The sequence below is a fragment of the Cervus canadensis genome, chromosome 2, assembly GCF_019320065.1.
Source record: "Cervus canadensis isolate Bull #8, Minnesota chromosome 2, ASM1932006v1, whole genome shotgun sequence".
In the NCBI taxonomy this organism is placed as follows: domain Eukaryota; kingdom Metazoa; phylum Chordata; class Mammalia; order Artiodactyla; family Cervidae; genus Cervus; species Cervus canadensis.
In genome coordinates this window covers 48,112,418-48,384,428 of record NC_057387.1, presented here as the reverse complement: position 1 = coordinate 48,384,428, position 272,011 = coordinate 48,112,418, and the positions used below count along the sequence as shown (strand labels likewise).

General features: G+C 38.7%; 4 protein-coding genes and 3 non-coding genes across 12 annotated transcripts in view; 4 read left to right on the top strand and 3 right to left on the bottom strand.

The window, feature by feature from the left end:
• The first annotated feature begins 38,875 nt into the window (after positions 1-38,875).
• On the top strand, positions 38,876-47,327 carry RPL5 (ribosomal protein L5). 2 transcript variants are annotated; one of them, XM_043460631.1, is made up of 8 exons: positions 38,876-39,003; positions 40,178-40,247; positions 40,331-40,446; positions 41,285-41,419; positions 42,593-42,795; positions 43,821-43,998; positions 46,378-46,463; positions 47,164-47,327. In XM_043460631.1, the coding sequence occupies exons 1-8, from the start codon at positions 39,001-39,003 to the stop codon at positions 47,261-47,263; spliced, it is 891 nt and encodes a 296-aa protein (XP_043316566.1). In that variant the 5' UTR covers positions 38,876-39,000; the 3' UTR covers positions 47,264-47,327. The 2 variants fall into 2 exon arrangements, with proteins under 2 accessions (XP_043316566.1, XP_043316565.1); XM_043460630.1 differs by having other exon boundaries at positions 46,375-46,463.
• On the top strand, positions 43,654-43,749 carry LOC122437493. Its single transcript, XR_006268308.1, has one exon. It is a non-coding gene; the product is annotated as a small nucleolar RNA SNORD21 (small nucleolar RNA).
• LOC122437498 lies at positions 46,553-46,685 on the top strand. Its single transcript, XR_006268312.1, has one exon. It is a non-coding gene; the product is annotated as a small nucleolar RNA SNORA66 (small nucleolar RNA).
• A 192-nt stretch (positions 47,328-47,519) lies between the features above and the next one.
• Positions 47,520-164,831, bottom strand: DIPK1A (divergent protein kinase domain 1A). Of its 2 annotated transcripts, XM_043460629.1 has the most exons (6): positions 164,685-164,800; positions 100,579-100,723; positions 83,399-83,533; positions 55,541-55,648; positions 50,442-50,618; positions 47,520-49,522 (listed from the first exon to the last, which is right to left on the bottom strand). In XM_043460629.1, exons 3-6 carry the CDS (start codon positions 83,510-83,512, stop codon positions 48,710-48,712), a joined length of 1,212 nt encoding a protein of 403 aa, XP_043316564.1. In that variant the 5' UTR covers positions 83,513-83,533; positions 100,579-100,723; positions 164,685-164,800; the 3' UTR covers positions 47,520-48,709. The 2 variants fall into 2 exon arrangements, with proteins under 2 accessions (XP_043316564.1, XP_043316563.1); XM_043460628.1 differs by lacking the exon at positions 100,579-100,723 and having other exon boundaries at positions 164,685-164,831.
• LOC122437453 lies at positions 124,422-124,528 on the bottom strand. Its single transcript, XR_006268278.1, has one exon. It is a non-coding gene; the product is annotated as a U6 spliceosomal RNA (small nuclear RNA).
• Positions 164,832-171,765: 6,934 nt separating the features above from the next.
• Positions 171,766-172,316, bottom strand: LOC122436684 (60S ribosomal protein L21). The gene has a single exon (XM_043460627.1). The coding sequence runs from the start codon at positions 172,274-172,276 to the stop codon at positions 171,794-171,796; it is 483 nt and encodes a 160-aa protein (XP_043316562.1). The 5' UTR covers positions 172,277-172,316; the 3' UTR covers positions 171,766-171,793.
• Positions 172,317-258,150: 85,834 nt separating this feature from the next.
• Positions 258,151-272,011, top strand: part of MTF2 (metal response element binding transcription factor 2) — an 88,188-nt gene continuing 74,327 nt past the window's right edge. For 2 of the 4 annotated variants that reach the window (XM_043460625.1, XM_043460623.1), the window contains exon 1: positions 258,152-258,431. Coding sequence is in view for 2 of the 4 variants with exons in the window: in XM_043460623.1 (XP_043316558.1) it covers positions 258,427-258,431 (5 nt within the window). In the remaining 2 variants the exon portion in view is untranslated. Of the gene's footprint in view, positions 258,432-272,011 lie in introns of all 4 variants that reach the window. The other 2 variants (XM_043460626.1, XM_043460622.1) reach the window with 2 other exon arrangements.

The following is a 272,011-nucleotide window of genomic DNA, read 5'->3' as shown; positions in this document are numbered from 1 at the left end:
TCCACGCAGATAAAAACTTGAAATATTATCTGAGGCAAAATTTTGCATAACTTTAGATTATGCCGTTATTTACAGTAATTTCAACCAAGTTTCATCACAGCTGAATCCATCTTGTATAAGAAAGCTGAGACACCATGTTAATCTACCTTTCCTTGCTAAATTCCATCTATCAGAAAATCCTGTAGATTTTTACCTACCAAATTTTCCTTGAATCTGGCCTCTGTCTATATCCTCCATCACCACCCTAGTCCAAACTACCTTTGCCTGGGAGGACCAGGGGCCTGGGTGGTGGTGGTTTAGTCGCTAAATCGTGTTCAGCTCTTGCGACCCCATGGACTGTACCCTGACAGGCTCTTTTGTCTGTAAGATTTTCCAGGCAAGAATGCTGGAGTGGGTTGCCATTTCCTGCTCCAGGGGATCTTTCCCACCCAGGGATGCACTGCAGGCGGATTCTTTACCGACTGAGCTACCAGGGAAGCCCCGGGCTACTGATTTAGTCTCTGGTTCACTCTCATGCCCTCTAGCCCCTCTCTAATCCTGTCTCCACACAAATGGCTCTGTGTACCAAGGCACTACCACTTCAGTGGCTTCCCACTTCCTTAGACAAAACCTCTTAACTAATCTGCGTGGTCAGGCGGCCTCTTCTCCACCTCTCCACCTCTTCTCACTGTTCAGACCACATTCTGTCCTATCTCTTTTCCAGCCACACGGACCTCTTCCAATTCCTCAGTTTTCTCCCTCCACAGGCCTTTGGTGTATGCTTTGCTCTGTGTTTGGAAAGCTCTTCCAGTACTCATCCTTCTGACCACACCTCTAGTCTCTACCTCTGAGAAGTACCTTCAGACTCCCCTGCCTTAGTCCTTTCGCATCACATGGCACTGAAACTGTAATTATGTGATTTTTTTGGTGAATTTTTGTTTCCCCCACTCGACTAATTACACCAATGAGGCCGGCCAGAAGCTTGATTTTCTTTGGTTCATGGTTGTAGTTCTATATTTGTTCAATGTATGTTTTGTTAATTCAATAAATGAGAAGTAATTAATAATTAATTAATTATTCTAATATTAGAACTTGAACTAGATATGGCTTGAAGGTTACCTAAGTCATAGATAGGTAAAATGTCACAATCTGACATTTGGAATCAGAGTCTAAAAAGAACTCCAATAATTTTTAAAATTGATTTTATTTTGCTTAGCTGGGTTGTCTGAAGATCCTTTGGGTAACCTTTAAAACTGAATTCTCAAAGTACCTGTATAAAGCCCTGAATTAATAATGACTGCTATGGGATGGTCCCACATAAACCTAATAATAATGGTTGCTTCAAGGGAGGAAGACTGAATGATTGGGAGTCAAGGCTGGGAAGAAGACTTTTGATTGCCTGCCCTTTTGTACCTTCCTAATTTCAAGCCATGTGAATATATTAATATTACCTATTTGAAAATAAATAAATGACACAAAAGAGTGCATACTCTGATTCTATTTATTTGAAATTCCAGAAAAGGCAAAACTAGTTTGTGGTGAAAAACTCATAACAGATTGCCTCTGGCAGGAAATTGGGAAGGTGCATGAGAGAAATCTCTGGGTCATAAAACTATCCCGCTTGGGCTAGGCTGGGACCTGGGACTCTTTACTGGAGTGCTTGCACCTGCACAAATATTTCCTTAAGCAACAGAATACAAAGAAGCTATAAGGGACTAAAAATACTTGCACACATGTGCAGATACAAAAGGACCACAAACCAACTGCCATTTCTAAGGTGTCAGGAGCAAAAGCAGGGTACTATGTATGACTTCTGCACACAGCACCACCAGTTGGGTGGACAGACCATCTAAGCTATGCTTCCTGTCCAATCCACCAACTTGCCCATCCCCTCAACCCATTTAAGAAACCATCTTGCCTCCCACCACCAGTTGGAGCCAGTAAGGGCATCTGTTACTCATTTTCCTTCCCTTGTGCTGCAGCATGAGATCCAATAACTTGCCTGAATTTCTCATCTGGTGTCTTATCAATTTCTATTGATTAAAGAGTCCAAGTACTCAAAACAGTAACATGCTATTGGTGCAACCACTGTAGAAAATGGTATAGAAATTCCTCAAAAAATTGAAAATAAAACTACCACACAATCCAGCAATTTCACTCCTGGTTATTTATCTGAATAAATTAGTAAAAACACTAATTTAAAAAGATATGTGCAAAAAAATAAAAAAATAAAAATAAAAAGATATGTGCAGAGAATACTCTGGTGGTCCAGTGGTTAGGACTCAGTGTTTCTCCAACATGGGGCTCGAGTTTGATCCCTGGTTGGGGAACTAAGAGCCCACAAGCCTCTCATTGTGGCAAAAAAAAAAAAAGATATGTGCACCCAAAGTCCGCTGCAGGATTATTTACAATAGCTAAGATATGGAAGCAACCTAAGTGTCCATCAGTAGATGAATGAATAAAGATATCATGTATATATACACAATGAAATGTTAGTCATAAAAAAGAATGAAATCTTGCCGTTTGCAACAACATAGATGTACCTAGAGGGAATTATACTATATAAAAAAAGTCAGGCAGAGAAAAACAAATATCATATGTTTTCACTTGTAGGTGGACTCTAAAAAACAAAACAAACATAACAAAATAGAAACACTCAGAGAACAAACCAAATGGGCAATTGAGTGAAATAGGCTATGGGAATTAAGAAGTACAAATGTCCAGTAATAAAATAAGTCATGGGAATGTAATGTACAATGTAATATAGAGAATATAGTCAATAATGTGATAACTTTGGTGACAGAGTGTATTAGGTTGGTGCAAAAATAATTGCAGTTTTATGTTGTTGACATTTGCTGTTTGATATTGGAATACATTCTTAAATAAATGTGGTTATGTTATACATCATTTTAATGCACATTTCTCCCTTTATTTTGTTTGCTTATTACTTGCTGTGTATTTATATTTATTTTAGACTAGGGAAATGATGTTAGACAAAAAGCAAATTTGAACAATTTTCTTTTTTTAAGAGTCTTTACTGAATTTTTTACAATATTATTAATGTTTTATGTTTTTGGCTTTTTGGCCATGAGGCATGTGGGATCTTAGCTCTCCGACCAGGGATCGAACCTGCACCCCCTGCACTGGAAGGCAAAGTCTGGACTGCCAGGGAAGTCCCTTGAGCAATTTTCTTATTCAAGTTCCAAATGAGTTGTAAAGTAGCAGAGACAACTCTCAACATCAACAACGCATTTGGAATTGCTAACAAATGTACAGTGCAATAGTGGTTCAAGAAGTTTTGCAATGGAGATGAGAGCCTTGAGACAGATGAGGAGTGCAGTGGCCAGCCATCAGAAGTTAACAACAACCAATTGAGAGGATCATCGAAGCTGATCCTCTTACAACTACACAAGAAGTTGCCAAAGAACTCAACATCAACCATGCTAAGGTCGTTCAGCATTTGAAGCAAATTGGAAAGGTGAAAAAATTCTACAAGTGAATGCCTCATGAGCTGACTGAAAATCAGAAAAATTGTCATTTTGAAGTGTCATCTTCTCTTATTCTACACAACAACAAATCATCTCTCAATCTGATTGTGATGTGTGATGAAAAGTGGACAACTGGAGATGACCAACTCAGCGGTTGGACCTGGAAGAAGCTCCAAAGCACTTCCTAAAGCCGAGGTTGCCCCCCAAAATAAGTCATGCTCACTGTTTGGTGGTCTGCTGCCAGTCTGATCCACTACAGCTTTCTGAGTGCTGGTGAAACCATTACATCTGAGAAGCAAACTCAGCAAATCAATGAGATGCACCAAAAACTGCAACACCTGCAGCCGCCACTGGTCAACAGAAAAGGCCCAGTTCTTCTCCACAACAATGCATGACTGCATGTCCCACAACCAATGCTTCAAAAATTAGGCCCCGAAATTTTGCCTTATCCACCATATTCACTTGACCTCTCACAAACTGACTACCACTTCTTCAAGCATCTCAACAACTTTTTGAAGGGAAAATGTTTTCACAACCAGCAGGAGACAGAAATTGCTTTCCAAGAGTTTGTCAAATCCAGAAGCATGGATTTTTATATTACATTAATAAACAAACCTATTTCTCATTGGCAAAAATATGTTGACTGTAATGGTTTCCTATTTTGATTAATAAAGATGTGTTTGAGCTTAGTTATAATGATTTAAAGTTTACAGTCCAAAACCACAATTACATTTGCATCAACCTAATAACTAGCCATACTGTTGTGATCATCTCATAATGTATAAAAATATCAAGTCATCATGTTATACATCTGAAATTAATACAATATCATGAGTCAATTCAATTTAAAAAATAAGCTAACGCACAGTTGAGCACTGTCTGTAGGTATTGGCTAAGGACTGTACATATTAATAATTTTTCCTTTTAATCCTCATGCTATGCTCATGAGGTTGGTATCACTATAACCCCCTTGTATATAAGAAAACTGAAACTTAGTAAATACCATGTAACTTGCCCTTATCTATAAAAATAAAAAATGATGGGGCAGTGCTTTGATCCCAGTCAGTCTAATGTCAGAAGTGGTTTATATTACTTACCCACTAGATCAAGAGCTTTGCAAAGATTGAAATCATATTTTGGCTTAGACTATTTAGTTGCCCCAGCACTTTGCATAGTAGCTGCTTAACATATTTTGAATGAAGGATAAAGAACAAGCTTGGTGTTGATTTTATTGGTACAAATTATGCATTTTTAATCGGTACAAATTATATGAGGGTATGGCAACCCACTTCAGTATTCTTGCCTGAAGATTCCCATGGACAGAGGAGCCTGACAGGCTACAGTCCATAGAGCCTCCGAGACTCCAACACAACTAAAGCGACTGAGCACACATGTACGCATGCATACATGTGTGTGTGTATGTAATACTCTAAACAATCTAAATAATCAGTACCATTGTGTTAAGTGCCTAAGATGTACTATCTCTAATGAGATCATGAGCCTGAGGACAGAAGCTTCTACCATTAGCTCTAACCATCCAATTCATTTAATGAAAGAGTTTATGTTTTAGTTTTTCACTGAAAAATTGAATTTTTTATTTGAAATTTTTAAAAAATCTGTACAAATAAATAAGATTAAAATTAAAGCTAAATCTAACTAGAGAAATAGCTAATTCTAACCTCTCCCAAGTGCTTGAACACTTGCATAAGTGAAATTCCACTGTGCGAATCTCACACCATCACCACCTCTGCTCCACCCCTCTGCCACTTGGCTGTTCACACTCTGAATGAAACTAGAATAGAAGATAGAGGAAGTGTGAGTGCAGTGGACAGGGGTCCCCTCCTCAGAGACAGTTGAATTTGAGGCAAATTCAGTTAGCGATTCAAGATTCCCTGTGTTCTAATGCCACACACCCATGATATTGATTTGGGTCACTATCTAAGAAGGGAGGGCTGCTCTGGTGGTTCAGCTGTAAAGAATCTGCCTGCTATTCAGGAGCCACAGGGGACACAGTTTTGATTCCTGGGTCAGGAAGATCCCCTGGAGGAGGGCATGGCAACCCACTCCAGTGTTCTTGCCTGGAGAATCCTATGGACAGAGGAGCCCGGCAGGCTACCGTCCACAGGGTTGCAAAGAGTCAGACACGACTGAAGCAACTTAGCATGCACACACTGGGAGGGGAACGGAAGGAGAGTCTGAGTTCTAGTCCCCTCTAAACCAGGTAAGGGTTAAACATCAGGGCTTTGTTCTCTCAGTCACCAACAGCGTTTTGTAAGTCAGCCATGTGAGCCTCATTGCTCACAGAAAGGAAAGGCAAGGGAGGCATTCTTATAACCTCAGTACATTCCCCTGAAAGGCAAAAACTACTCAGAGTCCAGAAAAGGAACTGACTAGTGTTAAATTCATTGCCCATTTTCACTTTGGGCAGCTGGCATCTGGAGTTTCCAGAGAGAACCAGGGTATCTCTTCTAGGACTGCACTGTCCAATGCATCAGCCAGTAGCCCCATGTGACTATTTACATTGAAACTTAAGATTTCAGTTTCTCAGTAGCACTCACACCTTTCAAGTGCTTAATAATAGCCCACATGTGGCAGCTAGTCACTAAGTTGGGCGGCACACATACACCATTTCTATCCATCAGAAAGTTCTCTTGGCAGCACTATTCCAAAAAAGGAGGAACAACACTCCATTGTGACCTTCAGCCCAAAGGCTCACAATGAAATAGTGAAATGAAAGCCTATTCACTTGGCGGTGCTTTCCATAGCACATACCAAAAGGCACTCAAGCACGAAAGCTGTGGCCTCTCGTACTGAGGTGATAAAAATGGCTTTAACCTCACCATTTCACCTCCACCACATTCTGTGGTTTGCAAGACATGTTATCTTAGGAAAGAACATTGTTAAGAGACACACAATTCTATTGCCATCTCTTGGCACTTGTGCACGAGCAGGGACTAGATCGGCCATAATTGTGGTAAAGAACCAGGTCTTGGGCTCCAGTGATTGGACATCATTTCTACATGTGATGTCAGACATTCACGCTATCAACCCAACAACAGCTTTTAAAACTCTGCCACCAAATTGGGACATCAGTTGAGTGCCAGTTTTCACCTCACCCACCAGGGGAGAAGTCCATTCTTTTCTTGACAGTCTGAAGTATCTGTTTTAGAGCAAGACAAAACTTAGTGCAATTAGAGTAGCAATTCCAACCTATTCAATTATCTGGGAACTAGTAACTTCCAAATTAATGCACGTGACTAGATTGTAACCTAAAATTTCACATGTGTTTGCCAAAGTGTGTTTAACCTCTTTGAGCTCCTGTCTTCTCATTATAAACTGGAGAGAATAAAACGATCTACTTAAGCATTGAAGTGACAGTTAAGTGAAATAATATACCCAAGGCACAAAATAGGCATTCAGTGAATGGTAATTGCTGTTATCCAAAGTTACAAAGCATCAATATGCCAAAAATTTAAATAGATTTCTAAAAGACTCTGCAACAGAAAAATCCTGACTCTACCACCTGCTAATAATTGTTTGGCCTCTGTAAGCTTGTTTCATCAGACAAGTAAGAATAAGAGTTGCCAACAACAGAAGTGTTATTCATGTGAGAAGTGTCTAAAAACAGTAAAGTACAATATCAGCTAATGTTAATTAACTTTGTCCCAACCTCTACCAAAAATGAAACTAAAAAACTACATTAGGAAGGTAAAATTTTACTTTATGGTAAAATTAATTTAGCTTTTATTATGCCCTGTGCATCAAAACACAACTTGGTAGCAACCATGTTGAAGTCATCACCGAAAGGCCATGCAACTATCAACATTGCCACCAAACAGAATTTGTCAGCAAATTCTGTGGTAACCAGCTTTTTCCCCAGTTAATCGTTTTCTCCACATGAGAAATTTGAAACCCATGAAGCCACATTGTCTCCTCTGAAAAAGCACATTCAGAAAAGATAACCAGCAGCCAATTACAGCAAGGAGAGAAACAGTATTGAATTACAGAAGTCAGTTATTAAAATAACCTTTCTTACAGGTGTGGAATTAAACCTAACACTTCATAAATTTTTGTACACTCAAATGGCCACAGAATAAGGAGATAAGTCTCAAAATAAAGCTGAAATGTTAACAAGCTGTTCCTGTGACTTGAAGATCAAGCAAGATATATTAATCCTAACTCAATAACAAAATATCTTGTTAGAGGAATTACATTTTCATAAGTTTTAATGTAAAATCAAACATTGTTTTAGACATTTACCTGTTTCCTATTAGAGTTTCTAAAGGCAGAAGTCATTTTGGTGGTAACCATGATAAGCAAAGACAAGGAGACTGGGGATTTGAATTGAATTTATAGCTGACTCATAGGGAGTGTTTACAAGACATTGCCACTGGGATCCACCCATTCAACACCCTTTCAGTTCCACCCGATACATTTGTTTAGGTAGCACCCTTGGGGGAAGCTGGGAATATGGAGGACTAGGAATGCAGTAAACGAAGCTTTTTGGGCATAAGGGTGCTAATTTTTTTTTTCCCAGCTTTCCTTCCTTTCTTCCTCCATCTCTCCCTTTTCTTTCTTTCACTTTCCTTCCTTCTTTCTTCCACTTTCCTTCCTTCTTTCTTCCTTTCATTGATTTGATTTGTCTCAGAATGACAATTATAACACTAACTGTTATTGTGTTTGGGATACCAAATCTGAGCCACTGGTTAGAAGCTTCTTTATATTAGCTGGTTTCAGTACCTAAATTTGACTCTAGACCAAATTATTAATTTGTTAAGTTCTGTGTTTTTTTTTTCTACTCTTCAATTGAGGTTTTGGAATACTGCAGGCTGTTCTGTTAATGGATATTGCATTTGTGTTATTCAGCATTATTCATTGAGAGTTTCTATGAAATACAGAGGCAAGTTATATACCTTATGAGAGATATTTAAATAGAGATAAACCACTCTCCATGAGTTGGGCTATGGAGGCACTTTATCTATCATCTCACTTAATCTTCACTGTAATCCTATTATTATTCTCATTTATAAGTGAAATCTTCTGCTTCTGTTTCTGTTTCTGAAGCAGAAGATATTAAGAAGAGATGGCAAGAATACACAGAAGAACTGTACAAAAAAGATCTTCATGACCCAGATAATCACAATGGTGTGATCACTCACCCAGAGCCAGACATCCTGGAGTGTGAAGTCAAGTGGGCCTTAGGAAGCATCATTACGAACAAAGCTAGTGGAGGTGATGGAATTCCAGTTGAGCTATTTCAAATCCTGAAAGATGATGCTGTGAAAGTGCTGCACTCAATATGCCAGCAAATTTGGAAAACTCAGCAGTGCCCACAGGACTGGAAAAGGTCAGTTTTCATTCCTATCTCAAAGAAAGGCAATGCCAAGAATGCTCAAACTACCGCACAATTGCACTTATCTCACATACTAGTAAAGTAATGCTCAAAATTCTCCAAGCCAGGCTTCGGCAGTACGTGAACCGTGAACTTCCAGATGTTCAAGCTGGATTTAGAAAAGGCAGAGGAACCAGAGATCAAATTGCCAACATCCTCGGGATCATCAAAAGAGCAAGAGAGTTCCCGAAAAACATCTATTTCTGCTATATTGACTATGCGAAAGCCTTTCACTGTGTGGATCACAATAAACTGTGGAAAATTCTGAAAGGGATGAGAATACCAGACCACCTGACCTGTCTCTTGAGAAACCTATATGCAGGTCAGGAAGCAACAGTTAGAACTGGACATGGAACAACACACTGGTTCCAGATAGGAAAAGAAGGCTGTATATTGTCACCCTGCTTATTTAACTTATATGCAGAGTACATCATGAGAAATGCTGGGTTGGAAGAAGCACAAGCTGGAATCAAGATTGCCAGGAGAAATATCAATAACCTCAGATATGCAGACAACACCATCCTTATGGCAGAAAGTGAAGAGGAACTAAAAAGTCTCTTGATGAAAGTGAAAGAGGAGAGTGAAAAACTTGGCTTAAAGCTCAACATTCAGAAAACTAAGATTATGGCATCTGGTCCCATCACTTCATGGGAAATAGATTGGGAAACAGTGGAAACAGTGTCAGACTTTATTTTTTGGGGCTCCAAAATCACTGCAGATGGTGATTGCAGCCATGAAATTAAAAGACGCTTACTCCTTGGAAGGAAAGTTATGACCAACCTAGATAGCATATTAAAAAGCAGAGACATTACTTTGCCAACAAAGGTCCGTCTAGTCGAGGCTATGGTTTTTCCAGTAGTTGTGTATGGATGTGAGAGTTGGACTGTGAAGAAAGGTGAGCGCCACAGAATTGATGCTTTTGAACTGTGGTGTTGGAGAAGATTCTTGAGAGTCCCTTGGACTGCAAGGAGATCCAACCAGTCCATCCTAAAGGAGATCAGTCCTGGGTGTTCATTGGAAGGACTGATGCTGAAGCTGAAACTCCAATACTTCGGCCACCTCATGCGAAGAGGTGACTCATTAGAAAAGACCCTAATGCTGGGAAGGATTGGGGGCAGGAGGAGAAGGGGACGACAGAGGATGAGATGGCTGGATGGCATCACCGACCCAATGGTCATAGGTTTAGGTAGACTCTGGGAGTTGGAGATGGACAGGGAGGCCTGGCATGCTGTGATTCATGAGGTTGCAAAGAGTCAGACATGACTGAGTGACCGAACTGAACTGAACTGATAAGTGAACCCAAGCAAATCACTAAGAATGCTTCATTTATTTACTCATTCAATCATTCACTTATAAACCTATCAAGAACATAGAATTGTGTCAGGCACTTTTCTAAAAGGAAGGGCAATAACTAATATTCTCAGTTCATATCACCAATAATGTAATGTGCTTCCAAAATGGGGTGGCTGTCATTGCTGATGCTACTAAGTCGCATCATTGTGTCTGACTTTTTGTGACCTTAAAGACCGTACCGCACTCCCTACCTCCCGGCTCTTCTGTCCATGGAGTTCACCAGTCAAGAATACTGGAGTGGGTTGCCATGCCTTTGTTCATGAGATCTTCCCAACCCAGAGATCAAACATGCTTCTCTTACAACTCCAGCATTGGCAAGTGGGTTCTTTACCACTGACACCACCTGGGAAACCCACAGCTATCATTTGGCCTGTATAAAAGATGGGGACACTATGACTGGCCCAAAGCCACAATGACAGAAAAACAAACAGCAAAAATGCAGTCATAATTCTCTCTGCACTGTGTTGTTTGAAGTTACAAAAATGTAGTACCTGTGTTGAGACTCTAGTTTAAGAACTTATGGTCTCCTGTCCAAGACAGACATGTGAACAAATAAATGGACAATAATGATATGTTCTATTATTTGGAGATATAGTACAATGGGAACATACAGAATGGGGATCTACCTAATCTGGCGAGGGAGTTGTACTATTTTTATCTGCCCACATCCCCTTCCATCTTCTAATAACAGGTGTAGACACCTGACCTCAAGCTAAACCAATCATGTTACCTTGATCCCTTGACCACAGTAACTGGCTCAAGGGGGTAGGCTTGGGAGAAACCTCCTTGAGGATTTTTCAGGCCAGAGCTGCCCTTTGCCTTCTCATTATGAAGCTCAGGGATTTGAATCCAGAGATCCTTCCTGGCTGTTCTCAGAGAAGTAAAAAATGAAACAGAGAGCATCCTGAAGATATAGAATCCTCAGTTCCAGTCAATCCTGCCTTTCTTAGGCCTCTGTTGCTCTGATTTTTCTTTAATGCTGTGGCCTCAGCAAGAACCTCTAAGCGACTCATTCACTCATCAAGTATTTTCTGAACATTTACATATGTATGCTGCCTATATAGTATACGGCTTATTATACCAGATTGTTATTCTAGGTACTGTTCTAGGGAATGGGGATAGATACAAGTGGTAGCCATCCTCTGGGCCCCCAGTGATCCTTGCTGCCTATTCTTCTGTCCTTATATAGTCCCTCCCACATTAATAAGGGCTGGACTGTGTGACCTATAACATACAGGAAAAGCATAGGTTATAACCTCTGAGACAAGGTCATTAGGGCACTGTAGTTTTTTCCTGTTCTCTTACATGGCCTGCTTTGGGGGAAGTCAGCAGCTACGTGTGAGAAACTCTATTAAGAACAAATCTAAGGCCTCCCATCAGCATCGAGAACCAACTTGAAAGCCATGTCAATGAGCCACCTGGGAAATAGACCCTTTAGTCCCGGTCAAGTTTTCAGATAACTTCAGTCCTAGCCCACATCTGACTGAATCCCGCAAGATTCAGTCAGAATGGCCCTAAACCAGGGCCTTTCAGCAAGCTGCTCCCAAATTCCTGACATGTCAAAACTGTAAGGGATAATAAATGTTTACTAGGGCTTCCCTGGTGGTCCAGTGGTTGAGAATCTGCCTCCCAAGGCAGGGGACATGGGTTTGGTTCCTGGTCTGAGATGATCAGCCTCTGCACGGCAACTGCTGAGGCCACCCTCTAGAGCCTGTGTTCTGCAACAAGAGAAGCCAACGCAATGAGAAACCCGTGCATCCAGACAGAGTAACCCCTACACACCACAGCTAGAGAAAACGTGCGCACAGCAACGAAGACCCAGTGTAGCCAAAACAAACACTAAACAATAATAAATGTTTATTGCTGTTCTAAGGCACTACATTTTAAAGTGTTTTTTTAACCACAAATAGCAATAAATGGCAATAGTAATAAAAATTAATACAATATGTCAATGACGAGAACAGACAGAAACCGTGCCTTCCTGGAGCTCAAATTCTTGTAGGAGAAAACAGACAATAAACAGATATATACTATAAGCAAAAAAATAGTAGGAAAGCTGAATATCTACAAGTAAAAGAATGCCTTATACCACATAAAAAAGTTAATTCAAAGTGAATCAAAGACTTAAACTTAAGAACTGAAGCTATAAACTCATTTAAAAAACAGGAGGAAATCTTTATAACATAGGATTTCTTAAATGTAACCCCCAAAACACAGGCAACAAAAAGAAAACTACATAAATTGGATTTCATCAAAATTAAAAATGTGTCTGCATCAAAGGACACTATCAAAAGAGTTAAAAAATAATTCATGGAATGGGAGAAAATATTTTCAAATCATGTATTTGATAAGGAATTAATACCTAAACTATATAAAGGAATGCTACAGTTGAATAACAAAAAAGCAAATAAACCAATTTAAAAATGGGAAAAGAACATGAACAGACATTTCACCCAAAAAGATATAAAACAGCACATGAAAGGATGCACAATATTATTCAGTTCAATTCAGTCGCTCAGTCGTGTCCAACTCTTTGTGACCCCATGAATTGCAGCACTCCAGGCCTCCCTGTCCATCACCAACTCCCAGAGTTTACTCAAACTCATGTCCATTGAGTTGGCAATGTCTTCCAACCATCTCATCCTCTGCCGTCCCCTTCTCCTCCTTCCTTCAAGCTTTCCCACCATCAGGGTCTTTTCCAATGAGTCAATTCTTCACATCAGGTAGCCAAAGTATTGGGGCTTCAGCTTCAGCATCTGTCCTTTCAATGAACATTCGGGACTGATTTCCTTTAGGATTGACTGGTTTGGTCATCTTGCCGTCCAAGGGACTCTCAAGAGTCTTCTCCAACACCACAGTTCAAAAGCATCAATTCTTCGGCGCTCAGCTTTCTTTGTGGTCCAACTCTCACATCCTTACATGACTACCAGAAAAACCATAGTCTCGACTAGATGGACTTTTGTTGGTCAAGTATTATCTCTGCTTTTTAACATGTTGTCTAGGTTTGTCATAACTTTTCTTCCAAGGAGCAAGCATCTTTTAATTTTATGACTGCCGTCACCATCTTCAGTGATTTTGGAGCCCAAGAAAATGAAGTCTGTCACTGTTTCCACTGTTTCCCCATCTATTTGCCATGAAGTGATGAGACTGGATGCCATGATCTTTGTTTTTTGAATGTTCAGTTTTAAGCCAGCTTTTTCACGCTCCTCTTTCACTTTCATCAAGATGCTCTTTAGTTCTTCTTCACTTTCTGCCCTAAGGGTGGTGTCATCTGCATATCTGAGGTTATTGATAGGTCTCCCACCAATCTTGATTCCAGCTTGTGCTTCATCCAGCCTGGCATTTCACATGATGTACTCTGCCTAGAAGTTAAATAAGCAAGGTGACAATATGCAGCCTTGACATACTCCTTTCTCAATTTGGAACCAGTCTGTTGTTCCACGTCCAATTCTAACTGTTGCTTCTTGACCTGCATACAGATTTCTCAGGAGGCAGGTAAGGTGGTCTGGTATTCCCATCTCTTGAAGAATTTTCCACAGTTTATTGTGACTCACACAGTCAAAGGCTTTGGCATACTCAATAAAGCAGAAGTAGATGTTTTTCTGGAACTCTCTTGCTTTTTCAATGATCCAGTGGATGTTGGCAATTTGATCTCTGGTTCCTCTGCCTTTTCTAAATCCAGCTTGAACATCTGGAAGTTCATGGTTCATGTACTGTTGAAGCCTGGCTTGGAGAATTTTGAGTATTACTTTGCTAGCACGCGGAATGAGTGCAATCGTGCAGCAGTTTGAGCATTCTTTGGCATTGTCTTTCTTAGGGACTGGAATGAAAACTGACCTTTTCCAGTCCTGTGGCCACTGCTAAGTTTTCCAAATGTGCTGGCATATTGAGTGCAGCATTTTGTGAGTCTCAAATAACATCTAATTCAACTCACAATTAACGTCTAACAATGATTCTGAAAAACATTGTGTATGTAATTCACTTATATGTTTTGCCTGAATGATAATCAAGTCTGACTTATTGCTATCTGTATGTAGCCAAGAAATTATCAACCATTTGTAAACGATCACCTAAGACTCCATGAACTTTATTTATCTTTTAATATAAATATTCATTCTAGATTTTATCTTAGATCTTCCCCAATCTATACCACAAGGAAAACTCCTACCAAATCTGAAACAAAATGTAATAAAACAGAATAGTGTCAAAAGAAAATATCTCAGTGGTAGTCAGAGAGAAATAGCAATTAGGTAAACGGCAAATTTAAGAGCAAATAATTTAGAAGACAGAGAAATGAAGTCATTAAAAATGCTAAAAGAAAATAGTTGCTAATGAAGAAGTGGGTACCCATTCAAGAAGAATTGCAAAATAAAGATCTTTTTGGATAAATAGGAACCAAGAATGTTTGCCACTAGAGGTTTGCACAGGCCAGAATTCTGAAAGGGAATACTTTGGGGCAATGCTTCTTAGACTTTAATATGTATACCTTTAAAGTGTATACAGGTCACCCAGGGATTATATTAAATACAGATACTGTTTCCGTAGATCTTGAGGAAGAGCCTATGAGTCTGCATTTCTCATAATTGCCCATGTGATGCCACTGTTACTGATCTCAGACCAGAAGCAGGAAAAGAAAGAAGAAAAATAGTTCTAGCTAAAAGATGGGAAATGAACTACTAAGCAAAGATGTAGGTAAGCAGGTAGTCAAATTTAAACAAAGGTCTATGTAATAATAAATATTGCTCATTTGGAGGTTTTTTTTTTTAAAAAAGGATAAAACAAAAAACTGAAAATTTAGGTTGGGAAGGCGGCAAGTGGAATCTTTCCAGGAATCAAACCAGGAATCGAACACATGCACCACAACTACTGAGGAACTGGATTATTTTAAAGCAAATTCTTACACCTGTAAACATTGTTTTAAAAGGTTTTAAAAAGATAATTAACAACTTCAATTTTTTTATGGAAAAATAGGAACCAGTTTCCAACAATTTGAGAATACTTATTTGTCTCAAGTATACACTGAACATTTCTAAACATTGACCACTTTTCAGACAATAAAGCAAGTCTCAACAAATTTTAAATAACTGGTATTACATGGAATACTTTCTCTGACCAAAATGCAATGAAATTAGAAGTCAACAGGAAAAATTTTATCTATTTACCTTTCTCTCTTAAAGGTAAAAAGATAGATAAGTCAATTTTAATCCCCAGAGATCTCAATATTTGAAAATACACTCTTTTTTTTCCTTCTTCTTTTTTTGGTGTTCTGGGTCTTTGTTGCCATGTGGAGGCTTTTCTCTAGTTGTGGTGTGCGGTCTTCTCACTGCAGTGACTTCTCTTGTTGGGGAGGCACAGGCTCTTGGGCACATGAGTTTCAGTAGTTGTGGTGCAAGGGATTAGTTGCACCTTGGCATGTGGAATCTTCCTGGACCAGGGATTGAACCCATGTCCCCTGCATTGGCAGTCAGATTCTTAACCATTGGACCACCAAGGAAGTCCTGAAAATATACTTCTAAATAACTTCTGCTTTCCAGCAATAACTCTACACCATGAAAGTGAGTGAACAGCAAACCATCTGTGCCATATAGGTGTACTGAATTGTAGAATAAAATATACTTATTACTTGGGTTGCAGTGGGAAAAAAGCATGGAAACTATTGGCCTAGAAAAACTCTTACACACGTTTATTTCAAGAAAGTTCATAGCAGCATTGTTAGTAGCAGAAAAAAACAAAACAAAACCAAATATCCATTGACAGGTGAATGTACATGGAATATTAACACAATAGATATTATATAACAATGCAAAATGAATGAACTATAGCTCTACACAAAATGTAAATGAAACTTAGAAACATAATAATGGTGGTGGTGCAGTAGCTAAGTCATGTCCGACTCTGTGACCTCATGGACTGTAGCCCACCAGGCTTCTGTGTACATGGAATTTCCCAGGCAAGAATACTGGAGTGGGTTGCCATTTCCCGCTCCAGGGGATCTTTCCAACCCAGAGATCAATCTTGTGTCTCCTGCATTGCAGGGAGAGTCTTTACCACTGAGCCCTCAGGGAAGTCATAGAAACATAATATCAACTTGCAGAAAGCCTCATAAAACATGACACTATTTTTAAGAAGTTCTAAAAGGAACTAAGTAATACATTGTTTAAGAAAGTATACATACTCAACAAAATTGTTAAAATAGATATGAATATGCTAACAACATTAGCGTTTTTTTTTCTTCCAGGGAGAGAGGCAAGCCCATAGGATAGGAAAGGAGTAGCCCAGGTACATGCAAAGGTGTTGGTGATGTATTTGGACCAGGCAAAGTTTGGGGTTGTTTAAGGTTGTCTATTTTATTATTGACTTTCATTACATACAGATATTCTTTTTTTTTTTTTAGCAAATATTACATGCCAAAAAATTTTTAAAGAGGAAAATTCTGATTTAGTAAACAAGAAGAACTACTATTAAAATTCAATTTTTAGGGAACAAAAATATTCAGTGAATTTTTATTCTACACCAAAGAAAACTGTGGAGCCTAAGGACTCATGGGCTGGGATCCTCAAGCCTTCGGACTTTCCCATTGTCCTTCCCCAGGAGAATGGCCCTGACTCTCAGTCATTCAGAGCCTGGGAAATATAAACAGGTCCCATCCTGGACAATGCAAGCAAATTGGCATAGTTTTTGTTGACCAAGGCTTCTTTTTTCCCACCAGTGAAGAATTGCTTCAAATCTGCATGTCTCTCATTATTTCCAAACCTTCTGATTCTTAGGGTGGGAAAAGAAAGTTTTAGAGTTTATTAGGTAAATTTCTCTGCATCCCTCCAGTCATATGTACTTCTTTTTTTTAAAAAAAAAATCAGATTATATAAACATTACCTGTTAATTGTATGTGATTACAAAGATTAAAATCGCTTATAGTCTCATCACCGAATGATAATCACCATTGACATTTTTGGTCTTTTTTCTTTCTGTCTCATTTCTGAGTAAATGAATACCTATAGTTTGTTTATTTATAAAAAGGGGATCATACTTACTGACGCACATAAAGCCATGAAATTGAGCTGAGTGAGTATAGATGAAGAAGAGAAGAGGCTTAAAGACTGAGTCTTAGCTAGAGCACAACTAGAGAGGCTGGAGAGAGGAGGAACTAACAAAAGAGACTGAGAAAGAGCAGTCAAGTGAAATGAATGGGAAACCGGGAGACTGTATAGAGTCTGGGAATCCAAGAGAAAAAAAAAGTACTTCAAGAATACTGAGTTAATTGCTATTGATGAGTAAAGAATGACCACTGGATTTGGCAAAATGGACATTATTGGTGCTGTTTCCATGGAACAGTGTAGGCAAAAGACCGACTGGAGTGGGTCCAAGAAAAAATAAGAGGAAAGAAAGTGGAATCATAGACAAATGTTTGTGATAGTTTCACTGTAAAGGAAAGGTGAAAAGTGGAGGATGGTTGTAAGAAAGTGTTTTTTGTTTGTTTTTAAAGTGAGATAAATAACATCTTGTTTGGATGCTAATTGAGAAGATCTATCAGAAGAAGGAAACTGAGGGAGCAGGGGAGAAGGGAGAGAATCACTGGAGCTACATCACAGAATAAGGTGCTGGCGTGGAAGAGTTAGCCTCAGATGGAATCATGGGCAATTCCTCCACTGTTACAAGAGGAAAGGCAAGGGGTCTATACACAAAAGTGTTTAGGCGGGTAGAGATGGTGGGAATTTGTAGACATTCTTTTCTGATTGTGTTTATAATTTCTCAGTGAAACAAGAAAAAAGTCATTGAAGAGTGAGGATGTAGACAGTATTGATAATTTCAGAAGCTAAAAGAATGCTTGCTTTTGCAGCACATATACTAAAATGGGAACAATAGAGAGAGAATTTGCATAACTGCTGAACATGGGAATACGAAACTTTGTGAAGCATTCATGAAGACGAAGAAAAAGCTAAGAGGAATGTATGACATAATTGTCTGGGACAGTGAAACAAATTCACTAGAGAAGTACAATATGATTGATTGCCAGATATCATCAATGGCCCACTTAAAGTTCACAGTCAAAAATTTTAAATGAGAGCAGTCAGCATGGTTGTGCTTTCACCTCGAACACACTGAGCCACCTGGATGTAGACACAGAGTAGGCAGGGATACAAACGAGATCAAAACTCCGATTCTGGTAAAATGAACAACCTTTCTTCTATGATTTTACAGCTTCATTCTTCCTCAAGTTATTTCTTTCATGGAAAATAGGATGAAACATATTTCTACCAATTCAAAATTTTATCAGAATCTACTCAGTACTTGCCTTCTCATTCGGGTCTTTCAGTTTCATGGTCATCAGTATCACTATCCACCCACTCATCTTGACCCTTGATTCATCAGTTAGTCATCCAAATTTTATCAATACTTTTCACACATTGCTGCATTTCTCCTTCCCTATCACCTCCTTTTTGGCTATTTTGGCGTGGTGAATTCTTGGATATCCTAAGGATCCTTATTGAATCTTGTCCACAAACCCCTTTTCCCTACCCTTGGGTAGAATCGGGGAAACATATGAACACTTGATGGGACATAATTAGTTCCTTACTCAGCTCAGATTTTTTCAGGGGTAATTTGTCCAAACAATGACATAAATTCCAGTAAGTATCTGCTGATATTATAATGATCTTGATTTATCTTTGGAAACACTTTTTACATGGGAAGAAAGTTTTATAAATTTTTAATTAAAAAATATAAATAGATACTACTGTTTCAGGTACTAAGATTTAATCAGAGGAAGCTCATTATTAATTATGATCTGCTAAAACTGGAATTTCAGAAAGGTGAAACTTAACAGAAGTATGAAAAATAGACAGAGGTAGGAAATGCTGATTGGAAAGTCACCCATGGTGCAAGAAACTTAAGTGAGACAAAAAGGTGTGTTTGATTGGCGATGTTTAATCATCTAGGCATTTAATATTTGTAATTCAAAAAAAAGGTTTTCACTAAGACTATCCATACAGGTATTACTCCTGTTAGGTTTTCCTTTTATTCAGATAGTCTTCAAAGCACAGCAATACCTTGATTTTTAAGTAATTTTAAGTAGAGTATGAAGTGAGTGGTTTTTAAGTCATTTGACAAGTTTAATTTAAAAATCTGAATCTGAGTATTATGTAAACAAATTCTGCTTAATTAACTGCTTCATTGCCTAGATGCAGTGTTTAGTTTCTCTGAGCTTTAATTAAGAGCTGGGTGCCCTTTGGGACTCTAAAAGAGCAACTTCCAACTCTGATTTCAATCACCATGTTGTATCTATAGTATTTGGGGGAACGTGTACCAGTCAGTATGTGACAGAAAGCAGGAAAAACCAATCTGTATGTGACACAAAGAAGGAAAGAGTCCATCCTTGAAATCCTCAGGGGTTGGAGGAGATTTTTGTTCCTATTTGAATTTTCTCCAGAGCCTCTAAGGAGTAGGAGGCTGAGACGGCCAGTCTGTGCACTGATCGGGGTACAGCATCTTTCAGTCCTCAGTCCCTGAGTCAGGAGGAGAGAAGCACCTCTGACTCATGTTCCCATGAATCCCAGAGGACCACAGAGGAAGGGGTGTGGTCAAGCAGGCGACTCACAGGGGAAGAAGATCCTCAGTGATAGGGAGCAGAAATTCCTCTGGGGGAACCAGGCCCACTTTTGTCTAGCCACTTTGGGTAGCCCACCAGTTAAGGGACTCCCACTTCCTGTAGAAATTCTAACTGGGTCTAGTGAGCTGTTTAAAGGATCCTATTTTTTTTCTTAGAACCACTCTTGCCCTCTCTCCCTCTTTCCAGAGTCTCAATTGGATTTTCTGAACCTGTTGTGCCGATTTATACCCAAAGTGTAATCCATATATCAATCAGTGTTCTCCAGAGAAACAGAAACCATAGAATACACACATACACCCACATGCAATTCCTTTATTATAAGGCATTGGCTCATGGTGATGGTGGGGATTGGCTAATTTGAAATCTTGCAGGGCAAACTGGCAGGCTGGAAACTCAGGCAGGAGCTGATGGTCCAGTCCTGAGTCCAAAATTTGTAGGGCAGGCTGGCAGACTAAAATCTCAAGCATGATTTTATGCTGCATACTTGAGACAGAAGTTCTTCTCCAAGAAATCTCAGTTTTTGCTCTTAATTTCTTCAACTGATTAGATGAAGCCTACTCACATTATCAAGGTCATCTCTCTTACTTAAAGCCAATTGGTTATAGATGTTAACCACATCTATAAAATACCACTGCAGCAATACCTACGTTCATTTTTTAAAATATATATATTAAATTAATTTATTTACTGAACACATGGGCTCAGTAGTTATAGCAAACAGACTTAGTTTCTCCATGGCCAGTGGGATCTTAGTTCCATGGCTAAGGATCAAACCCACGTCCCCTGAATTGCAAGACGGTTCTTAACAACTGAACTACCAGGGCCATCCCTACACTAATGTCTGATTGAATAAATAGATACCATAGCCTAGCCAAGTTGACACATAAGACAAACCATCATATCTCCATAAAAAAAAAGAGAAACTACAAAAAAAACCACACTATACTTTATTGGGCACTTACTATGTACTAGATATAATGCTAGGCACTTCACATGAACTGTATTATTTAATACAACCCCATGAGGTATAATTTGTTTTGTTTTACAGATGATGAAACTAAGGTTTAGAGCAGTTAGGTAATTTGCTTCAAGTCACACAATGAGTAAGCCATTGAGTCAGCGTGCAAAACTAAGCTTGTCAGACTCCTAACAAGTCCATGTTCTAGGGAATCTTCCTGGTCTTAAAGAGATCTCCTGTGCATGCTTAGTCCACAAGTCTCTGGTGATATCACAGAAACTACCTCAGTCCAAGTCTGAGCGTGGCCAGTGCACTCACTGTGATCCTCAGTTCTAGCTCTCAGTTTCCAAGACCACATGAATTTCCAGAGAAATCAGCCCAGATAAATTTCAGCAGGGTGGTTAAGCAACTTAAGAGTGAGAGACAGGGAAGCAAACCTAACTTCTCACTCTGGTTTGAAAGACAACGCCATTAGACTGAAATCTCCACTGTCTGTGTTGGCTTATATTGATAGCACATTGATTATCTGCTACAGTATCAGGATATTTCAAACCTTAACCACCAACATTTTTATCACTAAATCCTTCCTTTGTCTTTGAGACCCACCTCTTCTCAATTTTCTAATTTTTTCTCTCTTTTTAGGATTATCAGAAGTCTGTTCATTGCCCCCCATATTTTCTCCTTCATTATCTCATTCAAAACCTCTTCTTAGGAAAGGAATGTTTAAAATTATTCACTCCATAGTTATCTTTACCAGCATTATGTCTATTTACATTTGAATAAAATGTTTACTTAAATGGCTAGATTTTCTGATTCATGGAATGTTAGCCAACGCCTGAGAAGGCATGTTGTAGCTATAGAGGCTTCAGGTTGTGGTTCTGGATAATCCCCTTGTTATCATTTGCTTGCCTTGTTTATGTCCAGCCCTATTCAGGAGAAACTCCTTTTGTGTTCAGGTTCACTGACACTTTCCTATATCCATTTCAAGAGATAAACCTGAAAACTAAGAAGATTATAAAACACCAGCATAGAAATTGGGTTTACATGCATTTCCATTAATATTTCCATCAATACTACTAGTAAGAATGAACATTGAGTATTTATTTAATTCTCAAAGTAACCTGAAAGGGAGATACTATTATTATTGCCATTTCTCAGGTAAAGAATTTAGGGCTCAGAGAAATGATAAGTGGCAGAGCCATGTGGAAATCTAGAAGATGCTCACCCTAACCCCAAGCCCTTCACAGGTAGAATTTAACATTCATCCCAGAGAGACAGGTGCAGAGGAATAAAGCATGAAAGCAACATAAGTCAGTTCTGGGGACGTTTATCAAAGTTGATACTTGGGTATATCAGAATTACAGTCTGAAGCCCCAGTTCACTACTGAAAAATGAGATATATTTCTGAAAATTTCAGAGTCTGAAAAAGGAGTCTTAAAAAACATAATCGGAAAAAAAAACAACAACCCGTAATCAGTACATTCTTCACTGTAATACAAAAAGGCCAATCCTTATGATATGGGTTTAAATTTCCAAATGATGAAGTTAGGCAGTAGTTACCCTCCTTTTAACATGAACTGTCAGGGTTGACAATCAGTGTTAGGCAGTCCTCTCTTTTGTAGAAAATTCTCTCTGAAGATTATTTTGGGTTCAGCTGGTGATCCCCCTTTCCCCTCAGAGAACTCAACCTCTCAGTTTCTGAGATCTATAAAATCCAGTGTCCTAATCCAGGTTTCTATTCATTCACAGTGGCTTCTGATTTCATGACAATCTCTGCCTTTGGCTCATATTCTGGGCTTGTTGTTTTTGTTCCTCTTTCATCAATGCCTTCCCAGAACTCCGCCCTTCATGAGTTTTCACAAGAAATTCACTTCCACCACCATTTTGTGAATTTTAGTAGACTTTGCGGAAGATATGTGGGATCATGGAGAAAGGTCAACTCATAGAAAGATTCACTCTTCTCTTTGCTTTCCCTTCTCTCTCATCCACCCTAATCCTTTCCAGAAGCAAAGTAAATTCTTCACTTGGCTTTCTGCATAGCAATTTAGCAAGCTTGGTGCTTGAGCATGTCGGGGTCTCATTCTTTGTACTAGTACCTTATTCAAGTATTTTCTCCAACAAATACTGTGCTCTCCTTGAAAAGAAATCTGGTAGAGAAAAAAAAGTCATCTACCCTATTATAGAGTGAATGAAGTCGCTCAGTCGTGTCCAACTCTTTGCGACCCCATGGACTGTAGCCTACCAGGCTTCTCCGTCCATGGAATTTTCCAGGCAAGAATACTGGAGTGGGTTGCCATTTCCTTCTCCAGAGGATCTTCCCGACCCAGGGATCAAACCTGGGTCTCCCACATTGTAGGCAGATACTTTACCCTCTGAGCCACCAGGGAAGTCCTCACTCTATTATAGAGATAAAACTTACTTGGTTCTGGGAAAAAGGATTGGTGAGTCATTAATAAATGTGTTAAGTAATGGTAACAGTAAAATTTTCAAATTCTCCTATTCAGAAAGTCATGTTAATTTTATACTTTTGTTAAATGAAAAATTATTCTCATATGTGTGGTTTTAAAGCAAAGTCATTTTATACATCTGAAACTAACACAACATTATTAATCAACTACACTCTAATATAAAAATTAAAAAAAATCAAAGAGAGCCATTTTAGGCTTTTTATTTTTTTGACAGGGCCTTTACTTAACCTGTGATTAGATGATACCATGTTTTAATGATTACTTCCAGAATTAAATGGCCAAAGTTCACACAGTGAACCAAAAGCAAAAATGTTAAAACTACACCTAAAGCACTCAAACTAATGCCAGTCAAAACCTGTTATTCCAATGTAAATATTATAACTACATCGGTTGTATGAGACAAAGATGGGCAAAGTTCAAAGACTCTCAATTGTACCCACTCAAGAACTGAAGATAAGACTGTAATCATCAAGCCGAGTCAGGAAACCAAATGTTGTTGGGTCACTACAGATAAGGAACTAGTGATGGTTTCAGGATACCTTTATAGCAGGGGTCTGGGACAGGCAGCTTTCTAGATGGGAAGGTAGGGTGAGGGAACAGCTCTTGAAGCTGCAGTTATACGGCATTTCACAGAAACTGAGAAAACATTAGTTGTCTGCATCAATGACTGCGGTGCTGAGACTGTGCAGATGCTAAAGCCCATTCTCTGTCTTTCACATCACCCTGGCCCTGAAGACCACAGTGGTCTGAAGTCTTTCCGGTTTGTTGGTGTCAAATTTGAAGTCACCCCAGAATTGATTCAGTCACTTAAGGTCTTCAGAATATATGAAGTCCCTGCTATTGAACTTCAGGTGTTCTTGAAAAGGTGTCCCACACTGAGCTAGTCTTTGTCTCAGCTGAAGACTGGCAGTAGGGGTTAGTGAGTTAAGGAAAGGGGGCAAAAATTAGAAGACAGTGAGCCCAGGTGATACACTCAATTCCATGCTGAAGGCACAGTGTCTGTCGGCGTATTTTAGTAGCTTGAGATACAGAGGACAGTTGTTTGCGCACACACAGGTCGTCTCATATTTTAGGACCAAACACAGAAGTATGCATGAATACGAACTGCTTAATGTCTGTGAAGTCTTGTGCTTACTTCTGGTTTTTTGTTTTGTTTTGTGAAGTCATGTACTGGCATCTATTGACTCTGTCGTTGCCCATCTTCTCTTTCTGAGGATTCCTCCCTACCCCCGCACTGCACCTGAAACACCAGCAGAGACACAAGCACAGACACTTACACTGACCTGCTCCTGCCCCTCCGTTAGTGGGAAAAGAGGAAGCTTTAAAAGCTCCCCCCAACTTCTCACTTTCATCCTCCTTCCCTGCTTCCCATATGTCAGGACAGCAGCCAAGAGCTGTGCCCTACTTCAGGGACGCTTGGATGGAGAAGAGTAGGTCATTTGTTCATTTCCCTATTTGCCTTTTGTCTCTTGAAACACAGCTCTATCTGCTGGCAGACTTCTGAGTGCAGTCCTTCTGGTGCACAGAGGCACTGCAAGCAATATCAAACTACCCATTTTGTGTGCGCGTGCACGTGTGTGTGTGAGTGTGTGTGTGTGTGTGTGCGCTCAGTTAATCAGTCGTGTCCGACTCTGTGTGACCCCATAGACGGCAGCCCACCAGGCTCCTGTCCCTGGGATTCTCCAGTCAAGAATACTGGAGTGGGTCCCATAACTAACTGTAAATTTACACACTTCGAAAAATACCTCACAGGACCCGTCTGACCTGAGGCCTGAGGGACGTGACCCGAGGCCGCAGTGACCTCTGGGCAAACAGCAAGAGCAGTGGCCCAGAAGCGGGAATATGCTGTGTGTCAGAGGCAGGGGGAGGCCCCTGTGTGAGGGGAGAGACAGCCCCGGGGGTGTTCAGAGGCTGCTGCTCCACGGGGCCACAGTCTCAGTTTCCTCACCTGCAAGATGGACCACCGTGATGGTTGCTCTCAGAAGCCTCTTCTGGCTCTAACCCTCCATTACTGAGGAGGCTCTGGGGTATACCCCACTTGAAACTCTCTTTCTAGAAGAAAATGAGGTTCAAACAAGGCCTGACACCTCCAGCATTTATGTTGAGTCTGTCCTGATGGGGGAAAGTGCTATTAGAATTGTCTGTGATTCCGTTAACAAGCCCTTGTGCAGCGTTCTCTGCACACCAGGTCCTGCTCTAAGGTCCGTCCCTATACCGGCTCAGACCATCCTCTTGATACACCTCTAGCTGACGGATGCTCTGACTGCCCGCATATTACTCCTGGGAGGCACAGAGACATTGACTAACTTGTCATGTCAGCAGAGCCAGTCTGCTCTTCATCACGTCACTGGAGAAGCAAAAACATGGCTTCCTGTGTGCCTCTCACAATAAAGAGGGTGTGTATTGATAATATAATAATCATGAATTTTGATACTCTTTAAGAAACAAAAATTCAGAGTAAACTCTAGCACTGCAACTCATTTCATTTAACAAAATAACATGAACAACTTGTGAGGCGAAGTCCTGTGATCGTGAGAATGTAACACCAGGTTTCAGAACCTTTCCTGCTAAAAAACCTTCCGAAGCTCATGGTTAGACACCAGAGGGAAGCCAGACCCAGTAGTCTGAGCTTTCTCCCTGTCCAGATCCTGCCCAGCTTTCCCCATTTCTTCCCACTACTCCGAGGTAGTGTGAAGACCTGTGCCCAACCAGCTCCTTCCCTCCACCTGTGCCCAACTCTGCCCCAGCTGCCACCTTCACTTTGATCCCTGCATTCCACCTTAAAAAAAAAAAAACTTGTTTGTTTATTTTTGACTGTGCTGAGTTTTCATCCCAGAGTGGGCTTTTTCTCTAGTTGCAGTGAGCAGGGGGGTATTCTCCAGTTGTGGTGCCCGGGGTTCTCATTGTGGTGGCTTCTCTTGTTGCAGAGCATGGCCTCTAGGGTGCGTGGGCTTCCGTAGTTGCAGCATGCAGCGTGTGGACTCATTAGTTGCGGCTCCCAGGCTCTAGAGCACAGTCTTAATAGCTGTGGTGCATGGGCTTAGTTGCTCCATGGCATGTGAGATATTCCCAGACCACGGATCAAACCCATGTCTCCTGCATCAGTAGGCAGATTCTTTATACCACTGAGCTACCAGGGAAGCCCCAGCATTCCACCTTTGATCATCAGCAGCCTGCACCCTGCACCCTCCCCCCACCTATCCAATTCCCTCTTCTTGCACAAAGTATTCCAGGGCTCTAGAGTTACTCTCTGCTAGGCTCTCTAGGGCCCCACACGTCCTAACTTGTGCGTTCTGTGACATTTAATAACACACTGCCCCCCTTGCATTGTCACTCACTTTCTGTACTGTTACTTTTAGTGAGTTTGTGGTGTGTTTCTCGTCTCACTGACTCTGTTACTGCAGACCTTGAGCTGTCGTCTGTCTCACTCACCCTCAGTGCACAGCTGCCTCAGAAAATCAGGCTGCTCCATCCATCTGACTGGCTGCCAGGCACTACTTTCAATTCTGTCCTTGGCTGTGGGTACCCTGTCCATTTTGACAAGACCAAACGGTACTTCAAATTGCATGAAAAAAAGTACAGAGAAAAGTCTTCCCTGGTGGCTCAGCAGGTAGAGAATCTGCCTGCAATGCAGGAGATGCAGGTTCAATCCCTGGGTCCGGAAGATCCCCTGGAGGAGGAAATGGCAACCCACTCCAGTATACTTGCCAGGGAAATCCCATGGACAGAGGAGCCTGGTGGGCTACAGTCCATGGAGCCACAAAGAGTCGAACATGACCGAGCACGCACCAGCACAGAGAGGAAACAAATATTCTTATTTTGGCCAAGCTGTCAGAGGAAATATAAGACATGTTCATTAAAAATATGGCTCTGCTTCTAATCAGTACAGGAAATTCAAAAGATATTACCATGAATAAATGATATTTTTCACATTTCTGGTTCTCTTCTTTACAGAAAATACAAGTACTATGGAGTAACTAAGTCATAATATGATAACTTTTTGCTACTCAGTATTCTGAGATGAATGAAATGTTCTATTTGATCAGATATCCTCAGCTCTGAGGCAGGAATATAACTGTTCCTAATTCCTACCTCAGCATCACAGTACCAGGCAAGTAGTAAGTATTTCATATACTTTTCAAGCCATGGAGCTGAATTGAGGTCCACTTGATAAAGAAATCCAAATTTATCCTATGATGATATCACTTATATGTAGAATCTAAAATACGACACAAATAGCTTATCTACAAAACAGAAACAGAGTCACAGACATAGAGAACAGACTTGGAGAGAGAGGATGGGAAGGGAAGGATTGGGAGTTTGGGGTTAGCAGATGCAAACTATTATATATGTAATGGATAAACAACAAAGTCCAAAGAGCATGGGAACAATATTCAATATCCTGTGATAAACCATAACGAAAAAGAATAAGAAAAAGAAAGTTCAATTCAGCTCAGTTGCTCAGCCGTGTCCAACTCTTTGCAACCCCATGAATCGCAGCACGCCAGGCCTCCCTGTCCATCACAAACTCCCGGAGTTTACTCAAACTCATACCCATTGAGTCAGTGATGCAATCCAGCCATCTCATCCTCTGTCGTCCCCTTCTCCTCCTGCCCCCAATCCCTCCCAGCATCAGGGTCTTTTCCAATGAGTCAACTCTTCACATCAGGTGGCCAAAGTATTGGAGTTTCAGCTTCAGCATCAGTTCTTCCAATGAACACCCAGGACTTATCTCCTTTAGGATGGACTGGTTGGATCTCCTTGCAGTCCAAGGGACTCTCATATATGTATAATTGAATTGCTTTGCTATATAACAGAAATTAACATAATATTATAAATCAACTATACTTCCATAACATTAGTTTTAAAAAACCCAACATAAGATTCAAGGTGAATAATCGTGCATATCCAACTCCATGAAAGAAAGAGTATTTGAAAATGAAGACAGCTAAGAGAACATTTGAGATGTGTGGTTAGAATATGTGTATTGACTTTTTAATTGATATTTAATTTTTTTCTATAATTTTTTAATAGTAGAAGAAAAGAAAAGATCAAGAATTCAGTCCTCATTGAAATCCCTTTTAAAGAAGTGGTTATAGGACTTCCTTGGTGGAACAGTGGATAAGAACCCACCTGCCAATACAGGGTACATGAGTTTGATCCCTGGTCCAGGATGATTCCACAAAACTCATGTGCTGCAACTACTGAGCCTGGCCACCTAAAGCCTGTGCTCTGTGACAAGAGAAGCCACCACAATGAGAAGCCCATGCACCACAATGAAGAGTAGCCCCCACCCGCTGCAACTAGAGAAAACCCTCACTCTGCAATGAAGATCCAGGGCAACCAAAAATAAAATAAATAAAAGAAGAGGTAGTTATAGAAGCCAGAAACAAGCCACAGGAAGTAGGACTGGAGACAATGTCCAGAAAGAATTGAATATATTTTTTCCTGAGATACTCTAAGCATAACTTTTTAACATGAGCTCCAAAAAAGTACAGTTATTATATAGCACATTTCCATACAAATCAACATATTTGTTGTTAGAAGATTTTACAAAATCAAAAATTGGTTTAATTAGCATAAGAGATTTTTTTTGGGGGGAGGGGTCACATCGATTCCCCAACCAAGGATTGAATACATGCAGTAAAAGTGTGGAGTTCTAACCACCAGGAAGTTCTCTAGAAGACTTGATATATATAATATATATGTATTTTTTTGTAGCACACAGAATGCTAATTCCCCAACCAGGGATCAAACCCATGTTCTCTGCAGTGGATAGTCGGAGTCTTAACCTTTGGACTATCAGGGAATCCCTAGAATACTGTGTTTGGGTTTTTTTTTTTTTTTTTTTTAAGACATCCATAGCAATCTCTCCTATTCTACATGTGCTTCTAGAACCATGCCACTCCCCCTGTAAGAAGTGAAGTCCATGCCTCTCCTCCAGGTGGGCCTTTGTGACTACCTTGTCCCGTGGGATGCTATAGAAGTCACACTCTGACATGCACTTCTACCTTGTTCTCTTGTAACTCTCCATCTAGGAACCTGGTCATCCTTCTGTGAAGAATTCACAGAGAGGCCCACATGGAGAGGAACCAAGCTCCTAGCCAACAGCAAGCCCAAACTATCAGCCTTGTGAACGGGCCATTTTTTTTTTTTTTTTTTTTTATTGATTGTTTATTTGCTGTTGCGCTGTATGAATCTGTGATGTATTTTGCGTTTTAACCCCTTACCAGGTAAATGGTTTGCAAATATTGTCCTTCCTTCAGTAGGCTGCTTCTTCCTTTGGCTCATGGCTTCCTTTGCTGTGCCTTTTTAGCCTGATGTAGTCCCACTCATTTATTTTTGCTTTTGTTGCCTCTGCTCTTGGTGTCAAATGTAAGAAGTCATTGCCAAGACCAGTGTCAGAGAGTTTCATTTTTATGGTTTTTCTAAGAGTCTCATGATTTTAGGTCTTAGGTTCAAGTCTTTCTTTTGAGCTGACTTCAGTATATGGTGTAAGACTGTTGTTGTTCAGTCATTAAGTCGTGTCCAACTCTTTGTGACCCCACGGACTGCAGCATGCTAGGCTTCCCTGTCCTTCACTATCCCCTGGAGTTGGTTCAAACTCATGCCCATTGAGTCAGTGATGCCATCCAACTATCTCATCCTTTCTTGCTCCCTTCTCCTCCTGCCCTCAGTCTTCCCCAGCATCAGGGTCTTTCCCACTGAGCTCTTCTTCAGCTCTACCCATCAGGTGGCCAAAATATTAGAGCTTTAGCTTCAGCATCAGTGAACGGGCCATTTTGAATATGGGTTCTTCTGGCTCCAGCTGAGCCGCTTTAATTGATGCCAAATGGAGCAGAGCTAAGCCATCTAAACTGAGTCCTACCCAAACTACAGATTCACAGCAAAACAAATGAATGACAGTATTATTTTAAGCTTCTATGTTTTGAGGTAGATTGTTACATAACAATTGATAAATGGGATGATCAGAATACATGATTAGAGATTACAGTGTGCCTGTCATGATATTATTTTCATTTCATCTATCATTCAATTAATTTCATACCAAGCTCTGTTTCATGCTGGTGGTACAGCAGTGATTGCAACAGATAATGTTCCTCCCTTCCTTAAGGGAGTGCTTGTAGCAGGGAGGACAGACAGACTATTTAAACATTAACAAATAAACTGACAATTGCTAGGTGGTAATAAACTCCTTGGAGGAAAAGCAGGCTATGAGGAGTAAAGAGTGATGGAGTATTCTATATCAGATGGAGTGGTTAAGAAAGGCCTTTCTGAAAGGAAGATGACTGAATAGAGACTTGAAAGAAGTAAGGCAGCACATCCCATGGACATCTGGGGGATGGGTGATAAAGACAGAGGGAATATTTAGTGCAAATGCTAAAAGTCAAGAGGAGTGGCTCAAGGCCAGCTGGAATAGAATGAGGAAGGGATGGAAAGAGAGGAGATGAAGTTAGAAGATCATAGGAGCAGGAACAGACCATCTGGGACTTCATAGGCCCTGGAAGGAACTTTGGGCACTGGAGGGTTTTGAGGACAGAAGTGATATATATTTTTGAAAGATCAGTCTGATCGTGTGGAAAATAGATTGTAGGAATGCAAGGTTTGAAACAGAGAGACCTGTTAAGTTAATGCAATGATCTGGGTAGCAGATGATGGTAGCTTAGACCAGGGCATGAGAGATAAGAGTGGTCAGGTATTACATATATATATTAGAAGTACAGCTACCATGGGAGTTCCTTGGGGGCCTAGTGGTTAGGATTCAGGTCTTTCATTGCCATGGCCTGGGTTCATGTTCCATACCCCTGGTCTAGTAACTGAGATTCCACAAGTTGTATGGCACAGCCAAAAGAAAAAGGACATACAGCCACTAGGATATGGATGTGGAACTCGATTGGAAGACAGGCAACGAGTATGACTCTAAGGCTTTTGGTGTTATTGCGCTATAGCAAGTATATTTCACGTATTTGTCCTGCCCTTCATTGCTATTATACTAGAGTCATTCTGTGTATTGACTCACCTAATAGCCATGATGCCAGAGTTAAATGCCATTCAAGACACTGTGCCTTTAAGCACAGACTCTCCAAGACGCTGACCCCACATAGAAATGCAGGGATGACTCAGAACATCACACCATCACTTTGAAGTTGTCTGTAACAGATCTAATTACACCTTTGTTTTGCTTGCAACATTTCCTTGAAGAAGTTGACTCAGGAAACAGGGAGAATCTAGAAGCCGGTTTTACCATAGTGGACTAAGGGGAGGGTCAACAACAGTAATTTATGTTTTTCCCAAAGAACTTGGTGGGCTTTCTTGTGTGTATCTTGGTTCCTCCCTACACTCCCAAAGTAACTGAAGAGGGAGACAGATATTATTGGTGTCATTTAACAAGTACAATCTCAAAAGGATTTATGGAGTTTGTTATGAGTCATATATTTTAAGCCTTGAAGAACTGGCAAGATAAGACTATAGTTAACTTGGATGATTCCAGGAAAGATGAAGACATACTTTTAATTCCCAGGTGAGTTCCTTACCACCTAACACAGGACTAGCCAGCTGCTTCTTTCCTCTCATTTTAATTTCTTGTTTTGCTCTTTTGGCCACACAGTAAGGTTTGCAGGACTTAAGTTCCCCAACCAGGGTTCATACCTATGCCTCCCCCCTCAACAGTGGAAGCACGGAGTCCTAAGCTGCCAGGGATTTCCTGGACTGCCAGGGATTTCCCCTTATTTCATATCATTTCATGGAAATGAATGAAATCCATTCATTTCATGGATTTTGTGACAATAATAGATTTTTTTTTTAACTTGAGCATAATAGGTGATAACTGCCCTGAAGACAGCACTGACTTTTAAAGTTTAACAATCTCTAGACTTTCAAACTTTTTCTTAAGGACTTGCTATAAATTTAGTCTCCAGGAAAATACCTAAATATTACTGAATCATTTAAGTTTTTGACTTTCATATATTAACTGGTCATCTAATAAAATGGTGCTGGACTTCCTAGACTCGTCCTGAGACTGCTTTCTTTAGCTTCAAGGGCTTTTCTCCTGTTTCTAACAATATGGGTTTCATCTAGTCTCTTAGTTCAGACTGATCAGAGTTTTATTAAGTCCTCATTCTCTGGAAGTTTGTAAAACTTTAGTTTCATTTTGATGACTTATAAGATGACAAGCAGTTCACTAGCTACAGTCTCACCTTAATTTATTTGTTGGCCACATGGCTTGCAGGATCTTAGTTTCCTAACCAGGGATCAAACCCATGCTCTCTGCAGTAGAAGCGCAGAGTCCTGGCCACTGGACAGCCAGGGAATTCCCTCACCTTTATTTTCAAACAAAGTTAGAATTAGTTACAATTTCAAACTGATTGTAGTTAGTCTAAGCCAACCAATGTTTCAGCTGCTGGTGGCTCAGACAGTAAAGAATCTTTAATTTATTTCTTTATTGAAGGATAATTGCTTTACAGAGTTTTGTTGTTTTCTGCCATGAAACCTCAACATGAATCAGCCATAGGTATACATATACGTAGGTATACATATATCCCACTCTAGCATTCTTGCCTGGAGAATTCCGTAGACAGAGGAGCCTGGCAGGCTACAGTCTATGGGATTGCAAAAAGTAGGACACAACTGAGAGACTAACACTTTCACACAAACAATGTTAACATCTTAGTCAAACAAAAATACATCATGGAATATACTCCAAAGTCAAATACACACTTTAATGAACTTTTTAGAGTACAAGATCCTTCCTTTAGTACAGTTTTAAGACAGGCTCAGATTTGAAAAGTCCTTCTGGGTTCCACAGTGATTGGCTGTGGCATCCTTTTATTCATCTGTAAAATGAGGATAATGAACTATTGCTGAATAAGTTTTGAGATTAAAATGAGATAATGTAATACATACTTAGCATAGACTTTGGCACATTGTAAGTTCTCAGTAGATGTCTGTTATTTCTGATCCATTTGCGGAAATCCTGCCACTCCCTTTCTGTTCCCCATTCACTATCCCCCCCAGTCAAGTCTGAGTCATTGAGATTAGTCTGGAAGAACAGTCCAACAGAGAGGAGTACAGACATTTCAAGTCAGATGACCTTCAGGGGTTGTGATGCTTCTAGGAAGGACCTTCCCAAGAACCAGGCAAGAGGGGCCCTTGCCAGGTCCCTTACCCTGGATCTGTACTTTATAAAACCTTACATATCTCAAACACACAGAAAAGTAGATTTATTATGGAATGCATGGCCATGGCTGCCTCTGCCACTTGGGACTTGGCATTCAGCTCTTACCAGAAACTCTAAGCATCTGCCCTGGCAATCAACACCTTCAGGCCCCAGGGAAAGGCTGTTTCACATTTCTTGTGCTGTGTCCTCAACACAAAAGGCAACTGTGCCTGAATGTCATGAGGTTTAGGTGCACAACCTAAACCTGCTGTTAACATTTGAAACAGATAACTGCTTTGGAGTGCAAGAGAATTTGAGTAATGGAAATTTTTTATTAGGAAAGTAAAAAAAAACCAAATTAACTCATCAAGTCCTTTCTTTGTGATAAAGGGAACACAAACGATTCTAGAATAATGAAGTTTCATGACTGAGTAAAGCCAAGCCTCCAATTTCTTGCTTATTTTTATGTTCCAGTTTCGGGTTTAGAGGTACTCATCCTGCTAAAAGTTAGATTTGATTTAAACAAGACATGAGATGCTGTGGAAGAGTCAAATGAAACAGGGAAGATGCTCAAATAGAGAGCAAATCAGTCTTTGGCAAAAAAAAGATTTTTTTTTTTTAAATTTGTGCTATCTATTTTTTAAATATGTAGTATTTCTTGCTTTTAATAATATACAAGTATTCAAACAGATCTAATTTTTTAAAACAAAAATTGTTGATACATTTTTTTTCTATGTTGAATGAAACTGCATGAGAGATATTCAACAAATGTGACATTAGAATGAAATATAAGGAAATTAGAACAAGGAAATGGAAAAGTTTGCATGACTGTGAAGAAGTAAACTCAAGCACAAATAAACCTAAAACTGACTTCTATAGAGATTATTTTCTGACCCTGAAAGGTCAGTGTATATAGTCTGATTGAAAAGACATTTGAACAAATTGAGCAACATGCTACTATTTTGTTTTCCTTTATCATAAAGGAAAACATTATCATATCCCATCATGAAAACATATCATCCCATCATTGAAATACTGTAAGAAGAATAATAAAACCTGGGTACATGTGGCTACTATTGCAAGAGACAAAGAAATCTGGAAAAAAGTGGCAGTGATCTATATGATAATATCAAAATATCTGGTAATAGTTTCTGTTGTATTCTGTTGAAAACAATAATTGATCATACATTACACCATTTGTTTGAATGTGATACGGGAAATATCAAGGTTCATATCCAAGTCTAAGTATTGCTTTATGAACTTTATTTAAAATTCATCTCTCTTGCTTCAGCACAACAAAATTTCTCCTAGTTGAAATTAATAAAAATTATTTAAGAACCACAATGACTCAAGAAAATTTGTTCAATTTGGCCTTACTATCTGTAGATCACAAATGATGTGCTATCTTGGTGATAGCAACACAGAGATTTTGTTGAAATGAAGAGATAAAAAAGGAAGTTGTATGGAATAAATTTATCATGATTTATGAATTTTGTATGTCTTTATCTTATTAGTCATTCAGTACATAAGTAACTTATCAGTAGAATACCCAAACATACTCAATCATAACTAAGTTCGATTGTCCTTGATATTATCCAGACTTTCATTCCCACAAAATCATAACTTTACACATTTTCCTTTTAAGAAACAAAGTGTATTCTTTCATTGAAGACTAATTACTTTTTCCTACATAAAAGCACAGTTTTAAAAGGTTTCTAATATGTTGATACAAAAAAAAAGGATCTAACCTTTTTTTTATTTTTTGCTACCCTTCAGTGTACAATGATAAAATCACATGAGGTAAAAACCAATTACAAAGGGGAAAAAACATTTTGAGATAATTAGATGTTTTTTGATCATTATTATGGTGAAAAGAAAAGATATACCCATTTGAATGCAGAGTTCCAAAGAATAGCAAGGAGCGACAAGAAAAACTTCTTCAGGACTTCCCTGGCAGTCTAGTGGTTAAGACTCCACCTTCTAATGCAGGGGGCACAAGTTTGATCCCTGGTCAGAGAACTAAGATCCCACATGCTGCATGCTGCAGCCAATAAATAAATAAACAAAACAAAATTTTAAAAAAAGAAAAGAAAAACTTCTTCAGTGATCAGTGCAAAGAAATAGAGGAAAACAATAGAATGAGAAAGACTAGAGATCTCTTCAAGAAAATTAGAGACACCAAGGGAACATTTCATGAAAAGATGGGCACAATAAAGGACAGAAATGCTATGGATCTAACAGAGGCAGAAGATATTAAGAAGAGGTGGCAAGAACACACAGAAGAACTATACAAAAAAGATCTTCATGACCCAGATAACCACGAAGGTGTGATCACCCACCCAGAGCCAGACATCCTGGTATGTGAAGTCAAGTGGGCCTTAGGAAGCATCACTACAAACAAAGCTAGTGGAGATGATGGAATTCCAGTTGAGCTATTTCAAATTCTAAAAGATGATGCTGTGGAAGTGCTGCACTCAATATGCCAGCAAACTTGGAAAACTCAGCAGTGGCCACAGGACTGGAAAAGGTCGGTTTTCATTCCAGTCCCTAAGAAAGGTAATGCCCAAGAATGCTCAGACTACCGCCCAATTGCACTCATCTCACACGCTAGCAAAGTAATGCTCAAAATTCTCCAAGCCAGGCTTCAACAGTATGTGAACTGTGAACTTCCAGATGTTCAAGCTGGATTTAGAAAAGGCAGAGGAACCAGAGATCAAATTGCCAACATCCATTGGATCATCGAAAAAGCAAGAGAGTTCCAGAGAAACATCTACTTCTGCTTTATTGACTATGCCAAAGCCTTTGACTGTGTGGATCACAACAAACTGTGGAAAATTCTTCAATACCAGACTACCTGAGCTGCCTCCTGAGAAATTTATATACAGGTCAAGAAGCAACAGTTAGAACTGGACATGGAACAACAGACTGGTTTCAAATCGGGAAAGGAGCATGTCAAGGCTGTATATTGTCACCCTGCTTATTTAACTTACATGCAGAGTACATCATGCGAAATGCTGGGCTGGATGAAGCACAAGCTGAAATCAAGATTCCCTGGAGAAATATTAATAACCTCAGATATGCAGATGACACCACCCTTATGGCAGAAAGCGAAGAAGAACTAAAGAGCCTCTTGATGAAAGTGAAAGAGGAGAGTGAAAAAGTTGGCTTAAAACTCAACATTCAGAAAACTAAGATCATGGCATCTGGTTCCATCACTTCAAAGCAAATAGATGGGGGAAACAATGGAAACAGTGAGAGCCTTTATTTTTGGGGGCTCCAAAATCACTGCAGATGGTGACTGCAGCCATGAAATTAAAAGACGCTTGCTCCTTGGAAGAAAATCTATGACCAACCTAGACAGTATATTAAAAAGTAGAGACATTGCCAACAAAGGTCCATTTGGTCAAAGCTATGGTTTTTTCAGTAGTCGTATATGGATGTGAGAGCTGGACTATAAAGAAAGCTGATGGAAGAATTGATGCTTTTGAACTGTGGTGTTGGAGAAGACTCTTGAGAGTCCCTTGGTCTGCAAGGAGATCCAACCCATCCTTCCTAAAGGAAATCAGTCCCGAATATTCTTTGAAAGGACAGATGCTGAAGTTGAAACTCCAATACCTTGGCCACCTGATTTGAAGAACTGACTCATTTGAAAAGACCCTGATGCTGGGAAAGATTGGAGCCAGGAGGAGAAGGGGACGACAGAGGATGAGATGGTTGGATGGCATCACTGACTCAATGGACATGAGTTTGAGTATGCTGCGGGATTTGGTGATGGACCGGGAAGCCTGGTATGCTGCAGTACATGGAGGCCCAAAGAGTCAGACATGACTGAGAGACTGAACTGAACTGATGGTGGTTTCAATAAAGATCTAGATGATTTGGGCAGTAAGTAAGTACCTCATGGATTGATATCATAGAATACTTTCCATATTTTGGTATTAATCTTCTACCAGAACTAAAAATCGCTGATTTATTTTCTATTTGTTTTAAATATTTGACATATTTGATAAAACTGAGTTTGTTTTCACTTCAAATAACAAGAGAAATATCTCCTATTTTAAAAGGAATCAATGTTTTATTTTTAATTATTTTTCCTTTGACCACAATGAGCTGCTTGTGGGGGGTCTCAGTTCCTCAACCAGGGATTTCCTAACCACTGATCCGGCAGGGAATTCCTAACATTCTCTCTTTTTTTTGGCTCCTCCAGGTCTTAGTTGCAGCAAGCAGGATTTTCAATCTCCATTGTTGCATGCGAGATTTTTTATTAATAGTTGCAGCATGAGGAATTTTTAGTTGAGGCATGTAGGATCTAATTCTTTGACCAGGGGTTGAATCCGGGCGCCCTGCATTGGGAACACAGTCTTAGCCACTGGACCACCAGGAAAGTCCCCACAATGTTTGAGTTTTTATTCTGAAATAATTTCAAAATAAAAAATTGGTTGTAAGAACAGTAGTACAAAAAATTTCCATATATCCTTCTTCCAGGTTCCCTATTTTTAACATTTTAATATATCTGCTTTTTCATTTTCTTTCTCTTTTCATGTATATTTTTTTGTAATTTATTTTTTGTCATCATTTGAGAGTAAGTTGTGAAACAATGCCTATTTTGAACTCCAAAATAGTTCAAAGTATATTTCTTGAAAAACAAGAACACTCTCATACATAACCATAGTGTGGTTATCAGAATGAAATTGACATTGATCTATTACCACCATCTAATCCACAGATTTCATTCAAATTTCACTGACTATTCTGAGAATATTCTTTGTAGAAAACAAACAAACAAAAAAAGCCCTTCCTTTTTCTGTTTTTTTTCCTTTCTTTTCCAGGATGAAGCCTAGAATCGCACACTGATGTAGTTGTCTGTTTCAATCTGGAATAGTTCTTTAGTTTTTCCTTATCTATCATGATTTTGTCATTTTTGAAGGATACCTACCAGTTACTTTGTAGAATGTCTCTCAATTTGGATTTGTTTGCAGTTTCATCAAGTATCAGACAGATTAGACTAAGTGCTAGAGAAGCAAAGGAATTTAACAGCAGGGCCTACTACCCTCAGGGAGTTTACCATCTAGGGTAGGCTAGGCAGGTACGAAGGTGCGGCGGGAAGGCCCCTAACCCAGGCTTGGAGCGCTAAGGCAAGGCTTCGTGAGGGGCACATGCTCTGGACTCGGAAGCGTAGTCAAGGAGCAGGCAGAAGTGCTCATTCTACTTAATTAACATTTTTTTTTTTCTTTCTTACAAAAGTAATACAGGTTTGGTATGAAACAACTTCCTAGGATAGGAAAGTGAAGGCCGTTAATAATCCTCCACGCTAGTGTTCACAGTCGCTCCCTGTCGGATCACCAGTCAGGAGCCGTGGGACTCCGCGGCTCTGAGGGTCTGTCGGGGGAAGGGGAAGGCCAGCACCGGTCTTCCCACCAGCAGGGGGAGACACACTGCCCTCCGGCTGACCGGCTGGTCTCTCTTCCACACGTCGCTGGCGTGATCGTCGGCGCTACATACTGCGCCTGCGCGCGCGCCGCGGCCTTTTTCCCCCACGGAGCCGTGCTGGTTCTGCAGCTCTGTGACAAGCCGCGGAATCGGGGTTCTGTTCCGCAGGATGGTGAGTGGGTATCCCGCTGCTGGGCCTACAGATGCGTGGGGCTTCCCTCTCCTTGTCCTAAAGCCCGCCTAGAGTCCATTTAGCGCGGCGCAGGAGTCGGATGGCGTTAGATTGCCGGCTCCGCTGTGGTCGGGCTGCAGCTCCCAGCGTGGCCTTAATGGCTGCCTCGGCGCTCAAGCTTAGTGGGGGGAGGGGTTGAAGAAGACGGGAGCTGGGACAGGGGGTTGAGGATGAGGTGAGTATAGTAGACAAACGGTGTGGATAGTTCTGGCTTGGCAGAGGGGAGCTGCGGCAGGCGGCCCGGAAGGGAAGATTGCACGGAGTCGGTCTCAGACTACTGAGTGGAGACGGGCTGTGGCTTCTCGGACCCAGCTCCGCTCCTGACTGGTGGGTTTTCCGAGCGAGCGTCGGGGTCGGCAAGTTGTTTGGAAAACCTGTGTTACTGGGCCGAAGAAGTGGCTTTTAAGCCCAAACCGTCAGTAAAACCTGGAGGCTGTGGTGTCTTTGGGCCCCGAAAGAAAGCCCATTTAGTTTGGTGTGCCTCTCCTGCTTTTTTCTCTAAACCTTCGCTGGTACCAGATTTTAGTGAATTTTCGGGTGGTGTGCTGCTGTAGCTTGTGGGGGACTGTTGTTTTGATCGGGAGTAATTGCTGAATATGTGCCTGGCCAGTTGTTTCCTGACAAGTAATTTAGGTTTTTGGAAAAAGTTCGTGGAAAGAGGGAAAATATTAGGTTCACGAAATGGGACAGCATTAAGAACAGACTGACGTTTGCAAAATAGTTGTCTTAAGCAAAAGTTGGACACAAGGATTGTTGTTGGTCCAAGAGAGGGAATGAAAGTGGAGAGTGTTTAAAACTTTTAATAGTGGTCATTTTATATCTGGTTACTATAATAGTAAATTGGCCTGTTTGTTTTTTCATTCCTATTTTGGCGCTGATTCATTTTTATTTTGTTGTTTGAGACTGTCAGTCTTGATAGATGGGAAATAGAAGAAAAATGATTTGATTTGATTTCTCAGATTTGAGAAAGTGATGGCTTTCTGGATTCACTTCTGAAGTTTAGGTTGTTACTTGTGACAAAGTTGTTACTTTGTTACAAAGTTAACTCAAATGTCAAAGGTATCAAGCTAAAACATTTATCAAAGTTTTAATAACTTATTCTTTTATCTTAAAGGGGTTTGTGAAAGTTGTCAAGAACAAGGCCTACTTCAAGAGATACCAAGTGAAATTCAGAAGAAGGCGAGGTATGGTCAGGTTTTCGTATTCTCAGTAGGAAGATTCTGCTTTGTAGCCGAGTGGACTGTTTTAATTTATTTTTTTCTTTCAGAGGGCAAAACTGACTACTATGCTCGGAAGCGATTGGTTATCCAAGATAAAAATAAGTACAACACACCTAAATACAGAATGATTGTTCGTGTAACGAACAGAGATATCATTTGTCAGGTAAGTTGTATTTTAGACTTAAATAATAGTTGGTAACCTCCACCCCACTTCTTCCCTCACTATGCTAGAGACATACTTGGGAAGCAGAACAAATGTATGCATTAGGTCCGCCTAGTTTGGTGCCTGGCCCTCCGAAAAACGTTCACTGAGACGTTGTAGGTCAGAAGGTGGAACCTGGAAAATTGGTACTGTTAAGAAAAAAATACTCTGAAGATCAGCTCTTCGGCAATCCTACCCTAGTTTAATCCATTCATTTTGGGGGGTGCGGCTAGAGAAATTTATGGTTCTGTGCTATTTTTGGGGGGTGGGAAGATAAATTTAAGACCTAGTAGAAGGTTCTTGCCCATTGTAATTCCAGTAGGATAATATAATTTGTTATGAAGAGGTAGGTGGGTGTGAATATTAGACTCTTAAGTGTTCTTACTCCTGTATATTGTTTGAAGTAGTTTTAGTAAATATGTATGAAGGTGTCTCCATGTAAAAGATTTTCAGGAAAAAAAAAAAAAAAGATTTTCAGAAAGCAGCAGTTTGCTCATTAGTTCAGTTTAGTCTCTCAGTCGTGTCTGACTCTGCAACCCCATGGACTGCAGCACACCAGGCTTCCCTGTCCATTACCAACTGTAATTTGAGACATTTGTATTGTGGCATTTGACTCAAACCTACCTGCTGTAGTTGATGAAGCCGTAAATCTGTAGTTGAAACAGTGAGTGGGTTTAACAGAGACAAGTCTTAAGTGATGCAGGTCTGTATCTGTTTTTTAAGTCCTTTGATAAAGAAGATACTTGGGACAAGTAATCAGTGAAAACAGATTACTAACCTCATTTTTCCTTTTTTATAGATTGCTTATGCCCGTATAGAAGGAGATATGATAGTTTGTGCAGCTTATGCTCACGAACTCCCAAAATATGGTGTGAAGGTTGGCCTGACAAATTATGCTGCAGCATATTGTACTGGCCTGCTGCTGGCCCGCAGGGTATGTACAACATTATTTCAGTTGGCATACTTTGGAATTAGCTCACTGGAGTTGTCTGCAACATAGATGGTTCATACATGGATCAAATACCTTCAACTATGGGGACAGAGGAGTGCCTCTTGTTGCCCGGTGGTCTACAAGGGCAACACCACAGAAGATAATTTTATAAATACATTGTTTCTAACAGATACACTTTCTAATCTGGGGAAGCCTTTTTTTCTCTCCAGTTTTCTTTCCTGTTAGGTGTATCTAGGCAAGTAGAATTTTCTACAGCGATGGATGTCTGTAATCTATGCTGTCTGATGTGGTAGCCACTAGCCACATATATTGAGTGCTTGAAATGTTTTTAGTGCTACTCATAACTAAAGTTTTTAACTTAAATATGAATAACTGGCTGTGGCTGGTTGGTGGCTAGTTGTTGGACAGATCTACTCAGAAGTGTAGCTTTTGTGAGCATCAGCATATGTTAAAATTGCAGCGTGTTCTCCACACCTTCAGAAATTATATTTTGATAGGATGTTCACGTGATTTATATACATGGTAAGTTTTGAGAAGCAGTGCCTTAAGCTTTTGGGGTGGGGGTAGGCATTGGTGGGAGTATTCAGTTTTGTTTTAATAATCTTTGCCTCTGGGTGGCAGCATTTCCTATAATACAGAAAGGAAGTGAAAGTTTTTTTTTTGCCTTGTTTTTGTTTTCTTGGTTACTGACCTTGTTTTGCATTGGGATTGTTAAGCTTGTGTCATTGTTGGGGACCCACATCTTCACTGGTTATAAACATGTTTGGATGGGGAACACTGTGTTTTATATGAGAGCATTTTAGTGCAAAGGCACTACTTGTGAAATCATAGCCACCTGGTGTGTACTAGCAGAGTAGTGGCTTAATTAATATAATGTAGTACCTTCATAGAGAAAAAAAGATGTTCTTTTAAGTACCGTGTCCTAATTGATTGCTACAAAAATGAAGTATGGACAGTGTAGCCAGTTCAGAAACTTGTTAAATAGTTATACTTGTGATTAAAATTGGATGTCTGAAATTTCTTTAAAAGTAGGTTGGGATAAAGAGAAAAGTGAATTGGAAAGAATTCTTTTGTCTATTAAAGTTGTGAATTTTGAGGTGTTTTAGAGTTTGAATATATTCTGATAAGCATTTAGACTGGCTTCTTTGTTAATAGCTTCTTAATAGGTTTGGTATGGACAAAATTTATGAAGGCCAAGTCGAAGTGACCGGAGATGAATACAATGTGGAAAGTATCGATGGTCAACCTGGTGCCTTCACCTGTTACTTGGATGCAGGACTTGCCAGAACTACTACCGGGAATAAAGTTTTTGGGGCCCTAAAGGGAGCTGTCGATGGAGGCTTGTCTATCCCTCACAGGTAATAATAGTATTCAAGACCACATTTCCTGGACTCCAAAACTGCACTGTTTCTAATTAGTTGGGCTTTGGAGAAAACTGAACCAGTGAAAGTAATAGTAGTATCATTGTGTACTTGCCATGTGCTGGGTACTGTGTAAAAGGAACTTGGCAGGGTGGGAAGGAAATTGTAACATGGTTTATAAATGAAGAGACTGGGTTTCAGAAGTAAAATGAATTGTCCAAGGTTTTAGAGCCAGTAAGTGGAGAAGCCAGTGTTGAAACCACTACCTTTTTGTGTGGCTAAGTTTTGGTTGAAGTAAAGTGAAAGTTGCTCAGGCGTGTCTGACTCTTTGCCACCCTGTGGACTATACAGTCCATGGAATTCTCCAGGCCAGAATACTGGAGTGGGTAGCCCTTGCTTTCTCCAGGGAATCTTCCCAACCCAGGGATTGAACCCAGGTCTCTTGAATTGCAGGGGGATTCTTTACCAGCTGAGCCACAAGGGAAGTTTTGGTTAGAAATGAGCAACTCTATTCCACCAATACTTCCCCTCCCCCTCACTTGCCTTTTTTGGCAGGGGAGTGGTAAACAGTAAAATACAACCTAACTGGCACTTATTTCTATAATGTAGGGGGTTGTGGGGGAGGGGGTTGTGTCTTGCCAGTTATCTTGCAAGGCACCTGTTAAATGTAATCTGGAACAAATCACTTACCGTGTGCCCTGAGGCACCACTAAGTAATTGTAGGTTTTCAGGAAAGTAATTTTGAAACGTGTGTATGAAATATGGAGAACTAACTTTATAGTGGCCTTGGTTCATTTAATGGTTTTTAAAGGTGCTTGTGGCATGATTTTCTGTCCAGGAATTCAGAAATTAGCTGCTGAATGATGATATCCCACTAACTGAGCAGTCAGTAGTTGGTCCTTTGGTTGCATATGATGCAATTAATTGTTTCAAGACGGGACTGATGGCAGCTACTAAAATGAATTCCTGCTAGTAAACTTACTTCAACCAGTATTACTAAAATATGGGAAACTTTATTTCAGTACCAAACGGTTCCCTGGTTATGATTCAGAAAGCAAAGAATTCAGTGCTGAGGTACACCGAAAGCACATCATGGGTCAGAACGTCGCAGACTACATGCGCTACCTGCTTGAAGAAGACGAGGACGCTTACAAGAAGCAGTTCTCTCAGTACATAAAGAACAACGTGACTCCAGACATGGTAAAAAACTTTTAAATGCCTGTATTGGTGAATTTATAGAACCAGGTTTTCTATCTATTTGGGTAGATACGTTAATACAGTTTTATTTCAGGTTAACAGTTAAAATTGAATAAGGGCATGTTCGTAAGTATAGACAGACCTTAAAAAGCTGTTTCTGGCTTAAAATGAAGTTGGGATATTGGGCCCAGGGCAAGTTAAAAAGTCAGAAAAGATATGAAGAGGAGCTAGGCTTGTCAGCATGCTTTTAGGAATCTTTTAGATGCTTAAGGATGGCAAGCTTCAAGCATCCACATCTAAAGCATTTGGTGGCTCTCACGCATTTGGCTGTTCTATAGTTAAATTCATTCATGTGGTCATAGTTATAATCTACTCTGATATGAGGTGCTACTTACTAAACTTCCCTCTTTTTGAGATAATAGGGGAAAGGGTTCATTCTTCATCATAGCCGATAAGTGCCATGTTGATTGTCTCAGTGTCTCAGGCATGCACATAAAAGGAGAGGGATGGGTCTTATCACTAGTTGTGTGTGATGTTGCAGAAGTGAAAGGGCCCATGTTTTCAAAAGTTAGTTTAATGTTGTGAAGTTTATCACCCCTAAAGTTGAGTCTAAGGGCTATCTTTATAACACATTGAAGTAATTGAAGATGATAGTGCTAGTTTTGATAATGAGGGTATAGAACACCAAAATCACAGATTATTGTAAAACCTACAAATATAGAATTGTATGTAAATTGATAGATTATATGTTAAATAATTGTTATTAGGTTCTTTCTGCATAGTTTGTATTTTGGTATACCTATGTCTAAAAATTATATTTAAAATAGAATTATAATTGGGGGGAAGATCACTTACTGTTATTTGTATGCTTAGTACACAGTCTTAAGACTGAATGAACACTATAGTTCTGAGTTTTTGAGCTAGGAAATGGGTAGTTTTATATTAGTAATGTAGATGTGTGTTAATTTTCACATGAGTATATTTCTTTATGTTACTATTGACATCACCCTAGTATTAAAAATACCTTTTAATTTTGACTGATTCTGCTTTGCCTGTAAAACTTCTTCCTAAGCCATAACATGTGTTTTCAGATGTGTGCTTCCTAATGCTTTCTTAATGCATGTTATACTTCAGCCAGACCATTCTTTGGCTAATCCTTTTACAGTTAGCTCATTCATTTTATCTGTAGAGGCCTCTTTGCTTATGTGTGCCTCCTGAAATCTGCAGACATCTGGTGTCTCCAACAGAAAGTGGTCTTTTTATAAACTAAATTCATGGTGTTATCTACATACATGGTTTTATTTCCTCTGGAATTGATCTTGTGGAAGAAATGAACTGGGTTGGTTAGATTTGTTAAATGGCTGCATTTGAAATCATTAAATTTGTTAAATACAGTAGAGACCTGTAATAGCTAAGAGAAGTAGAGAAATTAACTTTCAAAAGGGATTTAGGTATTTGAGGTCTCAAGTGCTGTTTCAAGTTTTTGCATTATTTTCCTTGGCTAATGAGTTTTATACAAATGCATGTAATAATTGCATGTTATTCATGTTGAATAAGAAGTTGTAGAGATCTGGATTAACTTGACTCATTCTTAAGGAAGAAGGTAATTGTTACTGAGTTTCAGGCATTTTATTCTTCATGATTTGATCTTCCTTGTGATTGGTAGTCATTTGCTTGGGTTAGGGAGTATGGAAACCATTCAGAGAGTTGCAGCATTGTTTTTTGTTAAATTTTAGAACAAAATTCTCAGTAATGTTTCTAATAGCCTTTCAGGATTTTCTAGGGAAATTGAGACCTCTTTCTGATTCCACTAAGACCTGATACTGCCAGATATGGTAATTTGTGGTGATAGATCAGGAGGTCCCTGGTATGGGATCCTGGGAATAACTTTTGTAAAGACCTATCAGAAATCAGTGGAAAATAGAAATAATGGGGAATGTGGGAGAACAGAGATGTATTTGGCATTTGTTTGTTGGCCCACATATTCTTCATTGTAACCTCTTAAATGCTGGCATGTATCTGCACTTGAATGAAAGAATTTAGGTTAGATGGTTTTAAGTGAGCATAGTATGTGTTTCTACGGGAACAATTTATTCTGAACCTGACTCAAGAAGTATAGCTGAACAGCTCAGAAATTTTTGTGTTTTTTTTTTTTTTTTGAAGATTAAGTTATGTTTTGTGAATAGTGTCATATTGCCTGTGGTAAAAACTGGGACTTAAGAAAATGTGGTTTTCATACAGATACCAACATGGACTTAGTTTAACTCCTTTTGAGAATCTGTCTTGGACAAAATAGAGCAAGCAGTAGAATAGTGTGTCGTATTATTGTTTAGGGCATATGAAATGAAACCAAGTACTGTTTGCTTTGCTTTGTTTCAGATGGAGGAGATGTATAAGAAAGCTCATGCTGCGATACGAGAGAATCCAGTGTATGAGAAGAAGCCTAAGAAAGAAGTTAAAAAGAAGAGGTGTGTATCTCTTTTTTTGAGGGGGGGGGGAGGGAAGAAAGGTTGGGAGGGGTTCTTGCCTTGTTGCATCTCTCTCAGACTCTGAAGTTGTGCAAACTCGATCACTAGCTCTGCATGATGTTGCAGAGGTGAGGGGAACCAGGTTTGCTAAAGCAATTGTGGTGATAGAAATGTATTAGCCTCGGATGCTACAGAGGTGGCTCATTCTATCCCAGTACATTGTAACCACTGGCCGCTCCCCCGCCCCCCCCGCCTTTTTTTTTTTTTTTTTGGGCTATGTTGCATGGCACATGGGATTTTAATTCCCTGACCAGGGATTGAACCCATGCCCCCTGCATTGGGAACTTGGAGTCTTAACCACTGGACCACCAGAGAAGTCCCAATTACTGCATCTTTTAATAAGCTAACTAAAGAAGAGAATTACTTTCTACTAGTCTTTCACATTTTGATCTTTGGAGTAGAAAGTAATAATGAGTCTAAGCATTATACTTAAATCTTCACTTGATTTTTGGCCCTGTGATGTAATAGGACAATATCACGGAAATTGGAATTTGGGAAAGTTAGACTAAGACCATAAATGAGTACATGTGTTGAGAATTGGATTGTTTGACTTTTAAAGTCTGTCTTTTTCAAAGTTAAATATTTTCTGTGCTCTTTAACTATGAAAATTACATCCCTTTCTTTTCTTTTTGTTTCCTAGGTGGAACCGTCCCAAAATGTCACTTGCCCAGAAGAAAGATCGGGTAGCTCAGAAGAAGGCAAGCTTCCTTAGAGCTCAGGAACGAGCTGCCGAGAGTTAAACCAAACCACAATTTTCTATCAAGATTTTTCAGATAAGACAATAATAAACTTATTGAATAAGCAGCTGTTTGTGTTAAGCTCTTGTTAATGGGACTTTGGAAAGCACCTGACATAGCCAGTATTTTCCTTCCAGAAACAAGCATAGCTTTTCCCAGGGCTTACATATTGCCTGAAGGTTCATATCTGCTTCTTGGGCATCAGTTCCTCCTGACAGGAGTTAATTCAAGTCTGGCAAGCAACAGACAAACCTTCCACTAGAAGTATTTCTTCAATTCATTTATTGTAACCACATGATAAGTGGGAAGAAAAAGTACCTTCAAAGTTTACAATTTTAAAGTAAGAAAAACTGATGTTAATTCATGGCTTTTTCAGAGGAAGCTGTCCCATGAAGGTCATATAATTTTAACATATTCATTTTAACCAGGTGAAAGGCTATGAGCAGAAAATACTGGGTCTTTCTCACAAGAGATGTTTCTTTTTATAGAGTTGAAAGGCACATGCCAGATCTGAATAAACAAAAGAGCACATATCAACCCTTGTATGTCAAATTTATATGACAGAGTGTTAGATGGGTAAATTTACATGCCTCTTAAGAAACAGCTCTTTGGCCAGCAGGGAATAATGTTTGAAAACAGTTATTAATAGGAAGTTCTATGATTTCGGGAGTCCCACTCTGAATAGCTCAGATTCAAGATATGTGGAACTGTTAGGATGTGGCCTAAAGATGCGCCTTTTGAAGGACCAGTGGCTGGTTACTAAGATACAGATGCTTTAAATCTAGGATGATGAAAGCTCATCCATATTCAGCCTCTGAAATTGGCAGTTAGTTACATATTGCCAGAAAGAATCTTCCTGATGGGTTTCAAGTGGGTAAGGGCCACTCAACATTCTGAAGCCACGTAAAATTTGATATATAAATGGATTAAGTGTATAATACAAGAAACCATGCTAGTAACCCAACACCTGTTTATAAAGGAATAATTTTAATTTACCTGCTTTGCAGTCTTAATTCCTGTTAATGTGCAAACTTTACCATGCTAAGACATTAGTAAATTTATAAATTTTCTTTTTTAAATAGCAGCTTCAATGCAGACACAATTTCCAGCACTGATATTTGGCTAACAAATCTACAAAATACTCTTCACTGTTGATGTTTATGGAATGAGGCTTTTCACAGTATTATATTTTAAGTCATTAGTCAAAATAGTTACACAGTGGATGTACTAGGAAGTGTACCAAGAGTTTCTAAAAGGACAGGAATAAAATTTTTTGGACCTTTTGATCCTGTAACTCCTGCCTTCAGCAGTCAACATGTATTTTAAGATGATGGCTTCCTTAGGACCAGGGGAAAGGAGTTTTGTTAACACAAGCCATGTAGAAAAAATGATGAATAGTTTTCTTTTGAAGTGCTAAGTTTCTTAAAATGGTCACAATGTCCAAATGAACTAAGAGTCATTTGTGTAGGAAATTTTCTTCCACAGTAATGTTTTTAGGTTATTTAGTATCAAAGAATGTTCCATTTCCATTTGATTTGCTGTGACTTTGAGAGCAATACAAGAATACAGCTGCTTTTCTAATTCCTCACGAATTTCACTTGGAGCACCACGCAGTAGGTAGTCTTTGAGTAACTGACAGGCTTTTGCCAAGTTTGGTTGTATCACTTCTGAAGTACACTTCATTGTACTCTGATCACAGCTAGTTCGACAATCCGTGCCATAGACACAGTCCAGATCAGACTCACAGTGACGATCCTTTATAAGTTCTTTCAGGTTTGTCTCTGGCACAATTTTTCTCATGTCCACCATTTTCAAGTCATATTTATCATTATATCCTAGGTTTTTGGCACTAGTATCACACATGAGGAAGTTTCCATATGGGCCATGGAAAACATCTTCCACAAATTCTAAAAGTCCTATGGCTATTTTAGCCTTTCTAGGCCATGATGGTGTGAACAACTGATCCATGCTTCTTCTGAACCCAGATGGTATAAAAAGTTCAATGACCCAGGGAAGGCTTATTCCATAAAGAGAGGTATATTCAACGCTTTCCATCACATAGAGATCACCACAGAATCCCATTAATTTGGGGGTGTGTTCTTTATCTTGAAGTATCACCATAAGAAGAAATTCATTTAATTGAAGAAGTGCCCATGCTGACTTTGCTTCCCCCAAGGAAACCTGGCCATCTTTGTCTCCGTCAGCTACTGTCAAGATGAGGTTAACCAGTTCAGAGAGGTTCCCTTGGTCACCCAACTTTGCCTGTAAAGATAAGAACTTGGCTAATTACACAGAAGGTATGAAAAATGAGTATCCCATGTGTAACATACATACTAACTTCCTTTATGGGGATGATTACCCTGCTAAGTAATAACCTTGCTACTGAATACCCATAGGAGATTTAATACATTCCCAGATATTTATAATATTTGTCAAGTCAAAACTATGCTTTAGGTACTTGCAGTAAAACCCACTTTGCTAAGTATATTTGTCTGTTAAGAAATGACCACCATAACTCCCATAATCTCCTTAAACCCTGTAGATAGTTAATCAAGCCATTAATTTAATTATTCTTGGCCTTGTTCATACTTGGAAAATTGCAGTGTAAGTTGCCCATATCCAAAGTTATAAAGGTCAACTACAAATTACTATCTCTTATTTTGTAATTGTTTTACATTTCATTCAAGTATATTGTTCCAATAGTAAAGGTTAAAAAGTATTTCCTTATGAATGTTCCCTGGCACAAAACAGTCTAAAAGTATAAACTGTCCAAAGAAAAAGATTTTGAGTGAGAATATGAGTGCAATGGAAATGAGAAAATATTCTTTTCAGAAGTGTTACTTTCATCTTTTAATATTTCTATTTAATTCTTTAAAAAAAAAATCTGGGTCTACTAATTTTATTTCACCTTTTTAAAACCAGTGTACCCATTATAATGTCAAGCTATAGAGCAGCCCATCTATTTAATGAACTCTCACATCTGGACATTTTTAGCTATAATAAGTAATGTTAAAGTAAACACCCTCCTTTTTTTTTTTTTTTTCCTTTGAATTATTTCCTCAAGATATCGTCCTTGATATAGGTCAAAGAATAGCAGCATTTTTATGGCTTATGATGAGATCCTGCCAGCTTCTAGAAGAGAACCACATCATACCAGCAACATATGAATGCATATACTTACTTTAAAGAGACTGTAGACCATTTCTTTGAATTTCTGGACAGTAGTTCCCCTAGTTGGCTTATCAAATAGCACTATTTCTTTTCTTGGTTCCAATTCTGTACCAAAATCAAGATGAAGTGCTTGTTCCATCTGACACTTCACAACACCTGGTAGATTATCCCAAATCCCTAAATATATCTGTGAAAAGAATGACAAATTACGCTTTAGGCAGAGTAGAAAACCTCATCTAATCTACATGATATTTTTAGTGTCCTCCTCCTCTTAAAAAAGGGGCTTTCCTGGTGGCTCAGCAGTAAAGAATTCACCTGCAATGCAGGAGACTGCCTTCAATGCAGGAGACACAGGTTTGATCCCTGAGATGGGAAGATCCCCTGAAGAAAGAAATGCAATCCACTCCAGTATTCTTGCCAGGATAATCCCATGGACAGAGGAGCCTGGTGGGCCACAGTCCATGGGGCCACAAGATTCGGACACGACTTAGGGACTAAACCACCAACACCTCTAAAAAACCACAAATGAGCAACAAAACATCGACACTGAGCTGATTTTCTTTCTGAATTGCAAATATGAAATCATACTTCAAAGCTTTTTTCCCTTAATTTTCCTAATTAAAAAATATTGCATACCTAAATATATATGTATATTTTTACCATGATCAATTTTATTGTTTTCCAGGTTTTTTTTTCCCAGTTTTTAAATCATGCTAAAATATAAAAAATAGAACATTTACCATCTTAACCATGTTTAACATACAGTTCCGTGGTATTAGATTTCATGAACTTGTGCTACAATCACCATCATCTGTCTCCAGAACTCTTCATTTTCTAAAATTGAAACTATCCATTAAACAATAACTCCCTGTTTGCCCCCTTCCTCAGCCCTGCCATCCACCAGTCTACTGTCTGTCTCTGATTCAGGCTACTCACTCTTAGTATCTTATGTAAGTGTCCTTTTCTAACAAGCTTATAATGTCCTCAGGGTTTACCAAATTGTAGCAAGTGTCAGAATTTCCATCTTTTTTAATGCTGAATAATACTATAATATTTTGCGTTTCCATTCATACATCAATGGGCACTTGGGTTGCTTCCATGTTTTAGCTATTGTGAATAATTATGACTATGGATCTACAAATATATCTTTGAGATCCTGATTTCAATTCTTTTACATATATACCCAGAAGTGGAATTGCTGAATCATAAGGTCATGTTACTTCTAATGTTTTCAGGAACTGCCAACCTGTTTTCTTCAGTGGCTCTACTATTTTAAAGTCCCAGCAATAGTGGGTTCTAGTTTTTTTACATTACTGCCAACACCTGTTTTTTTTTTTTTTTTTTTAACAGTAGCCATTGTGATGGGTGTGAGGTGGTATCTTTTTCTTTTTGGCCATTGCGTGGCATGTGGGATCTTAGTTCCCCAGCCAGGGACTGACTGAGGCCCCGGCAGTGACAGCATGGTGTCCTAACCACTGGGTGGCCAGGGAATTTCCCTCAGTGTAGTTTTGATTTGCATTTCCCTAATAATCAGTGATGTTGAGCATCTTTTCATGTACTCATTGGATATATGTATATCTTTTTTTGGAGAAATGTCTATTCAAATTCTTTGACCATTTTTTTTTTTTTTTTTTTAATTTTGGCTGCTCTGGGTCTTCCTAGGAGCGCATGGGTGGGCTTTCTCCAGGTCTGGCACACGGCTCTCTAGCTGTGGTGCATGGGCTTATTTGCTCCGAGACCTGTGGGATCTTAGTTCCCTGAACAGGGATGGAAGCCACGTCCCCTGCATGAAGGAGGATTCTCAACCACTGGACCAGGGAAGTCCAGCTGGGTTTAATACAGCTGGGTTTTTTCAGTTGTTGTGGAGTTTTAGGAGCCCTCTATATATTCTGGATATTAATCCCCTATCAGATATGTGATTTGCAGATACTTTCTCCCATTCTGTTTCTTTTTTACTCTACTGATATAGACCTTTGATGCACAAGGTTTAAAAATTCTTATGAAGTACAATTTGTCTATTTTTTCTTTTGTTGACTGTGGAAGAAATCATTGCCAAACCCAATGTCACAAAGCTTTTACCTAATATTTCATCTAAGAGTTTCATAGTTTTAATTCTTACCTTTAGATCTTTGATCTATTTTGACTTGAATTTTGCCTATGGTGTTAGGTAAGGGTCCAACTTCATTCTTTTGCATATGTATATCCAGATTTCCCAGTACTATTTGTTAAAAAAAGAGCTCTTTCCCTACTGAATGGTCTTAGCACCCTTGTCAAAAATTATATGACTGTATATGTGAGGGTTTATTCCTGGGCTATTATATTCCTTTAGTCTATATATCTGTCCTCATTGTTACTGTATAGAAATGCAACAGATTTTTGTGGGTTGACTTTGAATTCATTTATTAGCTCTAATAATCTTGTGGAATTTTTAGGTTTTTCTACAAATAAGATCATATCATCTATCAAGAGATAATTTTACTTTTTCCTTTCAAATTTATATGTCTTTTATCTCTAATTGATCTTGCCAAAATTTCCAGTACTATATTGAACAAAATTGGTGAAACTAGGCATCCTTGCCTTCTTCTTGATCTTAGGGGAAAAGTTTTCAGTCTTTCACCACTGAGCATGATGTTAGCTGTAGGTTTTTCACACAAGGGTTTTTACTATGTTGAAGTAGTTGCCTTTTATTCCTAGTTTGTTGAGTGTTTTTATTGTGAGTTTTGTCAAATGCTTTTTCTGCATTAATTGTGGTGTTCCTTTTCCCCCTTTGTTATGTTAATGTCATGTGTTACATTGATCAATTTTCATTGTTGAGCCATCAAAAGTTAAGAAGGATTGGTGTTAGTTTTTTAAATGTTTATTAGAATTCATGAGAGAAACCCAGATGTCCAGGGCCTTCCTTGTTGGGGGACTTGATTACTGATTCGCTCTCCCTGTTAGTCTATGCAGATTTTCTATTTCTTAGTAGGTTTTGTGTTTCTAGGAAGAATCTGCCCATTTCATCTAGATTATCCAACTTGTTGCTGTACAACTGTTCACTGTATTCTCACATAATCCTTTTTTTCTATGTAGAACTGATAGTAATGTCTTTGCTTCATTTCTGATTTTCATAATTTGAGTCTTCTCTCATTGTTTCTTAGTCCATCTAACTAAAAGTTTGTCAAATTTGTTGACCTTTTCAAATGATCAACTTTTGTTTTCATTGATTTTATTGTTTCTCTATTTTCTATTTCCTTGATCTCTACTGTAATCTGTATTATTTCCTTCCTTCGGCAAGGTTTAGATTTAGTTTATTCTATAATTCCTTACAATGTAAAGTTCAATTGTTTATTTGAGATCTTATCTCAATGTAAGTATTTATACTTATATAGCTATATATCTCAATGTAAGTATTTATACTTATATAGCTATAATCTTTTTTAAAGTCAAATTACACAGGAAGATGAAAAGTTCAACATCCATTTCCCTACTTCCCAGAATTAGTCATTATTAACTATCTAGCTATTTAACAATCTAACAATATATGGTGCTTTACATTATGCTACGATCTATTAATTTATTTGATTATCTTACTCGCTATAACAACCCTATGTAGTAGATACCATTATTACCCTGACTTCACTGATAGATAAACTGAAGCAGAGAGAAGCGAAGCAGTATGCTGAAGGGAATACAATGGTGGCAAACTAGCCTGTGAACCCAGGCAGTCTACTGTTGCTTATACGTAAAAAATAAATATGACCATGTTAATTAGTAATACTATTACTCACTCCTCTGCTTCAAACCCTCTAATTCAATCAGAATAAAGTCCAAAGCCCTTTTCATTGTCTGCTACGCTTCTTATAAGCTGGCCTGCTTCTCCAACCACCTACTGCCTCAATCTCTATATCCCATCTATGCAGGTCTTCTCTCTGTTCTTTGAACCTACCACCATTATTCCTGTTTCATGACCTCCTTCACTTGCTACTGGTTTTGCCTGGACTGTACTCTTAATGATCTTCATACAGCTCATTCCTTCACATCATTCAAGTCTCAGCCAAGAGGTCACCTTATGCTGACCTTCCCTAATTTCCTACCTACAGTAGATCCCTCTTCCCTCACAGGTTATTCTCTAAGCCATGACCTCATTTTATTTTCTTCATAGCCCTTATCACTGTCCGAAACGATCTTATTTTTTTGATGTTCTATTTTATTTGTTTATTGGTTGTGCCGGGTCCTCATGGACGTGCATGGGCTGTCTCTAGTTGCAGTGAGTGGGGGCTACTCTTAGCTGTGGTGCACGTGCTTTTCATTTTGCTGGCCTCTTGTGTTGCACAGCACAGGCTCTAGGTGCATAGGCTTCAGTAGTTAAAGCACGCGGGCTCAGCAGTTTAGGCTCCAGGGCTCAGCTGTTGTGGCGCGTGGGCTTCGTTGCTCTGCGGCATGTGGAATCTTCCTGGACCAGAGATTGAACCCGTGTCCTCTGCACGGGCAGGCCAATTCGTATCTACTGTACCACCAGGGAATCCATGAAATGACCTTATTTCTTTATTGACTCTTTATCATCTGTCTTCTTTTACATGAAACATAAGGCATATGAGGCCAGAGGTTTGTCTGTCTTGTTCCCCATGGTCTCTCCCAATGCCTTAGCAGTACTTAGCAAACAGCAGATACTCAAATATTGGACTTTATTTTGGAAAACTTCTTAAACATGGCTAGTATTATAGACTTAAAATCTACTTTAAATTTCTATAAAAGGAATGAGTATATTTCATCAACTCACCCTGTGTATATCCTATATAAAACATACCACATTTTGTAATTACTTTACTTATTTACTTATCTACCAACTGTTTATGTTCCTTATCCCTCTGGGATAACGTGAGACCCATAGGGAAATAATCTTATCTACCTTAATCACCCCTGTTTTCCTAACAACTAAAATAAGTGTATGGAATATGCTGGGACTAGGGGGTTAATAAATACCTGTTAGATGAGTGAGTCAACGCCTATACAATTGAATTGATTAAAATATCCTAAAGTTCCAGTTCAACAGTTCTTTTAATAAGTAGTTTAAGGTAAAATCAGATAGCACCATAAATCTGGAATGTTAATTCATAATGTCCATACCTGATTGTTGGGCTTGGTGGATAAGCATTTTCCAAAGTAAAGAGTTTCTGTAACACAAAGGCTATTACATGCAGGCCCATCAATAACTCCGGTCTTGTATTTGTCACACTAAAAACCAGGAAATAAAAAAGTAGTTAATAGAAAAATGTTCACAAAAAGAAACATATTAAAATATTTGCAAATGAAACAATCAACATAGGATTAATCTCCACAACATACAAACAGCTCATGCAGCTTTATGTCAAAATAAAAACAACCCAATGAAAAAATGGGCAGAAGATCACAATAGATGTTTCTTCAAAGAAGATATAAAGATGGCTGAAAAGCACATGAAAAGATGCTCAACATCACTAATTACCAGAGAAATGCAAATCAAAACTACAAAGAGGTATCACCTCACACCACTGAGAATGGCCATCATCCAAAAGTAACAAACAATAAATACTGGAAAGAATGTGGAGAAAAGGAAAGCCTCCCACACTGTTGATGCTGGTATATCACAACAGAGAACAGTATGGAGGTTCTTTAAAAAACTGACATAGGGCTACCATATGATCCAGCAATCCCACTCCTAGGCACATATCAGGAGAAAACCGTAATCCAAGAAGATACGTACACCCTAGTGTTCACTGCAGCACTATTCACAACAGCCAAGATATGAAAACAACCTAAATGTCTATTGACAAAGGAAAGGATAAAGAAGATGTGGCCTATATACAGTGGAATATTACTCAGCCATAAAAAAACAATGAAATAATGCCATTTGCAGCAACATGGATGGATCTAGAGATTATCACACTAAGTGAATTACGTCAGAGAAAGACAAATACCATATGGTATCATTTACATGTGGGATCAAAAAGAAATGATACAAATGAACTTTTTTACAAAACAGAAACAGCCTTACAGATATCAAAAACAAACTTAGGGTCACCAAAGGGTAAATGAGAGGCAGGGATGAATCAGAAGGATGAAGTGAACACACACACACTATTGCATATAAGACAGATAACCAACAAGGAACACTATATAGCACAGTGAACTCTATTCGGGATTCTGTTATACCCTATAAAGAAAAGAATCCAAAAGAATGAATATACGCATATGTAGAACTGAACCACTCTGCCGTACACTTGAAACTAACACAGTATTGTAAACCAACTATACGCCAATAAAATTAAAATTAAAAAAGAAGAAACATAGTAAAGACACCATAAAGAAATATTTACATTCTCTAAGAGAAAGTTCTGTGATAAAAATAATTCAGGCTTTGGATATGGACAGACTTGGATTTGAATCCAAGCTCTGCTCCTTACTAGTTACGTAACTATGAGAGATCTTATTGTGACTCAGGTGTGCACAGAACTTTGAAGTCATTTTTTTCCCACTTAGCATGGCCTGAGGTGGTATGGTACCTACTGCCTATGAGGAGATGGGCAGTCTATTTTTAAAAATGGCTCTATTTTAAAATGAATTAAAAAATAAAGTTTAAAATACCAAAATATTTTTAAAATAACAAGGCACTTCTGTCAACTTGTCTCCTTGATATTGCCCCAAAATAAGAAAAAAAAAAAAAAAAAAAACAGATGGGAATTCCCTTGTCATCCAGTGGTTAGGACTCTGCTCTCACTGTCATAGGCCTGGGTTCAATCCCTGGTCAAGGAACTATAAGATTCTACAAGCCGTGTGTTGCGACCGAAAAAAAAGAAAAAAGAAACCAAATCCTTTGACAAGATAAGATACCAATGTAACCCTAAGGCATAATAAATAAGGATGGCCTGCCAAATACAGTAAGAATCACACCAGAGTACAGAAGGATGCTGAGATTAAATACCTGCTGTGACCTCACTTCTCAAAGCTGGGAGAGCACTGACTACGTGGTATACCTGAGAGCCAGACCCACCTCTCCGGTTTGCAATGAAAGTTTTATTTGGCATCATGAAGTAGCAGGGCAAGGCAGTGTGTGTGTGTGTGTGTGTGTGTGCTCAGTCGTGCCCTGCTCTTTGCAACCCTGCAGGCTTCCAGGCTCCTCTGTCCATGGAATTTCTCAGGCAAGAATACTGGAGCGGGTTGCCATTCCCTTCTCCAGGGGATCTTCCTGACCCAGGGATCAAACCCACGTCTCCTGCATTGGAGAAAGATTCTTTACCTCTGAGCCACCAGGGCAAGGCAGCACTGATTAATAAAATCCTTAAAAATCTTATCTATGTTGGAGGCAGTCTGTAAATAAAATAAGGGTTGGGAGAGACTATATTATGAGCATCTCTGTAGTTGCTGAGGAGACAGATAGGCTAAAGCAATATGTGTGTCTCCGTCTCTCTGTCTCACCTTTTCTTTTTCTCTTAACACACACACACACACACAAAAATTCTGGGCCACAGGAGTTTCACCCCTCGCTCATTTCACTGCCTCAGTTGCTTCCTGCAAATAGCTGGTTGAAGAACTCCTTTAATTCAGTAATGAGTAATACTCAAAACAAGCTGGAGATCTATACAGCAAATCTATAAGGAAAAGGAAGAAAGGAATAGGAAGAGGACATCTCAAACAAAAATTTTTTCCAGAAAAATACTGCCGTGAAGCATAGCAAACATATTGCTATGAACTCAAAAGACTTAATGAAATAGTTTAAGACCTCAAAGCAGGAGACATGATGATGAGACAAAAGAACTGAATTTAAACGAAGTAAACAGAACTCAGAAAGGAAGAAAAAGAAAAAAAAAACAAAAACAGAAATTAAAGACATAGTATGAATGGGTAAAAGGGGGGTGAAGACAAAAATAACAACACAGGAAGACTTAGGAGGGCTAGGTTGAGAAAAGTGAGCAAAATAAGACAGAAATTTAAAAAGAACTAAACATAATTTGAGATAAAATTATAGATATAGAAGACAAAGGATATCCAGCATATCCATATATGGAAGAACAGAATGCACGGAAAATAAAAAAAAAAATCAAGGTAGAATTCAACAGAACTTCATATAAGTGAAAGAAGTCTTTAATATACAGATTGAAAGGACTCACAGTGTCCCAAGGAAACTGACACAGAATGACCCCTGTGACATATCCCACTGAATTTTACTGGACTTTGAGCAAACAGGCAAAAGATCAAGAATTTTTAAGGGAAAATAAATCAGATTGGACTCAGATTTCTCAACAGCTATCTTCAAAGGTAGTGCAGTGCCAGCAAAGTTTGAGAAAGAAGTGTGATCTTCTTGTGTCCTAATTTTCTCTTCTGTAAAAGGAGATGTAAATACTGCTTGACTTATAGCACTATTAAGAGCTATAACCATTTAATAAGGATGGATCACCTGTGATTTTAATAAGTGCTCAATAATAGCTCTTCTTATTTTCCATAGCCAAACTTTCTTTCAAGTAAAAGGCATCAAATATTTTTGAATATGTTAAGGATCAGAAGGTATAATTCCCATTAGCATCTCCTGAAGAACTATTAGAGAATGAACTTGAGGCAACCAAGAGATGAACACAGAAACTGCGCATGGAAGCCAGTTGAATGTAGGACTGGGATGAAAACCACCCTGAGAATCTATTTCATAATAACTGTTAACACAGTATTGCATAGTTACTAGATGCTTACCATGTATCAGGCACTGTTCCAGTGCTACACTTTTATTATGACAACAGCCTTGTGAGGTAGAACCTATTGTTACAACCATTATAAAAATAAGGAAACAGAAACAGCTATCAAGTAACTTGCTCAAGCTACAAAATGATAAAGCCAAGATTTCAACCTAAACAGTCTGGTTCAGAGCTCATTCTCTTAATCACTACTGTATATTGTTCAGAATGTTAATATTATAAACTATACCAGTAAATGTAATACAATTAACAATACCAAGAAGGGGAGATGTAAGAAGATGAGAGGTGGCAAAAGGATGTTGATTTCCTTATCTTTACTATCCAAGGTCAAAAGATATTATTTATTTATTATAAATCAAATAATAGAGACAGAGTATATTCAAAAGTATAGAGATGATAATTTGAAGAACTAATAATAATAATGTATTCATTAAAATGAGGTAAAGGAGATGGGATGAATAGAAGTATAATAATTTTGTCACTGCTTGTAGTGGGGAATAAATAGATGTGGCCTAAAGCAATAGAGAATAAGATATATCTTTAAAAGTTATAGTATAAGGCTAACCACTAGAAGAGCTAAAATCAGAATACAAACCTTCCTAAATTATCAAAAGGAACAAAAGCATAAAACCAATATATACCCTCTAGAGAAAGACACAAACCAAATCAATCCTTAAAAACAAAAAGTAGTCATAAAATGTGATACAGAACTAAGACATACCCGTAAATGTCAATGGGATAAGCTTACCTATTGTAAGAAAAATATCTTCAGAGAACAGACAATATCAAAAAAGTTGAAAAATAAAAGATGGTACAGGTACACCAGCCGAACACAAAGAAAAAAATTAAGCTACAATCTTATACCAGATGAGGTTGAATCCCCCTCTTTAAGTGAGGGAGCATTAAATAAGGCAAAAAAGAAAATGTTAGCATTTTTAGAATGTTAAAACATATAATTCATAATGATGACATTACAGTACTAATACTTTAATTGGAGTATAAAACTGATTTACAATGCTGTTGGTCTCTGCTGTACAGTGAAGTGAATCAGCTATATGTATACATATATCCTCTCCCTCACAGTCCTCCCCCTTCACGAATTTCTATAAAGTAAATCAAGTAATGTTAAAATTCATTACATGAAATCTATAAGAAATAGAAAAAGAAATAAAGAGAAAAGCATTAGAAGTAGGAGACCCTATTTCACTTTTCTTAGCCCATGACAGATAAAAAACGTTTACAAAAAAAGACACAGAAGAACTCAATAATCTGGCTAATAAGGTACATCTAATTGCCCTGAGAACAGACTTTTCCAAATGGCCATAGAACATCTACAAAATTAGACCAAATGTTCTACACATTCCACTAAATAGACATAGCAGAAAGCAGTATTCTCCAGTCACAATATGATAAAAAATTTGAAATTAACAAAAAAATCTACCTGGAAAATATAAAATATTCTTTTAATTCTTGAGTCAAAGAAAAAGCCTAAATTGAAATTTTAAGCATATGGGAATAATAAATAATAATACATTTTTTTAAATATCAGAAACTATAGCTAAAACCAATTATAAAATTGAAAAAGTGATTTAGAGAAGAATGCAGTCTTCAGTTCAATCAATTCAGTCGCTCAGTCGTGTCTGACTCTTTGCGACCCCATGGACTGCAGCCCGCCAGGCCTCCCTGTCCACCAACTCCCGGAGTTTACACAAACTCATGTCCATTGAGTCGGTGATCCAATGCCATCCAACCATCTCACAGTCTGTCGTCCCCTTCTCCTCCCGCCTTCAATCTTTCCCAGAATCAGGGTATTTCCAAATGAGTCAGTTCTTCGAATCAGGTGGCCAAAGTATCGGAGTTTCAGCTTCAACATCAGTCCTTCCAATGAATATTCAGGACTGATTTCCTTTAGGGTGGACTGGTTGGATCTCCTTGCAGTCCGAGGGACTCTCAAGAGTCTTCTCCAATGCCACGTTCAGAAGCATCAATTCTTCCACACTCAGGTTTCTTTATAGTCCAACTCTCACATACACACATGACTACTGGAAAAACCACAGCCTTGACTAGACGGACCTTTGTCGGCAAAGTAATGTTTCTGCTTTTTAATATGCTGTCTAGGTTGGTTATAACTTTTCTCCCAAGGAGCAAGTGTCTTAATTTCGTGGCTGCAGTCACCATCTGCAGTGATTTTGGAGCCCCCAAAAATAAAGTCTGCCACTGTTTCCATTGTTTCCCCATGTATTTGCCATGAAGTGATGGGACCAGATGACATGATCTTAGTTTTCTGAATGTTGAGCATTAAGCTAACTTTTTCACTCTCCTCTTTCACTTTCATCAAGAGGCTCTTTAGTTCTTCTTCACTTTCTACCTTAAGTGTGGTCATTCGCATATGCGAGGTTATTGATATTTCTCCTGGCAATCTTGATTCCAGCTTGTGCTTCTTCCACCCCAGAGTTTCCCATGATGTACTCTGCATATAAGTTAACTGAGCAGGGTGACAATATACAGCCTTGATGTACTCCTTTCCCGATTTGGAACCAGTCTGTTGTTCCATGTCCAGTTCTAACTGTTGCTTCCTGACCTGCATACAGATTTTTCAGGAGGCAGGTCAGGTGGTCTGGTATTCCCATCTCTTTCAGAATTTTCCACAGTTTGTTGTGATCCACACAGTCAAAGGCTTTGGCATAGTCAATAAAGCAGAAGTAGATGTTTTTCTGGAACTTTCTTGCTTTTTCAATTATCCAACAGATGTTGACAATTTGATCTCTGGTTCCTCTGCCTTTTCTAAAACCAGCTTGAACATCTGGAAGTTCACAGTTCACGTACTGTTGAAGCCTGGCTTGGAGAATTTTGAGCATTACTTTGCTAGCATGTGAGATGAGTGCAATTGTGCGGTAGTTTGGGCATTCTTTGGCATTGCCTTTCTTAGGGATTGGAATGAAAACTGACCTTTTCCAGTCCTGTGGCCACTGCTGAATTTTCCAAATTTGCTGACATATTGAGTACAGCACTTCCACAGCATCATCTTTTAAGATTTGAAACAGCTCAACTGGAATTCCATCACCTCCACTAGCTTTGTTTCTAGTGATACTTCCTAAGGCCCACTGACTTCACATTCCAGGATGTCTGGCTCTAGGTGAGGGATCACACCATCATGATTATCTGGGTGCTGAAGATCTTTTTTGTACAGTTCTTCTGTGTATTCTTGCCACCTCTTCTTAATGTCTTCTGCTTCTGTTAGGTCCATACCATTTCTGTCCTTTATTGTGCCCATCTTTGCATGAAATATTCCCTTGGTATCTCTAATTTTCTTGAAGAGATCTCTAGTCTTTCTCATTCTATTGTTTTCCTCTATGTCTTTGTGTTGATCACTGAGGAAGGCTTTCTTACCTCTCCTTGCTATTCTTTGGAACTCTGCATTCAAATGGGTATATCTTTCCTTTTCTCCTTTGCCTTTTGCTTCTCTTTTTTTCATAGCTATTGTAAGGCCTCCTCAGACAACCATTTTGCCTTTTTGCTTTTCTTTCTCTTGGGGATGGTCTTGATCACTGCCTCCTATACAATGTCATGAACCTCCATCCATAGTTCTTCAGGCACTCTGTCTATCAGATATAATCCCTTGAATCTATTTGTCACTTCCACTGTATAATCATAAGGGATTTGATTTAGGTCAAATGGTCTAGTGGTTTCCCCTACTTTCTTCAATTTATTCTGAATTTGGCAAGAAGGAGTTCATGGTCTGAGCCACAGTCAGCTCCCGGTCTTGTTTTTGAAGACTGTATAGAGCTTCTCCATCTTCGGCTGCAAAGAATATAATCAATCTGATTTTGGTATTGAACATCTGGTGATGCCCATGTATAGAGTCTTCTCTTATATTGTTGGAAGAGAGTGTTTGCTATGACCAGTGCATTCTCTTGGCAAAACTCTATGCAGTCTTAATTACATTAATAAACAACACAGAACAAATGAATTAAAAAATCTAAAGTATGCAGAAAGAATGCATTAACCAATATAAAATAAAGACTATGGCTACGTTCCTGTAACTGAGAGAATTCCTCTGATCTTTATCTCCTAATGTCTACTTTAGATCTCCTTGCTCTTTCCTTGTTTCTGCAATTACCTTTTGTTTGCTCCTTCCCAGAATTTTCCCTGTCTGTCTGGTTCCCTGAGTCTGATGACATTATACTGCTCACAGATCAGTCTTGCCCACTTCTAGCTCTTGGCATGAGGCAACCTAGTAGAGGTTTGCAGTGACTGGATTTCCTCTTGTATGGGATTGGGGCTGAGGATGATTTCTTGAGCCTCTGATTCTGGAGACAAATTTTTTTTACCATGCCCCTCAGCATATACGGTCTAGTTCTCAACCAGGGATTGAACCTGTGCCCCCTGCATTGGAAGCAGGAGAATTCTTAACCCATGGACCCCCAGGGAAGTCCCTGGGGACATAAATTTTTCATGATCCCAAAGAAATAGCCAAAGCATAGTGGGCTTTGGTAATTACTCAATACTTGGAAAGGCCAGCACAGGCTAAGCAGACCTATTTGCTCTTAGAATAAGGATAGCCCTAATAGAGATGAGAGTCTTGCTCACATGTAGAGTTAAATACGAACACCTAGAATCTGTTGCTCTTTAGCTATCACTAGCAGAAGCTCTTGGGTGAGCCCTTCACCATGCCTCCTTTCTCCTTCAGACCAGGTTGTAACCAAGAATATTAGGTTTCATCTTCATAGGAGAAGCAGTCAGGGGGGGACTCCATGGGGAGATGCTCAATACTTTCTCATCCAGGTTAACCTCTGGGGATTTTGAGGAAATGCAGAACCATCTGCTTGGTATCGGATGGCCAGGAATTTCATTGGCATGTTTTTTCCACTGAGGGAAAGGTGGTAGGAGTTCTTGGGTATGACTTAGGAGTGAAACCTTCTGCAGGTATAGTTTAAGGTTTCTAAGGATTTTAGATCACAGAGACTATAAAGCTTATCTCTAAATGTGCAACTACTGAAGCCCTTGCACTCTAGAGCCCGTGCTCCACAAGAGAAAGTTAGTTGCTCAGTTGTGTCTGACTCTTTGCAGCCCCACGGACTACAGCCCACCAGGCTCCTCTGTCCATGGGATTCTCCAGGCAAGAATACCGAGTGGGTTGCCATTCCCTTCTCCAGGGGATCTTCCGGACCCAGGGGTTGAACCCAGGTCTCCCACGCTGTGGGCAGATTCTTTACTGTCTGAGCCGCAACTGGGCCTGCCATAACAAGAGAAGCCAATTGCAATTAGAAGCCTGTGCACTGCAACAAAGACACAGTGCAACCAAAAATAAATGAGTAAATAAAAATTTTAAAGATCTCTAAAAAAAAAAATAGGGCTTCCCTGATGGCTCAGTGGTAAAGAATCCACCTGCCAACGCAGGAGACATGGGTTCCATCCCTGGTCCGGGCAGATCCCACACGCTGTGGAAAACGAAGCCCACGCACCGCAGCAGTTGAGCCTGTGCTCCAGAGCCCCGGAGCTGCAACTACTGAGCCCGAGCACCCTAGGGCCCGTCCGTGCTCCACAACAAGAGAAGCCTCGGCAGTGAGCCGTGCACCACGACTAGGGAGCAGCCCCCCGGCCACAACTAGAGAAAAGCCCACGGAGCAACGGAGACCCAGCGCAGCCATACATAATTAAATAAAATTATTTTTAAAACCTATACAAATGAAGCAACTATGGCAAAGGGTTAAGGTCTGCTATGGAGGTAGGAAGTACACAGGTGTTTATTGTATTGCTTTCTACAGGTCAGCATTGTTCTAAGAACTTTTCATGTAATATTTCTCTTTGATCTTCACAACCACCCTATGAGAGAGGTATTATCATTATTTCCATTTTACTGTTAAAGAAACTGAGGCAAGAGAGGTCACAAGAAGATTAAGAAACTTGCAGAAACAAATCTGATGAAGAAAAAGAAGGCAAAAAAAAAAAAAAATACCAGGCATGAAAGAGGGGATATCACCACATATTCTGCCGACATTAAAAACAGAGACTATAGAGCCACTACGGAGAACAGTGTGGAGATTCCTTAAAAAACTCAAAATAGAACTGCCATATGACCCAGCAATCCCACTCCTGGGCATACACACTGAGGAAACCAGATCTGAAAGAGACACGTGCACCCCAATGTTCATCGCAGCACTGTTTATAATAGCCAGGACATGGAAGCAACCTAGATGCCCATCAGCAGACGAATGGATAAGGAAGCTATGGTACATATACACAATGGAATATTACTCACCCATTAAAAGAATTCATTGAATTTTCTAATGAGATGGATGAAACTGGAGCCCATTATACAGAGTGAAGTAAGCCAGAAAGAAAAACACCAATACAGTATACTAACACATATATATGGAATTTAGAAAGATGGTAATGATAACCCTATATGCAAGACAGAAAAAGAGACAGATGTATAGAACAGACTTTTGGACTCTATGGGAGAAGGCGAGGGTGGGATGATCTGAGAGAACAGCATCGAAACATGTATGTTATGAAGGGTGAAACAGATCGCCAGTCCAGGTTGGATGCATGAGACAAGTGCTCGGGGCTGGTGCACTGGGATGACCCAGAGGGATGGGATGGGGAGGGAGGTGGGAGGGGGGTTCAGGATGGGGAACACATGTAAATCCATGGCTGATTCATGTCAATGTATGGCAAAAACCACTGCAACATTGTAAAGTAATTAGCCTCCAACTAATAAAAATAAAAAAAGACAAAAACAAAAAACAAACAAAAAAAACCCAGAGACTATTACAAATTTCATACCAAAAAACTGATGATTTTGTTTGAATATATACATTTTTAGAAAATGACAAAAGAAAAAAAAGAAACTTGCAGAGCACATTAGTGGTGGCGCAGTCCAAACCCAGACAGTCTGCCTCCAGAGCCTGTGCTTTTAACCACCCAAGTAAAAGAACCAGGATTACTTATCTTGGAGGGCAACGCTCAGAGTGTGTTTAACAGTGATGGGGTCACAAGCCCATCCCCAGTGCTCCTGCTAAGTGCTCATTCCTTTTACACAGCAACTCAAAGTGGGGACACAACTTTCATATTTGTTTCCTTGGAACTTTGCAAATAATCAAATGCATATCAAAAGTTCTTGCTGGATAGATGAATGGATTAAGAGTATTCTGGTTTTTGTCTAGAAATAGGGCCTTCTGTTATGAAGGACTAGGAGAGCTACCTGCTTTAACTAATCTTTGGCTCCTGCATCCTGAGGCACACTTTATCTGCAATTCCATCCCAGGTCAAGATTTAAACCATACATGTCTTCCAGTGAACAATCCCAAGGCTGTATTATTTCCTTCCTGAGCTTATATTCTTGTCCCTTCTCTCCCTGTATTCCCAAGTCTAACTTTGTTTACATTCACAGTATCTTCCCTAATACAATGTGAGATGATTTGGAAGCACAGACGTGGTCCTTGCCATCTCTGAACTTCCTTTTCACTCTAGCACATAGCACAGAGGTTGGAATTGTCTAATAAATGCTTATTAAATAACCAGCATAAAAAACATAGAGCTTTTGATTTTAAAACCTCATTGAGGATAAAATGAATGCTTTTCCATAATGTTTAAAACACTAAAGAAAAAAAAAAGGAACAAACCAGTATCTTATTAGTAAACTGTGAAACAGTGAAGACATTCAGTGGGCATTCAGCTACAAGAATCAGATTCTTGTTTTAATTAAAGGCACCAAGCCAAGCCTGCATCAAAGAGGTAGTCACAAAGAACAGGCTCTTCAACTTGTGGCTTGAATCACAAACCAAAAGCAAATTTCCCACATGCTTTTATGAAAAGGATGGTCGGCCACATATTGTTTTGTTTTTTGTTTTGTCTTGTTTTCAAGGCTCAGCCATACACACAAACTATAATCACTTTCAGTAATCTGATCTTCTAGCTAAAAAGTCACAGAGACTACAGATAATGTTCAACTTTACAATACTGAGCAGAAAACATCAAAGGCTTTATTTAACTATGAGGATTTTACTCTTCACCCCTTTTGCTTGCACATTCCTCATGGCACCAGAAGATGGCACTCTTCAGCTAAATTTGATGAAACCCATTTGTGCTGACAATAACTTCGTGAACTATGGAAACTGTACCACAAGAGGCGGTAACAATGAACAGATGCATAGTACTAGGTTTCAAATGATTTTCTAAGAGCCACATTCTAAAAGTGTATTTCAGACAATCATCAATTTCTCCTTACTTAGGAAGAAGCACAAGAGTTGGGTTCTTAATTCCTGAAAATTCTGTTGGGTCTCTAGTCAGCACCCTTGCCCATTCCCTACATCAGCTATTTTAAAACAACTTCACCATTCTCTGCATTCTCACTGTATCGTCAACCTCTCATTCTTTCTCTCAGACATTAACAGTGCTCATCACTCTGTTTCTTTCTCTCTCCTTTCACACTCACTCACACACACACACAGAAGAATCCTCTCCACTCTGTCCTTCCCTTCTGTTATGATGTATTTTACCTGCAGCTACGGTGTGCTATATGTGCCTGTTTATGGCCCAGGCGCCTCTAATACCCCAGTCAGGAATGCACAGGCGCCTGACTAGTGTTCTAATAAGGTAGTAAGGAAGCCCACGCTCCAGAGGCTGCGAGGGCTTCTGTTATCTGTTTCTTGACAAAGATTGATCCATCTCTGAGATATGGTTAATTAGCAAATTAGGATTTTACTGGTGAAACGTATGGCATGTGAAGTTAGAAATGAGCTATCACTGGTGAAATTGAGAGATGTGCATTGGCTAAAATATAAGATATTTCTACTCATTCCTACTCTTTCTCAGAGAGGGAATGTTATAAGAACCAGTAGAAGTCATGAACTATGAACTCTGAATTACAACCTTCAGTCCCTTCTCATCATCATAAATACTGTTGTTTTTCCAGGGTTTTGTTCTACTTTCTTTGGGTTCTCTGTACATCACCATGGTAACATTTATTCCCGTGGCTCTAACAAATCTCTGTCCTTACACAGGTCTTTCTCCTGAATTAAATTCTAAGTGCTTTTTGGACATCTCCTATCTCCATTTGGACGGTTGGATGGCATCACTGATTCAATGGACATGAGTTTGAGTAAACTCTGGGAGCTAGTGATGGACAGGGAGGCCTGGCATGCTGCGGTTCATAGAGTCGCAAAGAGTCAGACACTACTGAGCGACTGAACTGAACTGAACTGAAGCTAGTGGTTTTAAGCAACAAACCATTATCTCTAGAAATTAAATCTTAAGAGACTGTAATAAAATCTACAGGTTCTTTCATCTTTTAATGCTTAGATTTTAAAGCATTTGCTCATATAATAGTCACAAAGGTTCACCAGAATGTGTCACAGGGAGTGATTCCTCATTATTTGCTGAGGTAGAGTCTTAGCACAAACACTCTTGATCATGGAGGAACATGCCAGAAATTTCAATATTAAAGTTGTCCTGAAAAACATATAGAAGGAAAATTTCTCTCCATTCTCCATCATTCTTTTTTCTTTTCTAAAGAACCCAGCAAACCAGAGTCAAACTGTACAAACTTTCTTTATGGTTAGGCACAAAATAGGACTTTGCTGAAATAACAAGTGAATTAGTGATAGCTATGATCAGAGAAAATATATAACATAATATAACTAGCTTGGTGGAAAAAAGAAAAAGCACAATCGGGAAAAAATGGATCCTTCTGAGCACATCTAATTAGGGTTAGTTACTGGTTGCCCTTAGTTTTAGTGAGAGCTGCCTTTAAACAAAGAAGAGCAGAACACAGTTCTCATCTCTTTACAGTATCTATTGACAAGAATTATCCATTGGTTAGTGAAGAACATCTCAGGGCAGTAATACTAATATTCTATAGTGATTTTCAATACTGAATTTGTAAGAAAAGTAATTAATTACTAAATTAGACTAATTCACATATAGTACATAGTACATATGAAATACATAGCTGATTTGTTCAATATTGTTTGTTTTTCAAATTTATTATAAAAAGATAAAAGAGGAAAATATATTAATTTACAGGTAGCCAAAAGGCCCAATGACCAAGGCTGTGATTCACTGGCTACAGTATTATGAACTATAGTCACCATTGAGTACATTATGTCCTCATGACTTATTTATTTTATAACTGGAAGTTTGGTACCTTTGATCCACTTCAACAATTTTGTCCACCTTACACCCCCTCCTCTGGCAAAGACTAATATGTTCTTTGCATCTATGAGCTGGATTTTGTTGTTGTTGTATTTTAGATTCCACATATAAACATGATCATGTGGTATTTGTCTTTCTTATATCACCTAGCATAATGTCCCTGAGGTCCACCCATGTTGCTAATAAATAATATTAATAAATACATATTAATAAAATTTAAAACAATAATCTCTTAGTATGTATTTTTATTGGCCCTGATTCTCTGCTTGAACCTTGATTGATACAACTGATCATATAATGTCACGTACATATACATGTTTGTACATGTCTTATCTTCCTAGTCATATTCAAATGTATAAATGAGATAATAATTCATTGAACACTATGTGTCAAGTGTTAAGTGTTGTATTAAGCCTTTTAATACATGAACTCATTTTATCCTCACAACCACCTGATGAGACATGTAGTATTATTAATCCCCATTTTATAGAGGCTAAATAATTTGCCTAACTTACACAGCTAAGGAATGGCAAAGCTGGAACTCAAACCTGAAGTTCATTTATTCCAAAGCTGATGCACTTTACTAGAATAAATAGGAACCCTTACACACAAATGGAAGGAAAGGGGAAAAGACAGAGATAGAGATATACAGAGAAAAAGAAAGCTATGTAAACTGAGACAGACCATGATTCTTAAATGTAAGTAAACTGCTTATAACACTGTGTCAATCACCTGTTGTTCCTATCCTAGGCAATATTCTCACCTTGGAGGCAATGCTCTAAGAAAGAGTCAGAGCAATCTTCTAAGGAAATTCTGAAGTACAAATTGTTACAGGGACAAGCACTAGGGTACTTGCCCCAGGCCAAAGGAAATCAAGTTCTCTGTATTCAATAGATATGTCAAGATACTTCAGCTGCCCAAAAAATGTCTTTGTTTTTCATACTGTGGGATAAAATAAATATTTATTTTCAAACAAAGCAAAAAATAGATAATATCATAATATCATTCAGCTTAATTGGTTTGATTCTACTTTATCCTCACAAAATCTGTGATGCAGGTAGGGCAGAAATATTTTCTGAGGCTTCCCTGGTAGCTCAGTGTTAAAGAATCTGCCTGCCAATGCAGAAAACACAGGTTTGATCCCCGGTCTGGGAAGATCCCACCTGCCATGGAGCAACTAATCTCATGTGCCACAACAATTAATATTCAGCCTATGCTCTAGAGTCCGGGCTGAGCTCACGGGCTACAACTACTGAAGTCCAAGAGCCGTAGACCTTATTCTCCACAACAAGAGAGGTAACCCCTGTGAGAAGCCTGCATATGGCAACAAAGAGAAGTTTCTGCTCACAGCAACAAGAAAAAGCCCACACTGTAACAAAGATCCAGCACAGCCAAAAATAAATACTTTTTTAAAAAAGAAATACTTTTCTCACCTGTACAATGGAATTAATAGCTAGTCAATAAAATGAAGTCATTTATTCAAAGTCATACATCACAGGAAAGGGTAAGACTAGTTCTGTGAGCCCAGGCTAGTGTTTTCTCCAATAGACTAACATGATATGGTTGAGCTACTTATAATCAAGAAGCTCCTCATACTTTGTGTATTGTACCATTAGTATCCAAGGTTTGAAGATATACCAATATGACTAAAGTAATGAGACATTTTCACAAGTCACACATGAAACCAGTCCTATTTTCCAAACTTGCTTTGTTCTTTGGACATTTGTACTTACTTCCTTTCCCATTTTAAATGCTTTTTGCCCTGATATACAGCTATTTCCTTCTCATCAGGTTTCAATTTAAAATGCCCTCTTCTCAGGAAAGCCTGTCTCAACCACTCTGGTCAAGATAGGATCCTTTGCCATTCTCTACGTAATACTACTATTATATCCTTTCTCACTGCCCTTCTTAATATATGAAGTCAGTTATTTGGTTTTTGTTTTTATTATTCATATTCTGCTTTAAGAACACAAGCTTCTTAAGACATGGACTCTGGTTACGACTATATCAGACAGCACTCAGAATAATGACTAACATACATATTAAATATGTGTGTTTGCAAATACATATTAAATTATGAAAAATAAGAAAAAAAAACTAGAAAAAAGTTAAAAGCGAAACTGTCAACTTTCAAAGAAAGAAAAGAACCCTCATTATTAAACTTTAGCAAACAGTATTTATAGGGCTGCTTTTTGGATCTTCTGTGTCTCTTTTTAATCTTCCTTAGTTCACTAAGACGAAACTGACTGAGGATTTTAAAGGAAAGCTGTTCAGAATTTATACACAAGATACTGTAATCCTTTGGCAAACATGTTTTCACTAAATGTGGTTTTGAGATAATGCAGTTTTATGTATGTATATCCCAAACTGAAAACCAGCCATCTTATTATATGCTCTGTACAGTTCATTCCACTTAAGAGAACAGTCTATGCAGTAATACAGAGGGAGAGAGATAATCAGTTTAGACTCCACATTTCAAAACAGGAATTACTAAGACCAGAACAAGTACGTGTGGATAGTGCCATAATTTAGGAGAAGACCAGACAATTACTTAGGCAGCTATTGCAAACCTGTAACCCAGGCAAAGCAAATTTAAAAGGAATTGCATTTCAAGCCAGTAAGAGCGAATTCAAACTTTAAGAAGAGGTATAGTCTGTGCAATATTAAACTTACATGAATATATATAGCCATGGTTTTCCCTCTAAACATTCCCCCTTTTAGAATGTGCACATTTGCATGAATGTTTTCCTATTCTTTTACTTTCAATCTATCTGCATCTTTATATTTTAGATGTGTATCTTATATAATTGCTTTTAAATTTTAACAGTCTGTCAATCTTTGTCTTTTAACTGAAGCATTTGGTCCCTTTATATTTAATTTAATTACCAACATGTTTGGGTTTAGATATATTACAGTCAGTGCCATGCTAAGCCACTCATATTTGCTCTAGAACTGGGGCATTCATTCCCTCAGCTGCTGAGCACATAGGTAGTCAACAGGTTTCAGCTGAATCCTTCTTTGGGACTTGCCCTCAGCTGGAATACAGCCTTATCCAAGGTCATATCCCCTTTAAGGAAGCTGGGAGAGGACGGAAAATGGTATCCAACCATTAGTCAGGGAGAGGGGTGTAAACGCCTGCGTCTTTGCAGGGCCACCCCAATCCCAGGTTCCCTGTAGAATCAACCAAGGCTTTTATTACCATCGCATTGCAGTTTAAATTTCTTCGGTCTATCTTGCTTCTTCACTCCCTCACAGATGTTAATCTCAAAAGGCCATCCCAACAAACTTCCTTCGGGCAAATCTCAGTCTCTGAGTCTGTTTCCCAGGGAATTTAATTTGTGATATCTATCATCTTATTATGTGTTTTCTACTTCTTCTGCCTGTTATATTGCTTTTCTTGACCTTCTTGCCATCTTTAGGACTGAGTATTATTATTTATCCTAATTTTCCTACATTAGTTTGGAAATGATGTGCCCTTTTTCTATTCTAGAGGTTATCCTAAAAACAATAAAATACATAATTGAATTAGCAAGTCTAAAGTTAATTAATACTTTTCCCCTACTCTGCAATATGATAAGGATTTTAAACATTTTAACTCCGTTTACCCTTTTCCCTATTTATATGTAATTTTTTTGTCTTTCTTTTTTATATTTTAAATTTTGAAAGTATAATAACACATTTATAGGAGACTGGGAAATTACAAAACAAGGTTACATATAGTTCCACTATATATTACAATTATTTTTTTAAGTAGACAAATTAAGAGTTTGAGTTGGAGTTTCAATATCAAACTCTTAAAAATTAATAGAATGGATATACAGAGAAGTAGAATATAGTAGACCTGAAATGCACTATGAACCAACTCAACATAATTAAGATTTATACAAATTTCACACAATGGTAGGATATGAAGTCTATTCAAGTTCCCATAGATTATAAACTAGGAGACACTGGAACACATTCAGGAACACAAAGCAAGGTGCAAAAATTTCATGGTCTAAAGGTACTGAAATCATACAGAGTCTGTTCTCTTATCACTGTGAAATTATGTTACAAATCAGTGTCAAAAGATGTAATCCATATCTTGAAAATAATCCATATCTTTTCAAGTGCAATGTGACATTTACCAAGAGAGATCTTTGACTTAACTGAAAGCCTCAATATTAGAAGACTGAAAAAACAGAGAGTTATTGCTGAGAAGAAAGCATTTAAATGAAAAATTAATATCAAAGATATTTTAAAAATCCCATGCATTTGGAAATTAAATGTCCACTTTTAAATGACAGATGTTTCTAAGAAGCCATAACAAGGAAAATTAGAAAATATTTGCAAAGAATAAAAATGAAAAGAGAATTTACCAGAATTTGTTGCATGCAGCTGAAGCTACTCAATGCAATTAAACACAATATGGAATCTTGAATAAGGTATGAAAACAAATAATGGACACTAGCATAAAATTTTGTGAAATTTGAACAAAATCTGTACTTTAGTTAATAATACTGTGTCATGTTAATTTCTTGGTTTTTTTTTTCTTCTTTTTACAACATAGTATTTCTTTATAGGCTCAAAACTGGATTAAAAATTTCAGTTCAGTTAAGTCGCTCAGTCCTGTCCGACTTTTTGCAACTCCATGGACTGCAGCATGCCAGACTTCCCTGTCCATCACCAACTCCTGAAGCTTGCTCAAACTCATGTCCATTGAATTGGTGATGCCATCCAACCACCTCATCCTCTGTCATCCCCTTCTCCTGCTTTCAAGCTTTCCCAGCAGCAGGGTCTTTTCCAATGAGTCAGCTCTTCACATCAGCTGGCCAAAGTATTGGAGCTTCAGCTTCAATATTAATCCTTCCAGTGAATATTCAGGACTGATTTCCTTTAGGATGGACTGGCTGGATCTCCTTGCAGTCCAAGGGACTCTTAAGAGTCTTCAACATTACAGTTCAAAAGCATCAATTCTTCCACACTCAGCTTTCTTTGTAGTCCAACTCTCACATCCATACGTGACTACTGGAAAAATCATAGCTTTAACTAGACGGACCTTTGTTGACAAAGTAATGTTTCTGCTTTTTAATATCCTGTCTAGGTTGGTGACAGCGGAGGCATGGGTTGGTGGTGGCCTGCTGCAGGGTTGGGGGCACTGAGTGTAGCAAACATGCCTGGGATCTTTTGAAGGCGGTCACCATTGTCTTCATTACCTCCACCATAGTTGGGCCCCAGGTAAATAGCAGGGAGGGAACACAGCTCCACCCATCAAAAGAAAATTGGATTAAAGATTTACTGGAAAAAAAAAAAAAAGAAAGAAAAAAAAAAAAAAGATTTACTGAGCATGGCCCCGCCCATCAAAACAAGACCCAGTTTCCCCCTCAGTCAGTCTCTCCCATCAGGAAGCTTCCATAAGCCTCTTATCCTTCTACATCAGAGGGCAGAGAGACTGAAAACTGCAATCGCAGAAAACTAACCAATCTAATCACATGGACCACAGCCTTGTCTAACTCAATTAAACTATGAGCCATGCCATGTAGGGCCTCCCAAGATGGATAGGTCATGGTGGAGAATTCTGACAAAATGTGGCCCACTGGAGAAAGGAATGGCAAACCACATCAGTATTCTTGCCTTGAGAACCGCATGAACAGTATGAAAAGGCAAAAAGATAGGACACTGAAAGATGAACTCCCAAGGTCGGTAGGTGCCCAATATGCTACTGGAGATCACCAGAGAAATAACTCCAGAAAGAATGAAGAGACGGAGCCAAAGCAACAACAACACCTGGTTGTGGATGTGACTGGCGATGGAAGCAAGGTTTGATGCTGTAAAGAGCAATATTGCGTAGGAACCTGGAATGTTAGGTCCACGAATCAAGGCAAATTGGAAGCGGTCAAACAGGAGATGGCAAGAGTGAACATCGGCATTTTAGGAATCAGTGAACTAAAATGGACTGAAATGGGTGAATTTAACTCAGATGACCATTATATCTGTGGGCAAGAATCCCTTAGAAGAAATGGAGTAGCCATCATAGTCAACAAAGGAGTCCGAGATGCAGTACTTGGATGCCATCTCAAAAACAACAGAATGATCTCTGTTTGTTTCCAAGCAAACTATTCAATATCACGGTAATCCAAGTCTATGCCCCGACCAGTAATGCTGAAGAAGCTGAAGCTGAATGGTTCTATGAAGACCTATAAGGCCTTTTAGAACTAACACCCAAAAAGATGTTCTTTTTCTTATAGGGGACTGGAATGCAAAAGTAGGAAGTCAAGAAACACCTGGAGTAACAGGCAAATTTGGCCTTGGAGTACAGAATAAAGCAGAGCAAGGCTAATAAAGTTTTGCCAAGAGAACGCATTGGTCATAGCAAAACCCTTTTCCAACAACACAAGAGAAGACTCTACACATGGACATCACCAGATGGTCAATATCAAAATCAGATTGACTATATTCTTTGCAGCCAAAGATGGAGAAGCTCTATATAGTCAGCAAAAACAAGACTGGGAGCTGACTGTGGCTCAGATCATGAACTCCTTATTGCCAAATTCAGACTTAAATTAAACTAAGTAGGGAAAACCACTAGACCATTCAGGTATGACCTAAATCAAATCCCTTATAATTATACAGTGGAAGTGAGAAATAGATTTAAGGGACTAGATCTGATAGAGTGAGGTTCATGACATTTTACAGGAGACAGGAACCAAGACTATTCCCAAGAGAAAGAAATGCAAAAAAGCAAAATGGCTGTCTGAGGAGGCCTTACAAATAGCTGTGAAAAGAAGAGAAGCCAAAAGCAAAGGAGAAAAGGAAAGATATACCCATTTGAATGGAGAGTTCCAAAGAATAGCAAGGAGAGATAAGAAAGCCTTCCTCAGTGATCAATGCAAAGAAATAGAGGAAAACAATAGAATAGGAAAGACTAGAGATCTCTACAAGAAAATTAGAGATACCAAGGGAACATTTCATGCAAAGATGGGCACAATAAAGGACAGAAATGGTATGGACCTAACAGAAGCAGAAGATATTAAGAAGAGGTGGCAAGAATACACAGAAGAACTATACAAAAAAGACCCTTATGACTTAGATAACCACAATGGTGTGATCACTCACCTAGAGCCAGATATCCTGGAATGTGAAGTCAAGTGGGCCTTAGTAAGCATCACTATGAATAAAGCTAGTGGAGGTGATAGAATTCCAGTTGAGCTATTTCAAATCCTGAAAGATAATGCTGTGGAAGTGCTGCACTCAATATGCCAGCAGATTTGGAAAACTCAGCAGTGGCCACAGGACTGGAAAAGGTCAGTTTTCATTCTAATCCCTAAGAAAGGCAATGCCAAAGAATGCTCAAACTACCGCACAATTGCACTCATCTCACATGCTAGCAAAGTAATGCTCAAAATTCTCCAAGCCAGGCTTCAACACTAGATGAACTGTGAACTTCCAGATGTTCAAGCTGGTTTAGGAAAGGCAGAAGAACCAGAGTACAAATTGCCAACATTCTCTGGATCATCAAAAAAGCAAGAGAGTTCCAGAAAAACATCTATTTCTGCTTTACTGAGTAAGCCAAAGCCGTTGACTGTGTGGATCATAAAAAATTGTGGAAAATTCTTAAAGAAATGGGAATACCAGACCACCTGACCTGCCTCCTGAGAAATCTGTATGCAGGTCAGGAAGCAACAGTTAGAACTGAACATGGAACAACAGACTGGTTCCAAACAGGTAAAGGAGTACGTCAAGGCTGTATATTGTCTTCCTGCTTATTTAACTTATATGTGGAGTACATCATGAGAAATGCTGGACTGGATGAAGCACAAGCTGGAATCAAGATTGCTGGGAGGAATATCAATAACCTCAGATATGCAGATGACACCACCTTTATGGCAGAAAGCGAAGAACTAAAGACCCTCTTGAGGAAAGTGAAAGAGGGGAGTGAAGAAGTTGGCTTTAAGCTCAACATTCAGAAAACTAAGATCATGGCATCCAGCCCCATCACTTCAGGGCAAATAGATGGAGAAAAAGTGGAAACAGTGGCAGACTTTATTTTTTTGGGCTCCAAAATCACTGCAGATGGTGACTGTAGCCATGAAATTAAAAGACGCTTGAAAAAAAAAAAAAGATGCTTGGTCCTTGGAAGAAAAGTTATGACCAACCTAGACAGCATATTAAAAAGCAGAGACATTACTTTGTCAACAAAGGTCCGTCTAGTCAAGGCTATGGTTTTTCCATTGGTCATGTATGGATGTGAGAGTTGGATTAAAAAGAAAGCTGAGCACAGAAGAATTGATGCTTTTGAACTGTGGTGCTGGAGAAGACTCTTGAGAGTCCCTTGGACTGCAAGGAGATCCAATCAGTCCATCCTAAAGGAGATCAGTCTTGAGTGTTCACTGGAAGGACTGACGTTGAAGCTGAAACTCCAATACTTTGGCCACCTGACACAAAGAGCTGGCTCATCTGAAAAGACCCTGATGCTGGGAAAGATTGAAGGTGGGAGTAGACAGGGACGACAGAATATGAGATGGTTGGATGGCATCACCGACTCAATGGACATGAGTTTGGGTAAACTCCGGGAATTGGTGGTAGACAGGGAGGCCTGGCGTGCTGCAGTCCATGGGGTTGCAAAGAGTCAGACATGACTGAGGGACTGAACTGAACTAGGTTGGTCATAGCATTTCTTCCAAGTAGCAAGCGTCTTTTAATTTCATGGCTGCAGGCACCATCTGCAGTGATTTTGGAGTCCAAAGAAATAAAGTCTGTCACTGTTTCCATTGTTTCCCCATCTATTTGCCATGAAGTGATGGGACCAGATGCCAGGAGCTTAGTTTTCTGAATGTTAAGTTTTAAGCCAACTTCTTCACTCTCCTCTTTCACTTTCATCAAGAGGCTCTTTAGTTCTTCGCTTTCTGCCATAAATGTGGTGTCATGCATGTCTGAGGTTATTGATATTTCTCCTGGCAATCTTGATTCCAGCTTGTGCTTCATCCAGCTTGGCATTTCGCCTGATGTACTCTGCATATAAGTTAAATAAGCAGGCTGACAATATACAGCCTTGACGTACTCCTTTCCCAATTTGGAACCTGTCTGTTGTTCTATGTCCAGTTCTAACTGCTGCTTCTTAACCTGTACACAGGTTATTATTAATCTGTACACAGATTATTCAGGAAGCAGGTAAGGTGGTCTGGTATTCCCATCTCTTGAAGAATTTTACACAGTTTGTTGTGATCCGCACAGTCAAAGGCTTTGGCATAGTCAATAAAGCAGAAGTACTTGACTTCGCATTCCAGGATGTCTGGCTGGACATCATCATGATTATCTGGGTCATGAAGATCTTTTTTGTATAGTTTTGTGTATTCTTGCCACCTCTTCTTAATGTCTTCTGCCTTTGTTAGGTCCATACCATTTCTGTCCAAAAGTTCAAGCTTCACTCAAGTGTTTTAAAATCACTAAGATAATAAATTTTCTAGACTTTTAGCAGTAATACTAGATGCCAAAATACATGGAAATATATCAAAGCCTTGGGTTACTATAAATCAGAAATCAAGTATTCTATTCATACTAAGTCTAACAAGTGGAGTCAAATCAATTTATGTGTAATCATTATTCTAGGTATCTCATATAGGTGGGTCACACATTTGTCCTTTTGCATTTGGCTATATCATTTATAGCACTGTGTTTTCAAAGTTACTCCACATTGCACATTCATCAGAATTTCATTCTTTTTAAAGGTTGATTAATATTCCTTTGTATGGATATGTCACATTTTGTTTATGCTAATTGACATTAGAGAGTTTCCACCTTTTCAGCTACTGTGAATAATGCTGCTATTAACATTGGTGTGCAAGTATATGAGTCCCTGCTTTCAATTCTTTTGGGTATATACCTAAAAGTAGAATTGCTGGTAATTCATATGGTAATTCTTTGAGGAACTTTAACTTTGAGGAACTTCTATATTATCTTCCTGATTCTCTTAAATACATTTTAATTCCCTGTTGAATTTAACTTTGAGGAACTTCTATATTATCTTCCTGATTCTCTTAAATACATTTTAATTCCCTGTTGAAATTACCCATTTTTTAAAATTTATATTCTCTACCTTTGTTTTTTTCCTATATATTTGAACATGTACATAGTTATTTAAAAATCTTTTTTGGATGACAGTAATATCTAGATCATCTATGGATCTGCTTCTATTTCTTGGGTTTTGGTCATGTCATGTTGTCTTTTGGTATACCCTGTAATTTTGTACATAATGCCTCCAGAGAGGATTTCCCTTTCTTCTAGCAGGCAGATATAATGGTAACTGATCACCTTAAACCAATCAGGGGGCTGTGCTGAGTGCAGGTTTAATTGCATTTCCAGTAAAGGTCAAGCTACTTTGGGTTCATCTCCATTCCAAGAGCATAGCCCTCCAGGATTTTTAACTGAGACCCTGGGAATTCATTGAGATTTCTCCCTCTGGCAGTTTATAACTCTAGTCTGTATCTTGTGAGACTGCCAAAATGTCTGCTTTTCAAAGGCTTTCCAATGAGATTTTTTTTAGCCTCCCATTCTGTAAAGCCCAGGATGTGGCAAACATCCCAACAGGATAACTGCCTGTATGCATGAGGTTCCCTTAGTGTTCCATAAAAGCTTGCTGGCTTCTTGTCCCCAGAGCAAAGGTCTCCCAGTATACAGTCCTGGTTCTCAGTGCCTGCTTATGCCTAGTATTAGCAAATTCCTCAAGGGAAAAAGAAGCTACAAAAGTCAGCTCACCTTTCTTGAGATTCTTTTAGCTCACCTTCAGTCTTGGGGTTCAGCCCTTTGGGATCTCAGCCCAAAGCATGGTGTACCAAGGTCCCACTCCTGGTAGAAACTGTACTATATTTTTACCTTCATAGCCTCATAAGACTATATTTTAGGTCATATATCTCCAGGCAAACAGTTACAAAATCAAGGCTCACCTCTCTTAAATCTTATCCTTTCTCAGATCTTTTTTTTTTTTTTTTAATATTTACTTATTTTATTTGTCTGTTCTGAATCTTACTGGCAGCACTAGTTTCTCTGATCTTTGATCTCTAGTTGTGGCATTCGAATTCTGAAGTTGTGGCACGTGGGATCTAGTTCCTTGACCAGGCATTGAACCGAGGCCCCCTGCACTGGGATCAGAGAATCTTAGCCATTGGACCACCAGGGAAGTCCCCCTTTCTCAGATCTTAATCAAGTAATTCCTCACTACCTTGTTAGTTCTTTGAAGCTTTAACATATACTTTAAAAATATTTTCTCTGCCTATTTTCTTTCTTTTAAAAAAATATAATTTTAATTATTTTTGGCTGTGCTGGGTCTTAGTTGTTGCTTAGGCTTTTTCTCTAGTTGCGGTGCACAGACTTCTCATCGCCATGGCTTCTCTTGTTGCAGGGCGCAGGGTCTAGGTACGTGAGCTCAGTAGTTGCAGCTCCCCGGCTCTAGAGCACAGGCTCAGTAGCTGTGAGGCACGGGCTTAGTTGCTCCACAGCATGTGGGATCTTTATGGAAGACTGAACCTGTGTCCCCCGCATTGACAGGCAGATTCTTTGCCAGTGAGTCACCAGGGAAGCCCCACTGCTTTCTTTTCTAATCACACAATTCCTATGCCATAGCGGTACTATTTAGTACTACTGGTCTTAAAGTATTGCCAGTTTGGGTAAGTTTAAGAACATAATTCCCAAATGCAGAGAAACTACAATTTTTTTTTTTTTAAAGACAGTCTTAGGAAAAAGATATATTTTAGACTTAGAAAACTTATTTATTTATTTATTTTTCATTTATTTTTATTAGTTGGAGGCTAATTACTTTACAATATTGTAGTCGTTTTTGTCATACATTGACATGAATCAGCCATGGATTTACATGTATTCCCCATCCTGATCCCCCCTCCCACCTCCCTCTCCACCCGATTCCTCTGGGTCTTCCCAGTGTACCAGCCCCGAGCACTTGTCTCATGCATCCAGCCTGGGCTGGTGATCTGTTTCACCCTAGATAATATACATGTTTCGATGCTGTTCCCTTTATTATTTTCAAGTTTTAGAAAGATAACCATTAATTTATGCTAGAATTATGTTCTGCTTTCATTTCTTATCCATTAAAATGAACTTGAAAAATGAGGTACTTAAACTATAATTTCACTCATAACAGAATATGTACCAACATATGCCTTATGTTTTAAAGGCTACTATATTAAAAACAAGATAAAACCGCATCTATTTCTAATCTCTTGAAACAGTATTTCTAACATAGCCAGATGATGTTAATAAGTCTTCCTGGGAGGGTTACAGTGGGGATGGATTTTTCTCCTAATCAAATATATTTGCTTTCTTTGGAGATGCAGAACACACATTAGTATGTTAAAGATCCTAAGAAGTCCTCAGTAAAGTCAACTCTTTATATTTGTTTAACTTTCTGTTTTCAAGTATATCTGATTCATGGACTACCTTTTAAGGTTACTCAAGAAATCCAGTTTGAGAAAGGTGACCTTAAAAAAGGAAAATAAACATATCAAATAGTTTTGGTTATTTATATGTTATTATAGTTGATTATATAACTTCCTTTGTCAGTCTTTTCTGACTCTGGGTAGCAGAAAGAGCATGAGCTTTTTTTTTTTTTTTTTGAGCATGAGCTTTTTATAGAGACAGAGTTGGGATCAAATTCTGGCTCCACCATGAAAGGCAAATTCTTCTCTCTTGTTAGTCATATTTCTTTATTTGTAAAGTGGGTTTGGGGGGCTTTCACAGGATTATTTTAAGTACTAATGACAATATGAAGTATCCAGTATACTGCCTGGCCCCAAAGTTTCCTTCTATTTTAAAAGTCCTCAAGGATCTGAATGGCCAATTGGAATGAACATAAGATTGATATCTTTCAACCTTCCTTGATTTGGAACTCTTCTTTGCTAATTAATTCCCTTGCTTCTTATATTAGTATTTCTCTTCTGACTACATAAGAGGATGTTATACTCCTAGGGAATAATTTATTTTTATTCTGACTGACAGAATGTCTAGAGTTAACCTGATTTTTATTCTCTTAGAACTTTGGAAAGCTTCAGGTCTCCCTGTCTTATGACCCTATATAATTTGTTACTGTAATAATTATAATAATTATCTTAACATACTGTAATTATTTATTTTCTTCCCTACTAGACTCTAAGTTCATAAGGTCAGGATACCTTCTTCCCTGCTAAATGTACACACCTAGCACCACTGGCCTGTTTAAAAGGTAACCATTCAATAATTAGAACTATTAATAAGTTATAATAATTGGGATCTCAATAATATAAAAATATAATTCTTAGATGAATTCTTAGATGTTTTTAATATTATTTATATAGAAGATATTAGCAGAAAACAGGGAGTTAAATTTACTTATCCTCAAACATTTAAAATATAAGTGCTATGGAACCAATATTTACTACTAGAAATCTTATTCTGTTAGAGTGATTTTCCTAAGATATATCCAGTAGGATAGAAATTAAATAATAAATACACATATATACTTTCTACATATATTTTCAGCATTCGAGAATGACTCCATTTATTCAAAAGATATGTTCCAGAAAGGATGGATGCAAATAACACTTTCATACTATAAATATTTAAAAATCCATCTGATTAGAGTAAACTAAACTTCAAGTGTATTTGAAAAGCAGGAATCCCTCTTTGTAATAAGCATGTTCTCATACTGGTCTGTCTTACTCAGATTTCTGAATACAGAGATTTTCAAAGTGGGGAACAGTCCTAATTTGGACATATCAAAATGGTAAGAAGTTCGACACAACTCAAAATCAAATTAACTTTTACTTTTTGAAAATAATTTTTAGTCTATGTATAAGTAATAAATATAATGTGTTATTAATATAGTTTTTTAATGTGTTATTACACTTAGAATGGATAAACAACAAGGTCCTACCATATAGCACAGGGAACTATACCCAGCCTCCTGGGATAAACCATAATGGAAAACTATATATATATATATATATATAAAAATAAAAGAATGTGTATATGAATATAACTGAGTCATGGTGCACAGCAGAGATTGGTACAATTAAATCAACTCTACTTCAACTAGAGAATAGGTTTTTCCATATACTAGAAAATAAAAAATACTTACTATTATTTTCTTACAGTCTTTTCCTCTGCATAGTTCGGTATAGGTAGAGTATTGCACATATATAATCCAGCTTCCAACAAAAACCGCCAACCAGGAAAAGAAAAGATATTTCATCCGCACATATGAGAAGCGAGCCTGTAAGTAAAAGAGCACATAACAATCAATCATTCAGCACCCAGTCAGCACTCACTGTCCTAGAACATGACTTTTCCCCCTTTCTTGGAAGCACTCAATATATATTCTAGGCTTTCATATGGCAATTCTCCTAGAACAATGTGTACTTTCACTGAGTCTAAAAAGCATTGGTCTTAGAAAAGGAAGCTCCTTGGTCTTGCCAAGAAAAAGAGAACAAAATACCCTTTAAAATGTATAATCTTTCAAATACCAGCAGCATCCAAAGCTCCTCATTAAGCACAAGCACGCGCACCACGCTACCCTGGACACCCAGTAAGATCAGGTAAAGAGAGACACAATCCCCTCTTATGACAAGCTTACAGAAGACTGGTTCAAATAAGAATCTTAAAGTTCTTTATGAGTAAGTATGGAAAAAACAATTGTGTTTTAAAGAAATAAAAACAGAGAACTTGGCTACTAGTCTAAGTACAGTGAGGTACAACTAGAGTTAAGAAATGAAACTTCACATTCATTCCTATTTCTCTGCTGTATTCACCAATGCTTCATGTTCCTTTTATTCAATCAATCAAATGCTTCACCTAACAGATATTCTGTAAATCTGAGGGAAAAGTTACAACTACTAAAGGAGAAGAAAGATTAAGATATATTAAGAATAAATGACTCCCCACATGCCAGTCTGTAAAGCTGTACAATAGGATCCTCTTTGCCTTGCTTTGCAACTTGTGCTCTGGTATCTAATTGCGACTCGGGTCAGTTGGTGGTTTTTCTCCATCAACTACACATCAAACAGTTTCATCTCCAAAACTGTCAGCTGGTCAAGATAATTTGACATTTATGTTTTGAGTCTGGAACTCCAATGGTCTGATTTTATAAATAACTGAATTTAGGACCATTGGGAGAATTGAGCAAAAATAAATTAAAGACATGTAGACAAACAACGAAAAGCTAGTTTTGCTTTTACAACCCCAAGTCAGTTTCTCACACTGGACAACAGTAGGATACTGTGAGCGCTGTGGGCATGCAAAGAAAGCCGAAAGAGATGAAAGAGACATGAGGGCATCTGCAGAGACAATGAGTGCAGAGGAAAAAGGGACTCAGAAATAAATACTGAACTCTTTTGGCTTTATTTGTGGTTTAGATATCGGTCTTTGTGAGGTGAATCCCAGTACCAAAAAGCTTGAGTACAACAAATTCACAGTTAAATGATAGGTCTCTGAGTTTTATTATTAAAATATTTTTTTAAATGCCTTAAATGCAAGTTATTTTTGCATAGCTCTAAATAAATCCAATAAAAAGAAAGTCCAGATAGATTTCCAAATTAAATCACATAAATGACCATGAGTATACACCAAGGGGTTTGTTTGAAAGATATTTAAGATTACCTGGCTCTAATAAGAGGTCTAGTCATCAGACAGAAATTGATATGTACTAGTATTACAAAGCTTAAATATTATTGAGTGACATAATGCCTACAGAACATAAGCACTTTGCTAGGCACACAGAAAATACTCAACAAATGTTAGCAAAATCAATTTGCAAGGCCCTGAACAAAAAGCCAGTAACACTGTCATTATGATAGGCCACCGCCTTCTTTTTGGGCTTGCCAAAAAGAAAACTGAATCTGAATCTGATTAAGCCTTTAGCTCCAACTACCAGTTTACAGGAAATACAGGAGACAGAGGCATATAAGTAACACTTAAGTAAATGACAGTATTAGGATACAATCAGCAAACTCTAGGCTGTGGGAAATGCAGCAATACAAATAACCCAGTTCTTCAACAAATAAATTACAAGAGAGAAAAGAGAGAAAAGATAAGAAAACCAAAGATCCAAAAATACTAAGAAATATTGTATATTAAAAAATCACATTTCGTGGATCTTTTTTGAGTCCTGATTCAAATGAAAAACTGTAAAAAAACAATGACATTTATGAGACAATTGAAAACTTGAAGGCTGACAGGATATCTGATGCTGTAAAGGCATTATTTTAGTTTTTTAGGCATAATAATGTGATGTTTAAAGAAAAACGACTTAATCTTTTCGAGATAGACACTGAAACATTTATGAATGAAACAGTACCTGGGATTCGCTTCAAAACAATATAGGAAGGGAAAGGTAGGTGGGAAAAGTATTAAAACAATACTGGCCATGAGTTGGTAACTGTTCAAGCTGGGTGATGGTTACACGCCTTCTTTTGTACAGGTTTTTCTCTACTGATTTAACATTTTTTTATGTTGTACGATAAGGAATACTTTCATACCAAGATATCCACTTTCCACACATTCATTCAGCAACTATCTATTGTCTACTATGTGCCTGGCGCCACCTTAGGCACTTTCAGAACATTTGCATTTACAGTGACAAACAAATCCTAAATACCAGATAAGTACCCTTAACACAGTTCAGAGGGTTTCTTGGACAACGGTAGCATGGCATGATTTTAGTTGTATAAATCCAATCTTTTGTGTGTATGTGGCCATTAGAGAAAGATTATTTAATAAAAGATGATAAGATAACTGTTAATCATTTGGAAATAGCATATTTAAAAACCTAAAACACATCTTACACCAAAATAAATTCCACAGGAAACTGATACACATGTAAAATATGAAATAATACAATACAAATGCAGGGATTTTTCAAAAATGTTTTTTGAGATGCAAAAATTCTAAATACCACAGATCTCTAAAAGAAGACATTGACTATGTAAAAACTTTAAAGTTGTGACAAAAATCACTGTAAACAAAGCTGAAAGATAAAATGGGATGTGACAGGAGTTTTCATCATTAGATTAAGAGAGAGTAGCCAGAGGGCTCAGGACAAGAATTGAAGTCAGTAGGAGATTTGTACTCACTCCTATGATGGTGGTAGGGTTGTTGTCACGGCTTTTGTGAAAAAGCAGTTAGCCATATACATCAAAAACTCTAAAAAATTTCATCTAGCAAATTCTACATTTAGGGATGTCTCACAAGTGAAGAATTAAGTCTACACTATACACATACCCACACACACATCCCCCCACCCACTCCCATGTAATATATATGACATCTTTTACACCTATTATTATAATAGTGCATTATCAGAGGCAACCAAGTTTCAGCAATCAAGAAGTTACTGAATACAATTATTGAAACCATTTTATTTTAGGAAAGCTATTTACAAGCTATTTATGGGCAACAACTTTATACTCCTAGATATCATTAAACTATGTACAATTAGAGACAGCACTGTACAAGAGCAGACAGCAGAATTAAACAGAGCAGACTTAAGGACACCAATCTTCATTATTTTGCCCGTTATTCATTGTGTACAAAGAGGCATGAAAGCAGTTTGAAATCTTTTAGTGGCCATAAAGTTACAATCAACCACTTACGTGAGAAGTTCGATCTTATAATATTGAGATGGGGTTTTAAAACAAGATTAATCTCAATTAGTTTAGTAAAAAATCAAGGAAGACCTTACACTGTAAAATAACATTTTCTTTTTTCCTTTTTTTGCCTTGCTCTGCAGCAGGTAGAAGTCACAGAGTGAAGGAAACCACGCAGACACGGTGAGCAGGTTCTCTGCTAGCTCAGAACCTGGTTCTGTCTTACCTTCTCCTTGACACCCACCTCAAGAAGTCTAGTAACGTCAACTACCTTTGGAGTCTCCATCAACAATTTCCATTAGCTATCAAATGCATATCAAGCTTAATAGATGTTGGCAGCAAAGACCTGTCTATTTCTTCCTCCTGCACAGCCAATTTAATAAAATTTGAAGTCATTTTGTTTTTCTCTCAAAGAGCTACATTAAATTTTCTTTCCTCTGGCATATGTTTAAATGGAAAAATACCCTGTAAACTGGCTTGCCCACTGTGTGTTCGTCATGATACAGAATGCCAAAATTTTTGGAGAGGAAGCTGGATTGATGATGTTCCCAGCAGGGCAGTGGGCATCACCTGTTATATATAAATGACAAAAGGAATGAAACACATTTTTATTCTAGTATGTCATTGAAATTACCGTGATTTGAGGGTAACACAAACTAGTATAAAGGCTTTCATGTGTCCTTTAATTTCTGCAGATCCTGTTGCCTCACATTTTAAAATAAAGATTGAAGAAAAACAGCCATAAATGACATCTGTAGCTACTGACTAATTTTATTTCCCTGTGTGGCACTCACTAAAATGTTCCCAGTGGTCTGTTCTATACCAATTACCTAGACAATCTAGACTTTGATGAAAAAATATAGTTACTGTTTATGACCTTTTTTTTGATGCTGAACTATCCAAAATACTGCCCAGAAGCAAAATTTGTTCTGCTGATTTGGGGCCTAGCTACTTCCCTGGTGGCTTAGCTGGTAAAGAATCCGCCTGCCTGCAATGCGGGAGACCTAGGTTTGATCCCTGGGTTGGGAAGATTCCCTTGAGAAGGGAATGGCTACCCACTCTAGTATTCTGGCCTAGAGAATTCCATGGACTGTATAGTCCATGGGATCACAAAGAGTTGGACACAACTGAGTGACTTTCACTTTCACTTTTCACTAGTGGTACATTGCTTTATTCCAAATTATGCTCCTGAAAGTCATGATAAGAATTTTAGAGAATACACTTATGGCATGATTCTCAACTAGAGTCAGTTTTGCCCCCTGGGGATACCTGGCAGGGTCTAGAACCACAAAGGGTGATTGGAGTCTTGTCTGTTGAGGCCAGAAATGTTGCTAAACATCCTTCAATGCACAGGAGGGCTCCCCACATCAAAGACTTATCTGCCTAAACATCCATAGTGCTAAAGCTGAGAAAACTTGTATTATGGTTACAAAATAAAATGAAAGCAAAGATTATGGGGTTGAAAGAATCAAATTTGTATGACACTATCATTTTATTTTAAATTAGTCTTTAAAGCATAAGCTACTACTTAATTAGAAAAATATAACATCTGTCTGGAAATAATAGAAATAATTATTAATGACTAAATGATTGGCAATATCTTATTATAAATAAAGAAAAATCACTGGAGATGGAAAATATATAAATGATGAAACAAACTCTCTACCAATTCTACTGTAAAGAACAGTGATACTTTTACTTTTTTTTAATATTGTTTGGTTTCACTGTGATAATTTTATTTCATGACAAATCTGAAAACCTATGAACTTATTCAAATAGTTTTACATTAAGTTTTTGAATTAGGCATAAAGAGGCAACACATCAAAATTCAGCTACATAAGACTACTTCTATATTACTTACCTATTTTTCACATTCAACATCATTTATTAGGTTGATGCAAACATAACTACAGTTTCGATCTGTTAATTTTTGTTTGCTTTTTCTTTTTAATTCATTTTTTATTGAAGGATAATTGCTTTACAGAATTTTGTTGATTTTTGTCAAACCTCAACATGAATCAGCCATAGGTATACACATATCCCCTCCCTTTTGAACCTCCCTCCCACCTCCCTCCCATTCCAGGTTGATACAGAGCCCCTGTTTGAGTTTCCTGAGCCATACAGCAAATTCCCGTTGGCTATCTATTTTACTTATGGCAATTAAGTTTCCATATTACTCTTTCCATACATCTCACCCTCTCCTCCCCTCTCCCCATGTCCATAAATCTATTCTCTATGTTTATTTCTCCACTGTTGCCCTGTAAATAAGTTCTTCAGTACCATTCTTCTAGATGCCATATATGTGTTAGAATATAATATTTATCTTTCTCTTTCTGACTCACTTCACCTGTATAATAGATTCTAGGTTCATCCACCTCATCAGAACTGACTCAAATGTGTTCCTTTTTATGGCTGAGTAATATTCCATTGTGTACATGTACCACAACTTCTTTATCCATTCATCTGTCATTGGACATCTAGGTTGCTTCCATGTTCTAGCTATTGTAAATAGTGCTGCAGTGAACAATGGGATACATGTATCTCTTTCAATTTTGATTTCCTCAGGGTATATGCCTAGGAGTGGGATTGCTGGGTCAGGTCATATGGTGGTTTTATTCCTAACTTTTTAAGGACTCTCCATACCGTTTTCCATAGTGGCTGTATCAATTTACTTTACCACCAACAGTGCAAGAGCATTCCCTTTCCTCCACACCCTCTCCAGCATTTATTGTTTGTAGACTTTTTGATGATGGCCATTCTGACCAATATGGGGTGACATCCCATTGTGGTTTTGATTTTCATTTCTCTAACAATGAGCAATGTTGAGCATCTTTTCATATATTTGTTAGCCATCTGTATGTCTTTTTTGGTCTTTTCCCCACTTTCGGATTGGTTGACTTTTTCTGGCATTAAGTTGTATGAGCTGCTTGTACATTTTGTAAATTAATCCTTTGTCAGTTGTTTCATTTGCTATTATTTTCTCCCATTCTGAGGGTTGTCTTTTCACCTTGCTTATAGTTTCTTTTGCTGTGCAAAAGCTTTTAAGTTTAATCAGGTCCCACTTGTTTACTTTTGTTTTTATTTCTGTTACTCCAGGAGGTGGATCATAGAGGATCTTGCTTTGATTTATGTCACTAAGTGTTCTGCCTATGTTTTCCTCTAAGAATATTATAGTTTCTGGTCTTAAATGTATGTATGGTCTTAAATGTATAGTTTCTGGTCTTAAATCCATTGAGTTTATCTTTGTGTATGGTGTTAGGAAGTGTTCTAATTTCATTCCTTTACGTGTAGCTATCCAGTTTTCCCAGCACCATTTATTGAAGAGGCTGTCTTTGCCCCATTGTATATTCTTGCCTCCTTTATAAAAATAAGGTATCCATAGGTGCATTGGTTTATTTCTGGGCTTTCTATCTTGTCCCACTGGTCTTTAGGGCTTCCCTGGTGGCTCAGAGGGCAAAGCATCTGCTTGCAATGAGGGAAACCCGGGTTCAATTCCTGGGTCGGGAAGATCCCCTGGAGAAGGAAATAGCAACCCACTCCAGTACCCTTGCCTGGAAAATCCCATGGATGGAGAAGCCTGGTAGGCAACAGTCCATGGGGTCGCAAAGAGTCAGACATGACTGAGCAACTTCACTTTCTTTCTTTCTTTTCCACTGGTCTTTATATCTGTTTTTGTGCCAGTACCATACTGTCTTGATGACTGGAGCTTTGTGGTATAATCTGAAGTCAGGAAGGTTGATTCCTTCAGCTCCATTCTTCTTTCTCAAGACTGGTTTGGCTATTTGGGGTCTTTTGTATTTCCATATGAATTGTGAAATTTTTTGTTCTAGTTCTGTGAAAAATGCCATTGGTAATTTGGTAGGGATTGCATTGAATCTGTAGTTGTGTTTGGTAGTAATTTTCACAATATTGATTCTTCGACCTGTGAATTTTAAATCATCACCAGTTCAGTTCAGTTCAGTTGCTCAGTTGTGTCCGACTCTTTGTGACCCCATGAATCGTAGCACGCCAGGCCTCCCTGTCCATCACCAACTCCTGGAGGTTACTCAAACTCATGTCCATCGAGTTGGTGATGCCATCCAACCATCTCATCCTCTGTCATCCCCTTCTCCTCCTGCCCCCAATCCCTCCCAGCATCAGGGTCTTTTCCAATGAATCAACTCTTTGCATGAGGTGGCCCAAGTACTGGAGTTTCAGCCTCAGCATCAGTCCTTCCAATGAACACCCAGGACTGATCTCCTTTAGGATGGACTGGTTGGATCTCCTTGCAGTCCAAGGGAGTCTCAAGAGTCTTCTCCAACACCACAGTTCAAAAGCATCAATTTTTCGGCGCTCAGCTTTCTTTATAGTCCAACTCTCACATCCATACATGACCACTGGAAAAACCATAGCCTTGACTAGATGGACCTTTGTTGGCAACTAGGCTTAAACACATCTTTATTAATCAAAATAGGTACCATTACAATCAACACATTTTTGCCAATGAGAAATAACTTCGCTTATTCCTGTAGTGTAAAAATCTGTGCTTTGGGATTCAGTGAACTCTTGGAAAGCACTTTCTGCATCCTTTTGGTTGTGGAACCATTCTCCCTGCAAAAAGTTATCAAGATGCTTGAAGAAGTGGTAGTTAGTTGGTGAGAGGTCAGGTGAATATGGTGGATGAGGCAAAACTTCCTAGCCTAATTCATTCAACTTCTGAAGCATGGGTTATGTGATGTGTGGTGAGGCATTGTTGTGAAGAAGAATTGGGCCCTTTCTGTTGACCAATGCTGGCTGCAGGTGTCGCAGTTTTGTGTATCTCACTGATTTGCTGAGCTTACTTCTCAGATGTAATGGTTTCGCTAGGATTCAGAAAGCTGTAATGGATCAAACTGGCAGCAGACCACCAAACAGTGACCATGCCTTTTTGTGGTGCAAGTTTGGCCTTGGGAAGTGCTTTGGGGCTTCTTCTCAATCCAATCACTGAGCTGGTTGTCACATAAAATCCACTTTCATCACAATCTGATCGAGAAATGCGTTCGTTGTTGTCATGTGGAATAAGAAGACACTTCAAAATGACTATTTTTTTGATTTTCGGTCAGCTCATGAGGCACACACTTATAGAGCTTTTTCACCTTTCCAATTTACTTCAAATGCTGAATGACTATAGAATGGCCAATGGTGACTTCTTGTGTAGTAGTAAGAGGATCAGCTTCGATGATTGCCCTCAGTTGGTTGTTGTCACCTGCCAATGGCCAGCCACTATGCTCATCTTCAAGGCTTTCGTTGTCTTTGCAAAACTTCTCGAACCACCACTGCACTGTACATTTGTTAGCAGTTTTTAGGCCCAATGTGTTGTTGATGTTGTGAGTTGTCTCCAATGCTTTATGACCCATTTTGAACTCAAATGAGAAAATTGCTCAAATTTGCTTTTTGTCTAACATCATGTCCCTAATCTAAAAATAAATATAAAATAAACAGCAAGTAATAAGTCAATAGCAAAAAAAAAAAATGTAAAATGAGAAATGTGCATTAAAATTATGTATAACATAACCACATTTGTTTAAGAATGCATTCCAATATCAAAGGCAAATTTACAATGCAAAAAACTGCAATTACTTTTGCACCAACCTAATACAAACATAAAGCACAAAGCCCACCTGCTTTATCCCTAAGTACTCCCCATACAGATGTTCTTAATTGTGAAAAGTAAGGAAGAAAAATCTCTCTCACACTTTGGTTAATATATGAACACTCAGAAAATCTAACAAACTGATAGGGTTATCACTTGTAAAAACTCAAATACAATGATTTCATCATTTCATAGAAAAAGCTGAGATGAGCTTGCTATTTTTTGAGATTGGTTTACAACATTTATATAAGTTTCATGTGTACAATGTATTTTTACTCAAGTTTTTCAATAACCACTTACTCTTAAATAAACTTCAAAAATCTTTTTTTCCCTTTATTGTTATATTAACAATACTGTAGCTAGCTAACTTTTACTGCTAAATATTTAGGAGCAATGTGGCTGGAAAAAACTAAAGTTAAAATTATTGACACATCCTTAAATATAACTGTACCCTTTTTTTTTTTTAATGAACTCTAGATGTTTATAATAATACTTGAGCATGAAAAACATGCTGGCTGTAAAAAATAGAAATATAAAGAAACCATTTAATAAGGTAAATATTGTATACCACAACACCTCCAGATCAACTTTGTTTGGAATGGATCCTATACCTTTACTAAAGGTTGTCTCACTGCTTAGTTGGAGGGTTATGGGAAAACCATTAAGAAAATTATCTAAATGTATCTAAACTCTCTTAGTGCTAATGTTCATAAACATCAAGAAACAGTTACGATGTTTAACCAAAGAAACACACAAAAAAAGAACTTTCGTGTTGTTCCACACAAGGAAGATCTTGAGTTTTTATAAGTTAAAAATAGTGAAAAGAAAGGTTCTAAAAATATCTATGCTCCCCAGCTTGTCCTGAGCATGAAAATACTTTTTTATGACAAAACTTTAGAGATGAATTCCTTGTCAAAGGGCATTATTAGCCTATTGATCAGAGTTTTAGCATTCTTTATCTAAGAGCTGAGTTTTCACTTTTATAGAAAGAACTGTCATTATTCTCTGATCCAAATTCTAAAGGTTTTATTTGCATGAGCATATTCCCTGTTCTGATTTTATTAGAACTCTAGAAATAAAATTCTAACAAGGAGCAGATAATTTTCACATTTTCTGCATGCTGATTCATATTTTTTACAGCTTAGGGGGCTGACAGCATCAAAAAAGCAGAATATTTTCCCTTGGGGAACTAATTGCATGCAGCGATCCTGAAGCCTGTGGCTGATTTCAATAGCAAATTAATATCTCAAAGTGTCAAAGCATGGGGAAATGTTCATGATACGGTAAGAGGAAAAAATCAACTTTCAAAACAGCATATATGATATGTCAAAACAGCATATATGATATGTTCCCAATTTTGCTTCAAAAAAAAAAAGAGAGAGAGAGAAAAGTCACCAACAGACTGTAGAAACTGCAAGGAATAAATCAAAATGTCAAGGGTGGTTATTTCAAAATGTCAAAAGTGGTGGGATTATGAATGATTTTTAGTTTTCTATTATACAGATTTTCTATAATGAATATATATTACACTATAGATATGTATGTAGATGCACATAGTTTTTTTTCATATAAGTGCTTTAGCATATCTATTTAAAAACATATCTCTAGGATCTAGAAGTCTCCTGAGTGCTTTTTGAAAATTTCTTTTTTAAAACTTGGAAATAAATCCTTCATATAGAATTGTTTAAAATACATCCCTGGTGGTAATGTGGTTAGGAATCTGCCTGCCAATGTAGGGGACATGGGTACGACCCCTGGTCTGGGAAGGTTCCATATGTCGCGGTGCAACTAAGCCTGTGTGCCACAGCTACTGAGCCCACAGGCCTACAGCCTGTGTTCCTCAACAAGGGAAGCCACTGCAGTGAGAAGCTCGTGCACCGCAACCTAGAGTAGCCCACCTTCACCGCAACTACAGAAAGCAACAGAGATCCAGTGCAGCCACAGATAAGTTAAAAATACACGAGTGTAACTTAAATTATAATTAGAAAGCAAATACCCATGTAACTACCACTTGTGTTAAGAAACAGTTTCTCTAGTGCCTTCACGGACCTCCATGTGACTTCTTCAATAAAGGGTTAATTAACATGCACCTGACTTCAATGATAATCATATATGTGCTTTCCTATGTAGTTTAACCATTGACCATGTATGCCTAAAATGCAGAATTTGATGTTCATTACTCTTGAACTTTATAGATATAGAAGCATATACCATGTACTGTGACTTGCATTTTTCTCTGATGCATTTTCCCCTTCCCCTCCCGTGTTCATACATTTGTTCCTGTTTTGCAAATAATATCATCTATACCAGTTTTCTAGATTCCACATATGCATTGATATATAATATTTTTCTCTTTCTGACTTACTTCACTGACAGTTTCTAGGTTTATTCCACATTTCTACCAATGACCCATACAATGGAGTAATATTCCATTGTATATCTGTACTACATCTTTTTTTATAGTTACATTTTATTTATTGATTTATTATTTGTTTTGGGTCTTCGTTGTTGCATTCAGGCTTTCTCTAGTTGGGAACAGGGGCTATCCTTATGCTTCTCGTTGTGGTGCCTCTCTTGTTGCACAGCACGGGCTCTGGGCGCTTGGAATTCAGCAGATGTAGCACACAGGCTTCAGCGATGGCCGCTCCAGGGCACTAGAGAGCGGGCTCAGGAGCTGTGGCACACAGGCTTGGCTGCTCCATGGCATGTGGAATCCTCTCCAACCAGGGACCGAACCCATGTGCCCTGCATTGGCATGGCAGGCAGACTCTCAACCACTGGATCACCAGGGAAGTCCCTACCATATCTTCTTTATCCATTTCTCTGTTGATGGGCATTTAGGTTGCTTCCCATATTCTGGCTATTGTAAATAGTGCTGCAATGAACAATGTGGTACATGTGTCTTTTTTGATTATGGTTTCCTCTGGCTATATGTCTAGTAATGGGACTGCTGGGTCACACGGTAGTTCTATTTTTAGTTTTTTTTTTGTTTTTTTTTTTAAGTTTTTTAAGGAACCTCCATACTCTTCTTCTTACTGGCTGTATCAACTTATATTCCCACCAACAGTGCAGGAGGGTTCCTTTTTCTAATCAATATACAGAAATCTCTTGCATTCCTATACACCAAGAACAAACAATCAGAAAGAGAAATTAAGGAAACAATTCCATTTACCACTGCAACAGAAAGAATACAATACCTATGAATAAACCTACCTAAGGAGGCAAAAGACCTGTGTACACAGAAAACTATAAGATACTGATGAAAGAAATCAAACACAACACAAACAGATGGAGAGATATACCATGAATTGGATGAATCAATATTGTGAAAATGATTATACTATCCAAAGTGATCTACAGATTCAATGCAACCCCTATCAAATCACTAATGGCATTTTTCACAGAACTATTACAGAAAATTTTACAATTTGTATGGAAAAACAAAAGACCCCAAATAGTCAAAGCAATATTGAGAAAGAAAAATGGAGCTGAGGAAATCAGGCTATACTACCTTAAGACTATTTGAGACACAGATGCATAGAACAGTCTTTTGGACTCTGTGGGAGAAGGCAAGGGTGGGATGATTTGAGAGAATAGCATCGAAACATGTATATTATCCTATGTGAAACAGATCGCCAGTCCAGGTTCGATGCATGAGACAGGGTGCTCAGGGCTGGTGCACTGGGATGACCCTGAGAGATGGGATGGGGAGGGAGGCAGAAGGGGGGTTCAGGATGGGGAACACATGTGCACCCATGGCTGATTCATGTCAATGTATGGCAAAAACCACTACAATATTGTAAAGTAATTAGCCTCCAATTAAAATAGATTAATTAATTTTTTTAAAAAAGACTATTCAACAAAGCTACAGTAATCAAGAAAGTGTCGTACTGAATCATGGTAATCCCATAATCCCAAGATCCCTGTCAGTTACTGCTTTAGGGAATTTAAAAAAAAAACAGAAAAAGGAAAAAAAGAGAGAGAGTATGGTACTGGCACACACACACAAAAAAAAACAGAAATGAAGACCAAAGGAACACGATAGAACACCCAGAGGTAAACCCACACACCTATGGTCACCTAATCTATAACAAAGGAGGCTGTGGTTGGTGCGGGGAAAACTGGACAGCTATGTGTAAAAGAATAAAATTACAACCTAACACCATACACAAAAATAAACTCAAAATGAATTAAAGACCTGAATGTGAGGCCAGACACTATAAAACTCTTGGAGGCAGAATAGGCAGAACACTCTCTGACATAAATCGCAACAGGATCTTTTTTGACTCACCTCCTAGAGTAATAAAAATAAACTAATGGGGTCTAATTAAACTTAAAACTTTTGCACAGCAAACAAGATGAAAAGACAACCCTCAGAATGGGAGAAAATATTTGCAAATGAAACAACTGACAAAGGATTAATCTCCAAAATACACAAATGGTTCATGTAGCTCAATATTAAAAAAACAATCAATCCAATCAAAAAATGGGCAGAAGACCTAAATAGACATTTCTCCAAAGAAGATATATAGATGGCCAACAAACACATGAAAAGATGCTCAGCATCACTAATTATTAGAGAAATGCAACTCAAAACTATAGTGAGGGGTCACCTCATGTCGGACAGAATGGTCATCATCAAAAAAATCTACAAACAGTAAATTCTGGAGAGGGTGCTGCTGCTTTAGGGACCACAAGCCAGGCACATGTTTAAAAGAGTGTAAGACCAGAAAAACAAAGCAAAGCCATCCCTAAGAAGGCACACAGAAGGCTTTTAATGAACAAATAACCTGCATTTTATGGAGCACATGCAAGGGAGATGCAGTCCCTATTAGCACTCTACATAAAAGGAATATTAGCATTTTCAAGAGCAAAGGAACTCAGTCACGGAGTTCTTCAACATCCCAGTACAGAAGACAGGGGTTAAGAAAGCTAAGTGTTCCCATTTTCTATTGTTATATAATAAACTATCCCCAAACCCAGAGGCTTACAAAAATACTTATGTCTCTCGTGGTTCTGAGTTGATTGGACTGAGCTGGTCAGTCAAGTTTTCCATGAATTCATGATCAGGGCTGAAGACATGTGACAAAGGACTGACTGGGCTGGACACACGTGTGGCTGTTTCACTCCCATGCCCAGTCCCTTGGCTGGAGTAGCTGGAAAAGCTGCAAATGGCAAGCTGGCCTCCTTCTGAGCATGGTGCTCAGGGTAGTTAGGCTTCTTACATGATGGCTGGGTTACCCCAGGACAACTGTTCCCAGAGACCAAGGAGGAAGCGGCATCGTTTCTGCCCCACTCTCACGGTTACACAGGGCCAGATCAGATGGACTGTCGGGGGCACTCCATAAGGGCATGCATACCAGGAGGCAGGGCTACTGCAGGGTCATCTTTGGAGATTAGCTGCCATTCCCAGATAGAATCAGCAAAGCAGGGTCTAAGGGTGAAGATAAAAACAAGTAGAAGTCCTAGCCAGAACAGACGATCTTGGCCATTCAGATTTAGGTTTCTTCCTTCTTCCTTAACCAGGCATAACTGGAAATTTCAATTAAAATCCATTCATAGTATCTGTAGTTGTATATATGTTTAAGCTTATTAAATACAGTTTTCATTCCATATCATGAGCTCAGTAACTATCAACAAATCTTTATTTATTTTGGGGGGCCACACCCTGCATCGTGCAGGATCTTAGTTCTGTGACCAGGGATTGAACCTGTGGCCCCTGCAATGGAAGGACAGAAACTTAACCACTAGACTGTCAGGGAAGTCTCAACAACTCTTTAGCTTATACACATGAAGTTCCAATTTAAAGAACTGCTTGAAATGTGTCCAAATACGATTCATGTTGCCTTAGCAACATTTGGGGACTCAGAATGGGCAAATCAGGTGTTCATTTTCCCTTTTTAGTACTATACTGGGTCTAGAACTTAGTAAACATACAATATCCACAGGTAAATCTTACATGGGAATCCCAGTGGGCACTTAAATTCAGTAAGGATTCACTCACTAAAAATAAAGTTTAGCTACGTTTTACCTAAACTCAAAGGTTAAAAAGAATGGTCCCTTTAAACTTCAGACTCTGAAGTACATTTTAGGGGTAATTTGATTTGGGATAATTACCTCTAGGTTGTACAATCTGATTAATATAATCTGCAACAGAGTTTAGAATCTTAGTGTACCCAGAGGCTGATTAGAATTAGATGAAACTTGATTACTCTAAAGGGTCTTAAAAAGGAAATTTAAAAAAAAAAAAAAGGAAATTAATGTTAGCTAATATTCTGTGAGACTGATGAACATGATGGCTGGGTTCTGAAACTTCCTTTCCCAGGATTCATCTGTGTGACTTTCAGACACAGTGGCAATTAAACATTGAAACCCAACCTCTCTCTGATGCTTGAGAAAAGCAGATGTGTATGTTCAAATACTGAGGTGGTCAGAGCAAGGGTGGGGCAGGTTGTTTACCTCTGAGCAACAACATTTTGCCTTTCTATCACTGAAAGGACTGTGGTTGCTCTGGAACTGTGGTCAGAAAGGAGCCAGTTTCTTCAATCTGAAAGGCACGTGGGGATTCTGTTCACACTGGTTGGTACCCTACCACGTATTTCCAGGAGCCCTGGAGAAGGACAATTTTACTTTAAAAATACAATGGTTGTAAAGTGTCTATCTAGTCCATTCTAATCAGATATCTCTGAAGGTAAACTCACAGTTTGTGAAGCAATTAAAACAGAAGTGACATATAAATGGTAACTACGACAGTTAGAATAGTCCTCAGTAGACCTGGATTCTATTTTTTTTTTTCTCATCAGAGCACTTTCATACCAGGAAACAGTACACACATAGTATAGAAAAAATGGACAACAAAGAATTATGTAATTTCAGCTAAAAGATAAGTCCTGGGATGCAATGTATAGCATTAGTGACCATGGACTGTAGCCTGCCAGATTCCTCTGTCCATGGAATTCTCCAGGCAAGAATAGTGGAGTGAGTAGCCATTCCCTTCTCCAGAGGATCTTCCCGACCCAGGGATTGAACCTGGGTCTCCTGAATTGCAGGCAGATTCTTTACCATCTAAGCCCACCAGGGAAGCTCATAGTTAACAACACTGTATTGTATATTTGAAAGTTGCTAAGAGAGGAGATCTTGAAAGTTCTCATCACAAGAAAAAACTGTAACTATGTGAGGAGATGGATGTTAACTAATCTATGTGGTGATCACTTTGCAGTATATACACACATCAAGTCATTTTGTTGTACACCTAAAATTAATACATTATATGTTAATTATAACTCAATAAAAAATACTTATGTTAACAAAGTATAATAAACAATCCAGTTTTGGTGTATTTATTTCATAGCTGTTGTATAATATACTTATATAATCTATATTATCTTGTAAGAAAAATAAAATTGGAGTCAAATGATAAATGTCATTTATCACTTTTTTCACTTAACATAATATTAAAACACATTCTTAGGCCATGACATAGTCTTGACATTTAAAAAATATGATATTTAAATGAATGCATAACATTTTACAGTATGGTATGCCATACATTATGGGTATTTAACCTTATTTCTATCATTGAACATTTTATTATTTCCAATACTGTGGTCTATTAATAGTAAAAACATTATTAATGAGAGCCAATATTTACTAGTGTTGCACTGTACCAGGAACTGTTATCTTCATAAAAAGTCTGATCTGGTGTGGTATATTGGCCAGGGGTAAGAAAACTATGGTCCATGAGCCAAATCCTGTCTGCTACCTGGTTTTGCAAGTCATCTTATTGGAACACAGCCAGCCCCTGTGGTGATTTACTATCTAAAGGTGCTTTAATGCTATAAACTGCAGAGTTGAGTGGTTGCAACAGAGACCATCTGACCAGCAGAGCCCCAAATATTTATTATCTGGCTCCTTATAGTTTATCAGCCCTTGAATTGTAAATATTCATTTCTTCCCCCCCACCCCTACTTTCCCTGCCTCATTGATGTTGGCCTTGGCCATGTGACTTGCTTTGGTAAATGTTTATTAGTAGAGGCGATGCAAAGCAAAATGTACAATAAGACTTGCCTCTTTATGCTTCAGGCCTTGCCAAAAGAAGAACAGGTCCTGGCAGTCCACACATTCCAGGAGAGTAAGCGACACCGTAGCCCACCTGAACCAAACCCACAGCCTGGAGCCAATCTCAGCCTAGAAAAGTTGAACTCCAGCTGATCTGTTGGACGTACAAGTGAGAAATAAATGCTCATTATGTGTCACTGAGTTTCGGGGGCAATTTGTTATGCAGCATTGCTGTGGCAGCAACAGATACCGGACACTTCCTTACTCTTAAATCTCCTTGTAAGAACTCTATGAGTGGGCACTATTCTTTGTTTTACAGATGGAGATTAAAGCAAGGCTATATGAGTGGATCACAAAAAAATGTGGGAAATTCTTAAAGAGATGGGAACACCAGACCACCTTACCTGCCTCCTGAGAAATCTGTATGCAGGTTAAGAAGCAACAGTTAGAACTGGACATGGAACAACAGACTGGTTCCAAATTGGGAAAGGGGTACATCAAGGCTGTATATTGTCACTCTGCTTATTTAACTTCTTTGCAGAGTACATCATGAGAAATGCTGGGCTGGATGAAGCACAAGCTGGAATCAATATTGCCAGGAGAAATATCAATAACCTAAGATATGCAGATAACACCATCCTTAAGGCAGAAAACGAAGAGGAACTAAAGACCCTCTTGATCAAAGTGAAAGAGGAGAGTGAAAAAGTTGACTTAAAACCCAACATTCAAAAAATGAAGATCATGGCATCTGGTCCCATCACTTCATGGCAAATAGATGGGGAAACAATGGAAACAGTGACAGATTGTACTTTCTTGGGCTCCAAAATCACTGCAGATGATGATTGCAGCCATGAAATTAAAAGATGCTTGCTCTTTGGAAGAAAAGCCATGACCAACCTAGACAGCATATTAAAAAGTGGAGACATTACTTTGATGACAAAGACCCGTCTAGTCAAAGCTATATTTTCTCCAGTAATTATGTATGGATGTGAGAGTTGGGCCATAAAGAAAGCTGACCACTGAAGAATTGATGCTTTTGAACTGTGGTGTTGGAGAAGACTCTTGAGAGTCCCCTGGACAGCAAGGAGATCCAGCTAGTCCATCCTAAAGGAAATCAGTCCTGAATATTCATTGGAAGGACTGATGCTGAAGCTGAAACTCCAATACTTTGGCCACCTAATGTGAAGAACTGACTCACTGGAAAAGATCCTGATACTGGGAAAGCTTGAAGGCAGGAGGAGAAGGGGACAACAGAGGATGAAATGGTTGGATAGCATCACTGACTCAATGGACCTGAGTTTGAGTAAGCTCCAGGAGTTGTTGATAGACAGGGAGGCCTGGCGTGCTGCAGTCCATGGGGTCGCAAAGAGGCAGATATGACTGAGCAACTGAACTGAACTGATAAGAGTAGTAAATAGGAGAACAAATATTTGAATTGAGAAAACTTAGCTTCAGAGTCTGTACTCTCTATTCTGCTGCCTATTGTATTAAATACATAAATACTTGCTTGAGTTTTTGATTATTTTTCTCAAGAAAGATTTCAGCGGAAAAAAAAAAAAGATTTCAGCGAGAAAATTTCTAGGTTAAAGGATACATGGTTTTAAAAAGTTAATGATATATATTGTTACACCATTTTCCAAAAAGCTTCAACAATTAACACTCACTGGTTTTTCAAATGCAGTTTTTTCACCTATTGCAGCATCAAATTCTATAGGCAATCACATTTTTACTTTTATTTACAGTTACAGTTTCAGAACAGTAGCCTTGACTTTTATTAATATGCTCTCTGAATCTTTAGCACTAGCTCTGACAAAAGCTCAGGTATACATAGATCAGTGGGGCACTGAATAGAGCTGGTGAATGATAATCTCAGGATTTATAAAATGCAGAATTTCAGGGATGTATCCAGGAAGTTTATTTCAAAGTTATAATAGGAGGCAAGACAGCTAGTCAAATTTTAAAGTACCCAAGAGGTAGAGATGACCTTGGTCAAATTCAGACATGTTAAGAGTTACTGTGGTTGACTACCTAAGGCCTGATTTAAGTACATTATTCTAAAGAATAATTAGAAGCACAGAAGAATCGAAGATGGGCCTTCAATTTATATGAGCCTGAATAAGGAGAAATGTGGCCTTCCACTGCCCATAGCTGTCTCACAGAGGACAGAGAGGTCACAGAAGCTTTGGAGTGAATATCGCCAACATCGGATGATCCTCTTTCCAGTTCAATAGTAAAATGTTGATAGCTGTAGCAGTTTTAAAATTAAGTATTATTGTAGAATAATACTTAAAAGTCTATTTAGAACGATAAGACCTTTTTTCAAAAATATTACACATTATGCAAACCAGATGGCCATCTCTAATTTTGAAATTTCTCAGACAGGTGTTAATCTAAAACTGCCTTCCCACTTCTCTCCTAAATTCCAAAGAAAGCTAAAAACAAAACAAAACAAAATCTATAGAAAATGCTTCAGAGACAGACGACAGCTATTTTGATCATAGCGATTTTCACACAGAAGAAAAGGAACTGACTTATAAAGAAAATGCACTGGGACAGTTTCCAAATGAAAATGCTTTCGCCTGCACTGTGGATAGTTCTGCGCCTACTTGAGGCATGGGTTTGTTTGTATTTTTTTAAGCTAAGAGGAACTAGCACGTTTTAATATATTTACAGGAAGTCAGTATAAAGAGATAACCTGAAGACAGTAAGGTGTTGGCAGATTAATAGTACAAAGTTTCTAAGAGGTGAGAAGAGAGGAGACCCAGAACAGATGAAGAGACAGCGACTCCACTGTGCCCAAAGGAAAGAAGGAAAGGAGTGTGCACTTGTGTGTGTATGTGTGTGTGTGTGGCTCCGAGTTGTCAGCTGGGATCGTTTCTATCAGATGACTTATGTCTTCTCTGTCTTTGAGAATAAAGGAAGAGAGAAACCTAAAACAGAGAAATCACTATAACCTAGATTCATTCTTGCAACTAATTTGAACTTATAAAACATTTCAAACATACAGAAAAATTGTCTGTATAGAAAAATAGAAGGGGGGAGAGATTAATTGGGAATTGGGACTGACATGTACACACAACTATATATAAAATAGATAACTAATAAGGACCTACTGTATAGCACAGGAAACTCTACCCAATACTCTTGTGATGACCTATATGGGAAAAGAATCTAAAAAAGAGTAGACATGTATAACTGATTCACTTTGCTATTCAGCAGAAACTAACACAACATTGTAAATCAACTGTACTCAAAAAATTTTTAAAGAGGAAAACAGAGAAAAATGACATAAAAGATATCTCTGTATCTACCACTAAATGTAAACAGATGTCAATAGTTTGCCATATTAATTTAAAACTCTTTTAAGAAGAAATATAATGTTATGACCAAACCTTAACTCTCTCCCCTTATATTCATTATCTTAACTTTCATCCTCAGAGGAAATCATTATCTATCTTTCCCATGTATATTTTTGCATTTTGCCACATGAAGTACCAAGTTATATATAATACATGGTGTTATATGCTTTACACTGTGAAGCACACAAAATTATAATAAAAGCTGCATATCAAAATGAGGTGTCCAAGAAAACACATGCATTAAAAGTCAAAAGGGCCAGGGCTGGCTCTCTGACTTCAACCCCCAGTAAGATGGGGTTATTAGAGAGGGATGATTTGCAAGAGGTTTCTTTGAAGAGATGTATTGCTCTCCTATAAATACTCTTGAAAGGAAGAGTAGGGTTGATCCTTCCTTGCCCCAAGCCTAGAGGGAGGGGCTTCCACAGGACAACTCGTTAGCTCAAAGCATGCACTCAGGAGTTGGACTGGACTCCACTCTAAGCCTGAAGAATTCTCAAATGAATATGTTTTAATTGTTTGAGGAGGCAGAGCAGAGGGAGACCCATCAGATTTCAACAAGCAAACTGAGCACCCCCCAAAATTAAAACAGGACGATTTCTTTGCATCTGCTTTTCAACAACCGTCACTTAAAGTGACTACTACAGTTTGGGGGAAAAAGGATAAGGATGGGTCAATTACTTTAGATGGAACTTCATTTACAAAAAATAAGGAATCAATGAGTACATTATTTTCAGAGTTTATAAATCATTCACCCTAGCAGAGCATTCCCTTCATACAGTCTATGAAACTAAAAGAGAAGTTTTTGCCTTTTTTATAAAGTAAATCATGAGTGGTTTCAGGCAAGTCAAGTAGTTTAGAGATGGGCAGGACTCCTTCAACATGAATAAGAACCAAAGGCAAGTTCCTTTTTGTTCAAAGCTCTTGTTGATTCAGAGTAAATACATACTCAGTTTAATAAAAAATTTTCAACACATGGGTGTTCGAAAAATTTTATCAGTAGTTTGCTCTTAAAATTCTCACCTAATCACAACTCCTCCATGCCACAAAGCAACTGAAAGTGTTATTGATTGATTGTAAAAATTATAATTCAATGTTTCTCAAAGCATAATCTATTGTTTTTTTTAATCAAAATCAGCTGATTTTTTTTTTATGCAGGTTGCCAGGACTTACCCCCAGATCTAGGGTTTCCCTGGTAGCCCCACGGAAGATTCTGCCTGCAAGGCAGGAGATTCAGGTTCGATCCCTGGGTTTGGAAGATTACCCTGGAGAAGGAAATGGCTACCCACCCCAGTATTCTTACCTGGAGAATTCCATAGACAGAGGAGCCTGGCGGGCTACAGTCCATGGGGTCACAAACAGTTGAGACATGACTGAGCAACTAACACCCACCCCACCACACACCCCCAGATCTACTCAATCAGAGTCCTTACAGATGAAGCTTGGGAATATGCATTTTAAAAGTTCCCTAGATTATTCATGTTAAATTTGGGGGGAAAGAGTTGTAGACACAAGCTAAATAAATAATAATCTCTCAGGAAGGCCCTGTCTAGTTTACTAAAATGGACTTATATTGAACAACTACTTAACTGGCAATAGTGCCAGAACTAGAATGCATCATTCAAGCTCCCTTCCATCCCAAGATTTTATTAAACCATAAATGATTTATTATAAGTTGTAATAGTTATTATTAATAAAAGGAATATACTAAAGCTCTTAAAATTAGAACCAATAATTTAGTTATTTAAAATTGGATTTCAATTTTGTATGCTTTTTATTCTGAGATAATTGTAGAATCACATGCAGTTGTAAGAAATAATACAGAGATCCCTTTGCCCAGTTTTCCCAATAGTAACATTTTGCAAAATTATAATATCACAATCATGATAATGATAGATGATTTCTGGATCTGCTATTTTACTTGTATTCACTTTTATGTGTGTCAATGAATTTAGTTCCATTTAGTTTTATTACATGTAGCTTTGTGTATCCACGACTATAGTCAAGTACACACCAATTCCATCACTACAAAGATCTCCATGCTGCACTTTTACAACCACATTCACTTTTATCCCCTCCTCTGATTCCTTGGCAGCCAGGAAGTATTTATGTATCACAGTTTCTTTAATCATTTACCTAATGAAGGATATCTGGACTGATTCCAGCTTTAGAGTATTACAAATGAAGGTCCTGGGAGCATTCATTGACATGTTTTTGTGTGCAAAGAAGTTTCCATTTCTCTGGAATAAATGCTCCAAAATGTAATTGCTGGGCTGTATGGCAGTTACACATTTAGATTTTCAATGAATCTGCCAGCCTATTTTCCAGAGTGGCTATACCATTTTATATTTCCACCTCAATGTATGAGGAGCCAGTTCCTCTGCATTCCTATCAACACTTGGTGTCATCACTGACCGATTCCAATTTGCTTTCATGACACCATTGCACATTTTAATAATGAGGAATGATATGTATCAAGATACTTATTAGAAATAGCAACAGATTTAGGATGAAACTCTTTGGGTTCCTGCCCCATTCCCATCACTTACTAATATGACAAATAGATTTGTGGACATTAATTTTTTAAATTATGATTTAAAACTTACAAATGATATATATGTGTATATTAAAAAATATATCAATATTTACTAGCATGTCAAACATTCATGGACTTTTTAAAATAAGACAATACACATCTCATACCTCTAAAGAATTCCCTTTATTGTAAAGGGAAAACAGCAGAGAAAAAAAGTTTTCTATGAAAATATAGATGTAATTTTCAAAATATCATAGGATATTAGACACCTGTAAAAATGTTTCACCTGCTTGAACCTTCAGGCCCCAATACCTCCTTCTCCAAGACTTGATGAGTTCAAAGGTCTAGAACTTACAGTTCAATACCCTCAAATTTTCTCCAAAACCCAAGTGACCAGGAAAATCTAAAAGTCTGAGACCAACTTTTATAATCTAAAATACGCACTAATGTTTTTTTGCTTTAGACATACACTATATTACTAGACACAACATCAAGTGTACACGTATATAGGAAGCCATAGAGTTAATTAGGCCATTATTTCCAGCCACCTTGCTCATGCTAAAACACTCTACCTTTCTCAGTAAAGGGCAAAATTCAACACCAATCCACCATAATCCCGTGGCTTACACAGTTTATTTCTGAGTTCCTCAACTGGTGTAAGAGATAAGAGTTACAGGTAGGTTAAAGTACTGATGGCCTCAACCTCAGGTCAAGTCACCTCTAGTTTATGGTAGCCCTGTCTGTTTACCATAGTGTTGTACAAATGTTCATTCTTTTTTATGCCACAATGTGAAAAAAAAAAAAAAGAGAGAGAGGAAATACTGGTCCATTCATTTGTCTTCTTAGTTGAAGAATATTTCTTCAACATTTCTTCAACATAAGTCTCTTGTTTTGAGACTACTACAAAGATAGATTCTGAGTTAGTAAATAAAAAGTAGCAAAAATATCCAATTTATTATCCCCTTTCTATCAATTAGGGTGAAAATAGGGTACCCTGCATGTTCCATGACTTATTTTTGTAAGTGAATTAAATAATCTCTAAAATTTCTTCTGGCACCATGAAAACTAAACTACTTTACTGAAATGACACAAAAGGGCAACATAATGTAATAATATTACATATAAGATATTGTGTATTTGGAGGCCTCAACTACTCTGATTTGTAACCCCCACTCTGGCCGAGACTTTGGTTTTGCTCCTTTCTGCTTATCTTCTCTGATTTATATTTTTCTTACTCCTCCTGTCAGGACCTCCTTTCTATTTTGCCAGACTCAGAAAACAAAGAACAAATCAACAATGACATTCTGGAAAAAGGCAGAAAACTGGTAAGAAGTCTTCAAACCCAATGTACTCACAAATAGGATGTCCTCTCACACACCTCTGAGGTGTTTGAGGAAAACACAATTTTTTTGAAATCAAAGAAAATCAGTGAAATGATTACTAGAGTACGAAGAGAATATAATATACATAGATACTACATCCTATAATTTCTTTCTGTCATGTATCTCTTTCTCTGACTTCCAACTTGGGAAAGGTAAAAGGGTAGAAAAAGGTAGGAGCAGAAGACAATGGATGGAGAAGGATAAAAACAGGTACCTAAAACAATGCCTGGCACATCTGAGGTGAGCAAAAAATATCTACTGAGTGACTTAAATTAACGGGAATGAAAGAAGAAAACATTTTTTAAATGCGGCAATGAGGCAAAATCATAAAAGGTGCTAAATTATGACTTGACCTAGATCTTTGTGTTGTCAACACCTTTTTTTTCTTGGCCGCACCCTCGTGGCTTGTGGGATCCAACTTCCCCAACAGGGCCCCCTGTAGTGGAACCGGGGAGGCCTAACCACAGGACCACTAGAGGGAAGTCCCAACACTTCAATCATTTATCATACATGGAGCTCTTGTAATATGAACTTTTCCTTAAAATAGGAATAGTAAACATTAGGAAGCAGCAAGGGAGTGGGCAGGAGGGATGCAGCCAAGGTGGTGAGGACAGGAAGGAGAGATCACGCTGAAGACTCTCACACACCCTACAGCGCGTGTGACCACGGTGATCCCGGTGTTCACAGCCCAGGGCTCTGTTGTTCTTCACCCTCCTTTACCTAACAGCCTGCGGCTATGCCACAGCAGCAGATTTATCTCCACCACCTATATTCAGGACAGCAGGACTGGGGACCCTGGAGGACAAAATGGCATGCCCGACATATGAATGCATGTATTTATTTAATACTTACAGACTTCAGAACTATGTCAAAGTAGTTTATCAAACAACAAGGAAAAAATTCACACACATTTATAATCTCTCTCTAGAAAATTAAGGGAAGAAAATGTCATTACCAACTACTGAGAGTTAAAAAAAAAAAGCCAAAATACAACCTAGTGAGGAAAATAATACAATGACTTCATTTTACTTAGAGACAATGGACACAAGGCAATTTCCAGTTTTCTCTGACATCATGATCAGTAAGAGTAACTGGCATCTATTCAATGTTTACCACACTTCAAGAACTGCATTTAGAGCTGGAAGGGATGTCAAAAGATTATCATGGAACTCATATATTGCTGGTGAGAGTGTAAAATGGTGCAGCCACTTGGAAAACAGATTCTCAAAAAGTTAAACATAGACTTATGATAAGACCCAGCAATTGCATACCTACGTGTATAACCAAAAAACCTGAAAACAAATGTCCACACAAAAATTTTTACACAAATGTTCAAAGCAGCATTACTCACAATAGCTTCACACACACAATGGAAACAATCCAAATGTCTATCAGCTGGTGAATAGATAAGCAAAATGTGGTATACTATACAATGGAACATTAATATTCAACTATAATAAGGAATGAAGCACTGATATGGTCTATAACATGGATGAACCTTGAAATTCACCATGCTAAATGAAAGAAGACAGACACGAATCACACATATTTATATGAAATGTCTAGAACAGGCAAATCCAGAGAAACAGAAAATACACTAATGGTTGCCAGGGGCTGGCAGGAGGGAAGAATGGGGTGTGACTGCTTAATGGGTACTTTTTAAAATGTTTTAAAAATAGGTAATAGTGATTGATGGTTGTGCAAATCTGTAAATACACTAACAACTACTGATTGTGTGCTTAAAAAGGCTGAGTTTTATAATATGTCAATTTTATCTCAGTAAAGAGGTTACTGGATTTGCTCTATCTTGAGTAATCAACCACAACTACGTTTTGTTTTTTTTTTGCAACTACTTTCTTGAAGACTTCTAAGAATGGAATCTACAGACTTCTGCAGAAGGTCATTCCAGTATCATATGCCCTGAGAATGTTCCTTTTTATAACTTTTCTAAGAATGTAGAGGCTCAGATCCTGGAGTCTTTGCTGCAAAAGTCCCAGAACAATAATAATCTGAATTAACTGACAATTTGAAACTCTCAAAATTTCCAATCTTATCTCCTGAAAAAACATTCAATAAAAATTTTAAATTCACCCTTAGTTCCACTGAACTACAACAGCTGTTTTCATTTGTTCATTTCCTTCTAGCTGCCCACATGTAATTCATCTTATACACAGCTATAATCAGTGTATATATAATTTTGTATTCTTTTTCTCATTATACTGTAAACATGCTATGTTGTTAATATAGTTTTTTATAATAATCATTTTCAGTGTTGCAATAATATGCCTGATGTATTATTATTTTCCTAACTTTTCCCGTAATGTTGATCTTAAAGTCTCCTTTCCCCAATTTTTCTGTGTGTAGACAAGTTTTGTATAGATTTTTATATTTTCCTTCTTTTGAATTGTTTCCTTAGGCTGCTTTTCAACAGTAGAGCTTCTGGGTCATACAGTAGGAACATTTTTATAGCTCTTGCTTTCTAAACTAGTATGAGGCTTTCAATATTATTTTGTACTATGGAGTGTGTGTGTCTGTGGGTGTAGATATAGATAGGATAACAGACCGGAACTGGTACTGAAGGCTCTACTATTGAATTTAGTTTTTCAAATTGGGTCATCTTTACTTTTTATTATGAAAATAGTAAATTTATAAAGTATACAAATTGAAAGTGAAATGTTCCCCTATCCTTTCGGAGGATTGACTATAACACATCACCTTGTAAATTTGAGTTTGCCTAAGTGTGACAATTAAGAAAACAATTGCTTCTTGGAGGGAAACCTTGAAGGGAAAACTTCTTGGAGACAAACCTAGACAATGTATTAAAAAGCAAAGATATTACTTTGCCAACAAAGGTCCATCTAGTCAAAGCTATGGTTTTTCCAGTAGTCACGTACAGATATGAGAGCTGGACCATAAAAAAGGCAGAGTGCTGAAGAATTGATACTTTTGAACTGTGGTGTTGGAGAAGACTCTTGAGAGTCCCTTGGACTGCAAGGAGATCCAACCAGTCAATCCTAAAGGAAATCAACATTGAATATTATATTGGAAGGACTGATGCTGAAGCTCCAATACTTTGACCACCTGATGCGAAGAGCCAACTCGTTAGAAAAGACCCTGATGCTGGGAAAGATTGAGGGCATGAGGAGAAGGCAGCAACAGAGGATGAGATAGTTGAATGGCATCATCAATTCAATGGACATGAACTTGAGCAAACTCTGGGAGACGATGAGGGACAGGGAGGCCTGGCATGCTGCAGTCCATGGGGCTGCAAAGAATGGGACATGACTTGGCAACTGAACAACAACAAAAAGTGTGAAATGTGATTTACTGATCAAAGGCTCCACAATGGTCCACATACAGACCCTAGGAGCTGACAAAAGTTCACATGAGCTCTATGAAAGGAAAGAATTTCTGAGTAGAGCGCTATGGGGATATGAGCCCTAGTGAAACAAGGAGAAGAGCGAATGCATTCCACCAGGAAAAAGGCAGAAGCATGGTGCATTTCTGAAAGTAATAAGATGAAAGGAGAATCTAAGACAATCCCAGTGTCATCTGGACAGAAAGTAACTTGGCAGAAACACAGGGATTCATTTCATACAAATAATAAACAATCTCTACGGCAAACTGAATACCTAAAAGTATAAAAATAAGATTAGTGGAAAATAAAGACTGAACACAGGCTCATGTCACCAGTAGAGAATAAGAAAACAAATTTATTATAAAGAAAAAATAAATTTGTCTCCTGCTTATACTATAAAGCTCAAAGATGATTATTTGTTGGTCTAACTAGGTCATTTCTTGACTATACGACTATAGAACTTTAGAGGTTTTTAAGTTACAAATACATTCCTCAATTTTGCATTTTCTATGCTCAGCCAGCTTTGATGGAAATTGTTTTTAAGCCCCAAATCAGGTTGTCTCTTTATAACTCACACTTTCCTAATCATTTCTATAACTCATCTAGAGTGTGCTTATTCAGACACAGAAAACAAACGTATAGTTACCAAAGGGTAAAGGGGGTGCGGGTGGGATAAGTTAGGAGTTTGGGGTTAGATAGACAACTACTATATATAAAACAGATAAACAAGGTCCTATTGTATAGCACAAGGAACTACATTCAGTATCTTGTAATAAACCGTAATGAAAAAGAATATGTATATACATGTGTAATTGAATCACTCTGCTGTACACCAGAAACTAACACAACATTGTAAATCAACCGCGGTTGATGTTGAATCACTAAGTCTGTGCAACCCTATGGCCTGTAATGTAGCCCACCAGGCTCCCCGTCCATGGGATTTCCCAGGCAGGAGTACTGCAGTGGGCTGCCATTTGCTTCTCCAAGGGATCTTCCTGACCCAGGGATTGAACCCATGTCTCTTGCATTGGCAGGCGGGTTCTTTACCACTGAGTCACCAGGAAAGCCCAACTATAATTCAATTTTAAAAAGCACAAATATTGTGCTTATATCCTATCTTTACAATTTAAGTCTGTACTAGTTTGTAGACTGCTTGGTAAGGGCTCTGAACTGTCTGTGTGGATAAATTCTTTATCCTCAACAGGAACATCAAATCTAGGGAGCATATTCTTTTCATTCTTATTCAGCCATACAATGAATACTAAACTACAGCTAGATAATCACAGAACCCCACTTAATTCTGTGATGGAAATGGATGGAAATTTGCAATGTAATGACTTCACACTTGGATTATTAATACCACCAGCCATACTGGAGATGACCATTCTCTTTACTAAAAAGTTTGCCAAACATAAAAGACCTTAGCACTTAAAATATTGCCTATTACCCTAGTTACATCTCACCCTATCCCCATTCTACTAAACTTTATGCTGCAGAGACACCCAAGTAGTATTGTTTCTGGAACACACGATGCTTCTTCACATCTCAAGGCCTTTGTATATGCTCTTCCTTTGTTTGGCTTCCCAGGTGGCGCTAGTGGTAAAGAACCCATCTGTCAATGCAGGAGTCATAAGAGACATGAGTGTGAGTTCAATCCCTGGATTGAGAAGACCCCCTGGAGGAGGAAATGGCAACCCACTCCAGTCTTCTTGCCTGGAGAATCCCATGGACAAGGGAGCCTGGCAGGCTACAGCCCATGGGGTGGCAAAGAGTCCAACACAACTGAAGTGACTCAGCATGCATACACCTTTCATCCACCTGAGCATCTGTTGGGTCTTTTTATCCCTTACAACTCATTTAAAAGTCACCTCCTGCAAGATCTGCCAAGTCCACCCTAAGAATTCTATGATGCTTTCTTCTGTGCTATTTCTGTATCTGTAATAAAATTCTACTGTTGCACTGAATAGAATTTACTGAAAAAAGAAAAAACAAATCTCTTTGCATGCATTTACTACATTAGACATAATTTCAGACTCAATAAAAATTTATCCAGAAAAGGAATGGGAGGAAAGAATGGAGAAATGGAGGGCGGGAAACCCAGAGAAGCTTCTGGATCTCTGCTGTGCAGGAACCGTGTCTTATTCATCTCCGTATCTCCACAGGGCTGGGCATTACTTAGGACATACAGGGCTTCATTCAATGCTTGATTAATTAATTTGACATAAATCTTAAAGGAAAAAACAATGAATCACCTTGGCAAGAAAGTCTTACCAAAGGAAGAACTTCCATTAATTCAAACAAGGTATTATTCAAGCCAAATCAATTGTGGAGCATAAAAGCCCACTGGGGGCCCAGCCTGAGATACTATGGAATCTTAGTGCCAAGAACAAAGCGAGACATTCAAAGGCATGAGACATGATTCTTTCCCTGAAAGGGCCCATAGTTTAGATGGGGAATTAAGTTCATGAAAAGATAATTACCATATAACATAATAAGAACCATATCTAGGACATATTCAGAGTACCATGGTACAAAGAAGAGATGTGTACTACCTATATGGAGGTAATGGTGGGGGGCAGGCATGACTCAGGAAAGATTTCCTGGAGGAGATGGTCCCAGGCTCAATCCTACACAATCATGACATGTCTTAACATGTTTGGGTGGGTTGGTCCATGAAGGGGGTTACTTGCTCCATGGTTCACTCTCCTAGGAATGAACTCCTCGTGAGAGAAAGTGAATCCTAGAACATAAGGTAGGGTAAGATCAATGGGTTAGTGCTGGTGAGGCAGGCAATACTGTCTCAAATTGAACCAGACAAAGAATGAAAAAGAAGAAATAGGGGACTTCCCCATGTGGTCTAGAGGCTAAGACTCTGAGCTCCCAATGCAAAGGGTCTGTGTTTGATCCCTGGTCAGGAACTAGATCCTACATGCTGCAAATAAGAATTTGCATACTACAAATTAATGTTTGCACACTGCAGCTAGGATCCGGCATAGCCAAAGAAATAATATTAAAGAAGAAGATCTAGGCCCCAGAGGACGCTGTGCATCAGAGCATGGGGTGGCAGAATATTTTTACCATTGTAGCCAGAGGGTAAAAGGAAGAAAGTGGGTGTGGGAAGTGGTGGCAGAAAGAAAAACATTCATGGAACACAAGCTGGGGGAAATGGCTACACACAAAGTAGCCTAAAGAACTTTATTCCAGAGCAGATTTGAACTGTCCCTGGGGACTCTCTGAACTAGTTGGGAAAGAATCTGACGGAAGCCACAGTTTCCACATTGGGAGGCTAATGCACAGCCAAAGAAATATTTACTTGCTGCTGTTATGGGCACTTTATTATTATTATTTTAAATACCAGGATGCTTTGCCCTATGTTGCATAAGAAAAGTATGAGACACGATTCCAGCCCGCAAGGAGTTTACAACTGTGTTGAGAAAGCAATTATGTGTGTTAGTTTTTAAATGCTATAGAAACACACTCAGGATGGAAAAACTGTGAAAGACTTCCCAGAAAAGGAGGGAATGAAACTAGAATACAAAGATAACGATACTGGACCAAGTCCTTAAGATAGTTACAGAAAATATATGTGTAAAAAAATGTGAAGTAAAATAAGGCAGCATAAACAAGCTTAAGAGATTTTTTTTTAAATAAGCATTTTTTTATATTATGAGTGCCCTTGCAGATGGTAGGAAAGTGGGAACCCAGGGAATATAGACTCAGGTGTGAGAGTGGTTGCCAAATCTTGGGTAGAAAGTCTCAGGAGTAAAAACAGTCTGGAGAAAAACAAGGTCCTCAGGGTTGGGTGGTAGGTAAGAAGCTGATCTAAAGTGAAGGAGCTACAAGAATCTGATGGACAAGTAGGTCAGGGAAGGAGTATGGAAGCATTTCCTGACTCAGGTGTAGTACTTACAGAGAACTTTCCATGGAATCCTCAAGCAACAGGTAAGCTGTTATCTGTTGGTCCCCAGACTCCAACTAGGCCACCCGAACTCAATCACCTGTGCTGCCTGGTCTTGGCACCAGGAACTGTCTAGAGATGGCAAGGCAGTAGGCTTCTGATTCTCCCTTCAGATATCTGAGAAGGAGGGGTGAGCTTCTTTTCTTTTCTTCTTTTAATTCAGCTTTTCTTCTTTTAAAAATAATTTTATTTATTTATTTATGGCTGTGCTGGGTCTCCACCACTGCTTGGGCTTTTCTCTAGTTTTGGTGAACAGGGGCTACTCTCTATTTGTGGTGCGTGGACCTCTCATTGCAGAGGCTTCTCTTGTTATGGAACACGGGCTCTAGGGCACAAGGGCTTCAGTAGCTGTGGCTCCTGGGCTCTGGAGCACAGGTTCAATAGTTGTGGCACGCAGGTGTAGTTGCATATGGGATATTCCCAGACCAGAGATCGAACCCGTGCTTCCTACATTAGCAGGTGGATTCTTTACCATTGAGCCACCAGGGAAGCCCTTGGATGAGCTTCTAATTGCTAGAGATGAGGCCTATTAGATGTGGGCATAACTAAAAGTTTGATTCTGCCTCTACTGTCAAGGAGCAAATTAGGGAAGTCACTAAGAAGTACAGGCAAGCCCGGTACAAAAGGTACAATGCAGAGTCTGTCCTCGGCCCCTCGGCTCTCCAACCACCATCACGCTGGAAGGGCATCAGAATGTGGTCTTACTGTTCACCTCAGGTTAGAGGACACTGCACAAGGGTATTAAGACCTTGCATTTGTCTTCTGATCTGCCCTTAAAATCTAAGAATTTTGAAGGGGAAACTAAGGAATAATTAACCCATTCCAGAGAAAAAACAATAGACAGGCATAGCAAGTCTATAACATCTGTAGCACCTAATGACCTCCTTGATCCAAAGATAAGGATTTACAACTCAGGTTCCATTTATGATTACACTTGGTAGGGTATGAACCATATAGAACTATTGTTCTATTACTGGAAGACTGTAGTTGTACTTAGCATATGTGTATTCTGGGAGCAGGTACTATTTTTGGATTATATATTTCCCCTCTCTATCCTCTGGTTTTATTGTTTGTTGTTTGCTTTTGTTTATTTGTTGTGATGTTTCATAAACTGATATATCTGAAAAACTGTAAAGCCACTATTAAAATGTCATTACTTAAATAAATAAAATTTAAGAATTTTGAAATTGGAAAAAAAAAAAGAATTTGAAATTGAAAAAAGGTGAAGGTTTCCAATGTTCCCTTTTACATTGTTTTAGCTAATGATATACTTTGAAAAATATATGTATTCTCTCCTTTAACTGTATAATGAAATCTTATTTTTGGCTCTCTGTTTCACTATTTCTTATTTTTTTTGTTTCACTATTTCGTTGGTTTTTTTTTTTCTTAGTAACAGCATTCTCATCAATTTTTCTTTCTTTTTAATTGAAAAACAATACATGCTCATTTTAAAAGCTAAAAAAATATAAAAGTCAAAGATTAAAAGTCATAGTTTTGTAGTAATCATTTAACTTTTTAAAAGTGGAGTACAGTTGATTTACAATGTTGTGCTAATTTAATTTTGAAGTATTTCCTTTCAGTCTTTTTTTCTGAGAAGTTATTCTTTTCTTCTTTCTGAAAACATTATTGTACTTTACTTCTACTTGAGCTTCTGAATCTTGTAAACAGCGCCTGAGGGAGACAGTTTCCAGATGAACCGTTTGTGCCAATTACATAATTTTGTCCCAGAAGAATAACAACTCATAAAGAAACTGCTTTTAAGTTGAATCCAGATAGCACACGATACACATTCCTACACAGCATCATCGGTGTGCTCAGTTCTATCACAGTGATTTTGGGAAGATGAGTGTTCAACCAAGAACTTGGGATGGCCTTCCGTCTACTGGTAGTCCTCTCGGAAGTATGCCAGGACTTTCATAACATATATTCTGTTCTTAAGTTCTTCATTTTGATTTGTTTTTCAGTCAACTAAATGTTTTGCTTTGTTTTTCAAGAAGGTTATGTAAACTGTTGGCACCGTTTTGAACTCTGGCACACATGACTATCTGTTACTGTCATGAATGAAACAAAGTGCAGCTGGATACAAGACTCCCTGGTCACAGCCTTCCCCTGAAAACTCTGGCTCACCTTCTGACATTTGATGTCATCCACAGCTACCATCTCTCCCACAGTTTTCAAACTCTTTCATTTCTCCCTCTGAGTTCCCAAGACACTGACTGTCAAATGTGTTTTCCACATTCGTTGCTTCACCTCAATGTAAATCCTACTTTTTTCACCATCTCCAATTTGTATTTTAATTTTGCTACTGTATGGTATTTACCTACATCTATCCAACTTTTTGTCCTGTTTTCATCTCAACCTATTTGTTCCTCTTGCTTTTATGCTTCAGTTCCACAGGAGCCTTGTCTTCTTACATCAACAAAGGATACAGAAAAGTTTTTAAATTTCTTATAATTGTTATAAAAAAATAATTTTCAGTTGCTCTTCCTTTAAATCTTCATGACAATACTCCCTTTCCCTTGTTCTAAAAGTTTTCTAAGTCCCATATTATTATGTGACCTCTCATTTGAGGATGAGAAAGATACCTAGATCTGGTGTTTGACAACAAACAGAATTCGTGGACTGACACTGGTCCCATTCTGTCAATCTATGTGCCAGTGGATTCCCCTGCTCCAGTCTACAGCTGTATGGTTGACGACCACAACTTCTTGTCTAATTCCTGGTGTCAACAGGTTTCCATCTGCTAAACTTAGATAAGATCCAACTACTAGGTTTATTGTCATGCGGAAATGATAGAATTTTAAAAAAAAGACTACTACAATCTCCAGTGTATTACTTGAGATGCTTTTGACTATGAGTAACAGAAAATCCATCTCTAGTTGGTTTTGACAGAAATAAAATTTATGGGCTCAAATAACTGGGAAGTTCTGTACTATGGTGGGCATCTGGCATTTAAAAAAATTTTTTTATTATGGAAAACTTCAAATCTGTACAAAGTACACAAAATGGTAAAATGAACCCCCTATGTACTCATCACCCAACTTCAATACTTTAAGATTCTGCCATTCTTATATCATGGATGCTTCCACCTTCTCCCTACCCCTATGTGATTGTTATTTTGGTAATGGAAGTTCTCAGGTAACATTTACATAAACAGAAGTGCACAAATCTTAACTAAAATTTTAACAAATGGCCACATCTGAATAACCCACATCAAATTTAGATGAACTTCTATTTGCTCAGAAAGTTGTCTTCTCTATCTTTCTAGTCATCTTATAGCTCCCCACCACTAGCCCGAGGCTACCGCTGTTCCATTTTTCCTCTGGAGATTAGTTTTACCTCTTTCACAATTTTATATAAATGAAACCATTCAACATAAGCTTTTCAATGTCTGGTTTCTCTCACACAGCATTATGTCTATGAGATTCATCCATTTGTTGCATGGATCAATAGTACACTCTTTTTTGTGGTGAGCAGTATGCTACTGTATGCATATAACCATGTTGTTTATTCTCCTATTTATGGATATGTGGGCTATTAGTTTTGCACATGGAATAAAGATCCTATGAACACTCTTGCACAAGCCTTTTTGTGGAATGTTTCCATTACTCCTGTACAGATATGCAGAAGTGAAATTACTAATTTAAAGGGTAGGTGTTTCTATGTTTTTTTAATTATTTCTTTATTTTTGGCTGTGCTAGGTCTTTACTGCTGTGCATGGGTTTTCTCTAGTTGCAGTGAGTGGGAGCTAGTCTTCACTGCGGTGAGCTACTCTTGTTGCAGAGCACAGGCTCCAGGTCCATGGGGGTCAGTGGTAGCAGCACAGAGGCTCATTAGCTGTGGCTCCTGGGCCCTAGAGTGCCTGGGCTCAGTAGTTATGAGGCATGGGCTTTAGTTGCCTGAGGCATGTGGAGTCTTCCCAGATCAGGAATCTAACCAGCGTCCCCTGCAGGCAGATTCTTATCTACTGTACCATCAGGGAAGTCCTATGTTAAACTTTCTAAAGTGAAGTCACTCAGTCATGTCTGACTCTTTGAGACCCCATGGACTGTAGCCTACCAGGCTCCTCGGTCCATGGGATTTTCCAGGCAAGAGTACTGGAGTGGGTTGCCATTTCCTTCTCCAATTAACTTTCTAAGAAACCGCCAATAAATTTTCCATTCACAGCGTATGAACATTCCAGTGGTCCACATTTTTTGCCAACATTTGGTATTTTCAGCCTTACTATTGCAGGTAATCTAGGGAATAGGAAGTATCTCATTGCTGTTTTTTGGCGGCCCATGAGTTTTTTGAGGGCGGCTGCTGCTCTGGGTCTTTGTTGCTGAGCATGGGCTTTCTCTAGCTATGGCAAGCTGGGGCTACTCTTCACTGTGAAATGTGGGCTTCTCATTGCTATGGCTTCTCTTGTTGTGGAGCATGGGCTCTCAGCTGTGGGCTTCAGTAGTTGCCATGAGTGGGCTCAGGAGTTGCAGGTCACGGGCTTAGCTGCCCCATAGCTTGTGGGATCTTCCCAGACCAGGGATCAAACCGTGTCCCCTGCATTGGCGGGTGGACCCTTAACCACTGGAGCACCAGAGAAGCTCTCTCATTGTCTTTTAATTTGCATTTCCTTGCTGATTGATGGTATTTTGTATTTTTATGTTTATTAGCCATTTACAGAATGTCTTCTATTGTGAAATATTTGTTTAGGTCTTTTAAATATTTGGGGGTAGGTGTCATTTACTGAGTTGTGGCAGTAATTTATTTCATATTCTTGATACAAGTTTTCTGTCAGGTATATTTGGTGACTCCCTTCCAACTCTGTCTATGGGGTCCAAGTTCATTTCCTTAACTGCATCTTTTGATGGGCAGAAGTTTTAAATTTTGATTGTTTAATGTATCAATGTTTGTTTTAAAGTTTTTGCTTTCTGTGCCTTAGAAAATTTTGTATGATTTTCAGGTTGCAAAAAAAAATTCTATATTTTCTTCTAAAGGCTTTATAGTTTTTTGCTTGCTTCTTGTTTTTGGCCACGAGGGGCTTGTAGTAACTTAGTTCTTCAAGTAGGGATTGAACCCAGGTCCTTGGCAGTCAAAGCCCAGAATCTTAACCACTAGACCAACAGGGAATTTCCTAAACAATTTACATTAATAGTTTAAATTTTTACATTTAGGTTTCTGAGCCACCTTGAATTATGGATGGCATATGCAGTGATTGAGTTTTTTTTTTTAGATAGCCAGTTTTTCCAATATCACTTCTTGAAATTTCTTTTTTTTTTCCATTAAATTGCTTTGGTGCCTTTAGCAAAAATCAGTTGACTGTATATATGTGTGTATATTTCTGGAATTCTATTTCTATTTCTCTATGTGTCTACCCTTATACTAATACCATGATATACTGATTATTGCCATTTTATAACTAAACCTTGATGAGAATAAATCCTTCAGCTTTGCTCTTTTTCAATACTATTTTGGCTATACTAGGTCCTTGGCATTTCCATATGTTTTAGAAGTAGCTGATATGTTTTTATTTACAAAACAAATAAGCTGGGATTATAATTGGCATTGCATTGCACCTATAGAATTATTTTCAAGAAGTGCTATGTCAACAATATCGTGGCTTCCAATTCATGAAATTATATATCTTCATGTAGTTAGAGCTTTAATTCCTTGAGCCGTATTTTGCACTTTTCAGTGTAGAGCTATGCATGTTAAATTTAAGTATTTTATTGTTAATGCTATTAAAATATCATTGGTTTTAAAATCTCATATATATTTTGTTCGTTGTTCAGTTGCTAAACTGTGTCCAACTCTTTGCAGTCCCATGGATTGCAGCAAGCCAGCTTCCCTGTCCTTCACTGTCTCCTAGAGTTTGTCCACTGAGTCAGTGATACTATTCAACCATCTTATCCTCCGTCACCCCTTTCTCCTCTGCCTTCAATCTTTCCCAGCATCTGGGTCTTTTCCAATGAGTTGGCTCTTCACTTCAAGTGGCCAAAGTACTGGAGCTTCACCTTCAGTCTTTCCAATGAATGTTCAGGGTTGATTTCCTTTAGGATTGACTGGTTTGATTGCATTGCTTTCCAAGGGACTCTCAAGAGTCTTCTCCAGCACCGCAATTCAAAAGCATCAATTCTTTGGTGCTCAGCTTTCCTTATGGTCAGCTCTCACATTCATACATGACTACTGGAAAAACCATAACTCTGACTATACGGACCGTTGTCAGCAAAGTGATGTCTCTGCTTTTTAATACACTGTCTAGGTTTGTCATAGCTTTTCTTCCAAGGGGCAAGCATCTTTTTATATATAAAAATACAATTAGCATTTCTATTGGCCTTATATCTTAAGATTATGTTGTTAAATTCACTTATTGATGATAATGATTTTTTGATGATTAATTTTCTACATATAAATTATCTGTGTATAGGAACAGTTTTTACTTCTGCTTTTCCAATCTTGACTTCTTTGACTTTTCCTTACCTTACTGCATTAGCAAGACAGTCAGGAAAATGGTGAGTAGAAATTGTGAGAGTGAAAAAAAAAAAAGAAATTGTGAGAGTGGCACCTTTGCCTTCTTCTCAGTCTTAAATGGAAAATGTTCAATGGTTTATCATTTATTTTTTAAAATTGTCAACTTAGTTGACTTTTTTTTGGTCCACGCAGCACAGCTTGCGGGATCTTAGTTCCCTGACCAGGGATTTCAGGACAGAGAAAATGCCACGTCCTAACCACTGGATTCCTGGGGAATTTCCAGGAACTTAACCATTTTGAATGATGTTAGCTGAAGATTACTTTGTAGATCTGTATTTATCAGACTGAGGAAATTCCCTTCTAATTCCAGATCCACGTGTCAAGTATGGGTGATGAATGTTGTCAAATGTTTTTTCCTGCATCTATGGAGATGATCATATATATATTTTTTCCTTATTCTGTTAATATGGTAAGTATGCTTATTTTCAAATACAAAATCAGTTTACATTCCTGGGATTAAACCCACTTGGTCATGATGTATTAATCCTCATACATATTCCTGGGTTCAGTATTTTCTTAGGGAGTTTTATGTCTCTGTTATAAGAGATTTTTTAATTTTTAAAATATGTTTACTATGTTTTAGTCTCAGGATTATACTAGCCTCATAAAATTAATTAAGAAAGGTTTCTTCGGGGACTTCCCTGGTGGTCCAGTGACTAATAATCATTGTTCCCAATACAGGGGTCTTGGATTCAACACCTGGTCAGGGAACTGAATCCCACATGCTATAATTAAGACCCAGCACAACCAAATAAATGAATATTTTTTAAAAAGAAAGGCTTCTTCTTTTATTTCCTAAAAGAGTTGTCAGGCTGTTTTGGTTTCTTTCATAATGTTTTATATAATTTACCAGTTAGATTCTCTAGGACTGGAGTTTTCTTTGGAGAAATGTTTTCTTTTAATTACAAATTCAGTTTCTTCCACAAAGTCTGACAGGCCTATTCAGATTTTTAATTTCATCTTGTGTCAATTTAGGCAAGTTGTATTTTTCCAGGAAATTTTTCTGTTTCACTAAATTAAATTTACTGGCAAAAGTTTTCTTCGAATTCCCTTATTATTCTTTGAAGTTTATGTATCTGTGATGATACTCCCTCTTTCTTTTCCAATATTGGTAACTTGTGGGTTTTTCAATTTTGCTGATCATTTGAAAAAATCCATTTGGCTTTGTTAATTTACTGTGTTGTCCATTTTCCATTTAGCTGATACCTTCTATTTTCTTAATTTACTTCTTCTTGTGTTTACTTTGCTTATGTTTTTCTAGCTTCTGGAAATACACAAAACAAATTTTAATCATTCCTTCTTTCAAATACAGACATATCTTATTTTATTACACTTCACAAATACTGTCTTTTTTTTTTTTTCCTTTACAGATTGAAGGTTTGTGGTAACCTTGTGTCAAGCAATTCTATCGGCACCATTTTTCCAGTAGCACTGGCTTACTTTGTGTTTTTGTGGTAATTCTCACAATATTTCACACTTTTCATTATTATTATGTTTGTGATGGTGACCAGTGATACCTGATATTACTACATACTACTCACTGAAGTCGAGATGGTTGACATTTTTTGGCAATAAAGTCTTTCTAAAATAAGGTATGTATATATTTTTTATATGTAATATTATTGCACACTTAATAGTCTAAGTATAGTGTAATCATAACTTACATGCACTGGGAAATCAAAAAGTTCCTGTGACTCAATTTATTGCAATATTTTCCTTATTGCAATGGTTTGGAACTGAACCCGTAGTATCTCCGAGGTACGCCTGTATGAACCATTAAAGCTGGGCACTTTCCTCTAAGCAACGCATTCACGAAAACTCACAAATGCTCACGTTTGTTTTCCTTATCATTCACATGAAAACATTTTCCAGTTTCTCTCTGATATTCTTTTGCCCCATGTGTTATTTGGAAATATATTATTTAATTTAAATCTTTGGGAATTTTCTAGATATCTTTTTGTTACTGATTTCTAATGAAATTCAACTGTGATCAGAGAATATACTCTTTTAGATTTCAGACTTCAGACTTGCTTCATGGACCTATAAGTGGCCTATTTTGGTAAAAGTTCCAGGCTACCTGAAAAGATCCTGTATTCTGTAATTGTTGGGTGTTGGATTCTATAAATATTAATTAGGTCAAGGTGGTTAACAGTGCTATTCAGATCTTCTATATATCCACAGATTTCTGACCTAGTTGTTATATTAATTACTCTAAAGCAGGGGTCTCCAACCTCTGAACTGCAAACTAGGCCCTCCTGTCAGATCAGCGGTAGCATCAGATTAGAAATAAAGTGCACAATAAATGTAATACATGTGAATCCATCCCCCACTTTCCAGTCCATGGAAAAATTGTTTTCCACAAACCTGGTCCCTGGTGCCAAAAAGGTTGGGAGCTGCTGCTCTAAAGGGGTGTGAAAATCTCCAACTACAACTGTGGATTTGAATCTTTTCCCTTTAGTTTTGCCAGTTTTGTGCATCATCTATTTTAAAGCTACATTACTAGGTGCATATACATTTGTAGTTATGTCTTCTTGTTATACTGGGGTTTTTACAATTATAAAAAGTCCCTATTTATTTCTGATAATACTCCCTGTTTTGAAGTTTCTACTTTTGTCCACTATTAAAATATTAATTCTGAGTTTCAAATGATTCATGTCTGCATGGCAAAATTTTTCATCTTTTCCCATACTTTCATTTTCAGCCCTGTGTCTTTGTGTTAAAAGTACATGCCACATAGACAACTTATAGTTGGGTCATGCTTTTTTTTTTTTTTTCGAATTTGCGTGTCATCCTTGCGCAGGGGCCATGCTAATCTTCTCTGTATCGTTCCAATTTTAGTATATGTGTTGCCGAAGCGAGCACTGGGTCATGCTTTTTATCAGGTTTGACAATCTCTGCCTTTTAACTACAGAGTTTAGTCTAACATTTACATTTGGTTTGGCTGAGTTTAGATTTGCCATTTTGCTACCTGTTTTCTATTTGTGCCATCTGTTCATTTGCTTGCTTGTTTCTCCTTTGGGGTTAACTGAGAAAAAGGCTTTAGTATTGCATTTTGATTTCTCCCTTGGCTTTTTTAAAAAAGCTCTATTAAAATACAATTCACATATGATACAATTCACCCATTTAAATTACAATTCAATGTTTTGTTTTTTTTAAATACACTCATAGGGTGTATAACCATTACCAAAATCTAATATTAGAACATTTTCATCCCCTAAAAAGAGACCTCATATCTATTATCTGTCTTTCTCCATTTCCCCTCAACTATTAATCAACTTTCCATCTCTATAAATCTGCCTATTCTGGACCTTTCATATAAATACAGTCATACAATATGTGGTCATCTTTGACTGAATCTGTTCATCTTTTCATAATGTTTTCAAGGTTCATCCATTTTGTAGCATGTGTCAGTCAGTACCACATTTCTTTTTCTTACTGAACAGTATTCTATTGAATACTCACCAACAGCCAGATATCCTGGAATGTGAAGTCAAATGGGCCTTAAGAAGCATTACCATGAACAAAGCTAGTGGAGGTGATAGAATTATAGTTGAGCTATTTCAAATCCTAAAAGATGATGCTGTTAAAGTGTTGCACTCAATATGCCAGCAAATTTGGAAAACTCGGTAGTAGCCATAGGACTGGAAAGGTTCGTTTTTATTCCAATCTCAAAGAAAGGCAATGCTACCACACAACTACATTCACTTCACATGCTAGCAAGGTAATGCTCAAAATCCTTAAGCTAGGCATCAACAGTATGCAAACTGAGAACTTTCAGATGTACAATTTGGGTTTAGAAAAGGTAGAGGAACCAGAGATCAAATTGCCAACATTTGTTGGATTGTAGAGAAAACAACGGTATTCAGGAAAACATCTATTTTGGCTTCTCTGACCATGCTAAAGCCTTTGACGGTGTGGATCAAAACAAACTGAAAAATTCTTAAAGAGGTGGAAAATTCTTAAATTCTTTTTTTTTTTTTTTTTAAAGAAAATTCTTACCTGTCTCCTGAGAAATCTGTATGCAGGACAAGAAGCAACAGTCAAAATCTTACACGGAACAACAGACTAACTCAAAATTGAGAAAGGAGTACGTTAAGGATGTATATTGTCACTCTGCTTATTTAACTTATATGCAGAGTACATCATGCAAAATGCCAGGCTAGATGACTCAGCGGGAATCAAGATTGCTGGGAGAAATATCAACAACCTCAGATATACAGATGATACCACTCTAATGGCAGAAATGAAGAGGAACTAAAGAGCCTCTTGAAGGGGTTGAAAGAGAGTGAAAAATCTGCCTTAAAACTCAACATTCAAAAGATGAAGATCATGGCATCCAGTCCCATCTTTTCATGGCAAATATATGGGAAAAAAGTGGAAACAGTGGCAGATTTTATTATCTTGGGCTCCAAAATCACTGTGGGTGGTGACTGCAGCCACGGAATTAAAAGACACTTGCTCCTTAGAAGAGAAGCTATGACAAACCTAGACAGCATATTAAAAAGCAGAGACATCACTTTGCCAACAAAGGTCCATATAATCAAAGTACAGTTTTTCCAGCAGTCATCGATGGATGTGAGAGTTGGACCATAAAGAAGGCTGAGAGCCGAAGAATTGATGCTTTCAAATTCTGGTGTTGGAGAAGACTCTTGAGAGTCCCTGGGATAGCAAGGAGATCAAGCCAGTCAATCCTAAAGGAAATCAACCCTGAATACTCATTGGAAGGACTGATACTGAAGCTGAAGTTCAGTACTTTGGCTACTTGATACAAAGAGCTGACTCACTGGAAAAGACCCTGATGCTGGGAAAGACAGAGGGCAGGAGGAGAAGGGGGACAGAGGATGAGATGGTTGGATTATATCACTGATCAATGGACATAAGTGTGAGCAAACTCCAGGGGATAGTGAAGGACAGAAGCCTAGCATGCTGTAGTTCGTGGGGTCGCAAAGAGTCGGACATGACTGAGTGACAGAAACTTTCTTTCAGTTACTTGTGTGTTTATATTGATCACACAAAATGTATTTCTTATTATAGGCTATGGTTGAAAAAGTTAGAAAGTCATGGTCTAGAAAATCTACTAGAGATAGAAGGACATAGCCATTCAGTTCAGTTTAGTTGCTCAGTCATTAGATGTCTTCAATAGCTGCCATGTTCAGCAAATATTTTCAGAGTTATGTATCTAAAACGCAAATCTGATATCACTGTTCTGCATAAAACCCTTCATCATTCTGAAACCAATGGAAAGTAAAATGTAGTCATGTAAGAATAAATGCAGCCAGACCACTTAGAAGACTACTGTAACAAAGGGGGCAAATTATAATAAAGATCTAAAATAAGGCAGTGGCTTTGGGAATAGAAAGGGGGTGGCTCTACCAACAGACGACGATATACTGAGAAATGAATGGTAGTGATATTCACCAATCCAGAGAACACAGTTAGTAGATCATTTTAGAATAGAAGAAGGTATGGCTTTGGATATGATGAATCTGGAGAAGCAACAGCATTTCCAAGTGGTAAAGTCCAGGAAGAATATATAGGTATGGAGTTTAGCAAGTAAATAGTAGTTGAAACAATAAGTATGAATAAAGTCATTAAGGATAAGTACACAGAGTAAGAAAAATAAAAGGCAAATAATGAGATCCTGGGGAACTTCAGCATTTAAGAAGAAAACAGGGAGTGACACCCCCATCCACACACACACAAAACTAAAAACTCAGAAAGGTATGAAGAGAACCGAGACAGTAACATTACATAAACTAAGGAAGACAAAACGAAGCAACATAAACTCAAACAGATGAGTAACAACATGAAATATGAATGAATGAAATGCTCCTTTAAAAACAAAGATTATCGGGCTATTAAAAGACAAAGATTCTCAGACTAGATAAAAATGAAACAGAAAAAATTCAAAAGACTCATGTCTAATTTAAGAAAAAGGATGAAAGTGAAAGAGTAGAAAAAGTTATACTGAGCAAACACAAACTGAAAACTGGTGCGGCTATAACTGGCACCATAGCTGATAGTATAGCTGTATTAGTACCAGCCAAGAGAGACTTCAAGGGACACTTCCTATGAAAAGAATGTGAAATCATCATGGAGATACAATACTTCTAGGTTGATAGGCTCCTAATCACACAACCTCAAGATGCATAAAGCAAAAATGGGAGAACTACAAGGAGAAACAGACAAATTCACAATAATTATGGGAGATTTTAACACTTCTCTCAATAACTGATAGGATAAGTAAACCAAAAAATAATCAGTAAAGTCGGAAAAGATCTGAACACCACAACATGACTAGGAACTTGACCTAATACATAGGATTTCATTCAACACTGCTAACTACATATTATTTTCAAGCACATGTGAAACTAATTTTTTAGTGCTGAGGTATAAAGAAAGTCTAAACAAAATTTGAACAGCTCAAATCATACAGATAAACAACTAAAGCTCTAACAGGGTAATCCACAGCTGTAAAGGCACAGGTAAAGAAAAGAAGTTTGAAAATTACAGAGTCAAAAGATATGATGAATAAACATATGAAAAGATACTCTACATCACATGCCATTAGAAAACTGCAAATCAGAACAGCGATAAGATACCACTATGCACTTATTAGAATGTCTAAAATTCAAAACACTGATAATACCAAATACTGGTGAGGATGTGAAACAACAAAAACTCTCTTATTGCTGGTGGGAACGTAAAATGATATAGCCACTTTGGGAGAGAGTTTGGCAGTTTCTTATAAAATAAAGCATACTCTTACCATACAATCCAGCAATCATGCTCCTTAGTATTTACTCAAATTAATTGAAAAAAAAAAAAGAGTCCACACAAAAGCCCGAATACAGATGTTTACAGCCGCTTTAATCATAGTTGCCAAAACATGGAAGCAACCAAGATGTCCTTCGGTAGGGGGATGAATAATACACTGTGGCACATCCAGAGAAAGGAATATTACTCAGTCTTGACATGAGCAACCAAGCCATGGAAAGTCATGGAGGAACCTCCAATGCCTATCAGTGAGTGAAAGAAGGCAATCTGGAAAGGTTACATGCTGTATGATTTAAACTATGTGACATTCTGGAAAATGCAAAAAAATGGAGACAGTAAAAAGAACAGCGGTTGCCAAGGATTAGGGTACAGGGAGAGATGAACAGGTGGAACACATGGGATTTGGGGGTGGCGAAACTACTTTGTATGATACTACAATGGTGAATACTTACCATTTTATATTTGTCCAAACCCGTAGAACATACAACACCAAGAATGAAGGCTAATGTAAACTACAGACTTTGGGTGATAATAATGTGTTAGTGTAGGTTAATCAATTTTTTAACAAATGTACTACTCTGGTGGGTGATGTTGACAGTGGGGAAGGCTGTATGTGTAGGGGACATTGGAACTCTGTATTTTCTGATCGATTATGCTGTGAATCTAAAACTGCTATTAAAAATTGTCTATTTTGGGGAATTCCCTGGTGGTCCAGTATTAGGACTCTGTGCTCTCACTGCCAAGGGCCTGGATTTGATACGTAATCAGGGAACTAAAATCCCACAAGCCACACAGTGTGGTCAAATAAATAAACCATATAATCTATTTTTAGCAAACGGACCTGATTAAACTTAAAAGCTTTGTACACCAAAGGAAACCATAAACAAAATGAAAAGACAACCTATAGAATGGGACAAAATATTTGCAAATGATGTGACCAATAAGGGCTTAATTTCCAAAATATACAAACAGCAAATACAACTCAATAACAAAAAACCAAACGATCTAATTAAAAAGTAGGCAGAAGACCTTACTTAGGTCTACTTGACTCCTCTCCAAAGAAGACATACAGATTGCTAACAGGCACATGAAAAAATGCTCAACATTGATAATTATTAGAGAAACACAAATACATGATACAAATACAAATACAAATAATACAAATATTAGAGAAATACATGAGGTACCACCTCATGCCAGTCAGAATATCCACTATTAAAAAGTCTACAAATAGTAAGTGCTGGAGAGAGTGTGGAGAAAAGGGAACCGTCCTACAATGTTGGTGGGAATATAAATTGATGCACCCACTTGGAGAACAGTATGCAGGTTCCTTAAAAAACCAAAAATAGTATTGCCACATGATCCAGCAATCCCACTCTTGGGCATATATCAAGACAAAACTATAATTAGAAAAGATACATGCACCTCAATGTTCAGAGCAGCACTATTTACAATAGCCAAGACATGGAAGCAATCTAAATTTGACAAATGAACAGATACAGATGTGGGGGGGGGCAGTGTATGTATACACACACACACACACACACACACACACACACACACACACACACACGATGGAATATTACTCAGTCATGAAAAAGAATGACATAATGCCATTTGCAGCAACATGGATGAGCCCAGACATTATCATACTAAGTAAAATAAGTCAGAAACAGAAAGACAAATACCATATGATATCACATATATATGAAACCTAAAATATGACACAAATGAACTTATCTATGAAATAGAAACAAACTAACAAATATAGAGAAAACAGATTTGTGTTTGCTAAGGGGAAGGAGGCATGTGGGAAGGATGGATTGGGAGTTTGGAACCAGGAAATGCAAACTACTATACACAGAATGTATAAACAAGGTCCTTCCTACTATGTGGAACATGGAACTATATTCAATATCTTGTAATAAACCATAATATAAAATAATATGAAAAAGAATATATAGAAGTATAACTGAATCACTTTGCTGTACACCAGAAACTATCACAACATTGTAAATCAACTATACTTCAATAAAAATTTAAAAGTTAAACATCCATCTCAAGAAGTTGGAAAAGAATAGGAAATCAAACTGAAGAACTCAACCAGAAAAAAAACAAACAGGGAAGTAGAAGGAAAGGAGGAATAAATATAGAAATTAATATAATAGAAAATAACCCAAAATAAAGATCAACAAAATGAAAACTATGTTCCTTAAAGAAAATTCCAACAAGAAATAGAAAATGTGATTCTATACCTCGAAACTGAGGGAGGAAAATGTGTCAACAAAGCAGGCATGGTCGACAGCACCGAATGCCAGGTAAAGCACAGTTAGGACTGAACCGCCTGATGAATCTGCCAGTAAGGAGCTCACTGATAACCTCAGCAAGGACAATCTAAGCACAAGTTTCTCAACAGAAAAAAATCCTGGATGTGTTAACACTAAATGCTGATATTACATAGCTGCAAGAAGCCAGATTTTATTTATTTTTACCTTTGTACAGTGTCTTGCACACAGATGCTCAAAACCGTATTTGCTGAATAAATTCAGTTGGATGGAAAAGAAAGGACCACATACAGATGGATTTAAAGGCTTGACAGCACTGAGAACTGAATTACAAGGTTTTAAGATTTTAAACAGATACATAACGTGGTAAAATTGATGTTTAAAGATTAACATGGATTTTAGTCAGACAGTTTGAAAGAGAATACCAAGGTCAGGGAGACTACTCAGAAAGCTGCCGCAGCAACCTAAGCTCAGCCTGGATTAGGATGGGCCAACACAATAAAGACGAAAGGTAAAATCTGAGAGACAATACGAAACTAAAATTATTAGGGTCTGTTAATAAGTGGATATGGAGGTTAGGAGAAAAGGATTTTAAAAGTATCAGAAAGACTGAAAGAATTAAGAAAACGAAGGATGAAGATCAGCGGTGACATTTCAGATAAATACAACTTCAACAGAATTTACTCTTACAACTTACGAAATTTAGCTATTTAGTTTTCAGCACTGAACTTTAAATCACAAAATAAACTTCTTCAAACAAATGAATTTTAAATCCAGCTGTTAACTGGAATCTTTACAAAAAAAGCAGTGGAAAATTTATTCAAATTCACATTATCATTATTTCCAGAAGGCAAAATAATGAGAGAGTTTTGAATTATCTGTTAATGCAAATTTTTCCAATAATGAAGTGCTTTTAAACAATTTAAAGATGGAGACTAGTTCAAGACAAAACAAAAATAGCACAAGAATGTATAAAATTATAAACTAGTTAAGACAGTTGATACTATAAACATATATCTTAAGTTTCCAACGTATATAAACATATATAACTCATATCACTCAAATTCATTTCTAGAGTCAGCAGATACTGTGGACCGTTTCTCACCTTCCTCTTTTTATTTCATTTTGGCTTACCTCCACTCAACACATCTTGAAACACAGATAGTACAAAAACAAATGAAGTAGAGCTGTCTCTGAGAGCATTTAAAATGAAATGGCTCAGCATTCCTTTTCTTTTTCACTAAACTATACACTGTGCCACAAAATTAAACAGTGATCTCTAGGGATACAGATTTGCCAAGAGTATTTCTGGCAAAAATAAAATCTGGCCCATCTCCATACATGGACAACAGTGGCTGTTCTACAGATGGAGATTGATGGCCAGTTGTCTAGTCTGTGGTTACTTAACAGTGTCAAAATAAAGAATGTAACACACAGATCATTTTCATGACCAAAGACTTCTGACAACAAACTTGCTCTGTCTAATTTCTCAAATTCTGCAATAAAGAGAGTTATTTACTAAAGAGACAGTTATAATTCTAGCCTTACTTCCTTATTCCATAGACAAACTAAAGCCTGAAGAAGGTAGGTCATTTGCCCAAAATCACACAGCTAGTGGGTGCCTCTAAAAAATGTGGGTCTCAAGACTCTAGGTACAATAACTTTTGACTGCTCTGTTAAACAGTGCTAATTTTCTAAATAATCTTAAAATGACCATGCTGCCTGTATCTTAAACTTTTCATCTGAGTCATCTCAAAAACCCGAAAGTCACAGACTCTTTCTCAATCAGTATTTTGCTAGAACTGGCAATGCATTTTTATTTTGGACCCCCATACATAACAGTTCTTAAAAGAATTGTGTATTTTAAGTCCCAGAGTCATGAAAGTAAAATGGGGTTAAAAGTGGACTGAAAACTATGAAAACATACTTAAGAAATTCTGTATCTTTAAACTTGGGAATATTCTTTAAAAATTATGCCCCTGGAACTATATTCAATATCCTATGATAAACCATAATAAAAAGAACATGAAAAATGTATATGTATGTATAACTGAATCACTTTGCTGTACAGCAGAAATTAACACATTGTAAATAAACTCAACTTCAATAAAACAAATTTTCAAAAAACTATGCCCCAATTTATTTAAAGGTATCAAGGCACTGGAATCAGGATCCTAAGACCAGGAATTAAATCTTAGCTCTGCTACTAACTAGCTATGTGACTCTGAGGCTGTTTTCCCCTTATCTATAAATAAGTAGGTTGGCTTAGGATCATTAAAATTAATTCTACCATTTAAAATATGATTTCAGGGACTTCCCTGGTGATCCAGTGGCTAAGACTCTGGGCTCCCAGTGCAGGGGGCCCAGGTTTGATCCCTGGTCAGGGAGCTAGATCCCACATACTACAACTAAGACCCAGGGCAGCCAAATAAATAAATAAAATTAAAAAATAAAATAAAATATGATTTCAGATAACTTAAGAATAGGATTTTAAAAGTATCAGAAAGACTGAAAGAATTAAGAAAACGAAGGATGAAGATCAGCGGTGACATTTCAGATAAATACAACTTCAACAGAATTTACTCTTACAACTTACGAAATTTAGCTATTTAGTTTTCAGCACTGAACTTTAAATCACAAAATAAACTTCTTCAAACAAATGAATTTTAAATCCAGCTGTTAACTGGAATCTTTACAAATAAAAAGCAGTGGAAAATTTATTCAAATTCACATTATCATTATTTCCAGAAGGCAAAATAATGAGAGAGTTTTGATTTATCCTGATTACCTTATAACTTATTCAAATAGTAAAGCAAATAAATAAACACATCTATTGATCCATATTTGATTAACTGAACAAGTTAAAACACAGGAAATATCATCCCACTACAAAAAAAAGGCTCTGCATTTGATTTGGCTCTGCAGAGTCAGACAGAACACTATTATCAGAAAATTGTGATAATACCCAGTTGAAATTATGGTGATTTAGATCATATATTTATGCATTCATGTAACTAAGTAGTTTTGAAAACCGAAGACTAGTTTTTCTGAAGGGGGAACATAAAAGAACATAAAAGAAGCTCAGGGTCGCTGTTTCACTATTTTAGTCTAGTTCTGCCAGAATCATGTGTCTCTACCAGATATGAAGAACCCTGATCTTTGTTTTATTGAATGCTGTTATATGGCTCTGGATAATTTATGTTTGAGCCTTTAAATGAGTAAGTCATTTAGATCTTTTTTTTTTTTAAACTATCACTAGTAGAAGCAACTTTTACCTTCACTTCTCTACTTGAGACAATTGTTAGTTCATACAACTACAGATGTTCATTACATGTGGTTCACAACTGGTTGGTTACTCTAGGGAAAACCAGAATGCATAACATAGTCCTTGTACCTACGAACTTCCAGGAGTTTACAATTGAATAGGATCATGCTGGATCATAGCATCTGGTCCCATCACTTCATGGCAAATAGATGGGGAAACAGTGTCAGGCTTTATTTTTGGGGGCTCCAAAATCACTGCAGATGGTGATTGCAGCCATGAAATTAAAAGACGCTTACTCCTAGGAAGGAAAGTTATGACCAACCTAGATATCATATTAAAAAGCAGTGACATTACTTTGCCAAAAAAGGTCCGTCTAGTCAAGGCTATGGTTTTTCCAATGGTCATGTATGGATGTGAGAGTTGGGCTATAAAGAAAGATGAGCGCTGAAGAATTGATGCTTTTGAACTGTGGTGTTGGAGCAGACTCTTGAGAGTCCCTTGGACTGCAAGGAGATCCAACCAGTCCATCCTAAAGATCAGTTCTGGGTGTTCATTGGAAGGATTGATGCTGAAGCTGAAACTCCAATACTTTGGCCATCTCATGCAAAGAGTTGACTCACTGGAAAAGACCCTGATGCTGGGAGGGATTGGGGGCAGGAGGAGAAGGGGACGACAGAGGATGAGATGGCTGGATGGCATCACTGACTCGATGGACATGAGTTTGGGTGGACTCCGGGAGTTGGTGATGGACAGGGAGGCCTGGTGTGCTGCGATTCATGGGGTCGCAAAAAGTTGGACATAACTGAGCAACTGAACTGAACTGAACTGATGCAAAATTGATAACCTCTGAGTTATACATTTAAAATTACATTCTTATCAGTTTTCAAGTACAGTTTAATTGCATTTAGGTACTGTGTCTCTTTACTAATAGACATCAAACATAAAGTTTATAAAGTGCTAGAAAAGGAAAGATTGAAGCATCATAAAAAGCTAATTCAATTGACAGTTGTAAAAAGAAAACAGGAAAATTTGAAATCATCAGACTCTATGATCTGAACTCCTCCAAGCTCCAGCTCATTCATCAGACCTAAAATATTATACTTTGTTTTGGTTAAATACTGAAACTTTATATCTCTTTGAGAAAACAAATCATATTTTGGGGCTCTCTGCATCTCTGGTTCAATTTGCCTAGAACAGTCTTGTAAAAATGGTTGGCTCAAAGGAAGAAGACTAGAGGGTTTCCAATTTTATAAAATTATTTATCAAGCTGATTAACTGATCTGAATTTTAGGGTTTTTTTCTGTTAAACAAGGACAATAATATCTGTCTTGAAAACCTTACAATGCTAGTTACAATGCTAGGATAAAAATAAAAGTGTAAACAAAAATACTTTGTGAACTGTTCTACAAATGTAAATCAATGTTATTACAGAACTTTTTACTTTTTAAAAAACTTTCATATAAAATGTAAAACTAGATACCATCAGATCTACATTTTTCTCCAATCACTCCAGACTTCCTCATAGCACATTAACTGGTGACTAATCCATCATGTTGCTGTTGTTCAGTTGCTAAGTCTGGCTATTTGCAACCCCATGGACTGCAGCCCACCAGGCTTCCCTGTCCTTCACCACCTACAGGAGTTTGCTCAAACTCTCCATTGAGTTGGTGATGCTATCTAACCATCTCATCTTCTGCTGCTCCCTTCTCCTTTTGTCCTCAATCTTTCCCAGCATCAGGGTCTATTCCAATGAATCGGAGCTTCGCATCAGTTGGCCAAAGTACTGGAGATTCAGCTTCAGCATTAGTCCATCCAATGAATATTCAGGGTTGATTTCCTTTAGGATTGGATAGTTTGCAGGTGTTATTTCACAGTTTCTGCATGTTACACTTTACTTAACTCTAGCAGACATGACTTTTAGCCTATGGGAAAAAACAAAAATCCCTACCTGCTTTATTGTGTTCGAGACCAAACAGGAAATCAGGAAAGAAAAAGAGGTCTTAAAACACTCCTTCAGCCTCCTTTTGGGCTAGAGTTGGAACTCCTTCTTACAGTGAATGGCCCATTATTACCAAAGTACTCATGCTACTTTTCAAAAAAATCTCAGCAAAGGTCATCTGAATATCCAGTTGGGAAAAAAAAAAGTACCTTAACCTCTAATTTACACCATACACAAAAGTCAATTCCTGATGGACTATAATCCTAAATATTAAAGATAATAAAGTTTCAGAGAAAAACATAAAATATCTTTGTGAAATTATTTTAGGTATCTGTATCCTCTTAAATGGGTTTCCCTGGTCACTCAAAGGCAAAGAATCAGCCTGCCAATGCAGGAGACATGGGCTCAATCCTGGGGTCAGGAAGATCCCCTGGAGAAGGAAATGGCAACCCACTCCAGTATTCTTGCTGAGAAATCCCATGGACAGAGAAGCCTGGTAGGCTACAGTCCATAGGTTGCAAAGAGTCAGACATGACTTAGCAACTAAACAACAGCAAGAACAACCTCTTAAGCAGGATGCAAAAACTCTGACCATGAAAGGAAAAAATGATAAATTTGATTATATTTAGTATTTCTGTTCATCAAGAGACAACATGAGCAAAACGACAACCCATAAAAGTGGAAGAAGTTGTAACAATAATATACCTGGAAAATGACTAGATTTTACATAGAGAATTCTTATGAATCAGTGAGAAAAATATAGACAACACAACAGAAATATGAACAAGACTTGAACTTGTGTGACTTCACACAAAGGGCTATCCAAACATAAAATAAACCTAAAAAGATGTCCAACTTCATTAGTCATCAGGAAAATACAAATTAAAACCACTATTAAATACCACAGTGTGATATTCTATACACATCAGAATGTATAAAATGAAGAAGACATATTGGTGAGGACATGGAGCAACTGGAACTATCATACGTTGCTGGTGGTATAAACTGGTATAATCCTTTGCAAAATTGAGTATATTTACTTAAACTGAACATTGGCATACTTATGACCCAATAATTCCAGTTCAAGAGAAATGCTTACACACATTCACCAAAAGACAGGTACCAAAATCTCCACAGCTTTAATATTTGTAACAGCCAAAAAACTAGAAGTAACCCAAATATCCCATAACAGTAGAACAGATAAATAAATTGGGGTGTGCTCACACAACAGGACACTATACAGCAGTGAAAATGAATATATATAACCATGTAATAGAGAGGAATAAATAGGACTCCATATGGTTCTATTTCTTTTACTTTAACCTTTGTATTCTATTGCTTTTGCTACCGATTAATCACTTGTAGCAAATGATGCTTTGCTATAGCCTGAAATGATGTTGCCTATAGCCTGAAATATGCAGGACAACCCATTCTCAAGGCTCCGACCTTTAAAGGTACAGCACTTTCTCCTTCATATAGACAGAAAAAGTTGTAGAATGGAGAATAGCATTTGTCTTGTTGGAGGTTTATAGGAATACTGTGGTGAGACATTCATGGACTGCTATAACAACAAAAGATTCTAGCACCAAGAATGCAACAATCAATCATATCTCTTCTCCTCTTAGTATAAAAGATGCCTGAATTCTAATTCAGAGAAAATGGTTCTTTGAGACACTAGCCCACCATCTTCTTGGTCTGTTGGCTTTCTGAATAAAGTTGCTGTTCCTTGCCTCAATACCTCATCTCTTGATTTATTCGACTGTTATGGGGCAAGCAGTATGTGCTTGGACTCCGTAACAACTACACATGATAATATGGATGAATCACATAAATATAATGCTAAGCAAAAGAAGCCAGACCCCAAAAGACGTAACTCCATTTATATAAAAAACAAAATCAGACAAAATATGACCTATTATCTATTCCACTGGTAACCCCAGTGGTTACCATCACTGGGGATGGTGGAAACAGGAAGAGAACATGAAGACAGCTTCTAGAGTGCTGTTATGGTTTTATTTCTCAATCATATATATACTTTTTCATATGCAAGTTATACTTAAGTTCAGGAGTACTTTTTCTTGCTATTTCACGTTAAGGTTCTGGCCTTTCACATTAAAAAAACAGCCCCTTTTGGATAAATGTCAAAGTATGCTATAAGGGCTAATAATGAAACTGATTTTAAGCTAACTGCAGAGTAACATTTACCAAACAGCTTCACGGAATTAGAGATCTAGTAACAATCTAGTGGAAGGAATTTGCTCTTTCTTGACTTTAAAAAAATGTCAAAGGCATTCGAGAAGAGTGATCTTCTTCCCCCTCCCCTTATCACTGTTTTTATTATGAGCTATACACAAAGCAAAGTGTGCTATATACACTATTTCTTCTAATTCTCATAACTCCATGAAATAATACTTTTTTATTTTCATAATTTTAAGCTAAGGAGATTTAGGCTGAGTATATTGTCTAAAGGCAGACAGCACTTATATGGTACAGTCAGACTCTGAATCCTGGAGTGTCTGACTCCCAAGCTGATGCTCTTAATCACTATTTCATACTACCTCATTGTCATACTGGGAGCTTTAAAAGGTTAAAGTGATTTTGTAGAGACCCATAGAGGGCCTAGATTGTTAAGGAGTAAAAGCTGAGTATTGAGTAAAGATAGAAAGTCCATGCCACCAATTGGCCTACAATAAATATGTTTTACAGATTTTAACAACTGGCTAAATGGGAAACTGGGTAGAAGTCCCAGCAGACTGATCTCAAATTAGACCAATTCAGGATGAAGTCTTTATTTAGGCCACAATGTTAGAAGCAGGGATAGATGAAGACATTTTGTCAAAAATGAAGATCAGTGAGAAGGTTCTTGTTTGTGCATCAGCACCTGCGTTTCTTTATGTCTTCCTCTAGAGATTGTTATTTTCCAAACTTATGCTAATAAGCATTGATTAGTTAATATGAATGCTAGTAAACCTTTAATAAAGTTTATGGTAGAAGAAAACTATGATTGTCTGGACTGTGGATCTTAGTTTCCGATCTTTAATCAGACATATCTCTATTCAGAAAAAAAATATCACTTTAGTAAATACTTTCCTAAGTTCAAGATATGGTACCTAAGAGAAAATAAGCACTTTTACTTATTCTACTTTGGAAAATTCTAAACTCAAAAAGTAACTGTCAGTTTGTTTCAAAGGTCCATTTCAAGAAAAATCATATCTCGACCTAAGGTTATTTCTATCATCCTTCATTTATAAGAAATTTCAAAGTTTATTTTGAATTATTCAACTTGAAGGTTATTTAAACCTTAAATGTCATTCTTGATAATAGGGGGAAAACACACTTGCCAGTATTTGGAGTTATATACTTAACGAGTATGCTAGAGTTTTCCATACAAAGTCATAACCTTCAATTATGAGTTAGGGATACTCCCCACTCCAACCTCTCCCTCCTGTTGGGTAAAGCAGCCTCCTGTTGACACACACACAACTTCACACAACTTCTCTATGGAGGTAGCCCAGTGTGTGAATCTAAGCCACACCCACTTACTTAGATGGAGGACACAGCATCCAGACTCCTGAAAGTGTTTATATATACAGAGGGGGAGAAGTCACATGTGGCTCTATTTGGTAAACACAGACAGCACTGACCTATATCTCCATTGTGTTATTCTATCTAGGCCCTTTCCGTAAGTAAAAATGTAAACTGTTTACTTATTTAAAGTTCTAAAAAAAAAATAGAAGAATCTTTTTCATATCAGGTCATATAATATGTCCCTATTACTGAAAGTGAAACAAAATTCTGTGGAATTTTGAGTTTGTTAAAGCATTTATCATCAGACATAATAAAGAAATTTTCTGTATTCAATATGACTAAATGTAAAAATAACTGGTGTATAAGTTTCTAGAAATTTTTATGAAATGGATATATTAACACATTTCAATAAGAAAAAAATACATTGATTTCTCCAATCATAAACACAAATTAAGATAAATAGACAATTTGAAGGAAGAAAGTGGGCATTTCAGTAATCTGACTTCAAAAAAATCCATGAGGGACTTCCCTGGTGGTCCAATGCCTAGGACTCTGTGTTCCTAATGTAGGGGGCCTGGGTTTGATCCCTGGTGAGGGAACTAGACCCAGCACAGTCAAATAAATAAATATTTTTTAAAAATCCTTGAACTAGGCAAGAGTACAAATAGAAAGCCACAATATGCTTTCTGAAAGTCACTCAAAAGTGTATAATTTTGTACATCATAGCATTTTATGAGGAAGCTAAAACATTCCTCTTTCAATACTGAAAACATTGTTAGGGAAGGAAAAACTGGCCTATCAACCATCATCATCATCTCGCTAGTAAATGGAAAAAATAGGGCTAAGAAAAAGGGGCTGAGAAAACTGAAGTGAAGTGAAAGTTCCTCAGTCGTGTCTTACTCTTTGTGACCCCATGGACCCTACAGTCCATGGAATTCTCCAGGCCAGAATATTGGAGTGGGTAGCCGGTCCCTTCTCCAGGGGATCTTCCCAACCAAGGGATCGAACCTAGGTCTCCCTCATTGCAGGTGGATTCTTTACCAGCTGAGCCACAAGGGAAGCCTGAGACAAGTCAAATGACAAGCTAAAGCATATCACTCATCTTGAAAGCATATAACACTAGAATTCTTTCACTTTTCTTTAAATTCAAAATCACTTCATTAAAAATACTTGCTACATAAGACATTTATACCCCAAGTATCATTTTATGTGATTAATTTTTATCACCTTTGGGGAGGGAAGTCTACGTAACATAATGACTTTTACATTTATTTGGCAGCTCGAGCTATGGGCCATTGTATATTAATCTGATTTAATGGGATCTATTTTAGGTTAATTAATCCTCAGAGATATAAATTCCTTAATAAAGCAGTCAGCAGTATTATAAAATATTAACCAAAACATTCATAAATCATGTTAAACAATGCATTAGCAAGACCAAAATACCTCACTTTCTGCTCCCATTTGTAGCTTTCAAAACTTAACTCCCCAATTCCTCACCTTCTCACGTACTCCCTTTGTTGAATGATAAATAATTCTTCACATTCCACTTCTCTATCAACTATAAAATACAAATTTACATATATCAAATGACTGAAATTCATTTATATTATAACTAATTCTTCCCAGGTGGCAATAGTGGTAAAGAACCTGCCCGTCGATGCAGGAGACATGAGACACGTGTTCGATCACTGGGTTGAGAAGATCCTCTAGAGGAGGGCACGGCAACCCATTCCAGCATTCTTGCCTGGAGAATCCCATGCACAGGGAAACCTGGCAGACTACAGTCCATAGATTCGCAAAGAGTCAGATATGACTCAAGTGACTCAGCACACAACCACCCAAGTACTTGTATATTAAGTCAGCTAATGGTGAAATGGAAGGTTTAACCCTCTATACGACCAAGACATCATCAAGCCTATAGAGATTTTCTTTTTGTGGGGACAGAAACAGGAAGTCTGTAATCACGCACTATCTAAAGGCTAACAAGATGTATGTAGTCTTTTCAGGGTGACCGCTGGAGGTAGAGGTGAACATCCCTTGTCACTCTGCCCCCCACTAACATAGACTGCTGAAAAACCCAACCCTCTACTGACGCTCTTTCCTTTTCTTCTCTTGCCTATTTAGAACACAGCAACTTAAACATACCTGTATCAATTCAAAAACTAGGCCATTTGAAGCCAGTAACATTATCTAAACACAGTACAACACTTCATTTTCTTATGGTTTTTTGAGCCATATTTTGTATTCTCATTTATTTAATGGCTTTTAGATACTACAATCCTACCCTTAACCAACAGTTTTCAAATTCTTTAATATTTCAACTAGGGATTTCCTTGGTGGTCCAGTGATTAAGACACCGAGCTTCCACTATGAGACACGGGTTTGATCCCTGGTCAGGGAACTAAGTAGAAGAGGAAATGGCAATCCACGCCAGTATTCTTGCCTGAGAATCCCATGGACAGAGGAGACTGGCAGGCTACAGTCCAAAGGGTTGACAGAGTAGGACACAACTGAAGCGAATGAGCATGCACACACGCGGGGAACTAAGATACTACATGCTGTGTGGTGTGCCAAAACAAGAACAACAACAAAAAAAAAATGAAAAAAGTTTCAACTACCTCTGGTAATTAAGATTTTGATTTTGTTAAAGTATTCTTTTGGAATTTAATTCCTTCATCAATAGGGGTATTATGCTACTGAAATCTAGCTTTTCTGTTTGTAGACGCCCCCCCAAGAGAATTTTAAAAACTATATACTCCTCCTTACACATTTTTAAATTGATATCTAAAATTTTTCATCATAAGGGAACTTCCCTGGTGATCCAGTGATTGAGACACCATGTTTCCACTGCAGGGGTGCAAGTTCGATCCCTGGTCGGGGAACTAAGATAGCACATGACATGCAATGTGACCAAAACTAAAATAAAATTTTTAGTATTTTGAAATTTCACCATAAGTTTATAGAGTTGAAAGGAGTAATTTCCAATATATTATAAGTATTGATACTTTAAAATAAAGCTATTTTGCTACCTTAAATGTATCAAATGAAATTTAAACTCTATTACAATTTGATAGCTGCTATTATCCATTTTGGAGAAGGCAATGGCACCCCACTCCAGTACTCTTGCTGGAAAATCCCATGGACAGAGGAGCCTGGTGGGCTGCAGTCCATGGGGTCACGAAGAGTCGGACACGACTGAGCGACTTCACTTTCACTTTTCACTTTCATGCACTGGAGAAGGAAATGGCAACCCACTCCAGTGTTCTTGCCTGGAGAATCCCAGGGACAGCGAAGCCTGCTGGGCTGCCGTCTATGGGGCCACATAGAGTCGGACAGGACTGAAGTGACTTAGCAGTAGCAGCATTATCCATTTTAACAAATGGATGAACCACTGGTTCAGAATGGTCAGAAATTTTCTATATCTTATTTTCCTTCTTGAATTTATTCTCCTCTCTACTTTTACCACAAATTATTTTAACTTTAATTTGAAATATTTAAAGATTCACAGGAAGGTGCTAAGATATACAAGGAGGTCCATGTACTCTTCCCCCAGCATCCCCAACACTAACATCTTGTAGAACTGGTGACTAACCCATCATGTTGTTGCTGCTCAGTCACTAAGCTAAGTCATATTGGACTCTGCAACCCCATGGACTGCAGTCCACCAGGCTCCTCTGTCTATGGGATTTCTCAGGCAGGAATACTGGAGTGGGTAGCCATTCCCTTCTCCAGTGGATCTATGGGGCATATTTCCAACCTAGGGATGGAACCCAAGCCTTCAGCATTGCAGGTAGATTCTTTACCATCTACTCCAATATAAAATAAAAATGAAATTTTAAAAAGTATCATTTCTATAGAATAGTATTAACCACTCCAAAAAATATATGTATATACTTAATGATTTACTAGTAAACTAGCAAACAACTCAATTAGGTCTTTTAATTTTGTGAAAGCAAAAAATGGGAAACTATTTGAATTGCAAAAGAAACTGTTATCCAGTCATTCCTTGAGATAGTGTTCCTTAGTCATTCATGATCTCAACACAAACACCAATATTTTCAATTGCCCTTTGTTTGGCACCCTGGTGGCTTTCACATCCAGGGACCTTTGTAAGATCCGAGATGGATGAGCAATGTGCCTTTCTTTTGTAATAGTGGGAGAAGGGCAACTGCAAAAGGGAAGGTGGGAACGTAGCCCCTGCACCTCCATCAAAGGCACATTCTCAGGCAGAACAATGTTAGGAAAAAGTACTTGGGTAATTTAAGGATCTACAAATTGATCCCCTTAAACTATCGATTCCCCATACTCCTTGAAAAGTGCACCCAATTTCAAGATAAAAGTGAATGTGCACCTGCAGTGCATGGTATCAATACGAGCACCAGGACTGTATAAGAAGTGTTCAGTAAATGCTTTTTGATGAGGAAAAGTGCAACAGCAAAGTGACAAGTACCAAAATAGCAACACAATATATCAGAGGAAGACTCCACTTGAAAGCCAGGAATCAGACTGAAACAAATTAAGTTGCTGCTTAAAGCATAATAATTAAGGCCTTTAAATTCACCAAACCAATCCACTATCACAGACTAAAAAGGCTTGTTTATCCCTTCTCTGTCCTAGGGGAATAAATTATCTTATGAGTCTTTCTTTTCCACCAAAGTGTTATTTAAAAGCTGATGAAATGCTCAGGCAATTTATTACATTAATATAAAAACCTTTTACAGGACAGACGATGACCAAAACCAAAAGGGGGTAGATAGCTCTGACTAAGGAAAGGATATTTCTCTGAGGGTAATGCAAAATTTCCTGTTCTTGCCTGGCTGGCTCCTGTTTGTTAGTCAGATCTCAGGTTTTCTAGCCAGTCAGCCAACACAAATGTCCTGACACTCCTTATCCCTAACTGGGTTTAATTATTTGCATTTGCACATAGCTAACTGTTGCCATACCTGGAGGAGGGCATGGCAACCCACTCCAGGATTCCTGTCTGGAGAATCCCCATGGACAAAGGAGCCTGGCGGGCTACGGTCCATGGGGTCTCAGAGAGTCAGACACAGCTGAGCAACTAAGAACACAAGCACCTGATGTTTTCGTTGCGTGGCTGTTTTTTTTTAATTTCATTTATTATCTGTCCATCAGTGCCCGTCCCCCAAACAACATGCAAATTCTATTGACAGCATACAGTTACCACGGTCACTGCTACAAACCCACTGCTCACCTAACACATAGCAGGTAATAGCCTTATGGACTATAACCTGTAGAAATCAGGCACAATACTGGTGCTAATTTTAAGATTCCAATTTTGAGTAGTTTTTTTTTTTTTTTTACTAAAATAAACTGTTATTATACAAGATTTTCTGGAAAAATTCTCTCGCTTTATTTTATTGAAATAATTTATTCATTATGCAATGCTTAGACACCTCATTCATGAAGATGAACAATGTAGGTAAATATTCAGATGACAGATAAAATTCACGTCAGGACTTTCAGTTCAAGATGTCTCAAGAGATTGAGGATTTATGTTTACCACTTATAGCTTGCAAAATCACACTTAAAGAAGGCAGGGAAAAGAAACAATGAAACTCTAATATCAAAAGAAAGGGGATGTAGGGGGTTCACCAGTGGATGAAAGATATAACTAATTTCTAGAATTAAAAAAGCAGGTTGAACTGTGTTGATGGATCAGAGAGGCAAGGAAAGCCACAGCCCAAAATACTCCACAAGGCAACCTAAGGGGGCTGGAAGCCAAAATGCTTGTTGGAATGCTAGAAGGAATCAAGAGAGCCAATCTGGCCTGGAACAACTGATGGCTCTGGGCTCTGGGCCAGAGGTATGAGGGAAGGCAGGAGAGAGAAGTGGGGCTGAAGACAGTGGGAATAATTGAAGGTCTGTATCTAGAACTGCACTAGCTGGCACCGCTATCTGCTTCCCCCACTCCCACATAGATCACAGGCAGCCTGGCATTAACCCTCAGCTGAAAAACCAGATACCTGAAGGAACAAACAACCCAGGGAAAGCCAAGGCCTCTGGGGGTAGTACAGTCTGCCCCAGGTAGAGGACTCCTCTGAAACGGGGCCCCCAGGGCCTGAGCACAGGCTCACCCCAGAGCAAGCAGGCCAGCCAACGCATTCCACCTACACAGAGGGCACAGTCAGCCGTCCAGTCAGGTGAAAGGTCTGGGGGAAGAGACCAACTTCTAAAATAGCAGAGGAAATCCACACCAGTGTCTCAGTCCTGCTTTCTACAATATGAGTAGACAACCAAGGCACATGGGGAAGTCCAGCAGCACAAAAAAGAAGAGCTAAGAAAAACATTTATAAAAAGGAATCCTGGGGGGAACAATTAAGGAACTTACAAAAATAAAATATGTTAAACAAAACAAAACATCTACTATTGGGTTGGCCAGAAAGTTCATTCAAGTTTTTCTGTATGTGTGGAAAACCCGAACAAAATTTTTGGCCAAGCCAATATAATCAAAAGGGTACTGCATGGAATATAAACTAGGACTAGAAAACCACACACAGAGAAAAGGAACAAAGAACCTCACAGAAGTCTTTTAAATAAAAAAGACAGAATTTAAGGAGTGATTAGAAGAAAAAATCAACAGATGAGCTGGAAAATAAAATTGAGAAACTCAGAATGAGAGTACATGGATAAAAAGATGGAAATAATAGAGAAACTGTGAGAGATACAAAGAGTCAATCCAAGAGGTACAACATTTGACTAATTAAACACCCCCACAAAAGAGAGAACAGAAAATAAAGAAGGGAGAAGCTATTAAATAATAGAATTCCCCAGAAGAGAAGACACAAGTTTTAAGACTGAAACGGCTCAGTGAGTGCTCAATATAACCAACCAGTAAAAGACCCACATTTACACATTTCCTCATGAAATTCCAAAACAAATATAAAAAGGAGACCCTGAACAGGAAAAACAGGTCACCCACAGAGGATTGATAACCAAACCAGCTTCTAGTCAGCAACAGAGGATGTTAGAAGACAATAGAACTATGTCTTCACAGTTTTAAAGAAACTTATTTTCAGCCCAGAATTCTATACCTAACCTAACTACAAACAAAAGTATAATAAAGACAGTTTTAGACATGACTCAGAAAGTTTACTTCCCACACATCCTTTCTAAAGAACTTATCTCAGGATATACCCCAGTTGAATTATGGCATAAATCAGCACAGTGGAAGACCTAGGATCCCAAGAACAGTGATCACAACATAGAAGGATGGAGGCAAGCCCTTGGAAGACAGCTGTGCAGCAGCCTAGAGAGGCATTTGGTCATAAAGGGGATTCCACACAATAAAAAGATAACAGAATATGGGAAAAGTGAGGCTACAGCAAAGGCATATTAGGCCAAAAAAAGAGCAACCAGAAACTCCCTGAAAACTAACAAGCAAGAAAGAAAAGACAAATGTCACAAAAAAAGCTACATTTCAAATAAGAAGCATGCTTATATGTACCCTAATTATAAGAAATTGGAATATGAGAAAATACGTAGTCATTATTGATCTTACAGTCTTGAGAGACAAGGGAGTCAGGACCCTGGCCCTGGAGAGAAGAAAATGTAATCCTAGCACACAAATTGGCTCTGCACTAAACATAGAACGATATTTTAGGGAGTACTAAAAATAGACAGGCCCTCCATCTTAGGCCAGAACTAACTTTGATATGGTTGGTCTCAAGACATAAATTTCAGGACCCTATGAGAATGACTAGTGGAAAGTGTTCTCCTCTCCTCCTATTTTCTATAACTGTGGCACAAAATGATAGCCAGTTCCTCCCTGCTATCAAGGGCTTCCCCTTGTGGCTCGGCTGGTTAAGAATCTGCCGGCAATGTGGGAGACCTGGGTTTGATCCCTGGGTTGGGAAGATCCCCTGGAAAAGGGAAAGGCTACTCACTCCAGTATTCTGGCCTGGAGAATTCCGTCCATGGGGTCACAAAGAGTCTGACACTACTGAGCAACTTTCACTTTCAGTTCCTACCTGCAGTGCTCTCCCTGAAGATGATAATTGTTTTCATTATTCAAATGGTCTAGAACTCCAAAACTAGCTCAGTTCACTTGGATTTGAGGGGCAGATATCAGAATTAATGTCTACTCCCTAGAGCTGAGCATAACCAGGTACCCATTTCAAAAATGACAGTATATTGACTGCTTAGGGTAGACACTGTGACTCACAGTCATCTCAAATCATAACTGTTATTTCACTACAGATTCCAAAGGCTAGGCTTTAAATCATTATTCTTTAGTAAGAATATTAAAAGGTAAGCAAGCATGATTTCTAAAAAACAGAAACTTTTTATGGGAGAAGTGTAAATATCACACGTTCTCTTCCCTACTGGCAGAAATACGGCTTAGCTTGTGGAAAGGGGAAAATCCTTGCAATAATTTGCTCAATAACAAGAGGCATCTGTCCCAGTCTGTTAATTCTACCCACTTTCCTGATACGGGGAAGGAACTTCATGTTGTAGTCAAAGGATCTCAGTTTTGTAAGGGAGATTTAAAAAATTTTTTTTCAATTTAGTTTTTTTTAACACTAAAAACATTTTGTATTGGGGTATAGCCAATTAACAATGTTGTAATCCTTCCAGGTGAACAGTGAAGAGACTCAGCCATATATAGTGGGAGAACTTTTCTTTATGGAAGAATTAACAAATCATACTAATCATATGGGTTTTCTGAAATATGTTCCAGAAAAACCTGAATGAAGATTTTGCCAGCTGAATATAATACTACTTACAGTTTTCATCTTTTAGATTCAACTTATTTGGAGATTTGGTTACTGTCATAGGACAAAATATAACTTATCAACTTTTGACAATGTAAAAGTGTTGCTGACAGAAATTGAGAAAAAACACATGAAAAATGAAACAGGTTCTGATGCCCATCTTAAAAGGGGGGAGTAGACAGACTGTCAAAAGTGGATGAAATGAGAAAGAGCTGTCATTATCTGAAGTTACTAAATTAAGCAACAGAAGAAGCAAAATTAAAAATTAAATGCTGGCAGAGAATGAGAACTGTAGTGTAAGAAAGCTAAATAGCCCTTCTTAAAAGTAGAAAGTCAACAGATATTATCTAAAGTTAATACATCAAGAAACAGAGGTAAGAGTCTATTATTTAGAGCAGCAGCCCCAAAACTCTTTTTTATTGTAGAATGCTCTCAGGAAAATATATTAGGGAAAAAAAATCCCTAACATTTGTATACTTATTTATATTCTATAAAAATCATGGTCATATTAATCTATGACATGTATATTATAACTCACAATAGACATTAAAAAATAGCAAGGAGAGATAAGAAAGCCTTCCACAGTGATCAGTGCAAAGAAATAGAGAAAAACAATAGAATGGAAAAGACTAGAGATCTCTTCAAGAAAATTAGAGATACCAAGGGAACATTTCATGCAAAGATGGGCACAATAAAGGACAGAAATGGTATGGACTAACAGAAGCAGAAGATATGAAGAAGAGGTTGCAAGAACACAGAAGAACTATACAAAAAAGAACTTCACGAGCCAGATAATCACGATGGTGTGACCACTCACCTAAAGCCAGACATCCTGGAATGTGAAGTCAAGTGGACCTTAGGAAGCATCACTACAAACAAAGCAGGTGGAGGTGATGGAATTCCAGTTGAGCTATTTCAAATCCTAACAGATGATGCTGTTAAAGTGCTGCACTCAATATGTCAGTAAATTTGGAAAATTCAGCAGTGGCCACAGGACTGGAAAAGGTCAGTTTTCATTCCAATCCCAAAGAAAGGCAATGCCAAAGAATGCTCAAACTACCACAGAATAGCACTCATCTCACACGCTAGTAAAGTAATGCTCAAAATTCTCTAAGCCAGGCTTCAACAGTACGTGAAACATGAACTTCCAGATGTTCAAGCTGGATTTAGAAAAGGCAGAGAAATCAGATTCAAATCACCAACACCCGTTGAATCATCAAGAAAGCAAGAGAGTTCCAGAAAAACATCTACTTCTGCTTTATTGACTGCGCCAAAGACTGTGTGGATCGCAGCAAACTGTGGAAAATTCTTAAACAGATAGGAATACTAGACCACCTGACCTGCCTCTTGAGAAATCAAAAAGCAACAGTTAGAACTGGACATGGAACAACAGACTGGTTCCAAATTGGGAAGGAGTACATCAAGGCTGTATATTGTCACCCTGCTTATTTAACTTATGTGCAGAATGCATCATAAGAAACGCTGGGTTGGCTGAAACACAAGCTGGAATCAAGATAGCTGGGAGGAATATCAATAACCTCAGATAGGCAGATGACACCACCCTTATGGCAGAAAGCGAAGAAGAACTAAAGAACCTCTTGATGAAAGTGAAAGAGGAGAGTGAAAAAGTTGGCTTAAAGCTCAACATTCAGAAAACTAAGATCATGGCATCTGGTCCCATCACTTCACGGCAAATAAAGGGGAAACAGTGGAAACAGTGACAGACCTTCTTTCCTTGGGCTCCAAAATCACTGTAGATGGTTACTGCAGCCATGAAATTGAGATGCTTACTCCTTGGAAGAAAAGTTATGACCAACCTAGACAGCATACTAAAAAGCAGAGACATTACTTTGCCAACAAAGGTCCATCTGGTCAAAGCTATGGTTTTTCCAGTAGTCATGTACAGATGTGAGAGCTGGACTATAAGGAAAGCTGAGCACTGAAGAATTGATGCCTTTGAACTGTGGTGTTGGAGAAGACTCTTGAGAGTCCCTTGGACTGCAAGGAGATCCAACCAGTCCATCCTAAAGGAGATCAGTCCTGGGCGTTCATTGATAGGTCTGATGCTGAAACTGAAACTCCAATACTTTGACCACCTGATGCAAAGAACTGACACATTTGAAAAGACCCTGATGCTGGGAAAGATTGAAAGGGGGAACAGAAGGGGACGACAGAGAATGAGACTGTTGGATGGCATCACTGACTCAATGGACATGAGTTTGTGGAAACTCTAGGAGTTGGTGATGGACAGGGAGGCCTGGCGTGCTGCAGTCCCCAGGGTCGCAAAGAGTTGGACACGACTGAACAACTGAACTGAACTGAACTGAAGAGTAATTTTGAATTGATTTTTACTGGGGGGAAATGCTTATTATAATAATAAACCAAAAACAGGAAATCATCAGCTATTCTGTCAAAAATATTTTAAGGTATAAAAAGTATATAAGAATAAACACAATTTCAAATAATTTCTTCCAGGACACAAATTCAGCATTGTAAGTACCTCCCAGGGTGTGGGGTGTGTGCAGTTCCCTTTAGAAACACAGTTCTAGAAGTTAGAACTGTAGTCACCAGGAAATCCAAAAAGATAAGTGATTCAAAGAGACTACCTTCTGAGAGCAGAGCTGAGGGTAAGAAGTGGAAGGGGAAACATGACTTGCATCATAAGCTCTCCTATACTTACACATGTTTATGTGGATTCAGTCATTCAACAAACATTTACTGAACATCTGCTTTGGGCTAGGCACAAAAGATAAAGAGAGGAAACTGACATCTCCATCTCAGCTGTCAGGGAGATCACAGTCTGGGGTTCAGAAGAAAGAAATAAAAATCACTGATGACAATTCAATATCATAAGTTCTGGCTCACATTGTGGGGCACAAAAAAGGTTGCCGTGTGAGATTTAGGGAGAAATTTCTGAAAGGTCACTTCCTCTCTGAGTTGAAACCTAAAGGACAAGTAGAAAGCTGAGAATAAACCAGGTAAAGAGGGATGCAGGGACATGGGGGAAAGGCATTCTAGGGCAAAGAGGAGGAAATGGTGGGGTAGACAGATGACACATGGAGGAGAGCAAGGTGTGTTGGGAAACGGGAAGTTTCTCAGAATTGCTAGAGTCAACAGTTCATGAGATGGCTGTGGCAGGAATGAAATGGCAAGACAGGAAGGGACCAGAAAAAAGGGGCTCAGAACTCTGCTTAGTTCACTGAAAGTGAAAGTCGCTCAGTCGTGTCTGACTCTTTGCGACCCCACGGACTATAGAGTCCATGGAATTCTCTAGGCCAGAAGACTGGAGTGGGTAGCCTTTCCCTTCTCCAGGGGATCTTCCTGACCCAAGAATTGAACCAGGGTCTCCTGCACTGCAGGAGAATTCTTTACCAACTGAGCTATCAGGGAAGCCACTGAAGTCAATGGTCTACTGAAGTCAATGGTAAATCACAGAAGGACTTCACTGGTAGGAGGGGGATTAGATCAGATTGGCATTCTGGAGAAGACTGATCTGGAAGGAAAGTGGGGGGTGGATCTGATAGGGGTAAAGGTGGCAGGAAGGCCCTTCTGGAGGCTATTATGGTGGGCCTAAAGAGACCAAAGGAGAGAATCAGGGTACCAGCAGGAAACAAATGGTCAACAGGTACATGAAAAGGTACTATCACTAATCATCAGAGAAACACAAATCAAAATCACAACGAACTATCACTTCACACCCATTAGAATGGCTATCATCAGACAAGAGACAACTATGTTGGTGAGGATGTGGAGAAAAAGGAACACTTGTGCACTGCTGGTGGGAATGTAAACTGGTTTAATCACCATGGAACATATGGAGGTTCTGCAAAAACTAAAAAACAGAACTACCAGCATTCCTACTTCTGGGTATATAGCCAAAGGAAATGAAAATAGGATCTCAAAGAGATAGCTGCACTCCTGTGTTCAATGCCGCATTATTCATAATAGCCATGACATGGAAATAACCTCAGTATCCAAAGTGTCCACTAGAGGATAAATGGATAAGAAAACATGGCAGACATGCAAACATACACACACACACACAGGAAAATTATTCGTCCATGAGAAATAAATACTGCCATTTGCAACAAAACAGATAAACCCTGAAGGCATTATGCTGAGTAAGCCAGACAGAAAGACAAATAAATACTGCATAGTATCATTTATATATAGAATCTAAAAAAATTTTTTTAAGTAAAACTCATAGAAACAGAGAATAGAAAAATGGCTACCAGAGGCTGAGAGGTGGGGAAAATAGAAAGAGATCAGTAGCGGAGGGAGGTCGGAGGGGGGATCGGGATGGGGAACACATGTAAATCCATGGCTGATTCATGTCAATGTATGGCAAAAACCACTACAATACTGTAAAGTAATTAGCCTCCAACTAATAAAAATAATTGGGAAAAAATAAATAAATAAATATGACACATATTGATAAAATTAAAAAAAAAAGAAAGAGATCAGTAAAAGACCAGTAAAAACCTTACAACTGCACAATGAATAAGGTCTGAGGATCTAAGGTAAAACATGGTGACTACAGTTGATAACACTGTATATTTAAAAAAAGAAAGACGATGCAATCAAAAGCTATTTAGGAGATTCATTAGTGGAATTGTTGAGGGATTAAACATGAGGATAAGAAGAGAGAGAGAGTCTAGAAGGACTTGAGTATATTTATCTCTTGAGTAACTGGACAGTATCACTAACTGAAATGAGTAAAGAAGCAATTTGGGGCCAGGGCTTTAGCTTTGGACATGTTGAACATGAAGTGCTAACTAGAGGTAGATATCAAATAAGCAGAGGGATGCAAATCTGAAGTTTGAGGTGGGGACGTTTGGGCTGATCATACACAGCTGAGACCCATTAGTATTTGGGTTGTCGTGGAAGCCATGTGAAGAGACACAAGGAGACTACAAAGTGAGAAGCAGAGAAGGTTGGAGTCCTGAGGACAATAGGGGCTAAAGAAAAAATGAGATTGAAAGGAAAGGGAGAATATCAGGACAAGAAGAAAGGAAAGTAAGAGAAGCAAAGAGGTAGTGAGTGGGCAAAGAAGAGTAGCTGACATGACAGAACATCTGATCCTGACTGAACAGGGAAAGGAGGGAAGCCAGAGGAGGTTGGCAGATTGGAAGAAGAGAGGGTGGCAAGAGCCTCAATTATAACGACAATGGTGAAGATGATATGATGGAGGTGGCAGTAAGAGTAAACAGTAAGAATGTGAAAGAGCAGTGTGTGCTGAGTGTGAGCCACTGGAGTTCAATATCTCAGAGCGATGACAGAATATTTTTCAGTGTGTGGACTATACTGTATCATTTTGCACATCCTGAGTACTATATGCTCAGGATAAAGGACAAGACTGGAGTAATAAGTAGGCACTGCCTTCACTGGGTATGAATTTAGTTATACTGAATCAGATGTGACTGAAAATCTTATAAGCTGACATATTATAACAAAACCAAGCACTTTTTTCTTTAAAGTAAAGAACAACTGTTAGGTAATAAACAGAAAGACACAGGTTACATTTTTTAAATTTATTTTTAAGAGGAGGATAATTGGCTTCTGCTATACAACAATATTGTATTGTATTGGCTTCTGCTATGCAACAACATGAATCAGCCATAAGTACACTATGTCCCCTCCCCCCGTACCTCCCCACCACCTCAACCACCCCCTAGGTTGTCACAGAATACTGCATTGAGCTGCCAGTGTTACACAGCAACTTTCTATTAGCTATCTATTCTACATATGTTAATGTATTAGGTTACATTCTAAAAACCTTTTCTTAGAGTTCATAAAATGATACTTTTCCACTTTTTAGCTTGTACAAGGCTACAAAAGATTTAAGAATAGTATCTATTGTAAAAACAAGTATTGCCACATGTCGTTGTTCAGTAGCTATTTGTATTTTCCTTCCTTTAATAAGTATCCAAGATTCCTCTCATAGTAATTGCTGGAATGATAAATACAATGGTAATTCATAAAATTTCCTATGGTAACATCTTAAAACCTAATAGTAATGGAAGGAAAACAAAATACTTTAGGAAATGATTGACTTTTTTTAAACTGTCAGAATTTTCAGTTGTGTTTTCTATGTTAGAATTCTAAGTCTCCCAAGGTTTCCACCCCCTGATTACTTAATCAGCACTAATCTAGATACTGCTGTAAAGAGACTTAAAGCAGAGACAGTATCTTGAATTATCCAAGTGAACCCAATGTAATCATATGAACCCTTAAAGGCAGCAGTCAGAGATATGAGGCAGAGAAAGGTAGAAAAAGGCTGAGGCAGAAGAGGAAGTCAGAGAGATTGAAAATCTGCAAAGGCCTCCACCCACCATTGCTGGCTTTGAAGATGGAGAAAGGAAGCCATGAGCCGATCAATGCAGGCAGCCTCTAGAAACCGAGAACACCCCCCAGGCAACAGCCAGCAAGGAAATGGAGCCCTCAACCCTACCACAGCATGGAACTGAATTCTGAAAACAATCTGTAAGAGCCTAGAAGTCAATTCATTCCCAGAGCTCCAGAAAGAAACTCAACTCTGTGTGTGTGTTCATCGTTCAGTCGTGTCTGACCCCATGGACTGTAGCTGGCCAGGCTCCTCTGTCCATGGAATTCTCCAGGCAAGAATACTGGAGTGGATTACCATTCCCTCCTCCAGGGGATCTTCCCCACCCAGGGATCAAACCCAGGTCTCCTGTATCGCAGGCAGATTCTTTACCACCTGAGCTACCAGGGCAGCCCTAGTGAGGGCTTGATTTTCAGCCTGGAGCAGAGAACCAGCTGCGTCACACAGTGCTGGGGCATCTAACCTTCAGAAGTGTGAGACACAAGTACTAATAAATGTGTGTTGTTTTAAGATGCTAAATCTGAGGGGGGTGGGGGGAAGATGCTAAATCTGTGGCAATTTGTTATAGGACCACTGGAAAACTACCATGCTTTCTTCAATCACTGACTTCAAACATGCTTTGTCAAATCTCATTTCCTTAACCCTTAATGTAACTTTGGATAGAATTCATTGATTCTAGTCAGACTCAATTATTATGAAGTTCAATCTAATTTATTTTCTCCCAACCTTTTATTTTGTGTGTGTGTGTGTTTGTGCTTAGTCATGTCTGACTCTTGGAGACCCTGTGGACTGTAGCCCACCAGGCTCCTCTGTCTATGGAATTTTCCAGGCAAGAATACTGGAATGGGTTGCAATTAGCTACTCCAGGGGATCTTCCTGACCCAGAGATCAAACCCGTGTCTCTTTTTATTTTGGAAATTTAACCTTTTATTTTGGAAATGCTTAAATCTTCAAAAAATTGAAGAGAAAAGTGCAAAGAATACCCTTATACCTATGCCTCTACTAATCAATTGCTAACAGTGTCCAATAATTGTTTGCTTTCTCACTCTCTCTAAACATTTAAACATCACTCCCTCTTTCTCCTTCTCCTTCTTAGGAAAGGAAGGGGAGTACTGCTTACAATAACATAACCCTGCTGAATAAACATCATTCTGAAACAATAAATCAAAAAGAAACTTTTTCAGGACTTCCCTGGTGGTACAGTGATTAAGAATCCTCCTTGCAACTCAGGGGATGAAGGTTCCACCCCTAGTTGGAGAACTAAGATCCCACATGCTATGGGGCAACTAAACCCAAGCACCACAACTACTGAGCCCACTGGCCTCAACTAGAGTCCGTGCACTGCAACCAACATCCTGCATGCCAAAACTGTTAAATCTGATGCAGCCAAATAAGTTAACTAATAAAGCCTTTAAAAAAAAAGAAGAAGAAACCTTTTCTAAACAAGACATGCAAATGGTCAAGAAGCACATGAAAAGATTCTCGACATCATTAATCATCAGGGAAATGCAAATCCAAACCACAATGAAACATTACTTCAAACCCGTTAGGATAGCTGGCCCAGTAAACAAACAAAAAGCAAAATAACAAATGCTGACAAGGATGCGGAAAAATTGAAGTCCTTGTGCATTGTTGATGGGAATATAAAATGACATAGCCACTATATAAGATAGTACAGACGTTCCTCAAAAATTTTAAATCAGAAGTACCCAGTGACGTGGCAATCCCACTTCTGGGTATACATACAAAATAATTGAAAGAATATCTCAAAGATATTATATTAGCACTCCCATGTTCCCTGTGGCATTATTTACAACAGCCAAGAGTTGGAAGTAACCCAAATGTCCATCAACTGATGTGGATTAAAAAAGTGGTATACACATACAGCGGAATATTATTCAACCTTTGAAAACAAAGATATCCTATCATACACTGCCAGATGAATAAATCTTGAGGATATTCAAGTAAAATAAGCCAGTCACACACACACAAAAATTACTGCATGATTCTACTTACACAAGTTATCTAAAGAAGTCAAACACATAGAAAAAGAAAGTAGAATGTGGTTACCAGGATGGTGTGGAGGGGAAGAAGGGGAGCTCTTATTCAATAGGTACACAGTTTCAGTTTTGCAAGATTACAAATTCTATAGATTTGTTGCCCAAAAATGTGCATATGTTAACAGTACTGTACTATAATCTTAAAAATGGTTGAGATGGTAAACTTTGTGCTATGTGTTTTTGACCACAACAAAAAAACCAAAGGAAAAAAAATCCACAACACCATGATCACCCCTAAAACAGATACTATTTAATTTCATTAAATAATTATCAAAAAAATCCCATACTATTTCTAAAGAAAAATTCATTGACTAATACTTTGGATCTTTTAAACATGTTCATTTTGCAGTATTCTGGTTTTTCTAAACCCATATGCATTGTAAATTAAAGGGTTTTAAAGAAAAATTATTCACAAAATATTTAAATATCTAGAAATAAATATGTTAAAAATGTGAGACATTTATCTTTCCAGTCAGTGTCAAAAGATGGTATTTAATAGAATCGTACAGTATTGTTTTTCAAAGCAACTTTAAGGAATGAAAACATTAAAATGAAAACCGTAAAAAAAGAAAACTTCTATAAAGAATACAAAACATTAAGATGAAAAGCTGAGGTACTGGGAAGATAACAATGGAGAAACCCTTTTACTGCATGCTATAGCCTGAAAGTGTCTGAGTATGAAATCTGCCTGAGAATTCACCATTTCTTTGAGTTTATTATAGTGACTAATAGTAATACCAAAGGCTGCATTATAATTCTATGCTTGAATTTAAGACATTATGGGATACATATGCTCCCTGTATACTCACTAGTTTCAGAAAGCTAATCATAGTTAAAGATTCAGTTTCAGGCAAAAGCAAAAGTTTAACCCTGTACAGCAGGTATAAAAGAGCTGATGAACCACACCACTGACAGTCCTTCTCCCTTTGGAGAATAGGAAACAATACTTGCTTTTATTACCCTTAGATTTAAAATAATCCTGGGAGTTGAAAATGAGCAAGAAGTCATATTATTCTTACTACAGTATTTGTCAACATTGTCACTATTATCAACTAAACCATATCAATAACCCTACAAGACACTAAATCCTGCAAAATATACACATGACGTCAAAAAGAACCAAACCATCTACAGCAGTCACGTTTGAAGACTAGTACTAATGTAAATCAAAGAGCCAGGTAGGTATCAGAAATGTTCAAGTGCCAACACCCTCATTAGAATATGCCATTTATCCATCCATTCATAACAGCCCTACTGAACACATTGAAACTGCTAGTTATTTTTAAGAGGCTACCTTAAGAAATTTAAAACTTTTGCAATTTAAAGGACTTGAAAAACCTTCAGAAGTACCCAAGTATCTCAGACTTCAAATGCCATTAGCATTCCAGCAGCCTTTTATATGTAACAGGGCACGTAGGCAGAATGACTGGAATGGAAAATGTGTCTAATCTAAGTAGAGAGAATTAGCTTAAATTGTCTTAACTTTCATTCTTCCAGGACTTAATGACAGTGAGAAGAAGGAAGGTATTATAAAGTAAAACCAATGAATTATAGGGCTGTTGTGTTATCAGTCCCACTCAGGCTATGAGCAAACTCTAAACAAAGTGGATCCTAATTTGTAGAAAACACACTGCTAAAAAGAGACAAACAAAGGTATCAACTTGGGTCACCACAGAGGCCCCAAAGAGTACCATCACAACCGTGTGTGGAAGGAAAACACTGCCTAAAAATGGTCCAAACTAGTGAACATGAACACACCCACAGATCCTGTTCTCAGAGGCAGGATTCTACTCTGTTCAATGTGCCACAACATATAGCTAGTCCAGGAAATACTAATTCCCAGGTAAGCTTTCAACAAAATAGCCAGGAAGGATAGAACTTAAAGTTAGTGTGCTCTGCGAATGCTGCCTTGCCCTGAGCCGTTGTTTGCTCAGGTAAACGCTGGTAGGCTATATCTACTTCAAGCAGATCACAAGCCCTCCTGGTTCACAGAGAGGCCACACAGGCAAACAGTGTGGCTGCACCAGTCTGGATGAAGTACTCTCTACACCAAGAAGCTGGCATGGGTGGAATCTATGACAAGAAGCAGTGAGAAGGACCACATCAATGGGATAAACTGAATTTCTTTTTTTACAGCTGAATTGAGATATAATTCATATACCATACAGTTTATTCATTTAAAGTATACAATTCAGTGGATCTTAGTATATTCACAAAGTTGTGCACAGCATCAATTTTAGAATATTTCCTTTACCCCCCAAAGAAACCTCACACCCATTTCCGCACAACCCTCCCAGCCCTAAACTATCTTCTGTCTTTATAGATTTGCCTTTACTGGCTACTTCATATAAATGGAACCCCAGAATATGTGATCTTTTATGAGTGGCTTCTTTCCTATGTTTAATGGTTTCAAGGTTCATCCATGTTATAGCATATACCAATTCTTCATTCCTCTTTATTGTTGAACAATATTCTACTACATGGATATATACCATTATCAGTTTTTCTCTTCACAAACAGAAGAGTCTGCTTTGCTACATAAACAAAACCGTAAAAAGTAATTCAGTCCCCGCATTAGTCCATAAATGCCTACTTAAGCCATATCATAGCTGAAAACTTATCATTAATTGCATAATACTACAGTTTCTAGAAAGTGTTGGTTGCTCAGTCATGTCCGACTCTGCAACCCCATGGACTGTAGGCTCCTCTGTCCATGGAATTCTCCAGGCAAGAATACTGGAGTCTGTTGCCATCTCCTACTCCAGGGGATCTTCCCAAGCCAGGTGTTGAACCCGGGTCTCCTGCTTTGCAGGTGGACTCTACCATCTGAGCCACCAGTGAAGGCCACTGTTTCTAGAAACATTCTACAGTTTCTAGAAACATTATCAATTATCACAGTGACATTTCGATTAAAGAAAATACTGAGAATGAAGCTCCGTTATAGTTAATTGCTTAAAATTTTTTCCTGTAAACTGCAGTAGGAAGAGAAACTTGCAAGTCCAAAGGCCTGAACACCTCAGAACAGAACTACTTTTGGACTCCACCCTACTTGAAGACGGAACAGCAAAACTGCAAGTATACAAAGCTGGTCTCTGAAACTTTCTGCTCTTCTTACTGGGCCCTTCACCTCTTCCCCCATCTTTAAAATTTAATTCCTTCAGTGCTCTTCACCCCTAACCCTATCTCCAAACAAAACAAAATCTTTTATATATCTGTTGACTAATCACAGCTTTACTTTAAACTAAAATATTACATTTACATGAAAATGTCACTTACACCAGACACTTTCTAAGACTTTCTCCCAAAACCTGAAATGAGAATTAAGTTCTCCCCTGGTAAGAGGAGAGTTTTTCGTTTTGTTTTTACCAAGAAACCCTCTCATATCACAGTAAATCCATCCCATGGCAAATCAAATTTAGTCATTCTCTCAGAATAATGCACATGTAGGAGAATGAGAGAAAGTAAGAAACTGATGTTAATTTTGTTAAGGCATGATAATGGCATTATGAATATGTCAAAAATATCACTATCCGTTAGAAATTCATACTGAGGCATTTAAATGAAATTATGTGATATACAGGATCGGCTTCAAAATATTTTAGTTGGAAAAAGGACACAGGGGAAGGGAGATGAAACAAAATACTGATAATTGTTGAGGGCAAGTGACAGGTACCTGAGAGTACATTATTCTTTTCTGCTTTATGTATGTATAAAAATTTCTATAGTAAAATACTTTTAAAAAAGAGAGACTGTTCTCTTCCTCTCAGGCAGTCTTTTGTCCCTTCACTTTTTCTTCATAGCACTTTTATTTCTAAGGTTATTTGATTAATGCTTGTCTCCTTGACTAGACTTTAAGCTCCATGAGGATCACATGGGTGTTTGTTTAGCTTCTGTAGAATCCCAACCCCCTCACAGAGTTTCTGGCATGTGAAAGGCATTGACAAATATTTACTAAGTAAATGATGAAGTCAGTAAAATTAAGTCAAAATTTGCCCCTAGATCAATAAAGACTCAACAAATAAAAGGGGGGATGATAGAAAGTCAGGGACCTTTGGTTGAAGGAATTGAATATATTTACCTACATGTATTTACCATTTATGTTCACATGCTTTTCTATTAAAAATGTGGTTAAGATATCACAAAATAGATTTAACTTCATCTAGCCGAGTTCCAGAAAAAACATCTACTTCTGCTTTATTGACTACACCAAAGCCTTTGACTGTGTGGATCACAACAAACTGTGGAAAACTAAGAGACAGGAATACCAGAAACCACCTGACCTGCCTCTTGAGAAACCTATATGCAGGTCAGGAAGCAACAGTTAGAACTGGACATGGAACAGACTGGTTCCAAACAGGAAAAGGAGTACATCAAGGCTGTATATTGTCACCCTGCTTATTTAACTTATATGCAGAATACATCATGTGAAATGCCAGGCTGGATGAAGCACAAGATGGAATCAAGATTGCCGGGAGAAATATCATTAACCTCAGATACGCAGATGACACCACCCTTACGGCAGAAAGCGAAGAAGAACTAAAGAGCCTCTTGATGAAAGTGAAAGAGGAGAGTGAAAAAGCTGGCTTAAAACTCACCATTCAGAAAACTAAGATCATGGCATCCAGTCCCATCACTTCATGGCAAGCAGATGGGGAAACAATGGAAACAGTGACAGACTTTATTTTTTTGGGCTCCAAAATCACTGCAGGTGGTGACTGCAGCCATTTAAAAGATGCTTGCTTCTTGAAAGAAAAGCTATGACCAAGCTAGACAGCATACTAAAAAGCAGATACATTACTTTGCTGACAAAGGTCTGTCTAGTCAAGGCTGTGGTTTTTCCAGCGGTCATGTATGGATGTGAGAGTTGGACTATAAAGAAAGCTGAGCGCCGTAGACTTGATGCTTTTGAACTGTGGTGTGGGAGAGGACTCTTGAGAGTCTCTTGGACTGCAAGGAGATCCAAGGAGGTCCATCCTAAAGGAAATCAGTCCTGAATATCCATTGGAAGGACTGATGTTGAAGTTGAAACTCCAATACTTTGGTTACCTGATGCGAAGAATTGACTCACTGGAAAAGACCCTGATGCTAGGAAAGATTGAAGATGGGAAGAGAAGGGGAAGACAGAGGATGAGATGGTTGGAAAGCATCACCAACTCGATGGACCCGAGTTTGAGTGAGCTCTGGGAGTTGGTGATCAACAGGGAAGCCTGGTAGTCCACGGGGTCACAAAGAGTCAGACACTACTGAGTGACTAAACTGAAACTGATCTTATCCTCACTACATTCACGTGATTACACAGCTAAGAACTACAATTTCTACTTTATGATATGGAAACTATGGAACCAGAAAATTACAAAATTTTTTCAAGGTCATAATGAATCAGATGCACAAATGAACAAAGCTCAGCTCTGTCCTCATGCCTCAGGCTGTTCCCAAAGGAACATGATTTTAAAGAAAATCGGGGACTTCCCTGGCTGTCCAGTGTTTAAGATTCCATGCTCACAATGCTCAAAGCCTGGTCAGGGAACTAATATCCTGCAAGCCACACGGCACTGCAAAAAAAACAGAAGAAATAAATAAAATAAAATTGAAAAGATAATAAAAATAAAAAATGAAAGGAGTATTGTATATGTTAATTCAACTTTCAGTGACTGAGAAACTGAATAGATAGCTGTACAATAGTCTTAGATGAAAATATTTTTCTTTGACTTCATCCAAAACAATTTACAGGTTGAAGCACCTAGTGGAAGGAAAAAAAAAAAAGCAAGAATACTGGAGTGGGTAGCCATTCCCTTCTCCAGGGAATCTTCCCAATTCAGGGATGAAACCCAGGTTTCCCACATTGCAGGCATTCTTTACCATCTGAGCCACCAGGGAAGCCCCAAACAGTAAAAGTAGTATTAAAAGCAAAAGGTGAACCATTTAGCAATGGAGAACAGAAAAAGGCATGACAGTGAGTAATGTGAAGGCCTTTTTATTCAGCGGGTTAAACTGAAAAGGTATGGTGAAGGACAACTAACAAGAACATTCCTAAAGAGAATAAATACTAATACCAAGACAATGTTTAAAACACCAGTGCTCCAGGTTCCCAAGTTCTAAAATTATCACAAATATAATAATATAATCAACAAAGTTTTCTATTTAATGATTATTTTATATAGAAATACCCTACTAATATATCACTATGCCCCCAAGTCCTTTTGAAATGCTGAAGACCTGAGTTTACCTTAATTTGGTAATGGATAATGATGCACACGGAGAAGGCAATGGCACCCCACTCCAGTACTCTTGCCTGGGGAATCCCAAGGACGGAGGAGCCTGGTAGGCTGCAGTCCATGGGGTCGCGAAGAGTCGGACACGACTGCGCGACTTCACTTTCACTTTTCACTTTCATGCATTGGAGAAGGAAACGGCACCCCACTCCAGTGTTCTTGCCTGGAGAATCCCAGGGACGGAGGAGCCTGGTGGGCTGCCGTCTATGGGGTTGCCCAGAGTCGGACACAACTGAAGCGACTTAGCAGCAGCAGCAGCAGCAGCAATGATGCACACATTCTGGAAGGCAGAATTGCTAAATGTTTGCCATTAACAGAAGCCTAACTCTTTGTAAAAGTAACCTTAACTCAGCCAATCTGAAAGTTCTTATGCTACGGTGCCAAAAAAATGTCACAACCACATGTGTGGAGAACGTTGAGAACAAACGAATCAAAGTCTAAAAGTGTGACACAAAATCTAAAAAAAAAAAAAAAAGCTAGACAGTTTTAGTTAAGAAAAAACATTTTAAATATCTCAAACTCTGTAAAGTGGTTTGTTTTCCTTTTTTTTTTTTTCCTCGTCACATAAAGGGTTACAAAGAGGTATCTGGCCTGGATTGAATTCTACGTTGGGTTGCTCTACTGTTACTCGTGGCACAATTACCACTGGTAGAGTTGCTACAAAGGCTCAGAACATTCCATTTTACTCCTATATTCTTCATTTCATGAGCTGTCAATCAAGCTTCCAACTTGAAGTACATCACTCTTTGCAGAGTAATGATTCACACATGCAATTTCCAAACTAAAATGAAAGATTTACTTGCCCCACGACGGTTTCTTCTCAACTTTTAAAATAATTGATAAAAGCACCACCTGAGTATGAATTCCCATCCCAAAATAATCTATGGATACCTTTAAGCATTTTAATATCCGTGGTAAAGGACTACTGTCCTCTGAATGCAGACAGAACTGCTGACCCACGCGAAGAATTGATTTGTAGTTGTTTTTCCACTTGGGTGATGGATTTGCGCTCAGCTACTCATGGTGTCTACTAGGTCCCCCTGGTGACTAACAGTACATGAAAGCTGTAGTAGGGTTCGAAGACACAGACTGGCAGAGGAATAGAGGGTGGAACGGGAAATTATGAAAAATTAACACGCGGATAGTATACATGACATGACAGAATTACATTTGCATTGCTGGGGTATTCGTGAGCCGCATTAAGACATTGTCCCCTTCCTTTTAAAACGCAAACATCCATCCGCCTCGCTTGAGCCCTTGCTCCCGTTTAAATCACGGGTGTGATGGAGATCGAACCAAGTGGTTCAGCCCGAGGCACATGCCGCTTCACCAGGGTTTGAAGAAAACACTGATGTGACAATTTGTCATAATTTTCTAAAATATGGAGGAATGATACACTACCTTTCCTACCACCTACTGAGGACTCAGGACTGAGCCGAGAACAGCCGCCCTGCGGGGCCCACCAGGGAGGGGGGAGGAGAGCAGTGGACCAGGGAGAAGACCGCGGCACGTCCCGAGCCCAGACTGCGGAGCCCCAAACGCGAGGGGCGTGGGGTCGCACCCGGGTCACGTCCCGGGGCTCTCGGGATGCGAGGCGCCGAGGGCGAGCCCGGACCGGCCGGGACGCTGGGGGGGCGGCGGGACAGCGCCGCGGTGGAGGCTGCGGCGCCGGGTCAGCGAGGGAGGGCGCGCCGCCAGGTGCCGGACGGCAGGGGGCAGCGGGGTTCGGGCGGGCGCCGACCCAAGGAGGGAGGAGGAAGGCGGGCAAGTCCCGCGCAGAGAGCGGGCGCGCGGCGGGCTCGCCGCCGGCCTACCTGGAGGTAACAGGGCTTCCTTAGCCAGGCCCCCGGACAGAGACTCCTCGCCATGGTAATCACACATCGCCCCGCCGCGCCGCAGTCAGAGGCGGACCCGAACGCCGGCGACCCGGCTCCCCGCCTTTCCCCGCCTCCCCGCCTTTCCCCGCCTCCCCGCCCCCAGTCCGGCCGGGCCCGCCCACTCCTCCGCCCCCGTCGCGGCGCGCGCCGCGCTCCCCCCGGCCCAGCTGCGGCGACCGCGGCCGGCGGCCCGAGGCCCGGCCTCCCGCTCGGCTCGCCCGGCTGCCGCGGCTGTCAGAGCCGCCGCTGCCGGCTCCGCCATAAAGGGGAGTCGCGCCTCGCTCGGCCGACACAAATCCAACTGCGCCTCGCGCTTAAAGGGGAGGCGTGCGGAGGAAGGAGGGGGCGCCGCGGACGCCGGGGTGTCGCTTGCTCGACGCCGGGAGGGGAGGGCCGGGGAGCCCAGCTCGCCGAACACGCCGAGCTAAGTGGCTGCTCCCGGCTACCCACTCCCCTGGCCGCGCGTCCCGCCACCCCGCCCTGCAGGTCTGACGCTCCGTTTGGACTCTGCTCCTTCAGCCCGGACGTGTCTGGGCGGGTTGCGTGGAAATCCAAGGGAAGCTTGGGGCTCCTTCCCTGGGGACCGGCTTTTTCCTCCCTCGCGTACCGTGGCCTGTGCGGCCGCCGGAGCAACCGACTGGCGCATCTCCTGAGCCAACGCAGACGGGGCTCCTCTCTACTGAATGTAACCTGCCCCCACATCCAGCCTTAAACTCTTACAGCCTTAAACTTGCTTTCCTGAGTACTTTTTAAAGTCTGGCCTTTTTGGTTTGAATTGCTTTAAACAGCTTTAGAGTTTTCCTGGCCCACGAACCTTGAGTCAAAAGAGAAAAAGACAAACATTACTAAATTAAATACAGTTCTGAAGTCAGGAGACCCGGGACGTGGCACAGCTACTCAGCTAAGGCTACATAACACAGGGTGTGGTGTCTTTCTTTTGACAGTGAAGTCCAAATAAGGAAAAAAACAGCCATCCTAGCGGGAGAACAGCTGTTGATCTAGTGACTTGTAATGTAAGAAGATGCATTTTTGCTTCTTTTTACCCCATAGGTTGCCACTTAGAACTCGGGCCTCTTGCTCTGACAAGAGGTTTCCTTAAGAGCAAAACTTGACTAACTCTCACTGTGGTTTTTACTTAAGCTTTGTTCTAGTGCTTTCCGTTTCTGAAGAATTGCGTTCTTGCCCGCCCCTCCCCCAACCCAAGCACAAACAGGTTTAAAACCTGTGTGGTATTTTATTGCTGCAAATAAACCCGTTTTTCATTGACCTTTCAGCTTGGGTTAAAAGATTTCAGTAATTTCTGAGTACGATAAGTACTGGTTTAATTCGTTCTTTCATTCATTCAATAAACAAATATTAGTTGAGCCCCTGGACATTGTTCTAGTTGATTGAATTATATACCTGAGAAAAACACAAAACCCTCAGCCCTTGTGGGTATTACATTCTGGAAGTGAGGGCAGCAGGCAATAAGTAATACATAAGAAAATCAAACAGGATAATAAAGCCAATAGGGGATATGTTAAAAAAAAAGAAAACAAACCAGTGGAGATGAGGAAGACTACAGGTAGAGTTGGTTAGAGGAGAAAGATCAGGAATTTAGTATCGGACTTTTTTACATTCAAGATATCTATTGGAAATTCAAGTGGAGATCTTAAATAGGCAGTTGTACATGGGAGTGCAGTGTTAAGAAGGGTGGTCCAAGCTACCATATGCAGCATAAGAGATATCAACATTTTTTTTTAAAAGATGAGAGTTATGTTTTATTCTGTGACCTTACTGAGGACTACAGCCCAGGATATAAAGGAGTTTTTGCCAGCTCAGTAGTATGATCTAAAAGTCATCAGAAACTGAGATTTGTCCAGAAGTAGAGATATTAAATGATATTTAAAGTCACAAGGAAGCGAATATAAATAGAAGAGAACCAAAGATGAAACCTTGTAACTTCAAGGCAGGAGAGTGGATGAGTCACCGAAGGAGAATGAAAAGGAACAGCCAGTGAAGTTGGTGAGCTGAGAGTGAGGTGCCTGGAAGTGAAGTGAATATAATATTAACAAGGAGGTGTTAGTGCTTCCATGTGAGTGAGGCAGTGAGGACTGAGAAATAACTACTGGATTTAGTACCATGGAGGCTATGGGAAATGGGAAAAAAAAAAAACTTGAGTGGGTTTAAGAGAAAATCGAAGGAGAGAAATTGGAGATACTAATATTATAGGCAATTCTTTTTAGAAGTTCTCCTGCAGAAGGGAGCCCAAAAATGATCATGGGGGAGCCTACCACAGTTAACTGGTGGTGGAAGTGGAGTCAAAAATAGGTTAGCCAAAAAATTGAAATATTTGTTTCAATGAGAATGATCTAGAAGAGAAGGAAATTTTTATGAAGGAGCAAGAAGAGAGAATTGCTAGAATGGTGCCTTTGAACGGGGAGAAGTTTATGATCTAGGACACAAATGAAAGGATTATCTGTAGACAGGAGTACAGGCTGTTCATCTATGAAAACTGGAGGGAAGGCCATAGGAGCGATGGTGAGAATCTGTGGAAGTTCTCTTCTGGTTGTTTTTTTCAGAGACATATGATGTAAGGTCATCAGGGAAGAGGAGATTCGGAATAGTAACTGAAGGTGATGAGAAGAGAAGCGAAGATGTGAAATATTCATCCAGGAGAATGGAAAGATGAATATACTAAGAAAGAAAATATATCATAGGCTTACTGAGTGTCATTAAGAGCCCACTTGAGTTCATGGTCATGAATTTATGTAGGATAAGTCAGTGTGTTTGTCCTTTCTTCCTCCAGCAGTAATTGACTAAGCCAGGATGCAGGCTCAAAGTAAGCTTAGAATTCTATGCAATTAGGTTTTACCAAGGAAATAAGAGCAAGGACAGAGGCACAAGGAAGTCAAAGATGTAAGGGAGTGAGTATGATTCACCACGGAGTTTTAAGATGAGGGAATAGTAGATGGAGAGACTAAGGTCAGAAAAAATGTGGTTGGATCAGTGAATTGCAGGTCCTTTCGGGGTTGAGGGACTGTAAGAGTCCAACAACAAGAGGGAATGATCTGAAAATATAGGTGTAACATAAAGGGTCTGGTTCCATTTTTGATATTTGATGACAGCTTTCAAGCCCCACCACTTCTTTGCTCCCTGTGTCCCACATCTGGGAAAATTGATTAGAAAGCCCAGCTGCTCACTCCTTTGGTGCCCATGGAAAGTTCAAAGTATACAAGAGCCTGTCCATGGGAGGGATGCTTGACCCTGCCCCCCTACACGCACCCCAAACACCATAAACCCTAAGAAAGTCTCCTCTTTCTGCTCCCTCAAGTCATATTCAGACCAGCTTGGAGACTGCCCTGCTCTCCTCAGAAAACTTCTCTACATGTGTAATGAACTTTTTCATACTCTGAAAAAGTTGGTACATGTGTAGCATGATCAATCTCTACATCCCAAACAAAATTCAGGTGGAGGAGTCTATCTCAAGTCTGCAGAATGACCATAACAATGTGGCAGTTTGAGTGGGATGCATGAAATAAAGATTATGGAGAAGTGATGAAGTGAATTTGACAATGCCAATGAATGACTAAGGAGTCTGGAATACAGTGTCATTGGAAGACAGTCAAAGAGGGAGTATCATGAGGATTCTCTCCATACATATTAATAACAGCAAGATTTAGGACAAGAGAGATACTGGATAGGAAATGTGTGCTAAACCTCTTCAGTTGTATCTGACTCTGTGCAACCTATGGACTGCAGCCTACCAGGCTCCTCTGTCCATGGGATTCTCCAGGAATACTGGAGTGGGTTGCTGTGCCCTCCTCCAGGCAGTCTTCCCGACCCAGGGATCAAACCTGCATTTCTTATATCTTCCTGCATTAGCAGGCTGGCTGTTTACCACTAGCACCACCTAGGAAGCCCCTTGGATAGGATGCCAGTAGCCAAAAGTTAAGGTCCTTGAGAAATAATTCAGAGTGATCTATGAGTGAGTAGGGGACTATCACAATGAGGAGAGTGAAATGAGTGATATGTCCTCTCATCAGAGGTCATGAGTTAAAGAAACAAATACTTCAGGGGGAGGAATTAGATAGGAGATGGGGATAATAGCCTGAGAGAAGCAATGAAGAGTAAAAAGGATCTCTCTCCCACCTCCAAATCTTCTAAGGGTTCTGGGAAGGTTGCAGGGACAACAACATCCACAGAGGGTGAGCCAGGTTTGCTTTAGAACACGAAGGTGAAGAAATAGAGAAGAGACAGAGGATACAAAGGTTTTCGCTGAAGATGAACTATGAATTCCAGAGGACATAGTGGAAAGAGTCTCAGAAATCGGGGAGTGTGGTAAAGGAGTTCAAAATAGGTGATGTGAAGAGCCCTGAGTGATTTAGTGGGTGGAAGATGAAGTCTAGGATTTCTTATGGTAAAGGATATAAACAGGAATAATAGGGATAAAGTTTCAACCAAATGAGAAGTGATGGTCAATTTCCATTTAGAATCAACAAAGAATCAATGTAGGGTTTCCCTGGTGGCTCAGCGGTAAAGAATCCACCTACAGTGTGGGTTCCATTCCTGGGTTGGAAAGATCCCCTAGAGAAGGAAATGGCAACCCACTCCAGTGTTCTTGCCTGGGAAATGCCAAGCAAGGAGGAAACTGGCAGGCTTTATACAGTTCCTGGGTTCACAAAAGAGTTGGACATGACTTAGTGACTAAAACAACAAAAAACAACAAAAAGAATCAATGTAGTTAACATTTTCTTATTCAAAAGGGGGAAATTAATTTTCTATTCATTTTCATCTTGTCATCCCATGTAGAGCAGCAGCTACCCTAGGGTCCATCCTGGGAACCTCCTAGGTGGGTTTGATGAGCTCTCATACTTTGGACTTACACTTTTTGCTTTAAATCTACATGTGAGTCCCAAGATGGATCCAGGCAGGTTGACTTGTGGCCAGTTTGGGTAGGAAATATTCTACCTCTTGACCTGACTCTCCTTCCCACATGCATTACAGCTGCCCTGTGAATTCTTGATGTCATATGGTGGGACTACCTTACAAACATCCAAATTTACCTGTTTACCTAGCATCCATTCTTGTGAACTTAAAGTCTGTTTTTCTAAGTAAAAGCTAGGTAATGCAAAACTAATGGTTGTGTAGCTGATCCATATGGTTGTGTTCAGAGGTAATTTGTGGCCTCTTAGTCCTCATGTATAACATAACTTTGGACATCCAGAGACAAAAGAGCAACTCTAGTGGTTTAAAATATAGAAAAATCAAGATCAGTGGTCTTTAGACTTTTTTGCTTCAGTTCAGTTCAGTTCAGTCTCTCAGTTGTGTCTGATTCTTTGCAACCCCATGAACCGCAGCACGCCAGGCCTCCCTATCCATCACCAACTCCTGGAGCTTACTCAAACTCATATCCGTTGAGTCGGTAATGCCATCCACCCATCTCATCCTCTGTCGTCCCCTTCTCCTCCTGCCCTCAATCTTTCCCAGCATCAGGGTCTTTTCAAATGAGTCAGCTCTTCGCATCAGGTGGCCAAAGTATTGGAGTTTCAGCTTCAACATCAGACCTACCGATGAACACCCAGGACTGATCTCCTTTATGATGGACTGGTTGGATCTCCTTGCTGTCCAAGAGACTTTCAACAGTCTTCTCCAACACCACAGTTCAAAAGCATCAATTCTTCAGTGCTCAGCTTTCTTCAAAGTCCAACTCTCACATCCATACATGACCACTGGAAAAACCATAGCCTTGACTAGAAGGACCTTTGTTGACAAAGTAATGTTTCTGCTTTTTATTTTATTTTATTTTTAATGTCTCTGCTTTTTAATATGCTGTCTAGGTTGGTCATAACTTTCTTTCCAAGGAGTAAGCGTCTGTTAATTTCATGGCTGCAATCACCATCTGCAGTGATTCTGGAGCCGAAAAAATAAAGTCAGCCACTGTTTCCCCATCTATTTGCCTTGAAGCAATGGGACCGGATGCCATGATCTTAGTTTTCTGAATATTGAGCTTTAAGCCAACTTTTTCACTCTCCTCTTTCACTTTCATCAAGAGGATCTTTAGTTCTTCTTCACTTTCTGCCATAAGGGTGGTGTCATCTGCATATCTGAGGTTATTGATATTTCTCCTGGCAATCTTGATTCCAGCTTGTGCTTCATCCAGCCCAGCCTTTCTCATGATGTACTCTGCATCTAAGTTAAATAAGCAGGGTGACAATATACAGCCTTGATGTACTCCTTTTCCTGTTTGGAACCAGTCTGTTGTTCCATGTCCAGTTCTAACTGTTGCTTCCTGACCTGCATACAGGTTTCTCAAGAGGCAGGTCAGGTGGTCTGATAGTCCCACCTCTTTCAGAATTTTCCACAATTTATTATGATCCGCACAGTCAAAGGCTTTGGCTTAGTCAATAATGCAGAAATAGATGTTTTTCTGGAACTCTCTTGCTTTTTCAATGATCCAGCAGACTCCCAAAAGAATTTTGAAAAATTCTTCTATCTTTTCCTCATTTTTATATCAGCATCCAAATCTTCTTCTCATAAAATCAAACAATTGTAAAGGAAGTTATTTCCAGCATTATGTTGTAAATATTGTCATTTGAAAATAAAATAGTTACACAACTCTTTAAGTATGTCCAGTTGAATTTAAATACCATCTCTATTTAATACAATTGAAAGAGTATCATTCATTTGATGAATAAATGAAACATTGTTTCTTTAGCTATCAGAAATGTAACACTGTTCCCTTTTCTTCTTGAACTTTAATAATTGCATTCCCTTATAACATTTTTTCCTGTTACATACTTTTACAGATTCTAATATATTTTTCAACTAACCATACTTCTCTGCAATAGACACTTTAATGCCTTTTACTTTCTTTTTTTTTTTTTTTTTTTTAATATCTGTCAATTTATTAAAAAATGGAGCATACTGAACAACAAACTATCTTACATCTTTAAAGAAGAAAAAACACTAAATTTGAAAAGACATCACCCACTGAATTTGGACACAACACCTCTACTCAATTAAGAGAAACATTTGTACAGTCCAGGTCTTTATTTTTACACCCTTCAGGCCATGAATTCATAGGGAATGGGTTCCAACAGTTCAGGTTCCTTTCCATTGGTCCTCACAAAGTGTGCTTCTCTGGGTGGAGCAGGCTGGCGCTTCAGCTGAACCCAAGTCCCTTTCTCTTTGGCTTCCTTCTTTTTCTGATCATTTTCCTTCACACGTTTTAGGAAGCTATCTCGGCTCTTAGAGTGCTTAATATGCTCGATACGCACATTAATTCTCTTGGCAAGAATCTTGCCCTTAACTTGTTTGTTTACAATGATGCCAACAGCATGCTGGGTAACATTGTAGACTCTCCCAGTTTTGCCATGGTAACATTTGTGGGGCATTCCTTTTTGAACAGTACCCATTCCCTTGATATCTACAATATCACCCTTCTTGTAGATTCGCATGTATGTGGCCAAAGGAACAACTCCATGTTTTCTAAAAGGCCTAGAGAACATGTAGCGGGTGCCCCTCCTCTTTCCCTTTGTGTTGGTCATTTTGGCGAATTACTGGAAGATGGCGGTTCCGGCCGAAAAGGTGCCTTTTACTTTCATTGAAAACTTTATTTTAAGTTTTGAATATGTATATTCTCACCTAGTTCAAAAATAAAGCCCAAATAAAAATATACATTGAGAAGTCTTATTTCCACACTCTTGCCTTTCTACCTTGTCCATACCCACATAGAATTTTTATTGCATTCTTCCAGTGTCAGTGTTCCTTTTATAGAAATAAAAGCAAAATCAAATGTATTTTTAAACTTCAATATAATTTCACCCCCTTTTCTTACATAAAGATGGATTACTTAATTATATTTTTTAAAAACTGCAGCGTGACAATCTACTAATTAGCATTAATGAAAATACACTGATTAAACCAATATCAAATCATACTCTTGATAAAAAGTTTTTCTTTCCCTTTCCTCTTGATAATGGGGTTGGATCACAAAACTCAGCTTACATTCTTCAAGGATTTTTTGGAAACCTAGGTGCTTTTATTCTTTGAACTCAACACCAGTGACGGCAGAGGTTGCGGATTGCAGCCCTGGGCAGACGTGTTTTGTTTGGTCCAACATGAACAGAATAGGACACTTTACATAAAGGTCCAGATTTTTTACTTTTTTAAAAAATCAGATGATCAACTAGCCAAGGCTTTCATTCACTCAGCAGCAATGAGCTGGAACCGAGTACCTCCTCCTTCTTTGAGGGGGCTAAGGCTCTGCAGTTTGCCACAGGCCCCTCACTCCTTAATTCTCCTGCCCTAGCCCCCCCACATTTATTTATTTTTCCAGTCTGGTCCTTGTAGGCATTTGACATTATGACCTCTGAGTTAACCTCACAGTGATTTGGACAAGTAGACCCAATCAGGAGCTTCTTTGAAGCTTCAGAATGGTAAGCAAGAAAGAGAACTAGTAAAGAGTACAGAAGGGAGGAGATTAGGCTCTGGACGAATAATGCAATTTAAAAAGAACCCACGTTTTACCAGAACTTCCCTAGAGAAAAGAATAGACAAATTATCTATTTACACTGTTTAGCCTGTATCCACTAGATGGCTGAGGGTATTGGTTAGCCAAGGTGGAGACTAAATTTGTACTCCAGAAAAAATGAGTCTGGTGTGTTTTAGGCATGAGATCATAGACTAAAAGGAGAGATAGGGCTCTCTTTTATCTTCTATGAAGAGGCAAATTGGATATTGAAGTAAAAAAAAAAAATACAGTGGTTCTCTAATTTTCCACTAACACCACCACCTAAACTATGAACCTTTTATGTCCAAAATGTTATAAAATTATGTTAAGAGTATGGAATACATAAACCTTATATGAAGAAGGGTAAGTATTTTGTGTATCTGGTTTTATATGGAATGCTTCAGAATAGAAAAAAGAGAATGATCAGAATTCTTTCATTGTTATGTTTCTAATACCTAGCACAGTACCTGGCATACATAAGGTAATTCATAAATATTTGTTGAAATAATAAAAAAGTGAATAAATGAGGCTGTCAGGAGAATTAAAGGTATAAAAATAGAATAGATGTTACAGATATTTTTAACTTGAAAGCATCATTCAGAATCTGAAACAGAATCATTTATTCTATTCCTTATTATTATCAGTATATTCACTGAAGACATTTTTGGGGGAATAGTTCCTCAAGAAAAGGAAAGGCCAATAATAATTTGATACTAGGATTTTTGTCTGACTTGAGGCATAATACTAAAACTCTGGATGTTGAAATTCCCCTAATGAAAAGACTGCAATAAAAGACTTGTATGGAGAATTCACAATGTCTGTAATAAGTGTGACAGAGATGATCATATAAAACCTGTCACATGGGAATTATTGAAGGGGTTACCTCATTACTGTGAGTTATGATCTTCAGCAGGATATGAACTTGTCCTGAGACTGAGAATATTTTCAGTCTCTGGTAACAGTCTTAAGGTTTCATATAGACAAACTGTTAAATTCATAGTGTTTAAACAGCATTCCACAATTCAGTTTAACTGCCCTCTTAATTTTGTTTATAGTGGCTCAGATGGTAAAGAATCACCTGCAATGCAGGAGATTTTGATCCCTGGGTCAGAAAGATTCCCTGGAAAAGGAAATGGCAACTGACTCCAGTATTCTTGCCTGGAGAATCCCATTGACAGAGGAGTCTAGTAGGCTAGAGTCCATGGAGTCACAAAGAATGGAAGAACTCTGAGTGACTCAGCACATAATTTGGTTTAAGAGGTATGCCATGCTGTTTATCAAAGAGGAAAATTGAGTAGAGACAAGAATAAGCAAGAGATGACCTGGTAGCACTGCCAGAGCACTATTCATTGGGTGATTTGTAGTGTTTCTTTTCTTCTGAAGGCCAGTCCTAGATATTTCCCAATTCTCTTGAACACAAGAATAACCATCTTAATCCAGGAAACAGCTGATTCGCTCAGATGATTGCGGAGGACTCTTCTGTTTCCTTGCTGATTACCCCAAGTAAAATCCAATTACAAGAACCAATTCAGGAAATGTCTTAAGAGGTCCAAATGTCGGGTGGAGGATAATCCTTATCTTTTCCTGAGCTTCCCCTCCCCCTTTATTCTTTATCTCTCTTTTTCTCTCTCTCCTTCTCTTCCTTGTTTCTTATTCCCGTGTAATGATTAGGAACTATCTGGAGAGAGTTCAGTCGTTTGTCTGGTTCTGCCACTTGAAAGCAGAGAGATTTTAAGTAACTTGCCTGGAGTCACACAGCTAGAAAGCAGCAGAGCCAGACAAACAATTGAACTCTCTCCAGTTCAGTTCAGTTCAGTCACTCAGTAGTGTCCGACTCTTTGCGACCCCATGAACCGCAGCACGCCAGGCCTCCCTGTCCATCATTAACTCCCAGAGTCCACCCAAACCCTTGTATATCGAATCGGTGATACCATCCACCCATCTCATCCTCTGTCGTCCCCTTCTCCTCCTGCCCTCAATCTTTCCCAGCATCAGGGTCTTTTCAAATGAGTCAGCTCTTCGCATCAGGTGGCCAAAGTATTGGAGTTTCAGCTTCAACATCAGACCTACCGATGAACACCCAGGACTGATCTCCTTTATGATGGACTGGTTGGATCTCCTTGCTGTCCAAGAGACTTTCAACAGTCTTCTCCAACACCACAGTTCAAAAGCATCAATTCTTCAGTGCTCAGCTTTCTTCAAAGTCCAACTCTCACATCCATACATGACCACTGGAAAAACCATAGCCTTGACTAGAAGGACCTTTGTTGACAAAGTAATGTTTCTGCTTTTTATTTTATTTTATTTTTAATGTCTCTGCTTTTTAATATGCTGTCTAGGTTGGTCATAACTTTCTTTCCAAGGAGTAAGCGTCTGTTAATTTCATGGCTGCAATCACCATCTGCAGTGATTCTGGAGCCGAAAAAATAAAGTCAGCCACTGTTTCCCCATCTATTTGCCTTGAAGCAATGGGACCGGATGCCATGATCTTAGTTTTCTGAATGTTGAGCTTTAAGCCAACTTTTTCACTCTCCTCTTTCACTTTCATCAAGAGGATCTTTAGTTCTTCTTCACTTTTTGCTATAAGGGTGGTGTCATCTGCATATCTGAGGTTATTGATATTTCTCCTGGCAATCTTGATTCCAGCTTGCGCTTCATCCAGCCCAGCCTTTCTCATGATATACTCTGCATCTAAGTTAAATAAGTAGGGTGACAATATACAGCCTTGATGTACTCCTTTTCCTGTTTGGAACCAGTCTGTTGTTCCATGTCCAGTTCTAACTGTTGCTTCCTGACCTGCATACAGGTTTCTCAAGAGGCAGGTCAAGTGGTCTGGTATTCCCATCTCTTTCAGAATTTTCCACAATTTATTGTGATTCACACAGTCAAAGGCTTTGGCTTAGTCAATAAAGCAGAAATAGATGTTCTTCTGGAACTCTCTTGCTTTTTCGATGATCCAGCAGATGTTGGCAATTTGATCTCTGGCTCCTCTGCCTTTTTTAAAACCAGCTTGAACATCTGGAAGTTCATGGTTCACGTATTGCTGAAGCCTGGCTTGGAGAATTTTGAGCATTACTTTACTAGCGTGTGAGATGAGTGCAATTGTGTGGTAGTTTGAGCATTCTTTGACATTGCCTTTCTTTGGGAACTCTCTCCAGATAGCTCCTAATCATTACATGGCAACAAGAAACACTGAAAAGGAAAAAAAAAAGAGAGAGAGAAAGAAAGAAAGGGAAGAAAGTTCAGGAAAAGGTAAGAATTACGCTCCACACGAAGTACGGAAAACGCCATAAGGGTTCCAAACTTCATGTTATAGAGCTTTTAGCATAATACCTAGCATAGAGTAAGCACTGCACACATAGAGATGTCTAAAATACCAGGCTGCTGAGAATTTCCCATGGTCCAGCTGTTAGGACTTGGCACTTTCACTGCAGGTTCAATCCCTGGTTGTGGAACTAAGATCCCACAAGGCATGTGGCAAGGCCAAAAATAAATAAAATTCTAGAAGGCCATTATTATCTTTTTTATGAAAAGAAACAATAAAAGGAATTTTTTTAATTCAAAGGTATAACTAAATAGATTTGTCATTATTCTGTAATTTTTTATTGAACAACCTGAGTCAGCATCTTCAACAAACTTTCCCAAAAAGCTTTAGGTAAAAATTCATTTTTGAGTTTTAAGGGAATGAACTTTTCCATACAAATTAATTTTATTAGAAAACAAAACTCGTCTCTTTAAGTACCATTTCTCATAAAACTTTTGACCACTTGTTACATTAATAGAGATTGTTTTGAACTATGTCACCTAAATCCCTGTCTTATTAAACAAATTATAATGGACACAATTTAACAAGTTCATGCTGTAGGACCGTGCAATATAAAATCGCACATCTGGCATCTTACAAGTAGGCTGGGTATGACCCTGTAATACCAGAAAGGAGAGGAGACCCAGTCTTGAACGTAGCCACTGGGAAAGAATTAGAACTTGGGGATACTGACATGCCAGACAGTGTTCAAAATATTTCTCGGTACCAGGCATAGTTCACAAAAGCAGTTGTCAGTGAGAGGCCCAAGGCGGCAGTTGATCAGTGAATCAAGTTGACAGAAAATCAAGCAGCTCAGGGAAAGACAGTACTCTGCAATTCAGAACAGCAGGTTGGAAATGATCTCTCTAAAGCTTGTCAGGGTCTATATCCACCATCTTTGTGAAGGGCAGGGCTCTAAATTTTAGCAACAGTGCAGACAAGAAGCTGGGATGTAAATTTTGGAAGAGAGGTCAAGGCAAAGTTTTAACTATTATGATAGAGACACATGGAGAGATGTAAAGTTTAGAATCTTATCTAGATTAAACCAGTGGCAAGGATGACTTGATACCAGGTCATAGATTGTGAAGGTGGAATTGATTTTTTTTTTTTTTAAATCTTTCTCAAGTGAAGACACATTGAATAATCTGCCCTGGGTCTTACTGAGAGGCTGCGCAGCTGGGATTATATCACAGGCTGTCTGACTCCCTACATATTTCTGCCATTTTTCTCTATTCCCTTTAAAATGAAACAGATAGAGGAAAGCATAGGCAAAACTCTCTCCAACATAAATCACAGCAGGATCCTCTATGACCCACCTCCCAGAGTATTGGAAATAAAAGCAAAAATAAACAAATGAGACCTAATTAAACTTAAAAACTTTTGCACAACAAAGGAAACTATAAGCAAGGTGAAAAGATAGCCTTTGGAATAGGAGAAAATAATAGCAAATGAAGCAACTGACAAAGAATTAATCTCAAAAATATACAAGCAACTCCTGCAGCTCAATTCCAGAAAAATAAACGACCCAATCAAAAAATGGGCCAAAGAACTAAACAGACATTTCTCCAAAGAAGACATACAGATGGCTAACAAACACATGAAAAGATACTCAACATCACTCATTATCAGAGAAATGCAAATCAAAACCACAATGAGGAACCATTTCATGCCAGTCAGAATGGCTGCTATCCAAAGTCTACAAGCAATAAATGCTGGAGAGGGTGTGGAGAAAAGGGAACCCTCTTACACTGTTGGTGGGAATGCAAACTAGTACAGCCATTATGGAGAACAGTGTGGAGATTCCTTAAAAAACTGGAATTAAAACTGCCATATGACCCAGCAATCCCACTGCTGGGCATACACACCGAGGAAACAAGAACTGAAAGGGACACGTGCACCCCAATGTTCATTGCAGCACTGTTTATAATAGCCAGGACAGGGAAGCAACCTAGATGCCCATCAGCAGACGAATGGATAAGGAAGCTGTGGTACATATACACCATGGAATATTACTCAGCCATTAAAAAGAATTCATTTGAATCCGTTCTAATGAGATGGATGAAACTGGAGCCTAGAGTGAAGTAAGCCAGAAAGAAAAACACCAATACAGTATACTAACGCATATATATGGAATCTAGAAAGATGGTAACAATAACCCTGTATGTGAGACAGCAAAAGAGACACAGATGTATAGAACCGTCTTTTGGACTCTGTGGGAGAAGGCGAGGGTGGGATGATTTGGGAGAATGGCATTGAAACATGCATATTATCATATGTGAAACGGATCGCTAGTCCAGGTTCGATGCATGAGACAGGGTGCTCGGGGCTGGTGCACTGGGATGACCCAGAGGGATGGGATGGGGAGGGAGGTGGGACGGGGGTTCAGGATGGGGAACACATGTACACCTGTGGTGGGTCCATGTCAATTTATGGCAAAACCACTACAATATTGTGAAGTAATTAGCCTCCAATTAAAATAAATAAATTTATATTAAAAAAATAAAACAGAGGTTATATTACTCTGGAAAATACAGAAATATATACTACTCTGGAAAATAGAAAAATAACTGGATTTGGTTTTCTGATTCCAAGGAAAATTGCAACTGTACAATTCTAGAGTCTTGTCATTTATAAATTTTGAAGGGACAAGTGTGAATTATCTATTTATAAGAAATATATATTGTTGGTAAGGAATAGCCTGCTCTATAAGTACCTTAAGAATTAACTCTCATAAATTCTTGCATTCTAAAAATGAATCTTTCAGTCTTGCTTGGTAGCTTAGTGGTAAAGAATCCAGCTGACAATGCAGGCGGTGTGGGTTCAGTCCCTCGTCTGGGAAGATCCCACATGCTGCAGAGCAACGAAGCCCATGTGCCACAACTCCTAGAACCTGTGCTCCACAACAAGAGAAGCCACCACAATGAGAAACACTTGTACCACAACCACAGAGTAGCTCACAACCACAGAGAAGCTCACAACCAGAGAGCAGCTCACCAACAGCTGGAGAAAAGCCCACACGGCACTGAAGATCTGGCACAGCCAAAAAATAAACAGAATTATTTTTTTCTAAGATTGCTTAAGAAAAAGAATAAAAGTAAATCTTTCAAAAGGAGTCAGTGTATCCCTATGAAGAAAGCACAATTCAATTTTACCCATTTAAAAGAAATCTAAATTCTAAGAATTCTAAGTCTGAAAGAATCTAAATTCATATGTGCAAAATTTCATAATAAGCTAAAAGTATATAGTTCAAAGGAACAAAATTTTCTTGACATGAAAACAGAATATTATTAGAATCAATGATCTACCTGGTTCTTACTCTAAATTACTCTTAAATAATTATTATTACATGTATTACCAGCAATAAATTTCTTTCTATTAGAATTCATTTTTTTAAACTTTATAGTCTCTATTATTGCCTTTTGAGATTCAGATCTAAAGAAGACTGAACAAGAGGTATTTCCTTTTGATTGTTTCACCTCAAGCTCTAAAAATGTCAGTTCTGGGGTTGTGAATAAAGATGGTGCTTTGCAAAAAAAGGTTAAGAAAATCAAATGGGTAAGGAAAGCTAAAAGTGGATGTTTGCTAGGCAGTGGGCCAGCAGGCATGAAAAAATAGTTTAGAAGTACACAAGAACCAAAGGACAAAAAAAAAAAGTCAGTGATCCAGAAATGAAAGGCAGGCAAAATTTAGAGTGTGCTGGAAATTAGGCAAGCAGATAGCACTAAGTTGAACAGAAATCCCAAAGGAATGCTTTAGGAGAGCAAGAATACCCAAAGCCAGGCCAATGGTTAGGAAACCAGTAAGCAAAAAAGAGGCAAAAGTTTTGGACAGCAGAAGTCAAGCACCCAGGCAAAAATGTCTACAAAGGAAACTTGATTCTCAGGCCAAACTGTGTCCAGCTTGGGACCGTCAGGAGAAATGGAAATCTAGTTGCCCAGGGAATATGGAATTGGTCCAACCAGAGGAAGTCCTCCTTTTTCCTTGTTAACAAAAGATTTGACTCTATGACTAGCTAGGCCTTTTTTCTTTTTCTTTCACTTTTGGACACTTTTATCTAGATAAGAGTTCACAGCACTTTGTAGCTGTCTTCCAAGGTAATGTGACATTCTTAATCATGTTCCACAGATGCTGCTCTGATTCAACTTGGCAAAGGCTTATAGTCTCTCAGGACAAGTTGAAAACTGAAAATAGATCCTACCCATTGATTCAGCAGGATTGGTGAGCTTGCTTCTTAATAATCCCACACCAAGTTAGTATTTGTTGTGTCTAGGACATCCTATTTTAGCCCAGCATGGGTCTGATTTTGTTCCAAAGGTGGTTTTCTTATTAAAACAGAAGTATCGACAGCGGGTACCATGTTATTTTCTCCCTCTTTACGGAATGCTAACAAAAGTTCTACAGATATGAGTCTGGTGACATTTCCCTTCTCTTTATAGAGCATAGGTCTCACACAACCCACCCCCTGTCGAGGCCATCTGGAGAAATAGAATCTTTTATCTCTATAGGCAGAGGGTTTATCTGTTTCACTTCCTTCTTTTAAGCTGGGGACCATCTCATGTAGTTACATACAGTTGGCCCTCCGTATCTGTGGTTTCCGCATCCAATGATTGAGCCAACAACAGATCAAAAATATTTGAAGAAAATTTCAGAAAGTCCCAAAAAGCAAAACTTAAAGTTACAGTCTGCAGACAACTATTTACATAATACTTACATTGTATTATGTATTCTAAATAACCTAGAGATTATTTAAGGTATATTTAAGCATTTAAGGTATTTGCATAACTTGTATGCAAATACTATATACCATTTTATATAAGGGACTTGAACTTTGTGAATTTTGGTATCCTCGGGAGTCCTGGAATCACCCTGGCAGATATCAAGGGTCAACTATACGTGGATAAATGACTCTCTGCTCCTGCCTTACCTGACTAGGTTGATAGCAGAAGTTATCTTCCTTAGAAGATAAAATTCCTTTTATATTCAGTTCATGGAATGAATGTTCATGGAATGAACATGGATTCAGTTTTCCCTTTCCCCCTCAGTTTCAAGGTCACTACAAGTTCTGACAGGGAATTTCACCCACATTCATTCTTCTGGAGATCCCTACTATGACAGTTACTTATATGGATTTGGATTAGACTACCTGAGTTTGAGTCTCAGCTCTATTATTTTTAAGTGATATGACCTTGGGCAGGTTACTTGATTTCTCTGGTGTCTAGTTTTCTCATCACTGTAAGATTAAAAATGATGCTTAAATCACAGACTTGTGTGAATTAAACAAACTATTCAAAAGCATTTTGCATATTGCAGGTTTTCTGTGGAGATTAACGTAAGGATTAAGTAATAGCCTTTGTACCTGAAGGTGAGAGGGCAGACACTGGTCCTAGTAGGTTATCCATTCATCCAGACCTATTTACATTTGAGGCTGTTCTTTCATGGTGCATAATTTTATTAAAAAAAAAAAACAAAACACAACAACAACCGCAACTCCCCAAGGGCTTTTTTTCCTATAGATGGCCTTCTTTTTGAGTCGATGGAAATTTCCAGTGTGCTGGTCCTGAGAGAAAGTTTAGCTTCAACCCCCTTAGTTACTTTAACAGTGGCTGAATTGGTAACTCAACTTATCATTCTCTTAAGGAGCATTTATCATAGCTCAGTCATTATTTAAAATGCTTCAGTGGCTTCCCGCTTGCCTGCTGGCATAGCCTCAGCTCGCACCACCGTCCCTCAGATGTCTGTTTCACCACAGGCCTCCTCTTTCAGTTCCCCTGTTGCACTGTGCTTCTTCCTGCCATGTGGCTTTTGCACACACTTTTCCTACTTCCCAAAATGCTTCTTGCCTTTTCTTACCCTCGCCCCAAACTTCTGGGTATATCCTGCAGATCTCAATTCAAAGGAGTCTTCCCTGACTCCCAAGACAAGTCTGATTCCACATCATATGTTCCCAAAGCCTACTTATGGCCTTCTAATTACATTTGTGGGATCATTTGATTATTTGACTTCTAGATTATAAACTCTAAGGGCACAGGCCATGTCTATTTTTGGTTTACCACTGTATGTGCAGAACATGTGTGCCCAGTCCATCGTAAACAAATATTTAAATGAATGAATTAACCTACTGGATCTAGAGTTCAAATCTTATGGCATTTTTCACTAACTCAAAACACAATAGCTTGCTCCAGACAGTATTGATTTAATAAGGTTCTGAGATTCTCAAGGTCGTTCTAGAATAGTGACAATAGGGTCTGATGTTAACATTGAGGACACTGGGATTAATATGGTATAATCAGAACCACTATACAAGACTTCGGAATCTTGGTTTGAATCATTTGAGGTTTAGCAAATTATACACTACAAAAGTAAAGTGGATCCCTTAGTACATTTTATTTTTTTAAAAAAAAAAAAAAAAAAGAAGGATTTGGAGTCGTTTATAATAAAATGTAACAATAAAAGTCTACTAACATAAACGAGGACAGGGAGTTGAGGGAAAGTAAAAAGGCATAAAAATATTATACCTAGAGTTGAAAATATAACATAATAAACAGGCACTAAAAATTCATCCCTGAACTTCTACATAGATACCGAGAAAAACACAAATATGGCTCAGTTTCCTAATGTGCAAGGGAAAGCAAAGCTATTAAAAGATTCACAGTATCCATAAGATAAAAGAGGACCAAATGCGGGGAAAATTTTTGCTTTTCCTATATATTGTGGTGTCCAGAAAATGTTCTTTAATAACAATTCTACAGTACTATACCATGCTGACTATAATGTGTGTGTTAGGCACTCAGTTGTGTCCGACTCTTTGTGGCTGTTTCTTAAAACAGCTCTCAGTGTAGATTCAAAGCAAAATGCAAAAACGTAGGTCAGAAAGGGCCATGTCATGAGGGTCACAATGTTGAGTCATTGTGGCCCAAGAAATCTCTTCAAGGATTTGTCCTCAGCCTGACAGAATTTAGAATGACTAGAGAATTTTTGGGTCTGTTCCCATCAGGCTGTTCTCCCTGAATATAATTTTCACAACAAAACTTTTGTTAATAATTCAACACCAGAAATTTCAAAGTTGTCTTTTCTGAGAAGAGCCTAAAGTGTAGAAGTTCTATGGCATAATCAAGCATAATCAACCTAGAATTGATACTCTTTATGAAAGAAAAGCATCTAACCAGTATGTATACCTAAATTGAGAGTGATTCAAGTTTTTCATGGAGGTGAACAGGAAAATTCAGGACAAGATTTTCCTTATTTTTTTGGGGGTCCTTTTATTTTTTGGCCACAGAGTCTTACCCACTGGACTGCCAGGGAAATCCCTTGTGCAGGGTAGGGGGTGGGGGACACACATAGCAGGCATACAGCATGAATTCCTAGCAGGAAAAAAGAGAGTTTGACTACAAAGTAATGCACACTTGGGACTTCCTTGGGGGTCCAGTGGTTAAGACTGAGCTTCCAAAGCAGGGGGCACGGGTTCAGTCCTTTATTGGGGAATAAAGATCCCACATGCTATGTGGGGTAGCCAAAAAACAAAGTAATAAACACTTGTGAGAATTCCAAGGACAGAGGAGCCTGACAGGCTATAGTCCATGGGATCACGAAGAGTCAGACACAACTGAGGGACTAACACACATAAAATATTCAGACCACACAGAAAGCCTTCCTACCACTATCTTCTCACTGCCTCTGGCTACCCACTGGGGTTTCCCCAGTGGCGCAGCAGTAAAGAGTCTACCTGCAATGCAGGAGCTGCCGGAGACTAAGAGACGCGGGTTTGGTCCCTGGATAAGGAAGATCTCCTGGGAGAGGGCATGGCAACCCATTCCAGTATTCTTGCCTGGAGAATCCCATGGACAGAGGAGATCGGAGAGCTGCAGTCCATAGTTATTACAGAGAGTTGGATATGACTGAAGGTGGCATGCACGCAAACTGGGTGCCATTAGGAATGGTTTCTTGTGTTTCTTCCAGACCTTTATCTACATGCTACCTTAAGGAAACCCCTGAGGATGGGGTCCTGATGCCCCTAACACTACTATGATTTTCTCTTTCATGGAGAGCAGATGAGATGAACAGGCTGTAATTATAGTCTATTATTCTTAAGCAAGGTACACCAAGACTATGTGATCTTTCCAAATTTGCAATAAAGGAGCATTTATGGAGCATCCATACGTACCCTGCGTTACACTTCCTAACACAGAAAGTGTTGCTTGTTTTTTACGTGTTTCTACAAAAACTCAGGAGAAGCCTGTCTGTCTCTCCAGGCCTTGAGAAAGGGGTCAAGTTGGCCATCACCATTGGCTCACAATTTGTGCTTTGAGGAAAGTACTAGAAGGTATCAAAACATCTTCCTGCTTTGGAATATTTGCTCTCCTGGTTTGGAAAATGTTTGGCAGAGGAGGACATCCTCTTTGCTGTTGATGTTCATTGCCTGGTGAGCAGACGCAACTCTGGGGCCCAAGCCCATTCAGATCATTGAGAAAGCTCACCTTCAGGCAGAAGTGCAGGGGTAGTGTGATGGTATCAGGAAAACATCTGGCCAGACTGCAGTACAACATGCACACACACCTCCCAAAATAAAACAAACAAACCTATTTTACAACCCTCTCTTGCTATTCTCTGATTTTTGTCTCACTGTAATTCTTTTTAAAAAATGAAAATAAGGCTCTAGTTAGAGAGATAAGGAATCTCAAATTTTGACATAGTCTCTATATGTGTATTTTTAAAGTAAATGAGATTATATATTATATACTGTTGTGTAACTTGCTCTTTTCATTTAACAATATATCACCTACATGCATGTGTGCAGGCCAAGTCGCTTCAGTTGTTGCAACTCTGCGACTCTATGGATGGACTGTAGCTTCTCTGTCCACGGGAGTCTCCAGGCAAGAACACTGGAGTCGGGTGCCATGCTCTCCTTCAGAGGATCTTCCTGACCAGGGATCAAACCTGTGTCTCTTACGTCTCCTGCATTGGCAGGCATGTTCTTTGTTACTAGCACCACCTGGGAAGCCCATATCACCTACATACTACCACCTAAACGCATCCTACTCTCTACCAGTAGTTTTACATATATACCATAGGGCATAGTTGTAAACAGCCTTGTTATAAAATTTTTTAAAAGTGTACCATCATATGAATGTACCATGATTTATTGAAACTGTGTTTATTAATAAATGTTTTACTTTGACTCCAACTTTCACCTGTTTAAATAATGCTGCAATGAATATCCTTATGCATAGTTGTCTGGAGTGAAGTTTCCTAGAAGTAAACTTCTGACCAAAAGATACATTCATTTTAAATCATGGTCAGTATTAAAATTTTCTCAACAAATATGGTAACAACTTCCATTCTCTTTATAGTATATTAAATGTCTATTTAATATAATGTATACTTAATATAGTATATTAAATGTATATTAAAATGTCTATTTCCTCATTAAGAATAATTGAATATTATCCAGTTTTTGAAACTTTGTCAATCTGCTAAGTGAACAAAAAAGTGTTATTTTTGTTCTGATAATTATTTCCCTAACTAGAAATGAATACTGTGCATTGTTTTATATGTTTACTAGCCATTTATATTTCTTCTTATATGAATTGCTTCAAAGGTAGTGTTAATTCTTTGGTGAAACTTAGGAGGCTGCTCAAGAGAAAAAAACTGTTCCCTTTGTGTTCTCTTTGGTTAACAATTGAGCTGTAGAAGGTATATCATCTTGGGTAACATAAATAAGGGTTGAGTAATGTAGCCAAGCAAGCCTCAAGTGTAGAGCAGAAATTGAACACCTTCAGGACCGTTCTTTCAGTCTTCACTGCCCTCTGCACATTGACTTTCCTGAGAATGACCCCTTGACTTCCAAGGGCTCCCAAGTTCCCATCTCCCATCTTTATCACTCCCATTAGCCCAGCTTAGGTCATGCACCCATCTCTGTGACCAATGAGATGTTAAGATGATTGGCAGACAGCCCTTACTAGAACCACATATAATACTTTGTAAGAGAAGAGGACACAAACATAGAGAACAAATGTATGGACACCAAGAGGGGAAAGGAGAATAGTGAATTGGGAGACCGGGATAGACATATATACACTATTGATGATATAAATACAATAGATAACTGATGAGAACCTACTGTGTAGCACAGGGAACTCTACTCAATGCTCTCTTCCTGAATGGGAAGACAATCTAAAGAAGAGAGGTATACGTATGTGTATGGTGGATTCACTTTGCTGTATAGTAGAAATTAACAACACTGTAAAGCAATTATACTCCAATAAAAATGAATTTAAAAAATAAAAAAATTAAAAAAACAAACAAAAAATGAATTTAAATCTTATTTAAAAAATGAGAGAAAAGGAGTTGTCTTCAAAAAAGAAGAGGATATGGCAAAGGCCAATTAAATGTCTCTTAATATCCTAATTCCCCCTTTTCCTTTTTTATCTGCGCACATTGTGGCTCACAGGTTTCCCAGTTCCCCTTGCCTGCATGTGGTCATATGACAAAATTCTAACCAATAGCAACAGTAAGCAGAAGAGTGTATACACAACTCCTAAGAAGTATCCTAATAGGAGGGGCATGCTTCCTTTCTCCTTCCTACTACCTGCAAGAGAAATGTTTTGGTTGGACCTGGAGTAGCTAGGATCAGAAAATGGAAACTATAGCAACAAATTTAGGAGGAATCTGTGTCCCTGATCATCATGGAGACACACCAACCCTGAAATGCCTAGATTTAGGAAAGAAAAATGAATTTCTAGCTTTTTTAGCTACTAGCTTTTAAAATTTGCCGTCACTTGCAGGCAAAACTAAACCTAACTGATGCAAAAGGTAATATACTAGAAGGAAAAGCTACTGGCTTAAAAAGAAATGAATGTTTACTGCAAATATTTGGTTAATATGTTTTTTTAAAATCTCTCATTAGTTATCCACAAGACTAACTTCCTTCCCTCAAGTCTTTGCTAAACTATCATTTTATTACAATTTTTAAATGTCTATTAAAGTATAATTTTTAAAAAATGTTATTTATGGATGCATTTATTTTTGGCTGTGCTTGGTCTTCATTGCTCACATGGGCTTTCCTCTAGTTGCGGTGCACAGGCTTCTTGTGGTGGCTTCCCTTGCTGTGGGGCACAAGCTCTAGCGTGCGGGCTCAGCAGTTGCAGCGTGCGGGCTCAGTAGCCGTAGCACATGGGCTTAGCTGCTCCACGTCATATGGAATCTTTCTGGACCTGGATGGAACACACGTCCCCTGCATTGGCAGGCGAGCCACTCGGGAAGCCCTGAAGTATAATTGTGTACAGTAAGCTGCATATATTTAAAGTATACAATTTGGTAAGCTTTGAGATATATATATATATATATACACACCTGTGAAACAATCACCATAATCAAGGTAGGAAACATATTCATCACCCTCACAAGTTTTCGTGTATCCCTGTACCCTCTCCGTAGTCACTCTCTACCCAGCTAAACACTGAACCATTTTCTCACTATAGATTTGTTTGATTTTCTAGAGTTTTATATAAATGGAACAGTACAGTATGCACTTTTATTAGGGGATCTAAATTCTTCCAATCAGCATTACTATGTTGAGATATATTTGTGCTATTGTGTGTATCAATAGTTTATTGACTAAAAGGAAACAAACAGATATAGAGAACAAATTATTAGTGGCTACTAGTGGGGAAAAGGAAGAGAGGAGGAGTATGTAGAGGTGGAAGATTAAAAGGTATAAATTATTATGCATAAAATAAGCTACAAGGATATATTGTACAACACAGGGAATATAGCCATTATTTTATAGCAATTATAAATGGAACACAACCTTTAAAATTGTGAATCTCTATATTGTACACCTATAACTTATATAATTTTGTTCATCAACTATTCTTCAGTGGGAAATTTTTTAAAATACCATTGTTGGAAGCCTAAGGACATAGCACTCCTGAAGCAGATCAGAATGCTCCAGGCTGATAAGAAGCCTTTCAGGATTCCAAGTTGCCCCCAAAGGATACAGTGGTTTGCACATTAAAAGGGTCATCTATAACTCTAAGCCACTCAGGACTATTTGTTAATTACTGCTGAGATACTTTATGAAAATTGAAATTTGATGACTTGAACAAATAAAGATATCCACAAATGCCTGATATACTCTACTTGTGCATAAAAAAAATCATTATTTTTTTATTCTGAGTAGCATGCTGTTGTACGGCTATATCAGAATTTGTTTATCTATTCACCCATCAGTAGACATTTGAGTTGCTTCTAGTTTTGGACTATTACAATTAAATCTGCTATGAACATTCATGTACAAATATTTGTATAAACATATGCTTACTTTCCTTCTAAGTAAATGCTAGAAGTTGATTAGATCATGGGATAGATGTATATTTAACTTTTTAAAAGATTTCCAAGCTGGTTGACATCATTTTAAATTCTTACCAGCAGTGTATGAAATTCCAGTTTCTCCATATCCTTGCCAAAACTTTATATTATCTGTTTTTTATTATGGTGCCTGCAGAGCAGTGTCTCACTGTGGTTTAACTTTGCATTTCCTTAGGGACTAATCATGAACATATTTTCATGTGCCTATTTGCCATCCACATATCTTGTTTCCTAAAGATATTCAAACTTTTTGCCAGTATCTTGTAATAACCTATATTGAAAAGAACCTGAAAAAGAAAATACATATATACACACATACACACATATATGTATATATATACTGTGCTTAGTCGCTCAGTTGTGTCCGACTCTGTGACCCCATGGACTGTAGCCAGCCAGACTCCTCTGTCCATGGGGATTCTCCAGGTAAGAATAGAGGAGTGGGTTGCCATGCCCTCCTCCAGGGGAATCTTCCCAACCCAGGGACCGAACCCAGGTCTCCCTCATTGCAGGCGGATTCTTTATCAGCTGAGCTACCTGGGAGGCCCATATATATATATATATATATACACACACACATATATACACATAAAAATATTCATATACATATTCATATATATACTCATATGTATTTATATTTGAATCACTTTGCTGTACACCAGAAACTAACACAACATTGTAAATCCACTATACTTTGATTTAAAAAAAAGAAAGAGAAATAAAGGCTCACACTTGCTGTCCCTGTGACTATATGCAGGAAGTCAGCCATGGTGGGAGGTTGGAGGGGTTTGAGGTGCACAAGCTTTAGGAGTATGCAGGTCAGGAAGCAACAGTTAGAACTGGACATGGAACAACACACTGGTTCCAAATAGGAAAAGCACTACATCAAGGCTGTATAATGTCACCCTGCTTATTTAACTTATATGCAGAGTACATCATGAGAAACGCTGGGCTGGATGAAGCACAAGCTGGAATCAAGATTGCCGGGAGAAATATCAATAACCTCAGATATGCAGATGACATCACCTTATGGCAGAAAGTGAAGAGGAACTAAAAAGCCTCTTGATGAAAGTGAAAGAGGAGAGTGAAAAAGTTGGCTTAAAGTTCTACATTCAGAAAACTAAGATCATGGCATCTGGTCCCATCACTTCATGGGAAATAGATTGGGAAACAGTGGAAACAGTGTCAGACTTTATTTTTTTGGGCTCCAAAATCACTGCAGATTGTGACTGCAGCCATGAAATTAAAAGACACTTACTCCTAGGAAGGAAAGTTATGACCAACCTGGATAGCATATTTAAAAGCAGAGACATTACTTTGCCAACAAAGGTCCGTTTGGTCAAGGCTATGGTTTTTCCAGTGGTCATGTATGGATGTGAGAGTTGGGCTATAAAGAAAGATGAGCGCTGAAGAATTGATGCTTTTGAACTGTGGTGTTGGAGCAGACTCTTGAGAGTCCCTTGGACTGCAAGGAGATCCAACCAGTCCATCCTAAAGGAGATCAGTCCTGGTGTTCATCAGTAGGACTGATGCTGAAGCTGAAACTCCAATACTTTGGCCACCTCATGCAGAGTTGACTCATTGGAAAAGACCCTGATGCTGGGAGGGATTGGGGGCAGGAGGAGAAGGGAACGACAGAGGATGAGATGGCTGGATGGCATCACCGACTCGATGGGCATGAGTTTGAATAAACTCCAGGAGTTGGTGATGGACAGGGAGGCCTGGTGTGCTGCGATTCATGGGGTCGCAAAGAGTCGGACACGACTGAGCGACTGAACTGAACTGAATGGGCCAATTGTAGAGGGATTATCAGATGAGTTGTTCCAAGTGGCTCATGGGCAGGTTTCCTGATGAAGTCCATAAAGTGGTTAGTAGGATTCATGCCCCTGTGAGGAGTTCCGAGAGGCAGTTGTTTTGACCTACGTTTCCCAGCCCCTCGGTCATGAAGATCACCTCAGTATTCTGGGCGAGTGAGAAACAAGTCGGCCTCATGGGCAGCATTGTGCACTCTTGGGGAAGCTGTGTGTTAACTCACATTCTCCCATTTTCTCCTGAGCTATTCATTTTTATACCTTGTAGTTATCTCACAAAATTTTTCTTGCTTTTTATCTCCATGAGCAGGATAACCAGGTTTATTTCAGAATCAAGATCTATTAACTCCATTATCAAGCTTCTATGAGTTTGTTTCTGTTGCTCACTGTTTCACAGGTTTTAGTTATGTTGTCATATATCCCTGTTTTCCTGCATGTTTTTTAGTGTGTGCCAGAATACTGTAATGAAAAATTGTTCATAGAAAAATAAAAAGTTTGGCACCCGGGATGATCTTTCTTCAAAGAGAATTTTCCTTTGTTTCTGTCAGATAACTGGGTACAAATGGTCTAGGTTCACTTTAATCCAGTTTAAAAATTGTGTTTTTCTGAGTTACTTGCATGACACAAAGCTAAGCTGCCACCCATATGAGAACTGGTTTACTTTCAGTCCTTCTTTACTTCTAGGGTCCAGGTTCTTGGGATGAACCCAAAGTGTGGACTGATAGCTTCTGGCCCCAAATAACCATGGAAATAACTGCTCAGCCTCTCAACTACCTTTCTGCATGCACAAATATTTTTATACAAAAATCCACAGAAGATTGGCTCACTTCTGTTTTCCCCAGAAGTTTGGCTCACCTTTGGATTTCTATCTTTTTCTCATCTTGGCCAGATTCTTCACTATCTTGTTAGCTCTTTAATGCCTTCAAGTAGGTTTTTAAAAATATACATTTTGTCTCACCGTTTTTGTTGTCATCATTCTTTGGGTTTAATTAAATAACCAAATTATCAAAAACGAAACACAAGTGTTTCTATATAATAAAGGAGGAACATCAATGCTCAAAATTTAAAAATGAAATATTATTAAAAAAGGAAATTCTGAATGCATGGATCATTTGATGTTCCATAGTCAAACATTCTGCGTTTACCCAACTAAATAACCCTCTGTAACTCGCCATGACCTGTTTTTCAAATTATATGTAATTCTCTGCTGTGTGATATGACCTTTCTCTAGAATCTCAGGGGCCAACTTTGTGGGATTTTCTTTTTCTGAAATCTCAGTCAAAATAAAAGTTATTAACATTTGGAATTTAAAACACTTATGTTAACAAAAATTATGAGAACTTCTGATTCTACTACTCCTTCTGGGATTTTCTATAAGCTCTTTCTATAGGCTTATTTTTTTTTTGCCACCACTGACACGTCCGACACCATAAGTCCTACTGGATCACATGACCCAAGTGCTGATTGGTCCACATTTTGCACCCGGAAGACTATCCTTTCTTGCTCTGAGACCCCTTGAAGCTGATATCCCTCCATGTTACCCAGTATATGAGCAGCAGCAATAATCTTAAGTGCGGAATATGCTGCCTCCAGAACACAAAGAGATTTCCAGTCTCTGTGGTTCTTTCTTTATGGTAAGGGTGAAAGATGTTATAATTTGTATTTTACTTCAAAAGCTATTTATTTGGTTATGTCAGATCTTAGTTGCAGCATGCATCTTTGTTGCTTCATGCGGATCTTGCATTGTGGTGCAGGGGATCTCTAGTTGTGGTGCACAAGGTCTGGAGCGCGAGGCACATAGGATCTTTGTTCCCAAACCAGGGATCGAACCCATCCCCTGCATTGCAAGGCAGATTCTTAATCACTGGACCACCAGGGAAGTCCCTGTATTTTATTTTAAGGAGATAATTTTGGCAAGTGTCTGACCAAAGCTTCTGACTTTCTGGACTCCTAAAAACTACACTGAATTGACTGATCTCTGTGCCTTCATGGAGTTTCTCTCCAAACTCTGGAATGCACGTGTCTTACCAAGGCAACCAGTCACCTCTACCTGACCACAGAACACCCAGTATGCAGTGAGTTGCCCATCTTAACTGGCAGTTGTCTGAGCCACAGAACCATGAATTTGGTGAGCCAAGCATTCCATTATCAAGGGGAAATGACATGTATCAGATCAGATTTAAGCAACTTCCAAGAACCCAAGTAAATTGCATGAACAGGTGTCTCTCACTCACAGTATGCCTACTCTTCTCACACTCATTCCACACCTATATCCTTACGAAAAATTACCTTGATCAATTGATGGAGGAAAAAGAAATTCAAGCCTGGATTACAAATGACTGTCCATAAGCTGATGTTACTAGTCAAAACTGAACCACTGTGTCAATTTAACTTAAGTGTATCCTGAAAAGACCATGGAGGAATGGAAATCCTCCCAGAGGGCGGGGGCATAACCTCAACCAGTACATCTTATGGTCCATTTGCCAAGAAAGAAAGATGGACTGAAAAGTAGATCTATATAAATTCAAGGACAGAGGCTAAGGGTTTGGTCACATGTTCAGAACCTGGGAAGGACGAACAGAATACCAAGTTGCTATAGGTTTAGGGAAGATATATATGTGAATGAATATTTTGGAAAGATTATCAATGTGAGAATATGTCTGTCCTTTGTGAATGCCCATCAAATAGCTTTTGCAGTAGAAAATGCTCTGAATAGTCAGGTGAACAAAATTACCCACTTTGGGATTCAGATGCATTCCCCTTAACACTTCAGTACTTGCACAGAGAAAGTGAAGTCGCTCAGTGGTGTCCGACTGTTCGCGACTCCATGGACTGCAGCCTACCAGGTCCTCCGTCCATGGGATTCTCCGGGCAAGAATACTGGAGTGGGTTGCCATTTCCTTCTCCCGGGGATCTTCCCAACCCAGGGACTGAACCCCGGTCTCCCGCATTGGAGCTCTGCATACACAATGCGGGAGCTCTCCCGCATTTAACCTCTGAGCCACCAGGGAAGACTTGGACAGTAGGCTCATGGAGAGACTTGTGGTGTCACGGATAGAGATTATTCATGGATATAATATAGGGTTCTCTTCAACAGAGCTGAACTGGCTACTACCACATTAAACAACTACAAGTTGTAGCTGTTTAAGGTCAACCTGACCTTGAGCCAGCTGTCAGTTCCACCTATCTTGAGCCCGCAATTCAGTGCTATACGCAGCAGGAAAACACTGCCACCTGGTGGCACATTGATTACATTGCCCCCCTCTACTAACAATATTCAGGAATAGTAATTTAGTAATTTGTCATCATTGTAACTGGAGAAGGCAATGGCAACACACTCCAGTACTCCTGCCTGGAAAAACCCATGGACGGAGGAGCCTGGTAGGCTGCAGTCCATGGGGTCGTGAAGAGTCGGACACGACTGAAGCGACTTAGCGGCAGCAGCATTGTAACTGCTATTTATTCTGGATAATCTTTCTTGCCAACTGTATGTGTCCTCCAGTAGTATTATCTGTGTACTTAACTAATGCTTCATTCACCAGAATGGTATACTATACAACATTGCTTCTGATCAAAGAATTTATTTTACAATTAAAAAAAAGAAGGTAATGCTGTGATTATGAGCTTCACCGTTCTTAGCATCTATCCCATCCTCAGAAATTCTAAGTAGAGTAGTGTCATTCAAGGTAATCTATTCAAAGCTAGTGAGGAACACTGAGAACGGGACCCAGTTCCTGGGAAAGAAGATAGTAGGAGTGAAATGGGAAAGCAGGACTCTGGCTTTTAACATGTGCTCAGAGTATAGATCTCTTCTGCAGTGACAATATAAGGACGCAAAAGCCATGAGCCCCAGCAAGAAGATATGCAGGAGGGTATCTGGCTTCTTTTCACCAGGGGTTTCTTGGGCCTTATGTTCAGGATTGCTCTCAGTAGGCAAACACCTAAGCTCATTTTTAAATCTTGATGGGTCCATGAGAAAGAATTATGCAACCTATGAAACATAGATGTTTGTGAAAACAGGACCTTACTTTTTCAGGAGGAATGGAGAAGGTGTTCTTAGAGGAGAGAGGTAAGGAGCAAGGGACTTCATAGTTGTAGCAACTCTCTTCTCAACCGCCTACAGCTGTGCTTCTCCCTCTAGACTATTGCTTCACTCTGCCTCAGCACTAATATTGCCCAAGAAAGAAGATGGCTAGGCAAACAAATCACAGAACAGGCAGGAAAGTAAGTTTCATTTGTTACTGCCATGATAATGTGATCTTCCCAGCCTTTGGTCTTCAGTATCATGACAAAGCAAATACTTTGGTGGGTGGTACCCAAACCCAGCAGTAGGTTTTAGGCCAGTCCTAAGGGCACAGGCTCAAACTGAACGGTCTGTGTCCTCTGCCATCATCTGGAACAGACCAACTCTTACCCATTCCTTAACTTTATGGTATACTGGGAGGTTAGGCTGTCTGTCTGGAGACTTACCCTGTGGTTTAAAATTAGTTCAGGTAGAATGGAAGCTTGAAACAAACAAAATCCTTGACCCCTATATGAGTCAATCACAGACAGACACTGACATTGCATATCTCTTGATTCAGCTGTCTCAAGAGTTGGCTAGACTCCTGTGTTTTTTACTTGGTCAGCCACTTTTCATGTCCCAGATCTTGGGCAGGGTAGAGAGTTAAGAAGAGCTCTAGGATTTCTGTGGGAGGCAGGAGGTATATCTTGGCCTAGTTATTCCAAGTCTCACTTTGGAAGGATCTGGGGTAGCACAAGGATATTAGCAAGCTTAGCCAGATTCTGTGCCTGGAATAAAATCTTTGTATAGAAGAGCTAGAGACATGCCAGGCTCTCAAGGTGCCTATTTTACAGCACATACTACCCTGTTCTCCCCAGGGGCCCACCATCCAGCAGATCTGTCTATATATATCATGGGATAATCTCCCTAGTTTAAATCTTTGAGTGTTTTTCCTGAGTCAGGACTCATTAATGATGGCCAACAATTTAATAAGTTTTAATAATTTTTTATTGTGTGTGTGTGTGTGCATGCATGTGTGTGCGTGCACTCAGTTCTTCAGTCGCATCTAACTCTTTGTGACCCCATGGACTGAAGGCTTCTCTGTCTATGGAATTTTCCAGGCAAGAATACTGGAGTGAATTGCCATTTCCTCCTCCTGGGGATCTTTCCAACCTAGGGATCATATCTGTGTTTCTTGCATTGTCTGCCTTGACAGGTGGATTCTTTACCACTGAGCCATCTGGGAAGCCCACAAATCACTTTGATCATTTATTACTAAATCTTTACCTGAGTTTCTCACATTGCCGGGTTTTTACTTTACGAAATAGTTTTTCTTAGCCACATTTATTCTGATGAATTAGCTATGGTTTTTCTGCCATCACCTTTAGTGCTCAAAAAAACATTTACTTCTTTTGAGGCACGTTATACCAAATCTTTTTTTTGTGACCTTTTAAGAATTCTTTTTTCTTTTATTAAAGAGGATTTTTAGTGGATTGATTTTATCAGGCAGTTTTAATTCTGTTTACCATTCATAAGTATAGGAAGTGATTAATGTCCAGAGTTCTCCTTTTCTTATCCACATTCCTTTCTAAAGATATGACCAGGTTAGTTTGCCAAGAAAAAGAAAAAGGTCTACTGCAAAAAAAAAAAAAAAATCACTACTGAGATTTGACTGAAATAATCCAAGGGTGTTGAAAAATACCACTGACTCTCCAGATCCCACTTTTCTTATAATCCTTAATCTTGAGACTGAGACACTATCTGTTGTCAAGAATTATATTGCTCATGAGCCCAGGGAATCCCATTTCTCTTCTTGGTGAGATATAAAAAGAACTAAGTTCTATATTCAATATCTTGTGATAAACCATAATGGAAATGAAAGAATATGAACAAGAATGTATATGCATGTATCACTGAGTCACTTTGCTGTACAGCGGTAACTAACACTGCATTGTAATCCAAGTATACTTTAACAAAAAATAAATGGAAAGAACTTCAGACACCCAAACACCATAGTTTCTTCCCTCACTTTTCCCCCTACTGGATGGGTTGGAAAGAAAAGAGAATGAAAAGTATCTTATCTGCCACCTATTTCACTATTTGTTTTACATATGAAGTCTCGAATAATCCTCACAATGACCTCATCGCCCATATTTGACAAACAAGATTATTTAAACTCAGCATTCAGTTCAGTTCAGTTCAGTTCAATTCAGTCGCTCAGTCATGTCCGACTCTTTGCGACCTCATGGACTGCAGCACCAGGCCTCCCTGTCTATCACCAACTCCTGGAGTTTACTCAAACTCATGTCCATTGAATCAGTGATGCCAACCAACCATCTCATCCTCTGTCTTCCCCTTCTCCTCCCACCTTCAATCTTTCCCAGCATCAGGATCTTTTCAAATGAGTCAGTTCTTCGCATCAGGTGGCCAGAGTATTGGAGTTTCAGCTTCAGCATCAGTCCTCCCAATGAATATTCAGAACTGATTTCCTTTAGGATGGACTGGTTGGATCTCCTTGCAGTCCAAGGGACTCTCAAGAGTCTTCTCCAACACCACAGTTAAAAAGCATCAATTCTTAGGTGCTCAACTTTCTTCAGTCTCCAACTCACATCCATACATGACCACTGGAAAAACCATAGCCTCGACGAGACGGACCTTTATTGGCAAAGTAATGTTTCTGCTTTTTAATATGCTGTCTAGGTTGGTCATAACTTTTCTTCCAAGGAGTAAGTGTTTTTTAATTTCATGGCTGCAGTCACAATCTGCAGTGATTTTGGAGCCCAAAAAAATAAAGTCTGACACTGTTTCCACTGTTTCCCAATCTATTTGCCATGAAGTTATGGGACTAGATGCCATGAGCTTAGTTTTCTGAATATGGAGCTTTAAGCCAGCTTTTTCACTCTCCTCTTTCACTTTCATCAAGAGGCTCGTTAGTTCTTCTTCGCTTTCTGTCATAAGGGTGGTGTCATCTGCATATCTGAGGTTATTGGTATTTCTCCCGTCAATCTTGATTCCAGCTTGTGCTTCATCCAGCCCAGCGTTTCTCATGATGTATTCTGCATATAAGTTAAATAAGCAGGGTGACAATATACAGCCTTGACGCACTCCTTTTCCTATTTGGAACCAGTCTGTTGTTCCATGTCCAGTTCTAACTATTGCTTCCTGATCTGCATACAGATTTCTCAAGAGGCAGGTCAGGTGGTCATAGTTAACCAAATTCACACAGCTGGTAATTTGGCAGTACGGAATCCAAACTCAGATCTGCCTAATTTTAAGGCCTGGGCTACTCTACTATATCTGTTACTCAGAAAGAGACAAGGATCACTTCATAAGCTAGGCAATGAATCAACAATAAACGTTTTATCCAGATGCCTAGAAACTAAAGGTCAGTGCAAATCATGGAATTATAAATTACAAACCAGGCCAACAGAAGTTAGGGAGATGTAGATTTCAGAGGTTGGGGTAGAGACTGGGCAGGCTCTGGGTATGTGGAGATAGATTTGGCTAGAGAGGGGTGTGTGGACAGAGAATGAGGTCCTACCAGGATAAACCTGGAGAACATTAAGCTAAATGAAATAAGCCAAACAAAGGAAAACAAACAGTGCATGATCTCACTTATATGTGGAATCTTAAAAAAAAAAAAGGGGTGGGGGGAACTGAACTCATAGAAGCCGAGAATAGAATGGTGGTTATCAGGGGTTAGGGCGTAGTGAGGTGGAAGGAGGAGATGCTGGGAGATGCAAATGTTGAGTTGTGTAGCATGAAAAAATCTAGAGATCTTATGTACAGATAGGATGGCTATTCTTAATAATACTCTGTTGAACAGTAGAAATATGCTAAAGAGCATAGATTTCAGGTATTCATCACCCCCCTAAAAAATGGTAACTGTGTGAGGAGATTACATGTTAACTAGTTTGACTTTGTTATCATTTCACTGCATAAATGTAGATCAAATCATCATGTTATACCTTAAATTCACACATTTTTATTAAAAATAAAAAGCTAAAAAATTAATCCCCAAATGCTCAAATTTATTAAAACTGTATGGCATACTTAACAAGTCATAAATTAAAATTTTTAATGGGAAAAATGGTATTAATATATTAGCACTAACATGAACACATTGAATCTGTACTTCTCAGGAGTTTGACAATTACTGAGATCACTTCTCTATTTCTTGCTCCACCTCTTCATTCTCCTGTTTTTCTCTATCATCTCTTGCCTTTAAATGATTATACTTTAGAACTGTATTTTTAAATTTTTATTTTTATTAAATTGAATTTTCTGTTCTCTAATCTTTACTTTCAAAACAAAAAGGTAAAAATTAATTTGCCTTTAATGCTTAAGGTTTTTAATTGAAACTCTTCTGCTGTTATTGAACATTGATAGTTAATGTGTTCAGAAACCAGGCTTTCCCGGGTTCTCCATACAGGCTTCCCTGCTCCATTCTCTCACTGTTATTCTCTTGTTTCTCAAGGAGAAGACTGTTTCAGGTGAGGCCTGGGTGGCAGGGACAGAGCAGGTGGAGCAGAGAGAGAAGGGACAGCCTTCCACCTTCTTTGCATCCAGCTCACAACCTGCTGTTGACTTGTCTACATTACTGATCTCAGGCTGCAGTTCTGCCTCAAGACAATATTTGGTAACCAACTTTCTAGAGTAGAGAAAAAAAAAATGCTTCATTTCTTTTAACTTGGAGACAAACATTCTATTTAAGAAAACAGATCGACATTTATACTGACTTGAAAATGCTGTGACATTTTTGGGAATTGCTGGGCTCGAATAGCTTTCCAAAGTTAGGAAACCAAAGAAACTGTCAGATGGCATTTTCACTCAAGGGAGAGAAGGGGTACAGAAGAGAAGAAAATTTGGATTCACAGCTGAATGTCTGGCTTAGATGTTAAACCTCCCAGGCTAAGAATGTGCTTTCTTGCTCCTATTTTTGGTGTAATGCCAAGGGAACTGTCAGACCACAAATAATCATTGTTAACTTGCAGTGGAAACCAGAGCCATTAAGAAAAATATTGACAGCTTGTTCCAAGATCATATCATTTTAGAGGGCAAAGAAATAAGATACCTGACTAACCTGTTTTACTAGGTCATAGATGAAAAATGTGCTGACCATATGAATTTTAAGCAAGAATGATGATTTTTCCATGATTTGTCATGGATTTTAAAAAGACAATGTGCTTAGAAAACAAATTTGCTGTAACTTGGGAAACTGGGAAAACAAAGGCAGAAAGCCTAGGTAGCTCAGATTCATGATGCAGAGAAATAATTTTGTAATCTGGCCAGATTTGCTGGTTCTGATGCGTTTAAGCTCCAAGGAGTTGCCTAGGGTGCAGTAAACAGCCCAAACTTGTTCAGGATGCAAATTCCTTTGAACGTCACAGTAAAAGTCTTCACTTCTCAAACTATATTTTAGAAGATTTTGCTATGGATTCCCCCAAGGGCAAAAGCTACAGATTCCTGAAGGTTGTTTTCGTCAGATTTTACAACTAAATATTCTAAGTAACAGGTAGGAAGTGATGGAGGGACTTCCTCCAACAGTTGAGACAATTTTCCTTCTTCCATTTTTGTTTCTCAGTTGAAGTGTTTGAAATCCTGTTCCAGTGCAGGCTAAGAGGTGAGAAGTTGAATTGTCTATTTGATTGGCTGAACTCCAGCATGGACTTCTTTCTGGTTGCCCCTCCAGGTCCACTCTCCATCCTTCATGGAGTTTCCAAGTTCTCCTGGTTTACCAAACCATTACATCATTCATCTCCCTCCATGCCCACTGACACCCTGGTAGTGCAAACCACCTCTGTCTCTCACTGTGTACTTCACAAGCTCACCCACTAATCCTTCACACTTGCTCTTGCTCCCTCTGATTCATTTCCCATACTGCCATCAAAGTCCTCTTTCTAAACTATGAATCTGGTCATGGAGATGATGGTCATCTAAATGATGTTTAATAAATATATATTAAATGAGGAAATAAGGAACATTCCCCTTAGGTTTAAAGTCCCTCTATGGCTTCCTAGTACTTTTAGGCTAAAACATAACAGTCTTACATGGCATATAAGGCTGAGAAGATGCTATGATACGCGACTCCTGCTGAACCCAACAACTTCATCTCACACCATGGGTCCTCTTGTTCTCTGCTGCAGCCACATGGACCTCCTTTTAGTTCCTGAATTGAGCTGTGCTCTTCCTGACCTCAAAGCCTTCCCACTTGCATCCTCTGTTCTAGAAATTTTTCTTCTCCTCTCCCTCTTTGCTCATCCTTCCAGTCCCTGATTGAAGGCTATTTGCTCAAAGAAACCTCACCTGACTGCTCTTCCATCCCCTAGTTGAGTGGCCTCATTCAACTTTTTCATGACACCTGCCTCAATTATGGGCTTCCCTGGTGGCTCAGATGGTAAAGAATCTGCTTGCAATTCAGGAAAATCAGGTTTGATCCCTGGGTCAGGAAAGATCCCCTGGAGGAGGAACTGGCAGGCCACTCCAGTATTCTTGCCTAGAGAATCCCCGTGGACAGAGTAGCCTGGCCCACTATAGACCACAGGGTCGCAAAGAGTTGGACATGACTGAGTGAGTGAGCACACACATCAGTTATAATTATTTGTTTAAATAGTCACTTAATGTCTGGTTCCTCCCTTTGTCTACTGCCGCCCCGGGCCCCATCATCACCATCACTTGCCTGAACTGCTGAAAGAAACCCCTAGCTGGTTTCCAAACTTCCTCTCTTGCCACTTCTCAATGTTCACTCTCCACATGGCTACCAGAGTGATCTATAAATGGGTCATGTCATTTCCACACACTGAAAATAAAATTCTAGATTTGAACCCTGGCCTGCTGGGCCGTCCTGCTGGTCTTCATGTCCATATGCTCTCTACCTCACTCATTCTGGCCTGCCTTCAATCTCTAACATTTTCTCCTTTCTCATTTTAAGTTTTCTTTCTGAAAAGTCTAATGTGATTGAACAGTTTATGATGAGTTCATGGGATACCATGCGGACAGCTGTCGGTTTTGTTTCCCAACACCCTACCTCCTCCCTTCCTTAGTAGAACCTCTCCCACCCCAGTCCTAATTCTACCCCACTACTTCCCCAGATGTGTGGACTCTAGTCTGATCAGCTCAGTCTCCAATTTCCTGGTGTTTTATTACATTTTTGTTAGAAACTCTCACCTGGAGAGAATGTAAACCAAATCTTAAGTTAATGTATCTTAAATGCTTCAAATCCATTTATTTATTCAACAAACATTCACTGAGCACTTTCTATGCTACCTACCTACTGTGGTAGGAACTGGGTAAATACATAGCAATGAATAAAGCAGACATAAATCCCTGCCCTGGATAATTCTGTAACTCTGACAACAACAGCTATGTGATTACTAAAATTCCAAGTGCTAAAAATGGATACAGAGAATTTACTGGATCCAGCAAAGACCTTTATGATCAAATAAGTCTTACCATAGGCTTTATGGATTCTAAAACTAATCTACTCTACAAAGCATATTACAAATGCAAGATATCAATAAAAAGAGACGTTAAAATTCTCTCCTTTCACAGAACTGAATCACTCTGCTGGTTAGAGATAATTTGTAACCAGTTCTGAATCTAAAATGACTCTGGGAAGCAGAGACCTGACACAAGGTCACACATTTTCCTCTCTACAAATTTTCAGAACATCAGCACAGTATTAAAAAGAAAATGGTTTTTTAAAAAGAGATAAACCCTTGGCCTCGGAACTGAAAGTGCAAGAATACGAGTTTGGTGTTGCAGAAAAAAATGGTCAAATTTCTCCATCGGTTTATTTCAGGAAAAGCTTTCTTAGCAATAGTTTAATTCTATTTTTATATCATCTTTTATTTAGTGAGGGTGAGTTGAAAAATAAATAAGAGAATAAAGAGGAAAACAATCAGCCGTATTCCAACCATTCAAAATCAACTGCTCTTAATATTTTGACCTATTTACTTCCAGTCTTTTGTCATGTTCATAGTTACTCTTAAAAATATTTCTATCTTTCTGTCCCTATCCCTGTGTCTTTGTCTTTGTCTCTTTATCTCTTTCTATCTCTCTCTATTCAAAATATTTAAAAATATTAGAACATTAATGCTAAAGTCCTTCTGAATGTTATTCTTCTTGGTTCTCAGAGGTAACCACTATTCTGAATTTGATGAATATCTATCCATCTACCTATCTATCTATCAAATGGATCCTCAGGCCATTTATCCAATGCCTATCTGGGATCCTGGTGAGGTGGTTGTAGAATCCACATGCCTAGATCAATGTCTGAATTATAGTTTACGCCCAGTTGAAAGCCCCACCAAAATTATAAACCTGCAGCCATTTTTTCCTGTAAGAAAATTGTTTCTATTCCATAAGATGAAATTAAATACATTATTTTCCCAGCATGACATCATGATTTCCCAGTATTTCACCCTGAATGAGTATGAAGATCACTGCTGTATCAAAGGGGCTGACATGAAACAAAATTTATTTATTATCTATCATGCTCCAGATGCAGGGGTGCAGCAGTGAACAGTCTTTGCCAGCAAGTAGCCTTAATTCTATTGAGAGATACACAGTAATCAAGGAGACCAATAGACATCAGGTAGTGATAAATGTGAATAAAGGAAAGTAGAATCAGGCAGGAGAATAGGAATGAAAATATCTGGATGGGTCAGGGAGGTCTCTCTGAAGAGGTGACCTTGATGTGAACACAGTGAGGGAAGGAGCCAGAAAATATCAAGAATTCAGCACAAATCAGTGTGATATGATATTTGATATAATTTGCCACTTCAGGACCCTATGGTTTATTTTACAACTTAATCCTCAAGGGAAAAAATGCTAAGGGACAGAACTGGGTGCATTTCCTTCCCCAACTACCTAAATAGCAGAAGATAGAGGTCTCTGAGGAATCCAGCTCATTGTGCACTAGGTTTGTTACATTATCAGAAGCATAAGCCAGAGATGACTTGAGGCGATGTAGGGCTGTGAGGACTTCCAGGGCTTTGAAAACATTTGCAAGTGATAGGAATTTGTTGCTCTGCTCAAGGCCTTGCCAAGCCACCTGGTGTTCCCCTAGTGGAGAGCTAGCATGTGTGTTGGTCCACAAAGCTACTTTCCTCAGAACAGAACCCCTTTTCTTCTGGGGAATATTATTCCCAACTCTTCTGCGACCCCATGGACTGTAGCCCACTGGGCTCCTCTGTCCATGGGATTTCCCAGGCGAGAATACTGGAGTGGGTTGCCATCTTCTACTCCAGGGGATCTTCCGGACCCAGGGATCTAAATGGTGTCTCCTACTTGGTGGGAGGATTCCCACCACCATCATGTAACTGGAAAGGAACTGCCAAGTTGTTACAAATCCTGCCCTTTGGTTACAATTCATGGGTCTGTGGGTGCAAACACACCCAAACAGAGCCAACTAGAGTGTTTTATAAACTTGTCAAAGTAGGTCAAATCACAAGCCAAGTTAGTTAGCTTGTGATTTGGGGTTTTGGCTTGGAGCTCAGGGGGGAAAGGTCAGGCATCTAGAGGCAAATCTGTGAGAGCCCAAGGAGCTATAGGGACGTTGGTAGTCCTCTTCCTGCTGTGAAGCTATACTGAGAGAGTGAAGCCTCGTGCTGAGAGAAGCAAAGACGTGAGAAAGACATAATTATTTTTAAAAACTAATGAGACCAAAGAGCCCTAAGTTGAGTGGATAAAATATGCATATTGTGAAGTGGTTTTTGAACTTTGAGAATGGGGGGAGGAGGTGGTTATTCCAGGCAAAGGGAAACTTTCAGAGTGTTTCTCTTTTGTCTTATTTTCATTCTAGTGCCTTGAAATAGTTGTTTAAATGGAGTACAACCTATAAAAATATTGAATCACTATGTTGTACACTTGAAACTAATATAATACTGTATTTCAATTATACTTCAATTAAAAAAAAAATTCAATCTCAAGGCAAAGCCTCCAGGGAAGCCTTTTTTAAAAATAGACTTTGTGGTTTTTTTAGAGCTATCCTAGGTACACAGCAAAATTCAGAAGGTATAGATTTCTCATATATCCCCTGCTCCCACATAGACGTAGCCTCCTCCATTATCAACATGGGGAAGCTTTTAAATTGTCCATATTTCAGTGTGAATTGCTTTCAATACCCAATCAGATTACTTTCTCCTAGCACTTTGGAGGGGAATTTTATTTGTGAAGCAGAAGTTGGGATAAGCATAATTTTAGAACTTAGAGTATTGGGGGGTGGGGAGGAAGACAGTATACATACTAACTTGGCTTGTGATTTGACTTAGGTTTGACTAGGTAATAAAATACTCTGGTTGGCTCTGTTTGGGTCATGTTTGCACCCACAGACCCATCAATTGTGACCAAAGAACAGGATCTGTAACAATTTGGCGGTTCCTTTTGAATCACATGGTAGTGGGAATCGGCCTGCCAAGCAGGAGACAAAGTTTCGATCCCTGTTTCCCAACAGACCCATAACACTCTATGTCTCTTGCATGGAATTATTGTAAGCAGATAAGAGTCGGGGTTCCCCAGAGAAAGAGAACCAGGCATGGCTTTCTTGACATAAGAGAAGCCATTTTTGGTTTAAGCCATATTTGGCTTAAGCCATTTTGTGATCTAAGCCTGGCCACAGTGCTTGCCCTTGAACAGGTCTCACTAACTAATGATCTTAAGGGAACAAAAGAATGCAGAAAAAAATGTTATCAGGCCAGAGAAGTAACAATAGCAAAGGTGGTATATCCATTGTAAAGACTCCAGTTTTGTTTCAGTAGCAAAGATTCCCTAGAGTGCTCAACCACCAGAGCTACTGGAACCTAAGGGGTGAGGATGTTGACTTTTTTTGACCTTCATGACTTCAGTCAACTAAAGCTTGGACTCTGTTGACCAACCAAGCCCCTTCATGAATAGGCATATGCGTGCATGCATGCTAAGTTGCTTCAGTAGTGTCTGACTCTTTGCAACTCTATGGACTGTAGCCCACCAGGCTCCTCTGTCCATGGAATTCTCCAGGCAAGATTACTGGAATGAGTTGCCATGCCTTCCTCCAGGGAATCTTCCAGACTCAAGGATCAAACCCGCTACTCTTACATCTCCTGCATTGGCAGGCAGGTTCCTTGCCACTAGTGCCACCTGGGAAGCCCTAAAACAGTTCCAATTTTGCTGTTTGAGGAGGTAGTGCTTTGGGAAAGTATTCTTTTTTTTTTTTTTAATATTTATTTATTTTTATTCAGTTATTTATTTGACTGTGCCAGGTCTTAGTTGCAGTACATGCAATCTTAGTTGGGGCATGTGGGATCTAGTTCCCGGACCAGGGATAGAACCCAGGCCCCCTGCACTGGGAGCACAGAGTCTTAGCCACTAGACCACCAGGTAAGTCCCCCTAGTATTCTTACTTGCTGCAAGTAATATTAAATCTTTCTGTCTCCCAGTCTTTGGCTTGGTTTTGTCTTTTGGCTCAATAGCCACAAAGAGACAAACATAGTTTTCAGGTAATATTATGACTTATAACAATTTATTTGTGTGTATGTCTGCTTTCCCACTGGAATGAAAGCCTTGTGTGGGCAGGAATCACATAACACCAAGCATAGTGCTTTCTTATAAGCATCCAATTAATATTTTCTTATAATTTATTTACTTATTCATTTTCGGTTGCACTGGGTCTTTGCTGCTACATGTGGGCTTTCTCTAGTTGCAGTGAGCAGGGGTGGGGAGGACGGGGCTACTGTTTGTTGTGGTGCACCGGCTTCTCATTATGCTTTCTTCTGTGCTGTAGAGCATGGCTTCAACAATTGTGATGCATGGGCTTTGGTTGGTCTATGGCATGTGGAATCTTCCCAAACCAGGGATCAAACCCATGTTCCCCGCGTTGGCAAGCAGATTCTTATCCACTGTGCCACCAGGGAAATCCTCAATTAATGTTGAGGGCAGTTGGGCAAAAGTTTTTTAAGAAACAAAAATAATTACTGTGATCTAATTAATATGAGAAACAATGTATGCTGCAGGAATGTAATTATAATATAAATAGGACTTTGTTTCCACAGTGCTGTCATCCTAGAACCAAAGGGGATCATCTGCAGTTTAAGTGAGTTGATTTATATACCTAGTGCTCAACAGCCAGAGCAGCTCAATCAACTTGCTCTTCCTCTCTCTTTCCCTCAGGCCTTCCCTCCAGCTGATAGTTCTGACTTCCACATGGTAAGAAAAACTGGCACCTGGAAAAGGCAGAGGTTACTTCAGTTCAAACAGCAAGCCGACTGCAGATTTGAGAATAGATTTGCCCTCTCCGCAGCTCTGGCGTGGGTCTTCTGCACAAGCTCTAGCCTTGGGGATGTGGGGACGGTTCCGACATCAGGATGAGGGTGACGCACACCCAAGGAGGAGCTGCTTGTCAAGTTAATTTCTCTCCCTAACGTTTGGAGAATGGAAGGGAGCTTCTCCATCTGAGATCTTCGGGCCCCAGTACATGCCTGCATTATTTCCCATACTCTTCTTAAGGGCTTGTGAGTATGTCACAGCCTCAGCCTTATACTTAAGCACAAGTATCTTTGTGTTGAGGGAGGAACTCTGAGGTATAAGCTATTTAATGTGCTGGGAGCAGTTTGCAGGAATGCAGCTTAGCCACGAAATCTGCTTAACGATGCTGAACATCAAAGTCTGGATGATTGTCTGTTTCCAAGCTGCTTTCCAGGCTGGCTAAATAGTTCATTTTACCTCTGGCCTGACCTCCAAGAGTAGCTGGAGTTTGGGGTCCAATCTGCACAGTTATAGCCAGCTGAACCAGGGTTTCCACATCTCAGCACTACTGACATTTTGGGCTAGATAATTCTTCATTATAGGAGCTATGGCGTGCATGGTAGGATTTTTAGCAGCATCCATGGCCTCTACGCACTAGAGACCCCCAGCATCACTCCTCCGCCAGCCAGCTCTGGCAACTAAAAATGCCCCCAGGTATTGCCAATGTCCCCTGAGGAGGGAAATCCATCCCCCCCCAGGTGAGAACCTCTGACATAGACCCTGAGCTTCATGCTCACTGTCCTCCAGGCCAGACACAGACAACCCCAATCTCCTCTCCTCTCCAGGATCCCCAACCAAGCAATGTCTTCTTTCAATGAACCTAGGCTTTGACTATTTCTTCCTTATTTGCCTGGCAAGCACTGGTCTCTTGAATGCTCCCACTCCTTGATCAATCATTTCCCTCTGACCTTCGGAGGACCTCACTGTTTTCCTGTTTCAGCCCATGAATTTCTGGATCGACAAAAATAATGTACTCCCCCCCAAATTTGCAACATTTATTCAATAAATTTTCAATATTACATATTCTGCACTGATGACATTACATATGCTAGTGATTTTAAGGTTTAATGGTTAAAATTATTCTCAGTTGCTAGGGAGAGCAGCTTACTTAAATAAGGCAGAAGTCCACATCAAGGACTTTCCTGGTGGTCCAGTGGTTAAGAATCTGCCTGCCAGTGCAGGGGACACAGGTTCCACCTCTGGTCTGGGAAGATTCTACATACCTCAGGGCAACTAAACCTGTGCACCCCAACTACTGAGCCCGTGCTCTAGGGCCCATGAACCACAACTAAGAAGCCCCAAGGGCTCTAGAGCCCATGCTTTGCAACAAGGGAAGCAACTGCAATGACAAGCCTGTGTGCACTGCAACTAGGGAGTAGCCCCCGCTCACTGCAACTAGACAAAGTCCTCATGTAGCAACGAAAACCCAGCACAGCCTAAATTAATTAGTAAATTTAAAAGTCCAGATCAAAGCAGGCCAGGTTTGCATGTGATTTTCTCCATGAAGTTGCTCTGCCAGGCCTGACCTCACTTCTTAGATTATTTTATGGTCAAAGCTGCTCACCTCGTGGTTAGCTGCTTTCCCTCTAGCTCTCAGATCCACCATCCAGCCAGCAGGATGAAGAGAAGAGTGGGAAAGAAAGTTAAATTAAGGAATGTTCCTGGAGACTGTTTATTCTTATGCTTGCATATCATTTGTCTGAACTTAGTTACCAGGCCATACTTACTGTTAAGGTAGCCTGAGGAAATGTGGTCTGTATTCTGGGTTACCATGTAACCCACTTAAAAACTGGGGAGTGTAGTGCCGTGAATATTGAAGGAATCTGGAAGCCTGCGCTGCGTGGAAGGTTCAAGAACATTTGAAGCACACCCTCAGGATGCTTCAGTCTAGTAGTGGAATTGGTTGTATACACAATGACCCCCAGTCTAACTTGACTAAAATAACTTTTTGCCTAAAGGGAAAGATATGATTACAATATTGATAAAATTATAAGGATTGTAAGCTAAATACTAATTAGCCAATTGTGGATAAGGACACATCTTTGTATTTATGCAACTGTGACCTTCTATAAATCCTTGGATCCTGAAATTTTATTCTACAACACTTTTAAGTTTAGTTTTTGGAAACACTTGCATCTTAGGAAGTGAATACAGGAAACTTAATTACCAGTATTTTAAATGTTGGAAATAATAATTATGAGTCACTTGTTAGGCTCTACTTCTGTCATCTAGTAGTGGGTGTCAAATTAACTGCTGTTTTATATTTAGCCATGTATACATTCCCTGAAGGTTTGCAACAGCTGAAATGCGGAAAAGATTTATAGTTTCTACATGGTTACCAAGTCTTTGTTAAAGACTATCCCAAACTGGTAATTTGTTTCTTAGTACAAATTGGCCTGTCATCTTCCAGTGCCAAAAGTCATTATTATCAAACAGAGTTGGAACTAGTGCAGCTGTTACTCTGTTTCCACATCTTTACAGCTTTTTTCCCTAGAGAACTCTGTTACAGAACAGTGTTGTTCTGATGGCCAGTAGGGGGTGTTGCCACATAATATACAGTCAACATAAGGGAGAAAAGTTCAGTTCTGAACTCTGCAGTAGGAAGCAGGCAGCCTAAATTATAGATCAGCAGATCAACTTTGACTTTCTTTAGGAAACTTATATGGAGCAGAGTCAAGAGAACATTGACCTCATTTCACTATTTTGTTAAAAGAAGAGTTTGTTGTCTTCTAATTCTGATCCAAGTTCCTATCATCACTCATCTCTAGAATTGTTTGGGTATAGAATCTTAGAGGCAGAAGAAAGTGAGGTGATCTTGAGACCTGATCCCTGAATAAGACAGAGGAGGTAGCCAATTCCATGGAATACAGCAACCAGTAAAGCAGTGTTTTTCTAAAGTTTTGGGGCCTTGAGATGAGGCACTGGGGTGAGGAAGGCCTGAAAGTGGTAGTGGCAGCTAGTCAGCAAAAGACTTTCCTTTTGCAGCTAGTCAGCAAAAGTCAGGCTTTCCTTACACTTATCAGACAACGTCTCTTCAGTCACCCCACACAGTTGACTAGCGATCACCTTCAATAGTATCTGTTTCGAGCAGGAAGAATGATGGGGTCTTTCCATATCTTTGCATGTATGTGTGTTATACACGCAAGTCCTGTTCTGTGAGGGGAAAACATGCATACAGTGCCTAGCACCGTGTCTGGCATGTGGTAGTAGGTGCTTCATAAATGAGATCCATTGTTACTTCTCTTATCCAAGTGACACCAGAAGGTGTCTGCAAAGGTGCACTGCAAAGCCCCTTCTTCCCAGCCTTAGAAAAGTGCACTTGTTGTTATCTGGGACCTGAGGCAGTCTCTCTCACCTTCTTGCAATACTCGGTGGCAGGCTCACTTTAACCAGTCATCTTACTGCTCCCTTCTCACCCTCAAATGCCTACTTTTTCTTCAAGACCCAAGAGGAATGCCAGCTTTTCTCCGTACTACACTACATCACATTCCTGCATATTAATAGATGTCCACTTTCTCCTATAGGTGCCTATACAGCCTCATTTATACATGTAATATAGCTCTTATCAGGCTATAGTTTAAATATGTGCCACGAACTCCAGTGGCAGAAACCTTCTCCAGGATAAGGATGGCTTTTTCATCTCTGCATTTTAAATTATTAAAACATTGCCTGGCTGGATAAATTGTACATTCACTCAATGGGATATTATTCATAGATAAAAAGAGACAAGCTATCAAGCCACAAAAAGACATGGAGGGATTGCAATGAATATTGCCAAGTGAACTAAGCCAGTCTGAAATGATTACACAGTGTGTGACTCCAATTATATAACATTCTGGGGAAGGCAAGACTGTAGAGACAATAAAAACAGTGGTTGCCAGAGTTTCAGGGTGGAGGGATGGAGAGGTGAAGTACAGGTGACATTTAGGGAGGTGAAATTATTCTGTATAATATGTAATACTTAAATCATGGATACATGACAGTCTAAAATTATCAAAACCTGTAAAACTGTACAACACAAAGAGTGAACCTTAATGTATCGAGATTAAAATCATATAGGAGGTCAGAAAATTCCAGAAAGGAAAGCATATCATGCATGATAGGAGAATCTACATTTTTTAAAAATATATGAAACATCACTGAAGAATGTAGGAGGGAAAGGTGATGAACTTAAGTAAAATTGAGAACAAGTGGAATCTGTAGGACTGAAGGCAAAAGAAATTGCATAGAACTCTAGTTGATAAAGTTGTTTCACTTGAGGGTATGTGTTAGGAATTCTGATACTGCTACATGTGTATACTGGAACTAAACATAACTGAGTGAATGGGCAGCAGGTGTAGCTCTTTGTTGAAGTGAGACTTATAGACAAGCAAGCGGAGGGAGGCTAAAATGATCCATGTAGTGATGGACTGAGTTGGAGACATCAGAGATATCAGGAATAACTCATGTTGAGCTTAATACAGATATATATGGTTACAAATAGAAATATCAATAGATGTGTATGTGTATGCTGCTGCTAAGTCACTTCAGTCGTGTCCGACTCTGTGCGACCCCATAGACGGCAGCCCACCAGGCTCACCCGTCCCTGGGATTCTCCAGGCAAGAGCACTGGAGTGGGTTGCCATTTCCTTCTCCAATGCATGAAAGTGAAAAGTGAAAGTGAAAGTGAAGTCTTGTCCGACTCTTCCCCAGGGACTGCAGCCTACCAGGCTCCACTGTCTATGGGATTTTCCAGGCAAGAGTACTGGAGTGGGCTGCCATTGCCTTCTCTGTGTATGTATATACCGATTTGTATAAAACATATTTCTTTGATCTGTTAACTGATCTGTTTACTGGTCCTAAAGGAAATGACATCACCTAGCACAAATATATATAGCATTCATATCTTGGTTTCTAATATTATTCTCCAGTGAAAGGAACTAGGGCTTTTTGGAGAAATGATTCTAGGACTAGGGCATGAAATATACAAGATAAGCCTGGAGCATGTTGAAATGACAGAAGTGACAGAAAGTAAGGATGAGATTTCTTTCTTTTTTTAGGATATGATTTCTTTAAAAATAATACTGATGTGGATATGACAAAGGGCAGAAAAGCCAGCTGAAAGAGTTCCCAATGGCCAAAGTTGGAACAATTTGGAAAAAATAAATAAAATTAAAATTGGATAATAACCCAAAGCATACAATAATTATCTATGAGTTAATGCAGGTATAAATTATTGAATAAACTAATAAATGGAGAAGAGACAAATTACCTATACTGAAGAATTTCAAATACTTTACAAGGATGCTTTGTTCTCAAGGAGAGGGAGCATACATCCCTACTCCCTAGGTGTGGGCTGCATGTAGTGACTAAAGAGAATGCAAAGAGAGGAAACAGAATAACTGTACTATGGAGAAACCTACAAAAGCTTACTGTGGGCAAAAACTACATCAGTCAGGTGATAAAGGTCAACATCAACAGTCATAAATCATGATAAAGGACTGGACTTCCCTGATGGTCCAGTGGTTAAAAATCTGCGTTGCAATTCAGGGGACAAGGGTTTGATCCCTGGTCAGGGAACTAAGATCCCACAAGCTTTGGAACTAATCCACCACAACCAGAGAGCCCAAGTGCTTGATGAAAATGGCACTTTGCCCCTGACCTTCCTCCCCAGCTCCCACAATCCCACTCTAATCTAATCAAATCAAATCCCAACTGAAGGACATTCCACAAAACACCTGACCCCTTAAAACTGTCAAGGTCATCAAAAAAAGGAATTTCTGAAAAACTGTCATAGTCAAGGGGAGCCTGTGGAGATATAAAATCTAAATGGAATTTGGTATCCTGGATGGAATCCTAGAATAGCAAAAGAACATTAGGTTGATACTAAGAGAATCTGAATTAACTATGAACTTCAGTTAATAATAAAGTACCAATATTGGTTTATAGGTTGTAACAAATGTACCATACTAATGTAGAATGGTAATAATAAGAAAAACTCTGCGTGGGTATATGGTAACTCTATGTACTGTCTTCTCAACTTTTCTGTATATACAAAACTTCTAAAAAATAAAGTCACACCTGAGCAAAGATATACAGGTGTTCCAATGTTTCACATTATATATCATCAGAGAAATGCAAAGGAAAACAATAGATACAACTATACACCTATTCAGTTCAGTTCAGTTCAGTTCAGTCGCTCAGTCGTGTCTGACTCTTTGCGACCCCATGAATCGCAGCACGCCAGGCCACCCTGTCCATCACCAACTCCCGGAGTTCACTCAAACTCATGCCCATTGAGTCGGTGATGCCATCCAGCCATCTCATCATCCTCTGTTGTCCCCTTCTCCTCCTGCCCCCAATCTCTCCCAGCATCAGGGTCTTTTCAAATGAGTCAACTCTTCACATGAGGTGGCCAAAGTACTAGAGTTTCAGCTTCAGCATCAGTCCTTCCAATGAACACCCAGGACTGATCTCCTTTAGGATGGACTGGTTGGATCTCCTTGCAGTCCAAGGGACTCTCAAGAATCTTCTCCAACATCACAGTTCAAAAGCATCAATTTTTCGGCATTCAACTTTCTTCACAGTCCAACTCTCACATCCATACATGACCACTGGAAAAACCATAGCCTTGACCGGACGGACCTTTGTTGGCAAAGTAATGTCTCTGGTTTTTAATATGCTATCTAGGTTGGTCATAACTTTCCTTCCTAGGAGTAAGCATCTTTTAATTTCATGACTGCAGTCACCATCCGCAGTGATTTTGGAGCCCAAAAAAATAAAGTCTGACACTGTTTCCACTTAGAATGGCCAAAATTCAGAATAGTGACAATAACAAATGCTAGCAAGGATGCGGAATAGGAACTTCTCCTTCCTTGCTAGTGGGAATGCAAAAGTGAAGACAGTTTGGTGGCTTCTTACAAATCTAAACATACTCCTATATGATCCAGCAATCATGGTCCTTATATTTACCCAAAGGAGTTAAAGCCATATGTCCACACAGAAACATACACATGGAATGTTATGGCAGCTTTATTCATAATTGATGTGGAAGCAATCACGATGTCCTTCATAAGGTGGATAGATTAATAAACTGAGGTTTATTCTGACAATGGATATTATTCAGTGCTAAGAAAAAGAGCTATTAAGCCACGAAAAGACATGGAACAACCTTAAATTCATATTACAAAGTGAAAGAGAGCAATCTAAAGAGGCTACCTACTGTGTAATTCCAACCATATGATATTCTAGAAAAGGCAAAACTAGGGCGGCCATAAGAAGATCAGAGGTTGTCAGGGATTTGATGGGAGGGAGAAATGAATAGGTGGAGCACAGAGGATTTTTAGGGCAGTGAAAATACTCTGTATGATACCATGATTATAGATATGGGTCATTACACATTTGTTCAAACTCACAGAATATACAACACCAAGAGTGAACTGTAATGTAAACTATGGACTTTGGGTGATAATGGGGTATCAACAGTTTCAATAGTTTTAACAAGTGTTCTATCTGGTGGAGGATGTTGATAGTGGAGGAAGCTATGCATGTTTACTGGTAGGAGGTATATGGGAAAGCTCTGTACATTCCCCTCAATTTTTCTGTGAACCTAGGACTGCTCTAAAAGAGAACTCTTCTTTCAGGAAAAAAACCAATTTATTTATTTTTTAAAATTTCTTATTTTGTATTGGGCTATAGCTGATTAGGGCTTCCCACCTGGCACTAGAGGTAAAGAGCTTGCCTGCCAATGCAAATTCTATCCCTGTGTTGGAAAGATCCCCTGGAGGAGGAAATGGCAACCCACTCCTGTATTCTTGCCTGGAGAATCGCATGGACAGAGGATTCTGGCAGGCTATAAGGTCGCAGAGTTGGACATGACTGAAGTGACTTAGCACATGCACGCACATAGCTGATTAAAAATGTTGTGATAGTTTCAGGTGAATAGTGAAGGGACTCAGTGATTCATATACCTGTAGCCATTCTTCCCCAAACTCCCTTCTCATCCAGGCTGCCATCAAAGAGAACTCTTAATAAAATAAAGTCTATTTTTTAAAATTTCCTGACACATAATCATTTATTATTAAAGAACTTTAGCACAGAAAAGTTAAATAATTTTTCCAAGTTTAGAAAAATTATAAAAAAATTATAAATTATAAACCTAAATATAAGAATCAACTTTAGGACTACCCTGGTGGTCCAGTGGGTTATGAATCTGCCTGCCAGTGTGAGGGTCACAGGTTCAATCCCTGGTCTGGGAAGATCCTACACATCTTGAGTCAACTAAGCCCGTGTGCCGTAACTACTGAAGCCCACGTGCTCTAGAGCCTGTGCTCTGCAACTTGAGAAGTCATGACAGTGAGAAGCCTGTGTACCCCAACAGACAGTAGACTCCACCTGCAGCAACTAGAGAAAGTCCGTGCACAGCAATGAAGAACCAGCAGGGCCAAAAATAAATAAATAAATAATGTTCCTAAAAGAATCAGTAAATAATAAAATTTTTAAAAGAATGAGATTTGCTGTGATTTTGCTCTAATTTATTTAGCAAATATATATATTATGCTTACTATGTGATAGGAACAATTCTAAATGCTTTAAAAATATTAGCTCAGTTTATTCTTGTAAAAATGTCATGAAGAGGGACTTCCCCTGTGGTCCAGTGGCTAAGATTCCATGCTCCCAATGCAGGGGGCCCAGGTTCAATCCCTGGTCAGGGAACTAGATCCCACATGCTGTAACTAAGAGTTCTCATGCTGCAGTTAAAGATCTCACATGCCACAACGAAGATCTAAGATCCTGGGTGCCACAACTAAGACCCGACGCAGCCAAATAAATAGATAAAAATAAACACACACACACACATATATATGTATGTATATATATATATATATAAATGTCATGAAGAGGGTACTATTATTATTCCTATTTTACAGACAGGGAACTGAGACATGGAATGATTAAACATGACTTACCCAGACTCAAAGCGCTCATAAGTGGCAAGGTTGGCGTTTGGACTGAGACAGGCTACCTCTGGAGATTGTGTGTTAGCCACTATGCTATGTAGCCTCTATTATTCAAAGAAAACTTTGAAAGTAGTTTTAAATCAAAATCTTTCCCATTGCTTTTGGCATCAAAAGTTGTTGCAGAACTTCAAGTGTGACGGACAATACTATTATAACTGGCCACTAGAGGGCGTCAAAACTCTTACAAACCCGCCAAATTATTTTGAAAGGGGTAGAGGCCTTTGCTTTGCTTTCAGCCTGTTTTCTTTTGCAAATCCAAGAATAAGCAGAAAATCACACAAGTAAAATTAGTACAGAGATGTTTAAGTCTCACAAAGTTTTTTATGTGTCTTTTTTCTTTATTATTCATGTCCTACAAATTTTCCATATGGTACACTTTAATGCTTCATTATATACTGTTTTATTTTTAAGTTGTTTCATCTGTTTTGTCTAGTGCCCACAACTAAGATGCAAGCTTCTTGTCAATAGGGAACATGACTTATATTGTACTTATTATTTTAAAAAAACTGCATAGCACCTGACACAGTGTTAGATACAGTTGGCACTCCATATCCTCAGGTTTCACATCTACGGAATCAACCAACCACAGATTGAAAAAATTTGGAAAAAAATTCCCAAAAAACAAAACTTCAATTCACACAAAGGCAACGATTTTCACATTGCTTACGTTGTATTAGGGCTTTCCAAGTGGCGCTAGCAGTAAGGAATCCTCCTGCCAATGCGGGAGACAACAGAGGTGCAGATTTGATCCCTGAGTCAGAGAGATCCCTTGGAGGAGGAAACCGGTTCCAATATTTTTGCCTGGGAAATCCTACGGACAGAGTAGCCTGGCGGCCTACAGTCCATGGGGTTGCAAAAGAGTGGGACATGACTTAGTGACTAAAGGACAACAACAAAGATGATTTAAAGTATACAGGAGGATGTGCATAGGTTATATGCAAATACTACACCATTCTACATAAGTGACTTGATTTTGGTATCAGTGGATACAAAGGGACAACTATATTTTATAAACACTTGCTAATTGGTTTGGATGCATAAATAATTTACATAATAGATGTGTTCTTGAGGCTAGCGTAAGTCAAACTTCAAAATTCAGTAGGGGAGCTGGATGTTTACAACAATCCAATAGAGAATCCTTGTAAATTAAGTCAGAAGCACTCTATTTTCATATGTGGTTTGGCTTAAAGCAGAAAGCACCTTGGTATCAGTTGTTGAAGATAACCCATTTCTGTATCTTGTGCAAGGTTTAAAATAGGTTAACTCCCTTTCTTCTTGCTGCAGTTGATTGCAACAAACTGGGGGACAAGATAGGTTGGGTGGTCAAATGGCCAAAATGTTGTGCATAGAGGCAATTACTCTGGTCCTGCTCTCCATCACTCTGGGCAAATCGCTTAAACTTTATGTCTTCACCCATAAAATGATGACATTGAATGAGACAAGCTCTTTCAAAATCAGCGTTCAATTTCCCGGCTAAAGGAAGGAGTAGACAGAAAAACCTTCAGACACTCTCACCAGACTGTAATACTTACAGCACCTTATTCTTTACCTTTGTTAAATGCCATTGACATGGGACAGTTTGTAATTATACAGTCATTGTTCACAGTGTTTTTAATACTTCCTTGATTCTCCCTGGTCATCTTGGACACTGTATGCATATAAAGGCAGGTATCATCCTTGTGTTCCAATTTCAAAGAGAAAAGATGTTAATGAACTAGTAGGAGATTTGGCAGTCATTGAACCTAACCGCTCCTCTCTAAAATTAATTTAGAAAAAATGCTCAGATGTTATTTTTTTCTAATAAATAATTATAAACACTTAAAAAGCATAAGATTATTCAGATATTTCATCTTCCTATCAAGGGACACTATGGTTCATTTAGCTTTGAATCTATCATAGGCAAAGAGATTTGGGGGCCATTGGGAGGGGTTTATGAGCTGTAAATTGAGTGCTCTGAGAGCAATTAAGCATTTAAATTAGAGCGATGTGTAAATTTAACAGCTGGTAAGTGTTGTCAGTCTCGAGCTACAGACCACCTGCTTGGCATAATCTGCATACAAACTGAAGAAAATAAATTGAATAGTGGAGAGTAGAATCTGGATTTGGTAATTTGGAGAATAAATTCTGATTACACATACTGCTGGAGTATCTTTAAAATTAATCTGGAAGTACAGCATGTCCTCTAGGAATGTTTGACTGGACAAAGATCTGTTCAGCTATTTAAAATGTGCTTAAATTACAGTAATTACTCTCATAGTTAATAGCTTGGGATTGTTTCAAGAGAATCTGACCTTGAAGACCAATGTCTATTTATCTTATAATCACTTTTTGGTGTTAAAAAGAACGGTTCTTAATGAAGACCTAGACGTGTCTATTTACACACATGGTATTTATAAAATTTATTGAGACTGGTTCTCACCAGCATCCCAGGGTCCTCCCTCAGGACTTGCCAAGGGGAAAGAAAGCGAGTTTCTGAGACATTGGTCTACCTTTCTATCATTGACCAATTTCTCAATTAAATATGTTTTAAATCCTCTATAATAAAGTATTGTCAATTGTTGAAGGGAAAAAAACGTCATGGGATTTGAATTTATACTTGGTCTCACCTTCATTTATTATTCCTCCTTTTCATGTACAAATCAACTCATCATAGATGGATGGCTCTCTGAGCTTTTTTAAGGTGGTAGGTTAGTAATTTCTGGATAAATCAGGAGACATAAATCACAGAAGGAAGCTCTGCTTTTCTACTAATTGAAAAAGGGAAAGTTTTGAAAAGTTTGAAGGGTCTTTAGAGTTGCTATAGTTTTTTGTTTCCTTCTTATCTTTGTTTTGTAATAGATGAGTTCCTGAAGCGCAAGCTCAGTCCTTAGTCCTTCATGCATTCATGAGCTTATTCAACAAATACACCTCACAACATGCCATGGTATCACCGACTCGATGGGCGTGAGTTTGAGTAAACTCCGGGAGTTTGTGATGGACAGGGAGGCCTGGAGTGCTACGATTCATGGGGTCGCAAAGAGTCAGACACGACTGAACTGACTGACTGACATGCCAGGCACAGTGTCAGAAGTTAAGGATACGAATAAGGCTGTTCCTGGCCCTTTAGGAAACCCCCATGTAGGAGAAGACAGATGTAGGAGAGACAGAAACAGATATCACCACAACACAATAATATTAATAATATGTCAATAATGAGAGCATTCACTCAATGTCAGACACTTTATTAGATGATTTACATATGATATGTCATTTAATCCTACCATCAACCTTAAGAGATAGGGGTATATCTCCTCATTTGTTTATAGAGTTACCTTTGCTATTCTCTCACTCTCGTTTGTGCACTTAATTCCTCTGCCTGAAACTTTCTACCCACTTTCATTTATTAATAATAATTCCTGTTTGTCCTTCAGAAAGCCTTCCTTGACCCTGGGAAGTGTCAATGCCTTGCCTAGTGCTCCCTGCATGTATCTTTAGCAGTACACTTGTCTCTCTAAATTTTAATTTACTGTCTGAATCCTCAAGTAGATTGCATTAGGACTGAATTTCTTTCAGGGCGAACACAGTTTTGTCATCTTTGTATTCCTGGAACATGGCTCAGCATGCTTCATGTAATTCATCCTTGGTAAAAGCCATTTGATTGAATGAAACATGGCAGAGTCAGGATTTGAGGCTGTGTCTGCTTAGCTCCAAAACCCTGGCCCCTTTTCACTCTGTTAATTTGCTTCCCGATCTCATGAGATAGGTGCAGTTATAGAGATATACATAAAATATGGGAGAACAGAAGAGAGAAAGTCACAGAGAAGGTAATATCTGAGCTGGGTTTTGGAGACTGGGCCATAATCTGTCAAGTTGAGAAAGCAGCAAAAGCATCCCAGCTGGAGAAACAGTTCACATGATGATGTGAGAGAGCAAGGTAAATTTGATTTTGTTTATCAAGAGTGGTGGGTAAATCTATATTGATAAAGCATAGGCTGAAAGAGGTTGAGTGGTAGTAGACAGGACAGGAAAGCTGGTCCCTCACACCAGCATGAGAGGGACCTTGTATGCCAGTCTAAGTAAAGACCACCTGGCTACTGATGGTTTTTAAATAGAGAAGGTCCTGGTTGATAGAGGGGCTTCCCTGATGGCTTAGCGGTAAGGAATCTGCTTGCAATGTAAGAGGCACAAGAGACTCGAGTTAGACCCCTGGGTCTGGAAGATCCCCTGGAGGGGGAAATGGCAACCCACTAGTATTCATGCCTGGGAAGCCCCATGGACAGAGGAGTCTGGCAGGTTGCAGCATGGGGTCTCAAAGACTGACGCACACATTTGATAGAAGGAGCTGGAGTCAGAATACTTGGATTCAGGATCTAATTTTGCCCCTCACTATGTGATCTTAAGGATTTCCATGTCCTCACTCTCCTAACTGAAAATTATAACATCCTACCAACCACCTCACAGAGTTGTTATGAGCTTCAATTAAGATGCATAACCAAAACTGCTTTGTAAACTGTAAAGCTAGCCTTTACAAATGTTAGTTTAGTTTTGGTTTTGGCTCCACTGTGTAGCTTGTAGGATCTTGGTTCTTCTGCAGTGAAAGTGTGGAGTCCTAACCACTGGACCACCAGGGAATTCCCTAAATGTTAGTTATTACTAATTTAGCATATGTATTAGTTTGTTAGGTCTGCCATAATGAATACCACAGACTTTGGAGGCTAGAAGTCTCAGATCAAGGAGCTGGTGGGGTATCTTTCTTTCTGAGATCTCTCTCTTGGCTTGTAGATGGCCATCTTCTTCTGTTTTCACAGGGTCTTTTCTCTGTGCATGTCTGTGTCCTAATCTCTTTTCATAAGGACACCAGTCATTTGGACTAGGGCCACCCTAATGACCTCATTTCACCTTATCTTACACTTTACCTCTTTACAGGCCCGATCTCCAAATGCAATTACATTCTGAGGAACTGGGGGGTTAGAACTTCAACGTCTGAATTTTGCAGGTGACACTATTCAGTCCATAACAGCACATAATAGAAACAAAATGTAACAACTACACAATATCTGCCAGGGTAATGCCAAATGAAAATTGGAAAACCTAAGTTATTTTCTGAGCATATCATTCAGACAAGAAATGGAGTCATGGACCCATTCCCACACCTTCTTCCCTATGATATCGATCCTATGGTCAGACATTATGTTGAGTGGTATTTCATGCCTGTGGATCAAGTTTCTCATAAGCCCCAGAAAAATGGTCCAGGCTGTGAATCTGTGAGCAGGAAGGGGAAACCCACATCTGGAATAGGTATCTATCCTTGTGAAGATGAAACACTGGCTCTTCCATGATGGAAGGGACACTGAAGTTGGTTTCTTTGAGGAACGGTTCCATATGAGGACCCCAGTGTTGCTGGACTCATGCTGCTGAAAGTTTGAACACTCAGAGGAAGCAATAGCTAGACTGGCCTTGGGAAGTAGCCTCCCGCGCTATATTGCCTCCCTCACTTCCACCCTAGCCAGTCTGTTCATGTGCCCATCATGCCTTGACAGTGGCAATGGCTGGCTAACATCAACTAGCTGAGACATTCTGTCTACTTTGTTCAGCACTTCTGTGGTGGATGCTTCTGGCTGGCGTTAATGCTTGATACAAAAATCTTCATACTTGGGGCCTACTTTCTATATCCTCCCACAAGCCTGTGCTCCTGGTCTCTGATCTTCTAGTCCTTTTCTTTCCACACCCTGGACCAGATGGTCAGGCTATTGACCACTGCCAGGAGTCTCCACATATTTGTTCCTCAGGTCATTTCTCCTTCCACACCATGGAAGGCAGTGTTAATTATCTGATAGGTAAATTTTAAAGATGGACATGTCTCTTCCTTGTATCTCTTTGGAATTTACCCTTCTAAAAAGAACACACATTCTGGGGTGTTGCTCTAGGCTGCGGATTTTACAGGGATGGGTCTAGCATTGCCCAGTGCTGCCTGTGAGTGTGTGGGTCTGTCTGTCCAACCTTGTTGCTAAACTACATTCTCTAAACTAGCCTGTCTCAGTAATTAAGGTGATATTTTGATGTCCAGCTGCCTGACTCCTGCATCTTTCTCAGGATTAGTTCCCAGCTCTGGAAATATTACTGATTATGCAACTGAAACCCCAATGGAAAGGGCAGTGCTTCCCTACTCTAAAATTTCTCCAGAGAGGCAGGCACTTCCCTGGGCCTGGGGAATTATAGGAATATTTGAGGTTATGGTGGACCTAGGAGCTGAAGCAGCTTGAAAGAACATTATCCCTTGATGGAAAGTTATAGGCGATAGCGGGCCCTACATGACACAGGTAGGTGCAGTCTTGTCACTTCATCTCCTTGGCACTCTGCAGGGTTCCTTTGTAGGAGGCTGAGATAATGAGACCCAAGGCCAGGCTCCTGCAGCAACCCAAATTCTTTGAACTCATAGATATTTTGGACTATCTCATAGAGAGCACTTTGAAAGAATTATAGTGAAAACACTTTTTCTAATTCTCTCTTTTTTTAGGATTTTTTTTTTTTACATGGACCATTTTTTTATATAGCATTTTTTTAAAAAATCATTTTAAATTGGAGGATAATTGCTTTGCAATGTTGTTTTGGGTTCTGCTGTACAATGTGAATCAGCCGTAAGTGCACATACGATACCCTCCCTTCTGAGCCTCCCCACCATCCTACCCGTCTAGGTCATCACAGAGCGTGGAGCTGAGCTTCCTGTGTTATACAGCAAGTTCTGTGGACCATTTATAAAGTCTTTACTGAAGTTTTTAAAGTATTGCTTCTGTTTTATGTTTTGGTTTTTTGGCTGCGAGGCATGTGGGATCTTAGCTCCCTAACCAGGAATTGAACCTATATCCCCCACATTGGAAGGTGAAGTCTTAACGGCTGGACTGTCAGGGAAATCCCTCTAATTTTCTTTCAAAGACTAAATATTTTTATGTGCATTTTTGCTGATCATTACAGTCTTTCTATACATTCAATTCTATACAAATATTAACTTCCTACTGCATTTGTGGTGTTTACTATTTTGCATATTCATACATATAAGTTTATAAATGATATGAGATGGAAAAAAGCAGTTGAGCTTCTCATGTTTCTTATAAGTATTTCTTTAGTGACTACATGACAATATTAACAACTTTTTCTTCTCAAAGCAATGTTAAAATACTTTGCCTCAAGCTAATGGATTATCAGGAATGAAGTTCACATATAAATGTGGAAACTACAGCACTCAATTTCACTTCAAAATGTTTCTCGGGTTTTTGTGTAAAAAAAACAGAATGCATTTGATGTTTACTCTTTTAATTTTCACAGTACCAACAGTCGCCCCCCATCTGGCATTTTGGTGGCCACACCTGGGTCATCACAAAACTGAAAACAGATGTGTGGGCTCCTAGAAAGCGGAAGTACCTGTCAGATTCAATCAGAGAAGCAATGGGAACATTACAGGGTGAAGCCTGGGTTTAACCACAAGGTGCCAAATTTGATCGGGGTTGACACAAAGAGAAGCCACAGATGAGTCGCTGGGAAAGGAAGAGAGGCAGAAAGAGAAAAGAGATGAAGATAAGACATGGGAAAGCAGATGTGGATCCATCCAGTGCGCTTTGTGTGTTTGGGGTTTGGGGTGCTTTGAATGAGCTCGGTACTACTATCATTCACCTCAACTTCCTGCACTGCCCAGCACTTGGCACCTGTTAGCACGCACATTTTCACAGAAGGCCAAATAATACGACAGTTAAGAGCCTGGGCTTTGGAGTCAGGAAATTTGGTCTCATGGCCCATTGTTTACCTCTGTGTAGTCATTCATTAACTAAACAGTGAACAGCTCTGATTTTTAATTTCTTTTTCTGTAAAATGGAGTCAATAAGGGATTCTTCCTCATGGAAAGGTGTGGTGATGATTATATGAGATAATATAGAGTTTGTAACACAATGTCTGGCACTTAGGGAGTCCCAATAAAAGTTAGCTAGTTTTATCAACCTGGGTCAATAGTACTCTGAGCTCTAGGAAGACCTAGAGGTATGTAGACATCTTTGCTTACCCCCCACTTCACCAAAGCCATACCACTGTTATCTATTTTATATATTTGTCTTCTGTGAAGATTAAACTTGAGTGAAGTTTTGCTTTTAAAAAACCCTTCAAAACCATGATCTAAATCACCAGTATAAATCCTGAATTGGCAAGCCCAAGAAGGCTGCAGTCTGTGGGGTCACAAAGAGTCAGACACAACTTAGCAACTGAACAGCAGCAACAAGAACTTACCCAGGACACTTTACTAGAAAGTTCTCTCCAGACTAATAGGGGATACCCTTTGGCTTACAATGTCCCATCCACTATGAAGACACTTGTAACGCCATCATCCTGCCTATATGTCAATATCTTAAAGGAGACAATGAAAACTTTTTGCTAACTGACCTGCTTTAATCTGGAAACCCTGCAGCCATAGTATTTCCTCAATCTGTCAGTGTGGTTGATTAAAAAAGAAGCAGTATTGTTCCTCTTTGGCTTCACTGTTTCCAGTGCAGCTTCTCAGTTCACAGATGATAGATAACTACTGGTGATGATCATGTACAAGTTCTCTGATAAAGCTGTTCCCCAGATACAGAGTCCAATACCATGCAAATTCATTTAAGTCCAATAAAGGGACTGGGAGAGTAGGCATAGGAAAAGCTTTCTATAATTTCATGCCCAGGAACTTTAAATGAGAATGAAGTTTTAAAAATTCCTTTCTGGCGTTAGTTATATACTTAGCTTTCTTTAAAAAGTGAACAAAGCTAGATGTATCATCACTTTAAAAAGTTAAGTTGACGCAGCTTTTCATGCACTAACTACTCATAACATGTTGGGCTGGCCAAGAAATTCATTCAGGGTTTTCTGTAACAGTGTGTGTTAAAACTCGAGTCAACTTTTTGGCCAACTCAACAGCAGAAGTTCCGAGGTGGTCTCTCTGATTGTTCTATGGCTGAACAATGCTGTGAAAATTAGTCTGGGATTGTTATTTCCCATGCCCCCACCTCCCTTCACCAAAATGAAGCATATCAACCAGCTGCACAGGGATAGAATTTACACTTGTATCATGCAGTTTTTAAGAGTATACTGTTTTAATAGAAGGGCTATGACACAAGAAGGCAACAAAAGTATATTTTATAACTTTAAAGGGCAAGGGTCAGGAAAATAAATAAATCATTACATTTGATGATAATGAAAACACTTTAAAAAAAGGCAGAAATATGTTTTTTGCTGCTATAGAGAGAGGATTGTAAATCTTACTCTAAAAACTAAATAAATAAAATCTTTACTATAAGTAAAGTAGAGTACATTTGGTCAGAGAATAGGATATATTGATAATCAAACACCACAGACACACTATAATGTTCTGGAAAAATTGAATGTAATGTCACCATTTAAAATTTTTTAATTACTACATGGGTTCCAAGGTCATACATTTGTTGTTGTTCAGTCACTCAGTTGTGTCCTATTCTTTGCAACCCCTTGGATTGGAGCACTCAAGTCTTCCCTGTCTTTCACCATCTCCCAGAGTTTGCTCAAACTCATCTCCATCAAGTCAGTGATGCCATCCAACCATCTCATCTTCTGTCGTCCCCTTCTCCTCCTACCTTCACTCTTTCCCAACATCAGGGTCTTTCCCAATGAGTTGGCCCTGTACATTAGGTGGCCAAAGTATTAGAGCTTCAGATTCAGCATTAGTCCTCCCAGTGAATATTCAGGATTGATTTCCTTTAGGACTGAGTGGTTTGATCTTCTTGCTGTCCAAGGGACTCTCAAGAGTCTTCTCTAGCACCACAGTTCAAAGGCATCAATTCTCCGGTGTTCAGCCTTTTTTTATTGTCCAGCTCTCACATCCATACATGACTAATGGAAAAACCATAGTCTTGACTAGACGGATCTTTGCAGCCTCTGCTTTTTAATACACTAAGTTTGTCATAGCTTTTCTTCCAAGGAGTAAATGTCTTTTAATTTCATGGCTGCAATCACCATCTGCAGTGATTTTGGAGCCCCCATATATAAAGTCTCTCACTGTTTCCACTGTTTCCCAATCTATTTCCCATGAAGTGATGGGACCAGATGCCATGATCTTAGTTTTCTGAATGTTGAGCTTTAAGCCAACTTTTTCACTCTCCTCTTTCACTTTCATCAAGAGGCTCTTTAGTTCCTCTTCACTTTCTGCCATAAGGGTGGTGTTATCTGCATATCTGAGGTTATTAATATTTCTCCTGGCGATATTGATTCCAGCTTGTGCTTCATCCAGCCCAGCATTTAGCATGATGTACTCTGCATATAAGTTAAATAAGCAGGGTGACAATATAAAGCCTTGATGTATTCCTTTCCCAAGTTTGAACTAGTCCATTGTTTCATTTCTCAGTATGAAAAGGCAGAGGGTCATACATGAAACCCTGTAATCAATATGTTGTTGTTGTTATTTAGTTGCTAAGTCGTGTCTGACTCTTTAGCCAACCCATGGACTGTAGCCTGCCAGGCTCCTCTGCACATCAGATTTCCCAAGCAAGAATACTGGAGTGGGTTGCCATTTCCTTCTCCAGAGGAGCTTGCCAACCCAGGGGTGGAACCCAAGTGTCCTGCGTTGGCAGGTGGATTCTTCACCACTGAGTCATCAGGGAAGCCCTCATAATCATTATGTACTACTGGGTTAAAAAGAGAAGTGTCAGCTAACACTGGTGTTTCTCACTAAGAATAACTGATAGTAAAATTTCTGCATTCACCAGCATCTAGTGACCTGTTGCCTCAGCTTAAAAAGTTTTTTTTTAAACTAGATTCTTTCATCTAACTCTACATTCAATGAGGATTTTTGAGCTCATAATACTAGTGAGCTCATAATATTAGTGTTATGTGCTTTTAGCTACATAAACCCTCATTGAATATTTCTCTTAAGCAATCTGCTTAGAAGACCTTTATTTATTAAGGCCATAAATTGTGCTTGTGTGCTTGGTCATGTCCCACTCTTAGTGACACCATGGACTGCAGCCTGTCAGGCTCCTCTGTCCATGAAATTTTCTGGGCAAGAATACTAGAGTGGGTTGCCATTTCCTACTCCAGGGGGTCTTACTGACCCTGGGATCGAACTCTTATCTCCTGCCTTGGCATCTTGGCACTTCCCAAGTGCCATCTTGGGAAGCCCAAGGCTATAAATTAGTTGCAAATAAAAAGCTATTAAAAATGATTATTGAGCACCTACAATTTTAATTTTCAAACCACCTTTCTACTCATTTGCTCTGGGGAGGGCTGAGAGGCTGATGAGCTTTTTCTCAGACCCCTCCTAGCTTATGACCAGATGCATGCCCCAACTAACCACAACCATGCTCCCCACATTATCCAACTGCTCAACCCCTTCCTGTTCCCTCAGTCAACCATAGACCCTCTTGGGGTTAAACTCTCTTATACAGGGATATCTGTTCCCTACTTAGACTCATGCTTATATATCCAAGTGATCATGGCATATATTTTCACTGAACTTTTCTTTGAATCTGAAAGAGTTAAGAAAAATGACTCAGGGAGGGGGGGATCGGGATGAGGAATACGTGTAAATCTATGGTGATTCATATCAATGTATGACAAAACCCACTGAAATGTTGTGAAGTAATTAGCCCCCAACTAATAAAAAAAAATAATAAATAAATAAATAAAAGAAAAATGACTCAATATTCACTCTTCTAGTTTTTTAGGTCAGGATAGTATAGGATTAAATGCACCAACCAAAAGACAAAGACTGAGCAAATGAAACATGGGCATGTATGCACTTCCACCTACCACATCATTCTGCTTGACCCCCGCCCCCAAATTATATGTAATTATTTTATATTGTTAGGTTAACCATGTTTCCATTATGGTTTGCAATTGTAATTTATTTTTGTCTGGCTATTGATTGTGAAAATTGATAAACATCTTTTACTATTGTGATTATGTTACTCAGTACATTGTATATCATGATTGGTCAATAGGTCAGGACAGTATAATGGAGAGATGAAATCATCCAATTATATTTTAAGAGCCTTCAGAATAAAACATTATTTGCTTGAAGTCACTCAGTTAGAAAAATACTAAACTCAGAAAATTTTATGCCCTCAGATCCATTGATCCAAAACATATCTAAAATCATTTAGAAATCAAATATTTTCACTGCGTTGGTTTCATGAGCATGCAACCTATGCAATTCACACAGGATCCATATTCAAAAGTGCCTGACACTTGGCCTAATGTTCTACTGTTTTCATCTTGAAATTCTGAATAATTTAGTCTTTGAACTTATATATTGCAAGTGAAGTCTGATGGGACAATGTGGCCTGTGCAAGAACAGAAGAGATAAAATTGCTGTGGAAATTGCACGTAACTTTTTAGATTTGCCCCATGAGTGCAGAATTCTGGTAGAGATCCACAATGCCTGAGTGTTCAGCAAAATTCATAACAAGTTCAAGGTAAGCATGTCATGTCCAAAACTAAGTGGGGCCCTGACAGCCCCTAGAGACTGTGCTTTCCGTTGAAACCAGAACTTGCTTTCTGATTTCCTAACACAAATGACTGAAAAACAGTATCATACCCTTTCTTACTTGTATTACTTCCCTATATTAACCAACCATTTACACTAAAAATAACGCAGAAGGAAAGGGAAAGATAATGATGCATAGTTCTTTTCTTTCACTTCTTCCTTACTCATCAGCAAGCTGAAGATAGTGCTTGTAGGATGTATACGTATCAAAAAGTGAAATAAAAACAGTTGAGTTATTTCTGTGCAGTATTTCCACTTCTCTGATAAGGACAAAGTATATTAATATGTGCATGTGTGAGCTACAATATATGAACTCTGTAATTTTGGTAATTCTGAATAAACTGCATGCTTTTATATTTGCGCTTAAAACTGGCATTGCACAATACAAATATGAAAATTGAAATTCATGCTAATAATTTAAAATTTTACTTTTCTCTTTATTTAGAATGACATTAAATATCAAATAAAGAAAACATCATTGTGGGACTTCCCGGGTGGTCCAGCGGTTAAGAGTCTGCCTTCTAATGCAGAGGACGTCGGTTTGATCCCTGGTCTGGCAACTAAGATCCCACATGCCACAGGGTAACTAAGCCCACGTGCTGCAACTAAGACTCAATGCCACCCCCTCCCCCCAAAAAACCCACCATTACAAATCCAGAAACAGACCTTAGAATAAAGAAAAAACTTTATATTTTAGTACCTTTAAAACAAAACAAAACAGCTTTTACTAAGATATGGTTCACGAAAGTGAGATCTTTGTGATAACATCTCACAAAAGTGAGATGCATTTGTGACAACATGGATGATTCTGGAGGATATTATAGTAAAGTGAAATAAGACTGAGAAAAATAAACAGCAACTTTTTGTGACCACACGGACTGCAGCCTGCCGGGCTCCTCTGTCCATGGAATTTTCCAGGCAAGAATACTGGAGTGGATTGCTATTTCCTTCTCCAACTTGGATTATTAATTTGAAATAAATCATAATATTTTAAAATGTGCTTAATATCAAAACATTTCAATACATAGAGTACAGTTAGATCTGGACAGGGACTTCTTCATGGAAGTTTACTCCAACTTCTGGGATCAGCATGGTCAATTTCATGAGCATACTGACTCCCTGAGGGCTGTTAAACAGAGAGCCTTTTCCCTAAATTAAGCAGGCCAAAGCAGACATGCTGATAAGGACTAGGGAAATGCAGCCTCTGAAGCTGCCAGGTGCCTCTGCCCACTGAAGATAGGAGAGAAGGGATTTAATATTTGGTAAAAGCCAGTATAGTTACTTTATTTGATTTTGTCTTTCTGTTGTGACTAACGTTTGCCATTAAAATAAATCACAGTTGACTGATGAATCATTCAGATGAAAAGAGAGCTAGGGCACCAGTCTGAATCAAAAAGTACCTCCATGACTTAAGAGTAGGGACAAGCCAGAAGGTGCCTTTAATACTTCAGAATTGAATAAACTGGGTAGGGACAGAAGAAGGATGATCTTTAGGACACCCTTGAATAAGATTCCTGGGTTCCCTGCCATATAGAAGTGGGAAGGGAAAAAAATCTTATGAGAAAGAAAAATATAATGCAAACATATGAAACAATCCACATTGGGATTTTGTTTTTACTCTTCTATGGGTATATGTAGACTAATTAGTTGGCATAGGCAAAAAAGAAATGCTGTTAAAAAAATGAGAAAAAGGAAAACTATTCACTAAATTGTTGATTCATCACCTATTTATATTGTGAACCTGCTCCATGGTAGAATATATAGGGAAAATACATAGTTCTTTCTTTCAAAGAACCCAGACTAAAAAGAGGAAACTTTTAGAAATTATATAGATATAAATAAATTATTATAAATTATACAGTGAGCAACTGAAACATAGAAATATGCAATATGGAAGGAGCTTTCAATTCTGGCACTAATGGGACTAATATCTAGAACATCTGAATTGGTCTTTGAAGGATGTAAAAAAAGAAGTTTCTTCTAGCAGGGCAGAAGAACGAGGGCTCTGAGAGAGCATATTCTGTTTGGGGAATGTGACTGTACTAACGGGCTAGAGATTGGGGTGTATATCAGAGAGATGCAGGAAAGGAGGGTTCTGACCTCAGGCTAAGGGCTCAAGAATGTTGCCTTTGTCCTGTGGAATTAGGAGTATTTTAAGACCAGGAATGATATGATAAGATGCATATTTTAGGTGGACAAATCTGGGCTTCAGGAGAGGAAGAATCTTTGAAGGGAGAAGAAGAAAATGGAGGCTCAGAGACTGGTTAAGAGACAAAAGGAAGAAATGATGTGTGTGTGGTAGCACCAGCAATGGAAGGGGAAAAAAGAAAAGAAAGATCTGCAGAGAATTTCAAGGAAGAATCAAAAAAATTAAAGGACCAGCTGAATGCTTAAGTCAAACGCAAGCTGAAAGCTATATTGCAGAGCCTACCCCAAAGTCCTCATCCATAAGAAGTTTACAATCAAGTTGAGAATGCCAGACAATTATATGCACACACATGTGACCCCCCACACGCACATATCCACAATTCAGAAACAAACAATAGCCTAAGCAGTAAATGACAAGAGTCATTTGGAATGAATGAGTGAGAAGTATAGTCAACAGTCGCCATGAAAATCAGAGGAGCACAATAGTAGGCCGTTAGACACAATGTTTATGAGAACAGGCTTTGGAATCAGGCCTTTTTTCAAATTTCCATACAACCATTTAGCATAAGGAAAACTTGGGAAAGTTATTTAATCTTTTTAAGCTTCATTTTCCTCACTGGTAAAGTAAGGCATAATCATCACACCCACAAAGGGTTGATGTGAAAATAAGCTATTGAATGTATAGGGCCTAGTACATGGTGTATGATCAATAAATGATAAATATCACATTTGTGATGTCTTGGAGATGGTCCAGGAAGATTTCTCTAAGGAGGTGGAATTGCGTAGAACCTAAACTGAATTGTATGGAAAGGGTAGATTTCATATAGGCAATGAGTGAGCAAGGCAATAGCTACAGTCATGAGGAATGAAATAAGCATTATATAAGTTTCATTCTAAACAAGGCAAACTAGTTCCTTTGTGCTTTTTCTCCGTACTCCCATTTTGTACACATGGTGTTTTTAGGTCTGACTCCCTCACTCCTTAAAAGCAAGAAACGTGTCATTTATGACTGTCACTATATTCTCATTATCTAACCTAACGTCTGGTGCACAGTAGGCACTCAAACGTGATGTTCAACGAGTGGAGAAATACATAGGTCTCCACGGAGCTGCAAGATTAACCAGGGATAGATTTTGTGGAACAATGTCACTGATACACATCTTATCTGCAGGTTATCTTTTTTCTCCTATGCGGTAGCTATTTTTATTTGAGTCACAACTGCAGGATGGTTTTACATCCTTAGTAGCATAAAGGCAGCAGCTTGCTTCTTTTCTGGCTTAGGACTTTAAAGAATGAAGCACCTTTAAAAGGAAGTTAAAGTTTGTTGGAAAAATATAACTGTACAACTTCCATCACTAGTTATTTAATAGATTCTTGAACAAATCTCTAAGCAATTCCTTGTAGTAGCACAATATCCTAAGTTAAAACCAAGTGCAATCAACCTTTGAACAGTTTCTTTTTATGTCTTTTAAAAAACACTTTTTATATAACTGAGAAATATTGTTATAATTTATAAAATGATATTTTTCTCTGTGGCCTCACTATTTATCTTGAACACAGTCAAGTAAAATTATAGCCTTACTTTTCACGGAAATAACATTTAAGTTATCCAAAATAAACTTTAAAAAAAGTATTATGGATAATGGAGATACATGCTCCCCTCTGTCTCTCCTTGGCACCCTGTGGTAATCAAAATAGCAACTTCCTTTTTTCTTTTGTTTCTATTTTTTTTTTATTATCCAATCAGTTTTCTATATAGTACATTGAGCTCTCCTCATTATTATTACAGCTGCATAGTATTCCATTTATGGATACACCATTGTTTATTTAACCAGCTTTTATAGATCAATGGTTTTCATCAGGAGAATGGGAAAGATCTGTCCCCAACACTTACTCCAGGAGACACAAGGCGATGTCTGTAGTCATTTTGGTTTGGAGGGAAGAATGCTACTGGTGTCTAGTGGGTAGAAGGCAGGGATACTGCTAACCATCCTACAGTGCAGAGGACAGTCCCCACACCAAAGAATTTATTTGGTCCAAAAATATCAATTAGTACTGAGATTGAGAAACCATGATATAGATAAACACTTGGGCTCTTTGCAATCTTGGCTAGTACAAAATTGTTCAACAAACAACTCTGTAAACCTGTTGCTTTATATAAATGCAAATATCTTTTTTAGGATAAACTTCCAGAAGTGAGATTGTTGGGTCAAAGAATAAATGCAGTTGAAATGCATGTGCCCTTCCATGTGCCCTCCATGGGGTCCTGGATTTTATACTCCCAACAGCACTTTATTTGTTTCCATAACCTTGTCAGCAAAATGTGTAGTCACTCTTTGCTTTTTAACAGTCTGAAAGGTGCAAGATGTTATTTCAGCTACTTTTAATTTGCAGTTATGATAGTATCTTTTTATATGTTTAAGAGCCATTTTTGGTTGTTCATTTGTTTTGGCTGTGCTGCACAGCTTGCAGAATCTTAGCTTCCTAACCAGGGATTGAACCCAGGCCCCAGCAGTGAAAGTGCTGAGTCCTAACCACTGGACTGCTAGAGAATTCCAAGGGTAATTTCAATTTTGTTTTTTGTCACTTGAGTGTGAGATTCAGACAGCTGTCTACGGGATGGAGTTTTCAGAGGAAGGGACTTGGACAATAACTCCCTCTACACTTCCCAGGTAGCGCTAATGTTAAAGAACCTGCCTGCCAGTGCAGGAGACCTAACAGATGTGGGCTCCATCTCTGGGTTGGGGAAGTTCCCCTGGAGAAGGAAATGGCAACCCACTTCAGTATTCTTGTCTGGGAAATCCCATGGACAGAGGAGCCTGGCAGGCTACAGTCCATGAGGTTGCAAAGAGTTGAACATGACTGAGCACGTCACACCTTCACAATGTCCTGCAAGAAACCACCACAAATGGAGGGTAGAGCCAGAGACCTTTGCTCTCTAATTTGGGCAAGAGTCAAACTTCTACTTCACTTGAACTATCAAGATGGGATAATCACCAAAGACTGATGACTTAGGACACTTCCAGTTGTTGGGTTATTGCATCTAAAGACCTACTCCTTGATAATAGAATTTCTGGAAAGTGAGTTCCATGAGAATGCAAAATTCCATAAAGACAGTGTCTCCAGTGTTTTTGTTCATTAATCTATCTCCAGAATCTAGAATAGTGCTTAGTGAATAGTTGGCTCAATAAATAGTTGCTGGAACGAATGGATACTCCGCAAATTGTATTATAGGGATATGAGAATGGAAAGAAAAGGATAAGAAAGAGGCCATACAAAAAAAGAAATTTGTTGATTGGGACTGGGGTGTCAAGGGTAAGGAAGGAGTTAAGAGGACTTAAAGGATTAGCCAGCTGGTGACTTTGGAAATTGCAGCCCCATTGACATAAGCAGGCAGTTAGAGGAGTTAGTTTGTGGTCATGCTGAGTCAGAGGAAATGATAAGATATTTGAGTGGAAATACTCAAAAGGCAGAGAAGGGAGAGAGTTAAAGGTATTGATTTGGAAGACATTTGTTAAGAGGGTTGATATTTCAATGGTGCCTGACTTATTTGAAGGATAGAATATTGAAATAAACGTTTTCAAGGAAATATGATATTTTAAAAACTTTTTTGAGAAATAGGTGAACTCAACTAATCAATAAAATAAGCCCTTGCTCTTTCAGTTATCCTTCCTTCCTTGTATTTTCAAGTTCTCTCTCTCTCAAATGGCAACTTTCTCTAATCAATAAATGTGCTCAAATTTCTAAATATCTCTGGTACTAATAATGTTCTCCCTCAGGCCTCTGGTGACCTACCTATCTCCTTTTGAAGCCCACAGGGTTTCACCTTTCCAAAGTGATCAAAGGTTTTCCCAGACAAAGAGGAGTTTAGATGCTTTTAAGCAAAACTGCAAATATTTACAAAAGTAGAATAGAATAAAGAATTCCTGTCACCAGATTAAATAATTACCAACTCATGGGCAATGTTGCTCAATCTGTTAGTACTCTATTGCTTTAAAACTTTTAAAAAGTTTTAAAAAAAGTTATGGACTCTAAACAATGTAATCACAAAACTGTTGTCATATCTAAAATATGAACAGTTTCATAATATCATCAAATATTCAATGTTCAAATACCCTTGATTGTCTCACAAAGTTTGTTTTTTTACAGTATTCGTTTGAATCAGGATACAAATAATGTTCATATGTTGTAATTGGTTGTTATGTCTTTTAAACCTCTTTTAATCTACAGACTCCCCTGCATGCTGCCCCCCTTAACTTAAAATCTGTTGGAAAAACCATGTTTTTTGTCCTATACTGTTTCCACAGTACAGATATGCTGAATTATCCCCCAATGATATTGTTTTAGTATATTCCTCTGTTCTTTGTATTTCCTGTAAATTGATAGTTTAGATCTAAACAAGATTTGTTTAGATTTTTGCTAGTTTGGGGGTGCAGGACTACTTCATATGTAGAATCAGACACTTAACAAAAGGCACACAATGTCTGATTATCTCTTTTTTTAATGTTAGCTAACATAATTAATACATGTATTAATTCAATAGAAGTTGTAAAAAGGCGATATTCTAATTCCATAAGTCCTGCATTTTTAACTCGAATACTTCTATAATGAGAAATTTTTTCTCATGAACTATTTGGTTATTTGGTAGAGTTCACATAGGAAAGCTAGAATAAAGGTTTGATTTTTTTTCCTTTTCTTACTGGTTTTCAAAATACAGTGTTGGTTCCTAGAACCTTCTAAATGTGACTAATTAGTTTCTCCTAATCACTATGAATTCATGGATTTAAATAAAGTTTATGTTTTTAAACCCATTGGAATTATTTTCTCTTTTTAATAACTTAATATTCAAATTATCCTATCTTAAGTCAGTTGGCTTCTGAGTTCTTTGATTTGCCAGTGGTCTTTGATTTGCCTTCTTGCTTTGAGGTATTACAAAATATTACAAGCTTTTCTCTTATATTTTCTGCCCTAGGCAGAGTAAACCATTTCTCCTAGGATCCTTGATTTTTTTTTTAGTACAAAATGCTACACACAACCTACAAACTGGGCACCAGGGTTGCTCATTACTTCTGGTTTGTCATTGTTTCTAGACCATTTTTGTGGGCAGAGATAGGAAATACATACTATATATTTAAAGATAAAAGAGATCATATTGATGATCTGTGAGATCATATTGATGTTTTCAGTTCAAATTCAGGTTTTTCCTCCTTTATTCTCTTTTGCATTTATATCTCTTTTGTCCCATGGCAAAAATCCAAGTTCTTGATGGTACCAATATTAATTGCTAATTCACTTTATACCACAACACACAGTTATCTCAGGACAGCACCAACACTTCCATCAACAATATGAATACTGCAACTGAAAACAGTTGAACAGTCTTGTTTTTGTTTGTTTTCTTTTGTTTTTGCAATTCTTTTTTCCCTAAGGTATATCCCAATAGGAACCTACAGTCAAATTACTGAGTTTTAAAGAGAAAAGGGAACCCTCTTACACTGTTGGTGGGAATGCAAACTAGTACAGCCACTATGGAGAGCAGTGTGGAGATTCCTTAAAAAACTGGAAATAGAACTGCCATATGACCCAGCAATCCCACTCCTGGGCATACACACCGAGGAAGCCAGATCTGAAAGAGACACGTGCACCCCAATGTTCATTGCAGCACTGTTTATAATAGCCAGGACATGGAAGCAACCTAGATGCCCATCAGCAGACGAATGGATAAGGAAGCTGTGGTACATATACACCATGGAATATTACTCAGCCATTAAAAAGAATTCATTTGAATCAGTTCTAATGAGATGGATGAAACTGGAGCCCATTATACAGAGTGAAGTAAGCCAGAAAGATAAAGAACATACAGCATACTAACACATATATATGGAATTTAGAAAAGATGGTAACGATAACCCTATATGCAAAACAGAAAAAGAGACACAGATGTACAGAACAGACTTTTGGACTCTGTGGGAGAAGGCGAGGGTGGGATGATCTGAGAGAAAGCATTGAAACATGTATATTAAGTGTAAACAGATCGCCAGTTCAGGTTGGATGCATAGACAAGTGGCTCAGGCTGGTGCACTGGGAAGAACCCAGAGGGATGGGATGGGGAGGGAGGTGGGAGGGGGGTTCAGGATGGGGACCACATGTAAATCCATGGCTGATTCATGTCAATGTATGGCAAAAACCACTACAATACTGTAAAGTAATTAGCCTCCAACTAATAAAAATAAATGGAAAAAAAAATAAAGTCACTTGGAGGACTTCCCTTGTGGTCTAGTCGTTAAGAATCTGCCTGTCAATTCAGGGGACATGGGTTCGATTCCAGGGTTGGGAAGATCCTACAAGCCTCGAGGGAGCTATGCCTGTGTGCTGCAACTACTGAGCCCTTGTTCTAGTGCGTGAGAGCCGCAACTGTTGAGCCCATGCCCCGCGACTACATAAGCCCGAGTGACCTAGAGCCTGCGCTCCACAATGAGAGAAGCCACCACAATGAGAAGCCAATGCATCACAACCAGCGAGTGGCCCCCACTCTCCTCAACTAGGGAAAGCCCTCTTGCAGCAACAAGGACCAATGCAGCCAATAAATCAATTTTAAAAAGCCATTTGGAATAGTCCCTCTCTGTGTGGTTATGCCACCAACTGGATACGTGGTTAAGTTGAATTGGTTCTTGGCTTTAAATTTCTTTAAATTTAATTTTGTTTCATAACTATATTAAATATTTCCATCATTCCAGAGTTTAAACTAAAAGAAGATGTAATTAAACACATATATTTTCTATCCTTATTCCCTCGAGCCTATCCTTCCTTCTTCCATAGGTAACTATTTTTAAAATTGTGTGATTTATCATTCCACTTAACGATATATATAGGCAAATGTATGTATACATCCAGTTTTCTCTACCTGTGCATAGATAAATGGTAGCATACGAAGACACTTTTGTCTACCTTGCTTTTTTCACTTAATCCTGATGATGATGCCATTTTAATATATAAAGATGTTTCTCATTTTTTTTCAGTTTTGTATTTCTACCACGTGTAAACATGTCACAGTTTAGTCAATGCTTCCCTTTTTAATGCATTATTGGATTGTTTCCAGGATTTCAATAATACAAAGAATGCAGTTGTGAATAGTCCCATGCAAACGTTTTTCTTACTTGTGCCAGTAAATGTTTGTGATAGATTCTTAGAAGTAGGATTTCTGAGTCAAATGCACATGTAATTTTGCCAGATACTGCCAAATTTTCTGCCATTAGCAGTTGTTGTGTTTTGTACCCTCATAAGCACACAGGAAAGTGTACATGTGCCAAACAGCTTCCTAAAAGAGTATTGTCAAACTTTGGAACATTTGCCAAACTTATAGGTGAGAAATGATATTGTAGTATTGATTTGTATTATTTTTCTTTTTTTGTATTTTTTTTTTTATGAATGAGATTGAATATCTTTTCATATAGTTCACAGACAGCATTACTTTTTTTGTGATATCTCTAATCCACTTGATATATGGGATTTTGGTCTTTTGTATTTTATAAGCTTTTTATGTGCCAAATATAGTAATCTTTTCTCTATGATAAATATTGCAAAATTTTTCCCAATTAGGAATTTTTCTATTTTCTTCATTGTAATTTTTTAAATGTTTTTATTTGTTTATTTTGGGGCTATGCTGGATCACTGTTGCTGCATGTGAGCTTTTTTCTAGTTGCAGCAAATGCAGGCTACCCTCTAGATGTCATGTCCTGGCTTCTCATTGTGGTAGCTTCTCTTATCAGAGCCGGGCTGTAGGGTGTGTGGGTTTCAGGAGTTGCCACACATGGGCTCAGCAGTTGTGGTTCCTGGGCTCTAGAGCACCGGCTCAATAGTTGTGGTGCAGGGGCTTAATTTCTCTGCTGCTTGAGGGATCTTTCTGCAACAGGGTTCAAACCCATGTCTCCTGCATTGGCAGGTGGATTCCTTACCACTGAGCCACCAGGGAAGTCCTTATTGGAATTTTTATCATGTAATTTAAAATTTGTTGTTGTTGTTCAGTCACTAAACCTTGTTTGACTCTTTGTGACCTAGGGGACTGTAGCCCACTAGGCTTCTCTGTCCATGAGATTTGCCAGGCAAGAATACTGAAGTGGGTTGCCACAGCCTTCCCCAGGGGATCTTCCTGACCCAGGGATCAAACCAGTGTCTCCTGTATTGGCAGGCAGATTCTTTACCACTGAGCCACCAGAGAAGCCCATTTTGAAATTACTTTGTGAAATACTTATTAATCTTTTTCTTATGTTTCTGAATAGGAAGTTTTCTCTACTCCCATGAAGAAATTAATTATTTTCCTCTTTTTACATTAAAACTCTAATCCCATTAGAATGTCTCCGGTATACCTTGTATATGGTATGAGGGTTGAGTTCAGTTGTGTCTTTTGCCACAAGATTATCTTCTTCTAGTCTAAATTAATAAATATACATGGCTGATTATCAGTGCCGCGCCTTCAGTTTTATTCATGTGTGTGTAAATGACCAGAAACTTAGAGTATGATAAAGTCCTGCACTTGGAAACACTAAAAACAAAAAACAAGCTATGATATCCCTCTTTCATGCTTTTTGTGAATATTTGATGTTTCATGTATGACTATGCTCTCATGCTAAGTGAAATACTCATATTTCGGAAACTTCCCTGGTGATCCAGTGGCTAAGACTCCACCCTCCCGAGGCAGGCAGCCCAGGTTTATCCCTGGTCAGGGAACTAGATCCCACATGCTACAACTAAGAGATTGCATGCTGCAACTAAAGATCCTGTGAGCCACATTTAAGACCCAGTGCAACCAAATATAGAAATAAAAATTTTAAAAAAGAAATACTCATATTGAGTTATCTAGGTACCCTTCCCTTGAAAAGTTCTAGAGAAACACTAAGGAAATTATAGTTATCAACTTTACTTTTTCTAGATTATTTGAGATTCAATTTCTTTTGGTAGTATTTTAAAAAATTTCATCACCAGTCTTCCTTCATTTCAATAGACTTTATTAATTCTTTATAAATTATTTTTATTATATTTTAAATTGAATGCTTGTTAATGACTTAGCATCAATATTACTCTCACCACTAAATGCCCACAAATACTAAATTGTAGAATTTAATATTTCAGGAATGTTTCAAGAACCAACCCCATCAAAATTTCCACTTAGTTCAAAAGTTATCTTATGAAAGCAGAGTAGTAAGTTAGAGTTTTGCTCAAAGACTGATTATCATGAATTGAAGTACTTGTTATCTTTTATGCTTATAGTACCATATTTGGCAACAGGGTAATGTAAAGTGTAGCAATATATTTTCTACCTCTTAGGATGTCAAAGATTAGTGAAGGAGATAAGCAAACTATTAAACTAATGACAGTATTAATCAGATTGTGTGGTGCTTTTTTTCTCTTTTTTAAAGCCCCGATTGTGATTATTGTTGTTGTTCAGTCCCTCAGTTGTGTCCACCTCTTTGCACCCCCACGGACTGCAGCATACCAGGCTTCCCTGTCCATCATCTCCCAAAGCTTGCTCAAACTCATGTCCATTGAGTCGGTGATGTCATCCAACATGGCTTACTTATATTGTGGTTACAAGCAGTTGCAAAATTAATATAAAGGTTGAGTCAGGAGTAGTTTCACAAAACTAGTAACATTTGCTCTAGGCATTAAAGGACGAATACAATACAGGAAGATGAGATGGAGGGCAAGGGCATTCCAGGCAGGAGGCACAGGATGAAAAAAGGCAGAGAAGTAAGTGTAAACATAGCACAAGTGGAAGTGGGATAGAAAATGGTAGATGTATAGCCAAGAGAGGAACACAGCGATAGTGGATGTTTTTAGTGGAAGATGGGGAGGAAATAAATGATACAAAACAAGTGACAGTTGAATATGGAAGTGGATCAACTAGTTTATGAAATGTAGACTAGAGAATAAAAATGCAAAGGACTGAGGAAGAGGTATCATAGTTATTATTTAAGGGCTAAGCAGAAGAAGAATAATTAACATTTCGTAATAAAATCCATTGGGAAAGTATTGAGTTTTGAAGACTCATATTATTTTTTTCCATTTATTTTTATTAGTTGGAGGCTAATTACTTTACAATATTGTAGTGGTTTTTGTCATACATTGACATGAATCAGCCATGGATTTATATGTATTCCCCATCCCGATCCCTGCTCCCACCTCCCTCTCCACCAGATTCCTCTGGGTCTTCCCAGTGCACCAGGCCCAAGCACTTGTCTCATGCATCCAGCCTGGTTATATTATTTTAATTTGCTTATTTCTTTAACTTAAAAATTCCTGGACTTCATTTTTGAGTAATTTTAGGTTTACAGAAAAATTGAGAAGCCAATACAAAGTTTCCGTATACTCCTTTCCTTAATCCTTCCGTTTCCCCTATTATGTATTAGCATCTTGCAATTGGTGGGTACATTAGTTAAAATTGATGAACCAGTATCAACACATTAATATTTACTAAAGTCCATAGTTTATAATAAGGTTCAGTCTTTGTGCATATTACTCTGGTTTTTTTTTAAATTTATTTATTTACTTATTTACTTTTTATGCTGGGTCTTCCCTGCTTTGTTCAACTTCCTCGAGTTGCAGTTAACAGGGGCTACTCTTTCTTGTGGTGAAGAAGAAATGTGGTGGCTTTCTCAATGTGGTGGCTTCTATTTTTGTGGAACACAGGCTCCAGGCGCTCAAGTTTCAGTAGCTGCAGTGTGCAGGCTCCAGTGTGTGGGCTTCAGTAGCTGTGGCACATGGACTTTAGTTGCTCAAGGCATATGGAATCTTCCCAGACAAGGGATCGAACCTGTGTCCCCTGCATTGACAGGCAGATTCTTATCCACCATACCAGGGATGTCCTCTGTATTCCTTTTTTACTGTATTCTTGATGTTCTTTCTCACTTTAGACATATATTTGATAATGATAACTCATTTGATAACTCATGTCTTGCTCTTCCTTATGGTGATATTTTATGTCATATTTTATTTTACTTTTTATGTCATAATTTAAAATAAATTTTGAAATTAATATATCTTTTCTTGAGAATGGGAATTACAAATCTGTCTCCTCTGTCTTCACTTCTGGTTTCAGGGAGCTATTCCTCACTAGTCATCAGCAGGTATCAGAAAAAGGAATATTGACAAATACTTCTAATCACACTTCTAGTATTTTCTACTTCCAATTTATTTTTATTTTTTTCTACTTCCAATTTAAATAAACTATGAGTGTCACATTTTTTTCTTCCTTTGAAAATAAGTATTTTATATGGGACACAGACACTAAATGTTAATAGTGTTTATTTCCATGTAGATTATGAGTAGTTTTTAGTTTATGCTTTAAACTTTTCTGTATTTTTCCAGAAATAACATCAATATTTTATAATTGGAAAATATGTGTTAGAGGTAATCACTCGTTTGTACAAAAATTTTGTTTGCTTTATTTTTAAATTTTTTTGTGGTAAGAACACTTAACATGAAACCCACTCTAAGATATTTTTGTTTACAATATATTATGTTGACTACAGGTACAATGTTGTACAGTAGAACTGATTCATTTTGTTTAACTGAAAAGTTATGATCATTCTTTGATTCTATGAATGTATTTTAGAAACCTCATATAAGTGTACTCATGGCAATACTTTTCTTTCTGTGACTGACTTATTTCACTTAGTATAATGCTTTCAAGGTTCATTCATGTTGTCGCATATGAGGCAGTTTGTTCCACAGAGGTTTGTGAGCAGGTTTGCAGGATATAAGAAACATATCTGACACAAATAAAAAAATGTTTTGCTTTTGTGAAAATACAGAAGAAAAATCTAATGTTATATTACAATGAAAATACATTATATGTTAACAATGGAATCTTTCTATGGAAGCCCTTAGAAATAAAAGGAAAATTAAGGCCAAAGCAAAAGTCATGTCATGACTTAAGAGCACTTTACTTCTATAGGTACAAAATCTATTAACTTGAACAATGGGACTTCTGTCCATAAGAGTATGAAATATTCTGAATGGATAGAAGACTCCAACTGTAAACTGATGGACTTATGTGGTCTAAGAGCAATTGAGAGTTTCTACCCTTAAGAAAAGAGTTCTCATGTTACAGCAATTAAGGCTGTGAAAAATGTATAGAACAGATTGTGTTTCACTGTTTTTATGAGTGAAACAGCTTGTATGGTTTGTTGAAGGTGGGTTAATACTGTGGGAATCTTTATTCCATTCACAACTCTGAATATGTACTTATGGTATTTATACATATAGAGCTTAAGTGTCACCATCTGTACATGGATAATTTTTACCTATGAACTACTGGTTCCAATGTATTGTTTTGACATTATACACTATAATTGACTTAAACAGAAGTAAATACCACAACAGTTGGTGCACTAAAACAAAATTCAGCCCAATAATTTCCATAGTATTGTGAAATCTAGTATATTCATCACCCAAGTTAGTTTGCTACACAGTCAAAGTAAAACCTTGGGAAAGTAAGAATGAGATCTATTTAGACAGTATCATCACTCACTTGACAGAAATCGTAAGTAAAATCAATTGATACTCTGGAGTTTAAGAAAGCTACATAGACCTAGAATTCCCAAAATTCATAAAGTATGGTTGTTGGATGATATTTATGACCTCCCTTTGCATTTCTATTCTACTCTTTCTTTTTAATCATGGTACAATATAACTTGTTTAAAATTTTTTCAAGAACTGAAGATTCAAATTAAAAGCAAAACTTCTTGGGATTATAAATGCAATCTAAAAAATATAAGCATAAGATATGGGAAATTTTTTATAATTTATAATTTTTTAGACATTTTACTAGCAATCAAGGCATAATAGGTACCAAATAATTAAATTCCAGCTGCAAAGGACTGTTTGAAAACTTATTTTAAAAGTTTCATAAACAGCTTCTCATAATCGTAACACTTTCCACCAGTTAAAAAAAGGAGAGAGGGATATACAGACAGCTCATGCAGTTCAATATCAAAAAAACAAAAAACCCAATAAAAAAATAGAAGGAAGCTCTAAATAGACATTTCTCCAAAGAAGATACACAGATGGCCAAAAAGTACATTAAAATGATCAACATCACTAATTATTAGTAAATGCAAATCAAAATTACAATGAGGTATCACTTTATACCAGTCAGAAGGGCCATCATAAAAAAATCTACAAACAATAGATGGATGATGGAGAGGGTGCGGAGAAAAGGGAACCTTCATACACTGTTGGTTGGAATGTAAGTTTGTGTAGCTACTATGGAGTACAAATGGAGGTTCCTTAAAAAATTAAAAATAGAACTACCATGTGACCCAGCAATCTCATTCCTGGGCAAACACCTGGAGAAAACCATAATTCAAAAAGATACAAGCACCCCAATGTTCACTGCAACACTATTTACAATAGCCAGGACATGGAAGCAGGAATGGATAAAGACGATGTGGTACATATATACAATAGAATATTACAGAGCCTTAAAAAAGAGCAAAATAATGCCATTTGCAGCAACAAGGATAGACCTAGAGATTGTCATACTGAGTGAAGTAAGTCTGACACAGAAAGACAAATATCATATGATATCTCTCACATATTGAATCTAAAAAAAGAGTACAAACGAACCTACTTACAAAACAGAAGTAGAATCACAGATGTAGAAAACAAATTTATGGCTACCAAGGTATAAGGGAGGGGATAATGAAACAGAGAAATAGGGAGATTGAAACTGACATACAGACACTGCTGCTAAGGCGCTTCAGTCGTGTCCGACTCTGCGCGACCCCACAGACGCCAGCCCACCAGGCTCTCCCGTCCCTGGGATTCTCCAGGCAAGAACACTGGAGTGGGTTGCCATTTCCTTCTCCAATGCATGAAAGTGAAAATTGAAAGTGAAGTCGCTCAGTCGTGTCCGACTCTTAGCGACCCATGGATCGCAGCCTACCAGGCTCCTCCGTCCATGGGATTTTCCAGGCAAGAGAACTGGAGTGGTGTGCCATTGCCTTCTCCAGTATATACACTACTATATATAAAATAGATAACCAATAAGAACCTACTGTACAGCACAAGGAACTCTACTCGATACTCTGTAATGCTCCAAATGGGAAAAGAATCTTAAAAAGAGTGGATATGTGTATTTATTGTTGTTGCTTAGTCACTAAATCATGTCTGACTCTTTTGTGACCCTATGGACTGTAGCCGGCCAGGCTCCTCTGTCCATGCAATTTCTCAGGCAAAAATACTGGAGTGGGCTGCCATTTCCTACTCTAGAGGATCTTCCCGACCCAGGGATCAAACCTGCATCTCCAGCTTGTGAGGTGGATTCTTTACTGCTGAGCTACCTGGGGAGCCCCAGATATATGTTTATGTATATGTATAACTGATTCACTTTGTTATACACCTGAAACTAACACAACATTGTAAATCAATTATATTCTAATAAAAAATTAAAAAACAAAATTAGTACAAAAAACTTTTGCCCAGTAGCGGAGAGGAAGCAGGTTAGGGTTTCACGGCAGCGCTTGTTCTCAAAAGGCAAATGCAGGGAGTTGATAGTTGGGCAGTGCCAGAATGAGATGAACATTTGGTGTTTCCTCAGTCTTTCTTTTCCGGTCAAGGCGAGGGTCAAGAATTTTGACTTAATAGAATACATCTTCTGTTATCTCTGGAGGGTTTGTTTTCCCATGGAGGAGTCTTATCTTTTATGCTGAGAGTTTCCCTTTTTTATCTTGCCCCCTGCCTCCCCGCAACTGTGCATTAGGATATGCAGCTCCACCTCTTTATAATATGAAAGTCATTAAAATATGATGAAAGTGAAAAAAGGGGTGAGGGAAAGCACATGCATTATACGAGAGGATTATTTTTAGACATAATTGATGTTGTTTATTTACAAGTTTAGTTTATATTTCTAAATATCAGTATAATTGAGTCTGGAGACTTTGGTTGTCTCAACTCCATGTGTGGATATACCTAGTGTGGAGATGGCAAGGATGCTGCTGAACTTTCTATAATGTACAGGACAGCCCCCCACAGCAAAGAATTACCCACCTCAAAATGTCAATAGTGCCAAGGTTGAGAAACACTGCTATCTTTTCTTCACCAAATAGCCAGAGACCTTTTTCAATTATAGTCTTGTCAACATTCAGCTGAAAATCTTTGAAGGTCTTCCTACTGATTTTAGGTTGAGAATGTAAATCTTTTTTCTGGCCCATAGGGTCCTCTGTAGAGTCGCCCCTACCAACCTCTATCTTCAGCTTGTGCACTTACCTCTTTGCTTTCTGTTCTCTAGCCACACGGGCCTTCCTTCTGTGCTGTACATACTGTGTCTCAATATGGGACCTTATCCTCCTTCTGTCAGAATGCTCTCCTTCCTAACCACCCCCACCCTGACCCTAATTCTAACAGAAGAATAAGTGAGCTGGCAGCTGGGAGAGATCCAGAGGCTCCATATTGATGATTCTGGAATACTGAGTGAGGCCACTAAATATACCTGTCTGCTCTCCGTTCATTATACAGAATCTTTTTTTAAAAAAGCATGATGGGACCCAGTAGGGAGGGGTACAGCTGAATGGAGCAATGAGGTTGGAGCCTGGCTTCGCTGCCCTGAGAGGCGCACTGACCACTGAAGGCCCTGGTGTCTCCCAGGCTTCTGGAGCTCCCTGCATGGGAAAAGAGTGATCTTGTCAGAAGCAGACTCCTGGGATCTTTGTTAACATTACCCGGCCTTCCAACCCTAGGCCTGGCTGCCTAAAGAGGAAGAGTATAACCCTTAACTGGGTTGTTGAGGACTTTACTTCAGAAGTGGTGAGAGATGGGCCAGCAGAGGCGGTGGCTGTCTGAATCCTCCTGGCTGTAGTAAGCTTGGGTGGCGCCTACTGCTTGGTGCAGCTGATGGGCATGTTCATGTTGTGAGTCCTGTTTGGTGATGGGGTCCTATGTGATCATCAAACAGCCTGCAAGCAGGGACTTGTCCAGTAGTCCAGTGGTTAAGACTGTGCTTCCTCAGCAGAGGACATGGGCTCAATTTCTGGTTAGGGAACCAAGATCCCACTTGTTGTGTAGTGTAGCCAAACAACAAAAATAAAACAGCTTGCAACAAAGAGAGAGGTCCGTGTTGTCACATGTGGCTGTGCTTTGCGGCTCCTTTTCAGGAGACATTTTCATTTAAAAAAAAAGTGGGGGGGATGACAGGGCTGGGGAGGGCCAGCCAGCATGCCTAGTGACTCCCCAAACATGTCACTAAAGAAGTCAGACCTCAAACATCAAAAATAATGCAGCAAGTAAAGGGGTGTTGGCCAGTTTCTTCAGTACTCTGTTGAGTTAAAAAAAAAAAAAACAGGCTTTCCTGGAAATCCTTGGTGCTGGTGGGGTGCAGAGCACAGTCAAGAAGTCAGAACAAAAGACTGTGTTGACAAATATTCAGGAAGAACTGGATAGAATGACTCGAAAGCCAGATTCCATGGTAACAAACTCTTCAACAGAAAATGAAGTTTAATTCTTCTTAAGAAGTGCATATGTAAAATGACCAAATAACTACGTACATTAATCTTCTCTTAGACCAGATTTTTTCTAAGAAAATAAATAAAAAGGGATAAATCCCTGTACTGTAAACAAAAACAAAATCACAAATCTAATTAATTCCTATTAATCCATTTTAAAAATTTTATTTATTTATTTGGCTGTGCTGTGTCTTAGCTGTGGCACATGGGATCTTTGATCTTTGTTGTGGCATGGGAGACATTTTTAGTAGTGGCAGGCAAACTCTTAGTTGCAATGTGTGGGATCTAGTTCCCTGACCAGGGATCAAACCCAGGGCACCTGCATTAGGAGTGCTGAATCTTAGCCACTGCACCATCAGGGAAGTCCCTCTTATTCATCTTTGAGATCTTAGTTCTAACATTTCTTCCTTAGAGAAGACTTTCCTAGACCTCCTAGGTAAAACCTAGACCTAGACTAGGTAAAAAGTTCTCATAGTCCTATGACGCTTTCATTCATAGTAGTGTGGAAGTACATACTAGTATCAGTATTTCAATAGTATCTGTCTTCTTATACCCAACATGCCAGATTGAAATGCCAAGAAGGTCAATAATTCCAGTTTCCAGTGCAATGGCTGACATATAGTAGACATTAGATAATACTTTTAATAATAGACTTCAAGTTTTAGAAGTTTTAGGTTTAAAAAAAAATTGAGCAGATAGTACAGAATTACCATATAACACCCACTCCCCTGGGCTTCCCAGGTGTCACAGTGGTAGAGAATCTGCCTGCCAGTGCAGGAGATGTGAGAGGTGTGGGTTTGAGCCCTGGGAATCTGGGAGATTCCCAGGAGGAGGAATGGCAACCTGTTCCAGCATTCTTGTCTGGAAAATTCCCTGGACAGAGGAGCCTGGTGGGCTACAATCCATGGGGTCGCAAACAGTCATATATGACTGAGCAACTGAGTGTACACACACACACACTCCCCTATCCCAATTTCCCATATTATGTCTTTAGTGTGGTACATTTGTTATAATTAATGAAACAATATTGAACCATCGACTGAACTCCATAGGTGACATTAAGGTTTATTCTTTGTATTGTATAATTCTATGAGTTTTGACAACTACATAATGTCATGATCCACCATTATGGTATAATACATAATACTTTCATGACACTAAAGATCCTCTGTGCTCTTTCTATTCATTCCTCTCTCTCTTGCCTCCCAAACCTCTGGCAACTACTGATCTTTTTTACTATGTCTATAGTTTTGCCTTTTCCAGAATATCATAGTGTTGAACTCATACTCATAATTTTCAAACTGACTTCTTTCACTTAGCAATATGCATTTAAGTTTCTTCCATATCCTTTCTGGCTTCCTAGCTCATTTCTTTTTATCACTGGATAATATTCCATTGTATAGATGTGCCATAGTTTGTCCATTCACCAGTTGAAGGAATGTTGGTTAATTATAGTTTTGCAACAAACATCTGTAAACATTCATGTGCAAGTTTTCGTGTGGACATATTTATATTTATTTGGGTAAATATCTAAGATTGTGATTCCTAGATCATGTGGTAAGACTATATCTAGTTTTGTAAGAAACTGCCAAACTGTCTTCTGAAATGCCTATATCATTCTCCAGCAATGAAAAGAGTTCCTGTTGCTCTACATATTCATCAGCATGCAGTGTTGAATCTCTTCAATACTATCAATTATTTTATCAATGCTATTCTGATAGTAGTATCTCATTATTTTGATTCACAATTCCTTAGTGACATATGACACTGAACATCTTTTCATATACTTTATTTGTCATCTGTATATTTTCTTTGGTAAGTTGTCTGTTTAGGTTTTTTGCCCATTTTTAGTTGGTTTCTTTGTATTTTTTGGATGTGTTTTTTACTGGGCATGTGTTTTGCAAATATATTCTCCCAATCCTTAATTTCCTTTTCATTCTCTTAAAGGGTGTCTTTTGCAGAGTGAAATTAATTTTCATAAAGATAAACTTCTCAATTTTTAAATTCATGGATTATGGTTTTGGTGTCAAACCACATAGATTTTCTCCTATATTATCTTCTGGAAGTTTTATTGTTTTGCATTTTACACTTCTGTTTATAGTCAAGAGTACTTGTTAGACAAATTAAGGAAGGTTAATGGCAACCTAAATGGAACAGATGAGTTTGTGTGGGAAGAAAGTTACTGGTTTTATAGATTCTGGAGGCATCAGCAAGAAGTTAACAGCTAAAACCTGTTGGAAACTGATCCAGAGAACTAAGTTGCCAGTTAAGACATAGTTGAGACAGCCAGTTGATCAGAGGATAGGATTCAGGGTAGACCAATGACAAGTAAGTCAGAAGAGACACAAAGATCTGGCTCACTGATCAGAAGAATTTCAAGGGAGGCAGTCCAGTACCCTGGAGAGCTCCCCAAAGAGCTCCTGTTTTGACAGCCTAGGAGTTTAAAATACTCACAGCTGACTGCGTCTACATAGTCTCATGGGTTACATAACCTGACCTGAAACTTATATCATGGCATTGCATGTGTTTTAAATACACTTTTAAATATTACAAGAGTGGAAAAATTAGGAAATAGAGAGGAACATAAAGAAGAGAAACAATCTTACCACAGAGATGATGATTAACTAATGACAATGGTGAAGCAAGATCCACAAATAGACCCTATTTATTCATATTCATGCCTGTTTTCTTTTGTCAGCAACCCTTCAAATACTCCAGTCTAATGTGTACATTTTGTGAAATTAAATTTGAATACCTAAGATTATGTAATTAAATATATTCTGATTTAGTTACTATTTTTGCCAAGCCCTTGTTCCTGTATTAGGAGAGACAGGGAAGAATACTAAGGGGCAAACTGGATTGGAGTACCAAGGCTTGATTAAGTGTGCAGTTTTCCATGTGGTATTAGCCCTCTCCTTTACTGAGCTCCAGATGCACTTCCTGCTGCATACTTGACATCTCAATTTAGTATCCCATGGGTGCCTTGAACTCAACTTGTTCAGAACTTAATTAGCTTTTCCCTCAAATTATTCTATATCTTTTATTATCTTTGTTAATTTTAACATCAACCACCTTATCCAATCTTTGCAAAAATGAAGATGGGAAAAAGAAAGGAAAGAGGGAAGAAGAAACAAAGAAAAACAGTCATCCCCTCTCCTCTCACTCAAGCCACAAACCTCAATTATTATCATTAAATCAATTCATTCTTTCACTTATCTCTTCCAGTGACTGCCAAGTTTTGTTAGGATCTCTTTCTGTCTCTGAAGTCTCTTCTATCCCCTCTGTTCAGATCTTCAGACGTTACTCACTTATAGAGTTGCAATGGCCTCTTAATTTGCAGTATTTCCGGCATTGAATCCAAGTTCCACACTACTACCAGAGAGATATTTCTAAAGGATCTATTTATTTAATATCCTCTGATGATCCTCCTATTTCTATATAGGAGAGTGATTAAAGAGATGCAAGAGACTCAGGTTCAATCCCTGGGTGCGGAAGATCCCCTGAAGTAGGAAATGGCAGTCCACTCCGATATTCTTGCCTGGAAAATTCCATGGACAGAGGAGCCTGGTGGGCTACAGTCCTTGGGGTTGTAAAGAGTCCGACACAACTGAGCATACACACACACACACACACACACACACACACACACTCCACCTACAGAGAGTCATACTGAGTGAAGTCAGAGAGAGAAGAAAAATATTGTATGACATCCCTTATATGTGGAATCTAACAAGAAATGATACAAATGAACTTACTTACAAAACAGAAAGAGACTCACAGAAAATGAACTTACGGTTGCCAGGGGAAAGGGACAGTTAGGGGACATTGGGAAGGTCATGTACACACTGCTATATTTAAAATGGATAACCAACAAGGACTTATAGTATAGCACATGGAACTCTACTCAATGTTATGTGCCAGCTTGGATGGGAGGGGTTTCTGGGGGAGAATTGATGTATGCATGTATACGGCTGAGTCCCTTCGCTATTTACCTGAAACTACCACAACATTGTTAATCGGCTATGCCCCAATACAAAATAAAAAATTTAAAGTTTGAAAAAAACAGAAAAAAGTAGAGTGGTCTCTGGAGTCGAACAAAACTGGATTCAGGGATTTCCCCGGTGTTTCACTGTGGTGGCCCTGGTTCAAGCCCTGGTGTGAGAACTAAGATTCTGCAAATGGTGTGGCGTGGCCAAAAAAAAGAAAAAAGAATTCAAATCTTCACTTACTATTGTACGACCCCAGACAATTTGCTTATCTTCTCTGTACTTCAGTTGCTTCATCTATAAAATAGGAATTGATAATATCTGTTTCATAGGGTTGTTGAGAATATTAAATAAAATAGCATATGTAAAGTACTTTTTCACATGTCTTAGCAGAGGGTAAACATTCAATAATAATAATAATAATAATTATTATTATTATTATTGGAAGTTCAAACTCCATTGCATGTTAGTAGATTCAAAATATTTTGATAGCTCAAAATAGCAACTTCTCTTTGGGAAAACATCTTATCTCCCAGGCCAATTATCTGCCTCTTGTGGTGGCAGCTAATAATAAGACTCCACTTTTTTGGCTACAGGGATAAGCATTGATCCAACTTATGTTAAATATCTCATCTTCTTGCCTATGATACACCGTTGAGGTTGGGCATGTGACCCAAGACTAGTCCAACAGAATCCTTCCCTGGGATTTTTCTGGCTGGAAGTCTAAAGGTGGGGAGTAGGGATGGGGAAAGGAGGCAGAAGGAGAAAATTCCCTTTTCTTAATTGGTTGCTATAGAAAATGTAACCTTCCTAAAAGACCTCTTTCCCACTAAACAGCGAAGGCCATTTGCAGAGGAAGAGAATGAAACACCATTTATTTTTTTATTTTTTATTTGAAACACCATTTAGAGAGAAGAAGAAATGAGAGAGAGAGATAGCAGAGGTGGGGTGGGGTGGGGGGATTGAGAGAGATAGTCTGAGAGAGACACAGAGAGAGATGGAGGCTCCTTCTATCTTTTTAGTTTCTGTTTCCAGACAATATCAAGGCAAGGGTTTCCACCCTTCCAAGGCTTATTCTGGTTACAGTAGTGACCCTTGCAATCAAAAAAAGTCTTGACTGATATCACTTGTCATATGAGGTCTCTCACAATAAGACCCAATCATCTTTCAATCTTTCACACTAGGTTTCACTAAATTGGTTCTCATTCCTAGCATACATCACACCCTTTCACACTTCTGTACATTTGTATTGTATCTCAGTTGCTTATTAATGGCACTACCCTCAGACTTTAAGCTCTCCAGCTTTGTAGGTATATATGCTTGTACCCTGTACTGAACACTGTATGGCATAGTTTTTCTATTAGTTACTGTTAAATAAATAACCATTTATAATTTTATTTATATAAAGATAGATATATGATCCAGATATATTTCCAGGAATAGGAATATAAAGAATAGTAATGCCTGCCTACCCTCAAGAAGCTTGCAGTTGAATCAGGGGAGTCAGACATGTAATAATTGCTGTAAGAGAAAAAAATAAAGTACTTTTACACATATTTTCATTTAATCCAAATGATAAAGCTTTAATGTTGATATTCTTATCCTCCTCATTGAACAGACAAACAAGCTCAGGTTGTGAGAGTTTAGGAACCTGGCCCAAGATCATTCAGCTAATAAAGTGAGAGGCTAGCCAGTGACTGAGGTACTTTGTCTTCCAGGGTTCCTGCTTTTGTTATTCCACCTTTCACATTATGCTTTCCGTCTTACCTTGTCTGCATTTTTGAACACTCAGTGGAGAAATAGCAGAGCAAAGCAGATAAAGACAGATAATTCTTTCTCTCTCTCTCTTATCCCCTTCCTCCTAGCTTTCAGTGATTTCATTTTCAGAAGCTTGTGTCATAACAAAGGTGTGTCACAAGCATGAATTGGAACCTAGTTCTTATGACTCTTTTTTTTTGGGGGGGGGCCGGGTGCTGTGTCATGCAGCATGTAAGCTCTTAGTTCCCCTAGGAATCCAGTCCATGCCCCCAGCAACAGAAGCGTGGAGTCTGAACCACTGGTCTATCTGTGGTTCCTTATGACTCTGAATTGAGTGATTTGTTGACTGCACACACAGTTTTCACTTACCTTAAATTTTGATTGCCAGGACAGCACAAGTATCAGTTGAAAGAAGCACAATACATTCTTCTGGGATTAGGGTAGGGGAGTGAGTGAATGAAAGTTGCTCAGTTGTGTTCAACTCTTTGTGACCCTATGGACTATACAGTACATGGGATTCTCTAGGCCAGAATACTGGAGTGGGTTGCCTCTCTCTTCTCCAGGGGAGATCCCTGGTTGGGGAGATCCCCAACCCAGGGATCGAACCAAGGTCTCCCACATTGTGGATGGATTCTTTACCAGCTGAGCCACAAGGGAATCCCAAGAATACTGGAGTGGGTAGCCTATCCCTTCTCCAGTGGATCTTCTTGACCCAGGAATCGAACCGGGGTCTCCTGCATCACAGGTGGATTCTTTACCAATTGAGCTATAAGGGTAGGGGAAAGTTGATTTGAAAAGTTTGAGGAAGGTGCATGTGCTGCTGGTGAGGGAAAAATATTTAAAAGAGCCACACCCATTTTCACAAAGCATGTAATAAACGGTGAATTTTGAAATGGTAGGCAATAAACTGATGGGGCACATTATATTTTAAGATGTATTAAAAAAAAGATGTATTATATGAAGGGTCTAAATTTGCTATATATACTGTCACAACAAATAAATGAGCTTAAAAGTAATGTTCATGTTATATTCGTCGTCCTTTAAAGTTGTTAGTTGCTCAGTCCTGTCTGATTCTTTGTGATCTCATGGACAATAGCCCATCAGGCTCCTCTGTTCATGGGATTCTCCAGACAAGAATATTGGAGTGGGTTGCCATGTTTAAGCTTTGGATAAGAAGGAAAGGAATTTTAATGAATCTTTTTGATATGATTATTATGAAAACATTCTTTTTTTATGTATCCAGGATATATAAAGACTTCTTATAACTTGATAAAAGAAGACTAATAGTACAGTTTCAGATCCATTTCACTTTTCAGACCAGTGAAAACAAACTCTATAAGGGTACGTTTCTTTGACTTCTCTGGTTATTTGCATTTCTATCTCTGCACAATGAACAATGCAAAAGGTCTTCTAGCTTTTCCCCCACAAAGAGTGATAGCTAATAATTGAGAGCTCTTAAGTTTATACATTCCTTGTGATTTTTCAATTATAAATTTTTACAAAATTTGAGAGTTACCTAATATTTTAATTTTTGCATTTTTCATTTTTGGCTTTGAATACAGTAGAGAGCTAAATGCTATTATTGAGTTGTGTTACCTATTAAGACATCTGGACTGTTTCAGTCAGAGTAAACCAAAATATTCTGGGTGGCAGACAATTCCAAATTGCAGTGGCTTAATGTAGCAATAGTTTATATCTCTAAATATCTACATGCAAAAAGATGAATACAGGCCTATATCTCACAGTGTACACAAAAATTAACTCAAATGGATCGTAGACTTAAACGTAAGAACTAAACCTATAAAATTTTCAGAAGAAAACATAATAGAAAATATTCGTGATCTTGGGTCAGGCAAAGAGTTCTTAGAAATAACATTGAAAGCATACGGCATGGAATATTACTCATCCATAAAAACGAATGCATCTGAGTCAGTTTTAATGAGGTGGATGAACCCAGAGCCTATTATATAGAGTGAAGTAAGTCAGAAAGGGAAAGATAAATATCATATACCATGCATATATATGGAATCCAGAAAGATAGTACTAACGAGATTTTCTGCAGGGCAGCAATAGAGACACAAACACAGAGAACAGACTTATGGACATAGGGGCGGGGAGGAGGAAGGAAAGGGTGAGATGTATGGAGAGAATAACATGGAAACTTATATTACTGTGCATAAAACAGATAACCAATGGGAATTTGCCGTATGACTCAGGGAACTCAAATAGAGGCTCTGTAGCAACCTAGAGGGGTGGGATGGAGAGGAAGACGGGAGGGAGGTTCAAGATTGCGGGACATATGTATACCTATGGCTGATTTATGTTGATGTTTGGCAGAAACCAACAAAATTCTGTAAAGCAATTATCCTTCAACTAAAGAAGTAAATAAAAATTTTAAAGAAAGCATATGGCATTGAAAAAAATTACATTGGATTTCATCAAAATTAAGAAACTTTAGTGCTTCAAAAGATACCACTAAGAAAATGAAAAGACAAACCATAGACTGGGAAAAAATATTTGCTAATCATGTATCTGATAAAGGATTTGTATCCAGGCTATATATAGACTTCTTATAACTTGAAAAAAGACAAACAATACAGTTAAAAAGTGGGTAAAAGATTTGAATATATGTTTCACCAAAAAAGATGTAGGGGGACTTCCCTGGTGGTCTAGAGGCTAAGACTCTGTGCTCCCAATGCAGGGGGCCAGGGTTCAATTCCTGGTCAGGGAACTTGATCCCACATGCTGCAGCTAAGGCTGGGAACAGCCAAATAAATAAATAAAATAAATAAATATTAAAAAAAAAAAAAAAAGATGTAGGAAAGGCTAATAAGAACATGAAAAGATGCTCAACATTACCTAGCCATTAGGGAAAATCAGATTGAAATCATTATGAGTAACTACTTCATTCCCACTGGAAGAGTAAAATAAAAAAGATAAACAATAACAAATACTGGTGAGGATGTGAAAAAATCAGAACCCGCCCACACACTTTTCCTGCTCACATTTTGGAAAACAGTTTGGCAGTATCTTAAAAGGTTTAATATAAACTGACTATACAATGCAGCAATTCCACTTGTAGGAATCTATCAAAGAAAAACAAAAACAAGTATCTACACAAGAGTTGTACACAAACATTCATAGCAGATTATTCATAGTAGCCCCAAACTGGTGAATGGATAACAGAATACATTCATACAGTGGGGTACTATTCAACAATAGAAAGGAAAGAACTAGGGACACATGGTACAATGTGGATGAACCTCAAAAACATTGTGCTGAGTGAAAGAGGTGAGACCAACAGACTACACGTTGTATCAGTCCATTTATACCAAATGGCCAGAAAAGGCAAATCTACAGCAACAGATAACAGATTGTCTGGGGTTAGGAGCTGGAATAAGGATTGATTATAAATGGGCATAATGGATTTTTTTAGGGTGGTCAAAATCTTCTAAAACTGGACTGTGGTGACGGTTGCACAATGTTAGTCTCTGCTCTTTTCATTTAGGGACCCAAAATGAAAGATATTCCATCACAACACATGCTTCCAGGATTACCACAGCAAGCAGGAGGGGATGTGCAACTGCCTCTTAAAGATTTTCCTAGAGAGTGATTGATTTTCTCTTCCATTTTATTGATGAAAATGAGTTACACAGCCATACCTAACTCTAGGTGCAATAAAATGCAATTTTACTGTGTCTGGAAGAAAGGAGAACCAGAATTTGTGTAAGCAACCCCTATGACCATCAGAGAAATACATAACAATAAGAGTACAGTTTACTCTGACTGGAGTTGTTTTGCTTTGTACTTCTGAGAGGTTCCACATTTGTTTCTTCTTAAGGTTCTAATCCATGGCACATTGCTTACTTAGCAGCAATTTCTGAGACCACAGTTACAGAAATTCTTTGCATTTTACTGTGATTCCCTCACTGCCCTCGATTCCCTGAGCACCTGGCTTCCTAAAATGAAATGATTGCACTTTTGTACTCATATGTTTACATAGGGAAAAAGCAAACTTTTTTTTTTTTTCCCAAAAAGACAGGCATCGTTGACTTCTCTAAAGTATAAAAGATCAGAACTGTGGCTAAAGAAGCTAAAAGTTAGACCAATAAGCGGAAATTATAGGAAGGCAGATTGTACATTTATAAAAGGACGGACTTTCTAATTATTAGCGTTTGTGAAAACGAAATGACTGCCTCCGAGGTACTGAATCACTATAAGATGTTGAAGCTGAGGCTTGAGAGAATTGTTGAGGGGAATTTAGACCAAATGTTCTCTAAAATTGATGTTCTGTGATTAGGCTTAGCTGCACAGCAAGTATACCTTTAAAGAAAAAAGTTAAACTCTATTCAACCAAAAGTGTGAAGGGGATTGAAGACAAATTTGTGAGAAAATAGGTTATCATAAAAATGAAACTTGAAAGGTAGCAGATAGATTGAGGCTGTCTTCTTAGACGGGAAAACATGGTACTAATTATCCCTGTGAAGTAATGAGACAAAAATTAAAAATGATTTTTTAAGTATTTTGACAGTTATAAACAAAGGCACCACATGTGGCTATTAAGAGGAGTTGGGTTTTATCTAAGTAGAAGTCACAGAGACAAACATTCACTCTCTGTCACTTGGGACATCTGCAGCAGAATATTCGTAGGCTAAGGGTCTGCTCTAGTAGAAAAAAGTTTTATATTCCCAAAATAAACCACTTAGGACGAAATTATTCTCAGATTCCATCACAATTAGTAAGGATCTGCAAAGCAGATAAGCAGAGAAACCTTTCATCGTCAGGGAAAAAAGTGTGAAAATCTCCTCCTGATAGGAAGGAATTTGGAGCTGGACAATAATCGCGGAACAAAATGTGATTCTGACGTCCCGGGCCTCTTCCCCGCTGAATGAAATTCGAACAGGCCTCAAGATGAAGGTAAGAGATTTTCTCCATAGAAGAAAAATTGGCAGGGCAAGACGTAAGGGGTACCGTGCCATTTGTCAGGAACAGAACATGCAATGTGAAAGTTGAACACAAGCTTTCCTCTGTAACAGAAACAGCCGCAGGACCGCCGGTAGACTAGAGAACACCGTTCACTATTGTGTTAGCGCCGGCGGCGGAAGGACTTAGCCCACCACAAAGTCAAAGAGTCCTTCTTTGTTCAGCCCTAGCCGCGGACGCAGAGCGCGGTGTTCTTCCGCGCTCGCCCCGCAGTCCCCGCCCCCTCGCGGCTCTGGAGAGCTGCCATTCGGCACCGGAGGCGCTCCGCTCTCCCAGAATGCACCGGCAGTCCGCGGGAAACCAAAATGGCGAAGGGTTGTAGCGAAGTGGTCTGTGTTTGAGGCCGGTGTAAGAACGCTCACTCTACCCCTCCCCAACCCTCGTCCCCAGGACCTCGGTTTGTGCGTGTGTATGTGCGGGGTGCCCGGTGGGGCGGGTGCCTAGTAAGTGCTCGGACTCGCAAGGGAAGCGCCCACGGGGTCGTGATTGGCTGTTTTTTCCTGTATGAAGCGGTTGGCACCACTGAAGTGACCGAATGAGGTGAGAGACCTTGGCCTGGGAACCAGGCTCTTCCGGAGGAGGTGGAGGGGGTGGGGAGGAGGAAGAAAGGAAGCAAAAGGGAAAGATGGAGGCTCAAGGTGGGGGTGGGGGCTCCAGTATGTGTATGGGGGTGCCTTGAAAAGAATGGATGGAAAGGAGCAGTCAGTTGGGTATTGGAGAAAATAGGGACTAAAGGAGCGAGCAGGGCATTGGGGGAAGTCGGTTGGAGGAACAAGATGAAACGTTGAGACGGGGAAGCTGTGTTTGGAGGGGCAGGAAGGAACCTGGGGGCGGGAGACGGTTGGAGGGGCAGGATGAACCTGGTGATGAGGGGGTGGGGAACCAAGGGGAGGAGCCGTTGGGAAATGGGGACTGAGGGAGATGTGGGGACCTGAGTGAAGGGGTGGTCTGGGACCTTAGAGGGCCCAAAGGGAGGTAGCCGCTTGAAACCGGAGGGTGGTGAAATTGTATGGAATTGGAGTCTGGGGATAGAGTAGAAGAGCAGGATGGAGTGTGAGGTTAAGGGGAACACTTAAGTAGAGACTGAGAGCAAACCCCGCAAACTTAAAGGGAAGAAGTGGAAGGAAAAGTGTGAGATGGGCGAGAGGTACCTTATATTCGGAGCCCACCAAAAATCTGAGGCAGTTCTTCTGTTTAATTAAATCTAACTCTTAATGCCTACTCGGATGTAGATTTGTATTATTGTATTCACTTTACAACTGAGGTAATTACGGCTTAAGAGATTTTAACTAATTTGCCAAGATTTCTTAACATGTTTCAGTAGTGCCAGGACTCTTTACTGTGTGTTGTACAATCTGGCGTCCTTGGTTGTTAGAATTTTTCTTTGGAAGCAACTAGAGGGAACAGATGAGATGGATTTATCGGGGTGTTTTGACGAACTGTAAGGGTTCGTGAACAATGGGAAAAGGGGTATGAAATGCTATTCTATTCTTTAAAACATTTAACTTTGGTTGAAGATAGAATCCATTTACTAATTCAAATATATAAACCTAGGTAGGCCTATGTATAGCGTAAGAAAGCACCATGTGAGGTCAGTATAGAACTAGAAATATGTATATAGTGCCTGATTTGACTCCAGATGCTCCGGTAGTAGTAACTTTCTCCTTCAGATTGATTCCAGGTGACCCTTCTGTACACCTTCGGTGTAGGCTGGTTTCAGTTTCTGTGTTTTCATTCTCGAGAATTTCTTTCTTTGGCAATGGATTGCAAAGACAGTGCATTTAGAAGTATTTAGTGTGAATGAAATAAAGTGTACGTCGGTTATTGAGTGACCTTTCCGGAGGTTTGAAATGCTTTAAATGGAACCATTTTGACTAAGCTTTAAGAGCCCAGTAGTTTTGGCAAGGAAAGAGCTGATTTTAAACTTCTGTTATATTTTTGAGGCTTCCCTGGGAGCTCAGCTGGTAAAGAATCCGCCTGCAATGCGGGAGCCCCCGGTTCGATCCTTTGATATTTGGAATGTTTTTCACCCTCCAAGCGTTTGTAGTGATAACTTGGGAAGGGACTATGAGGTGAAGCTTTTTGTTTTTGTTTTTTTTTTAGGTTTCTAAATATAAAAATCTATTTGAATTCACATTTTAAATTTGTTCACCTCCATTTTTTTTTAAGTGCTAAAAATATTTTAAAATATTTGAATTAAGAGTGCACCTGTTTCCTGATACTGCACATTCATGTCAGTGGACATTAACGAAATCTACACCTACCGGGATGAAGCGTCCTCACAGTTTTAGAAGTAGAAGTATAGAAATCATCTGGCCAAACATTATATCTAGATGAGACAAAGTTTATTTAATTATGCTTTTAATTATGCCTGTTACCTCAGAACTCAATTAGGAAATTAATTTTATTCTGTGTATTTTGCTATGGGTCATAAACTCTTTGATGTCATGGATTATAAATAGACCTTTTCATTAGATCTTTGACTGAAAGGATACTTTGCTTTATATTTCAGCATAATCTTTACATCTGACTTTAGGAAACTGGCAGTATAGTGATAATCTAGTTTAACAGATGGGGAAATTTGCCTCTGAGCAGTTGCCAAGGCCAACATCTATAGCTTGGCCATTCTGAAAGTAAAATTTAACTGTAGCTTTTTTTAGTCTAAACTTCCATGAATGATATTTCTTTGTTGATATATTATGCTTTGTTTTCCCTGTTCTTCAAGATTTGTTTCGTGTGTGTGTGTGTGTGTGTGTGTTAAGTTGTTTCAGTCCTCTCCGAATCTTTGCGACCATGTGGACTGGGGCCTGCCGGGCTCCTCTGTCCATGGGATTCTCCAGGCAAGAACGCGGGAGTGAACTGCTGTGTTCTCTTCCTGACCCAGGGATCTGACCCGCATCTTTTACATCTTCTGCATTGGCAGGCTGGTTCTTTACCACTAGTGCCACCGGGGAAGCCCAAAATACAGCATCACAACCCTAAATTGGACTCTGATAGTTTCTCTGTGGATGTTTTTTAATGTGTTTCAGTAGTGTTCTCCAGTGGAACTTTCTGCAGTGATGGCAGCTGTCTATATCCGCTGTATCCAGTATGGTAGCCATAGACACATGTGGTGTTGAACACTAGAAATGTAACTGGTGAGGCTGATAATTGAATTTATAATTTAGTATACTTCATTTAAACTAAAATTAAAGTGGCCATATGTGACTGCTGTATGGGACAGCACAGTATTATTGCATCTGTTTATTAGGAATTGTCACACCCATTAACCATGGAAACCACAGGAACCCAAGGGTAAGGAACTATCTTTGAACTGAGGGGATTCACATTCTCTTTGTACCTTTTTAAGGTGAAGTAATCTTCACTTTGCACACACCGTGTCTTCTGTCATTTATCTGTTTTCACATAACATTGCAAAAGCACAAAGAAGGTAGCAATGTCTCTTGTTTTTTTTAAGATACAAGATTCTTTTTCTTTTGTCAAAAACAACAGAAATGGATTTTAGGAAAATTAGTTTACTTTGCTATTTAACATAATTTGTTATTTTTATACATAAAATTTCAAACACATAAAGTGAACAGAAGTATAATGAGCTTTTTGATAGAAAATTTGTACATATTGAAATGCAGATATTAACTCTACACTTTAATAGCTTGCGATATAATGCATGTTTTATATATGTATATATGTATATATATATATACATACACACACACACCTGGAAGCTTCCCAGGTAGGGTAGCGGTAGAAAACATGCTTGCTCGTGTAGGAGACATAAGAGACGTGGGTTCGTCCCTGGGTTGGGAAGATTACTTGAAGGAGGGCATGGCAACAAGAATCCATAGGATTCTCCATCCCATGGACAGAGAAACCTGGCGGGCTACAATCTATAGAGTTGCAAAGAGTCAGACATGCCTGAAGTGTCTTAGCGGGCAGGCACTCAGTCATAAGGGAGAGGCAGCATTTTGGGCTTCTCTGGTGGCTCAGTGGTAAAAAGTCCACCTGCAGTGCAGGAACCTCAGGAGATGTGGGTTTGGTACTTGGGTTGGAAAGATCCCCTGGAGGAAGAAAAGGCAACCCACTCCAGTATTTTTGCCTGGGAAATCCCAAGGACAGAGGAGCTTGGCGGGCTAGGTCCACGGGGTTGCAAAGAGTTGGACACGACTGAAGTGACTTAGCATGCATGCATACATAATTCACATGTATGTACCCTTTTAACTTACAATTCAGTGATTTTTAGTATATTCAGAGTTGTGCAGCCGTCACCATTATCTAATTTCAGAACGTTTTCCTTACCCCAAAATGAAAGTCTGTATTCATTAGTAGTCACTCTTTATTCTTCCCTGCCCCTATCCTGGACAACCACTAATCTTTCTGTGTTTGTATTTTGCCTATCTTGAACATTTCATATGAGTGGAATCATACATTTTTGGGGCCTTTTGCGTTTGGCTACTTTTCACCCATTATGATGTTTTCAAGGTACATCCATGTTGTAGCACTTGTAGTAAGTACTTCCTTTTTATGGTTAAAATATATTTCATTGTATGGACATACTACAGTTTGTTTGTTTATTCATTCATCAGTTCATTGACATTGTTTTATCCCCACTTTTTGGCTATTAATGAATAATGCTACCATACACATACATATGCAGGGTTTGTATGGATATGTACTTCCATTTCTTTTAGGTGCATAGCTATGAGTGGAATTACTGGGTCAGATGATGACCTCTGTGTTTAAAGTTTTGAGGAGCTGCCAAACCATTTTCCAAAGGCCCTGGACCCTTTTATATAGCCTCACCAGCAACTACAGGGGTTCCCTTTTCTCCATATCCTTGCTTATACTTGTCTTTTTGATTATAACCATCCTACTGGGTGTGCAGTGGTTTCTCATTGTGGTTTTGATTTGCATTACCCTGATGGCTAATGCTGTTGCATGTTTTAAACCCTGTAGTTATTTGGGCTGTGGTATATCTTGTTTGAATAACTGCCTAGTCAGGTCTTTTGCCTATTTAAAAAAATTGGATTCTCTTTTTAGTGAGAGTTGTAAGCATTCTTTGTATATTTTGAATCCAAGTCCCTTATCAAATGTATGATGTTATCTCCTGTGGGTTGTCTTTTCACTTAATGATACCCACTGAAGCACAAAAGTTTTCAATTTTGAAGATGTTTAAGTTATCCCCTTTTTCTTTTTTGCTTGTGCTTTTTTTCATTATTATTATCATTTTTTGGCTGTGGTGAGTCTTCATTGCTGCTGCGGCTTTTCTCTAGATAGGTGTGCCAACTTCTCATTGTGGTGGCCTCTCTTGTGGAGCATGGGCTCTAGGGTGCCTGGGCTTCAGTAGTTGCAGCATTAAGCTTTCTGGCCTCTGGAGTGTTGGCTTAGTAGTTGTGGAGCTTGGGCTTAGTTGCTCTGCAGCATGTGGGATCTTCATGGATGGGGGATCAAACTCATGCCTCCTGCATTGGATTCTTAACCACTGAGCTATCAGGGAAGTCCCTTGCTTGTGCTTTTGATGTCATACTTAAGAAACCATTCCCTAATTCCAGTACAGTTTTGACAAATGGATATAACTGTATATATTTCTATCATGGTATCACAGAATATTTTTTTCTTTCTAGGAAGCTCACATGTAGCCTTTCTCAGGCTCCTCTGTCTCCCTAATTACTGTTCACTTTAATTTATATAATTTACCTAATATAAATACTGGAATCTTGGCAGTATGCATATCTGTTAAAATTTTTGTTTCATAAAACTGTAACTGCAGTCTTAGCTTGAAAAATCCCATTCTACAAGGTATATTATAGTAGTGGCTTAAGAATCTTAACATTATGTGGTGACAGTCCTAACCAACACTTTAAGGGTGTAACATAAAGGTTTTTTTAATGGCTTGTGAAGTCAGTTCTGTTACTTTGAATGGATAAAACTGAGTAGGGACTTAATGAGTTGTTCAGTCGCTCAGTCTTTGTGACCCCGTGAACTCTAGCGTGTTTACTTCCAAATGTTCCCTAAGATGAGGATATAAAAATTAGGGGAACAAGGTAATGTGAGGGATCCTATTGATGATGGAAATATTAGTATCTTGACTGTATTGATGTTACTATTTTTGCTTGTGATATTATTCTGAAGTTTTCAAAGATGCTACCATTGGATAAGAGTTACACAGAATCTGTTATTTCTTACAGCTACTTATAAAATACAATTATCTCAAACTAAAATGTTTGATTAAAAAATAAAAATTAGGGGGACAAAAGTGGACCAAATCAGGCATAGCAAGACGAGGTCAAATTTGGTTTGGTTTCAGTTGGTCAGATTCTAAAAAGTCAACTTTTGTTTTTCTCTACTCTTACTAGTGAAGTTTATATTGCAGATAAAGCTCCCACAATTTTTGTAGGTTGTAGTGGGGGGTTGAGGTGGAAAGACACAGTTGTCTACTGGGAAGTAGTGAATGTACACTCAGAAGATTTGGGTTTTTGTTTAATCTGCTAACTGCAGCAGTTTTAGTTTCTTTACTTGTGAAACAGGGATGTTACCCACAGGTGTTATTCATGGGATATCTGGGAGGGTCAAGAAGGAAGATAAAGGAGAAAGCGCTTTAAAAATTCTAGGTGCAATGTAATTGTTTAGTATTATTTTCCAAAATCTTTTTCCTGAAGAGTTGTATAGAACAAGAGAAATACCTATGATGAAACCTATACATTAAAAACACCCTCTACAACTTTCCTCTCCAGATGATGAGTATGTCAAATAATGAATAATTTATTTTGCCCCATTCATAATTATGACTTCAGACTTGTTAGCTAAACTGCCATGTACCCTGTTGAATATAATATTTTTAGAAGTGTTACTGAACCGAATGTTGAATTTTTAAAAACTATATTAAAATTTGAAAAATACCAGCTCTTGATATTTTGGGATGACCAGTGCTGCTAACTCATGTTAGATAAGCACCCATAGAACTGAAAAACCAAACTAAAACAAAGACCAGTTTCCTAGAACTCACACCCTGGAGATTCTGATTTGAGAAATTTGGTGCAAGCTTTTGTATATTTTTGTGTTTAAAAATTTTTCACACTTGATTTTGTTTTGCAGCCAGGGTTAAGAAGTACTGAATTTTGTTCTGGGATCAAGTTTAGAAACTTACCAGTTCTTATTAAAACATTACTAAGAGCTTACAAAGGGAAGACTAATAATAGACATGTTTTTCATACTTGAAAAATATTTTAGTACTGTTTCCATCATACTCATTTGAAATACTTTAAGAGGTTAATAAAGTAGTTAATGGAACTTTGTAGACTGGGGACTTTGTGAACTGTTAAATATTTTGTAAAATTGCATTTAGGTGCTATGAATTAGAGAATTCTCTTCTCAGGGAAACATTTAAACAGAGGCTAGATCATCCACTTATTTAGGGATATTATAAGGAGGGTTTTTTTTTTTTTCTTTCATTAGTTAGGAAGTAAATGACCTACTAGGAACTTTTTAACTAAAATAAGGTTCTAGGTTATAATGAAAACAGTGGGCACTGGTTTTCCTTTGGGTTGATGAGAATTGTCAAGGGGAGTTGAATCCTTCCCCAAATCAAGTTTTTCCTGAGTGTCCTCTTTTATGTTTTTTCTAGGTATCACAGTATTTTCCACTTTATGTCTCAATCTATCTCTTAGATTTTTCTTTTTCAAAAACAGCCTGCAGAATATAATGTTTTTCCTTTTTCTTTTTTTTTTTTATTTCAAGAGTTTTTGCTGTTCATTTAGAGAGGAACAAACAAGAGTGGTCATTTGCAAAGATTAAAAATTTAGAATATTCTTGTAGTATTCACTGGTGCAGTGATTCTCAAAATTTTTTGGTCTCAGGAGCCCTTTACACTCCCCCCTCCCTTTAAAAAATATTTATATAAATAAATAAATAAAAATATTTGTTTATTTTTGGCAGCATGGGGTCTTAGTTGAGGCATGGCTCAGGGGCTCTCTAGTTGCAGTGCGAGGGCTTAGTTGCCCTGAGTCATGTGAAATCCTAGCTCCCCAACCGGGGATGGAACCCGAGTTCCTGCATTGGGAGGTGTATTCTTGACCACTGAACCACCAGAGAAGTGTCCCCCCTTTACACTCTTTTTTTTTTTTTCTTTACACTCTTATTTAATTATTGAGAATCACAAGAAATTTTTCAAGAGTCATCTCTTAATATTTACTGATTATAAATTAAAACTAAGAAAATTTAAAAATGAGAATACTTATGTATATATCCCATTAATCTTGAGAGTGAATCATCATATAACACTTAACCTCTGGAAAATAACACCCTACAGTTGTGAGAGAATGAGTGAAAAAGGCAGATATGTCTCAATATTATTTTGAAACTAGCTATGACTTTGTAGACCTTGTAGATCCCTAGGGTCCATACCTTGAGACTTTCTACTCCAATCTATTGTTTCTTTAGGGAGTTAGGGTGGTTTTATGCATTGCATGGTGATTAGCATTCCTAACCAGCTCTCCTTAGGCAGATTTTTGTCAATTCTTGGAAAAAACTTGAGGCTCTCAAACATGACCTGCTTCAGCTTCTGCTGTTCATATCTACCAGCTTAACTATAAGTGTACCCATCCTCACATCAGAAGAAATGTATCTTTTTTGGTTCAAGGCTAGTCTTTCCCTTAAAGATTCAATTTCTCTGACTTGTGTTTTCAGTTGTCTTTTGGTATCTTCCTTTCATATTAGAAAAACGGTCAATACTCTTCATACTTAAGAACGGAAAAAGGCACTCACCTCAACCTTGTATCCTCATCCAGATGTTTGTAGCCTTCTCTTTTCTATGTAGTCAAGCTCTTTGAAAAATAGTTTCAACTTCAGCTGTCATTTAGTTTTATTATTAGATATTATATATATATACTTGTAGAAAATTTAAGTATGAAAAAAACTTTAAAAAGTATTCTGTCACCCTGACAGCTACCAAAAATGATTTTTTAAGTCTCATTGCCTTATTTCTAAGTTTATTTTTCATTTATGCTAAACACTTTTAAATTTCCTTTAGTTGGGTAATGCATGTAGTTGACTAAAAGTATCAGAGTACAGAAACAGAAGGATTTAAAATAAAAAACTATAGTCTTCAGGCCTTCTGAGTCCTGTTTTGTGAGGGGATTGCTTTGTTTTTAAGTGTTACATTCCTTTGTTCTCCTCATTATTTCCATAATGCTAAATGATACTTTTTATGCTATTTGATTTGTTCACTTTAGACATCCTGCTTGATAAAGACATTCCTGCTGCGGTAAAGATTCAGTTCACTTATGCCCTACATCTCTTTTCTCCTTTCCAGTTTTGGGTTTTCTGTTGGTTAGTTCTTTAAACGTAAGTAAACCTTCTTTCATATTCTGTCAGCTTTAGACTTTATTCCTCTACTGTAAGGCAGGTTAAAAAGTTTCTTCCTTTGCTTTGATTTCTCTTCCACTTTCCACTGCTTAAATTTTGTTATCTTTACATTCCTTTTCAGTCTTAATTTTTTTTTTCCCTTTTTGTAATCCAGACTGGTTGCTCTATAGATTTTTTTCATGGCTGCCATTATGGGGATTCTCTATGTTGCTCTCTTGGATTGGGTGTCCTATTTCTTGCATCTCATGATTTTTCTTTTTTAGAGGATATTTCCTCACTTTACTAGAGCCAAATCCTCAAATATTGGTTTAAGATCTTAACATTTATTTTATATGCTTTCAGTTTTTCAAATTTAGTTTGGTTGATTGGGATTCTAGTTTGAACATTATTTTTCTTCACAATTTTGAGGCAATCCATTGTCTTAGAGAATTTAGTGTTTTTCTTAAGTCTAATTCTGATTCTCATTCTTTTGTATGTAACTTGATTTTTCTCTTCCGAAGTTTATTGAGTCTTGTGTTTTCACTGTTACGTAGTTTTATGTGAATTTAGGGTTCTTGAAAATCGGTACCTTGAAAGTCTTATCATTTTGAAGATTTCTGTCTTTCCACCTTGGGAAATTTCCTTTCAGTTCAGTTCAGTTGCTTAGTCGTGTCCGACTCTGCGACCCCATGGACCGCAGCATGCCAGGCCTCCCTGTCCATCACCAACTTCTGGAGTTTACCCAAACTCAAACTTAGGTCCGTTGAGTCGGTAATGCCATCCAACTGTCTCATCCTCTGTCGTCCCCTTCTCCTGCCTTCAATCTTTCCCAGCATCAAGGTCTTTTCAAATTTCCTTTTATTATTATTTTAAAAATAATCCCTCACGTCTGTTAGATTGACTGTTACCAAAAAGACGAATAACAAGTATTGGTGAGGATGTAGAGAAAGGGAATCCTTGTGCACTGTTGGTGGGAATGTAAATTGGTGCAGCCATCTATGAAAAACAGTATAAAGGTTCCTCAAAAAATTAAAAACAGAGGACTACCATATGATCTAGCAATTCCATTTCTGGGATATTTATTTCAAGAAAATGGGAGCAGTAACTCGAAATGGTACACAGTTGACCTAAAAGGACACAGGTTTGAAGTGTGTGGATTCCACCCATCTGTGGATTTTTTTCAATAAATAGAGTACCTGTATTTTTACTTTATAGATTTTTAAATTAACTAAGCGTTGGGGGAAAGTTTGTTTGATTAGAGATCACAAAATGTGGAATCAGATGAACTAGAGTTTGATTATAGTTCTATCCAAGACTCTTTCAGCTTACTGACTTTGAGTTATCAGTTCCTTTGTTTTTGAGTCAGAGATAGGAGCACTCAGATTTTTGACTGTGCATTGGCATGGGGGTTGGTTGGTGCCTCTAACCCCCAACTTGTTCAGGAGTCAACTGTGTATACCTCCCATGTTCATTGCAGCATTATATTTATAATAGCAAAGACTTGGAAACAACCTGAGTGCCTGTCAATGGATGAATGGATAAAGAAAATGAGATAGGGTTGTGTAGGTGTGTGTATAATGAAATATTCAACCATTAAAAAGAATGAGATCTTGCAATTTGTGATAGCATAATGATTGGATCTTGAGGGCATTATGCTTAGTGAAGTAAGTCAGAGAAAGACAGATACTGTATGATCTAAAACAACAATAGCAACCAAAAAACCTAAGCTCATAGATACGGAGAACAGATTGATGGTTGCCAGAGTTGTGGGCTATCGGTGTGGGTTGGACAAAATGGGTGAAGGAGGTCAAAACGTACAAACTTCATAAAATAAAGTACAGCATAGTGACCTATAATTAATATACTGTATTGCGTATTTGAAAGTTGCTAAGAGAGTAGAAGTTAAAAAAGTTCTCATACAAGAAAAAAGATTGTAGCTGATGTTAACTAGACTTAATGCTAACTGATGTTAAACTAAACTTCTATTGTTATTTCAAAATATATACAAATATCAAATCATATTGTATACCTGAAACTAGTATAGCATATGTCAGTTGTATCTCAATGAAAGATAAATGTTAACTAACCAAAATAAATTAAGTGCTGTGGAAATGTGTTTCTAGATAGGAAAAGATGTTTCAAATTACCATTAAAATTTTTTTTAAACGCTTATTACAGAGCAGTATATAGAGTAGACCTGATTTTTTTTTTGGAGGGGACTATATAATTCTTAAAAATTTATTGATTTTAATTGGAGGATAATTACTTTGTAGTATTGTGGTGGTTTTTGCTATACATCGACATGAAAGTAGACCTGATTTTTAGAGATGAAAATATATATCCACACGGGTCAAAAATTTTTTTTGTCCTGTGCATTATCTCTTGATTGATGGCCTCTTTTCTTTTATATTATCCATTTTCTTGATCATTTACTCTATTCCCCACCTGTACTCCCCAATAATCTGGGATATTTTTATTGACTTATTTTTCCTGTTCAATTAAACTGTTTCTTAAATCTTATTTTTAATTTCTAGGAGCTTGTTTGTGGACTCTGTTCCTTTTTTACATCATCATGTTTTCAGTTTTTGGATGTAACATTTTTTATTTTTTTCTGTGTATATTTTTAGACTTTATTTGCTAGCTAGCTGCACTGAGTCTTAGTTGCCACATATGGAATCTTTGATCTTTGTTGCAGCTTGTGGGATCTTCAGTTGTGGCATGCAGACTCTTAGCTGTGGCTAGTTTCCTGACCAGGAATCAGTCCTGGGTCCCCTGCGTTGGACGTGCAGAGTCTTAGGCAGTGGATCACCAGGGAAGTCCCTGAACATTGTTTTCTTCCCCCCACTTTTTGGCTACTAGGAATAATGCTACTATAAACATACATATGCAGGGTTTGCGTGGACATGTGCTTCCATTTCTCTTTTACGTATGTAGCTATGAGTGGAATTATTGGGTCAGATGGTACCTCTGTTTAAAGTTTTGAGGAACTGCCAAACCATTTTCCAAAGGCCCTGCACCCTTTATAGCCTCAGCAGCAACAATGAGGGTTCAGTTTCTCTACATCCTTGCTTGTACTTGTCTGTCTTCTTGACTATAAACATCCTTGTGGGAACTTACCTGTTGGTCCAGTGGTTAAGAATCCTTCTTCCATTGCAGGGGATGCGGGTTCAATCCTTGGTCTAGGAATTAAGATCCCACATGCTGTGGGGCAACTAAACCTGCACAGCACAGCTATAGTCCCCATGCTGTAAATACTGAGCCTGTGCTCGGCCACTGGAGAGTCCCATGCACTGCTACAAGAGAAGCCTGAGCTCCGTGATTGTAGAGCCTGAGTGCTGCCGCTGCTGAGCCTGTGAGCTCTAGAGCCCTTGCTCTGCAACTAGAGAAAGGGTGCGTGCTGCAGCGAAGACCCAGCACAGGCAAAAAATACAGAAAACCAAGCCATGCTAGTGGGTGTGCAGTTGTATCTCATGGTGGTTTTGATTTGCACTACCCTGATGGTTGATGTTGTTGAGCATGTTTTAAACCCTATAGTTATTGGCCTGTTGTATACCTTCTTTGAAGAAGTGTCTATTTAGGGCCTTTGCCATTTGAAAAATTGGATTATTTCTTTTCTTTTTTTTTTTTTAAACTGAGAGTTGTAAGCATTCTTTGTACATTTTGGGTACAAGTCCTCTGTCAGATGTATGATGTGTAATTATTTTCTTCTGTGGGTTGTCTTTTCACTTGATGGTGTCCTTCGAAGCACAAAAGTTTTTGATTTTTGATGAAGTTTAATTTATCCCTTTTTCACTTGTGCTTTTGATGTTATCTGAGAAACTGTTTTCTAAAACTGTTTTCTAACACAGGGTCACGAAAGATTTACTCTTACGTGATTTTTTTCTAAGAATAGTTTTAGGTCTTACATTTGATCTGTAATCCATTTTGTGTAAATTTTTGTGTACAGTGTGAAGTAAGTATCCAGCTTTATTCCTTTTCTTTTTTTTTTTTAATTATTTGTCAGCTCTGCTGGGTCTTTGTAGCTGTGTGGGCTTTTCTCTAATTGTGGGAAGCAGAGGCTACTCTACTTGCCATCCACAGGCTTCTTATCGCAGTGGCTTCTCGTTGATGAGCTTAGGCTCTCGGGGTTTGGGCTTCAGTAGTTGTGGTGCACGGGCTTAGTTGCTCTGTGGCATATGGGATTTTCCTGAATTAGGGATCAAACTCCTGTCCCCTGCATTGGCAGACATTTCTTTATCACTGAGCCACCAGGGAAGCCCCAGCTTTATTCTTTTTACATGTGAATACCAATTCCCTAGAACCATTTGTTAAAAAAAACTCTTCTTTCTCCATGAAATTGTTTTGACAGTCTTTCCAAAGATCAGTCATAAATGTAATGGTTTGTTTCTGGATTCTTAATTTCATCCCACCCATTTATTTTTGTGTGCTTATGCCTGTATCATAATGTCTTCATTACTGTTGTTTTTAAGTTCTGAAATTGGGAAGTACTTACACTAGTTTCATCATTCTTTTTCAAGGTTATTTGGGTATTCTTTGTTCCTTGCTTCATGTGAATTTTAGGATCTGTTAGTTTCTGCAAAAAAAAAAAAAGGCAGCTGGGATATTGATAGGTACTGCTTCAGATGTGTAGATCAGTTTGAGAAATATTGCCATCTTAACAGTGTTAACATCTGTGAACTTAAATGAGTTGACTTTCCATTGATGTAGGTCTTATTTAATTCCTGCCTCTGTTGTTGTGTAGTTTGCATTGTACAAGCTTTCCACTTTTTGGTTAGATTTAT

Excerpts from the sequence above, each read along its gene's own strand:
- LOC122436684 (XM_043460627.1), bottom strand. The coding sequence starts at position 172,276 with ATGACCAACACAAAGGGAAAGAGGAGGGGCACCCGCTACATGTTCTCT.
- DIPK1A (XM_043460628.1), bottom strand. The coding sequence starts at position 164,738 with ATGGCGAGGAGTCTCTGTCCGGGGGCCTGGCTAAGGAAGCCCTGTTAC. Across the intron at positions 55,649-83,398 it reads AAGACTGTAAGAAAATAATA|TGTGACAAATACAAGACCGG; the intron begins GTAAGTATTTTT and ends CCTGGTTTTTAG. Across the intron at positions 50,619-55,540 it reads CCACCAAGCCCAACAATCAG|ATATATTTAGGGATTTGGGA; the intron begins GTATGGACATTA and ends TTCTTTTCACAG.
- RPL5 (XM_043460630.1), top strand. Across the intron at positions 42,796-43,820 it reads GGCTTGTCTATCCCTCACAG|TACCAAACGGTTCCCTGGTT; the intron begins GTAATAATAGTA and ends ACTTTATTTCAG. Across the intron at positions 46,464-47,163 it reads AAAGAAGTTAAAAAGAAGAG|GTGGAACCGTCCCAAAATGT; the intron begins GTGTGTATCTCT and ends TTTGTTTCCTAG.